This window comes from Agelaius tricolor, unplaced genomic scaffold, assembly GCF_023055355.1.
Source record: "Agelaius tricolor isolate 1412-34295 unplaced genomic scaffold, bAgeTri1.0.p SCAF_14, whole genome shotgun sequence".
Classification (NCBI taxonomy): domain Eukaryota; kingdom Metazoa; phylum Chordata; class Aves; order Passeriformes; family Icteridae; genus Agelaius; species Agelaius tricolor.
The window spans coordinates 13719964-13946152 of record NW_027269274.1 but is presented as its reverse complement, the minus strand read 5'-3'; the positions used below and the strand labels follow the sequence as shown (position 1 = coordinate 13946152).

Sequence of the window (226189 nt, the reverse complement as noted above, 5' to 3'; positions counted from 1 at the left end):
GTTTATAAAACATACTACTGCATAAATAGTGAAAATGGAAGGTTGGTAGGTTTGAGGGCTGAGTCTAACTCCGTTTTAAGACCAGTTCTGGCAGCACATCTAAGACATCTCATTACACAAAAGGTGTGCACAGGTGTTTCCTAGGTATTACTGAGAGTCAGTTTTAATGCTGGGATTTGCTGAGTGGGGAGGAAGCACACTCCTATTTTTGGGAACTCCTTTCCACTACATGCTTCCTTCAGAACTCAGCACTTTAACTAGTGTTAAACATTATTCTACACAGCATTGTAGTTCATCTGTTGCAGCTTTTTTTTTTTCCTTCAGGGAAACCAAGTTTCCCTGAAGTTAACTCCACATTTTAGTGTACTGAATAGCTTCATGTGCTGTAGATTAATTTCAAGAGACCCCCATTACAAGTAACTGTAATAAAACTGGGGGGCCTGGCTTGCTAAGTCTAGTTTAAATGTATATGACTGTATTTCATGGTATGGTCATAGAAAAGCATGAAAAACCATCAATTTTTTATTTTTAAAAATAATTTAGGTTTTACTTTCTTAAAGAACTTTGCTGCTACATTTTGAATTTCTGTTAAATCATGAAGCTTTGTTTTCTGTGAAATGTGCATGGTACAAAGAAAGAAATGATCATTTTAAATATTCATATATAATAGGCAGAGACCAAAATGATATATTTTTAAGTCTGTTAGTTCTTCCTTGACTAAACACCGGCCCCTTCTTTAGAGGTGTTTGTGGTGGGGAAGTTGTGCTGTTTCATCCAACAGTATTAGAATATTCCTTTTCTCCACAGAAAAGGAATTTTTCATAATGAAGGCAACTAACTCACACCAGGACCAAAATGTGTTAAAGAACAGCATTGAAACTGTCATATCAACTGGCATGGCACTGTCCTGTTGTTACAGCCAGAAATCTGGGTCTGTAAAAGGGTGTGAGCAACACAGCCCAGATCATCTTTGGGCTTTAGCAGGTTGGACCTTGAGCCGGTTCAGAACATTTTTCATATGAACATCAAAACTGAACTGGTTTGAATGGTAAAGGAGAAGTAAGATCCCATGGTCCCATAAACACATTTTAGAAAATTCATTTAAAGGAGTAGTCAGTTTTTGAGGCAGAAGGGGTTAGTAATAGTACTTTAAAATGATGATGATTCCTTTCTTATTTTATATAAGCCTCCTTACTAAAATGTTATTAAATGTTGTTTAGAATGCTTTCATTAAAATTAAATGGTTGAGTGGAATTAGATAAAGAGTTACACTGAATAATTCAGCAGTCTTTCAGATGGAGGGTCCAGTTTGCTCTTTGGGAAGGTCTGGAGGATTGTTCATCACTGTTGCAGATCTGTGCCTCACTGGCCACTGGAGTTGCTGTATTTTGTTTTTGCAAAAGAAGCTGAAGTTTTATTTCATCCTGAGTTGTTCACACTGACTGGATGCAGTTTCAGTTGTTTCAGCAGTGTATATAAAGATCATTAGTTTGAGAGAAGCAAGTTTTATGGATTCCTTATATTTGATGTTGCACAGGACTTGTACCATGCACAGTAGACTTTGTAACTCAGTTTTAATTCTGATATTTTAGAAAGCACACCTATGACTTGAGAGCTAGAAAAGTCATTGAAGCTTTCCTTGTCCTTTGCTCTCAGGCTTTGCCTTCTCCCTTGCATCTCTCATTATTCATTAATACTGACATGCTGGCTGATACATTTTATGATGCACAGACACTCCATATGTATGAGAAAGACCTGTCAAAGCATAGGAGGCTTTTTTTTTCTCCACCGAATTGATTATCTTCAAAGTCCTGGCCCATATCTATTTTTAATTTATTTTTTCAACAAGATCTTTCTATTTGTCAGGGATCAAAGATGCCTTTAAACCAGCCTGTGTCCACTGCTGAGGGATCAGCCTAAAGAAGGTGTTGGTTTAGGATGTGCTATAGGGTTGGATGTGAGAGGTTTTACAGCTGCACAGCCTCCACACTGATTGCAGAGGTTAAATTGCCTTTAATCTCCACATATAAACTAGTGAAGGGTCATTCTGGCCCCTAATTTTTTCACTTTAGTTCTTGTCTACTTCATAGATCAAACCCTTAGAATTAATCTAATGACCTTCAGAAAGAAATGAATATAATTTTTCAACTAGACAAAAACTGCAAAACTATTATGAAAAATTCCATCTTGCCTCATCCATTAGTGGACAAGTGTCTGTATTTCAGCCTGGCTCAGAGGCACCTGCTCTGCTCTGTCACCTCCTGCACAAGCAGGTGGAATGGCTCCATCCCTGCATTCTGCATGGAGGTGGCTCCTTTTCCTGTGGCCACAGGTGGACTTGGGCAGGAACAGAGCAGTGGCTGCAGCATTTTCCTGCTATTCCATATCCCTGGATGTGCCAGGCCTCCCTGCTATGAGTCTGGGTGCACTGCAGGAAAAGCTGCTGGTGCCTTCCAGCAGAGGATTCCCACCTTGCAGAGCTGGGGATGAGTGCTCTCCATGACCTTGCTTCTCTCCAATCCCTTTTGCACTGTTTTGAAACTGCACTGAGACCAACCAAGTGGAAGTTCCAACATCATTTCCAGCTCAGGCAGAGAGCATGCTGACCTTGCCCAGACTTCATGCTTGAATGTCTTCTGTTCTCTCAAAATTCCAATAAAAAATCTGGGGTTGGGAGAGCAGTACAGCAATAGGTACTGCATAATTTGACACATGTTTCTGACTGGCTGGAGGTCATTTAAGTCTTTGAAATTATGCAAAAAAAAAAAAAAAGTGATGTGGAAGCTGTTTTGGGGATAAAAACAACTTTTAGGTGTCTTTGGCAGTTCACAAGGATTAATCTTGTAAAAAATAGTATTTGTTTATATCTTTTCAAGAGTGTTACTGTAATGATTTTTCTGGTAATATAAAATATTGAGTTTAGAAAATGCCCACTACATTGGCTTTTTAACAACTTTAAACTTCAAATTCTGTGAATTTGGTATAGGCATTAAAATAATAGCAGCTGTTTCTATTGTCTTTTTTTTTCTCTCCCTGAATATGGATCACAGATGCAGATTGCACAATTTATAAAATATATGCAAGTGCAGACACATTCCTTAAAGTCAGGACAGCTTCAATGATTCTATCTTATTTTACTGCTTCTTTGAAAGCTGATAACATTTAAAATTTCCAGTAAGCTGTAGAAAAAAGATCTTTTGCTCTTGAAAAATATCTAATTCAAAATATGTCAAGAAGAATTTGATATGGAAACCATTCAGAATGTTTTAAAAAGGAAATTGAACAGTGTAGTTCTATTTTTTTTGTTTGGATATTTTTGCTTGTGCAAACCTTTAGTTGTATGAGCTATAACATTTCAATATTACTGTAAAAATATTTCAACAGGACCTGGCTGATATTTCCAAATTAAAAGATAGTGCAGTCTACATTTCACTGAACATTTTGGGGTTTCGATATTTTTTTATCCACTAAGAATGGAAATAAACTTTGAAATGCCTGAATTTTCCAAAGGATAGACAGTTTATTTCTCTAACTAAGCGTGTTTTGCCACACTGCTCCCTGAAGTAGGATCTGTGTCCTTATTACACAGAATGCTTCCTCTTGCAGTCTTGATGATCAAAGCATGAGAGCTGACAGATGAGCAGAAATGTGTAGCATGTAAGAACTGTCTATCAGTAACACACTGGTTAAAATCAAAGAAATCAAGACCAAAAAAATAATTTCTTTCACCTTAAAACTAAGTCAAGCCAGTGTTAATTAATCTTCAGAGACAGTAGTAGCTTCAGAAAATAATGGCTTTTCTGGGATTTTTATCAGCAGAAACCCCTTGGTTTCCAAATATATAGCATAGAACAGTTTTTACAGTTCCAAGGGATTATTTAAAGAAAAAAGGAAGTTGTATCAAGATTTTTAGTCTCATTGAAGTCCATGAGCATTGGATTAGGTCCTTAGATCCGGTTATGTAAACACTTCTGAAACATTTTTAGACTGCAATATTTGGCCTGCTACTACAGAGTGCTGCAGTGCTTTTCATAGGTTGATACTTTAATTCTTACACTTGAAGAGCTTAGAATTCATTTTCTACCTGATACATCCACTTCCTGTGTTAGCATACACACTGGTATTTAGGAGTATCACTCTTTCCTTTCTGTACTGCCTGAAATTTGTGAAACAGCTGCCTGAGGTCTGACAAAATGTTGCTGGATATCGATGATTTCTGACCCAGAGGAGAGAAGTTATTCTTTGCATTTCATATTGCAGCTACTTCTGATTTACCTGTGGGTAACAACAGGTTTTTATAATCCACCATCTTTGCTCCTTGTGAGGTGATAAATATGGTAAATAAATAAACCACTCATGTGAACACTGCTTTGAAGACTTTCAACCTTTTGTCTCCATTTCTTGCTTTTCATAAGTTTTATTCTTGTATTGCTTTAGCTTTGTATAAATCACAAAGTCTATGTTGAGCCCAAAAATGTTTAACCTCCTGTAAAACCTGGCTTCAGGTGTTTGCTGGGGCTTCAGTGGCACAGGAGGGTTTGCTTTGCAGAGGACCAGGAAATACCTGGGCTTGATTCAGGGAGCTCTGTGGTCAGACACACAATGAAGAAAGGTAGTCAGTGATGGTAATCCTGCTTGAAGGGAGGAAGGACCTCATGTTTACAAAGTCCTGACTCTTCTCCCATTAATTCTGCATCCTGCACTCACATTTTACCTAATTTTTCAAAAGATGTATCTCACTATTAACTGGGTAGTGTTAACCAAAGGGAGCAGATTGGTTAAAAAAGAGTGAATAATAGATAGCTTGTATCAGGAGTGCTGAAAGATTGCACACTGAACAAAGTGAAACATGGCCATTGTTCATTCATTCTACTCTCCTGTGCCATCTGTTCTGCCAGTGCAGTGACACACTAAATCATTGCATCTCAAAAGCAGCAGCATTTTGCACAAAGGCAAAAGACTGAGAGTGCCAGGAAAATGCTTTTGAAGGTGTGACCTGTGTCTTGTGCAAGCAGTGTGCCCTTCCCTGACAGCACAGGCAAGCAGGAGAGTGGAGCTCCACCTCTTCTCTGTGACAAATGACAACAAATTTTATATTATAACAGGCATGCATGACCTGACAAACTTATGACAGACTGTGGTTCTTAGGCACCTGCACTGTAAATTCCTACAGTGCCTTTGCTACCAAAGGAAACTCATGTTGTGGGGGCAGATGTTTGTTTTAACATTGCTTTTAATACTTTGTTTCTTACAGCTGTCAGACCTCTCCTAAGATGAGCACAGTGCTGTTTTTACATGTTCAGCAGTAGCACTGCTCTAAGAATGATGCACTAGACTTTTCTCAAGCTCTTGAATGTTTATTATGAAGGATGCACAGCTGCCCTCCTTCAAAAGCTGCTGGGAGAATATTACAGTCCAAATCCTCACCCATTTAGGAAGTCAAGGAAGATGTGACCCTAATGAAGTCAGTGGGATAAGATGACCTATATAGTTGTTATCTTACAGTCTTTTTATAACTAATTCTGAACAGGGGAAAGAAGCACACTCTTTTTTGACTTACTGGAATTCTTCAAATCCTCATAAAAATTTACTGAGATAATAATAGCAATCGTATGTTGTATAGATAGTGCAGTTCATCTCTAAGTGCTTTTTAAAGATAAGAAGCATCTTCATTGATGCCAAAACAAAATTAAGAAGTCTTGTGATAAGTCCCACAGCACCAACTGACAAAGATGGGGAATGATTAAACCATCCAATGCACTAAGTCTCTGCAACAGCAACTTTATCTTTGTTGTTTTTTTAATCAACCCCGTTAAAAACTTCAAAAAAATAATATCTAATACTGTAATCTGTTTACAGTTAGCATTAGCTATCTCTGTTACTGCAAGAAGTGGTCCTAAGCCTCTCTGATCTCTGTCAGAGCTTAGTTCTGGTCTCAGTTCTTTACTCTGGCTCCACATGGGTTCCAGGTGGATAAAGGAGCTGAGGGGAATTGAGGGGCAAGTAATTCATGCCAATAATGTAAGGGTTACTGCTGGAGTATAAGAGGTAATTTGGTCCTATGCTTAATCCTCTTTTTTTCTTGTATTTTGGACATTTGGACTGTTGGAGCAACAATCTCAATGCTAAAAGGAGGCAGGGAGGAAGGTACTCTACAGTGCTTGAGAGCAATTGCTCTTGTTGGTGGACTTGGCACCCCAAACCAGTCCAAACAGACACATTTTCCTACATACCCAAAGTGAAGTCTGATTTCTTCTGTTCAGATGTAATATTTGTGTGTGGTCTGCCTTTCTAACTTATTTATTTCCCTTGTACTGCAGCATAAATCCAACTGAAATTACTATAGTAATACTTACCCTTCTGGACTCATAGTAGTTTCATAACAATATGTGTCACTGAGCCTCCAGTTCAATCCCCTCTCCATGACACCATCTTAATGAGAAGACAGAGTTTTCCTGGCTTAATTTCTTGCATCATGCTTTGTAAGATACTGTTTGTTCCTGACATGTAAAGGTATCTTAGGATGCTGTCCTTGAAACCTTTGCTTTCCTTTTTGCTGTGTTCTTATTGTGTCTGTCTGGGCTTTAAGTTTTATGCTCTGCCAAGTTTCAGCCTGGAGTGACAGCAGAGGAATGAGCATTATAATGAAAGTGCTGACAAACCCTTAGCTGTAATGACGTGAATGGTGCAGCTATCATTGGAGTTTGCTGTGTTCTTTACTTTAAATCTTTAATGCTATTTTCTCCTTTTATCCCGTGTTGAGCAGTGGGATTACTCAAGTGGTTTATGGCTTAGAAGTTGTGCAGTTAAGTGAGTTGTTCAGTGGGGTGGAAGGATCTCTCTCTGGGGGCTACCTTCTTTTTAGAGGTGTGGAAAAGTTCAAGGTTTGAGAAGGAAAAACACTGTCAGCAAGATGGTCAATATTGCAGTGCCATTCCAGCACTGCCATCAACTTTGACTGCTGTGATCACTCCCTCTAACAGCACTTTATTTTATATACACTGGCTGAGGTAAGGCCAGGCTCCTCTGAGGTGGGAGAAACAGTACATTTTGTATTGTAAATGGGAAAAGAATTTACAGTATTCTTCAAAAAAGAAGCCTTGAAGAGTGAGAAAATTTAGCTTATAGTAAAGAAGTATTAGTTGATCTTGGAGGCATTAATATTTTAGCCTGTAAGTAATTTGAAGCTGGATGTCTGCATTCCTGTGTGAGCAGATGTTGTCCAAAACATTTCTGCCATTACACAGAACAAATAATGTATGGACTGGATATGAATCTGTACTGCAGTGCCCATTCCCTGTCTGCCTGTACCTGATGTTGCAGAAATGGAAGTAACAATCCTGTGGAGTTTTCCTTTGATTTCAGTGAAAGCAGAAACAAATTTTTCAAATGCCTTTTGGATTATATCTCTAGCTTTTCTAAAATGGCAGAAGTTGTTTCATCTTGAATAGGCCCTGCTATTTTACACTAGACAAGGATTTGGCTCTGGGAATCGCCTCTGCCTGATTCCAGTCAGCTGCAATTAGCATGTGGGTGGATGTGTGGCTCTCTTCTGCCATGTGACCAGGTAATGCTAAAAAAGAGGGAACTATAATCCCTTTAGCTCCACCATACATCTCCCCATATTGCCTGAGATTAGCTGAGGGGTAATTTGAACAAAGTAAAAATGGTATGCAAATATTTAAAAAGATAAAAGGTGTATGTGCAGAGGGATTTTAGCAGCCCACAGACATCCAGTGATACAAACCTCATGAAGCTCAGCCCCATTTCTCCATCAGGGAAATGAAATCTGCATCTTTGGACATGGAGAAGACTTGACTGTGAAAGGCCATGAGCATCCTGTTCCAAAATGGTTCTGCTCTGAGCGGGGGATAGGACCAGGTGACTTCAGAGGTCCTTCTCAGCTGATATTGCTCTACCAATGTGGTCCATTGAAGGAAAGACTAGTGGTAAAATCATTGTCCTTTCTTTTGTGACTCTGACTCAACTACTGAACCAGTGTTTGTTTAGACCTGCCTAGAGGGAATTAATAGCTCTGACAGGATCATTGAGGCAGACCCTTCAAGTGTGTTGTACCAGCAACAAATTAACTCATTGCTGTCAGCAAAGTTAGAGTACAACCTTTCCTTTGGTCTCCTGTGCTTCCCTGTCAGATCTGTATCTCTCCCTGTGAGATCTGTATTTCTCTCATCCTTTGTTACAATCTTTGAATCAAAATGCTTATGCCTCAAAAGTTCACCTGCTTTGTCTGAAATCCTCCCACTTTTCCTTTGCTTTACTGTATGGAAATGATGTTGATTCACAAAGATGATTGTGCATCTTACCTACCTTTGCTCTTATTTTGTTTTCTGCTTTTCACACACAGCAGCATAATATCAGGGTCCTTGCACCTTCTTCTCAGGCTCCCTGGAGTTATGTATGACTTGTGGGGTTCCTGGAACTGTGTTAATAGAAGTGCAGCCCTGGGGAACACTGCTGCAAGCTGCTTTCCATGAGAAACAGCACAAACTCTTCAGATCATTCTCGAACTCCCCTTGGTCTTTAAAGATTTCACTACCTAAAGAAGACACACACACACATTGTCCCTACAACTGTGTGTAACACTTGATTTCTTGAGCTGACAGCTACCACCAGTTATTCATTAACAGTCTTTTGAGGGACAATGCTAACAAGAGTGAGAACAGCAGCAGTGGGGGTGATATCATTATTCTCTGAGTCAGGTTTGATTAAAGAAGGTAAAAAATCTTCAGGAGAAGCTGCTGAGAATCAGAATTGCAAACTAGATGATAACAGCCTTCTCTGGGTTATGCCTCACCCTTCACTTAAAACAGGTTTCTGGGCTCTTTGTTGACAACATTCTGCTGGTCATAAGCATGTGGGAAAAAGAAAATTTATGGGAAAACCCCCAAGTAACCTCCTTGCTTTAGTAGGCTTTACCATCATTGTACTCTGGGGCAGATCACAGCAGGTGAAGGAAAGCCAGAAATTTGGGAAGTTTATGCTTCTCAATGCCGCATCTTATCTCCATGTAAAATGCAATGTTTTTGATTAATATTGAAAAGGAGGATTAAAAGTTTAATCCATTCATCTTTGTAAATTATTTTGAAACATTTAGAAGAAGACATGGGAGTCCAAGGTTTGCTGGTTAAGAGCCTGCTCTGCTGGGTGGCAATGGTAGTAAAATCTAGGTGTGGGTCTTTTTGAATGATTTTCTGGGATCTTGTTTTGCAGTGTGACATAAGGAATTATAAAGAGCCCTTGGCAGAAGTTATACAGCACCTCCAGAACAGATAGATGATCTCAGGGACTCCAGAGCTGAGAATACATACAGGAGAGAGATACACTTATTTTCTTGAGTGTAGAACCAAAGTTATGCAATGAATAGTATGATTTGAGTGTTAAGCATTATTCTGATTGCACTTTGAAACACAGATGTGATCTGATGTATAAAAAAATACTGATTTGTTGAGTGTCTAGTAAATGTTAAGAAAACTTCCAAAAAGACCAGCATAACTATAATAAATTCTAGACTTTTTCCAAATAGCTTATGGGAAGTCTAAAGTGTTAAGTCAAGTGGAAAGCTTTAGAAAACCAAATACATATACATATATATATATATATATATATATATATATATATATATAAAGAAGTAATGCAATTTTTCATCCCTGCATACAGAGGCAATATTTGACAGTAGGAAATTCCGGTATTTATGACAATGTGTTGTCAATCTCTCTTGGTTATACAGACACCAAATATGTGGCTCAGCCAGACTGCCATGGAAAGAATTGCTCTGCAAAGACACAGCCAGGTATGTGGCTGTGCTCTCAGCCACCTCTGCCCAGTGACCTTTTTCTGGCAGCCTCCTTTTCACTAGATGCTAAGGGAAAACTAAAAATTATTTTTCAGAGGGACTATGGCAAAGGCCTGTGGGAGACAACAGTCCCTTCCTCTGCCTCCCGTTCTCAGGGCTCACTTACTGACTTCGATTAACTGCTGCTGAAACTTGTCCCAGCTACTTTAGCTCATTTCCCTTTCCCCCCACTTAAATGTATGTGTTAAATCATCAGCAAGTCTGCATTCTATTCTAAGAATTACTTTCCTGCAGATTTCCCTATGGAGAACTCAACTCACATGTATCTTGCAGGGAGAAGTGTGTTGATGTCTGACACATTACATTTCCTTCTATATTTGCCCTTCCTTCATGTACAGCAAGAGGCTAAAAATTGTTGAGGATATTTGTTGCTTGTCACTCTTATTTGTGCATGAACATGCACATACAGCCTTATGCAGAGACATGGAAACTTTGAATTATAAAACAGTGAGGAAAGGTTTTATATTCTTGTTTATCCTCTAGGCACTGTGCTCTCACTTCTCTTTTGATACTGATGGGAAACAGCTTATTAATGGGCTGGTTCAATAGACTTGTTAAAAGATTTTCTTTATAATAAAAGGAAAAACCCAACCTTTTTGAAATTCCATCGTTGAATGAAATTTCATCACTGATTTAGTCTTTATTTTCTGTATGACTAAACATCTCATTTTTATACAGAATAAAAATTCTTGTCAAGAAGAATTGGTCACAGTTCAGATGTTTTCTAACAAGACATCAGCTGCATCATTAGTATGGTTTTTCTCTAAGCTGAGCATCAGCTTATATGAGAAAGAAGGGATTTGCTGAGCTCCACATTCTTCTTCCCTCTCCAATCTGCATATCGTGCTCCATTGCTGTGGTACATTAATTCTCTTGTGACCCAGCCATTCATAAATTAGCTCTCTCATCATCACTGCAGAGAGCACAGAATTGCAAACTCCACTGAGGGAAAGATCTTGCAGGTCAGCCCACGCCATTTCCTCAGCAGTTTGAGATTGAGCTGTGCTTGTGAAGGAATGGGGGAAACCAGTGGCACTCAGGTTCCAGATTATTCTGGTGGCAGATCTGGAAACCTGCACAACCACCACTGAGATGCTTGTTTTCCACTCCCTGAAGAGTTTGAGACTCTTCTGTGTTCCCTGTGAAGACCTGATATCCATCTGTTGAGAGGTCTTTCAGTGCAGAACAACAGAAGAAGGATCCTTGTTGTTCAGAACATTTAATTCTGACAAGTATATATTTGGTATGTGAGAAACAAGTTAAGTATTTGTTCTGTATAGTTTGAAATGAAATACATGAGTATTATCCCAAATCTTCTGAAGTTAATCACAGTTTTGTGGCAAATGTGGTCTTCAGGATCTTTTTCTGGTTTGTAAAAATCAGTCTCACACAAGTTTCATTTGTTTAATTTTCAAGCCCAGCCTTGCTTACACTTTTTTCCCTGCATAAAGCCTTATGACACAGTGACAGATAAACTCCTGTGTTTACAGACACTCACGCTTCTCAGATGATGCAGGCAGATGAAGAGAATTTAATAAATTATTTGTTGATCTTTCTGCTCCTACAACTATTAGATGCACTGTTGTACTGTGCACTGTATGTGGTGTGCAAGAGCTTGGGATGCTGTGTTGTGTTCACACATACAATATGGTAATTGTGGCCCATCTTTAAGGGAATAAACCCACATAATTTTCCTAATGATGCCATATTTTAATATAAAATTCTTAGTGCTTTATATTTGAGGAAATGTAAAATCTTCAGCTCTGGTTATATCTCTTACACCCATTTGATAGTGTTGTGACTGAAAACCCTGCAGAACGTGGTGGCTCAGCTTTCAAGTCACTCTTGTGCTCCTGGGCCATAAAAGTGCAAATGTATTTTGACAGTGCCATTCAAACTGTACCCTGACTCACAAATGCCAGTTGGCAAACATCTGTTTCATTTCTCTGTGGAATTGTGCTTTACTATTTAGTGTTAGTGGGTGGCCATACAATATATTCTGTGAGCAGCCAAACCCAAAAAAGACTATTTCATACTTTCATTTCTTACATGCAGTGAGCCTCTCAGTGCCAGTTTAAAAATGATGGGTTGTGGTCACTCTGCTACTGAAGTGAGAGTCCATCTCCTGGCAAATACAATTCTTTAAGAGTTTTGCATTTTCTTGATTTAAACAGCAGCTTTAGTCAGGTCAGGCTTTATTTCATCAGCTGAGCTGAAAAAAAACATCTCAGGGAAGATTTTGAGATATTCCTCCCAGGCAGTTAAGAAAAGTTTAATTCATATGACTGCTGCACAGGTTTGCACATTGTATTTCCATCCCAGGCTGATGTGCAGGGTGAGCTCCAAATCAAATTCCCATTGCAATTTTAAGCATAGCTCTCAACCCAGTTCAGAAAGAGGATAAATGGAAATGGCCAGCTCTGAAACTGCCTTCTCTGGTGTCAGAGCTAATCCTAAATTTCTGCATGAACTCCTAGTTCAGATAAAACCCTATAGGAACTAAACTAAGCAAGAACATTTAATTTCTTCAGTAAAGACTTCTTTTTTATGGGCATGAAGCAAAGTTCAGAGAACCAAATGGAAGAAATAATTTTCTCATGGTAACTAAGCACCAAAATCTCACACACACACACACTGAGCTCCAGTTGTAGCTGCTGTTCTGGATGCAGTTTAAGCAACCATGACTAGAGAGGACAGGATGGGCAGGAAGAATAAATAGTTATTTAACTTTTCTGAAACCATTTAATAGCTAACAAAATGTCAGTCATCTATGTGCCTTTATATGAGAGACATTTTTCTGTTGTGATCTGGCTGCATGATAATGTGGGTTATTATCTCCCTCACACTCATATTCTCAAATACACATAAACTGGATGAGAGTCTTGTTTAGTGTGAGAAAGAATAGAAAAAGAGGATGGAAAACACATAGACAACATCTACTTTAAAAATACTCTAAAATTATTGGATACTCACAATAGATACTAATTAACAGCTGATGGAGAATTTAAACCCTGCAATTTTCTGTTAATTCCCAGATTTACATAAGCACTGGGAAACAACTGATGATGTATCCAGATGACAGAAATTGCTTTGTGGGATATTCCTGTGTTTGAAAAATGTGAAAAATACACCACAACAATTCTGAAATTAAAGGCATAGCAGACTGAGCAGACCTATATTGGCTTCCACTTTGTCAACCCTCTTACCCTGATTGACTCCTTATCATTGAAACTGTTTTTTGAAGAAAGGAGTGTTTATGGTGTGAAAAATTACCAGAAAGGGACAGAAACTTAAGAAAAACTTTAGTCACATTTTATTACTCCTGCACATATTTAACTGCTTTCTGTCTAGGACTGTTTCTAAAGTTTTATTACTTCAGTTACTTACTACTGGATAACATTTATGGGAAATGATGTGAAGTTCAATAGTTGCTTCTTTTTTTCACAGATTTTTTATTGAATTTGTGCAGCAAAAAGCTTCTCCTAATAGATGCCTTCAGGAAACTGTCTTTTACTTCCTCTGCAAAAGCCTATTGCTGTGACACTAAAATATGAGTTTGGAAATGAGAGTAGGTAGAAGCAGATGAAGTAGCATTGCTGCTGTTTTGGGAACAGGAAAAAGGTGTGGTCACAAAGCAACAATTTGCTACTTTTTGGAAATCAATTAACTGTATTTGCTGGTTGTTTCAGGAGTAAAGGGAATTAAGAACGTTACATGTGAAGAAATTATTTCTAGTTAGTTTTGCACTCAGTGTGTGGTCATAAATTTGGTGAAAATTGTATTTGAATATTACTTTAAGAAAAGTATAATATGTATAATAAGTATATCGTGTGTGATCTTTTAAAAATCAATTTAACCTAGCTCAGCATTAATGTGCTCAGATGTATCAATTTGTGCCTTCAGCACTGTGAGTGAAGTGGCCAGTTTAAGCAGATAGGAGAATGTCCCAGATGGCTGTCATATGACACCTTTCTCTCTCTTTCACGTTTTTCAATTGTAAATCCCAAATCACAGATGCAGGCAGTCTCCAGCAAAGCCATGAGCCATACCTTTAGCTGCAGGAACCTGCAAAAATCCAGTTTATACTCTGACTTCCAGAGCTGGAAACCAATTACTTCTGAGAAACCTGCCCCAGGTGAATTAGACAATTACAGTAACTTTAGACAACCTTAAAGAGAATATTTTTATAAAAAAGGAGACAGAGCAAATAAAGTACAATGCAGAGTAGATACTCTATAAATACATGGTGCATTAATAAAGTGCAAAACCTGCAAACCTACCAAAGTCAAAAGGGGTTTGTAAAGGCTGCTATTAGGAAGGAAAGCTCTCACAGCTCTGGAGGTCTGTGCCTTCTGGATGGAAACCTCTTCAACAAAGGTAATTCAACAAGAGAGCAATACCTTCTCCCAGCAAAGCTCTTATTATCTCCTCACAAATGTAAATGTGCTTTAACCTCACAGAGCACACAGGCACAGGCACTTTGTCACTTGCACTCAGCTTTATTTGTGCTAATGCTCATCATTCCTTTGCTTCTTGCCTCTGATGCCTTGTAGCTCTTCTGCTTCCTCCTGGCTTAGCTGAGTGCAATGCTGTCTGTCTGAGACCGCTGTCTGTCCTTCCTGGAGTCACTCTGGGAGCTCCTACAGCCACAAGGAAATGACTTCAGGTGCTTTCTTATGTGGCCTCATGTGCTTGGCTTTTGTAGTGGATATCTGTTGTTAGACCAGAGCTCCACAGGCTGAGGCAAATATTTGATTGCTGAGCTGAAATGATTTAATGTAGGCATTAAAGAGGAACAGAGGATCTTTATTCAAGAACTGACCTCCTTTTTTCCCTAGGTGTTTTTGAATACTTTCCATAAAATCTTACAAGATCTAAGATTTGTGCTTTCTAGAAGATAAATATATTTTCTTATAAAGAAACAAGATTTCTATTGAGATACTGATGCATTAATATAGATCTATACATCTGTCAGACTTACTGCATTACCTATACTTATTTATTAATTTTTTTTCTTATTTTCCTTCTTAATTCATAATGTTGCTAAGGTTATGTAGTTCCTGACATTCAGAATACAAACCAATACATGTTTATCTCAAAGAAGAAATTTCAGGGTTTTTTTAGGAAACAGCACAATCCTACCTGCCCACAAATAGCCTTTTCTGCCTTCAGTAATAGCATTTGAATGTGTGATACTTGATACATGAGCCATTAATTTGTGCCTTGGAAAGATATTAAAAGAATGATCTCCACTTAACAGTGATTCTACATGAGATTATATAAAGTATAGATTTGAACTTGTGAGAGACTATTGTGACTGTCTATTTTGAACGATGTAATTTTATGAATGAGTCATTGTAGTATGTCCAATGGCAATGACTGAACAGAACTGAGCTTTTAGGAAGATAGACAGTGATGCAAAGACCTGTGCAGGCCCATAGTTTGCATGTCCTTCATAAGGGACATCAGACAATGTTTAATCCTTTGTATGCCACACTGATATCATCCTGCCTTAGCTACCAAAAGGACACGTCAAATACCAGAGAGAAATGGAAATATAATTGTACCAAGACACCTCTTAGTCTCAAAGGGTAAAAGCTGGCAAGGTGGTCTGAAAGATTTATTTTCCATTGCCTTATGCTACCTTTTATAAATCATGTTGCCTCCTTAGTTTTACTAAAAACTCCAGTGCTGCCTTTTTTATTATTTTGCCCAGGATTGCTGTCAGACTGACAGACATAAAATTACCTTGGCCCTTCCATTTACACTGTTTGGCACAACTTAGCTTTTTTTTTCTCTAAAGCTGAATTTTAATATTGATTTCTCCTTCCAAGCTGGGAGACTGTCCTTGGAAAATTTAAAAATAATATCTGATACTGTATTGTTCACATCCTGAAACCACAAGCATATGTAATTGAGATATAAAATGGTTTTCTATATAATTAGGCTTTACATCTAAAAGGCAGAACTTGTAGCAGTAGAGAATGACTTAAAATATGATTTTCTTTTGGTAAGAATTACTTGTGTGCAGTTAGAATTTGAATACTTTTTCTCTTGAACTGCTTAATCCAGCAGCCAGTGAACATAGGATGATTTTGTTGCCCTGGAATTCCTGCACACAGGAGGGCAAGTTGGGGTGATAGGTTGTATTATTGCATAAAAGTTTATTTAGAGGTCAAATGATGGCAAGTTAAAACATCTTGCTAGTTATTAAGTAATTTGCAAAAGCAAATTAGTGCTCATGAGAACTCAAAACCATCATGGGTTGATTATGAATTCAGAAGGTCCTTCAAGAGAGCAGTCTGGTTTATCAACGTGTGCATTGCATTTCTAAATATAAAAGAAGTGAAAGACTACTGAGGACTTTTCTGAAATGGCCACATTCATTCTTTATTGCAGATGCAAAAAAAAATCAAACGGTAATTTTAGTAGTGCTTTGATTAAAATACATTGGCATAGTGAGAATGTCTTTATAGTCAATAAAGTCCTTATACTATTAAAAAAGAAGGAAAAGCAGTACTTAGGAAGCTTCTAAAAGGAATATGCTGTCTCTTAGATGTCTCTGTAGAATCCCAGAGAGTTACTACTTTAATACTTTACATCCCATGCTAAATAGTAGGTGATTAAAACTAAGCTCTAATGTTTCTCATGGCTGCAACTTCATTGCAGAAGTATCATGATTAGAAGAATGTTTCTCCGATAAAAAGTATTACTTTATTCAGTACAATGTGTTTTCCTGAAGATTTGGTGGTTTATTTTAACAAATTTGATTCTACTTCTGTGCCCATTTTAATGTCTTTAAAGACATTAAAAGTTACTTCAGCAGTATCACATAATTTTTCACTTTTAATCTATCATACAAGTATTTAACTTTTTCCTTCTTCTTTCCATGAAAAAACGATTTAATATTAAAATGTGCCATTTTAATCTCATTAAAATAATACATTTTGACATGATTTATTGTATTTACAACTGCTTGTAATAGTTATTATATTGAAAACAGTAGGATCAAGGTGTATTTTATAGTGTGGAGAATCTATCATGACAAATCTTATGGAACATATTCTTTATAACATAAACATGTTATAAAGAATATGTTACAACTTATATAAGTTATATAATATATATGTTATGAATATGTTATAACTTATACATAGTCTTATAAATAAGACTATTAAAAATAGGGATCTGATTCCACCTGCATGTTCACTGCACTATCACTGAGTTGCTACCTAACATTGTCTTTCATTTAATCTTCATTGCACTGCTGGAATGGTTCCTGCAGCAGAAAGTCCTAACAGTATTGAAATTAGCAGCAGAGCTCCCTCTGCTTTCAGTAATTCCATGATTTTATCCTAAATGCATAACCTTTCCTGATGCTGATAAAATCAATACAAGGCAATGAAAGCTGCTGTGGAGGGATGCCCACAAATGATCAGATTCATTGTCATTAAACCAGACAATCCCTGCTGTGCTCCTGTGGGATGCTCAGCTGCAGAAACCTTGTTCCCTGGTTTCAGAAGCAGGTCCAGAGACCTCTGTGCTGGCTGTCATTGCAGGGGCACTTCTGCCCAGGGAATAGGAGCCTTCAGTGGCATTTTGCCTGCTTGCCCCAGCAAAACTCTTGGCTCCAAGCTCTGCACTGCCTGTGATTGCTCTGTAAAGCAATTAGCTAACTAGCCTTGTTCTTCCAGCTATGCTGACATCAGCAGTGCTGCTGGTGGCCAAGGAGCTTTGGCACGGATCTCTTTGATGTAATGTCATCAAATTGAGCATCTGTAGTAGCTTCAGCACAGCCTCACACAGGAGAGTGGAGGCTCTCAGGGCAAGGTCAGGCAGGAGATAAGGAGCATGTCCAGACATTTATATCAGGCAGCATTCAATGACATAAAGGTGAAAAGCTACAAGGTTGTTTGAATGTGCACTCAGAAAATGGGGTATATGTAGAGAAAAAGAAATGCAGCTTGAATAGTGGTGAGTTTATTTAGTGTGGAAAACCTGGGCAGAAGTATTCTGAATCTGATTAAGAGAATGGTTGGATAAAATGTATTTTGCAACCTTTTTTTTGGCAGTTCTTAGGCTTCAGACATTACTTCAACAACTTCTCCACAGCAGAAAACGTGTGAATTAATCAAAGAAAGCTACACAGTGTTACTGCATGCTCAGGTGTGGAGAAGCCAGGAAGGCACCAGCTTCTCTTTTTCTCTGGTTGACTGAGTTGTTTACTCGATACAAAGGCTTTAATTAAACTAACTTTAAGTTACAAAACACATTTTGCATTATTTAATTTTGTCTGCTATCTTTTGAATCTAAGAGGGTCAGTGAATTCCTTCCTTCCTGCTGCTGAATCTAAGGCCAGTGATCTGATGCAGAATGGGCCTGCTGACCTTTTATACAAAAAGAAAGTAGAATATAAGATAAATACCCTGTTGTGAAGAACTTTCAGCTTTGGGGTTATTTTATGGTGCTGAAATAGAGCTCATGACAGATCCTGAAGCACCCATTCTTTCAGATCTGCTGTCATATTTTAGTAAGATTCCCACTGAAAATAAGGGTACTGCTGCTCTGCTTTGGTTCTGCCTAAGTAGTGAGCCACTGGTTTCTGTGGGAAAAAAGAGAGAAATCAGGGGAAGATTGCAAACTGTTGTCTCAGATTGACTTCACTTCAAAGTAAAGCTGGAAAATGAAATTTCAAACACTCCATATTTGCAAAGGATGTCCCATTGTGGATTGCTATGGAAGGCTTTTTATTTCTCCTAGTGCCATACCTGGTTACTGATGTTCTGCTTTAATATCAGTAGGATCAGTGGCCACTCAGGTTATAATGGGCCATCTCTGCTTTCCCAGCTCTTTCAAATTCTGTTTCTGAAGGCTGGAGTAACATTACTTACTTTTTGTTTTCAGCCTGAGTTCTTTCTGCAAAATCACCATTGAAGGGTCATTGTTGTTTGACATTTTAAGTGTATTTGTTGCAAATAATTTATCCTCACAGCTTCCTTGTGTTACTGGTTATTCTAGATGGCACAAAGGTTATAACTTATTTTATTCTTCTTAAAATCTTATTTATTCGGTGTCTTCCTCTGCAAGCTGTGTTCTCTTTCCTGGCATTTCACTTCTCTTTACTGCACAGATATTGAATAGAAGTGGGCATTTACATTTCTTGCTTTATCTCATTGTTTTGTTAACTCCTGTCGTGCACAGGTTCTCTTAACAGTTCAGGAGCTGTTTGCCTGTTGATCTTCATATCACTTCAGTATTTTGAGATCCTTTATTGCTTTTCTTTGCAGTCTTCTCACTTTGTGAATTCTGGCAGCCTTACACAGTGCTGCTGTTGGGTTTGGGGGTTTTTTGCATCCTTTCAGTTCCAGTTCATAATTCTCTTAATCCTCTTTGGATTTCCTGTTCTTATGTGTGTCATATACCCTCTATTTTTCCTCAAGAACTCTTTTGACATTCTTAGTCATCCACATCAGTCTCATCCTTCTTTTATGCTTAGAATAGCTGATCTTTCTCATGTTCTTGCAATCCCTTGCCCTCCCTTCCTTGCCCCAACTCCTGCTTTGTCCATTATTTAGCACTGGGTATGGCTGGATTGAAAGAAATACCATATCTCATGGAAGTCAATGATATTGAGTGTCTGCCTATTTCGGGGAAGCATTGATGTTTGGCTCCAGTGGTTCTGAGTCAGCCTTTGCCCCCAGGCCACTGCTGCATTGCTGGCTCATTTGCACAGCAGAGAAGGTGGTGCTTGCTGATGCAACAGGCACAGGCTGAAAAGATACAGATTCTGCTTGCCAAAAGGGAAATCTGTCTGTAAGCAGGATGCTGAGGCAGAGGTAAAAAAATCAACTGCTGCGTTTTTCAGATTATGTGCTGTGTTTCTAGGAAGCCAAACCCCATCCTTCTGCAGAGTGTGTCAGCTAATGCACTATGAAATGTGGAACCTGCTTTTATAGTGGGCACCTCTCCATCAGATCAAATCCATTTTCTGTGCACACACTCCAACCCCAAACTTTTGTATATGAACATAATTTAATTTGTGTTTCTGATGGAGTTATAACATTGCAACATTGTATCTGAAAATAAAATTAGATTTGAAGGATGGAGAAAAAGAATAATTCACATGGGTTTACAGGGTAGACTTTTGACAAAAATTCAACCTAATGAAGAAGCTTTCCTGTCTGTTTTTGTGTAGCTTTGTTCCCTCTGTTTTCTATGTAGCCAAACAGCTTATTATTCTAAAAAATATGTTCACAACCAGCCTTTTTGGAAGGCCCTGTTCCATTTGCTCTCTCCAGAGTTCTGAAGCTCTCCCTCCCAGGCACGGCAGCACCACATCTCACTGCCACAAATGAGTAGCAGTTGAATGCCTCCTTTTAATCAGCTACTCCCTGGCTGGAGTGAGGGTCCCTGTGGGGTGGATTTGAACTCTGTGTGTTCCCAGGTGAGATCTGCAGTTCAGGAATATGGGCAGGGGGAAGGCAGCATCAGCCTCCTTTTCTTCAGCCAGGTACTGAAAACAGTGTAAGACATGCAGTCCTATTTTTTTTTTTTAAGTTGTTGTTGTCAAAACTGCCTGAAATATTTTTGAGCTCTTTTTTCTCCTTTCCACTCTGAAAGAAAACTTTCAACTACAATTTGTTCTTCAATTAGAGCTGCTCTGTGGAGACATGGCAGGGATGGAGACAGGTGCTTTGTGTATGTCTTCACATTCTGGCAGTCCAGGACTACATCTAGGGGCTGGTCTAATATTTGACATGCTTTAATTTACCTTGGAGTGCATGCCTGACTGCAAGATGCTAAGAAACTGTATTGTTAGCCAGGCATCTCCTTGGCAAAGGTCACAGCCATTTGAATTTCCATGGAGAACACAGTGTACTGAGGGGTAAAGCAGTTCTGAGGTTCCTCTGAGACAGAAAAAATTCAAAAATAGTGATGCTTGAGACAAAGTCTTTCCTAGAATTTTTGAAAGAACTGTGCTTTTCTCTTTCAACTTTGTTTATACCCTAAATTCTTAAATCTATTTATGCTGGCATTTATGAAAGACTGTGTAAGATACAAAGTACAACTGTAACCTGCCCACACTGTGTGACTCTAGAATGGGATTTTGTATGATAGGGCACACACATGTGGTTTATATTGCTGAGTACTATATTAGCTATATTAGCGCTCAGGGGGCTAAAAATGCTAAAAATTATTTCACTGCCATCAAGTGTTATTTAACCCACTGTATTGTACACAAACTAGGTCAAAATGAGCTGCAGCTTTGCAGAGCCCTTAAACCTAAATCAACTTACCTAAATTGAACCTTTAAGGGAAATTCACCATTTGGTTGGTTGACAATTTTCTAAATTCAGTATGAGGCAAGAGGAAGCAGTCTGTATCTTTAAAGAATTAAAATATGCCCATAAATAAGCTCAGTCACTTGCCTTTGTAGAGAACAAAACAAAACCCCCTCATCTACTAAATCGGCTGGAAGCTGAAAATAAATTTTGAGATTTTACTCTATGTTGGTTTTGTTTGTGGTTTGATTTCTTTTTTTTTTTTCAACTGTGTATTTATATGGAACAGCAAGCACAGATTATGCCTTAGTAATTTTTATGGATTCAGCATCTGTCCCTTTGCTTTTATTCACATATTTTCATAGCCATAATCTCTAGTTTCTTATTTGATGATGCAAACCTTTCAGATGTAGAAATGGATAAAAATCTTACTGAATCTAGTGAGAGTCATTTTCAGGAATAATCCCTTTATTAGACAGGAAATAAAAGACCCCAGGGCCAAAAAAGAAAAAAAAGAGAAAAAAGAAAAAAAAAAAAAGGCAACATATATATTAAATGACTGATAATATTAGTGTCCAATGTTTGCCTAGCTAGGCTCCTGCACAGAGAAATGCTTGGAGAATTCTCTACAATAACAAACTGGAAAAGCCCCAAGACCTAATCCACCTGATCCTAAGTTTTATTTTGCATACATAAGAGAGCTCTGTTGTGTTTGAAATTGCAGAGTGTGTTGACAGGTCTGTCAGCTGGCTCAAGCTGATATCCATGGTGGGGTGCACCCCCTTCCCTGGGAAGTGGCACCCTGCCTGGAGAGCCCAGCTCCACTGCCATTGAAAGGAGCCTTACACATGAGTTCAAAGCTGTGAGTGAACTGCATCAACAAGCCAACTGTGTGAGGCAGGTGATTATAAAATACTGAGATTTGGCTGCACTGGCTGATTTTCAATTAGCTTCAAGGGCATGCAGAAGAAAGCAAAAGTGTGACAGAATTTCTTAGTTGTTTTAGAAATATTAATACAATGCAAACCTGGAATATTTCCATGGAATTAAACACATCCTCATTTGATGTGCTTGGGCAGTGATGTCTCTGATGACAGAAAAATCCCCAAACCCTCTAAGTGACAAAGTGTATTTCACAAGCCCCTTTTGGTAATTGCACCTGCTAACTGAAACACATAAAGAGAGAGTCTGTAGTGTGCTGAAGAATTTTGTTATTTGCATCTCCTCTCTTACTGATTGAAAGCTCCTCTGTTGCCTTGTCTACTACTAACGTGATCCCTCAGTGCTTTTCTATAGGGATTTGTTTCCCTAGTCTATTAAGCTGGTCTTTGTGTTGTCAAGAGCTACACAGTAAAGCCTTATGATATGATGGGATATTTACTTTGCTTCCTCATTTATGTTTTTGTCCTTTCAAGCTCTTTGAACTCCAGTGAAAGCACAGTTGTGAGGGGTTTGACCTGACATGGTCCTGTGTTTTGTTCAATGTCACCATAAAGCCAGGAAGAAAACTTCTCGGTAGGATAGAAATCTGGACATCCTGCAGCATTTGGAGAGACAGGGAAAGGAATTTTGAATAATGCATAACTCATACATGTGTTTAGATACTCATAAAAACAAAGACTGATCATTCATTCAAGGTGTTAATGTTAAAGCCAAAGACGGAGCCTTTGTGTGACAGTCCCTCTTCTACCTGGTGAGGCACTTGAAAAATTATTGTCATATCATTTAGTATTGAGATTACACCACACTTCCTAAATTATTTAACTGCAATCTTTTACTCCTGTGAGTAATGCAGCTCATTGGATCTATTTGTAAAACTGACAGATTTTAAATAAAAATTACCTTAAACACTTGCTCTAGATCTGAAATCTAGACTTGTGTTCCTCTTCAGGAGTGTTGTATATTTACCTCCCCCATTCTCTAATGTGGTTACTGTGTCTCCCCTTGTTCTATGGGCCTGTGATCTTCTCATTATCTGTTGTTCCTGTTTCAGTGTGGGGTGCCAATGCCAACAAAGAGCCATGTCTGCATTTCCCCCGGTAGGTGCCAGTTAGCACAGAGAGAAAGCTTTCTTCTTACGGTTGTTAATTCCTACTTTAAAACCAGTTTGTGCTTATTTCTCATTGTGAAACAGGTATGGGCAAATCCTGTGTGCTTTTGCTGCAGTAGAAAATTGCCTTCCAACAAAATAAGTTTGAAATACATTTTGTGTCATATCCATTGCTGAATACATAAATTAATTAATGGTTTGAAAAGATAAATACGACAGTATTTACCTTTCATTTCTGGCTGTAAGTGCTCGCTGTCCTGCATATGGTGTAGCACGTATTCCTGCAAAAGGCAGAATGGATCATGTGAAACTGTGTCATGACACAGCCCCAGAATGAAGTAGGACATTTCTTGACCTTGGTGTGCTCAACCATGCAGCTGTAGTCCTCTTATGACAAGGAATGTCTCTCAAAGTAATGTTTAAAGTCAGTTTGGGAAAGGTTCTACAGAGAAATTTGCTAAATTCAATTTCCTCTATCTGCCAAGAGAGAAATAATTTTTGAAGCCCAGGTAATGTGTGAGTTTAGTAGCTGAAGAATTTGACTAGTAACCTGAGAATTTGATTTCACTCTGTGTTCTGCTAAATGTTAAACGCTTGAATTTTTACCCATTCCCTCATATCTGTGTCAGTTTGTTAATATTTCATACAGAGCCAATAAATTTCACTTATTCTGGCAAAACCCCTCCCAGGTAGGGAAGCAGATAGAGTTGGTTTAAAACTGCAAAGCAAGTTTACATTTGAAAGGGCTCATTTGGGCTTTCGGAGGAGAAATCAAAGGGCTTCTGTCGGAAGCGCAGGGACTGCGCGCTCCTTTGGGCTGGGCTGCGCTCGGGCAGAGCCTGGAGCAGCTCCGGGGCTGGAATTCCCGGGGGGGCGGTCGGGCAGAGCCTGGAGCAGCTCCGGGGCTGGAATTCCCGGGGGGGCGGTCGGGCAGAGCCTGGAGCGGCTCCGGGGCTGGAATTCCCGGGAGGGGCGGTCGGGCAGAGCCTGGAGCAGCTCCGGGGCTGGAATTCCCGGGGGGGGCGGTCGGGCAGAGCCCGGAGCGGCTCCGGGGCTGGAATTCCCGGGGGGGGCGGTCGGGCAGAGCCTGGAGCAGCTCCGGGGCCGGAATTCCCGGGAGGGCGGTCGGGCAGAGCCTGGAGCGGCTCCGGGGCTGGAATTCCCGCCGGGGGTGGTCGGGCAGAGCCTGGAGCAGCTCCGGGGCTGGAATTCCTGGGGGGGCGGTCGGGCAGAGCCTGGAGCAGCTCCGGGGCCGGAATTCCCGCGGGGGCGATCGAGCAGAGCCTGGAGCAGCTCTGGGGGACGCTGGGAGCGGCTCCGGGGCTGGAATTCCCGGGGGGGCGGTCGGAGCGGCCGCCCCCGCTGGCGGAGCCGCCCCCGGCCCCGGCGGGGCTGCAGCTGCCTGGCTGCTGTCTCCTGCAGGCGCCGGGGGAGAGCCCCCACACGGATGTGTTTGCTTGCCTCAAGTCTGTGCAGTTTTTAGTTGTCTTCCAGCCTCCGGTGCGGGGTTTTGAAACTCCATCACAAGCCACCAGCAGAACATTCTGAAAAAACCTGGAGTGTGGCTTGTATTTATAAAAGTTATTTGTTTGCGTGAGGCACATGTGCTGATACTGTGAGTCATCCATCCATTTTGCTGTGACATTTTCAAGCACAATTATGTGTAGTGGAATTTTTTTTGGTAGCTGGCTATGTTGCCCATCTGTGAAATCATCATTCTACCGAGCACTAAAAATAGAGATGAAACTCTTGAGAGAAAATTTTGAATCTACTTAAATGACAGTTTGAAATGTGTTCCTGCAGTCAACAGTTTAAATATTTTCTATCCTAAATATGGATACTCTAAATTTAAGGTGATGTAGTCCTGCTGTCACCATTTCAATTCACCTTGCTAGCACGGTAATAGAGCTGGAAATAATTTCTGGCTGGAAACCTGGTCTGGTGCCCACCAAAGCCAAATCACTTGGGCCCCAAAGGAGCAGGACTGGCACAGGCATGAGAGCGCTCTGGAACGTAGATAATGCATGGAGTGGAAAGTATTTATTAATAGCAGGGAATCCCTGGAGAAAAACGTGAGGACAACCCATGACTGTAGATCAGAGGGGAACAAGGAGAAGATGATTTTTTCATTTTTGATGACTAGGAAATGAAGCTTTGAGATAAAGAACAACAGAATATCCAGCAACTTTTAATTAGTGGTATTTTCAGTCAGAGCAAGTTGGTGAAAAGATATGGTAAACACTGAAAATAGTGAAGAACTGCAGCTAAAAGAGGGAGCTGCTGGAAGAATATAAACTGTGTTGCTGAGTAATAGCATCCTAATTGAAGCCACACAAAGCCAAAGAATCTAATTAGTCAGGAAAACACATTTCATTACATTCTTAGTAATTTGTTTTGAAAAAGTCCAACTGGATTTTAAATTTGACAGATTTCATTGTGTTCAGAGCAGATTACACTGCATATAGAGATAATGAAAAATATAGTTGCAGACTATATGTCTTTTAAAGTCTTATATAAAAGAAATGTTTAATTCAAAATCATGTTTGCAGTTGTTCCTTGCTAGCTATGGGTAGCATTCTATGAACTTCTGCAGAGGGAATGGACAAAATAAATTGGACTTTTGCTGAGTTGGTGAGCAATACTGGAGAGCATCATCCATTTCTTTCATCCACTTGAAGCTTCAGCTCAGGCAAACAAATGAAAAGAGCATTGTCCATGCATCCTGCTGCCTTTCCTCCTTCTTTCCCTTCCTTTTCACTCCCTCTCTCTCTCTCTGTCCTTGTGCAAATTTTCAGAATGAGATTTTTTTTCACAAAATATAGAGCTAAATCTCCAGCTAGACTGAAGTAGTCTTACTCACTTCATTTATATTCACCTTTCAAAAATTGGTATTTCTGGTGAGTTTATATGCAAATGATTACAGGGCAAGACCTCAGTGTAGTAGGTTTCTTGTATTTGGAATTTTTTTTTTTTTAAGTGATAAATAGGAGAGAAGAAAATAAAAGTTATGCTTAGTATCAGGACACTTTGCTCATGCAAATTAGTAAAAAAACCCAGTGATGCAAAACCATAAAAGACTATTCTTGCAGAGGACATAGAAAAATTCAGCATTTTATCCTCGTGAAAGTTCTTTTACCTATTAAATCTCAAGTGTGAATAAGGTCAATAACACGGACAATTAAGCCTCCCTCTCATCGTTTTTATCCTATAGTGGATTAATGTATTTTAAAATCCATTTATGTACATTTTTATCTACTTTTGAGATCCAAGTTAATGGGTTTTCAGAAGTCTGTACTTTTTATATTTTTCTATGTAAATTACATCCACAATAACAATGTGCTATTTTAAGTTCTTTAAAGAGTCAGCCTTACTCACAGTGACATCAGAAAGGTGATATTCACTGATCTGACATAAACAATATATGAACATATTTAAATTTCATCATGGTCTTTTTTAGATAAAAATTCGAACTAGATCTTCAAATTCAAACTGTAGCTCCATCATACTTTAGATGAGAAGAATGAAAATATAAGTCTGTAGACAAGAAGGGAGCCTGCACCTGAAAACATATACAAAATTAAAAGGAAATGCAGTACATGGACAAGAATTAATCCTGCAAATCCTTGTTTGCAACATAGCCATGTTTCCTTAAAATATTCCTCCCAGGAATAAGGATAGTAATAGTTTAGTATATATTAGCATAGTAATAACTTCAGCTGGACTATTAGAATTAATAATGGATTAACCTGCATGAGTGAGAATCCCTCCCTTGTTAAGGATGAGGCCACTTCTGCAGCTTCCCATTTTTTATAAAATTATGTATTTGTGACGTAAGTTCCTCCCACATGCATTGCAACTGGATTTGGGTTTGCTTCCTGCAATGATCTCCTTCACAGCATTGCTGTGCTCCACTCCACCAGTCCATAGTGGCTGAAGTTTTGGTTAAGCAGCTTTATCCTTCTGCACAGCACCCCAAAATTCTTAATGGGCTCTCTGCAATATCCCTGAGTCAGTTTCTCCATCTGCCTCTTTCCCTTACACAGAATAAATCCCTGAGATGCAGTAAATGTTATCAAGAGGGGAATGATGGTTATTTAGCCTGAAATCTGCAATAAATGTATTATAATATTGAATGTATCTACTCCCTGCTCTACCAATCTATAACATATAAATGAAGTACACTGAGTATGGTGTGGCACAGAGGAATGACACATGGGAACATCCATATTTATTTCTTCTCTGGACAATGGTTATTTCTATTCAAAATGTCATCACTTGTTATAGTAGCTGGGACATGTTCTAAAACATCCACAGAATGCTGGCCATTTCATTCAGGAGTGAGCAACCAATGTCAAAGTGACAGAAAAGTGAAGCAATCCTAGAGAAACAACTGGACACTAGTTTCTAGAAGAAGGGGAAACTGTTCAGAGAAGAACTGATGGCTTCAGTAATTAGCACTTTTGTAACTAAAGATTATCAGTGTTCCTGAATACTTCCACAAAAGTTTCTAAACAGACTTCCATTTTCTTCTTAGTTCTAATTTTGATTTGAAAATGTAGTAGGTAATTTGATCTAGCAATAAAGGGACAGTTAGCTTTTGAAATATGCACAACTGTGTGCTTACAAGTTTGGACCAACTGGGAAATTTTTTTCTCTGTTTAATGGTTTTATTGATTTTGAGGAGTATTTGGTAGCTTTCGGTTCATATTGCTGTGGTCATTATAAGGACTGGGGTTAGAAAATAGACATTGGTGAGGCCAAAATCAGGACATTTATGAAAACATTTGCAAGGGGAGCGGTTTTTTGGGGGATGTTTTTGTTTGTGTTAGACCCAAACCTTAGCAGATGTGAATTTCTCAGTAGTGCCTCAGTGGTTAAATTAATGAGCCTAACTAAAAAAAAAAATATTTGGATGCTGGAGTCCAGCTTTGCCAAGATAGTTCTTAGGTACTTGGGTTAGGCACTGACTCCTGCTAAGCACATGAGGTGCCTTCTTCAGTGCCTGCAGTGGTTGTTAGGCAACTAATCTTGATTTAGATACTTTTGAAAAATCTACCAAGCATAAATATCTGGCTGTTGAGAAGTCCTAGTTAATTTCTGGACATGTAAGGCAAGTACCTAAGTACGTTAAGATTGTTTAAACTGGAAACACCTGCACTGTAATGACACCTGTGAGAGGGTGTGGTGGTTCCCAAATCAACCAAACCTCCAACAGCTGAGCCAGTCAGGTCAGGAAATTGGAAAAGAGGAAGCATCTGTGGAAGGCTGCTCTCTAAATCAGCCTTGATGCTATTTAATTATTTTTTTAATTCTTCAATTAACAAAGGTAAAGCCAAAAAGGATAGGCTCTACCTAACGGAGGGCTTCTTATAAAGCTGCTGGCTGGGCATTCTTCACTGGATCCCTGGAGAATATCAGCAGTATTAAGGTTTTATTGCTCTTCTTCTAATTACTGTCTGTAGATGTTATTTATTATTAATTAGATGGAGATAGTTGTGGATGAAGAATGGATGAAAGAGTGGGTAGGCACACGAATACAAAAGTGGCAGAGGAAAGGTGTAGTAGAGATAGTTTAATGGAAAAGTTTTCTTAATGCTTTTTGTCAAAGATAAGGGTTCACACCCACCGAGTTTGACTGTGGCTTGAAATACTCTTAAAAAATATGGGGAAATGTTCATTGCAGAGAAAACAAACTATAATTTTGAAGCATCAGTTTTTTTTTCAAATTGGAATTTATGTCTGTAATTCTTCCTGGACTTCATTAATCGCTTTTTGTTGTGATTGAAACACTGCCTCGCCGTAAGGGAGGGTGGCTGTCCCGAGTTTGCTCCTTTGTGGTAGCAGCTCACGGTCCCTCCAGACACCCTTCTGGGGTAGCTTCACCACCAACGAGACAAAATCGAAATGAATGTTTGAGGTTTCTGCAGTGGAAGGTAACGCCGAAATGACTTTTTTCCCGAGTCAATTTATTTATTTGAATAAACTTGGAAGATCCTATGTTAGCTTGAAGTCAGAATGACAGCATTTCAACAGGTCAGCGGAGAGCTCGGCGTTGGGATAACTCGGGACTTTTCCTGGAGGTGAGGGCAGAGGGTGCGGGCCGGGACGGAGCGGCCGGGGAGCCCTGGGCCGCCAGGAGCGGGGCGCGGTGCCCGGAGCGCGGGGACAGGGAGACGCTAAAGCCGCTGTCGCCGCGGTCGGTGCCCCGGGCGCTGTCGCTGTCCCTGCCCTGGGCACGGGGCTGGGAAGGACGGGGGCCCCGGGAGCAGGTGCGGCGCTGACGGGGCTCAGGTGGCGGCGGGCGCGGCTCTGTCGGCGGTGCCGGAGCTCCGGGCGGTCGGAGCGGCCCCGCGCCCCCGCCCGGCCGCAGCAGCAGGTGTCGGTGACGGCGGTGGCAGCAGCGAGGGAGTTAAAGCCCGCGGCGGCGGGAGGAGGGGGGACTGCGAGCGAGCGGGCGGGCGGCGGCAGCGGCGGCGGGAGGAGGGGGCCGAGGCGGAGCAGGCGGCGGCGGGAGGAGGGGGACCGGGGAGCAGGCAGCAGCGGCAGGAGGGGACCGAGGAGCCGGCGGCGGCAGCAGCAGCCGGGTTGCTAGGGATGGAGAGATCCCGTGTCACCCGGATGTGAGTGTCATGTTGGCCCAAACTCGGAGGGATTTGGCAGCGGCGAAGCAGCAGCGGCAGGAGGAGGAGGAGCAGCAGCAGCCCCTCGCACGTCTCTAGTCACTACCATGGGGGTCGGGTAGCGGGTAGCGCAGGGGCAGCGCGCACCTGGCTCGGGGTGGGGTTGGGGGGCGTCTCTGCCCTTTTTTCTTTTTTCATTTTCCTCTCACACGCTGGAGAAAGTGAGAAAAATGCACCAGCAGCCGCAGCCCGAGCAGCACCCTGAAGGTAAGAGCCGGGGCGCCCACCAAGGGCAGCGGCGTGCTTGGGGCTGAGGGGAGGGTGGGGGCGGGGGAGGATTTATGAGGGATTTGGGAGTCGGGGATTGGGGGGATTAGGGAAGGGGTTGAGGATGGGGTCGGTTTGGGATGGGAAAGGAATGAGCGGCTGTGTTCGAGGAGGGACCGCGAAGGGCAGGGGCTGAGGCGAAGGCGGGACAAGGTGCTGCCCTCGGCGTGTGACCAGCGTGCGAGTGCATTTATGCGCGTCTGTCCCTTGTCCTGGGGCCATTAATATCAGCTGCCGGAGGACGCGGCTGGGGCTGCGTTTGCCTCATCCGTGTGTACCTGGGGCTGAACCTGGCCGGAGCCACGGCTCCCGGAGGCTGCCCCGGGCCGGGCGGGAGGGCGGCGGGGCCGAGGGCAGGGCGGCGGGCGCGATGCGCTCGGCCCCTGCCCGGCGGGGCGCACGGGGGCGAGACGCGGGGCTCCGCGCCGCTAATCCGCTCCGCCGACGGGCTCCGGCGCTGCCACAGCCCCCGCTGTTGTTTATAAATGATTCCTCCCTCCTCAATCAGTAGCAAGTTTGTGTTGCCCCCGAGGAACGCAGTCACCCGGGCTTTGTTTCCCTTTCGAGCATCCATTTAAAAAGACGATGGCTATATAGATAGATGAGTAGGTGGGTGGTTTATTTGCGCCGAGCCACGTTTCATGGCATCCCGAAGGGCAGGCGGAAGGCGGGGGAGATGGCTGTGCCATTGCATTTATATCTGGGGGAGGGAAAAAAAAAAAAAAAAAAGAGGGGGCGGGAGGGGAAGCAGGGATGCTTTGGGAAAATGTTGGAGGTAGCTGTGCCACCTTTGCCCCCGCGGCGGCTCTGCCCCCCGTGTCACCCAGCTGTTGATGCGCCGCCGCTGGCCAGCGCTCGCCGCGCCGGTGCCGCTCCCCGCGGCAGCTCCGTGGGGGCCCCGCCGTGACCCCCCCACTCCCCGCCGCCATCCCGGGGAGCCATCTTAGGGCATTTGCATCTTAGGGCTCCCGCGCCCCCGGAGCGGGGGCCGGCGCCGGCCTCGGCCGCGTTCGCGGCGCTCCCGTGGTCTGTGCCCCCCGTCTGGAGCGGGAGGGCTGCGCTTTCCCTGTCTCTCCGCTGCTTGACGGGGAGAGATTTTTCCTCCCCTGCCTGGGTAGATCGGTTTCACAGTCATCTCTCTTGCCTGCCCGAATTCCCAGCACGTATATTGTGCCGTTCCTCCATTTTTTTCCCCACCCAGGCATCAAGTTTTGAATCGCGCTCAGGAGCCTCTCCTTCCTACAGGTGCATGTAGGAGTAGACTGTTGCGCTAGTCAAAGAGCTCGCGAGGAAGGATCCTTGCGAGGAGGTGGTGTTTTGCCTCTTTGCTGTCATCTGCATAAAGAGCACTCGTTTATTATTTGGAAGGTGCAGTTTGTTTTTTAAATTCTCATCAAGAAGCAAAACCCAACACCATCCTTTTACAGAACCAGAGCTTATCCTTTTACAATGGGTCCGTGGTTGTGATTCCTTGTGCACAAGACAGCAGAGCTTTGTGAACGTGTTTATCACAGACAGTATTGGATCTTCACTTGTGGGAGGCATCCACGCATTTTTCTGTGAGAATGCAAAGCAGGGCAAGATTTAACTTGCTTACAGAACTTCCCCCTCTACCTTGCTGCTTATTCTTAATTGAACAATGCGTAAGAATTTGGAACAACTATTCTTTTGACCAAAATAAATTGAGAGAGTAGTAAATGCAAAGGTGCTACAGCAAACTTGATCTTAAAGGGTGGGTATGGTTTACTGAATAAACACAACGACAGGAAGGCTTCCATCCAGTTAGACATTGTAAGTGGAAGAATCAAAATGAGAAGCTTTTGTGTGTCAATACTTAGATCAATCTTGAAGTTGTAAAACTGATTCCCAAGCATATTTTCTACTGTTCAATTGCACATACCACAGCACAAGTGTATGCATATGTGTCTGTAATGCAAACATCATGCTGCCAGGAGGTCTTAGAACAATCTTTTTGTATTGGAGCCATTTTAGTGTAAAGCAATTATAACCAGTACTTTTTTTCTTTTGTCCCACAGAGGTGAACTATGCAAGTAGCACCAGGATTCCTCTCCCTGGTGACGGACCAGCTATTCAGTCAAACAGTTCAGCACCATCCAAGCAAACTGTTCTATCTTGGCAAGCTGCAATCGATGCTGCTAGACAAGCAAAGGCTGCCCAAAACATGAGTACCACCACAGCCCAGCCTGTAGGATCTCTGTCCCAAAGAAAACGCCAGCAATATGCCAAGAGCAAAAAACAGGGTAATACGTCCAATAGTCGGCCACCCCGTGCCCTTTTCTGTTTATCCCTCAACAATCCAATACGAAGAGCCTGCATTAGTCTAGTAGAATGGAAGTATCCTTTCTTGCAGTTGGCTTTTTAAATGGCTTTCTTACATTTTCTGATCATATAAAGGGGATTGTTTTATAGGCTCTCTTGGAGCATCACAACTTACATGTTACATCACTTGTATGTGTGGGTAACTGTCATTAATGTCAATGGGAGTTAATTTGGCTTCAGTTGCTGTTAAAGATAGTCTCTTGTGTCATATTGACACAGAATATCATTTACTGAAGTAGGCAGCTCGGAGTCAGAGGAGCGCTCATAGCTGTTCTTTTTTTCTGGGAGAGGTTGGGGACCATTTTCAAGCTAACATCATATTCCAGCAAAATCTCTGCATTGCATTTTTGCCTTTCCAAATAAGGAAGAATGGATGGGAATGTATTTAGCCATCCAGTGTTAGGGAGATGGCCAAAGATGTCAAACCTATATCTTCCATATTGCAATTTGGGGTACTGCCATTAGGGCAAATGAGTCAGATGTAGAAATCTTTTTAAAAAGATTGTTTTTCCAATACTAGAAGAAGGGAATATTTTTACTTAAGCCAAGGGACTGTTCTAAGTACACACCAGTGTCTGAAATACAATAATCTTCTGAGCTTGTACAACTTATGTCTCCCACCAAACGTATTTGGAAGCATGTTCATCTAGATGGGAGAGCAGAGATGCTGCCTTGTGTTCATGATGACCTGTGTGATGGGAAATCCTTTAGTTCAGTGGTTATGATGTGGAAATATGTGCATTTCTCTGTCAGAATGGACAGTGTGTTGGTTTAGTGTATTATTTAATTACCAAGAAAAGCTTTGAAATAGAAAATAGTTTTGCTGGGGTACAAGGAGAAAAATGTTAGCATATTAGCCATGGCAACATCCCTGTAATGGGAAACAGCTGTTCAAGACAGTAGATTACTGAAGTAAAACTCAATTTGTTACTATAAACAGAACAGCCAACCTGGCAATAAGAGCTGTTACTCATTGGTGCTTCTCAGTTCTTTGTACAAAATTCAATTGCAAATTAAAGATAGTGAAATGGCTTCTTCTTTCATTTAAACTGGTAGAAGTCCAACTAATTTCAGTAAATTGGCCTCTCCTTGGCTAAGGTCAGGTAAATGAAATTACTATGGATCTGGAGTGGAATAACTCAGCGAGAATTTGTCCCAGCAGCACCACATCATAAAACAAGATTGTCAGTCTTGTGATGGTATCCAGGCTGGAAAATGCTGTTCTAACTTTATTTTGTACACAATGTAGCAGCTGTTCACGTTGATCTGCTTTGTAGACATAAAAGTGGCCCTCAAGATGACAAACTTTTAATAGGCCAGCAAACAAAATGTAACACACCTTTAGGACATATGGGCTTTGTAGGACTTTCTTTTTCCCCCTATTTTTTCCCAGGGAAATTTTTAAACTGACAAAAATATGCTTTTGAATATATTTAGTACTCTTACCCCCAGTCTTTTATTGGACTCTTATGGAAGCATATCCAGAAGTTGTGCATCAAAGGATGCCAAAAATTGTAGCTGAGGTCCAAGCAGTTATTTTCCAAGCTCCCACAGATGGGCTCATCTTGGTACCTCCATGTTCCTGGTCATTGAGAACAGTAAAATATCTTGTGAGAAAGGAAAATCAATGATGAACTGAAGGATGAACTTCATATCATGAATTTTAAGAAAAGGAAGGCATTTTTTTCTGGAAGACAGAAGGAATCTCCAGGTTCCCACTGCTGTTGCCCAGCCCTAGTATAGAAAGCAGAGCTGCAGTCCATGCTGTTGTCAGTGTGGAAGTCTGTAGCCTCTCTTTGTGTGGCTGCCAAGCCAGCCATATTCTATCTCTATTATATTCTATTTTCTAGTCAACTCACCTAATCTTTCATCTGGCTTGGCCAAAGCCAGGCTTCAGGAATACAACTGTGAGAGACGTGGAGTGGCTCAGAAATTTCCTGTGTCAAGTGCACAGCTTTCTAGCTCTCCTGTAAGAGAACAGTTGTGGTTTTCTGGCAATCTTTCCCATATCCTGCTATGAACTCTATTTCCAATGGTTTTCCTCCTTTGGACAAATGTATATTTATGAAACCTTTATATAAGGATGGAAGAGCTCCATGAGTATTCCTTGCCCATTATGATGACCTGCATGTAGATTTAAGAGTGGATAATTATATTCATCTTTGGAATTTAATGTAAAGTGCTCTGTGACAGCATGAGTAATAGTTTTCACTCTTCTCAAAAGGAAGAGGACGTTGAAGGATCATTGTGATGGAAAATAATATGGTATATATAGTGCTATAACTAAAGGTGATGGAGTGTTTGTCAGAGTTATCAGTCAAAAGATTGCCTTAAAGCAAAGACTTGCTTTACCATTGTTGATGCTGGAATGGAGAACTAGACTTAAAAGTTTGCAGATACTCCTAAGTCACGAGTTCCTTAACGAGATTTTCCAGACCATTTGACATATTTATACTACTGTCTATTTTTGCCAATTGTGTGGCCTTAGCTGTTTACATCCCATTCCCAGAAGATGATTCTAATTCAACTAATCATAATTTGGTAAGTAATCTTGATTTTTTTGTTTGCTGTGCTTTTAACGTGATTAACTGCTAGTATTTGAGATTTCAGCAAATATAGGTAATTTCAGCAAAAGAATTTGGTATATATGTATTATACAAAATGTATTTGGAATTGCTTTGTGTTCCACCCCCCCCCTCCCCCAGTATTACATGTTACTTTGTCATATGTTCAAAATTAGGCTTTTTATCAGTAAAATTCTTTGGAAAGAAATGTGCATTAATATGCTGTGTATCTCCATATATTTGTGTGGCAAAAAAGTTTTAATTTGTTTCTTTGCTCATATTATTACATACATTTACTAGCTGTTACTGTTTCTGGCACTTGTTTCAGACTTGAAGGTTTACTGCCTTTCCTAGTGTACTTGTCTACTCTGTTTGCAGTTTTTAATGGTGTTATTTGGCTGTTTATTTTACTGGGTATTTTAATGTTTAATGAGAGGATGGTGGGAGATTTTGCATTAATACATTTTAAAGTGATAGGAACATCAATGTGAATTTTCAAAGCAGTCACTGCTGGTATAAATGATCTTTCAAAAAAAGGATGGTATTGCAGTAAGTGGTGTGTAGAGATGTATTTCTTTGGTTGAAAATAGTATACTAGGGTTGTACTTGAAAAGATAAAATGGAAACTAATTTTTTAAAATTCTCTAAAACTTACAAAGGCTGTCAAGGGTAATATTGAATTACATTGTAATGATTTTGTTGTTTATATGAAGTTCCATCTTGAAATAGTAGAGTGGTTTTGTGCACTCATAATCTGCATGTGACTCTTTGGATGGGAAAGGAAATTCATGAAATAAAGAACTGGGTACCAAGAAGTAGATAATTTTGTATTCGTTTACCTGGAAAATTAGGGTTGATATCAGGTCTTCTATTTTATGAACATATTTGGGTAATTTGTGGTGTGTATATGTTTATTTTTCTAGAAGTAATTACTTTGTGCAGATGACTTTTTAATTGCAATTAAGTAAATATGGACAATAAAAATTGCTGATGAAAGGCAGAATAATTCAGGTCAGTGTAAAGAAAGAGTTATGCAGCTGTGTATCCAGCCAACCAACAGATTTTCTTTCTTTTCCCCTGAGAAATTCAGGGCACAAATCTCCATAGCTGTCAGTCCACCCCGAGATCTGCTAATAACCAATTTCAGAAAGCATTACATGAAAAGGGTAAAGTAGTTCTTGTGTCAGAGGCTAATCATTTTGAAAAATGTTTCTAGCATTAGTTTTGTTAGGTTACTGTCTGGTGTTTCTGAGCCAATTTCAATTCTACAATGTGCTGATGTTCAGAAGGACAATGGACATTTTCATCCCTGCTGACTTCCCTTTTTCTTATTTGATGTGGCCAGTCTAGTCTAAGGAATAATTGGTGTCTTTTTTTTTCTTATAGTAAGAGATTCTTAAACTTTCTTGATTTTAAGTAGAAGGGCTCTTGAACCCCTCCAATTATCTGTATGTAAAGTTTAGTTGGCCATTAAGTGATCTCAAATTCTCATTTAAATTTGCATCCTGTTTATCCTGAACTTGGGTCTTTGCACTAAGTTTGCTCAAAGAGCAGCATTTATACTGGCCATGTACTTTGAGCTGCTGGGACAGATTTAAAGTCAATAAGGGAGCACACAGACAGATCCTGTGTGTTTAGTCTAATAAAATAAATAGTTCTGGAATGAGCAGCATTGGCTTTTTCTATGACTGGGGTTCTCTACCATGAAATATGTTACCCAGTGGTCTGGGTCCATGTCTCTCTTCTGGAATTTCACTGACAATTTTCCTTGATGGGTGTGGATTCCAGTGCACTGTGAGGGAATACAGAAGAGCTGAGTGAGAAATCTTCAGGCTTGCTTGGGAGCCTGCTGGATCCTGTGTTTCCTGCTGCTTGAGGTGCTTGTGTCAATAAGTGCTGGAGAGAGGACAGTCTTACAATGGGAATAGGGATTATTCTGTTAATAATGTTCAGACCTTTCCTCTGGTTTGTGAACAGGCCAAATATTAATCATCATTGAACCTTTGACAGGATTTTGGCTCCCCTGGTCCTGCTAGGAGACCCCACTTTGGCTCTAATTCAAGTTCATAAATTTTAGTTTGCATATGGATATTATATCTGGCTTGGTTCTCTCAATGCTGCTACATTGAATTGAATAGATGAATTGCTTTCCATCAGCTAGCTGAACTGGCTCCATTTGTTTTTTTACATTTGTAAACAGAAAATGAAGTATTTATACATGTGGGGTTTTTCTATGAACATGAAATAGACATAATTTGTAATCAGCCTCAGGGAAAACCAGTGTTCCACTGGTAAATGGGAACTAGAAATGTAAACTTGTTCATTTCTGGTTGGGCTCAAGAGAAGGTAAATACGTGAGAATCTGAGCAGGCCAAGTGTTCATCCTTTATGACTTGGAAAGTTTGCAGTGGCGACCTCAGTGCAGGATGCATGTGCAGAGCAGGTGTTCCCTCCTCTCTGTGGTGGGAGGGAAAAGGCAGAGCCTGTTTGATGGAGTTTCCAAGAGTTGTAAAAGAAACCTGAGAGGGTTTCTGAGTCTGTCTTTGCCTGTGGCTGAGCCAGTGAAACACTGACCCTGTATCAACCACCCAAACTCTGGTTGTGTGAGCCATGTTTTCCCTTTCTTGTTAATGCCTCCAACACAAAGTGACTTAAATGTTGCAGCAGTAATGGCAAAATGAATTTTAGAACCAAATATATAACAAACATTGTAAGAAACACGTATATGTGTCTTAAGAGAAATAGTGAATCAAATGCATCTTTATGTATTTTTTAAAAATAGGCTGTATCTTAGGTATCATTTATTCTTGGAAATGAATCTATCTTTAATCCTAAATATCTTACGATAAAGGTCTGTGAGAGGGTTCCAAACCCTTCCTTTTGGAACAGTAGACTATTTATAGAAAACTGGTGGTGCAAGGATGGTTCCACTGTGTGTTTCTGTGTTGGTCACTTGTCTTGGATTTGCAAGCTGTGATTACTGATGTTTTTGTGACAGAGCCAGCAGCATGCTATGAGATATTTATGATAATTTGGGGAAGCAACAGAAGGTTTTTTCAGTATATTGGTGACTGAGCTAAGCAGATGGTAATGGTAAGGAGTCCCTTTCATTATTAGTTTTTTTTAATATGTTTGTGTTCTGAATGTACAAGTTCTGGTTTGTGTTTGGCCTTTTTGCCTGTCTCTGGGATCAAGGGTGCAGTACAGTTACCTCCTTCCTCAGGGGATGCATGGTCATACTCTGCCAGGCTAGAGGTGTGAGTGGTGGGTGATACAAGGCAATGCATTCAAACAAAGCAGGAGTGCAGAACCAAATTCAGTCTGGGCTGTGCTTGACCATTTGTCAAGGGTTATGGTCCTGCGTTCTATGGGAAATTTTGTGTAATCCCTTGTCTAAAACACCTTGATGTGTCTTTGATGTGTGCCAGGAGAGGAAGGAGAAAGGGATCCTCTTTTTGGTGTTTTAGCTGGAGTAGTTCTCTCATGGCTGTGTGTATTTCATGGACTGCAGCACAGAGTGATGAACTTAAGCCTCAATTCTACTTTATCAATAATTAGTCTCTTATCACTGAGTGTACTGACAGAATTGGCCCTGTTCTTCTCCAAGTAGATGGCTGAAAGTATTATGGAACTGAGAAGTTTTCTGTTAGAGCAGGGGCAATGTACTTTGGGATGAAATCCTGCTTCATAATTTAAGGTAGTTTCTTTCATCTGCTTTCAGAAGTTTCAGGTGATCTGAACTTTCCATGCTTAATTGAGCTCTTCTTTTTGGAAGTGTTTCTTGTCTAAGCTTGATAAGAAACAGTTTCTAGCAGGAAGGGCTTCCTGTGTATATATTTTATTTCTGTTTCTGTCTTTTCCTTTATTCCTCATCTGTGCTGTGTTATTTCCCTTCATGTCGCTTGTCTTTAACTTTCCACTCATTTCTTTCTTGTTATCTTTTTGCCTTTACCCCCTGGCTTCCCTCTGTGTTTTCTCTTCTGTTTGTCCTCTTGTGCAGCATGCTTTTCTCTATCTCCTTCTCCCACCTCAATTTGTCTTCCTGGTGTCATCCTGCTGTCCCATGTTCTGTTCTGTGCTTTGCCTCCTGCTGCCTTTCCTATTGCCCAACTTGCACTTCTTTCTTTATCATGTGCAGGCAGACCAGCACCCTCCAATGGATTTTGGCCCTGGTCAAGACATTGTTGGTTATTCTTTTTCTTTCCTTCCTTTTAATAAGTAAATATGAACAGTCAGAAGGCATCCATCCATCCAGAGTTGCTGGAGATGACACCCCTGAAGTCTGAGTTGAATTTTTGGTTGCACTGCATCTCTTGTGTCTAGACCCCCAAGGTTTGTGTGGTGACAATCTGTTCTACTTGAGCAGAGATTGGCAGCAGAGTCAGGGGTGGGAGACCCAGCTGTGTACATGACAGCAAATTGCCAAAGTCCCATGAGGAAAGAACTTGCCTGTAGTGCACAAAGGGCCCCTAATGTTGATGACAGGTCTCTGTACCCCTGATAAGAGGATTTTTCAGCCTGGTCTGAGTGCCACTGTCAGTGGGGAAGCCTCTGAGGGAGGCCATGTCTCTCTCAGCCTGTGCTGGCAGGGCAGTGCTGATGCTCCTGGATGCCTCTTCTTTATCCCGAGGCCTGGGAGAGCCTTGGTGGGGGACACTGCTGGAGAAAGGCAATGTTTGTGTCCTACTTTCAGGCCAAGATTTCCTCTGTAAGGAGCTTTATGGGGCTCTTTGAGTCCCTTCAGCAGGAGGAAAGCCAGTGTTGTGCCTTCAATGTAGGGCACAGCAGGAGAGTGCTCTGAGGAGAACCGGGTGAACTCTTGACTTAGAGGTGTCAAGCTTCCTGTCCTTATCTCATTAGCAACTCGATGACTCATTCAGTTCTGGGGCCACATGACTAATTAATCCATCCATTGAAAAGGTTGTTGGTTTTTACGTGGCACCCAGTTGTCCTTTATAAGGAGATTATCTGAAAATATTGTTGTAGAATTCTATAAATTTTAATCTCATTTAGTAAATAATTCTAAAAATTTTTTGTTTAATTGCTAAGTGCTCAATGTTGTATCTTAGAAGGATTTCTGTGTTTATCTACTGTCTTTGCCATGTTTACTTTTTCAGTTCAAGGGTCTTTAAGGCCTGGCTCTCTTTCCACTCACTTAGAGAAATCTTCCAATCTAAATAGCTTTCTGATATTGTGTTTCTGATATTTTTCTATCTTTGGATTCTTAGCTAATGCACTCTCCTAATGTCCCTGTTAGCTGGCATCAAAGTCACTCAAGTAAACTTTTGAGGAAAGATGCAAGATAATTTGGACTCTACTGAAAATACTTCACTTTGCTTGGGAAAACATAGTGGAGACCTTAGAATGACTTATGTACACTTAGCCAAGCTACCCATACTAAAGATACCAGATTAATTTGTTGTAAGAGAAAATATCATTAAGTTTTATCTGAAAAAGATTAAAAAATGTGGGATCTAATTGTAACTGATACACCACAGGAATTTTATATTGTGCCTTGATTCGAGTCAATGAAATGTATTTATGTGTCTGTGTATGAATAGGAGGGGCCCATGAGAAAGTCATTGGCTCAATTTTGAAAAAAAAAAAAAATCCCCACACATTTAATTAAAATAGGAGACTTGGGTAGTTTTTTTGTCTATATGCATATGCTCTGAGGGATAGTTCTGATAATGTTTTTTGCTATTTTTCATGTACATTGATACCCTGACATGTATTTTCTTGTTCAAAAACCCATTAAATAACTATTTAACTAGAAGAACAACATGCCTTATCTCTCTGAAAATGAATAATAAAATTATTTCATGGTTATTAGGTGAAAGAGAGTGCATCAGTAACCTTTGCACATTTGCAAGAATTTCTCAAGAGATGACATTTCTGCAAGGGGATCATAAAAAAAGATTGTAATTTAGTACTCATCCCTATCTCCTATTTCAATTCTTTGTTTAATATTACTGTTAGCTCAAAACTTCAGTAACATGCATTAACTAATGATTATCGATTACTTTGATTTTTCAATGTGGATTTTGAATTTAGGAATTCTTTTTTCTTTTGTGTTGCAATGCACACCTCTGCAAAACAGATGAAAATTCTGAGTTAGAGTTTCAGTCCCACTTTATCCTGCAGTAAGTTCTGTGCACTGTCTGTGCTGCACTACCCCAGTAATGTGACATAGCTCTTGAGTTTTTCTGGTGAATGTAATTGCATGTGTCAAGTCCATCCCTTGCTGTGAATGAAACAGAAATTATATTTCATATATTATATTTCTGGTGTAGGAAGAGAGACATTCCCAAAGGAAAGCTGTGACCAGGATGACTGGCAATTTCCAAATGGCAGAAAGGGCATTTGCGTTTGTAGAGGTGTGGGAGTCACACAGTCAAGTCCTTGTTCCTGTTCAGTTTATTTTGTGTGTCCCAGTACAACTTCATCTGTGCTGAAGTAGCTGATCCTAAAATGTCTGTTTGGAGTATAAGGGTATGTGAAGATCTGCAGTTTGGTGTTACAGATTTCAGGTAATGACACTACAAAACTTTTTTTTTTTTTTTCAATATGCAAGGCAGAGCTTCTCTGCTGTCCAGACCAGAAGGTCTTACAAAAAGATGTACTTAATCATTCCCATTTGAAAGGAAATGTTTTTTCCATGTTCAAAGTGGCAAGCTTGTTCCTGTGGGGAATTCCTGCAAAGGGCCTGTCCCTCCTTCAAGAGGTTTGCTGGTAGTGCACTGCTGGCAAGCTGCCTGGGGAGAGAGCATGCACAGAAAGGGCTCTTCTGCTATTAGAGCCTAAAGTCAGTCCCCAGACAGAATAGTGCTGCACTGGTAGAGAAAACTCTTTTTTTGGGTTTCTTTATGTGGAGAGCAGTGTTTCCCCACTCTCTTTTTCCCTTACTCCCTGCTTGATGAAGATATGTCTGTGAAATATTTAAGTATAGACTGATTGTAATAAAAGTAAACCTGTTAATTTAAAAATATAGAACAGTCATATTAGTTACTGTATCATTTGAGTGGCCAGTGGGGAAAGTAGTTAGATTTGGTATCAAAATAGCTATAATTGAAATATAAATTAAGCATTTAAGATGAGTGGGGGAAGTCTGTACTTTATATGCAAACTGTTGAAGTAGAGTAAAAGTAGATTTTGAAATACTCTGAAAAAACCCATGAAAAATCCTGGTGATAAAACTATTTTCCTGACTTTTACGTAAAGCATGTGAATTTCTTGTTTACTCCAATATTGGGTATGTAAACCTAACAAAACACTAGTTATGGTTTTGTTCCTTGACAACAGCTGCTATGCTAAAGGAAACCCTGAAAGTTGTTTCTGGAAGTTTTACTCAAAACCAGAACACCATAAAACTGAGAAGCTTTCCATGTTGCCATGAATTAATGCCACACCAAATGCAGATTGCCATAAATATTACTTGGATTTTTTCTATAAACCTGTTTTAAAACTCTAGGTTGTGCAGAGTTTGGGTGTTTACTTTCTTTTAAAAAGATGTTCAGATCAGATGTATCTTAGGCTTTGAGAACTGTGCTTGTTTTTAGCATGGTTTGGGTGTGAGTGCTGTGTCTTGGAATACCAGAGTTGGAACCCATGGTTTTTCAAGGGCTGGTCAAGGATGGCTTGCTTAATTGGAGCAGAACTGGAATAATTGTATGCTTTTAGAAAGCTGGTCCCTGAGTATTTCAAAAGATTCATGTAGCTGTTAAATCAACTGAAATGCAGTTTCTAATCTGGTGAGCTTTAATGACAAACTGTTTTTGGTCATGGTTAATTGAATGTGTGATTTGGTTTGCTATTCATTTTGCAAGAACTCAGATTTGTTTATCCTTCTGTCATGCACCAAAACCTTTCTTTTGCAGGGCCATCTTAAGAATAGGGCCACAAAGAAAGGTTAAATGAATATATAGTGATAGTGGGAGAATATTAATTAGGATGGAAGTGATTTTTTTTTTTGTTTTGGACATTGTGTAATCATTTGTGATAACATTTTCATTTAATGAATTGCAAATTGAATATCATTGTATTTCCTCCCCACTGCCTGCTTCAGAAGAGATTGAGACTGAGTGTTGTTTCTGCTTCTATAAGATTCACTTGGTAAAGCCAATTAGCCACTTAGAATTGTTTGTGATCCTTTTCATGGTTATTTTTATGAAGAAAAGGGCTTTTAGAACTCCTTTGGTTTTTTGAAGAATTCTTTGATGGTACAGTGTGGTATTTCTCAGAAATGCAGGTGCTTGGCTTCAGATTTGAAGCAAACTTTAGATAAAGGTTTGAAATGTATGCTCATAATTCTGTGATTTTTCAATAAGTCAGCATGGCTGACTATGATGCATAATTTGACTTTTCAGTGTTTTTAGGGATTAATTAAACTTTGAAATCATAGGCAGATTGAGTTGCATGGGTTTGTTTAGTTCTGAATCAAGATTTTTTTCCCCATCCTTCTTAAAAGTTATTGTGCCAGTATATTTTTTGTATAGATGCATGGCTGGAAGTTTGGGCAGTGTCTAAGTCTGTTGCTGTTACAATTTCTTTCACCCTGATCATTATTCAAGGGGGTAGAGAGCTGTTACCAGTTTGCATTCTTGTAGAATTCTTCCTTTGGGTGATGCTGTTATTAAGGACCTGAACCTTGCTATTTGTTAGTGTGGTAAATCAGATAATACAAGCCATGGTCTGTGAGGGTTGGTAAAGGTGAAGGGACCACAGTTGACAAAGAACCTGCAGAAGCTCAGAATTTCGTCTTCAGATTTATTTTTGTTGCAAATTTTCCAGTAATTAAGATACATCAAATATTAGTTTGAGGGAAATAGTTCAGCCTGAAGATTAATTTTCCCAGTTGTTTTAGTTGTCCTTTTCTCTTGTGATACAAGCCAGGTGATATGTTGGGTTTAATCACACCTGACAGGTTTTGTATGTTGTGCTGAGCTACCAGGCAGCATTTCAGTAAAATCTTGTGGGAGATCCAGTGGCACAAAGGAGCCCACAGAGCTGCTTACATTTGTTCAGCATAAAGGAAATCTCTTTACAGGGTAAGAATATGAGCATGAGAAGTGTTTGTTAATAAGGTTCAGTAGTTTAATTATTGTACTTTTCTGGGTTGCTGACGGTGGCTGCAGAGTGCAGCAGCCTCCAGCAAGACGGCATCTTCTGCAGCTCAGCTAATCAGACAAACGCAGTCCTTCCAAGGAACTGAGTAGCAAATACCCCAAAGCTCTATTATGTTTATCAGACATTTTGTTAGTGCAGTTTTCACTCTGTTGGGTTTATTATGGTGCCATTACTGCTTTTTTTTCATGTATTCATCCAGAATCCTTTAAAACACATAGCAATGTTGTGTGGCATTAACATTATTCATCATAAATGATATTTAAGTGATTATATGCTTATCTTCATCACAAGAAGACTTAGTAGTTCTGAGTTCAAGTAACTTTATATCATATTGTATTTGCTATAGAAAAGGAAAAATCTGAAAGAAAGCAACCCACAAAATTACATACCTCTTGTATGTTTATTAAAATAAGGTCTCAAAATCTCATAATGTGACTAACTTCAGAAAAATGAAATGAAATATTCAGTGATAAAAAGGAACAAGGTTTAACTGAACTGTACCTATAAATCTCATGGTATTAAATGATGCTTCCATGTTTGAAAGTTAGAGATGAATCGTTCCAGGTACAAAGTCTGTGACTGGCTCTGTTGGTCCTGTTGAGGTGGTGGAGCTGCTCTCATTCTCAAGGCATAGTGTGGACCAGAAATCTTCTCTCTGTTCTAGTACCAAGCTGAGTGGTACTTAAAATGTTTTACATCTTTTCTTTAGTATAATTAAATCTCATTGAAGTGAGAGTCACTAAACCATGTTTTTGGCAAAGGCCATGTTGTTTTGCTGTGTGTCTGTGTGGTCACAGAGGTGTTGGTGCAAGCCCACCTTAAGCCAGGCACGTGTGCCTTCTGCATTCCTAATGCCATAAGAGGACCTTACCCTGAACTCAAACTTGCTGGAGGCTTTGCAGTCTTAACAACCCCAGTTAATGCAGATTGAGCCCAGACCTGGCCTGTCAGCACGGGTTAGACTTGTGACTTTTTTGTAAAGGACTTGGTCTCCTGTTGTGGGACTGCTTCCCACATCTCTGTTTTCCCTGAGCACTGTGTGGCTCAGTGTGTATCAGTGTGGATGGAAAATGCATGGGCTGCTGATTTAGCCTCAGCTTCTGAGAGCATCTGATTTCTACCAAATAAAGCAGAAACAAACATTTCCAAGTTATTTTTATATGCTATTTGAGAAAAGGGAGAGGAACTTTGTGTTTCCTCTTTCCCCCACATGCAGGCCACTTGTCATCCCAAAACTCAGTCAATGGCAGGCTGAAGGGATCAGGCTTTATTAATTTTCATGCTTACAGAACTGGTTGTTTTCTTTAAAAGGAGCACTGGACTATGTGGGCTAAGAAAGTCAACTAGCTTGGTGCTATAAGGGAAAAGGGTAAGAGAACATAGGTAAGAGACTTTAGCCAAGAACTTCAGGGATGAGCACTGAATGTTTTAGTTTGCCCTGAACTTCTTGGTATTCTTGGACAGGATATTTATCTTTTTAGAATTTTAGTTTCCTGCCTATAAAATAGCTTTCTGCTTTAAAAGGTTGTCGAAAGGAAAAGTAAATTTGAGGCTGTGAAAGATCCAGATATGGTAAATAGGGTTTGTATAGAGAGTGGAATGATATCCAGGGAATTCTCTTAAAGCAGTTCCTTTGTCTTTATCTGGAAATGGTTTGGCTGACGTTCTGGTGAGTGCTTCTGGAGAATTTTGTTGTTAGAATCTATATTTTAAATTTGAGTACGTAGAGTGTTTTGGCAGCAAATTTTGGCGAAGAAAAAGTGATTGGTAGTGGCAATATGGGAACAGAAGGAACAGCCACTGTTCCCATAGTGATACAGCAGAAGCAGTGACATTTAGGTAAACAGCAGTAGGACAGGAAATTTGGGGGAGTTAATGTTAGATGTCTCAGAAGATACAGTAAGCTTCCAGGCAGAGTCTCATGTGTATCTGGAAATGCTAATGTTAAGCCTCTATTTGCTATATTGGTGGCAAAAGCACCCCTCAGTATTTAATTGGGAAGTTCAGTGATTCCTTGAACAGGTGATCTGTCAATGAAGCCAAGGCAGGCTGCACCCCATTCAGCAGAAATTGCACATGACCAAAGAAAAGGTGATAATTTGAGTGTTAAAAAGGATGGGAGCTGTCCAGCTGGTGGGAATGGTACCACTGAAGGTGTTTTTAAATTGCAAGATTCTGTCTTCAGAAATGTTTGAATTCTGCATTTCATCACTTAGCAATAAAAAGATAGAATGACAACCTTGGCTTAGGTTGGAAGGGACCTTAAAGATGTCCCAATGTCCCTTGTGGTAGATCAGGTTGCTCAGAGCCCCATCCCACCTGTCCTTAAACACTTCCAGGGATGGAGAATAAACAGTAATGTTATATTATTTGAATATAACAGAATAAACAGTAATGTTATATTATTTGATATATTGCTTTGTGGAATACTACTAAAGCTGGGAAATACTTGACTGTTGTATTTCATAACTATGAAATAATGAAATGGCACTGAATTTGCTTTTAAAGAAGTACAAAACTTCTAATATTCTTAGTAAAAAATTTCACTTCTAGTACAGAACAAAGTTTGCATGTAGGTAATTCAGTCTTTGGATTTGGGATCTTTGGAGTTCAGATTTTTTTTTTTTTTTGGGAGATAGATATTTGTCATGTGAAGAGGATTTATTCTTTAGAAGAGATTATGAAATTTTTCAACCAGCTGTGTAAACAACATTTTTTGCAGAATGGGGAAGAAAAAGTGTAAACCCACAGAAATCTTATTTAAATCTTCAGACTATTAAAATGCAAGTGAGCGTATTCATTTTATCCCACAAAACACAAAAGAATTTTGTATCAGACTCTTGTTTCCCATGTGAAATTTTGAAGAGTTTGTGTTTGGAATGTATAGCTATTATTAACCAGTAATCTCAGAATAAGTCCCTGGCAAGTGTGAAGGACAAATTAAGGTGCCAGAGGTCCAGGTACTAAGGCTGTTTTCCACTGAGTTGTTTATTCATTTCCTTCTGCCCCTTGTTCTTATGTCACAGGAAGAAAGCTGGTAGTAGAGACACTAAATTGTTTTCACATAATAATATCCTTTTTAACCTTGATAAATAGTGGGAAGCTGTTCTTCTGAGAATTAGATCTTGAGTGATATGAACTGAAAGGTAACCTCATCAGCTATCAATGAACTTAAAGGATTTGGCTGTCTCTCCATAGTCATGGTGTGCACACTTACAGTCTCTGTAATTACAGAGTAGGGTGCTGATGCCTGCTCCTTGCTAACCTATTAGAGAGGTCACTCATAACAGAGATGCTTTGGTTTCTTGGGCAAGGGCAGATTGGTGGGCTCACATTTGTGTGCAGGAGGCATTTCCTCAGCTGACAGGCAGCATTCAGAGTGCAGACACTCCAGTGCAGGGTCAGTGCTGAGCAGGGGCACCCTGGAACATCAGCTGTTCCTGCACTGCGGGACTTGGCACCCCCTTGCAGTGCCTGAAGAGAGCAAAATCTTAAGAATATAACAGCACATCCTCTCCCTCTAAAACTTTGGAGAAATAACCATGAGAAATAAAGTCTGTGAGTTTCAGGTCCATGGTTTACTGTTCACAAAGACAGTTCAGGAATTTTTCTATCAAGCTCTGACTGTGTATTTTAGAAAAGAGTTACAAAACTCCAAATGCTGCCTTGTTTTTACTTGCTGTGACTTCAGTCATGCATAGTGCATATTAAAGCCCTACTGGAATGAAAGAAAATCCCTCAAGTTGAATCCTTGGATTTGAATGTTACTCTACAAATTTAAGTTTGTGGTGGAATATTTATTTCTCTGAAAATTAAAAATGGGGAATTAGAAGCCTTTATCTTGACTTAGAGAGGGAAGCTAAACTGGCTTATCATTATAATTTTATCTAGAAGACCAAACTGATCTTTTTATCCTAAAATTGTGTGTCCTTACGCAAAGACCGATTTATATTTATTTCTCTTCGTGTATTGACTTGATTAGAAATGACTAGGTGGTGCTCTGAGACAACCCCAATTGCAGGGTGAATCATCTTAATGCCACTTTTCCATGGCTGCTCATATTTTAAGTGAATGCATTTTACTTGCAGATTAGAGGTGTTAACCATGAACACTAAAAATATAATGACTTAGCTAATGAGTGATAAACTGCTGTGGTCTTATGATCACATGAAAATACTTGACTCCCAGGGAGCAGAGAAGTTTTTAGCTTTCAGATTGTAATTAATTAAATGTTAGAATTGTTATAACTCTGAGTAGGATGTAGAGTCTCAAGGGATTGTAGTTTTTTTTTAATCCAAGCCTAGAGTGTAGATATCATACAGAGAACCTGCCTTTTCAAGTACCTGGCTTTGTAATTTAAATACTGTACCTGTTTTCAAATCAGAAGCAGCTTATCTAACTTGGTATGTTCCCACATGTAGTATTAACTTCATCATGGATAAATTTTCTTGCATGTAGTGAACTCTTTCCTAAGGCTAAAGGCTGGAGACAAAAGGCTGTGATCCCCAGAAATTTATTGAAGAATTCACTCATCTTTGGAAGCCTATAAATAAGTACATGTTGCAGCAAATTTGTACAAAAACCAGAGACAAAAATCAGAGTGGGTTAATTTTTATAAATGTCATGACTTCATAATGGAATTTACTCTGTCAGTAGCTGTTAGGTTGATAAACATTTATGAGAATTGATTCCCTCATTTGTAAGTTAGCCATGTGTTGCGTGTATCTTCACTCCACCAAAACAGTTGGATTCTGGCACATTTTATTCTAAAGCTTTTCCCAATACAGTTTTTCTTCCCATACTAAAAGATTTTTATAAGCAGTGATATTTTGATGATGAAAATAATAACACTTAGAAAGATGTTAAAATTGGTGAATGATTTCCCACAACTTCAGAAATAGTTGGATGCTGCCACAGGCGATGATTACTTGATAATTTGCTGCTATATCTATGCAAGCATGCTCTGCATGAGTTAAGAAAAATAGCACATATTTTAGCTTGGTGTTGCTAGCTGTGGTTTTGTATAAGCTGTAACAAGCAGTAAAATGTGCACTCTGTGGTTTGCAGTGACCTTCGTTGTTGGATAAATCACAGGAAAAAAAGAAAAATTAAGACATGCTTAGAAATTCTTTGTTTGGAGGGCTAAATCTGGCCTGTATTCTGCTGTCCTAATTGTGCATAGGGATTGGAGACCTTTTCAGCTTGGGCAGACACAGATCTTCCAAAGGGGACAAGCAAAGCACTCAGTTTTTTTTCTATTTTACAATACTCTGTGTGTGTATGTTTGCCTAAAACAGAGCAATGTTTGTTCTGAGCTGTAGATTTCTAGTTTGCATATATGGGTTTTATGTAAATTTGAAAAGCTTTCACACCTCTGAAAAGATATAGAAGGTTATTTTTATCAATAACTTAAGCACTGTAATAATTTGGAAGCTAAATGTCAAGAATTATCTGTGCCCCAAAATTAACTTGGGCATGCTAGAAGCAACTCTTGTTTTATAAAGATGTTCCTTAGTGTAGGAACAGCAAATTATGGCAGCTGTACTGAACCTGTGGGATCAACCCCTTGATCCTGGCTCCAACACTGGCCAGTTGAGGAAGTCTAGGGAACAAAATAAATGCCCAGTACTGGATCCAGTAATCCTCAGCTCAGGAAGTTTGAGCTAGAGGTAGGGCCTTTGTGTTCAGTGGTTCTAGATCAGGCAGTTCACATCACACTTTATAATTCACACCATACTTTGTTTAAATGCTTTGAGAGAACATAATCTCATCATTGTGCTTAATTGTTATCATTTTGATTGTAGAGATGCTTCAGCAAAGACAAATATTCCAACATCTTGCCTATTAAAAAACCTTCTGCTGTGGAGCAGTCTCCAACTCACCTGTGATTTTTTTGTTTGTTACTCTTTCTATTTCTCTTTAACAAGCTATTGTTTCCTTTTATATCACTGTAGTAGATATTTTTCTTTTCTGTCAGGAAGTAAAACTTAAGAATGCAGTGATTGCTGTGAAGGTATTGTTCAGAAAAAATATTTTTAATCAGAAAACGTCAAGACACAATGATTTTTTGGTTCCTTGGAAAGATGATCTGAGGTGTTGTCATGTACACTGGAGTATTACATCAGATTGAGTCTGACCCAGTATTTACCAAGTAGTGATCTGGGTTACCAGAACGTTGTTGGGCTTTTTTCCTGCCTGTGAAGCATTTAGAGTCTCATTTAGTGTGTAGTGGATAAATACTATTTAATCAGGATCAGATACTGTTTTTGATGCAATGTTTTCTGTTAGCAGATTCTTTGTAAAAACTGTATTCAACAGTGTTTTCTCTCTTTATTGTAATGCTTATTTTGGCAAATAAACTTTGAAGTTCAAAGTAGTCAAAGTTTTCTTTGTCAGGTGTTAAACAGAAGCCAACAACAAATTTGCTCCCTATACCAATCTCATTTTCCTCCCTCAGCTACACCTCCAATTTAAGGTACATTTTGGATATGGCAACTAGCCCCCAACATTTCATGTTCTGTGCTGCTGAGATTCTGAATTGTAGTGGTGTTTCTTGTATAATGGAAAGGTTGGTAAGAAAGGTGCATTTTGAAGAAGTGTAGCAGCTGTGATAATAATACATCTGCTTTTTTACCACAAGTAAACAGAATATGCATGTGGAACTTAAAACATCATTTAAGGCTGTGTCAGCTGTGCCTTTCAGATCTTACACTGCCACAAGTTTCTCATTTTGATTCAAACATTTCATTGTAGCACTTCTGAGTCATTTCTTTGGTAGAAGTTAAAGCCAGCAGACTCTAGTAATGACTTCAGGTAAATCAGCTTATCTGCAGATATTTAAACATAATTTCTGTACGTTATTGGCAATAACACATTACATATTGCCTACACATAATGCTGGCTCAGAGCACTGTTGCTAAGTTTACTGTTGCATGCAGTATTTCTCATTAAAGTGTATCACAGTATTATAAATATCTTTCTAGTTTATATGTTAGTAAATAGAAACATATTCTGTATCATGCCACCATAAACTTATTCACATTCTCTGGAGTTTTCTGTAAAGAAGGCAGCCAGTAGTGATGAAGTAAACAATAGAATATCCAAACAATTTTCTCAAATCAAAATGTGTGGTGGACACAACTATCTCCTGCTTTATTCTCTTGTCCCAAGATTTCAGTCTAATTTTATATCATAATTGACTGATTTATAGTTTTCCTGAAAACAAATTTCTATTACCAGATTACTGAGTGAATGTATATATACAAAAAAATCAATAACCTTCTTAGTGTTGAAAGATGGTGGAAAAAGCTGCTGATTCTAAGTGAAGTAGGAGGAAAACAAGGTGGGAATGAAATTGCTGGTGCCTATTGTTGACCAACATCATCAGCTGTTGTGTTGTCTTCATTACCTGATGAATGGTGAATTAGTCAATCAAGTGAGCATGGAAGTATCTAAGAGAAAATAAGATATTGTACTTAAACAGCAGAAAACCAGTTTAATGGGAATTACATAGTGTGAAAATGTGTTTGCTTGTTTTGTTTGGAAAGCTCTCCTTGCTCTTCATATCCTAAAAATAAAAATCTTTGTAGAAGTCTTGAAGGCAGGAAAGGGACAATATTTCAACCCTGATTCATGAAACTCTTCCCAGTCCTGTAGGAGATGATGGTGACAGCAATAACATCACACTTCTGTTTTCCAGTGAGATTGACTAAAGTCTCTTTATGAGGTGTAAACTGATGGAATGCTTATAATTATTCATCAGAAGAGGTTTGGGGTCTTGTTTAGGCATGTTTTTCATTATGATGATGCTACATTTTCTAGTAGGAGCAGTTCAGTAAGGAGGAATGGAAATTCTTCTGGGGGGCAGCCTTCATTATCAGGGCCTTTGGGCCAAATGTTGTCTGTCTGCAGTGTTGCATTGGTGTTAATAGATATCCAGCCAAGATATGAAAAGAGGCATTGTCCTCTTAGTGAATACAGATGATTCCACTCTAAATCTTCTCCTGGCTTGTCCAGCAGTTATGTTAGCCTTCAGGTCTCCTAGATGCTAAGAAGGGGTGGACTGCAAATTTATTTCTTCTGAAATTTCTCTGTTATGCAGAACCTTTCTCAATCTGATTGAGAACCTTATTCCCTTGCAATAAAGTAGAGAAGCTGATAAGAAGCAAAGAATAGAGTCTGAGAGCATGCCTTTGTAAAATTGTTAACTTCAAAATCTCCCAAACTCTAGGAGCTAAAACTGTGGGATTCTTTTTTTGGGACAGTTGGTGCATACCTCCATGCATTCTCTTCCTTGTCTTAATTGTTTAATGCAACTCAGATTTTAAGTGGGAGATTATTCTACTCTCTTGAAAAGAGCTCTCTTTAGCTGCTGCTGCTGAAGTATGTAGTAATCAGTACAGTAAAGATGAAACTATGTTACAGGAATTTCTTTTTCCATTAGATGCTTTTGGATCACTGATAAGAACTTCCATGAGTTCCCAAAGGAGAATTTGTCTCCAAGTGGTGCAGATTCCTAAGGAGCCATCTCATGAGCAGCTCCATTGCTTGTGTAAGGTCAGCAGGCTCAGTGAGGACTATCTGTCAGAGATCCTCTCTGCTGAGCTTTGTGGCTTTTCCTGTAAATTTACTTGTTTCTAAATGCACATTTCTTAGGGAGCAGGACAGGGGTCAGGGAGCTCCCTGGCTCTGTTTGCTATGCCCACACTGTCAGGATGCAGGACTTTGGCAAAATAATATTGGCATGATGCAGTTTAAAAGGAAGTTTCTATGCAGGACAGGATGCTTACACATTTCAGTTGCTCTTTTGGGGGTCTCTGTGGGAAAGGCCCCAAAATGAGCTCCCCACAGGGCAGGTTGGGAGGAGCTGGTCGTGGTTTTCCTGTTCTACACAGGTCACAGGCTTCTACCTGGAGATGGGTGAGCAAGCTGGAGCCTGATAGTGTGGTGTTGTCCTTCAGCACCATCTCCTGTCCTCCTGTGGTGGGGATGAGGAGATGGGGCTCAGCTGTTAAATGGGGTCTAAGGGAGCCACAGATGCTTGCTGCATTTGTGCTGGCAGCCTGCAGTGATGGTGATGCTTGCTGAGGTGAACATTTTGCAAAACAGCCATCAATAACCTTTACAGCACAATGGACTGTTAATGTTGGGATCTCATTTTGACCAGAAACAGTGGTCAATGTGTGAAATGTCAGTGAAAATGTGGCAGGCTGGGTGGAACTAGATGGTCTTAAAGGCCCCTTCCAACCCAAACCATTCTTTGATTCTGTGGAGGGGCAGGAAAATGAGGAAATACATTCTGGAAGTCATACACTATTTTCAGTTGTATAAATTAGCGTGTTTGATAGCACATTCATATTTCTATTCTGTGTTTTTATGTTTTCTGTCAGCCTCCAAAATGCAGGTTAGTGCAACTTTTGAAGTTGATACTGTAATTTTTATATAGTACAACTCGTCCTCTTTTTTTTGAAGTAGAAAGTTATTCTGTGCTGAAGGCTGATGTCTGTAATAGTTTGTGTACTTGTGAGAAAAGCCTTTTCATTTAGCTCATCACTCAGCTGTACCTCTTTTTTTTATCTTCAGATGGAGACAACAGCTGGGAGAGGCACGCTCTGGGTTGCTTTCACTGCTGAAAGCTTTCATTGCTTTCATTGCTAAATACTTCAAAAATCATTAAAGAGAGGGCTCGTTCATGCTGAGAAGTCCTGCTTTGTTGCCTGTCTTCCATAAAAGTGTAGAAGGTTTAGTGTGTCTCATTAGCATTAGTGTGCTGACTACCTCTGGAAGAATAAGGCAGCAGTTTTTAGTGTTATTCTCATCTACCATAATGTCACTTTATCCCTTGTTTTGCACAGTGAGCTTGGACTCAAATTCTGTGCATGAATCCAGTTTTGTCTGGGGTGCAGAGGGGGAAGGAAATAGCTGAGTCCTTAGTGGATGCTTTGTGTGGAATTAGCATTAAAGTCATATGCACTAACCCCCCTGGTGAATATAGAATACATTTATCTGAAATTGTAGTCTCAAAGCTTTTTTCTTTGGACCAGAACACTTTAAAAATTTTAGTTTCGGTCAGAATTTTGGCCCATATGAAGATTTTCTGGATAGCTTGTAAAGAAATATCAGGTTTCTATAGCCAGGTGTCTGTTTTGTGGTGTCAGAATCTGTTAAAGGCTGGGTTATACAAAGTCAAGATGCTTATATGTGTTCTGTGATTCTTTCTTTGGGTCTTTTTTCTAAAGTTAGATTTTTAATGCCACCTTTAATCAACACTAGTGTCACTGAGCTTGCTTGCTACTTCAGTTGCTTTATGGAACATTATTAGGCAAAAATGTGTTATGATATAATAATTTATTTTCATCATTTTCATATTTTAGACAATGACTGCATACAGCAAACTAGGGCAATAAAATGTTAAATTCAACATGAGGTTTAGTAATTTGCAAAAGGGAGCTCATGGCTGGAAGTTCACAGAGCAAGTGCTTTTATGTTGTAGTTCATTCTAAAATACATGATTGAGGAATTAAAAAGCCACTAGTAAATGCATATTAATTTCTGTCTCAGTGGTATAGTCTTCAATTTGCAAGCTGATTGCAGCTACCCAGCTGTGATGAGGATGTGGTTCATCACCTTTCAACAGCTGAGGTGTCAATGACATGCAAGTTTTCAGTGGGTTTCAATACCTGAACCTGCAGTTAGGGGGGATAGAAAGATCTTGAAATGTGGATACTTGATTGATTGACAGTGGAGACAGTGCACAGGAATGGTCTTGTATCATATAATCTGTATTTTATTAGGAATGTTGCCAGACTCAACGTGTAAATGCTTTCTGATTATGGTGTTGAATTTGCTTTTGGACTTGTAGGATTTCCCGATCCAGGTAATTGTAGATTTCAGGTGTTGAGCTGTGCCACATAAGCTGGATTTGTGTACATGTAATTTAGGGATCCCAGTTTTTGTTTTACTTACTGGCATTTCCTAACTATTGTTTGATATTTGATTTCTTTCTGATTAGTGATATTTATATAAATTATGGTACTCCTCTCCTCGAGTTTGAAACTAGTAATGGCTGTTTGGCTGAAAAAGCACTTCACTTGCTAATGCAACAAAGCTGTGAGAATGGGAGCCCTGTTGTGTCTTTGGAGGGTGACACTTCTGGCAAAGTGGAGGCTGGGACCAAGAAGGGCCAGCAGGAGAACTCTACTGCCTGTACAGCCAGGGAATCTCATGTCCAGAGCCTCAGGGACATTAAAAATGATTAAAAATGATCCACATTAGATTTCCTTGCTGAACAGAGGACAGAGCCTATAAATGGGTGATAAGGAATTAGGGGTGATAGAGGTGAGACTGACACAGTTATTTGTGAATGAATTCAGAGCAAGCTGAATGCATTGATTCCAACCTAACATTCTTACTAAATCTAAATTTGTGCCTGGATACTTGGTGAGAACTGTGTTTAATATTCTTGGGTATGAAAGTCAAGTCTTTAAAAAAACTTGGATATTTTGTTCAGTTCCTGGGCAATGTCCCAGTTCATGATGCTGTTGAAATGAAAATGTTTTTAATGAGTAGTGTTGAAAGGCACAGCAGAGATCTTAATATTGATAGTATTTAAGTATTAATCAGGAGCATGGCATGTAGTGGGAAGTAACTATGTTCTTATATAAACTTTGTTACTTTGATATGACAAGGGGTTGTTTCTTTTGAAGTTAAGACCTGGATTGATTCCATTTGTAGTCATATAAAATAGGAATTTATTCAGGAGATGTCTATATAAAAAAGTATTTTCTTCTTGTCTGAACTAAGTCTTTGTTGGTGTTGGCTTTATTAACCATTGTAATTCAATTTAGAAGGCCCAGATGTGCCTGCATAGATTTGGGTTACTTTGTATAAATATCACATTTGTGCTATAAAGCATGTATGGGGACAGTGAAGGGACTCTTCTGACTTCACTGGTTGATGTGAAGTTACTTGAACAGCAAGGAAGGGGGGGTACCCTTCAGGAGAGTAAATGAATATTATACCAGTAAAGTTTCCAGACATGGATGATTCAGGAATGCAATCTGGAGTTTCATAGCTGAGAAACCAGAGATGTGGAAGGATTTTGATTAGCAGTGAGGAGGACTACTTATTAAATCCCTGGCTTCCTGTTTTGATTTTGGCAAACTAAATGACCATATATTGACTCAGTGTTCTTCTGGGGCTGAGGAGGAAAGCACAGAAAGAAAAAAACCCACTAAATTATAAAAACCCTAAAGGTTTCCAAAACATTCAGAATTGTTGAAAAGGTTAGGACTTATTTGCATTATGAATATTATAAATACACGTGTTACATAAAGCTTTTATGATTGCATATTCAGAAGACCTGTCTTATGGAAGGCCTTACTTCTTTTTCTGACATCCAAATGCTTCTAAAATTTAACATGACCTTTAGCTGGAAAAGTAGAATAACATTGGCAAAGGTGGGATAAATGTCTTTTGTATAAACTCATGGAGACGCTTTAGAAACCTGTTAAGACTGATGTTCAGATTTGAAGTCAAGTTTAATTATACATATGAAATGTTATAAGTAGTTTTAAAAATGTATTGAATTATATTAGAAACCAGATTAATCATTAGATCTTGTCTCCTCTTCCCTGCTAGAGGGAACTTGTTCTCCTGTCTCCCAGAGCTGTCACTGTGGTTCTTCCCTACCCTCATGTTTCAAAGTGACTTAATTGAAATAGTTCAATTATAAGCCTCACTTCTTTTTCTAAACTAAGCAGTGATGAAGAGCTGAGAATAGCCTGAATTGGGTTCTCCTTTCTGCTCTTCAGCTGGCTCCAGATGTTTGCCCACAGTTTCATTTCCAATTTGACATACAATATTGGCAGCTTTTCCCCTCTGTGAGGGGTGTGCAACCAGAATCTCCCTCCTTTTGTTGGAAGCACAGGAGGGAAGTGGGGTTGAGAGCTTTGTTATCACCCAGCAGCAGGGACTGCACCAAAGCAGGCAGAAGTACTTGAGCAAGGGGCTTGCATGAAATTTCACATGATGGATTGCACTCTACAGTTTTCCAATACATTTACAATGGCATTTGAATGCTGGTCCTTCAGTTGTGGAGTGATGCAACTTCAGAATGAGTAAAGAAAAAGAACTGAAATTCTGGGAATGGAAACCTGGGTTTTCTTGTTTGTTTTTGTTTTGCCCTCTGTGGACTGTTTGTTTTGTGGATAAATGGTACTTAGATTAGCACATGGCCAAAATGTTAATTGTACTGGTTCAGGTAATTCAGAATTAATGTCTCTTTTTATGCTTCAATGCATTTTCAGAGTAGAAGCCTTAATACATACATGAGCATGCAGCATTTGGTAACAAGACATTATTATCAATTTGTTAAGCACACAGATGGTACCTTTAATGCCATACAAGGCATGAAGAGACATGTTGCCAAGTTCTTATTTTAGTTATACTGATTGTGACTATAATTCTGCCGTTCTAGAATTATATCTGAATTTAGTCCTGGCTTTGGGAGGAAAAAATAAACATAGCAGCTGAAAAGTAGTGTCTTTTCCCCCCTCACCCAAGACCCAATGCACACAGATGGTTTAATTACTGAATTTAATTTATCCTGTAGTGAAAAATACTTGAAGCATACATGCAATGAAGTGAATGCAAGTCTCTTTTTTGGGGGCTTTATATTAATTTTATTTGATTTCTGCATTATTAAGCATGTGAGGTTTTCAGTTAGGGGCAGCTTCTCTATTTTGGTATTTTTAAAGGTAAGCTGACAAATGCCTATAACAGCCTGCATACTTCCATGTGACAAGTGTGGATGTCATGTAAAGCATGTTGTGTCAAGCTGCTGTTACCTCAAAGAGCAGAGTGCTGTGCCAGTAACTGAGCATCTGCTCTCTGTTGACATTGTCAGAGGTTGAGGTCAGTAATGGCATTATGATCTCCTGTCTCCTTAGCAAAGAGCAGGGGAAAGCTTTTCTGTCTCTAACGTGGTTTGTGAGCTGTCTTTGCCATCACTGACGTGTCTGATTATAAAAAACTGTTTGTAGTTTCCTTAGGTGAATTTGCACATTGGTTTTACTACTCTCAGAGATCTGAGAGCTCCTAGTATTCCAGTCTGATCATAAAATATAAAAGGTGTTGTCAGACACACTTGTGGTGAGTTGGCTGTCTTTGATCATCAGGATAACTCTCTCATCTTTGTAGTGTGGGCCTTGGGAATAGAGATCTGTGCTCACCAAGATTCTATCACAGAGGTGACAGTGTTGGGTAATGCAGAGGAGCACTTGGGAGGGCTTAGATGGGAGCTGCTCAGGAAATACAGGTTTCAGAGGACCCAGGAGATCCTTGCACAGCTGATGGCTACCATGTGGTGCAGGTATCTGTCCTGACAGTTTTAAGGCAATAACCTTGATTTGCTTCAGAGAAATCCAGAGATGAGCAGAACAGCTGAGTCTTAGATACTCTCAGATTGCGTACTTGAGTATAGAGGTACAATGTGGGCAGTGTGAGTAAAGCCTCATGTGCAGCAAAAAGGGATGTGATCAACTGTTGCTGTTCTTGTCTTGTTTTAGTGACATTTTGCTGATGCAGCAGAGCTGTGGTCAAAGCCAATCACACACAAAAAATGTACTTTGCTGGTCTTGTTTTGCTGATGCTCCTAGAGGAAAGGAAACTAAAATATGTTTCTGTACCAGTGAAAGTATTGCTAGTAATACTGTACCAGAAATGAATGTGAATTTGTATCTTCTATGAAAAGCATGAGAAACTACATTTTCCTTCCTAATGAGAAATTGTCACCAGTCTCTGCTTTGGTCTAACAACATTCAAAGTGATTTAATAGTAAACCAGAAGAGCTTTTTCATTGTCACGGTGTATTTAATTACACAGGTTTAGGAAAAATAGGACATGAGTTTTGTGCTTAATTAAAATGTTAATTTGTAATTACATGTGACCTTAAGTTATTGTGTAATAATCTGTCTCTTGTCAGATCTTGCATCTAAATGGTGTAGTAGCAGTAACATTTCTTGTTATAGTGGTTTTGGTAATCAAAAGCAGCCCCAGTTTGCTTTTTTGGTAATCAAAAGAGCTCTGGCAGTGTTCTTTATTAGGTAGCAAGGCACAGACTCTCTGAAACACTACCAAAATTTAATTTGTGGTCCTCCAAGCTGATCTGGCCACAGGAACCTCTTTCCTTCGCCCTGGAGAGCTGTAAGTTTTGCTGCTGTGCTGCAGCAGTGCCTGGAGAGTGGAGGTGTGTGCCCACATGACATGGGCTCACTCCTAGATGTGTAAGCCAAGTGTGCAGAGCTGGAAGGTGCCACCAGGGACCTTGTAAATACCATGTATAATTGGGTCTTATTGATTACTCTCCATGTCCCTCTGTGCTAGGTAAATATTTTATTACATTTGCAGTGTGGATTCTGAGGTACTGGGGATGTCAGGCTTTGGGCACTTTCTGTGTGTTTGTGCTGCTGAAACTTTTGCTGACTGGCAAGGCAGGGGCAGCTCTCCCCTGGGACTGCAGAGCTCAGGCTTACTTGGTACTGCATGTGTAAGCCAGGGGCTGCTTGACGGCTTCTTTTCATTCTAGGATCTGCTTGGGGATAATTTTTACAAGTTTGCTTGTACTTTTAGATTGTGCTCTTCAGTGGTCTGCAAGCTGTGTAAAACACACCACACACACATTGTATTTTGACATAAGTTATATTCTTTGCTCTCCATTACCCTCAAATTGATTTGTCCCACTCCAAACCAGGCATGGCTAGCTGCTGTTAGAAATGATTTTTAGAGCTCAACCAAGTGGAAGGAAGGCGTCAGGTGATAGAGACAAGTTTTGGTCCAGACCCAGCACGTTGGGTACAGAGCCTGTGCCCTGCCATTGCCAATACTGTGGTTAAAGGGCTATAATTGCCTTTGTGGTGTGACAGAGAAGTCAAAGTAATCCTGAAATGTTGGTATATGAGAATGGATTGCAATCATAAGAGTAACTTGAAATTTTTTTGTGGTTGCAAACCTGTACAGCTTCCAGAATGTTCCTTCAAAGAGGTGGTTGTGAGGAACTGTGTGAGTTACTTTGGCAGTAAATGCTTTCCCAAAACTCTCATTTATCAGAAACTGCTTGGGACTAGTGAGGGGTGTGCATGCTCTGAGGAGTACATGCTTACAAGCAACTGCAATTGTTACTGGGTTTACAAATGTACAAACTCCTACCATGTTACATAAATTCTTTTTCTACTAGGAGTTCTACACTGGAACTGCAGTGCCTGTGTGTGAACTGCAAAGAAAAGTTTAGAACCAATGCAGTGAGGTTGTGATTGCTGCTCCCAGATGTGCTGTGGTACTTGCAGGTGATAACACTGGACATGCTTTTGGGTCAGTGCCTTTGGGGACATTAAATACAGGGAGGAAAAAAGGACCAGTGCCTTGTACTGACACAGGGAGGAAAAAAGGACCAGTGCTTTGTACTGACACAGGGAGGAAAAAAGGACCAGTGCCTTGTACTGACACACTGAGGCTGTGGTGAAGCAGGAGTGGCTACGTGGGGAGGCTGATTAGAGAATGACCCTCAGCAAGAATAGCTTGCAGCAGATAATCCTATTTCTTGCTCTTTATCTTTGTCCTGTTTCCTCAGCTTTGCAGGCATATCTTCATGGCCAAATGCATGCTGTTGGGGCTCTCTGAGGGAAGTATTTTCTACCACAGCAGTGCAAATGCAATGATTAAAACTTCCTAGTTAATTATTTAAATATTAACTGGGAGCCAACTGCTAATACAGTGAAATCTGACATGTTCAGCCTATCTGTTCTCACTTTCAATACAGGTTTCAGAGTGCCCAGGAGATCCTTGCACAGCTGATGGCTAACATGTGGTGCAGGTATCTGTCCTGACAGAGATATTTTAAGGCAATAACTTTAATTTGCTTCAGAGAGATCCAGAGATGAATAGAACAGTTGAGTCCTAGGTACTCTCAGATTCTTTACTTGAATATAAAGTGAATTTCAAAGCAGCAATGTTATTCTTGAATAACTCTATATCTTCCTAGTGTTGCTGCAATAGTTTTCTAAATTAAAATTGTGAGCACTCATAGCTTTTTAGTGTGATAATCAGATTCTTCATCTTACAAAGAAACTAAAATGCACATAAAATGACAGAAAGCAGCAATTTTGGTGTTCACTGCTCAAATGGGATGAATTTTCAGTTCTCTAACAAAAGTCAGAGTACAAGAAATTAAGATGAGAAATACAACAGGGTTCTTATGTGCAGTTGTTTCATTTGTCAGTTTCTGTTTACTTCTTTGTTCAATGTGCTCAGAGGCTTGGATGTACACATGGAGCAGAAGGACAACATGCAAGACAACATAAATGTTGTCCTCTCATCTGTTGACTGCCCTCATGATTATTTGCAGGATCAAATACTGTGGTTTTGTCCTTATGAAATGTGTGGTACCTACACACTGTAAGGGCTGCACTGTGAAAATTCTCATAAATGAAATGAAATGGTTACAGGATTTCTCTCTTCAAGCAAGTAAATTATTTAGCCCTGTTCCTTATCCAGCTATTCCTTGGCTAGGAGTGGTTCTTGTCTGAGCTCAGTCTTGTTTCAGTGTCACAGAGAGAAATAGAAGAATATGAGCTTGGGAAGAGACTGCTTCCTAAGCCCATTCTCAAAAGTAGTGTCTTTTCTCTAGCAAGAATAATGGCAAAATTGATTACTAATAAAAGTCCATCTTATTGCACCAGATGAATCAAGAGCAAAAAAATGTGGAAACTCTGAAACTTGGCAGGAAGAAAGAGGAAATCTTTGTGCATGCATGTGTGTGTGGTGTGCATGACTGCAGACTGAATGAGTACTGACAAAATTAAAACTTGAAAAACTTCACAGTTCAAATAAAAAAATAGTACCTAGTGTTTATAAACACAGCTCCCTAATTTGTCTTCTGTGACCTTACCAGGGCTGTAATTCCCCTCCATAGAAGATTTCCATGCTATTGTAGTAATAGGGGGTGAAAATACTGAAGTGTTTTAAGGCTGGTGGAAAGTTTGTCAGTACATTCCTTGAACCTTCTTTATATTGCTGAAGAATTGTGAGATATCATTTTTTAGGTAGTATAACCAAATAGATTAATGTTTAATTTTTTCAAGGATGCCATTAATTAGCAGCATTATCCTTTAGGATTTTTAAAATGCCTGTTTACATTTTTAATGAAAAACAACCAAGTAATTGCTTTGTTCAGCTGGAATAGGTAGATCAATAAACAAGGGCTATAACTACTACTGTGGTTATTGCCAAATAAATAAGCTAGGCCTGTTTATGCCAGTAGCTTTAGTTCAGATTTAAGTGTATTCCAAAATGATTTGGAAACTACTGGGTACCTATATTTAGAAGTCTCTATTGGAATTTCTGCATCAGAAGAAGGAATGAATCATCTTGAATAACTTGTGTTCAAGTGATGTGATCCATACAATTTCTGCTGACTGTGGACCAAGATATTAATGTTGAAATAGTTTTGGTTTATGCATTCTCACATGCTGTATTTTCTCAGGAGCTGGGAAGTGGTGGCTTTGAGTTCTTGTTACAGACTCTGCCTATAAAGTTCTGTACAATTACAGAAATCACATTAAAGGTAAAGTTAATTAGAGTGGAAGGAGTGTCATAGCAGCCTGGCATGGTGATTCACTGGCAGAACACTTTTTTTCTGGAATTTTATTTCATTCTTCTTTAACCTTTTGGTCAGGCTATCTTTTTAAGGAAGTGAATTGCACCTCATGTAAGGGCACAAACCCCTGCAAAACTGGATTTCCCTTCTGTATCACATTAAACTTGTACATGAAAGTGTTACAACTTTATATTTTCCCAAATCTTCTGACATTATTTTCTTACATACAGCTATGAATTATGAAAACCCATATGACTCATCATTGTGACTTGAAAAGCAAATGATCCCTTTCTGTTTTCTATTTTGGCCAGGTCTATCAGCTTAGTTAATTCTGTGTCTGATATAGAAGTCCAAAGAAGGAATTAGGAAGAACTTAAAAGAAAAAAGAAGCCTGTGATGGAAAAAAAAAATAGTAGGAAGGAAACTATTGCATTTCTACACAGCATATAGGCATTTCTTAGGGAAGTTTGAGCAGTTCAAAGACAGCTGCTGTTGCAGCAGTTGAAATTGCTCTCAGTGGAATGTACTCTTTTAACTGGGTTTTCTGTTTGTTGTGTTGCTGTTGTTGTTTGGGTTTTTGTTTGTTTATGGTTTTGCAAGCCAGTCACCAGGAATGCAATTATATAATCCTGGTTTAATCACAGACTAGTGTAAAATTGAAAGAATATTTTGCATGTGAATCCAAACTGATCTGGCTCATTGGCAAAGACATAATTTTCCAGGAAGACTTTCAGATTTTGGTCAATGGAAATACATAGTAGCACAGGTCACAAATGTGTATAAAACTGTCATTCCTTCTGCAATAACTTTGTATTATTCAATATTTTGGAATGGACTCTTTTAACACATACTGGGAGAATAAGAAGTGTGAATCTCTTGGTTTTGTTCATGCCTGAAAATAAGAATCTCTGAATTCTGGTCCCAACATGTCATTATGGGAAAAAAACACTTTTAAACAGAAGCAATAATTTCGTGTAGGACCTTATAGGCTTTAAGGCATTACTAAGCTTCTGATCAGAAAACTGAGATACAAGTGGCAACTATTAATAATAGTTAATGTAAGAGAAAGAGGATATGTTGCTGTCCTAGAAAAAAGATTATGCATGACATGTGCATGTTCCTTGTTGTGGGACAGAATCCTTTTCTGATTTCTAAATGCACTTGAAAAGCCACATTTTGGGATGCTTTGAGCTTTGTGTTTCTGTATATTTGAAAATGAATAGCTAAGAAGTTGCAGGGGCATCATCTAGATACTTTTTAAAGACTCTCAGGGATTTGTGATGAAAATTGCTTTATCTAGTGACATGGTAAATCAAAGATAGTTTAAATGTATTCTGGTCTGAATTTGCATTTCTCCTTCAGTACTTCTACTGTGTAGCAGTTTGCCTTGTGGAGGATTAGAAGACGAAGACAATGAATGCCAAAGTCACATGCCCTGGGAACTCGTTACCTTTCCTGCAATCTTGTAATCAGAGCTCCATATAAAGAAAACTTCCCTTGTGCATGTACTAATCTAGGAAGCAGGCCCATATTAATTATGTAAGGGAAGTTGCTTTAGATGCAGTTTTCAAATGTTACTTTGTTACAGATGACTCTTTGCTCTTGAAGTGTTATTACATTTACTAATTGCTTAAGACCTCTAAATTATTCTTATAAAAAATAGGTCACCTATTTTGTTTTCTAGCAGCAGTATTAGTTTTACATTTTGAAATCTCATTGTACGTTTTTGGTCTAGCCCAGATTAGGAGAAATCTTGGAATTGATCTGCTTACTATCCCTTAGATTTTCTAAGCTACTTTTGTGCTTCCAGTGTATAATATGTTTGGATTTTTGTCAAAGGAGTAGAACATATGGCCAAATCAGGAATTTGGTAGAAAAGGTACATTTATGTTGAATTGTGAAGTAGATGTGTATTTTGATAGATAAATTATTACTTTAGGAATAATATGTTCAGTATTCAATTGCAAGTTGATTTTTTACTCACTACTTACCGATCCAGAATATTTTGTTAGGTCATAGTTAAAGATACCTGGTTTTATTTACTATACTGTATTAATTTGAATTTAGAGGAGAGGTGGTCAGAAAAAGGTGCCACCCATCCAAGAATTCTCTTCAGCATTGTGTTAACCAATTTTGCAAGCAAGCCCCCAGATTTGTAATGTTAGTGCTCAAGTATGCACACTTAACTTTGGCTACTGCTCTACACTTTATTTTGTAGGCAGCACTATGGGTATTGCAGCAAGAGTTGAACCAAGAAAATTCTGCACCTGGACTGGCCATTTTTAGTGCCTTTGGCTTTTCTCTGTGCATGAAAACAGCTAAAGCAGGAGTATGGCTATTACTGCTGGAGAAGGAGTTTAAATATTAACTCATGTGTACAATATCTATCAAGTTGAGGTGGTAGAGGAACATTATCCTGGCTTTTATCATGATTTGTTTTATGACCCCTACTGTAAATTGCATCTCTGTAGAATAACAAATGCTCCTAATTAGAATTGCTAGAACTGCTTTTATATAATAAGACAGCTTCTATAGGACTTAGCTTAGTCATCAGGACAAGTACTCAAATGGATACAGAAGCACAGTCTATGAGCACACATTGGCATGAAAATGGATTTCAGCCAGTTTTATTCCAAATACTCAGTTATTGTGGTGTTCATTTAAATTGAGGTGTCTGAAAAGTTTTCTGGCATGAATAATGACAGAATATTGATCCAGAGAAACAGCAAGAACAGCTTGTCATACAGAGTTCACAACAATGTAATTGGATCTTGACAGTTTTCTTTCTCATTGATGATTGAAAAAGTCTTTTATAGTAGGGATAGTATAGAGAAAAAGTTCTTAAACTTGTTTACAACTTCTTGAAACAAAAAGTGCAATACAGTCAAAAATCTTGGCTATTGTTTTTCAGTTGTTCCCCACATGGTTTTTTTGCCATGTTTTATTTGAAGTATTGTGAATATCAGAATATGTCAAATAAAACATTCATGTATCTGTTGAATCCCGTGTAAATATTCCATATCCCTTCCAAATAAGGACATGTTGATCAATTTGAAGAAACTAATGTTAAAAAAAGGATTTTATTACAAATATTGTGGAATGCTCTTGGCAATTTGGGGAAGACTTTAATAATGAATTATTTTTACTCATCTTGGCAGTTGTGATAGAGGAGCTCATTGAAAGCATGCTGACCTGTTGGACCCTCACTTGTGGCTAGGCTCATTAAGAGGTCTTAATGCAGAATTTCTAAATTAGATTTTTGTGTAGGAATGTACTGCTAAGGTATCAGTGGTTTGTTCATTAAATATTGTGAGCAGTGCTTCTGCAAAGAAGAGCAAATTTTTTTAAAGGTGGTTGCTGATTTTAGGTATCTGAAATTGAGGGACTTCTGAAAATTGAGCTGGAAATCAAAATGTTACTCATTAAATATAAAATTTTTTGCACTGAATTAATAAAAGAGAGAGAAAAGCATTTGCCTTCTGGGCTAGGGCAGAAGTACAAGGCAGAGTGGCTGCCCAGCATCATTCTGTATCTGCCCTTGTGGTTCCCAGAAAATCCTGTTTGGTCGTACTCCAGTTAATCTGAGGGTTAAAGTTGTACCTGTAAGGGAAGTGTCCAGTTTCTGTCACTCTGCCTCCAATGGGCAGGTTCTAACCAATCTTTGGGGCCATTTGGTATTAACTGGAGGGGTTTATGGTTTGGAATATTTCTGCTGGCATTTTTATTCACTAGCCTTACACATGAGATACCGGGCTCACGGTCCTATGGGCTTGTGTGAGCCAAGGTCAAAGAAGTTTCTCCCCAAGACTGGTCTTTGCTTGGTCTCCTTCCCAAAGGGAGCAGTACCTACTCCTGCCAATTTTTCTTATTCATGATATGCAGCAAATGAGTGGGGATAAGTGGATTCTTTAGCAAAATTTAATTAAGTTCATGTCCCCCACACATTCTAACTTCCTTCTAAAAGTGAGAACCGGTATTTCAAGCCTTGTTGTGATGTGTAATCCATTGTAAGTAATGAAATTCTTTCTGCACACAATGCAACCTTTTAAAACTTATGGTATGATTCAGCTGTTCTTGCATTAAATAGTACTTACTCAAGGTGTAATTCTATTTGTTTTGATTATTAGATGGTTATTGTAACACTTGATCAGAATGACTCCACTTTTAATTGGTCTCCAAGGACATGATGATGTGACTCATCTTCATGCTGAGCTATTTTTAGTAAATATTTATATTCTTACATAGTACTGAAAGGAAATGGACCCCAGTATGTTGACAGAGGAAGGAGTCCTTACTCTGGAGGTATTCTAAAGTGTAGATTAAATAGCAGCATTTTTTTTTTTGTTTGATGTGACTATCAGGAGATGAGAATTTTCTAGACTGTATTATCATTAGATGTGACCAGGGATATAAGAGTTGAACATAAATGTAATCAAAGAAATTTCAGATCCCTGTTTGGTTTCAGGTACACATTCTTTGTTTTTTTCATTTAATATGGCCACTGCCAATGTTCTTGAGCTTGTTGGTGATTTTCAGGGATATTTTACATATATATATATATACACATACATACATCTATAGCTGTATATTTGCAGAAATATGAGAGGTGACTTGTTCAGCTTCTTAGAATCAAATTAGAGGATGAAAAATGTAACAGTGCTGAGATAGTTTGTTGAGCAGGCAGTTTTGGGGTTTTTTTGAGTGTTGATATCAACCTTGATATTGGCCTAACACAGGTGATGACGGGAGTGTATTTCTCTGCACTGCCATCATGCAGATAAAGCACAGGTTGTTGAGGGCTTTTTTTCCCACTTTAGTGTTGCAGTAACTTGTACTCATGTTCTTCAGCCCATTGAAGTTTTCACTTCTGTCATCAGGCTGTAAATTAAAATTCATATTATAGGTAATGAAAGAATGTTCAGCATTTACCTACGTTCCTTTCTGTACGGTTTAGGAGCTTTTCTCCTATGTAAGATTTTGATCTCAGTATTCCCAAATAAGGTAGTAATATTTCAAAATTGGAAGGAAGTCATGGTGTAAAACATACTCACAGAAATAGTAAAGTTGTCAGCAGCAGCCTCTAAAATACATCCTTGCTAAATATTTTAGGATTCCATCGTGTTCTCGATCGTTTCCTTAGAAGGGACTGTGATCACAGTGGAGAATGTGTTACTTTTCTTTGAGCAACGTGTCTGTAGTCAACAAGAAATAGTTTGGGGCTCATGACCTTCTAAAGCCCTGCCAGAATTCTCGCTAGAAAGTTATTCCATGGCTGTAAGGAGGGAAATAAGAATCCTGCTGTATGGGAAGAGAAGGCTCTGGAAGCAGGTGATTTACATGTACCAGGTTTTTCCTGACAGGGCTTTGTTAGCCTGCTGTATTTTAAGCAACAAGCTTTAAAAAATGTTACAAATAATTTCTGGGGACGGGTGATTTCCATATTTCTTGCAGAATTCACTGTTGGGCAGAGCCTCCAGAGAATTTGTTTTATATCCATTGCACCAAGCTCTCAGGAAGGTGTTTTGATCACATTTGTGAGCAAATCTTTCTGGTTATTTGTACTTGGATGTTCATTATAGGAAGAAGAAACAGTATTAGACACTTAGTATTTTAATGGTGCAGAGAGATGAGAGAAATTAATTCTGATCAATTCTGAATTTTATATTTGTGTTTTCAGGGCAGTTGCTTTACTGAAAATATCTGCATTAAAAGAATTAAAAAAACCCATATAGCTAGAAGAACTTAATTTAACTGGAGAACAAGATTAATAAAATTTAATCTAGTAAACAAAGCATCTCTATTTAAATAATATTGAACAAACAAAGCTATATTTTCTTAAGGCCATTTGACATAAATATTGATGTATTAGTATAAGCTGTTAAAATGAGTCTCCAGTCTCCTTAGCATGAATCTAGTGGATTTTCAACAGTTTTTGCTGGTTTCAAAAAGTAAGATCTGTACAGTATAACCAAGCTGCAAGTGATTTCACAGTGTTTCAAAAACTGGTTATTTCATCATGCATTTGAAGAAACTTGTTACAGTAAAATACTCTAGTGCAAAATTTGTTTGTAAAGAGAACATGCAGCATATGTCACTGGTTGGCTTTTTTTGATGTTCTGTGGTGTGGTTTTGAGTAGACTGAGTATGAAACAAAGAACTGTATGCTTGAGTAAAGTGAACTTTTGCTGAGCTCTTCGTTGTGAGATTAGAAGCCTGGACAAGGTTACCCTGAGGGACACCTGTAGGAGCAAAGAGAACCTGAAGGACTTCTGGGAAACGAAAGAAAGACAATTCAAAGGAAAAATAATTTGGTCAAAGTCTTGTATTTTTTGACTTTTGCTTTCCAATGGAGCTGTAAAAATCTTTGTCATGTTTTCTTAAGCATTAAAAAAGCTTTTGAAAGTCTTGCTAAAAATGTTCACTTTCCCCTGTTAAAACCAGGTTCTTTTAAACAAGACTACCCCTGCATTTACTGAAACAAGCTGGGTTAATCTCTGCAGTCCCAAAGAAAATCATTGCTATGAAAGCAATTTGCATGTCTCTTTCCTCTTTGAGTACTCCTGCATTTAATTTTCTTGCAATTGGTGCTAATCCAATTTGTTCCCATTATACTTTAGATCTCGTGATGTTGTCTAGAGCAAATTACTGCCTGCAAAATTATGGTAGACTCACTCAGTTCTTCCAAACTTACTTCTGTGTAGGCTGACTTAGTTGTGACTACTGTTAACTGTGTTCATTCATTACATTTTGTTTTGCTAATCAGATTTTTTTTTCTTCCTAGTCTAGTTAGAGTTATATTTGTATCCTCTTTAATGTTAATTGCATTATCTCTCATTTTATCATGCAGCTCTTTGCTAATCTTGTAATTCTTTCCACTTTTGTTTTTAGGTAGGTTATTGTGTATTCTGTGTTAGAGTTCTGAAGGTCATTTTAGGATCTGTCAATGCCTACATAGAATAGAACTGAGAGAGTCCTGGATAGGCCAGAAACACTTGGGTTGGATTATTACCTTGCTTTTGTCAAGTCCTAAACCTTTTGGATATAGAAAAACTGAATATCTTGATGCAGGATGGGGAAGCTGTACAAAGTTTGAGATGTGAGGTGAAATCTTTGAGCAGTAGCACCACAGCAGTGTGGGAGAGGTGACAGGAGATGCCCCATGTGCATCTGACCAGTCTGCAAGTCTGGGTGGGATGGTCTTTGCTGCTCAAAGAGGGCAGAAGAAATTCTACATTCTTGGAATTGAAAAAAATCTTTGTTTAGGGACCAGTCAGAGCTTTTGACCCAGCTCTTTAGTGAATGACATGAGCCTCTGGTATTCACTCCTAATACTTGAGCACAGTTTCATGTGTTGTGCTTTTCTTCTGACAAGTTTACATAGGATCTCAGCCAAGAAAGAGCAGATTTGGTCAGAGGTATGTTTGGAGGGCAAAATGGAGTTACTAAACTTATTAAGGGACACTTCTTTATTCATAGATTAATTTCTTTCCTCTAGGTTGCTTGAAGGGCACTGCTTTTTGGCCTGAGAAAGGGAAAAGATTTTATTAATTGAGTTGAATTGTTCTTGTTTTTATAGCAATAAAGTTGTCTGATTATAAAGCATTTCCCTGGGTTGCTTTTGGCAGTCATTATCTCAGGCTGGAAAAAGCACTCTAGGCTTTTGTTGGGTGAGATCAGATAATGATGATTTCTGCTTGAGCTTTTAGCTGTGTTGATGTTATTGGTAACTTCTATGGTCCCTTCTTCAAATTCCTGGAGGATGAAGTCTGGTATTGAGCTGAATTTGCTTTCTTCTTTTCTCCTTCTGCTGAAGTTACTTAGAGGATCCAGCTCTTGATACTTCTTTAGCAATTTCCCAGATAAAATGTTAAATATATTTTCTGTTTTACTTTCTTGTGTAATTTTTTATTTTGTATGGAGACTTACTCTTCTGAAACTCCTCCCTTATTTTTATTTTTTAAATTTTTCTTTTCAGTGACGCTTCAGCCATGGCAGGTATTGCCTCCTTGCCCTGTTAGGGATCTGACATCCTCTAGAAGTCCAACTTTCTAATGAGCTCCAAGTTGAATAATTGAAGATACTCATTATCATGTCCATGTTTGATGTGAATCGAGTTTTCACTGCTGTCTGAACTGGCATGGATATACTGTAAATGTACAGCCTCAGCCCCCAGATTTTCCCTGGGTTTGGATTCTCTGAGCAGAATTTGAAGAGAAAAACATGGGGCCTTGTGTGTTCAGATCTCCCAGCTGTGGATTTCTGGAGCTTGAATGAATGAATGTGAAAATGTTACAAAAATATTCCCCAAAACGACAGTGAAAATAATGCTTTGGAGGCATAACATTTTAATCAATATTTTTGAATCCTTTTTCCCCCTCTCCTCCATCTTCAAGTTCTGTAGTCTAATGCTTTTAATTTGGAACTTATTTTTGGTGTTGGCACTTTGATTGCAAGTAGATTATCATGGTTTCTTCTGCCACTGGGAGTACAAATATTATGTGCAGTTGTCAAGTGACTCAAAGTATTGTAATGACTACACAAGTGCTGCAGAGCATTCAGTGTTTAGGCATGGTAATGCTTTCCTCTGGGGTACTTAGGGAAATATTGAGGGGAGAGCATCTCTGCTTAACACTCTGGGATTTTTTACAGTATGATTTGAGAATCAATGTAAGAACATTGATTCTACAAAAAGTTAAGGATGTAGTCTTAGTGTATGTAGTACTATTGAGGGATGGAAAGTCTTAAACTACATTTTTAAATGTTATAAGGGCTTTATGCGTTTTTTAAATGAACTTTTTGCTAAGTTGAGGTAATTGAGGTAAGGTAGAACACAAAAAAGCTGGCACAGTTTATGACACTGAAACAGTGAAATATATAGAATTTAGGTCTGATCCCATAACAATAAGTACTCTATTGCAAATTAATGCTAAAAACTTGAATTTCTTGCATAGCTGATGAATAGAGAAGCTGCTTGCTTAAATCTTTCATGTAAGGCCAGTACAGCATTCATCCTGCTGGTATCTAACCATCTGCATTCTTTATGGAAAGTGAATTTATTGCTTGAAGCAGGCTGAACTTCCTTATCTACAAAATGATACTATCCAGGCAGTCTTCATGGAAGCTGTCAGATGTTTCATTGTGAGCCTCAAGTGCTGTAGTTACTGTTATCTACTCAGAACTTGGTCTGCTTGGGCAAGTGATTGAGGACAGATATAAGGATGGATTCTGAAGAACTTGCCCTAAACTTTATTAAATTGACATTTTCCAAGTAGACACAGTGTAAGGGTTACATGGTTCCTGCCATGTAATCCAGAATTTAGGGCAGATCTCACTCAGTATAGAAAAAGGATTAAACTCTTTCCTTGAATTCCGCAGTTATTGTGCTTCAGAGAAGAACAGAAAATAAACAGTTATGATTTACCAAGTTTTTCTTTTTGTAAATGTAGGTATGATCCTTTATTTCAACTTCAGTTCAAGTTCATTATTTAGTCCCTTACCTGCACTGAATCTGGATATTTGCACTGCTAAATGCAGTATCTAAACTTCAGTGTATGTTAATATTTTAATTTTAGTTAATGTTGGCTAAGTAGAAAATAACTTCACCCGCAGTTCAGTCAGTAAATTGAGGTTGGCTTTTCCACAGTTTCTGCCAAACAGATTGTCCAGCTGTTTGTTTAGCAGGCACTCATGGCAGGATTTGCTGTGAGTGTGGTGGTTGGTTATACTGGAGCTGCAGAAGAACATCCAAAGAATCCAGTTTCAACCCTTATGCACCCAAACAGAGTTTAAACAAATGATTGAAAGGTGGTAGGATCTATATCCTGTTTTAACCTTCTCTTCACCTATGTTTTAAAGTTTTAATCCTCTACTAATCTTTTCTTACCTGAACTTTCTGTATTTGTGTTCATCCTAAACTGAGCACACACAGGATTTTCAGACTTTTTTTGCTAATTTTTGTGCTAAAAATCAGACTTCATGCAAATTTCTATGGGTAGTGTTATTTTAATATTTACAGCACCTGGGGTGGGGAAGATTTATTTTTGCATTTTGTTTTTAAAGAGAAAAGATAATATAGTAGAAAGTAAAAATTAAGGAAACAATTTTTTAAAAAGAAATATTCATCAGCATTTTATTGATCTGGCAAGGAGATATTCTCTAGATTAATATGAGGACACAGATAATTTATAAATAAATAAAAATAGCTCTGTATCTTCAATTTCAGTTTCTCACCTCTACCTGTTTCCTCTGGCTCTTTATGTGAGGGTATAGCAAACATATGGAAGAGTTTCTGATAGATGTGTGTTTGAAAAGTCTTCCCTGCAATAGTTGGCCAGCATAAACATGTCAGGAAACACAGCCAGGTCATATTGACCTACTTTGTTTTGAAGGGCAGGAGAATGCTCTCCTATCTCTCCTCTCCTTGTAGTGTGCTTTAGATGGATTTGGGAACAAGCCCAGCTGAGGGGCTTGGCTTGAAATGTCCCTTTGTCCCCAGTTTTCAGCAGGAGCTGCTGTGAGGAGTCACTGCTGCTCACACCAGCTGGGAAGGGTTGCACTCTCTGCTCCCCCTGTGCCAGTGGTTTGTGCATTGCCTGTACAGACTGTGTGACATGGAAGCAGACTGCAGGCTGTGTGTACACATAATCCATAATATACAGGCTCTGTATTATGTATTTTTTCTAAGCTGCCATTAAAATATGAAAGCAAATGAGATGCAGGTAGAATTGGCACGGAGCAGCCTTTCAGCTGGCCCAGCTGCAGAGAGTGGTGTTGGGCTGGGTTCCTCTCTCCTTTGCAGAGTCTGATTTCATGATTTCATCCCTGCCATGTGTGCAGTGCTGGAGTTTGTGTTTGTGCAAAGAGTTCTTGGGTGCTGCAATAGAGGCCCTGGACAGCCAGAATGCTCTCATGGCTCAGACTGTTTGATTTGCCAGCCAATACCAGGTTTAATGGTGCTGCCAAACTGCTGGGTCCAGCTGGTGCTCACTGCAGCCAGAGGTTTAATTACAGAATAGGCAGAGTGGATTTAAAGCTCACTGGTTTGGGCAGGAAGATCAGTGCAGAGCCAGTGCCTTCCCTCTCTGGCTGCAGGTTACCAGCTTCTGCTGCCGTCTTGCTCCTACAGTTTTAAGGTTATTTCTCAGCTAGGTCCATTTGATATTTATCTGCCTTTTCATCTTATGGTCACTTTGCTATTTATAAGATAAATACATCTGCATGCATCTTTCCCTGATGCATTTTATATTATACATGTGTATTAATTATTTTTTATTCCATTGACCAATTAAAAAATGTATTCAAAGCTTAGTGGGAGTTTAGAAATAAAATACCTGTGTCATAGACAGCCTAAAGCAATGTCACACCAAGTGAGCACAAAATATTATTCTCCAGCTTAGAACAAGCACTCTCAAGAATGTGTATAAGCAATTATGTGTATTTTTACTTTCTTTTTTGTAAACATGCTTTGCACTGATGTTTTGTGGAGTTTGGTGAAACTTGGAGGTAAAGAAAAACCAGAGAGACAAAAGCTTAGTGTCAGTTTTCTGTCCTGAGCACGTCAAGTGAATTTCCTTGTGCCATTACTGTAGTAATGTTTTGCTGCCTGACTTCAGACTTGGCTTCTGGTGTCTCAGGTCTTCCAAGGAAGCAGAGCTCTGCTTGGCCAGGGGTGGGCCATTGGTCTGGAGAATACCTTGGATCACTCAGGAGCTAAACTAACCTATCTTGGCCTTTTCTTGAGACTTTTTATGCTTTTCCAGAGTGGAAGAATAAATGGTGTCTGAACACGTAATTTTTCAGAATTAAAGTATATCCTGTAATTTAATTTTATTTGATAACATCTGTGCTGCCCTTTCTCATGTAATGAAGCAAAATCTAATTGAGGCATAAAATGCCATTAATACTCCAGTATTCCTGTTTAGCAAATGGGATAACAGAGGTAATAATTGATGATCTAACTTTCAAAATATGTACTTTCACCTGGGTTAAGTATTATCAGAATGATTCTGTCTGAAGTATGTTTATTATTTTTGGGAAAGCAAGTTAAGGTGAAAAGGTGCACATTAAAGAGAGAGGCAAAGAACAAGTGACAACATTTCAAATGACCTGTGCCAGTACATGCAGTAAAAACCAGAAAAATAAACAGCCACAGAGCATAGCCCCTGATTAATCATACCTCTAGAAGACTGCAAGTAAAGGTTAAGAAAATGATTATTTCTTTCAGTGTGAAGTATTTTTTACAGAAATGTCAAGTGTTTAATAATCACAGGAGCTGACTGCCTGAGTTCTCTCTGCTCCTCTCATGGCTTGTTGCTGTCACAGAATTGAAATGACAAAGTGTGTAGCCCCAAGACCTAATCCAACCATATTTTGTAGCAGTAGTAAAAAGGCTTTACATTTGTTCAACATATTTCATCCAAAGAAAACATTACTACAGCTGGATGCTTTCCAGATTCTGGGTTCAGGCCTACTCCTTTTGACTTAAAAGACAATGCTGTTTAACTCTGGACATGAAAACCACTTGACAACATAGACATCAAGGCTTACGTAACAAGGGAAAAGATGGCTTTATGTGCACCTACCAGAATAATCCTTTTCTCCTCCAAGAAAAGTGATGTATTTTAAGCATTCCTATGGGAAGGGCTCCCCACATGTCAAATATTAAGGAGCTCAATGTGCTTATATAGAAATGATAAATGCTCAAGGTGCCCTACTGAAATGGAAGTCTGGGGAGCTTCAAAAACTAATGTGATGGATTTCAATCAGAAGTGATTGGAGAAACTAGTGCTGATTCTTTGGTGGAGTTCAATGGTGACAATTTTGAGCCCTAAAGTAAGGATTTGAAGGTATGGAGTTTAAAGAGATTCATAGAAACAGACATATAAGAAATTCGTATTTTAAAGTTACGTAACAGATTTATGTGCATACTTCGTCACAATGTGGAAATTGCTTGCTGACAGAGGGTAAATTAATCATCCTCTTGTGGATCAATTGAAATAAATAGGTGCAGAGGAAGGATAATAGGATGACTGTGTAGACTAAACTTATTTCATAAGAGGGAACTAACAGCGTGACATTTTTTAGCTTGGAAAATGGAAGAATGAGAGAGAATTTCAGTGGGGGAACATGAGGGGGAGAGGAAAGCTGCTCTAGCTAAAGGGTAGTGCTGGCACAAGAACAGCTGGGTATCAACTAGCTGTGGGTAAAGCTACATTAGTGATTAGAAGAGCTTTCTAAATGCCAGAGGGGTGAGATATGGGAACAGACTTCCAGTAGGAGTGAACAGGACATTCATTTTGGCAGGATTTGGCCTCACAACTCCACGTCTCAGGGCTGTCAAATCTGCTGGAAAAGAGTGCAGCAAATAATGAAGAAGTAAAGTAGGAAAAGGGGAAAATTTGAATTCCCTGTCATATTGCCTTGATTTACCCTCAATCCTAATAAAATATTAGACTGTATACTCCTTGTGAAGTTATTATACAAAAATGAGCTTTAGAATATCTGCAAAACCATGTTCAGAGTTTAGGCAGACTGGTTAATAATTAGTGCTGCTGCTTCTTTTCACCAAAAACATTGAAATTAGTGATTGATGATTTATTGAAGTACATAAAGAGTCCTAAGCAAATAATAGAACTGCTTTGAGCATCTGTAGTTCATAATATTCAATAGGAGTGCATGTTTTATTATCTAAATGTATTTTTACATTCTGCCTTATTCTTTATAGAACAGGAAAGAAAGTATTTCTAAGGGAAAATCACTTCCCTGGTTAGAAGAGCCCATGGTTATTTAATTACGTATACTTTTTGTGAGGCTGAGGTATTAACGGCAATGGTGATTTATTGGAATATGGTTTCTCTATGACTTTTCAGCTATTTTCCTAAGTGATACTATAATGGAAAAATATAGATTAATGATAACCTTGGAAATTAGGAATAAATGAGGTACTTTGGTAGAAGTGCTGAAATACCTTTCTACAGAGCAAGAAACTGATGCAATTGTAATGCAGTTAAGGCTGAGATGGGGAACTAGTTGAAATGTAAATCATGTTTTTATCCTTGTTGATGTGTTTGGTACAACAAGCACCATCAAGGCTATTGCAGATACTGGTGCAGGACAAATATGATGCAATAGTGTGGTAATTATGAAACATGAAGTGCTTGCCTGTTTGGAAGAGCAACCTAGAATTATTTCTGAGAAATGTTGAGTGATGTTGCTAAAAAGATAATAATTAATGTTACTTATAGGTAAGAAGAATAAGCATGATATGACTTTTTTATTGCAGTGAGGTCATGTGTTTGTTGTTTTGGTGTTTCAGGTCATTCAGCAAACTTTTACTGCAGGGCTCACAGCAATGGTTTGTGTATCTCTACACCAAATGCTACTGTGGGAAATTGCACAATTGCTGGATGTCTCACCAAAATTAAATGACATTGTCAGACAACAGAAAAATTAAGAAACAATTTTATTTATGCCTGTTGTGTTCTGTGATAGGTAGCGAGTCTGGAGTCTTTCAACATCGATTCTTCAAAAATTCATAAACTCATCTAATTTATTTGGTTTCAGTAGCATTATTACTGAGTTATACCAAAGGAAATCAAACAACTGATTTTCTTGTGGCATGATGATCAATTTCAAATAATTTTAACTTTAAGTTGCCTTTCAAAAATAGTATTATTCCAAGCTATTATAGAAATGAATCTGTCCTTCTATTTTTATGTTCTTCACTTCTTTAATACATAATTCTGAGATTCATAAGTGAAACCTTTTTTCATTAATATTATCAGTTGTAGTTGTGAGTAAATGAAAATTTATATTTTGTGTTCCCATAAGGATCTGTTAGAAAAAACCTAAACCCTAAGCTTTTAATTCTGAGTTAAGATACCACTGAATTTTTCAAGGAGAAAACCCAGGTTCTTGGTCAACCCAACCAAAACAAAACAATGAAACTTACATTATTGTTTGGCCAACGAGCACATTGTACTCTTGCCAGTGAGTTTTTACATTGCACTTCGGCTTCAGCATCTTTCATCTTTTAACCATAATTCAGGATAAACTAAGCATGCAGATGAAAAGCTTTCCACTTCCTGTACATTGTGTTAATTATGGAGTGCACATGCATTCAGTGCCTTGAAAGGCTTCTTCAGGTGTGTAGCTTTGTTAAATAGGGATCAAAAGATTCAGACTTACATGCCCTAACCCCCCAAATAACTGGTTAATATTTATAAAGGAAATGGTGTCCTAGTTGAATTATCAGGTTTGAAATATACAGTCATGATGAGAATGGAGGTCGTTCCCTGGCATACCAGTATGGGATTTAACTGTTCTAAAATAAGAACATGGTTTACTGTGGGCTTTATGATTCCTAAATCATAAATATATGTATGTATTAGGAAGAAATTAATGCATGTAGTCCAGGGGGTCATTATGGAATGTGTTGTATTTTACTTACTCTTTTAGAATATGGTCTATATGTATTTATAATTTAAGAACTGGTTTTGTTTCCAAAATAGCCAGATTTCAGGTCATAATTTTTTTTTCAGGTCACATCTGTAGGATTTTTGGAGATCGGGGTAATTATAATTATTGTTACATACTTTTCTGTGAGATGACGTAATCTCCAGGCACTAGGCAGAATTTGTTGCTGGTGTTTTTGCCTGTTTTTAGCTTAAAAACCAATAAACACAAAACAAACCACAAAACCAGCCAAACATAAAAAAGTTCAGATACTTAAAAAGGATGTGAAGTAAGCCATGTAATATGGCTGAATTTCCCTGAAGGAGGAGGAAGGTGTCAGTTACGATTAATGTGAACAACATTTATGGCCCTGGAGATGTGACCTCTCGTTACAGTAAATGTGACAGCATGAATTACTTTCAATTACAGTGAACTACATTCAGCTGCATTAGTTCTGACACACCTCACTTGGAGAATGCTGCTGTGGTAGCTTTAACCAAAATGAAAAAAAGGCAAAACTTCTGAGTGCAAATGTGTGTGTCACTTGAGCAGAGCCATTGGGTTCTGACTGCGACGTATTCTTGCCTCAGGTTTTACACACTTCTATTACATCGTTTGTTATTTCCACTGGCACTTTCAGGTTTATGCCCTGGGTGCTGCAGAATATGAAAACCACCTTTTAAATATGCCGTGTATAATAAATGTAAATGCAGAATTATTTTTTTAAACAAGATTAGGTGAATTATCCTTTTGATTTTCATCTGATAGTAACCTGCATGATTACTTGGAATGGTAAGTGGGCCCTATCTGTCAGCATGTCCAACATGTCCCATTTTGTATGGCATAACTACCTTTTAATCTTTATTGACACTATGAATTTATTAGTACAAATTAAATATATCATATCACAGGATATTTATCACTTGACAGAAGCAGTTCTTATAATGTCACTACTTTTTCCTTCAAGGTTCAATTATCATGCTTCAGTTTCTACCTCTAAGCTTTTACAAAAAATAAAAGATGCCCAGGGCAGAAGTCAACCTTTCACTTTTGCTACAGAGGAGATGCCATCTATTTCATGCTGTGCTAACTATTCCATCTTAACACGAGTAAAACAGTGCCTTTGGCAAATCATAAATTAGAAATAGCACTAAGCAAAGTAAATACTTAATTAAAGCATTTTGTTGCACTTTGAGGACTTTATTTGCAGAGTATTGGGCATTTTTTGTGCAGAGATGAAGACCCTCTTTCAAATTTGAGGTACTGGTGTTGGAATCAGAATAGAAAACTTGTGACGTCAAATTGTCAGCTCACAGAAGGAAAAAAAATGGTGGTTGCTGACTCCAAAGTGATTCCAAATTAAGCCTGTGGAGTGTAAATTCCTGTTAGTCCTGCTCCCATGTTAAGGACTAATTTTCAGACCTTCATTTTTCCAATATTTTCACTGGCCATTCAATGTGTAGTAGTGGATTGTGAAAATATTTGTAGGTGTTTCAGTGGTCATTTTAAAAACCCATATGCAGTGTAAACTGGCTCCCATATCAGCTCCCAGGCCATTAAGGTACAAAGATTTGTATTTTAGTTACACTCACTGAAGTAGAATCAAATAATTTTTAGAGCTGTCTTCAAATCATTGAAACAGTGGGAGATTAATAGAATTTTCAGTTCAGCTCTTCTGGCTGTGAAATATCTTTACTTAGGCAATCAAATTACCTTGAATCCTGTGTCCAGTTTTGGCCCCCTTATTTCAAAAGGAGATTGAGGCATTGGAGTGTGTCCAGAGAAGGGCAGTGAAGCTGGGGAAGGGTCTAGAACGTCCTACAAGGAGCAGCTGAGGTTGTTTAGTCTGGAGAAAAGGAGTCTTGGGGGTCCTTACCACTCTCTACAACTCCCTTAGAAGAGATTGTTCTCTACCAAATCTCAACAGAAAGGCCAAGATGAAATGGCCATTTAATTGTGTGAGGAAAGGTTCACATGAAATATTAGGGGGAAAAAAATCACTGAAAGAGTGGTCAGGCTTTGGAAGAAGCTACTCAGGGAGGTGGTGGAGTCATCGCCTCTCGGCGTGTTCAAGAGACATCTGGAAGGGGCACTTGGGGATATGGTCCAGGGGTGATTGTGGTGGTGGTGGGTTGATATTTGAACCAGATGATCTTAAAGGTCTCCTCCAACCTTGATGATTCCGTGACCTTCAGTAAATGCATGGTTTTTAAATTCTGTGCGTATAACTGAAAGAGAACAAAAAATTATTTTTGTTTTAGGCTCTTGGTCTCTGGCATTTTTATCTGATCAAAATAATGTATTTTATTTTTCTTGCCTATTTGAGGATAGTAGAGACTTTGGTTCTTTAGTAGAGAAAGCCTAATTTTTCCAAAAGGGAGGTAATGGCTCTCGTTTCATGTAATTACTTTGAAGAACAATGTTTGTACATGTGCTTTAGGGGCTATTCCACTGAATAGCTGGGTGAAAAATCCCGGGGACTATGGCATTCTATGTCAGCTGGAAAGCAGTTTTATAGGTGGAAGAAAAGCAAGTGTTGGTGTACTCAAACTGTCTTATAGTCATAACAGAAGTGAACTTGAAGCAGTGACAGAGCACTTAGGAATATATTGCTGTGGACAGTGAGTTCTCTGGAAATCAAAACTGATATTCCAGATAGGGGAATAAATTAAAACAGGCTTAGATGCAGTTCAGATGGGAATAATAATAAAATAATCTTCTTGATCAAGTGCTCTGTGTGGAGAAGTGGAAAATGAAATAAGACATTCAGAACCTAAATACATCTCCTGGGATGCCAAATGGTATGGGAATGAAAGGAAGAAAATGATTTTGCATTGTAACTTTGAGATTACAAAGATGCACTTAGAAGCATTTGCAGAATCTGGAATTGTAATTGTAGCAGGCACTGGAGGGACCCTAAATTATGTTGGCTACATTCCACAAGATAGAGGTAAAACTGATTCATCCATAAAGAAACAAGAAATGTGGCTTTAGGGCGGGCAGACTCATATTTTACTTTCTATCAGGAGTTTAAGATTTTTATCACTAACGTTTGATCTGCAGATCAGAGGAAATGAACAAAAACGTTTTCAATTTTATTCAGGTATTTCAGTTGCTTCTACTGTGGCAAGTTTTCCTGATACCTTAGCAGTGGATGTCAGTAGTATTCCATGGCTTTCTTTATTTCAATATTGGTACATTTAGGGTTACTTTGAATGCTTTCCTAGCATGGTTAGAATGAAGAAAACAGGAAAGCTTCATGGTGGTGCTATTAGCAGAGAAACCAGCTAAATGCTTGAATTTTTAATCAATTTTCATAAGAGTTGGATCAGTGTTGTACCTGAGCACTGCTGAAATTAAAGCTGGTATATCATGGGTCTTGTTTGTGGACTGGATACAAAATTGTTGGTTTAGCTATGCTATTTTTGAATTTTTCTTGTAACTCCTCCATATTTATACAGAGCCATTCCAGCTTTTAATATTTCTTGTCCAAGAGCTCTATGTTTGCAGTGGGGCAAAGAGCTTCCATTGAATAATGTCATGGCACATTTCCCTTGTATTTTCTCTACAGATCCTCATTTTCTTTGTTGTTATGGAACAGCCAGAGCAATCTAACCCATAAGATGATGACTTAGCCTTGTGTTCAAGATGGAAGAACTTAGAGGACTTTCCTTTCATAATTATCCAAATACTTAGGGATACATAAAATGGGAATCTTCCTGCATTTTATTGCTCCAGGGAAATACCAATTTCTACAGCTACATTACATTTCACATATCTGGAATTTACTATGAGATATTCTTTCAAAACAAAGTCTTTTATTAGTGTGCTATTTGATTTTTGACTTTGAAATGAAATTTTTATTAAAGAGATAGCTCAAGCATGTGGCTCAAAAGCTACCACAGGAGAAGAAAACTGCAAAGGACAACTTGTTCAGCAACTGAGACACTCAAGGATAAAGTTGTGTTTTAAGATTTTCATGGCTACTGCAGACCATTCTCCTGTCAGTTTGGATAAATGCATTTTTTTTGGTTCCCCACATTGTTGTTCTGGGCAGCATCTACCAGGAATATTCTATCCTGTCTTCTCTTTTAGTCAAAAATGTATTTCATCAGCAACATTGCTGTTGACATTTCTGTAGTTTATGGCTTCTAGTGCTCTGGCAGGTTGTGTGCTCATAAATAATGCAACTTTCTAGATTTGTTGGAGTGCTTTTTAGTGCAATACTTTGTTTCACCTGTTAACAAATATATAGAGTAAATCAAAGTCTATCCTAAGGAGTTAAGAAATTCTTTCTAAAAGAAAATAATTTTGAAGGGGTAATAGAGTGAGCAGCATGTGGTTCTCAGAAAGGCATTAGATATTTCACACTGGAACTTATTTAGCAATCATACCTTCCTCTCAGAATGGAATCATCATTTCCACGTCGTGTATTGCAGTCAGTGTCTTCTGTATGAAATTCTAGTGCTGAGCTGATGTTAGGATGTATTAAGAAGAAAGTCAGAACAAAACACGGATTTCTCTGTAGAAATTTCTTAACACTGTTATACCAATATAAGGCATTTACATTCTCTAGTACTTTTTAAAGCCCTTGAAATTTTTAAAAATAATATTTTAATTCTCTAGCCAGTCCTGATACAGATACCCAATCCTGGTCATGGAAGTTGACCACCCTCCAAAAGCAGAGGTTTGATTAAAATATTCTTGATGCTGCTGGTTTGCAGGGGCAATAGTAGACCACAAGTGTAGGATGTAGCTCACAGATTGACCACTGGTCTGGGGCTCTTCTGTTTCAAACCTGAGAAGGATGATTAGAAAAATTCCAATGAAGTACCAGGCCTAACCATGTCCTCCCTTTGTATTCACCTCAAGGTCAGACCAGGACATGGGGTAGTATAGTGTGTTTGAATTTTTGAAAACCTTGTTGGTGGGTGTCAAACCATTTCCACTGTAATAAAAACCAACCAACAAAGAAACCCCACAAAACCAAACAAATGAAACAAACTCAAACCAAACCCCACCAAATGAAATTATTAAGCCTTACATAATGCAAGTTTCCACCCTACTAAAGGTGTTTAGGAAAACAAACTGTCTCATTGGGTATGTTCTTAACAAATCATTCTGTAGTTCTTAAACTGACAAAAGCAAAGAGCTGATGGAGTCATATATCTGGCAGATTAATGAGTAAAGCATTGTGATGAAATTATTCTATCAGTTCTGTCCAGTTCTTTTGTAATGAAAATGGAAATTAGATTTGCAGTCAGATGAATAAATCAAGGGAAAAAACACCTACTCAAGGAATGTTATTGTTCTGTTTCTTGGCTGACACTGCCAGTGCAGAACAGAACTACTGACCCAATCTGTTCTCCACATTGTTTTCATGTTTGATTTTTTTTTTTTTCCGGAAAGTCCTTGACATTATTAAAACACAGCACTGGGTCATTATAGAGCTCTGAATGAATAAGTAACACACAAAAAACCCTGACCTTTTTGGTCTTTCCCTTTCTTTCCATTTGGGATGCCATATTCCTTCAGAGCTGCTTGGAATTGTCTGTTGGGACAGACTCTTGCTTTGGCAAGGTTGCCTACAAAAGCTGAGTGCAGAGTGCCCAGGACTGGTGTGAGAGCACTCCTGTGCATTTCAGGATTGTGTTGGTCAAAGAAGGAATTAGATGGGTTGGGAAAATGGACATTGTTTGTAGGTAGGTTTAAATTCAGGCTATTGCAGCATTGCCGGAGTAATTAAATTTTTGTGACAGCAAAAAGTTTTTATGGCAGCATTTTGAGAAACACATAAGTGGTTATCAATATGTGCTTTTGAAGTATGGTTAGCAAAAACATACAGGAAGACTTCACACAGGAGTATTTTTAAAGCAGATTTTTTTTCATCCGTTTCATAGTGAAATGCCAAAATAATTACAGTTTGATGGGATTGGTGAGATTTTGGTCTGTAGGTTTTCTCTTTTAATGAAAAATAATTTTTTTGTAGCTTTTGGAGTTGTTTTTTTTTAAACCTACCTTGCACTAAATTCAATAGAGGATTTTATGCTGTCAGTGCTCCTGCCTGCTTTCTACTCATAGATTTCTGCATGGTCAGAATGAATTTATAAGGATTAAAAAATTCTCTTGATTTCTAAATGTTCAGAATTTTAATATGTTCACTAAGGTATCTGAGAGCTGAGACTAATATTCTCATACCCTGGTTTCTGGCCAAAACCTGGTGTCTTATAAATAAATAAAATTGATAGTAGGTATCAATATATGTTTAACATAAGTGCTGTTCTATGACTAGATGTAGGTTTAATTCACCACTCAACACCGATTCTGTTCAACTATGTAAGGAAAATTATGAAACCATGTGCCAGTATACACAAATATTCTCTTCTACTAATTGTGCTGGCCTTGTTTTCCTGAATATCATCAGTTAGATGGGGGCAGAAAGGCACCCAAGTAAATTGAATTTTATTCCAGGTATGTTCTTTGTTGCTTGGTTGGCCAGCTTTCATTTGTGCAATTCTTTGGAATACTGTGCTCAATCTTCAAGTGGTTTTAGGACTGAAGCTCACATGTTTCTGCCTGCTGGCATTTCTACAACCTGCCTTTCATACCTTGCAGGAATGCAGTCATTGCCAAGTGATTGGTATGTTTGTGGGCCTTTTCTTGATAATTTTTTAGTAGATGGTCAATTTGCAGGAGTTCTGTTTTGCTTTTGGTTATTTATGATCCAATTTTCAAAACCACACCATTTGTCTCATCTCTTCACAGCAATAGAAGCAGAAGGGTTGTCTGTGCTTCTGTGAGGGTGTGCAAGGCAGTGCCAATAGTGGATTTAATAATTATGTACACACAGAGTGGATGTCTGTTGTTTTCCCCAGCTGTTGCTCAGCAAAGCTCTGCATTACCTGTCCCACAGCAGAGCTCTGCCTAAATATAAAGGAGGAAAACACAGACATAGAGGTTGGATTTTTTTCTATTTATGGACAGAAAATACTTAACATGTACTAAATTGAACTATTATATGAATAAAACCAATGTGGCTCCACACAGAAGCCTGTAATCCATATGAAAAATTCTAATTTGGATGCAACATTTTTCTCTCCGTACAAATGGTTATTTACAGAACAGAGGTGTTTACATCTCCATTATTGTGTTACAACATGAAGTGCAAAATACATGTAAGAAGCAATTACACTCAAAGATCAAATGCAGGTCTACAGTGCATTTAGAGGAACTGATTGCAGGAAATAATGAAAAAAGTAATCACTGCTAAATATGCTCTGCTTATTCCTCTACCTCTGGCTGCCAGAACCTGTCAGATGAAAGTAAAACTAAAACTGTCTTTGAAGCTTGAGGTACTATTTCAGTGATCTAAGTTATTCAAATGCTCCTTCAGACTACCTGATAAGAAGGGACTTAAAGAAACTTAATTGCAGTTAATTTTAATTGCCCCTCAGTGTATAGCTTGCACATCCATTTTGTTCCTTTGCTGTGCTCAGTGTCTGAGATGTTCTTATTCTCTGTTCCTGCAAACACAAATGCCTGCTTGAGATCTGGAGGGTGCAACTGTTGTTAATTGTGACCAGACATGGGATTGTGAATCTTCAGTTCAAAAAAGATGAAAGGATTCTGTGTTCTCTTTGAAAACAGTAAAAACGTTGAGTGAGATTTGTTGCTTGGCAGTGGTACTAGGAATGTGAAATCCTGTTCATTTAATATTGAACTGGTGTAAGAATGTTCTTGCTGTGTAACACCTGCTTATTTCTACTCCTAAGTATGGAGTTTGTACTTGGTGTTGACTTTCAAGCGTCAGCCTTGCCATGAGATGCACCAGCCTGAAATGCCAGAGCATCTGGACCTGCAGTAATGTGATGGTGTCCTGTAAAGCCCCTCAAAGGGCTGGAGATGTTTCTGGGCCTGATGCCAAATTCCTGCCCAGTCTTGCCCTGGATTTTACATGTATTCAATGTATTCAAACATAAAACGCCTCATGTACATGAAATGTGCTCTTGAAGGATGGAAACAAGGTTTGTTGCCCAGGCCTATATTAAAGGAGTAATTTTGTGAACATAATGATATTTTCTAAAGTTGCTGCAGAGCAAAGCTGCATTTACAAGGACAGTAATGCAGCCATCTGACAAAGTAGAGAGCAGTGGCTGTATTCCCTCCAGTGGGTCAGGACCGATGAGGATGGTGGAACATGGTTTATTTGAATTGATCAGGACAAGAATCCTTAAAACATGTTTTTTAAACTCGCCCTCCTTGTTTGTTGTTATGTATCTAAAGGCACAGTTAATCCAATAGTTATCCAAATTGTTGAGAGATAAATAATTCCCATTCTTCTAATGAATAGAGAGCAATTTCCATGTCTAATCTTGGTAGTACATTACTTTTAAAGTTGATGAAATAAAGGCAAGTATATAGATTTCTTTCTGCCCGGTGTATGGATTCCATTTGTGTTTCATTTTTTTGTATTGGGAAACTGCTATAACATTTTTTCACATTTGGGAATAAATAGCTTTACTTTCTCATTGTTGTTACTGTGCTGCACGTCAGAGAGGATTTTCAGAGGAATACAGCTATACAAAGTGAAAAATTAAATAATTATATTTTAAAATTCAAAGCTCTATCTACAAGACAGAAAAGTAACTTGAATGTTTTTCCAGTGCCAGAACTTGAAAAAATGGCTGATTGTCAAAAAGATAAATGGCTTTATTTGTGTTGTCCAAACATCAGCCACACAACTTATTAAACAGCATCTGATTTCTTTTTGTTGTTTTTGATCCCTAAATCAATAATGTCAAAGTATCTTGTGTTGTGTCTAAGCTTCAGAAAGTTGATCAGTCTGCTTAATTTGCTTAAATTGAGTCACTTTATCTGCTAGGCAGTTTTTACTCTGATGCATATTTGTTAGTCTGGATGCAAAAATGTATTTCTTCAGTTAAGAAATAATTCCCATCTCTGATGCTAAGGGAATAGAAATTTTAATATAGTAAGACTTAATTACCTAGCATAATAGATTAAGGTTTTGCAAATGAATGACTTCCTATTTTGGAGCAGTTATCTTGTGAAACATCTTAACGTAAATGCAGAATTTTGGTGTGTCACCTTCTGACATGTAACAGTAGCTTTGCATATTTCTTTCCGAGATTTTGAAAATATGAAGATAATAAATGGTGACTAATGTACACCATCTGGCTAGGGTGGGGGAAAAAAGATTTCCTGAGCAACAGGGTTTCTGCTAAGCTGATTTACTTAAAATAAGAAAGCAAATGCTTGCTTTTTTTTTCCTTTTTCTTTCTTTCTTTTTCTCTTTTTTTGATGAAATGAGGATCTTATGATGGCACCTAAACTCATAGCGTAAGAGTGGCCTTTGTTTTGTGCTTCATGATCAATACCAAAGGCAAACTGCATGGATTCCATGAGAAAGGCAGTTTATCTTATCAGTCCTGTTGCATCATATATTCAGAAAAAGATTGCTGAGACTTGAAGATTTTGAGCAGCATTAACCAAAGTGTCAGACAGCCTTGCTGGAATCAGCTGCCTGTGAAGAGAGATGACCTAGCTTTATCAAATCAGTGAGCAAACCACTATTAATCTATACAGCCTCAGGATTAGATCCTTCAGAACGCAGACATATTGTTGGGCTTCATATCTTCTTTAGCTTTACAGCTGTCACTTTTTTCTGCTAATTTTGTGATGAAGTGTAGAACTAAATGCAATAATAGATATTAGAAATTGTGTGCAAATTCTGCAATAATCTCTGCAGTTTCTTAGAACCAAAACTGCCTTCCTGGTTTCTCTTAATAGATTTTCTTTTGCAAGCACTCAATACATACTCTTAGGTATTTCCTTATTATTTTGTTTAGCTGTCTACTTTTTTAGTGTACCTACTGCCATTTTGAATGCAGTGTTCATTTCAAGATATCAACTAATTTGAACAAAATATGATTTCACCGCTGGAGGAAATAGACTAGATAAATGTGTGCATCATATCCTGCTAAAATTGCAGTCTTGAGTCTGTATTTTGAATTTATCTCTTACTTTTTCAGTTTTATTTTCCCAAATCAATCCTGCCTCTGCAACTCTTTCATGGATACTGAAAATTGAATGTTATTTATTCTTGAGTAGTGGTTGCTTAAGCTCTGGATGTACAAGGTGATGTGTGGCCTACAGATGTATCAGGGTTGCAGAGGCAAAAATTGATGTCCATAGGGACCAGCAGGAAATTATCCAAGAATGAGAAGAGACCACCAGAACCTTCCTGAGGGTGAGCAGGTTGTCAACTCTGCAGTTTGTGTGAGAACATCTGTTGGGTGCCTACTTATTCAAGAGCCAAACAGTCTGTGAAGAAAGCACAGCCTGTACTTTGTGTACTAACTATGGGGCCAAGTCATTCATCTGGCCTCTGTGGAAGACACAGGTTGTGCTTTAAAAAGAAATAAATAAATAGAGTGTGTGAGAGCATGAAAGCGAGGAAAGCAGGAAGGGAGGGAAAATAAAACAGTGAGTTATGGAATTTGTCTGATTTAAATGAGCACAAATTTAAATTGATGTGCGACTGCCAGGTCCTTTCTCAGCCCATATTGGTGTGGGATTATTTAAGCCAAGGTGCAGCACTTCCCATTTTTCCTTGCTGAGATTTCATGTGGCTTCTGTTGGTGCAGCTCTCAAGGTCTATCTGTGAAGTGACACACACTGACCTTGAGCCCATTGGTGGGTTTAAAAATGAGATTGTCCTACATTCCATATGGCTCTAATGGAATGTTTGCAATACTGTTTAGGAAATAATAAAAACTCCTGCTTCCATAAAAGAGATGAGATAAACAGGATGGAGACCAATACTATTTTTCAAGGATGGATGGGAAATGATAGGGCAGAGTTGTTCAGATTTGAACTGTCCCATTAAAATAAGCTGCAGGGCTGTGTGACATTAACAAAGTTGTGTAACTTTAGCACTGGGGCTGGTGTTTAGCCCAGAGAGCAGAAGAGCATTGGAATATTTTTGAAGGGGAGCAGTAAAGAGCAAAGATGGTTTTTAGGATGGAACTGGTACTTTAATGGATGGAGTTAAATTACATGGTTGCCTATAAAACTCTGGACTGAGGGACCCATGAGGTTATTTTGGCTCAGAAGATCCCATCCAGTCCTGGATCCAGTGTTCTTTTTAAGAAAAGAAGCTATTGAAATTTGGCATATATGAAACATACATATTTTGTCTCACTTTTTCTTTTACTACTATGATTTTGATATATATTTTGCCCATGGCAAATGACAACTGTAATATTTTTGTCTTCCTTATGTTTTCCTTCATTATTTATCTTCCTATAACTATGCTGCAAATTTAGTTGCATGCAGGGAGACAGAAATAGCTGTTATTGTGGAATGTCTATGTGGTAGGATTTGTTGTATTTAAGCATGTCTGAGTGTGTTTCTCAGGAATGCTGATAATTCATATTATTGTAATCTCAGTGGTGCTCTCTAGCCAAAGGGATCTGATGGATTTTGGTGCACAAAACATTCACATTTCTTGTGTGAGGCCACTTCACTCTTGTTATCTGGCAACTGTCCTGGCTGATTGGTGATAAATTGATGGGTAAGTGGGAGGGACAATTTTGAAAGAAGTATTAGGAGGTTTTAGGAGAAGGAGGTTTCACTGGAGGTTCCATTGGTTTCACTGAGCTGGAAGATCTCACCCAAAATGGAAAGTAGCTGAGGAGCCTTGGATGAAGCTCCACAGTGTTCATGAAGTGTACTCAAAAGAGGGGGAAAAGGCAGGGGCTCAGGACTGAGCTGAGCAGAAGGTGAGATCCAGGAATCCTTGCTTTGCAATGAGGGTGCCTGACCTGCCCAGTGACCCCAGGGTGCTGCTTGCTGCAGGTAAAGGCCTGGAGAGGAGTTTATTGACAAGCCTGTGCCTCCATTCAATCACCAGTGTCAGATTTATAAATGGAAATACCACATCCTATACATAACCATCCTAAGTGGCCTCTTTGGCAGCAAAAGAAATCTAACTGCCCAAATTAAAGATTTGCACATAAGAATATCAAGGTCTTTATTTAAGTTGCAAATGATTAAGGTTTGGTTTTTCCTTTGGTTGTGTATGAGAGTGCCAACCTGTGTGACAAACAAGGAATGTGGGGGGTTTTTTTGTGTAACAAATAAGGATAATGTATTTTTGTGTGTAATGTTGGTGCTCTGTTTGAGTAATGATAGTAGAAGATGGTAATCCTGCCTGAGCAATTACAGTCATGTAATGAACCTTGTATGTGATAAATGAGCAACATCATGTGTTCCTGAACAAGTTTAAAAAATGAATCATACTCTTTGTGCATTTTATTCTTGGCTGTAATATTTGAGTAGCAACAGATAACTAAACAAATGTTACAGAAAATAATGAAATGATCATGTCTGAAGGTAAAAAGAACAGTTAACTGCTCTGTTTTGATACTGGTGACTTCTTCAATTTACCAAGTCAAACACGCTAATAATATTTTTGGGGGTTTCTTCTTTCTAGAGTATCTAGTTAGCTAAGAAAAGATATTCAGTATATAGCTCTGAAATAAAAATTTTGGTAAAATGCAGAAACTAATAGCATTTAAAAAACCTATTAAATCTGACGTTGGAGCTTCAATGATACGGTGGTGGTACAGTACCTTAAAATTTCTTCAAACATCATAGGGTATTTTAAAGAAATTCTGGTAATGTGGAAGGGAGAAAAAGTGAATGCAAGCTTCCACATCAAGATGAAAAAGTTGCAAGACAGTGTAAAATTCAATATTAAACAATTAAAACTTTTTTAATAGTGAAAGGAAGTATACCACTGCTTACCTTTCAAGGATATTTCTGGGGCTCTGTTCTACAGCATTTTCTGGTTATAATGAATGCAGAGAATCCTATTGACCTGGATGGGACTCTTTGCTTAAGCAAAGGTACTGTATGCTTAAATGTTTGCAGGAACAGCTTTTTTTCCTTTCACAGAATGTGAAAACAAGAAAACCTTGTGCAATTATATAATTATAACCTTGTCAGTATAGTTATAATTAAGTGTTATGCAATTAAAACCTGTGAAATAAACTGCCATTAAGCTATTTCCTTAGTCCTGATCAGTACCCACTTGTTGCAAATTGTCAATAGTAAAAAGAGCTGTTACATTCATTGTCTTTCATTGTACTTCCTTTTTGTCTTCCACAGGAAAAAGTAGAATATGCCTTCCTGATAATTTTTACAGTTGAAACATTTTTGAAGATTATAGCATATGGATTATTATTACACCCCAATGCATATGTTAGAAATGGATGGAATTTATTGGATTTTGTAATAGTAATAGTAGGGTAAGTAGCTTATCTTCCATTATAAAAATATTTAAACTTTTATTTACAGTGAGATAAGTATAGGCCTGTTTGGCTGTGACTAGCAGCCTATGCTGGATTTTTTTCTTTGGAGTAAAAGAATGAACTGAGTGAAAAAATGTTAAAAAGTCCTAAAATTTTCAGTGCTATCCCTGGCTCTAGACTGTATTGCATTTATAAGTTCCCAGGGAATTCTGAATTCTGCTGGAGATTTCCAGAGTTGTTTTTCAGAAGCTTTTCCACCGAATTTTCCTCAAGGTAAACTCCTGGTGTCTTTCCAATATGTTGATCTCTTAAGGGCTGCACGTTGTTATTTAATGTATTTGTTTAACCCTTCGCTGCAGTCATGTGGAGTTCATCTGTTTCACAAAGACCGCTGGGAGGACCCACATGGTTCAAAGTGGAGAAGAGTGGCTGGGGAGACAGAATTAACAGTGATTCCTTGATGTTCCCAAAATCTGAGTAAAATTGGGTGCTACATGTCAGCCCCAAGATAAAGATATGATTTTGATATCCCTGGGGTTGAATGTATGTTAAAAATGCCTTTTTTTTCTTTACCCTGTGCACTTTGCTGTACCAGGAAACCTTGGAGAGTTTGTTCTTTGCCCCAGAGAAGGGACTGCTGGGCCTTATGCAGGTTCAAAGGAGTGGAAATTACATTATGTACCTACTTATTGACAAATTATTTTTGTGTCAGCAAGTCAATGTCAATGGCTGTGCTACTTCATTAGATCCTACCTTCATTTATCTAGGGAATTAATCTTGGTTATATTCACCAATTTCCTAAATGCTGTGATGATTATGTTAAACAGCTGTTTAACCAGTACTGCAAATTTTGTTTGCTAAAAGTATACATTATCTAGAACATGGAGAACATTATCCATGTATAGCTTTGTGTGTTGTAGCAAACACAACCTTGGCTTGCAGTATGCACTTCTAATTTCATTTTAAAATTCAAACCATATCAAGGGTTGCCTGTATTTGAAAAGGCTCAGAAATTAGAGTGTGCACTGCTTTTAAGTTGTCACTGCATTAAGGGAAAGAGTTGCTAACTAAAGGAATTAATGGTAAAGCATTGTTAAATTTGGGGAAGTAGTGTGACTATAAGAATGCCTGATCTGTAACTATTTGATTATGAGATACTGAATGTTACTGAGAAGGTTGTATTTGGGCCAGTCCTTTGGCATGCAGGCAGTTTTGGTCCAGGACTAAAATTTGTGTATAAATAGATTCTTCATCAGGTCAGGTCATTCTCAACAGATTGGTCCCTGTGCCTGAAGGGGAAGCTTGGTGGGCAGGTTGGAGATTGTCACACACAGCTCTGCTCCCTTGCCAAGCAGTCCCTTGAATAGACCTCTTCTCTTTTGTCAAGTGACCATGGAGTTACAGTAACCCTGGAGCAGTCTAATTAACATGACCTCTATCTTTGGCTGTGTCCTAAATACATGATAACTAAAAAATTTTCCACTAATTCCTAAAACACTCATTATTGGAGGCTAAATGGAGTTGGGTCAGATGCTCACACCAAATTTGTTAAAAATACGAATAAAAAAGGACTAAATCTTATCAAATGCCTAAAATATCACAGTAAGATTAAGTCCTAATTTAAATCCAGAAGTTTGGAATATAAACTCTTGTGCAGGTTGTCAGCAGCCTACCTGTAAGACAAGATGGACCTTTCCTAACATGTCACACGCTGACAGAATTGTGAGCAAGGTTTTTGTTTCAATAAGAACACAACCTGCATGATTAAGCGAGCATAAGTGCCATTTATTTAATTAGTACATAGTAGTAGAGTGAAAAATTGATTTTCATATATAACCCAAGGTGGATATGGAACCACTTCTGGACCTGATTCTATTTGACTAGCTTCAATGGGAAATTTCATTAGGTATTCTAAAAGCTTGAAAGAGCTGCCATCATGTCCTATATTGAATGTATTGAAATTTGCTTTTTCAGCAGAGACTGCAGTCAGTCCAATTCCATTAATCTTAATTATACCTAAAGAAATCTCTACAAGCAAAAGGGAAATATATACAGAGAATGTTTTTAAGATCAAATCTTAAACCTTTAAACTTTGATAAACTGTAGAGGAATATGAATGTAAATTTCAATAAAGCAGATGAATAGTTTTATACGTTAATAGCTTTTTCGGAATGACACATGTCCTGGTTTCAGCTGGACAACACAAAATGACAGAGCTGTAGACAGAGCTGTGAATGTGATGCTTTCTATTCTTTGTCACTTCTCTCTGTAACCCATCAGAGTATGAATGTACTCTGAGTAGTCTGCTCAGCTGCATGGTCTCTCATGTAATTTCCATTGATTCCTGTGGAAGAATAAGGTCCTGGTAGAGAAAGCTTTCATAGCACCTGCCCATGTCCTTTAATTTTCTGAATGTTGTATGACCTGACAGGCTGAACGGTTCTCTGAATTCAGGACTTGACTCAGAAGCATCTTTAGTAATGTCTGTCTCTGAGCACAAATAGTCACTCTTGAAATCAGTGAGGTGTTAGTTTTCCTGCAATTATGCTTCCATTAAATTCTAGGGCTGAATGAGGACCTGATGTTGGATATCTGGATTTGGTGGAACAGTGTGTGGGCTGCTGACGTTCCCTTTAACATCTGTAGAGTCTTTGGAGCTGAGTTTTTCTCTGGAGCAGAATGAAGCAGTGTAGGGATGGGTATGGACTGATGTGGGTCAGCTGCTTACTGGGGGAGGGTAAAGCCTTCAACAATCGAGTTTAGGCACCCTATTAAATAATATATGATTTCAGGCAACTGTCCAGCGTGACAGAGTTCTTAACCAGAGTTGAGAAAACTTGTCATGACCAAACTAAAGCCCTGCACATTTCAGGCATCCTTTACAAGTGTGAAACATTTCTCATGATTGCAAAACTCTTTTAAGTTGATAATCCTTTCAGGAGAAGTGCAGCTCTGCAACTATTGAAATACAGACTCTGTGCAAAGGATAACACAGTTTGTGTGGTCTAGTGGCAGTCTAGAAACCCATGCATCTGAGATGGAGCTCCAAACTAAAATAAACCTAAGATTAATTTGGATTTCAAGAACATGCATCACTTTAAATTGCTGCTAAAAGTGGGAAAACAAAATAAAAGTCTTGTCTTGCAAACTGTTCTAATGAATGACTAATTCATTTCTGCGGGGAAAAATTACAATATAATAAATGAGCCATCTGGGAATATATTTTTCCTCAGAGGTATTATGTGTAAGAAACAAATCTTTTTGGTGTTATTAAATGGTGAACTCTAATTATTTTTAAAATATTCAGTTTCTGCTGAGTGTATATAGAATATTGTACTGCTGTGCCACTTAGAGTTCATATATTCCACCAAAATTAAACCAGATGGTTTTAGTTATTATCTATTTCTTCTTCTAAAGGGAAGATTAATTCTCCAAATGTTAAAGCTAAAATGTTTGAACAAAAGTGGCAAAGCAGCTTCATCTATTTAAAAATAGCAAACTGTATATATAAGCTGAATGCTAAATTATTGAAAACTGTGTGATCCTCATTCTCTAGAGGGATTATAAAGTCTTGCACTTCATAGCTCTGTCTGTCATGATTTAATGTGTAAATATACCTCTCAGTCTGACATCTGAACAGCTTTGCAGAATGATCTGCACTTCAACTAATTTCCAAAGTAATATCTTTGACTGTGTGGTAAATAGACAGTGATGACCTTACCTTTCATCTCATTTTCTAGATTATTTAGTGTAATATTGGAACAATTAACCAAAGAAACAGACGGTGGCAGCCACTCAGGTGGCAAACCTGGTGGCTTTGATGTCAAAGCCCTAAGAGCCTTTCGTGTACTGCGACCTCTCCGACTTGTATCAGGAGTGCCCAGTAAGCTCTGTTATTTCCTTTATTTCTCTTTATTGCAATAATCAGGAATGGGGCTGCTCTCATTGTTGAACTGTCTTCTTCCAGGCACTAGAGAAATGAGATGGGATAAAGCTGAGTTTTTGTTATCTGGCTATGTATATAAAGTGAATTTCAAGATGAGTGATACCCCATTTCAAGTTGAACAAGGCATTGTGAATTCAGTCAGTGTATGATCTCCTTACACAGTTCAATAAGCAGACAGGGGAGTACACTTCGTTTTTAGAAGCTTTATATAAAAAGTAAATTGCATGTTAAAATGCAAATACACCAGAAAATTAAATTTAGATTTTTTTTTTTTTAATTCTAAACCCCTGCATCTGAAAGTGTAGCTGCTCTTAAAATAGTTTATATGTTGGTGTGTGCCAGAGCACATTACACATTTTGTGTTTCTTGCCCCCTCCAATGCACATGAATGCCTTCTGTTTATCTCTACAGAGCTAACAGATAAATTAGGAAGCTTAAAAAGTAGAACAATATTGTTTAAGAAAGCAATTGAATTTTCTGATATTTTCTGTTTTCTTTGAATGCTTTATTAATTATTGAAATAATTTGGGCTATACCAGGTTCATGACTTCCAGTTCAGCTCTTTCCAAGGCATTCAAAGGAAGAAAGCTAATTTTGTGTTTAATATATTGTGGATTGTTACAGGGAAATGATTGATTTTTGGCAAAAGGGCTTCAGTGAGGACAGAAGCAGTCCTTAAAAAAAGAGGCATATTTTATTCTCATTGGTACTGTGGCAGCTCCATTAGTCTGGGATTAGATCATCTTGGTAAAGCCAAAAGTTGGATAAATATTTAATTGAAAAAAAAAAAGAGCAGTTTTGAAAGGGATAAATGATGAAAGAATAAGTTTGTACAGATTAAAAATATGTTTTCCCAGTTAACGATATTTTTCTCCCAGAATGAGAAGACAGTTCTACAACTGGCTGAGTGCACATTTTCTCAGAACCTGACACAAAGTCTTTGTTTTAGCACAGAACTTCAAGGTCATATAAGTGACTTACAGGCACACACTGACTAAGTGCCCTTTTTGATAAAAGCACCCACAGATTCTTGTGACACACTTCAAACACTGAGTTCTATGATATAAACTTTATTAACAGAGGAACTAATTAGAGAGAAAGTTTTAGATTCTTATGAAGATTTTTATGTTAAAGGAATATTTTGTGGTTCTGGGTAATAGATGTTTCTAAAAAATCTGATTATCTCTGCATGTCTGTATCATTAAGTCCTAATAATGTGTAATTATATAAAATTTGACAGAGTAAGACATAGAAATATGGTTCATATCTTGTATCATTTTTATTTTTATTTTTTTTTAGGTTTACAAGTTGTCCTGAACTCCATTATAAAAGCCATGGTCCCCCTCCTCCATATTGCCCTTTTGGTATTGTTTGTAATCATAATCTATGCTATTATAGGATTGGAACTTTTTATTGGAAAAATGCACAAATCTTGTTTTCTTATTGATTCAGGTAAGTCATTAAACTGTTGATTAAAATAAGGGTTTGATTATGTTTTCTTTTAAATCTGTGGGATTTCAGTTTGAAGTAGATCTAAGGGCCAAAGCACTTAAGCTGTTGTTACCCCCGTTTACACTGGTTCACAATTTTAGGTACTGTGCATTTAATGAAAGAAAACCTCAGTACCAAAGTCACCAAAAAATCAAACTACTTAGAGACTAGACCATGCTCTGAATAGGTTTTCATTTCTCTTATGTGTAGCTTAAGTACCAGCAGTGAAGAAAATATGGGTGACTACTTATAAGGGACAAATCCAGATTGTGGCAATGTGAGGAGTGGTGTTCTTCCATCCAGGTGAAATAATGAAATGGAAGTGTGTGTTGTGGGAGAACTTTGAAAGACTGAAACCACCTTATCTGCTGGCTAAAGGTGCTTTTCTTTCAGCTGAGGAATGAAGACAACTCTGTATAGGAATTAGATCCATTTTTCCTTAGTAGTCCATGTGTTGGTGCAAAGTGCCTTGAAGTGAAGTAGCAGCAGTAAAGAGGAAAAAAAAATCAGCATGAGGAGGTTTTAAGTGATGTATTATTACATTGTGCTTCTTTCCATTGCTTAATTATTTTTATTAGCCTCTTCTTGAGGTTGTAAGGTCCAGATCTGAGTAAGACTAAAACCTCCAAAGCTCTGATGCGTTGCCTTTCTCAGCGTGAAATCTGGATTTATCTCACAACAGCATTGCTATTTCCTCATGTGAAGGGTTAAATCATGAAATCCTGAGGTCTCAGAGCTGTGGCTTTTGGGTCCTTTTGCAGATATTCTAGTTGAAGATGATCCAGCACCTTGTGCATTCTCAGGGAACGGCCGTCAGTGCGTCATGAACGGCACCGAATGTAAGGGTGGATGGGTTGGACCCAACGGAGGCATCACCAACTTTGACAACTTTGCATTTGCAATGCTGACTGTGTTCCAGTGTATAACCATGGAGGGATGGACTGATGTGCTCTACTGGGTGAGTTCATAAATCACTGAGCTCTGTGTGCTTTTAAACAAGCTTCTCTGTTCTAGTGGGCATTGAGCTGTGTTTCACGGCACCATCAACAGGAAATCTTGGTGAGTTTTGCAGAGACAAACTCAGCTGCATACTTGTTTCACTCACAGCCTGTTACTGGATTCCTCAGGCAAAAAGGACATTTTAGAAATAAATTTATTCATTGCTTATTTGAGGGGTTTTTTGCCTATTCCATTTGGATAAATGTAAAAGTACATTTATGTCCTTTGGACTAGCATTTTTTTTGTGTGAGCCTACAGATATTAAGTATGTCTTCACTGATTAGGCTTAAGAGCTCTCTTTATGCAGTATTTGTGCAGAATTTTTCACAATGTTAACATAAATTAGAACAAAGCAAGCTCTCAACTGACATTGCTTGCCATGGGGACTAAAATCATGTTAACCATTCAGAAACTACAGATTTATAGGAACTATGGCCCTGATATCATCTCCATGGAAGCAGCAATAGGTATTAAAAAACCCAACTCCCTAAATCCTCACATTTAAATGCTCCTTTGGTTTAAGGTATGGTGCTTCCAGAGCCTTGCCACATCTACAGTCAGCTGGACACAGATTGGGAAACTGAAGGATAGAGGAAAATGAACATACAGATTTTTAAAAGAGTAGAGTCACCTAAAATCAAAGATAGACATTTCTCTGCTTAACCCCATTCCACTCTAAGTAACATGACATTGTTCTGTGAATCTTCTTGGAGTATCTCAATATCTGATGTGATTTGTCCAAGGGCGTTCAAGAAGTCTGTGACAGAACCTCCCACATTGCTGGACATCAGTGAGGATACTCTGTACTACCTGGTACTCAGCAGGGAGTCTTTGCAGCTATTAGGACCTTACTAAAAAACACAATTCAATCTGTTCAAATGTTAGAAAGTATGTATGGAAGAAGAGAAGGGATCACTGGTAAGGATCACTGTTAGCAAGCTGTTAAAAGGGTTGAGTTACCTCAAGGAGTATCTGAGTGGAACTTTAGCTGTTGCTGCTGAGAGCAGCTCTCTTTGTGAGTTTGTTGAATTTTGTCAGGCCAAGTGGGATTATTTACTAACAGTGCATTGGTTGTGGAGTACTGGATGCATTTAAGAATGTGATATTACTCAGTAAATGACCACATGATTTTATGAGAAATCAAGGTGAAATTAGCTGTTGCTAAAACGTAAAGCACAGATTGTAATCTCAGATAAAATCTGTGATATTGAAGTACAGAATACAGACATGTTTTTAAGAGAATATCAATGTTAAAGATATTTAAGAAGGTAAAATGACATTCTTTTTGGGTTGAAAGAAAAAAAAGGGCAACTATGAATATCTTCCACTGTCTGCTATCAGTTAAAAATTGACTAGAAACACACAAACCTTCAACACTAAAGAGTAACAGTCATGTATGGCTACATATAGGCTACTGCATGATTTCCCATTGTAAAGGTTTTTCAGTTCCTTAGTTTGCACTCCAGCTCTCCCTAATTTACTAGGACACTGTGAATGTAGAATTAGCAATGCTTTATGGTTTGTGTTCATGGTGATGGCAATTATTTTAATTCTCCCTGAAAAGGGGAGGTGTGCCATGGTTATCTAGAAAAAAATTACACCTTTAATATCTTTTGAGGCAAAAGTATACCCACATTTCAGGACCTGATAATTCCTCCAACTTTTTTCAAAGAAAATGAATATAAAAGCTTTGGAGAGTTGCTGTATTTAGAATCCAATTGTTACAAAACATATAGAAACCATTTAAGTTGAGTGTCTCAGAATTAAATATTTTTTCCCCTGGGATTTAATGCCCTAATTAATCTGCTGCCCTTTGCAGAGTCTCCAATGGCAGCAGAAAAAATAAAGTCATTAAGGTAGGATGTTGAATATTTTCATGATCAGACAAAATGAAAATATAAGAAAATGCTAAATGATTGATAACTACATGAGTTGTTTTTGCTTCTTTCTCTATAAGGAGTTTCCAATGTAGAAAGTATTTACAGGTACAGCAGTGTCATTATTCATTTTATTACAAATGATACTGGGATTGTTAGACAGTGAAGCAAATATTTATTGACCTGGTGAAATATAATCAGAATCAGGTATTCAGGTGGCTTTGGATTTATCTTAACTGATGCCTATATAGTTAAATTATAGATTCAGATCCTTTCTATCTTATAGACCAACAAATTTCCCATTCTCAAACTGAAATTACTTGCTGAGGACAAGAGGAATGACAGTTTGTGTTTGAATTTTATCACTGGATCAAACTGAAGTAGATTTAGCAAAAAATTGGAAAATATTTCATTTAATTTGAAAATTGTAAAAGCATTAGGGGGATACCAAATTGTAATAAAAGAATCTAAGGAAGCCATTTTAGCTCGATGTGCATGGGGTTTGTGGGTTGTTTTTTACTTAGAACTCTGTTATTAATACACAGACTGAATGAGTTCTATACAAAACAAATAAAACCAAACCCACAAATATTAGAAACGGCACAAAATTCTCATTTTTCATTCGGTCACTGGGGGAACAGTGATATAAACTTATGTATGCTTCTCTTGCTAGCAGGGGTAATGTGAGTGGGTGAAATCTGTGCAATATTTTGCATTGTGTTAAGTGGCATTCTGTCAGCAAGGATGACAGCTGAAAATGACAGCTTCCAACAGCCCTCACTGGCACAGCTTGTTATCACCTGGTTAATGACAGTAAACTGCTTTGAAGATTCTCCAAGCACCAATAATGATTTTTCTCTTGTGCATATCTATTGTGAGTCAAGGCTTTGATTCTGCTGCTGCTGGGCACCCTTCAGATCATGGTGACTCACGTGGGCATCCTGGTGTGCACCAGTTTGCATCCCATCCCATCCCATCCCACCCCACCCCATCCCACCCCACCCCACCCCACCCCACCCCATCCTATCCCATCCCAGTTTTAGTGTCTTCATCTGGCCTCTCCTCTCTAACTCACTTGTAACTCACTGTATAGCAGGCATTACGTGCTTTATCCACAGAAATTGTGACTCCTTAGTGCCAAGGTTTGAATTGAGAGGTTAAGGGGTGTTGTCCTTGTTCTCAGCAGCCAGTGCATCACGTGTGCACCCAAATTGTGTTTGTGGCTGCTCATCTGTGTGTGTTCTCCATTTCTGTTGGGACCATGTTTATTCCCATTCATGTCCTTTCTGTTTGCTCTGGAGCCCTCACTGAAGGTTTATGCTTTTGGTTTTGGATCCTGGTGCAGTCCTTGTTATCAGCCAAGTGGCAGCCTCTGTGTGCCCAAGTTTTTAACACTCTGGCTCACATTCTAAAGCTGAGAGCATAGTACTCACTGCCTCATTTCCAATTTGTGCTAGCAAGCTCTCAGGAATTGCAGAACTTGAATCTGCATTTGCATATCTGGCTCCAGATTTTTCCCATGCCTTTGAAACATCTCGATGTATAATCTCCTAATGGCAAACATGTATTTTGTAAATTGCTTTTTATTTTTAGTTGCTTCACTTGATGCATGGGAACTCAGATAACAAGCAGTGATACTTGCTAGCAAAACCCCCAATTTTCCCATGAGCACCAAAATGATCACATTTAATTCTTCTTGTTTTCACCATAGTGAAAGTTATCTTGACTTACTACACTTGCATAATCCAATTGTAGCTTGAATGAGAGATGGTCAGGGCCTCTGAGAATCAAAGGGGATGCTTCAAAGTTGCTTCAAAGATAGGACAAATGTATTAGTGGTTACTGAATTTTACTAGGTCAATTTTATGGTCAGATGGTGGATCACTAACCCCAATTTTAAAGCTCCCCAGTTCTCTAATACCTGTCTAGAACTGTTCAGATTGATCTGAAGATTTCTGAGATTGAAGCACTCGAGCTAAAATTGCTGAATAATGCTACACTGATATCTTACATGGTTTTTCCTATTAATACACCTACTGATATGTTAAAAAGATATTCTCTGAGGGATTATTGTTTAAAATACTCAGATCATTACTTGAAATGTCTAGGCAATCTAAAATATACCTAAAACTCATATAAGGTTTAAGGAAAGAGATGGCAGGTTTTTTTCAATATACCTTTTACTGATATGTCAATGTTAAAAAACTGTAAGTACTTTTTGCTAATAACATATATTATCATCAAAGAAATTCTTCATTCATTGTTCCTATGCTTTTATAACAAAAAAGGGTGCAGTTAAGAACCTCTCTCCTGTTTAAGAAATTGAGCTTTAAATCCCCCAATATACTCCTTGAAACATCTTAGAACATCTGAAAAAAGTCCATTATTTCTGTAACACAGACTGTTCAGGCTGCACTGCACTCTTGTGTATGTCTACATGCACTTTTGCACAAGTGTCTGCACATCCAGTGTATTTATGTCAATCAGATCAGGTCAGGGCTCAAACTCTACTCCTGATGCCTTTTAGAATTCTTCTATTCAAGAATATTTAAGCGTGGAATCAGATATAGTGTACTTGAAATCAGCTGATGTGCAGCTAGAGATATTCCCTAAACACAAACAAATGTTTTACAAATACATATCACACAAGAAAACCCCTTGGCTCGTGCACAAAATGTATTAATAGGCTAGAAACAAAAAACTGCAAAATATGTTTCAAGTATTACCAAAACTGTCATCAGAGTGCTGACAAGGAGTCTCCTAAAAATATCTTTCCAAAAATATGACCAAGAGTCGAATAAGCAATAATAGTCTAGAACTTTGAATTGAATGATTTAATAAGTGGGAATCAACTACTTGGGGTGATTTAAGCCATGTTAGTCCCATTCCACCTGCAGAAAGGGAAGGCATGTTCCTGCATCCAAGCAATATTTGTCAGCATTGAATTTCAGCTTATTGTCTGAGAGAAGTCAAAGAATGCTTCACAGCTTTTTTCCATTTGTAAATCAGTTGCAGTTGTTTAGCAATGTAAAAACTGTGAGGAATTGTGCCTGAAAAATCTTAGATAATACTCCTGCCTTTTCCTCTTATGTACTTAGGGGAAGCTTAGTGCTGTTGTGCTGGCATTGCTCAGCAGCACTCACAGGTCATCTGAGGGAGGCTCTGGAGTGAAACAAGTCAGCTCATCCCCAAAGGCATCCATGTGCTGCTTGCACAGAGCTCCCAGCCCTCCATGACTGCATAGCAGAAAGTTAACACATGATGTGCAGCTGGAGACAGAGTGATAGAAATTTTGGCTGACAGCATTAATATACTGCATAAATCTCCCTAAAGAGTCAGGGATTGCAGGCAGAATTTTTTCTGTTTGAGTGTTAACTACTTGAATCTGGTTTCACATTAAAATCAAGATTAAGCCCCCTCCCTGCCTTTTATGTAATGATTTGTACTAATTGCTTTTTTATATTCTCTTGTTATTAAAAGCTCTGAATCATCCAGTTTTGGATTGCAAGGAGACAGGACTTAATTTCAGAAAGAGAAAAAAGGGAATAATCAAAATCAGACATTTTGATCTGGCAAACAGAGTTACCAAGCCAAGGAATGTACAGATTAAAAGTGTGCATTAGGATCAAAAAGGATGTGACCTATAAGTATCTCACACACACACATCACACAGACACATACATACATATATATATATATATATATATATATATATGATTATAGTATAATTTTTTTTCCAATTAGCATCTTAACGCAAAGACCCCACCAGAGGAGGATTTTAAACTAACTCACAGGGAAATATCTTTCCCATGAGGTGAACTTGATTGACTTTGACAAGATATCTGGTATCTCAGCCTCAGCTGACTGCTGACCTGTACTGCAGTCAAAACGTGGAACTAATTTCTTGTCACAGATCATTGCAAATACTAAGAAGAACCTGTTATTTCTCCCCAGAAATTTTAAATAAAACTGGGTCAAACCTGGATGGGAAATAGAGGCTAAACTTGGGGTAGTGCAAGAACTCCACTAGTGCATCAGCTAGAGTTTCCTCCAAAAACTTTGCCACAAGAAGCCAACAATTATTTTATAACAATCCTAGTTCCCAGTCTGTCCCAGGATAAAAATTTAGTAGATAAATTTAGATCTTCCTGAGTATTGAGGCTTTGCTCATTGGTGCTACATAAACTAAGGTGACAATTTTATATAATCTATCTGAAGAATAAATGCATTGTATTTGTATTTTTTGTGTTAAGTATATGGGAAATATTAAACACATCCAATTTTTGTATAATGTATGGTGTATATAGGTGGAATAGCAGATCCCAAAAGAAAGGTGTTTAGAAGAGAACACCTGTGTAGATGTTATAACTTGTCATTTTCATACATGATAGCTAACCATTTAAAAAAATGAACACATTATTGATCACATTTGTTATTTAATTTTAGTAGTTTTTTTGAGCCCTTAGATTTAACAAGCCAAATCTATGCATAGGTTTTATAAATTTTTGTGACATTGGTTTGGGCAACACAGGTAAATAGGTACAAGCACTGACAAATTCTTAATCTGAAATTAACATAATGCTATTCATGAGAGGAGTCAAACACTTGGATTTTTTTATAACTGGAATACAGATTTTGATAAACCTGGTAGTGCTCAGCAGGAAACCTTCTCTGGGTTACTGTTTTGTAGAGGAAGCATTCTTCATGTCATTATGGTTCTGTCCATCTGCTCTGCAGATTAAGCAGGGATGCATAATTAGGTGAAAAAACTAAAACAATTTCTTAACATTCACATTTGACATCTTGGCTTTCCTTGGAACAATGACTTGATTTCTGCCCAGCCCCTCCTCCCAGTTAATGACAGTAAGCTGATTAATGGAATGCCACTAACAGGAATTAGCTAAAATAGTCTTAGACAGAATTCAGTGTCTGAATGAAAGACCTGCATCTAAACTAATTTCCAAACAATCATAGTAAACATTTATAAACAATCACGTTTTGAAGAGTAAATGCTTTATGGGAATACCAAAATGTTATAATTCATTTGCTAAGAATGGATGAAACCAACAGAAGGAAGAAAATGAGGTCTGTTCAGCTTGGTCAAATTCATTAAGCTGAAGCAATGTCTTCCAAGTTGAGGTTTAACTTGAGAGGATCACTTAGATGTTTCCTGTATGCAATTGCACAGTACAGTTGGAGATTCCAAATTTAAGAGGTGATTAAGCAATTATGAAACTCTCTATACCCTGTGACAATTTTACCCTTCTCAATGGGATCTCTTTCTCTGTAGGCCCTACCTTGCTGCCTGTGCCATGGAACTCTCATTTTTCCAGGTGCTGCTGAGCTGAAATGCTCAACAAAGGGTGATCTCAGTGCACACCCCACCAATGCAGCTCCATATTCTGTGTCAGAAGCACAACAAAGGGCTGAGTCTGTCCAAGCAGGACAGTGCCAGGGAAATCTGTGCTTTGACTCCAGAATACTGGATATAAAATCCCATGCTTTTATAAATCAACCTGGAGGGTGCTGTGCTTCAAGCACTGCCTGTTTTAAATCAGCTTTAAGTTAACTCCAATTCAGCCAAGAATATCTCAGGACAAAACCTTTGAAGCCAGGCAGCTTTGAAGAGTTCTCTGGTGTGCTCCTCACTGGGTGGAATAAATAGGCTGATCTGGGGTTTTGTGAACCTCCCTTCCAGGCTTCTAAGAATGCAGGGATAGTTGCACTTCACAAAATACTGATGTCTGCAGAATTTTTACACCTGTCAAGAGACTGAGTTTGTCAGTCTGAACAATTTTTAAGATGATGAGACAGATTACAGGTAGCACAAAGTAAACCCACCAGTTCTGAGTCTGTTGGCATGTTATGAAAAGAGGGAGGTAAAATTAAAACCTGAGGAAGCTAAGAAATTCAACAAATTTAAGAGAGTTTAAAACACTGTGGACAATCAAAATAGGTTCGTGCATCAGCACATTGTATCTGTAATGCTACAAATGCAGAGTTAGAGGTTTTGTTTTATCATTAACCCCAGGTAGAGCTTATATTGATTGCAAATTGAGCTTGCAACAATTTTCAATAAAAGAATACCAGGTGCACAGAAAAGTTAAGACCTTGATTTTCCTGCAATTGCATATAAGGATTTTACTCACAATTACCATAGATAAGGATAAATAATATTTTAATGATTTCTAATTGATGTTTTATGTTCAAGTGTGCCATCTGCTGCTGTGTAATACTAAGGTTATATCTGCAGTAAATGTGACTTTTCCCCTTGTTTCACATAAGTCTTGGTCTCTGATCATTTATGCTGTGTTGCGATGATAGTTGACTCCAACTGCAGCACAGTTCACAAGATAATTCTTCCAAATGCCACTTGAGGCAGTTTTGGACTGTATGAAGTTTGTCCAGTCAGCTCAAGATATTTCTTCAAGATTTCAGACTCACCAACATATATGGATAAACACAAAGAGCCAAATAAATAATGTGTAGTGCCCATCTACTGTTATGGTGAAACAGAATGAAGGGATTTGAAGAAATCTTTCTCCTTCGTATTGTCCATTATCTCATCAGCCCTCTGCTTGATGTGATGGACAAACTGCTGAGAACTGACATTGAAATAGTAAGACTAGACCTTTGAAAAGGAAAAAGGACAAGAAGGATGGTGCTTGGTGGTGTGCTTGCCATAGGTGTTCTGAAGGCTTAAGAGCCTCATGGCCTCAAAAAGACAGGACAGGTCCATTGACACCTCCTTTGGCAGAGTGTGCCCTGAGCCATAGGGCAGGAGATGAGCTTTTGCTGAGGATTTCAGATGTGAGATCTCCTTGAACTCCTGGTGTTACTTTAGCACATCTGAAATTTCTGACTTTAACTCATTCTGCACTTTGGGTGAGAAGTCAGCATTAATCCATTCAAATGAATATATCTTGGTTTTGAGGATGGAGATTTTTCTGTTCTAATATATTAACCAAGCTCTTTCCCTTTTTTTAATCAGAAGGCAAATCAATTCCTTTAATCTCTATTTAATTGGAAGTTATGGAAAATGACATTTGACATGCATGAAATAAGGAGCAAAGTTTTCCAAAAGGAAAGGACTTCTTTTTGTACTTTGATCTCTGGTATTAATGCAATCTGAAATATTATTTCATGAATAGAAATTACAATGCATTACTTGATTAGGGTTTAATTGTATCCAGAATTAAATGGTAAAGTTGTTGAGTAGTTTTGAGGAATTCAATTTTAGATTTGTTCCAAGGTATTCTGCTAGGTTCAGGTGTTCCTGAGTTAAGGAATGCTTTTGAAATAATTCAGCATCTGCCCAAAGTGAAGCATTTCTTCTAGTACTGGTTAGCTGCTGTCACCAATTTTTGCTTCACAAAGCATTAGTCCTAGATAGATCAGCCTAAAATACTGGGCTTGAAATCCAGCTGCATAAATGAAAAAGATTTTCTTTAATATGTTAGACATTAAAAAGTGCATACAAATCCCAGCTGCTCATACTAACAGAGCCTTTGTGACAGAGCATGAGAATTTCAGCTTTGCTCCTGGGTAACTAAGTTAGCAGAGTGCCTGGCTGCCTAAAAATGTTCTCTTTATGAGCAAAATGAGAGCATGGAGTTGTATTGCAGTGACTGCCAGAGCTCTGTTTTTTGAGCTCTGCTCAAAGTAAAATTGCAAATATTAATCTCTGAGGTTTTTCAAAATGACACGTAGCAGAAAAATGTTGGCACCGATACCAGATGAATTTATATCTGCACTCTGAACTCTGGTGACTTGGAAACAACTGTCTGCTAATTGTATAGTTTTTAGCTGTAAAATACATTCAAATGTATTTGAAATTTATTTAAAATGTTTGCCCTGATCAGTTATTGCTAGAAAAATGCTTGACCTGTATGGTATAAGTCAGGTCTATGAAGCAAACTAATTTCTAAAGTAATAAAATAATTATGAGTGTACTTTAAAAAAAATTGAGCAAATACTACTTTTACAACATAAGGCCAGATGCCTATGCTTGAAAGAAGATGCAAAGGGCAGCATCCATTTGGACTAGGCAGAAATTCAGTCTGGGCAATGGGATGTGTTCTACTCATTAACTTTGGGGCTTCATTGCTGAAACTTCCAAAGACAGGGGACTCACTTTGGCAGAGTGGGTGTGGGTGATAAAACCCAAAACTTCACAGGCACTGTCCTTAAGAGAAGCCCCTGATGTGCCAAGGGTTGCTGAAAACTGCCCAGGAGAGTAGGCAGCTACAATGGCAGCATTGTGAAAGACTTCCCCATGTGAATATTGCAGAACTGAACAATGAAAGCTTGGGATCTCTTGAAGTAATGAAGCCAATCTTGCTGAATGGCTACTTCTCCAAAATACAGTTTTATTGGAAGAGGAAAAGAAATCCAAATCAAATGTGTTTTCAAGTTTTCTTTCTATTTTTGTAGCAAGTGTAATTGTAAGTTACTTTTCAGTACCTTAGTTCAATCAAAAAAGCATTCTAAAAGATGATACATAGGCTCTTTAAAAAGCTGCATGAGGAAGCTTTGTGAACTCATTTGTTTTGGTTACTTAGCAGGTTTGTTTACTTTAGTAAGTAAAAACTGGTGCTATAATAGGTCACCATGGAAGAGAAGGACCTTTGGGCCTTAACCTGCAAAGACTTAGAGCTTCTGCCTAACCATCCATAGGGTCCCCTTGCAGAAACTGAGATTATGATGTTTAATTAAAAGACAAGAAAAGAAAAAATAAAAGAAATAATTTTGAAAAATGTTTGTTCCCATGTTTAGTCGATTTATTCCAACAGAGATGTTAAGGAGAGGTGTCAAACTTGACTGTCAGTAGAGCTCAAAGCCTAATCACAAATTTCAGATACAACAACCCAATGGCATTCACAGAAAAGAAAACAGTTTTGCAATTAGATTGTTCTACAATAACATATGTAATTTTATTGTCTGCTGAATTTTCATGACTATAAAACATCTTAAGAGGAATCTAATGCAAAAGCCAGAATAATTCCTTTTCAAGAAGAGCTCTTTCTTAGAAGCTTCATGTCCAAATTATTTTTGTGAGTTATCAAAATGTCTTTTTCCACCTGAATCTTACACACAAAGCCAAATTTCCCTGTTTTAAAATATCTATTTTTCTGAATAGGCCTTCTTAGATCTGCATGGGTATATTTCACAAGTCCATCCTTTGATAGGTATGATGAGCTGGCTAAGAATAGCAAGTGGAAGAAATCTTTATGAAAAACCTTGTGTGAGCCTATAAAGAGTGTATTGGAAGCTCAGTAACTTCAACATCACTTTAAAACCTTTTAAATTTCATTCAGCCTTGATCTGGATATATAATTCATGTTCAGAAGTTTTCTTGGAATGTTTTCATGTTTCCATTGTGTTTCTAAAATTTGTTTTCAAATTTTCATTTTCCTAAAATTGTGTTCATGCTTTTTACACAGACTCATTCTCATTAATTTCTTTTTGAATTGATTTAAAATGTCTGATTGCATTTGACTGCTTTATTTCAGGAAAAAGTGTGGGAATTCTGTGTTACAAAAAGTAACATTGCTTCTACAGTTGATTTACAGATTTCTGTTTATTTTCTCAAATAATCATTCATGTAGACAGGATATAAATGAACTAAAATTCCTAAGATTTCAATGTACTTTGTGGTCATCATCTTAATTGGAGATCTGAAATTTAGTTCATGTTCTCAGCATTAATGATTTATTCCTATTATTGTTAATATTCCTTATTCTGTAATATTCCTGCAAGGAAAAAGCTTAGAACTGTTGCAGTGTTCCATTTATGTTTGATAATATTTCTGATCCAAATGCTAGTTTCACTCAGCATTTTGTTTTAGGGTTTGTGTTGGAAATGCAAAGTGAATGTGGCCAGTGCCTTCTTGCTCTCATTGTTCTTTGATTTCTGAAGGAATGCATAGCATGTTATCTAATCTGAATGATCAAATTCTCCTTTCTCTGACTTCATTGCTGTTAATATAGTGATCTACTCTATAAGATCATCTTATTTCTTGCAGATGAATGATGCAATGGGATTTGAATTGCCATGGGTGTATTTTGTCAGTCTCGTCATCTTTGGGTCATTTTTCGTACTAAATCTTGTTCTTGGTGTATTGAGCGGGTAAGCATACACCTTTTTCATCATGAAGGCAGAGTCCTGAATCCAGTTGCCATGAACACACAGGTTATCTCATCCAGGTGAGACTTCAGTTGGGATGACATCTTTTAATAAACCTCTATTTCTTCCTCCTCTAATTACAGCACAAAAAGTTTTCTTGTAGCTCTCCTATAAATAACATACAAACACCAAAATCAGAATTTAGACATACCAGTATATACTCTTCATGTCCTTTTGGCAAAGTTATAAAAAAGACAAAATGTTCTCATGCACTCATTTGGATGTTATTTCAATTAATCCTCTAAAGCCTCACATCTACAACAAAATTTGGGTAAGTAAATTTAAACAATTATTCATCCACTTTTTAAAGATCTGGATAGGCCATAAATTTTGTGTTGAACCTACGTGATCTGGCAGCTGCACAAAGGACTCTGCTGTTTAATGAATGACTGAATCATAACTTATTTCCTTGCGTTTTACAGGTAAATGATGCAATAGGATGTGAGTGGCCATGGATCTATTTTGTTAGTCTTATCATCCTTGGCTCATTTTTCGTACTTAACCTGGTTCTTGGTGTACTTAGTGGGTAAGCAGTTGAGTTAACATTGTGTATGCTACTGCTACTTGTAAGATGGCCTCTGCATTGACTCCAGCTTCTCAGCAATGGCTTTTTTGCATGCACTTGAGATTCTTATGTCATCCTACCAGTGTTTGCTCTTTGGACTGAACTGTGTGATTTGAGTGCCTGTATCTGTCTTGACATCACGTTCACCATGCTTGCCAAAAATATTCATTCACTGAGGCACTAATATCCTTATTCTATTATATTCCTGCAGAGAAAAAGATTTTGTGCACAGAGATGGGTGGTGCACCCATACAAATATCCTCTCCTACTGTTATATAAAAGTGCCTTTTTCTGAAAGACCCACTTCTGCTTTTCTTCAAATGGTCATAGTGCAATTGGAGTGTTATTTATGTTTAACAGTTGCATATTTTGCTCAAAATATGGCAAAATATTTTTAATAAGTGCTTTAAGACCTATCTTACAGAGTGTGGTTGCACTACCTCAACAGTGTTCAGTGGTTCCTGGGTTGTAGAGCTGTGAACTGCTGTGACAACCTGCACCAGGAGCTGGTAAATTCATCAATAGTAATGTATCAGTTTAATATAGCTGTCAGTGGGAGGTTGTCACAGCTTTTTGTTGGTTTGTGCACTCCAGGCTCCAACCAAGAAGTAAAGCCATTTCAGTTCTAGCTGTATAAGGTGCTTTAAAACTGTAGTTTATGGCAAGAGTTTGCCAGATTTTCTTTTTACAAAGTCCCCCTATGTGAAGTTACAGTCCTATTTCCTTTGCCATTTCCTGATTTCTAACACACTTGAGCTTGGGAAACTCCAGTCTATGGTAAAGATATTTTTTGATAAGTATATAAAAGATCCAGCTATCCTTCAAGTGCTGAAAAGAAAATTATTATGGTGTATGCATTAGGTTTTAGTTATACAGCAAACAATATTGTTCTGGCAATCTCAGGCAAGTTGTGCCATCTTTGTCAGCCAACAGAAACATTTCCCTTGTGTGGAAAGCAGCCTGACAGTGCAGGTGATGGTGCCATCAGGAGGCTGATAGTGTCTGCAGCCCTGTTCATGGTTTTCCCAACCTGTATCTGAAAGAAATGATAAAATGATTATTATATTCCTGGAAAGCAGATAAGCAAACAAGATTTCCAGGTGTTGATGTAACTTTGTTACAAGAGCACTTTGATTTGATGAGTGGTTTTACAAGGTGCTTTTAAAAATATTCAGCCATTTGTCTGTAATAGATTACAGTTGCACACAGGAAACCAGGGAAAGCATAGTTTTACCTGCTTTATAAAGCAAATGTTTAAAAGCAATATGGTAGTGCTAAAACAACTGCTGATTTTTAGATTTAACCTTGTCCTTCCAAGGATAAATGCGTAAATGTGTAAATTGTTGCAAAACTAAGGGCCCAGCTTTCAGCCACCCAGGAAAATGAAATAAGGACAAGGACAGATAAATGATGGTAGTTACAGTGTAATTTATTTCTTCTTTTGATGCTGTTACCTAACCTTGCTGTGTGACTGGCCTTTCCACTGAAGTCATTACAGGATTAGGCTCTCACAGTTCCTTCTCTGGCCCTTAAGAACATCACAAGCACCAATTAATTTTCTTCCTGTCCTGTGAAGATGTCTGGTAACAGATAATGAATATTCCTGTTTTTCCTTCCATGACTTGAATTGTTATTGGTTTCAGTCTTTTCTGTTTTTATAAAAAAATTACAGGGAAAGCAACACCAAATTTGGTGTTTTGTTGCACATATTGATTTCTTTCCCTGAAGTCATGGAAATTTAGACATACTCTCATGAATCAGCTTAACATTTGATTTAATAAGCTTAAAATACTGTGTGAAGTTTTCAACATTATGATGCATATATTTTTTGGAATATGGAGTAGTTTTTTAGCTGCCATTCCAATACAGGGAAGAGGTGTCCCCTTGTCCTTGGGTTCCTTCCTGCAGACAAGAAATCACCAGTGATTTCTAGGTTTTGTGATCCATAGAGCTCTAATGCTCCTCACAATCCTTTCTGGCTTCCCTTGGACTTTCAGTGCACAGAAATGGCAGTGAAAAGTGGGATGTGAAATCTCCTTATATTCATCAAGCCATTAATTGCTAAATTAATTTTTCTGCCATAGTCTCAGCCAGGGTCAATTGAGTGCTCAGGGTACTTGATGAATTGTCTGAATCCATGTTTGCCCTAAATACATGAAAGAGCCTTCCTAAAACTCCCATTTTTTGTTTTCTTTCTGAAGACAATGACATTGGAGGGCTGAGCCATGTGATGTATTAATATCACCAAGGACTGATATTGAAAGTACAAGGAGAAAGTCTAAGGAGATGCTCCTAAAAGATTCCAGTCATAGCAAACTGATGTTTGGTAGAGAAGTGAAGAGAATGTCCTGGCATGCTTGTTTGAAACTCTGGCAAACAAGGGCCAGTGTGGAATACTGTTACTCTGATTTATTTTAAGCAGTATATGACAATTGTATATAAATAATTTTCCCCATACTTTCTGTTTAGAGCTCCAAGTCTAAATTTTATGGATAAATTTGATGTACTAGTAAGATCCAATGGATGTTTTTCTGTTTCTTAGTAGAAAGATATTTTTCATTCCGAGCCAAGCATTGAATATATAACCCATAATTTTTTTTTGGTTTTATTTAAAAGTTATTAGCTTTTATGTTTTATATTCGTCAAACCATAACGTGAAAACTTGGTTTATGATAAATCCACAGATAAAGTTAAATTTTACTAAACCAATCAAATATCAAGAATGCAAATATTATGCCAACTTACTTGAAAAGCATGGCTCTGCATACAGATTTTGAAATTGGAATCTGAATGCTTAATACCTTTTCTGTATGAAAGTGTTACTTCCTTTATATCCGGTTGTGCCGTGTACATTTAATCTGTTTGCTGTTTTGGATCTGTTTGTTGTTGTAAAATATTCAGTTCCTCTCTTTGCACTCCTTTGTTATTCTGTGACTATCTGCCCCTTTGTAGTTCTGTAATGCCTCTTGTGCACTGCATGTTTGATGTATTTAGATACTGTAAAATGGATGGGAATGATGATTTGGCAGATCTTTTGTTTTACATCTAGCTCTTTCTGAAGGTGAGTATTTCCTGGTGATCCATGTCAGTCTTGCCTGCAGAAGGTGACATTCTTAAAAATGCAGTTCATATTTTAATATCAGTAGTGTAAATGAACAGAAACAATGTGTGTATGGAATCTGCATGTGGTAAATATTGTGATTTCTGCATGGAAGCTGACTGTGGAGGTTTTTTTGCAAAGTAATTCCATTGAATAACAAGGATGGAGAGAATTCATAGGCTTGAGTTAAATCAGCTTTTGCAAAAAACTCTAGAAAACTCCTTTTACTCTTACTTTTTTTTACTCTAGAAGTATTCACGTTACTCTAAAAGTGAATTCTCTGAAGGCATGAAACACTAGGAATAGAAACTGGAAGCTCAGGACAGCCTCCTCCAGATATTCCAGTGTGAAAGACCAGAGCCTAAATGGCTATTGGTGCAAAAGAGTGAGCTGAAATTGAAAGTTAGCAATTGTAAGGTTAAAGTTATTAGAAAGTTAACAAACAAAGATCAGGATGGAGATACTCATCCTTCCTTAAAGTGTAAAAAAATAAAAAAAAACAACCCAAGGAGTTAAAATAGGCATGTCAGTAATTCAGCAAGCATTAAACTGGTTTGCTATGAACAGAGGAAATAAATTATTTACCAAGAGGCATGGCTTTTAATGATGCATGATAATCTATTCCTGAAGATAGTCCTTATCATTAGGAGATGGGTTCTGCTGATGGCATTTTCTGCTCAAGGCATTAGTATTTCTTTGGGTAGCCATGGGAAAAAATAAAACCTTTCAAACACAGTTTAATAAATTTATAAGTTGAATTTATTGCCTTGCAAAAGGACATCAAAACATAGGCTTTGACATGTCCTTACATCCTCCTGCATGTGATCTTGCAGGTTACTAAGTGAATGTTAATGTTTTCCCCAGCAAAATTTGCAATGTATGTACAGAGTGATTCTAAAATCGAAGGGTGTGTGCTCATCCACCCCAATCTCCCAGCAGTATCTGTCTATTAATGTCATATAAATGATGTTGGTGCAGATAAGCTTATACACCTAAGAACTGTTGTCTACAATATATATGGAAAAAATCATAGAAAAAGACATTTGAATAATGATTCACCAAATAGAAAATGGCAGTAAACTGTCATCCATAGCCTTTCAGCAAAAGGAAAATGAACTGGTTCTGGCAGGGCTCCTTTTCACAGCAGCAGGAAGGCCTAGTGAAAAATAGAAAGTGAAAATTATTGCTGAAAATTTAACTCCTTCCCATAGATAAACTGAATATACATTGAAAACAAGGAGAGGGACTTCAGCTGTAGACCTCAGGAAGTTGAGGCAGGCTAGTTTAATTTCTGTGTCCTGGTGAAAGTAAAACTTTCCTTTAGAAAGCAAATGTTATATGTGATCAATCAGTTGACTATACTAACCATAATTAATCAGCAAATACTTCCAGCTCTATACAGCAGTAAATAACTGATTGCTTTAGACAGAAACCACTAAAGTCAGGTCAGGTCTGTAGTCTTGAGTAAGAGCTTGGAGGGAAACTGATTTTATTTCAGTCCTGTCTGAATTCACCACACCGAGGTTTTTTAGGGATGAGTGCTATGGGGTGCTGGCTGGGCAGCCCCTGGCAGGGAACAAGACAGGGCAGCTTCACAAAGCCCATGCAGAGGGCACAGGCTGGTGTCAGGGCATGGCAGCCTCTGCTCCGGGGCTCACACCTGCCCCTTCTTCTGCCAACAAATCCTGAGCGTCCTGGGCCAAATGGGGCTTGACCCAGGAGAGGAGGGGCACATCTTAATATGCAGATCTAATTAACAGTGGTCTGAAACAGCAAATCTCAGTTTTGGTGCTCTATCAAATGGTTCCCTGTCTGTCTGTTCCTACCAATGATGCCATGGCACTCCTGGGCACTCTGGCACAGTAAGGCTGGACAGGCCCTTGCTCCACACAGCTGTGGAATGCACATTTTGCCAATTGCTGACCACCTGCACAGAGACAGCCATGGGTAGGTAATACCAGTTTGCATTTCCCCATCAAGGACCCAATGCTCCTTGCTCAAGGGAAATTCCTGCAAGGACTTTTGGTTTTGCCATACAGTAATTCTAGTGTTCAGCCTGTGAGGTTTTTTCCCCCCTAAAAGAAGGGGTGACCATGATGTGTACAAATCTCCTGTATTTAAAGATGTGATGTTACTTAACCTTTTTATGTCTCTTCACATCTGTTACACTTTACACCCAGCTGTGAGCTGCTGTCCCTGCTTAGCTGTACACTTGAGGTAGTTTTAGTTCTCTGACTTCATTCTGCTGATTTGTTGGTTGGTATGGTTACCACAGTGTGAAACCTCTCCTGCAAGTCTGGTGCCCAGCACTGTACTCGTGTGAGTACATTTTTGTTATTATGTGACTGTTCTCTGTGAATAAATGAGTCTGGGATGTCTGGTTGGCAGTTCTACATATAGAATTAGCTTAACACTTTCCACATACCAGACCCTGTGTGCAGAGAGCTCTCTGTGCAGGAGATTCACTCTCCCTCCCACTGCATTTGCAATGACACAAAAGGGCAGGAATATGGCTAGCAAAGGATTTGTGTCCTGCTTTATCCTCTGATATCAAAAGCACCTGTTTGTTTCCCATCATCAATGCCTAGAGACACACAGGAATTTCAGCAACACTCATGCTGCTGTGCAGGCCCCCTGATGAAATGTCCCTGGCCTTTAGCATGGGAAAGCTTTCAGCTGGTAGGAGGCTGGTAGAGGTGTCTCTAGTTATTATATCTGTGAGTACACAGAGAGAAGGGAGAGTGTACCAAAAGCATTTCAACAAATTGCCTTCAGATTTTTGGTTAATATGACCCTGCCTGTAACTGAAGGTGTGACAACCAGGGAGATGTAATTGAGTCCCAGCAGGCACTCCCTGCTGCCACTTCCACCTTGTTGCATCAAGCCATTCCTGACTGATGCACACCAGCAGGGGTTATTTCACTCTGCTGAAGAAAGAAAAATCTGGCATGATTGCCCCAGACTATTGAAGCATGAATTCAAGCCCTGCATTTTATATGCTTCTGCCTCAACAACCATTGATGATGATGGTGTTGTGCCTGAACAGAGAAATGAGATCATCTTTCTGCTAGGAGACAAGGAATTTTTGGGCAACAGAAATAAACCCTGAATTTTATATAGTGGGTTAGTTATCACTAAAAGTAAATGAGATTATGTAAATTAGTCTCCATAAAATACTTTATTTTGCAAGTGATGTCTCTATTGTGCTGCAGATGCAGCACCTCCTGCCCAAAATACTTTCAAATATCAGATCCAGGTCGTTTTATCAAACCAGAATGAAATACGTGTTTCAAAGTTAGCTCTTAGCACAGGCATTTGTGAAACCAAATATTTACAGAGCTTAAGTCCACTTACTGCAATTAATGTGCAGTTTCTTGAGCCTGTCAGCTTCAGAGGCTGCTGGCCTGAGTGCTGGCTTGATGACAGGGAGGCCAGTTTAGGCCACCAGCCTGACCACGTCAGTCCCTGTGCTGCCTACAGAGCTGAAAGCTTTTCTTTTCTGCCCTGGACCCACCCTTCCCACTCCCCAGCCAGGAAATGCTGCACAAGCAGCTGTCTTAGTCCTCCTTCCAGGAGATCAGCCAATGTCTATGTATCTTTACCTAAATATTCAAGTATCTTTTTGTCCGGATGTCTTTGTCAGAAGCTTTAAAGAGCCAACATCTCTCCCTCTTCTCACCCCCATCATCTTTTTCAAATTACTTATTTCTTGGCCAAGAAAAAGAGATGCTTTTGTTTTGCCAACAGGAAATCCATTTCTTTCCGATTCTATTAAATTCTCCTTTCTTATCCATGGCATTCCCCTAAAAGAATCTGTACATATGTGTCTGAGGGAATGTCCCTTCATTTTGGATGTGATAGAAAAAAAATACCATAGAGCCAGATTCATCCCTCCCCTGAAGAAAATTGCTTTCTCATGTTTTATAGTTCCTTATAAACAGTCAAGTTTTAAAAATAAAATTGAAATTTTTAAATATCATGGAAATGAGCACCCTTGCATCTCCCCCTACTGATAAATGGCAGCAGCCTGTAGCAAGGCAGCATCTGACTTCTGTGCAGTACTAAAGGGAAAGGTCAGAATCAGCTGTGTATATAAAAACCAGGTTTAATTTTCTGCATGCAGCTGTTTTAATGTGAAGTCAAAGAGCAGTTCAGGCATGGGTGAAGTTCTGCTCAAAGTATCAGCCTTGCCAGCTGATTAATTAAAAAATTATTTTGTTCACTTCACTCTATATAATAACAGCAACTTTTGTTTTACTTCACCCTCACGCATCACATCTCCTTTGAATTAATGAGAAATACCTGAAGGACTTTAAATGAAAAACACATGAATACTTAGTAAAAGGCAGCAAGGCTTGCTACTTCTCATTTCCTCCTCTGCCATGATAGCTTTCTCCAGAGATCCTGCCTGTGGGAAGTGAGTCATGAGCATGCTGCCTCAATCAGGTGGAAAGGACAGGCTCTAATCCTCTCTCTGAGAGAAGCTTAAACCTGGCATTCCTTAACCCAAACAGTTTCTTATTGACTTGTGGAGTTACTCTGGTTATTTTTTAGAGTGATTATCTTTCAGGGAGATCTTTAGAGCTCTCTCTCTCTCACTGGCATTTTTGTGAGGAGGTGGCCTCTTGCAGGATCTGGTCCTGCTTGGGAGATGAAGGGTAGCAAATGCAAGCACTGGCATTCTTCAGCTTCATTACAGTGCCATCAGATGGAACAGGATGATCCCCATGTGCCAGGCTGAAATGCTGTTGAATTAAGTCCTCAGCTGTAAAAGATGAAGTGCCTGCCTCTTAGCATTTGCAGCAGAAAGCTGTGGAACTTCTGCAACATAACATTAAAAAACCTCCAGCATCTCCATAGTATGTAAACAGCTTAACACTTAAATTTACTGATGTCATCTAAATACTAAACTTTTTCTCTGACGTGTTTAAAGACTAAAACAGCTAGTGAAAATAAATAAGATGCCCCCTGGAGAGATTATGTCTTTGTAATTCTAAACAAACAGTGTATATCACCAAATTGTAATATTATTTTGAAAAATGGAGACTTTCTGTTATTCTATTCTGCTTTCTTAGGGCAATATTTTTATTGCTAATTGTTTGACTGTCTTAAAATATTTTTGTCTTATGTGAATTTTGTAATATTTTCCACTTGAGAAAGGGTATTATTGAGTGGTTCAATAAATTTCCCCTTAAGAGCATATTAGCTAGGGAATATCTTCAAGTGAAATTTTCCAATAAATGAAGGAGTTGCAAATTCATGGAAAATGAAATTGCTCTAGCCTTTTTTTAAAGTTTAACTTAAGCCCTGTTGTAAGATTAATGTGAGTAGCAATAGGACAAGGGGTAAACTGCTTAAACTGAATGAAGGCAGTTTATATCAATATTAGGAAGAAATTCTTCCCTGTGAGGGTGGTTAGGCCCTGGTAGACATTGCCCAGAGAAGCTGTGGCTGCCACATGCCTGAAAGTGTCCAAGGCCAGGCTGAACAGGGCTTGGAGCAACCTGGGGTAGTGGAAGAGGTCCCTGCCCACTGCAGGAACATGGAATGGGATGAGCTTTGAGGTCCCTCCCAACCCTTCAATGATTATCATGTTACTCAGAACAAGCTTAACCTTAAATACTGAATTGTGCGTACTTAGAATACAATCCAAAAGATCCTTGCCTGCCCCTAACACTACATATTGATACTCAGATAAACTGGAATGTGTTGGTCCTTGTAGCAGAGGGGGTTTCTCATTTGGAGCTGTGGATCACACCAAAAGTTGTAGTAATGTTGGCATGTGAGATGTTGGGGGGGAGCATATAGAGTACACTTGTTAGTTGTCTTGAGTCACATGTCATTCAGGAAATCTTAGATTTTTGGGGTAGTTCAGGTTGAAAAAGACCTTAGGAGGCCATTTTATTCAATCTCCTCATCAAAGAGCATGATTTCATTATTTCTATTATCATTCCATGACAATTCAGAGATTGATCCCAATCATGAACTAAACTGGATAGACAGTCCAATACATTGTCTTGGGACTGGGGCAGTGAGATAGAGGATTAAATTTCTGTTTCTGATCTGTGAGGACTTCTAGGTTCTGTTGCAGGGAGCAAATTTCCAACAGCACAGGAGCCTGTGTGTGATATTGTTAAGGGAGAGCCCAGTAGTGGGATTCTGTATGTTTGGACATGGCAAATGAACTGTGACCAGGAGAGGAAGGATTTTAGAACAGGCTTTTCTAAAACCAGAATTTTCTTTTCACTGAAACTTAATACTTAAATGTGAAATTGCTTCATTATTGCAAGCTAGTTTCTATTTGTAGATAAAAGAAATTTTGAGATATTTGTATAGAAGAACAGTAATTAAATGACAAGAATATACTCTTCCCTTATGGGAAGTGTCAAAAATACTGCTTAATTTTTGATTAAGTCATAAAAGCTCTGAAAGTTGGGATGTAAGGTGGTAGGGTCTTGCCATGACTTCTTTGCACCTCTGCCTTGTTTTCTAAGCAGCACCCCAATCTTTGGTGTATTTTCTATGTCACTGTGCTAATCTGAAGTGTCAAGACTGATTAAAATTCCAAAGAGTTTGTCAATCAGTGTTTTTTTTCTGCTTTATCTGCATTTGATAGAGAATTTTCCAAAGAAAGAGAAAAAGCCAAGGCCCGAGGAGACTTCCAGAAGCTACGTGAAAAACAGCAGCTTGAAGAGGACCTGAAGGGATATTTAGACTGGATTACCCAGGCAGAAGACATTGACCCTGAGAATGATGAAGAGGCTGATGAAGAAGGCAAGAGGAACAGTACGTATTCCTTCCTCTCTACTTCTGTGGGGGCACTTTGACTCCTCCTGGGGGTGTTGCACTGCAGGCAAGGCAGCCTGGCCAGTGCTTTCCCTTTCCCAGTTTGCAGAAGTGTTGGTTAGCAGAGCAATTGTCTGTCAATATGGAGATGCTGAGTCATGGAAGGTAATTTGGAATCTTACAACAAAATTCTGCTCGGGGTGTCCATGTATGAATCACTGTCTGCAGTCAGTCGCTACTGAGACTTATAAACCTTGCTTTATTTGTGTTCTGGAAAGAGTTAGTGCAGAGAAGCCATATGCCATCAAGTCTTATTGTAAATCCTTAGAATGTGTTTTCCTGTGGGTGCATGCAAGGAAAACAATAATGATATAAAGTGCTTAAAAATATGACCGAAGTTACAGTCAAGAAATAACCTTGTGCTAAAACTGAGGATGTTTTGTTGTTGTTGTTGAAGTAGGAAAACAACATTCTGTGTCTTTCTTTTTGATATTCAGAATACAATAGAGAACATTTTTTACTACCTGTCTTAACTGGGTGTGCAATAAATGAAATCTTGTGGGATTTTCACTTGACACTAACAAATATAATTTATGTTTATTTAACTGTTTATTTAACAGTAGGCTGTTAGAACCAGGTGATTTATCTGGTAGTTTGATATTGAAGTATGATAGACAGTATACTCTCTCTGTATTGCAGTGATAGTAGTAGTTTTTCAGAATCTTTGAGTTTCAGAATTTTATGAGTCCTTTAGTTCACAATAAAAGCAAAGTATGGGAGTATGGGACCGTGTTACTGACTGGAAGGACACTGCTTTTATGAGAGGCTGCAAGGGAAAGGGTGGGTTGGTGTTGATTCCTGCACCACTGGAAAGGAATAATTTATGTCTACTGGAAAATATGTTGCACAAATAGAATTTTTATCTAGAACAGAGCAAAAAAAGCCAGAATTCACAATACTTAGTTACTGATACTAATGTGTGGAAGGAGTGCATAAACTCTGGGCTTGAGTACTAGTATAAAATCTTAAGCCTGAGATGTAAAAGATGACACATTTAATGGAGTAAATACATTTGTATAAGGCTGCTGTGTAGAATTTTAGGTGATGCTGAGTTTGCAGAGAGTGTTGGATGACTGGCTTGTCAGCTGTGGTGCCAGTGGACTGGGTTTACAGGTGAAATCCCAGGAACCCTTTTTGTCCTGTTCAAATTGGATGTCTGTTAATAGGCTGCAAAAAACCCCCATTTGCTCTGGCATTCCTTAAACAGCTTTGAGGTCATACAGATAATATGCAAAATTACTTTGCATATCTACTGAGTTTGAAGGAACTTTTAAGTCTAAGCTGTTAACTTAGGCATAATTTTAGGCTAAGTTAAAGGTTGTAGAAGACCTGCAGAGTGAAAATAGAGGGACAGTAATTAAAAGAGCTTTAAGGGAAATACCAAGAATTTAATTTCAGGCAGACATATATGCTTTTGTGTGGAAATTTCCAGTGAATAGGCAATCTCCTAGCACTCCTGGATTTACGCACATGTCCTTAAATATGTGGCTTGGTAGTTCAATGTAAATATCATTTAAATAAATAAAAAAACTGCAACAGCCTGTAAAGGAGGAAGGGTTACCGAGTTGCCCCACCTCCTTGCATTTCAGATATTTTTAGGTAATAAATTTAGTTGAAATATATTGGTGATGTTTTTTTCTTGAGCCATCTTTGAAGCATGAAGTACAGCTGGGTCCCAAGATAGTCAAAATAATAATTTTCAGGCTTCTAGGCAACTGTGTCCCTGCTTTGAATATCTAAACCTCTGGATGATCCAGATTACTTCTGGTTTATGGAGATGGATGAACACCATGGTGCTCCTCAATGATGTAGAAGAGCTCTGGCTTTAGGATACACAAGATTTCTGTGGCAGGCAAAGGCAGAGATTTCAAAGATGGTTAAGTCAGTGATTAATAGTTTCTCACATAATTGTTTAAAATTGTAGTTGAGGTTCCTGCAATGCCCCCCCAGCATTTGAAAATTTCTAATCAGAGAAGTCATTAAGTAATTTATTTATAAATCCTATGCATTTGTATGTCTCTGTTGCTGATAATGGGCAGGTATTCAATGCTGCTGAATAACAGAATACCTTTTAATTACTAGAATTGTAAACATGCCTTTAGTGAAAGTTGCAAGTCTTTATTATTGATTATCCTGAAGCCAATGAAAAAAACCTTCCATTGCCTTCAAAGCACTGCGAATTTAGCTCAGAATGCGAGGAGCTGTGAGAGGTGAGGGTTTAGCTGTGACAGTTGTGCTGCCGGTGATGTCAGTCTGTTTTGCCTAACCTTGCCTGTGTTGTGTGTACGGACACGTTTTTGTTTTTTGCGTTGCGACTGCTGCCACCTCCCGCGTCACTGCTGGGATTACATGTGCTTCCCCAGGGCTTACACTGGCTGACTTAATGGAAGACAAGAAGAAAAGCAGACTTAGCTGCTTTGGCCGTTCTTCCAATAAACATGGTAAAACGTGCTCGGATTTGCAGTTGAACTTCTCTTTCGTGCCCATACTGCATTGGATGTGGTAGCTTTCGGGAGCACAGACTGTTTGCATTTCTCTGTAACCCAGGCACAGCCCTCCAGCATGGACCCCTCGTGCATGCAGACCTTCCTCCTGGTTGAAGTGCATGTTTGAAATAGAGGTGCTCTGCTCTACCTCCCTGAAACAGAGTGTTTAATCCATTCACATTTCCCCTGAAGTGTCTTTGTCTGTGGCTGCTCTTGAAGAATAGGTTTTCTTTTTCAGAAGTCAGGTAACCCAGATCAAAAGTCTATTTTAAATTTAGGCATGAAGAAAGTAATAAAAGTATTTTACGAGTTTTGTAATCCATCATAGTGTAAGCTTAGAACAGCATGATAATACTTACTATTTACTTTTGATACTTATGATGTAGAATCTAACAAAACACAACAAGCTTTTACTGTATGTCCTTTTGTTGTTGATGGTTTTGTTTCTGTAATTTGTTTTACTTTGCCCCACCCACAATGAAGATGGAGGTTTACAGTATGATAATTATTTTCAAATCTGCCTGTTTTAATACTGGCAAATGTCCTGTTTTGACATGAGCACAGTTGCAGTAGTTAGGAGATCCAGTTTTAGTGCTGTCTGCAACTAAGTTATTTGACCAACTGGATTTCTTGCTGTCCTAACAATTCCTATTGTGGCCCAGACTGAAGCTGATACTCTCATCCAGTTACTTTAGAGAATGCAGAATTCTAAGTCAGAAATTGCTGGGGCCTGTTTTGTACAAACACCGAGTCTGCCTGAAATTGTTTGTGCAGCTGTTACATGTAGATATTTACATATCACTGTCTGATAGCTCACTCAGCTCTGCCTGCTGAAATAGTTTTCCTATAAAAATTGTGAGAGACAGTAGCAATTTTACTTTGAACTAGCCCTTAAATGAGCAGATTCAGGTTCTGATGTCTGTGAGGACCAGCCTGGCACTGCCTGGCACCTGCTGTCCCCTGCTGGCAGTGGCTGCTGTGCCATGGCTGGTGCCTGACCTTGCAAGTCAGAGGCTTCCCAAACTCAGGGACACTGACTTGGATTCCTCTGCCTGGCAGGGCAAGTGCACCTTTTGTGAGTAGGGTTTTTCCAAAGTACAGATTAATGGCCTAAGTTTATTTCTTTCTGAGATGATTGTGCTGATCTGAGGAGTTGAAGCTTAGACTGTCTCTGGATTAGAAACCCCACAATAAATATTTTTCTTTGTATTCCCTCTACCTGTATGTCCATTAAAAGCAACATGTGTGTAGAACATTCCCAAGGTTCTCAGTGTCATCCTTCAGGCTACAAGTGGTTGGTTCAGTGATGCTACTATAACAAAACCCAATTTATTTGCTCTCTTTCCACTGCTATGCAGCCAGCCTTATATTGCTTTTCCATGGGCTGCCTATAAAAACAGAGAGCCCATAAGAATGATCTACAGCAACATTAAATCTGCACTATGAAAAAAGATATCTTGCTACACTATCATGGAGAACATCTTCCAAGCAGACTCTCCTTAAACTGAATTTACCCCAAGAAGTTTCACAGTCAGAAGAGATAGTGCCACTTCTTTCTGAAGTGTTTTCTGGGCATACAGCAGACTTGGGAAAATTTGAGATGAATTTGCAATGGTAATGTTGCCAATTTGGGGATTTTTTTTTCCCACTCAGTTTTCCCATTTGACTACCTCAAAGATTTGGTAAAAAGGATTCAGAACATTCATGTACTAATTTGAGAAAGAATTAGGAGAATTTTGGAACCAACAATTGAAGGAATTGGTTGGCTGTTACTAGCAAACAGAACATGTAATTTTTTGTAAGAGTGATCTAAAATGTTGCCAGTTTAATATAATGCCAAGATTCTCTGCAGTAGCCAATACTGATGAGCTGTGCAGATCACTCCACTCCTGCAGCACTTTTCCTTCAGCACAGTTAACCACAAGGCTGCCCAACGTGCACCAGTGTGAAAACGCACAGTTGAAGTTGATTCAGGTTAAGATTTTAATAATTTACATTAGAGAGGAAAACATTTCCAACATTAATACTTGAAACCACAATTCAGGAATTCAGGTTGTAATTTAGCCTGCTTCTGGATTCTACAGTGACGCTGAATTGTTGTATTTCAGGGTTATGGAATTTATTTCTCCCAACTCTAGCTGGCAAGGGCACACTGCTGATAGACAGTGGCTTGCTCTTCACTGTGCATTAGTTATGTTACATCCTGGAGTGGAGTTGGAAATCCCTGCTCCAAAGCCTGAAACTCCATAATAGAGTACCTTGTGAATACAATGGATTGTTTTTCTCATGTTATATTCTTATCCATAGAAGCAAAATGTAGTAGTTGATGTATTTCACCTGTTTTCTGTCCACTCAGGAAACTATTAAGCTGCATGCTGTATGGGTTGCTTATTTTGTCTAATGCAAGCATTCTTTTGTTTGAAACCAGTTAACTGATTTTGAGGAGATTATTAGATCTTAAAATCTAGATAATCTTTCCAGAAGAATGCCAGTAAAATAAGGGCAAAAGGTGAATAAAGGAAAGACACAAATTTGGCATCTTCCTTTCAATACTGGGTTGCCAGTTTACAGATCTCAGAGCTGACCCTGCTGAGATCAGTCTCTCAAAAGTCTCTCAAAATTGTGTGCTGTGTTTGCCTCGTGGACACCACCTGCCCTTATGGAGCTGTGGCCATGGAGCTGAGTTGTTTTGGGATCTGGCAGGTTGCTTGCATTAGCAGAGTGGATGTGGACATGCAGTGCTGCTCTTTTCTTCTGCCTAAAGACCTGATGACTTGCTGGCATTGCTGGAGCTGGACTTCCACACGGTGCCTTTCTCAGTACTTCTGTCGAGTTCCAATTTTGACATATAAATTACAGTATAATGGCAGCTGAGTTTCTAATGTGAATTGGTTCTTTTTTCCCTCTTCTGTTTGTAATACAGCACCTGCAAGTCACTGATGGAGATGCAGCAAGAGCCCTGTGGTGTCTGAAACACAGTAACATTCTGATGTATTTAATAATTAACAGAACTGACATTCCCTTCAGTAGGGACAAAGATATTCTTACTTTGTTTTTCTTCAAATAATTGTGTTCAAAAGGGGCTGGTATTTCTTATTGTGGGCTAACACATGAAGTCAGGGTAGACTTGAGTTAAAATTACAGTACTTCACTTTTACATGCACTTGCATTACTTGCATTAAATGTAGCTTTTTTGTCACTCAGTGGAGTGACACTTTATGAAGCATTGCATTCTAGGTACCTTTTCTTCCAGGGGACAGGAGGGTTGATAAATTTGAAATACAAGCGTGGGACACATTGCACATATGCAATAATCATGGAAGTAGGCCTAGTTGTGTTTTCCTGGCAGCTCTTAATGATATGTGAAACAAGACTTCAGCACTCTTATTTTACAAGTGCTGAAATGTTCATCATTAGGTGACTGTAATGCCATGTTTTCTAACAGCATTCAAGTCACATGGCACAAGGCAACCAGTTCAGTTCTTTACCAGACAGGGTATACTTATATATATTTATAGTTATTTCACAAGAAACTGGCATTTAAAAATAAATATTCTTAGTTCTAAAGCCCTGAGACTATGCTTGAAATAATTTTGTGATTCTTTTTTTCTTTAACCCTTTGAAATTTTAATAGTTGAATTTGAACATCAAAGAATGTTTTCTTTACTTTTGAGTGAAATTCCTTTTGAACTCTGACTGTAAGCAGTGAAGTTCTTACAGGACTAGAAAAATTCATTATTTTAAAACTGGTTTATAAAGGGAGGTATGATATTAGAATTGAGACACTTGCAGGTGCTAACGAGAGAGCTTTAATATATAAAGTCATTACAGAAATATTTTAAAAGAAACATCAGAACAGAAGAACCTTGTGAAAGAAGGTTTTGCTGTGCTTACTGCCTGAAGTGCTTTGTTTATTCAAACACCTGCATGGACATTTTGGATCTTTCTTTGTTATGCCACTCTGTTTAGCATTCCATATAACAGTGACTTGCTTATGGGGACAGATTCTCAGCAGTAGCTGAGTACCTGGCCTGCACAGACCTGCCAGTCTCCAGCTTGGATGGGACTGATGGGCACAGAAACCAAACCAGCCCTTCCCACTCCCCTCTGTCCTCGTGTCGCTGTTGAGGCACTGTAGAGGCTGTGCAGAGAGACTGTTCCTAACACTTCTCACTCTGTGCCTGATTTGTGCACAAATCAGAAAATTCAGGGTCTGATTCTTAAATCTCATATCATCAAATAGTGAGATCTCCCTATCAGAAGTTGGCAGTGTATTGCCCTGAGTGCTTTCAATTCACAGACATTGACTTAAACTCTTCCCAACAAACCAAACCAAATAAACCAGTCAAGCAAACCATCAAAACAGTAGAAGGCACACACCAGAATACCTTTAGAATGCTCTGTTTTTCTTTTGTTCTTGCTGTTTTACAGTAATTTCAGTGCATCTTGCACCTCTCTTATGTTTCCTACTTTAAATGGTATTTCTACTGTATAAACCAGCAACATTAATTTACCCTTTTCTTGTTCCTGAGGTTTTCCTTTCATGCTCACTTTGCAGACATGGAAGTAGTGCTCTCCCCTCAGAAGCACTGAGAACTTTGGCTGTTTATCATTTCCTAACATTTTTTGACATAAGGTGTTCTCCCTCTATATTTTAGCTGATTTGCAGACAAATGGTGATGACCCAGCTGAAAATGAGTTTTGTCTAAAAAAGCCATCAGCTCCAATCGCTAACCACTCAGTACTGATCCACTCTGTGTGCAGTAATTGACTCTGTGGCAAATGTACTTGTCCCCTTTTTATTAGTGGTAATTCTCATCATGCTTTGAAGGACCATTCTCCCATTCCCCTGCTCCTGCCTGCTGCTCACACAGTATCTGCAGGCACATTTACCTTCTGGCATCTTGCCTCAATAATTCACAATGTCAGTAAGAGCAAAGAGTGGTCAGCGTGACCACGGTGTGATTGTTCCTGCTTTCAGAAGTTTGATGATATTTCTTGGAATCAGTGAGCTTTTAATAGCACTTCAACAGAAAAGCACCTCCAAAGTGCTAACAGAACACTTCTCAAAGGGAAAAGTTTCAGAATCTAGCTCAGTTTAATTTCTTTGCTGGGGTAGCATACTCTTTGTACAAACTTCCTCTGCTTTATACTCTGCAGTGAATTGTAAGCAATTACCTTGAATCACTAAAAAGAAACGACAAAAATAAAAAAGCCACCATTCTCTCTGGAATTCCGCGTGCTTCCTTTTGGTGAGAGAGGAGGACAGATGAAGTGTCTGACTTCATCTACAACTCCTCAGATGGCCCAAGCTCCCAGCAGAGCTGGAGGCCCTCTCGCCATGGGTGAGGAGATGCCAGCTGTGCCATGCCTGGCGCGGGGCTGGCTCTGAGGCAGTTCTGTGTCCCCACAGCGAGCATGCCCACCAGCGAGACCGAGTCGGTGAACACGGAGAACGTCAGCGGGGAAGGGGAGAGCCCGGCGTGCTGCGGGAGCTTGTGGTGAGTGCACGGCTGGGAGCTGAGCTCAGAACATCTCAGCATTCCCAAGGGTCTTGCTTTCCCCACTGTTTGTTTAGCCAAAAGTGCCTTGGAATAGCCAGGCTTTGTATGGCACACACAGGAGTTTGATATTCCACCAATGATAAGAGAGTTAAAGCGCTCCTAAAATTCTCAGGTTAAGGTGGTATAAAGCAATTCAAGTCAGCTTGGAGTGGAATGGTGATTTCCTGAAAGCTTTTGTAAAATATGATTTTTGTCCAAATTATAAGAAAAGAATGGAAGTTTCTAATGACATGGAAAACTGAATATTTTCTGTTAAATTGTGTATGACCTGGGGGACATGTATTTTTTTAGACAATAACTGAATATATGAGAGTATTTCTATAACCCATGGTATTCAGTATTTATTTGCTCAGTTATTCATGACTTCCAGGCAGCTTCTACATGTTTATTCAAAGTTTATTTACTGAGTTTTAAAGGAGATTTCCTTTCTTTCACCAAAAAAATTTGTAATGTTTTTGAAATGGTATTTCAGAAAATAAATAACAGACAAAAGAATTTCAGCATTCATGATGCATTTTGTTAAAAGTTTATTTTATATATGTGTAATGTCAATGCAAAATTCTAAAGAAAATGAATTTATTAATTACTTTTCCCCCATTCTTAAAAATGTATTTTCCTTTTCTTCTAGTCAAACCATCTCAAAATCCAAGTTCAGGTCAGTATTTTCCTCTTATAATCACATTCTAAGGTAAATGCAAAATCTTGGTCCAATTCTCACTCTTCTGGGCTGATCCTCACTCCAGCTTCTGGAATGTTACTCTGCAATGTCAGTACACTGAGTTTGAGCACAAAGTAAGTCAGGCCATAACTTATCAAGGATATTGTTTTGAAAGTAATGTCAAAATGCCTTTGGATCAAAATAGAAAATGCTTTTCATTGCAAGCTCGCCTACCTGCTGCACTACAAGTCCAAATAGAAGTAAATCTTTGGGAGCATGCCTTTACTTGTATCAACCTAATGGAGAAATTTACTGCTATTCTCCTTTTTGAATTTTTGTTTTATTTCTGTAGTCTGTTTATGTATGCCCATGTTATTCATACACATTCATACATATACCAGTTAACTATACTTTACTATCACTGGCTCCACACATCTTTCTGGGGAAAATAAAAAAATAGCCCCATTGGCTTCAGAAAGCTTGGAGTTATGCAGTTTGAGCCTGCTTGTGAGTCTTATAAGTAAAATATGGCACCATTGTTGTTGTTCAGTATTCTTTCGTATTGTTCGATTGTCTCATGGACTTCAATGTTAGGGTGTTCTGTAAGTGTAAGAGCAGTCAGTTTAACCTCCCCAGGGAATGAGGCATCCCACTGATGGCCATGGACAGCCCTTAGAGCAGGGGATTGGCAAGATAAGAATGTTATGTCTTGAATTCTGTGTTGATTTAGGGCAGGACAGGATATTTTTCCTTTATATGGTTAGAATACTGCAAAGGCTTGAAACGTCTTTGTACTGATATCTGAAACCAGTATTGATTTCCTTTACTACAAGTACAAATTTAAGATGCACAAAGAAAACTTAGTTAATGCTTGAACAGAGTTCCCAGCAGTGAAGCAGAGAAATCTAGTTTTATGAGTCCAAAGATATGTCCTCACTTTTGAATCCAGCTCATATCTAGGTACAGCCTCAGCTTGTCACTCTTTTTTATTTCACGGACATTTGCCCACTGACACAGTTTCAGGGCACATCAGTAGAAATCTCTAGGAATTACTAAAGAAGGTTTCTGATGTTATAGGGTAGATTTCTAAAAGGTGACCTCAGCATTCCTATTCTGTTTAATCCTGCCAGAATTCTCTTTGTGGTTTAGCTCAAAGCCTACATTTTTAGACTGAACTTAATTTGAATTCGGAGTTGATTCATTGACTTTTCTTTGTTGCTATTAAGTGTATGGGGCCTTGGAAGGTTAGTTATACTTTGTTACCCAATGAAATGTTAAATGCAGCTTAATCTAATTATGTCACAGGCAATTGGAGTCTCCATATGTTGTGGTCTACATTTAAAAAAATATAAGGAAATATTAAAAAAGGAATAACACGTTAGCAGTCCTTAATCTGCAACTGGTGATGACTTACACAGCTATTGAAGTATTTTACACATATTTATGAAAATACGCCTGCTCACACAAACACAACTGAACTTGTTTTCTACACAGAAGAAAACCACATTCTCCTTAAGTTCATATGTGTTTTCCATATAATAATAAATTTATTTTTATTTGAACTTTCAGTCGACGCTGGCGTCGCTGGAACCGCTTTAACAGAAGAAAATGTAGGGCTGCAGTAAAATCTGTCACATTTTATTGGCTTGTTATTGTCTTGGTCTTTTTGAACACGTTAACTATCTCATCAGAGCATTACAATCAACCTGACTGGCTGACCCAGATCCAAGGTACAGTCAAAAATTATTTGTCCTGGTCTTGACTATGGGTGGTTGCGTTCTATCAGTGGCTACTTTTGTACTTTGCCATTTTGTTGTTTGCTGTCTGAAGGATATTCAGCCCAGCCAGAGAGAGAGAAAAGAAATGACTGAATATGATGTTTGATTTCCATAGCTGTAACAGAGCTGAGTAATGCAGCAGCACACACCTGACAATGCTAAATTGTAAATAACTGTACTTTTATCATGGAACTGTGCTTGAAGGATGAGGAGGAAGTGGGAACTGGCACAGCAGGACTTGCTGTGGGCTGGTTGCTTAAGTTACAGCGTGGACTCAAGCTGTGAGCTGAGGAACCATGAACTGCACAACAGATTGGAAAGATGAATAGTTTATAGCTGGCAGGAAGCTTTACATCCTTGGGTAACTTTTGCCACTCAAGCATCAACTACAGTCCAACATAAAAAAAAGCAGTATTTCCTTTTTAGGCAAAAAGCTGCAAACTCATATAGAAAGTATAGTACTGATGTGTTAAAATAAAACTGGAATCTATGAGGCAATTCAGAATCTTTTTTTTCTTTAATATTTTGTTCCAGATATCGCAAATAAAGTTCTTCTGGCTTTATTCACCTGTGAAATGTTAGTAAAGATGTACAGCTTGGGCCTACAGGCCTATTTTGTTTCTCTCTTTAACCGCTTTGATTGCTTCGTTGTTTGTGGTGGCATTGTTGAAACCATTTTGGTGGAGTTGGAAATTATGTCACCCCTTGGAATTTCAGTGTTTCGCTGTGTTCGTCTCCTGCGTATTTTTAAAGTAACAAGGTAAGATTATCTAATACTGCTAATTCTAAGGATAGCTGAAGAGTGATCAGCAATTGTTTTGTAATACTTCATCATGCACTGCTCTTTTACTGTTTTGTTTGGGGTTTTTTTGGTGTGTGTTAACACACGCATTTTAATTTATAGGCACTGGGCATCCCTGAGCAACTTGGTAGCATCCTTGTTAAACTCAATGAAGTCCATTGCTTCACTGTTGCTTCTGCTTTTCCTCTTCATCATAATCTTCTCGTTGCTTGGAATGCAGCTGTTTGGAGGCAAATTTAATTTTGATGAAACTCAAACAAAACGGAGCACCTTCGATAATTTTCCACAAGCCCTTTTAACTGTATTCCAGGTAACTTTCTTTCATCCCGTATGAGACATTTTACCTTTGATCAACAAAACTGTTTAAGTGATCATGTTGCCTGAAAATATAATCATGAATACTATTTATTCAGTTTACTTTAAGTAGCATTCTTCTCATTAAATTCAGTACTCTGGTAACTTTGCACCATTTGTACCATTTGTTTCATATCTTCTTTGATCTATCTATGCAACATAGCTGTTGTGTTACTTCACAGAGTTAAATCTCCTTTCTCCATCAAACACATGACTAGAAGAAGAGGTGGAATGTTATATTTATTTTGATCAATTTATTTTCTTTAACTTATTAGGTGTGTAACATTTACATTGGGGTCATATCACTATAACATAAAAATAAGCATTAATTTCTTTAGAGACCAGGTTTTATTAAAATCTTAAGGCAAACTTGTCTGCTAGTGAAGGCAAACTAGTGAAGTGGTAGGGGCATACTTAGAGTTTACTTTTCACTTATTTTTGATGCTTTTTTAAAACTAATTTTTCCCAATTTGGATACTGGAATTAGGCTATTTGGTTTCATCTTGCTCACCATTTTCACACTTGGCTGTGTACATTACTACAATATTTGGTTTCAGCCATTGTAGGTGAGAGTTAAAGCTGACCCTGCAAGATTTACCTTGGTGTCAACTTCCTGTCACTTTGGTAGAAGTCTCATCTGGTGTTTGCCCAGAGCAAGCAGAAAATCTTTCATTTGATTTAAAGATAAGGATATATTAATGAGAAATTTCCTTATGGGTTAAAGTGTTCACATTTGACCTGACATTGCCCCTACAAAAACTTAAGGCTTTACTTTCCAATTCAGCTGAGTTAGATTTCATTCAGATTTTAGGCTGCCTCATTTTCAAAGGAATGTAGATTCCTTCACTTTTAGAAGACATTCAGGAGCAATCAACCTGTTGGTTGAAAATTAGCTGGATAAGTTTAGCTCCCCAAAAAAGAATTTTAGAAAATGGCATGCATTTTATTTTCTTAAACAACCATTTAATTGCTTGGAAGGAGAGTGAGTATTGCATGTTTTCTCAGGATGGAACAAATAATTTTCAAGACGTTACTTAGAAATATATGAAGTGTCCCTAAAGCCTGCATTGCAATACTCAGAATTTTTATCATAGTACAGATTTGTGGCCAGAATTTAAAAAAAGAACCTTAAAACATATACTAACTTGATTTTTAAGTGATGGACGTTTGTTGGCATTGCTACATAAGTGGCATTACTGAAAACCAGGACTCTTACTTTGGCATGCCAAGATCAATAAAATTTCAATAGAATTTCTTTTTTATTATTTTTGCCTTTGAAGTTCAGTCATATAAATGCATAGCACAAAATAAAAGCTGTTAGAGTTAAACCCAAGCTTTCAGGAGAGGTTTAATTGGGAATTTTAAAACAATGCATGAAAAAAACATGGTATTGCTTTATGCATACAGAAAGTTAGTGTGTTGTGTGGTCAGTGGAAATGTGTTTCTCTGTTTACTTTTGATGCTGAGTTACTACTAATCTCCTAATATCTGCTCCTTAGATCCTAACAGGGGAAGACTGGAATGCTGTCATGTATGACGGCATAATGGCGTACGGTGGTCCCTCATCCTCAGGCATGATCGTCTGTATATATTTCATTATCCTCTTCATCTGTGGTAACTGTATCCTTTACACTGGCTGGAAACATCTCTGATGGGGCTGTGTGCCAGGGACATCCACAAAATCCAGACCCTCTGCAGGGCAGGTACCAGGGCACACACCCTGGCACAGCTGGCACAAAATGTGCTGCAATGTGCCCCTTCCCTGCCCTCACTGATCTGGAAATGCCTCCTTGGCCCCACGTAGAAACAAACTACTGCCACTCTCTTAAAAGGTCAGGAGGTGATGAAAGGGCAAAAACAGTGTATTTGCTGTACTATATGGTGTTTGTATCAGTATTTGTGGTTAACTGATATGGACTGAAGAACTGAATTTGATATAGATTGTTGTAGACATGAAAGACCATGCATTATAAAAATGAATTTTTCAAAATGCCTGAACAGTCTTCACATATAATAGACAATTTCATATTCATGGACTTGCTCAGGCTAGCATGAAGTTGAATTTCATTTATTTAAAAAAATACCTCAAGCATTCTGCTATTTTAAAACCCATGACCCTAATGGATCTCTGCTCACTTTACAGGCAGTATCAGACTGGTCCATTAATGGCTGTTATTTGCAGTACACTCCAGCATCTCAAACCTCCATGCTGTAGGTTGGGAACATGTGTTTTATATCTCTCACATTGTCAGTGTTTATGCTGATAATAAACCACACAAGTGTGGTAAGGCATAATGTCCTTAAAATGATTTGAAATAGATATCTTGCTAAATGTCTTCTTGGCCATTGCTGTGGATAACTTGGCAGATGCTGAAAGTCTAAATACAGCTCAGAAAGAAGAAGCTGAAGAAAAGGAAAGGAAAAAGAATGCGAGGTAAAATAGATGGGCGTGTTGAACCAGCAGGAGAGGGAAGGAGGAGGGTATTGAATTCTTCTATAAGGATGTTTTTATATGAATGTCTTTACCAACTTCAAAATGTGCTGGACCTGGGAAAAAAATAAAAGGGTTTGTCTAGACACTAAAATAATAGACAAACAGTAAAATTTTAGATAAAAGTTAGGTAATAATTGGGGTGAATTAAGAATGTAGTGATAAACCAACTGATATTTAAACATTGCAACAGTTGGATTTATTGTGCAATTAGCACAAGAATTTATCTGTTGTTGCCAGTGCACATCTCCCTGTGGAATCAGTTCTCTAAGCCTTATATAGACAAGCAGAAAACCTTCTTTTGAAATCAGTGCAAGCCTGTTGAAGTCAATGAAAGTTGTTTGTATGAGTCCAAGGGCACAGTTTATCCCTCTAGAAAGGAGTAATGATCATGCATTGAATGCTTTAGGGATTAGCCTCTGGAATTATATTCAAAATAATAATCTTTTAAATGGATCATTGCATTCAAATGCAGTAGATTTTATTGCTCTGACACCTACAGATGTACAAAATATTTTGAATATTTTATTATAAGGCTTTCAGTTTTTTGTAGAATTGGTATAGTTCATTTAAAATTGTCTGTCTTTACGTGGCATGCTTTGTAATTGTTATTGTATTGATTTATAGAAAGGAGAGTCTGGAAAATAAAAAGAGCGAAAAGTCAGAAGGTGACCAGAAGAAGCCCAAGGATAGTAAGGTGTTTATCCTAAAACTTGTCTCTTTTCTAAGAAGCAATTTTGCTGATTTTTGCTAGGGAGTACTTTGTATTGTGCATGGTACAATTCCTTTTGTGAGCCCATCATCCCTACGTTTTTTTCCAGGCAAGGGAAACTTAGTTCTGATGCTTTGCATCCTCACAGTTGTCTCTTAAACCAGAAAAAATCCTTTTGGTTCCAGGATATCCTGAGAGGGGAAACTCTTAGAGAACGAAATTATTAATGCTGGAAAAATGTGATTTTTTTTCTTAAGAGCCCTGTAGGTATTTTGCTTGATAAGTCCAGTGAGATGAGTGAATAATAAACTCTTAGAATGTTCAAACATTCTTGATAGATTTTATCAAAATGTGTTGGTTCTATTCTTATTGTGATTAACACAGCCAGAAAAAAGTGGATACTATAGAAAAATAATTTTTGAAAAATTAGTAATAAAATGTCACCTCTCCTACATTCTCAGAGTTAATCTGCTTCAGAAAACTCACTTCTCTGACTTCAGAGGTGTATTTGGTTTGCTTTCTGTGGGCTTTGCACTCTATATTAAAGTTTATTTTTCTTTCTGTGCATCCCTATCATTGCTGTAGGTGACAATTGGTGAATATGGAGAAGGAGAGGATGAGGATAAAGATCCCTATCCCCCCTGTGATGTACCAGGTATGTGAATAGCTAGAAAACACGTTAGCTAGAAACACATGTAAGTTTGTTTGCTAAAATATCCTGAACTTGCTCCTAGTGAACATTAAATCAATTCCTTTGAAGCCAGTGAAGTTGTGCTCTCTTATCAGTGGATAAATGGGCCTAAGTATTATCTTTTTATGCAGCTTCCCAGACAGTACAAGAAGCATTTGAGAGTTAATATTGTGAGCCTCAGGACTGTTTTGGTAACACTATCTGGATGGGAGAAAATTCTAAACTTCTCTGAAACATTTGGCAAAAGAGGACATTCCAGGGCTGATGATTGGCCAATTTTTCCTTGGCCTAGTGAACATACTTATCTAAAAATCAGTTCTGTCTGGATGCATGGCACAGAATTCTGTCCTGAGTTCTGAGCACACAGTGCTCACCCAGTGCCCAGAGCTCAGCCCTCAGCTCAGGCATGGTCAGGGCTGAGCTGAACTGGGGCTCCAGCAGTTCCCAGGTGAGGCTGCTCAGGACCAGCAAAGCCAATTAATGCACTCATGCACACACCCACATGTGCACAGCACCCTCTGCCAGCTTGTGACAACATTTGGATGTTCACATATTGGTTTATAGATTTTTTGAGTCATGCTATGAAGGTGTATTTCCTATGTGTATTCTCATACAAGCTGTGCTTTTGTATTGCTATGAACAAAACCTTGATATTTTTTAGTTTATAGTAAAAAGAATGTTCAATCTAAAGTAGGTGAAGATGAAGAAGATGAGGAGGATGAGCCAGAGGTACCAGCAGGCCCACGTCCCCGTAGGATATCAGAGCTCAACATGAAGGAGAAGATAACACCTATCCCTGAAGGGAGTGCCTTCTTCATCTTCAGCAGCACCAACCCGTAAATATGACTTTGAAAAATATTGGTTTAGACATCAGGGTTCAGCAGTGAATAACAGACCTCCTTCTAGGGAGACCAGGAGTAAGGATCTAGTGTCTTCAACAAAAAGAGATTGGCTTCCCTCCTAAAGTTTTCTGATTGACTTGGTAAATGACAAGAATTTGAAAAATATCTTATTTTTCTTCCCACTGTTTAAGATAATAGCATTTTGTGCATTTAGTCTGAGTTCTCACATGTCTGCAAAGTACCCTTTGAGGTGTATTATCTATGTACTAGGTTAGTCACTGGATATAAAAGGTCATCTTCTGCATGAGACAGAATTTCTAGTGACCCTAGTAACCTTTGCAGAGGAGAAACCAGAAAAAATGTAGGAGAAAGGTTGCACATATTCTTCTTAGGGTAACAGCATTTCCCAGATCCAAACAAGCATCAAAGATAAAGACAAATTATTTCAAAAAATCAAGAACTCTAATAGTGGGATTTTGGGGAGGCAATGGAATATTTCACCACCTTAGTCTAACTCCAGAGCATTTGGACTTCTACCCTGGTGAAGAGAGCAAGCTTGACTAGTCACTAGAAGTCCTTAATATGTATTTAGCATGAGAGAATACTGTCTTTGAGTGGTAGAGGCCATCAAATTTAGAAGGAGATCAGGATAAAATGTTTTGGATACAAAATCATTAAGTTTGTTGAACATTTCAAATTGCTTTCAGCTTCAACTAACAGTATGCATTCTTGGTCTAAAATGGCCAATTTGCTTAACTAAGATACACCACACTCCAATCATCTACTTAATAACAGGAGGGAAAATTTTAACCAAGAACTTTCTGAGTCTTTATCAGAATTTAGACAACTTCATTGTGTTAATCAGTTATGAACCTGATCCTGCCTTTCTGTCAGTTTAATCCCAGCCCTGCTCTGTATTTGTGATTACTCTGGGCTCAGTGACTCTAAGCATATGCACAGTTACACTTCATGTCATGTGGCTAAAGCCTGACAGCTCTGGAGCCTCCAACACCCACATGTCCTGTAATTCTATAAGAAAATCTTCATGGAGATTCTGATTTGAGTCCTAAGCAGCACAAGGAGATCTGCAGCCTAAGCTGCATCTCTCAAGATGAGTAATTATGACAACTTCAGTGAGAATCAAATTGAACTGGGGATCTGGGATGGTTTATTATCTAGCCTTGGTCTTTCTCACCTGTGACTGCATGTGCACAGAGCTACAAGCACTGCAACTCGTGGTGTTCACAACCCAATAGAAACCAAACCCTCCCAGATGGCTTTAAGTGCATCTTCACTATGGGTGAATTGGATTTTGGATTTGTTTATGTTCTAAGGAATCAGACCGATGGCTTCAGGACTTTCATGGCTTCTAGCTGCTGATTGCTGCTCTGTTCCATCAGAGCTGGCAGAGTAACAGAAAACATGTTGTGTATTAACCATCTGCTGAATTCTGTGTGCAAAAATGGTGTCTTTCTGTATCTCCTCTTTAGAATTCGAGTGGGATGCCACAGACTTATCAATCACCACATCTTTACCAATCTCATCCTTGTCTTCATCATGCTGAGCAGTGTTTCCTTAGCAGCAGAAGATCCAATTCGCAGCCACTCTTTTCGAAATAATGTAAGTCCTTCATTTTTGTCTGAAGCCAAATACACCCTCACAGAAACAATCCTCTGGGCCTAATGCCTTGTTTTTAATTTTCATGTTAAAAAACATTCCTTCTTCTTTTTCAAGCTATACATTTATATTCCTTTTGCTCTAAGAAGCATATATCTTTAAAGACAATTAACCTTAGTGATGGAACATCATCAGTATTAAAAATTTTTATTATTTACATAATGCTTTTTCTGTGACTATAAATATATCAGGATAAAATATTCTCCATCTGAATATAATATCTATAATTTTCATATTTTTCCCTACTTTGCAGCTGGAGTAACTGATGTGCAATTCTTGAACCTCACAGGGTTTGATGCTGATTTAAAAATGCCAGTTAAAATTATCACTGTTTATCATGTTTGGAACAGACTCTGATGTGTCCTCTCTTCATTGGCTCTATTCTGTGGCCTTGGGGCACTTGCATGATCCCTCTGTCAGTGAGTGTAGGGATTCATGAGGATGTTACCTCCTCTCTCAGGGAAGCTTGTGTGGCCACTCTGAGGGGTTTGAGTTACCCCCACATTGGACTCAAAAATGTTTGGGTTCTTGATTGGCTGCATCAGAAACTCAATAAATCTCACTTTTCTCTACACTCATGTGTTAGAGGAGGATCAGAGCATGCCCAGCTCTTGCCTTGACTCATAGAAGCCATTTCAGCCTAAAAACCATTAATTTCAGTAGTCTTTATTAATAGATAAAATAGTAGTTTTATGTGGGGACTAAATACCTGTGTTCTCCCAAAACAAATTCTTGAATTTGTTTAAGCACATTTTAAGTGCTTCATCTAGTGGAAGACTTAACTGTTACTCAAAAGAACAATTATTAGACAGAGAAACTAAAATAAATTCACTCTCATGACCATGGACTTTTTTAGCCTTGTTGCACTTCATTCATAGCAAGACTCTCACATTCTTGTGAGTTGGGTTTGCTTTGGATTAGGTAGAAAATTGCTGAGATGGTGCAGCTTGGTAGTGGTCCATGGGGACTTTGGGGATGCTTTGACAGAACTTCCAGCCCTTTCCTGTTTTAGGTACAAAATGACCTGTAGAGATGGTCACAGAGCCAGAGAAACTCTTCTGCATCCTGCAGGACAGGTGGCCCTGCTGAGGCTGCAGAGGTTGTGTCTCTCTGGTTCTTGCTGCTGTTGGTGCAACCTATGAAAATCTTTTTTAGGCTGTTGGCATTCTCTGAATACTTTTCCAGTAAGTTTAGTAAAAACCAAAAAGCTGAAACTTTCTCCAGAGGTAAAAAGAGGCCAAAGCACAAAGACACTCTTCATGCACTATTCAGCAGAGCAGTGTGCTTCCCTTATCTACAAAGCTGGACCAATGGAATCTTATAAATAAATCACACTAATGGGTAGGAAAAAGAGAGAGCTGGTGGAGAATACTGAAATTGTTATTATAGAAATGCCTTCAAGGGCTGATAATTGTGTTTGTAACTAGAGAAGCATTAGGAAAATGTAAGTGGAGAGTGTGATAACTGGAAAGATTATTTCTGTTTGGGACACAGACAAAATGTGTGAGGGATTTCAGGAAGGTGTTGCCCTCTTGTTGTAAGTACTCTCACATGCCCCAGGCCTGCTTCATTTTCTTTTTTACTGCCTTGAGGATTCACGTTCCCTCCATCAGCCAGGTCAGCAGCAGAATGAAAGTTTAGAAACTGGAATGCCTTTAAGAATTTTTTATTTTATTTTAAATCTGGAGTGAATTGGTTGCTGATTAATCTTTGTCATATGGCTTTAACATTTGCCTATTTTTTCAGCCACACCAAGGGACAGCAGGATGGGATATTCAACGGAATATGGGGGGAAAATTATTTGTTCTTATTTGATCTATGACTAATTTCTTTGTGTGTTGTCTTTTTATTTTATTTCTCCTTCCCACCTGGTTAGTTGCTGAACTGCAGGAAGGATACTTCTGTGCACAACTGTTGGCTAGGTGGATTGCTGGATCCTTGAGACTAAACTCCCAGCCTCCTGCAGTTCACTGATTTAGGTGTTAGTGATGTGGCCACAGCTCTGGGTGGTTCTGAAATAGCTGTTCTTGTGCACTGAGGTCAATCCCACAGCCACAATCCTCTCAGAAACTTCATAGCACTGTGCAACTCTTGTGGGTTCTTTTAGATTTCCTACAAATAAATCACTGCTGTATCTTCCCACTTCAAGGAAAAGGGGATGTGGTGCTGATTTTAAGTGATTTGTTATAATTAATTTGCTTTGTCACACTCTGCACAAGCCTATACAGGAACAATATAATGTAGCAGAATGTGGGGTGATCTGCACTTTAGAAGCAGCCACTGAAGTTTTATTTTGTGATGCAATACGTTGGTAAAAACCACAGGCCTTATTAATAAATATTTATTCTTTGTTTAAGATTCTGTATCTCTGCTAAAGGCTGAAGAAAGTATCTGTGAAAGATAGTAGAGGAAAAGTCTGAAGTGAAAGGAATTGTTGCCTATTGGGTCCTGTCAATTATTAAGGGGTGAAATCTAATACCTGAGCACAGTGGCATCTGTTCAATTTTTAAGCAAATAAAAATGGTTGCACAGTAGCTGGAATTTTAAACTACTTTGTCTAAATCCTCCATCTGTCTACTTAGATTAATTCAGGTGTTGTGTATGTGGTCTAAGTTGTGAAAATTATGAAGAGATGGATTTCTTACTGTGGCACATATTATACCTTGCAGATACTTGGTTACTTTGACTATGCTTTCACAGCCATCTTTACTGTTGAAATCCTGTTAAAGGTAATGCATTGTTAATTGATCCTTGTTAGCCCAAAAGCAGCTTTAGCAATAATGTTTGTAACTTTTTGTTTACCTTCCAGATCCTAGGGTATGCAGATTATGTCTTCACTAGTATGTTTACATTTGAGATCATTTTGAAGGTAACAGGTTTTTAAAGGAAGCTTGTTTAAAAGGATTTTCCTTGTGTGTCACCTGCCAAGAAAAGGCCCTTGAAGTGTTCTTTGCCTTTTCTCTAAGCTATCAAAGCTAAACTTTTTTAAACTAGAGGATTTTTTTTTATTTGACAGTTCCTCATAGTTTTGATTGGTTATTTTTTTACCATTGGGTGCATGAAGAAGCTGATTTTTTTATCATTACATCAGTTTAATAATTCATTTTTTACCCTTTTTAAACTTACAGTTGTCAGAAAAGGGAAAAATCAATCACTGCGCATGAGCTTTTCCTTCTCCTTGCTCTGGCATTTCTGAAAGAGATAATCAGTCTTTTAAGGAGGGAGCATGTAATTTCTCATTTATTTTGCTGAACTATATCTACAGAGCTAAAATAGTAGATAACTATTTTCTTGCAATAGGACTTGCAAGATATCTTGCATTTATCTATCTATACACTAAGATACTTTGCATTTATTTTGGGCATACATTTAAATTCACAGACAGGCATAATTATGCTTGCTTAAATGTATTACCCATGCATGAGCCAAAAATTGGCATTTTAATGTATAGTTTGTGTACTGATTATTAAGGATATCTATTGGGGTTATTCAGATATTCAATGTACAAGATTTACTGTGGTAAAGAAGATAAATAACCAAAAAAATGCATTCACATGAAACAAAATGCTGATCAAGGAAGGAAAATTTTTCATTGGAAATTGGCAAAGCATTTTTTCAGAGATTTACATATGATTCATAAATGTTTCATGCTATGCTTATTCTCACCTCGAGTTTTTGGTTGAGTAACCCTGATTTATACACTTAAAAATTGCTGGCACACTAAGAATCTGTACATAAACTATGCATTTCCAGTTGAGGATAAAGCTTAACAAGATCTCTTCTCCCAGCTTTTGCTCATATTGCTGTGCATACTCTTCACAATGCAATTTGATTATTACTAATTGGTGCAATATTTGGGCTGTTTACAAGATAAGCTGTTCTGTAAGTAATAGACTATTTTTATGCTTGTGAATTTTCTCCCAGGCTTAATGTTTATCCCCTTATTTCACATTTTCAGCAGTGAGAAGCTTGCTATAGAATTGATTATTCTTATTTGTACCACACTAAAATAATCTCCAGGGGTTTTGCTGCTAGAGAAAGGCCAAACTAAAGGAGAGAACAGAGCATTGAAAAGACCTGAAGCATTAAATCAGACAAGCTCCCAACTCTGAATTTGGGAAGCCATAAAAATGTTATCATTGTAACTGTGGCAGAAGAAAGGCAGTAAACTTCCACATGCTCTGAGCAGCAGGGTCTCCAGCTCCTGCAGTTCCATTTGTGTTTTTCTAGGAGGCAGAGGAATTATAAAGGGCAGGATAAAGAGGCATAACTGGATGGGTTAAGAAAAGCAACATTGCTGCAAACTGCAAGAGATTTTGGCACTGAGCAATTTATGAGTTATCCAAGGGAAGCAGGAAACTCTAGAGCTTGGGCTGCTGAAATCTGGAATTGTGAAGGTTGCAAGGAAACAAGAAGCTACGTCACAACCAAAATTGTTGATGCTTCTGACTTTGGTTTCTCCAGGAAGCTCTGTAGTGCACTGACATGTAAAGGAAAACAAACTGTACCTAGAGATGTGCACAGTCAGGAGCTGACACAGACCCTGCCTGCTTTGCTAACCTGTCCCAGACTCTGGCTTTGCTTGCTTTGCCTGGGGCCCTCCCTGTCCTCTGCTGTGCTTCCCACAGTGCCCGAGCTGTGCAGAAGGAGAGTGCTCTGCAAGGAGAAAATGCAAAACTAGACCTGCAGGAACAATAGTGCTCCTTAATTTCCAGGCAAAAAATAATAGATGAAATTGAAATTAGGATAAGCAGAGGCAATATTATCACCTGCAGTGAAGAAACTTGTACAAAAGCAAGCACTAAACCAGAATAACTCTCAGCATGTAAGAAGTCTCCCTGTGCTCTCAAGCAAGGATTCCCACATTGCACAGTGTTGAGGGTATGAATGAGGATGTGAAGAACAGAAAAGCTGCAACATCACTTTAAAGCATTTGAGAATTCTCCCTGCATGACATTGAAATTCAGTTTATCATGCTGTTTGGACAACTTGGGAAAGGTGCAAACATCAGAGCAAAGGTCAGATTAGGGATTTGTGCTTTCTACCTCCCCTTACTGTGCTGATCCCACACCATTTAAACTTACTAGAGAGCTGTAAAAAATTCTTCCACTGGGATTTGTGGTGATTGAAATACGAGTCTCCATGTGAAGATGGGGAGATATTTAGCTCACCTGCACTTTAATGTCAATTATGCACCTAATTTTTGTGGGAGTTATTATATGAAACTTTGTGTGCTGCTCTTATCATATGCAATGTAAATGGGTAGTTGTAGATAGATGGTAGTTTGGTTTTCAGGCTTATTTTTGTGTTCAGCTCCCAACAGAGTTTAGATGTACTCTGTACAGCTGTAAGTGAATGAGCTACTTTAATGGAAATTTTATAATATAACTATGTTATATGTCTCATGCCATGGCATAGGTTAAAGCTTTAGCATTTTTACTCTTCTAGCATTTGGGAATATTTAGTATTTTGATTACCAAAAAGAGGGCTTAACAACAGAATAAGGAGATTAATTTTTGCTTCCAAAACCCCCATCTTTCCTTTGCAGAGGTCCAGCCTTTACTGGTGGTGGTGCTTTGCCATGCAGGAGGCCTGGAAAAGTCTCACACTGCACAGGGATGCAGGGCACTGGGATGCCCATTGCCTGGAGCTCTGCTCTACACTGGGAGCTCTCTTGAAAGCTGCAGCAATCTGCTGTGAGGGGAAGTGAAATAAAATCTCTTCCCTACTCCTCCAGGAACAGAATAGAGAGTGAAGGGATTAAAATGCACAGTCAGTATGGGATGTTCCCTAGATGGAATCAAATTTTCTTACCTGTGGAACACAAGGAATAGCTCAGTGTTCAGGCTCTGTAAGAGGACCTTGAGGCTGAAGAAATTAGAATTCTTGTGACTGAACTGGCTACAAGGTGTTTTTCAGAGGTATCCTTGTTTTTGTTATGAGTTTTTAGTTTCAGTGTTTCAGACTTAATCCATAACTATGGAAAGACTTATGCAATATTCTGTTCAGCTGGGAAGTCTGTGCATCTAATGGTTATTTGGATTCCTCTGTGCATTTTTTAACTGGTACTTACAGTTAGGGTAGGAAGTTGAATTGATGGATTTAGGAGTCAAATTCAGCTTTGTGATACCCAAAACCATCTGCCCAGGTGCTGGCTGGAGCCATAATTAACAGAGCCTCTATCACTGGCTCCTAATCAAACCTGCAAATGATGCACACAAGATCCACTTTGTAAACTTTTTTCATTTAAATATAGGGACAGAAAACAAAAAAATTAGAGAAAGTCCAAAAGGCAGAGCAACGTTTGATATTCCCCACAGAACAGCAAAATTTAGGGACCTCTGATTAGACAGAATTCAAAACCTCTATTGGTTATCAGGTTATTTCAAGGTAGCCACTCATGTCTGCCAGAAGCCAAAGCTAAATAGCCTTGTAGTGCTGCCTTAGGACGCCTTGTCCTGCTTCTGGACTGGCTTTGGCACTCAGGTGTTTGCAGTATGTTTTCAGCTCCTTTTCAGTTCTTAAGATAGTGTGCATAATTAGGAGTCAGAATTTGGACCCTACAGTTTAGTAAACATGGAAATCTCAAATGGTTTTTTGTAGCAATTTTTCTAACAAAGGCCAAATTAATTCAGGGTAATGATCTATGCCTCATCTGTTCTTACACAAAATAAAACATTTGTTGATATCAGAAACAATTGATGTTGCTTGAGAAGAATTTTTCTGATTTAAAAGATTTAATGTATGTAGAGGGATTGTTTTATATCTCAAAGGATTTTAGAAAGTGAGATAGTATTGTATGCATTCACACTCCAGGCAAGTGTCTTGTAAACAGCCTAAATGCGAATTTGAATAAATTGAAATATAGACTAAGTGTGTAACAATTCTATTTTTAGATGACAGCTTTTGGAGCATTCCTTCATAAAGGGTCCTTCTGCAGGAATTATTTTAATTTGCTGGATTTGCTGGTTGTGGGCGTTTCTCTGGTATCATTTGGGATTCAGTAAGTACTACACTTACCCTGTGAATGGTTTATTTTTGCTTTGGGGTTTCATACTGAAATCAGTGTTCCAGCTCCTTTTGTTCCCCCACGGTGTGTGGGTGTGCAGTGCTCAGGGATGGGCTGGCAGGAGGGAGTGCTTTCCATGGAGGGTGTTGTAATTCATCACTAATATGGGGTGGAAACAAATTACTACTTCCCACAATTACCAGGAGAGCAAGGAGGAGCCCCATGACACTGGTATTGGTACAGCAGGGATTTCCTGGAGCTGCAGGAGCTTTAAATCCCTTCCTTTGAGCCATTCTCACACCTGCAATCTGATTTTATGAGCTTGGTCTTTCAGTGTTGACCTGTAGGGATATGGAACTAGACAGTGTTTGAGGGGGGAGAAGTTGTACTTCAATCAGTTTGTAAGTGGTAGTGGAGAGAGTTTTTTTATTTTGTTTGGTCAGACTAAACAGAGTAAAAGAATCTAAATGTACTTCTTGATTCATTGGGTGTTTTTTCCATATTAATAATAATCTGTGAAAGCCTTAGTGACTCAAGGAGAGCAGGGCAGGGTGTCAGGCAGCTGCTCCCCACTCTGAGCCCTGCTGGTACCAGATCTCCTACTGCACAAACTTTCAGTTTCACAGGGTGTTCTTTAGAACACTCTGCACTCTTATTTCCTCAAAATGCAGTCCTAGCTACTTAAACAGAGAGAATCAAAGTCATTTGAGATCTTTTCATCTGAAGTTAGTAGGAAATGGAAGGGTTCATTGATTTACAGGATTTACTCAGTGTCTTCAAAAGAGCTTGTCAACACTGGAAAATACTGTGGGGACTATTTTGCTGCATTATGGTCTTAGATGAGCTTCTAAGCTGTTAATTCCAAATCTGCTCCAGAAATCAAAATGATTCTTATGGTGTTTATGAGATCAATACTATTTTCTAATAATAAAGAATCAATAAAAAGAATAAAGAAAAGCCTTGTAAATATATCTTGAGAGTTCTAGTTGGAGGGGATTTTCTTCAAATTTCACATTTCAGGAATTTGCAAGGATATTGTTATTCTGTGATAAATCAGTTACCTTAACAGTAATGGTATATTTTTTTTTTCTTCTAGATCAAGTGCTATCTCAGTCGTGAAGATTCTGAGAGTTTTAAGAGTCTTGAGGCCTCTAAGGGCAATAAACAGAGCAAAAGGACTTAAGGTGTTTATTTTTATTTTTTAAGTTATATTTCTGGTGGCCTGATCCTCCAGTCCTGCCTCAGGTTAAAAATTATTGCTCAAGAGAAATTTTCTGCAGAAGTTCACAGAGCAAGGGCAGAAATCAGTCACTGATTGTTAAACATGGCTGGTGTTAGCCAGCCCAGGCTCTGCCCACAGTTACAGCAGTCTGTGTGTGGAGGAGCTGCCACACACACTGCCTGTCAGTGCATTTCAGTTTTATCCATAGTGCCTATGTGATGTCTACTCAGTGGTGCTGATGGGTCTGTGTCAACAAACTTACAGACAGGTTTAGAAAACCTGTCAAATTACAGTGTTAGGTAGTATGCTGGCACCAGAAAAATAGTAATTTTTAAAAAGAATGCAGAAATTACTTTTATGATATATGGTCTGTGACAAATTGCATTGAAACATATTTTTTTCTTTGTTTCCAGCACGTTGTTCAATGTGTCTTTGTGGCTATTAGAACTATTGGTAATATCATGATTGTTACAACTCTGCTGCAATTCATGTTTGCTTGTATTGGGGTGCAGCTGTTTAAGGTAAGAGACTCAGAATTTACAGTCCATAAAGAACAGAAAAGCTGAATTGAATTCTTGGTGGTTTGCTGCTGGGACTGGGCTGGTCCCATCCTGAACCAATCATAGTATAAAAGCATTTATTTTGCATATTCTGCATTTTGTCATTGCTTTTTGTTTTTATGTGTAGGGAAAATTCTACAAGTGCACTGATGAGGCCAAACAGAACCCCGAGGAATGCCGGTGAGGAGATCTTTGCTCTAAGAATGTGCCACATTTTGTTCTGAATAACTTAAACTGTGCATGGGCAGGCATTGTGCATGGGTCAGGCTCTTTAGGGTTGTGTAAATTGGAATTGTCATCTTAATCCCACAAGAAAACACAGGTTAGCAAGGAAATAAAGCAAACATGAGGAGGCAATGTAAGAAACAGCTTTGAATGGTGCATTGAGTTACCCTGAGGTCAGCTCAGCATTTCACTAATGCCAGTCTCTTTCCCACAGAGGGATTTACATCGTTTATAAGGATGGAGATGTCGATAGTCCCATGGTCAAAGAGAGGGTCTGGCAAAACAGTGATTTCAACTTTGACAATGTCCTGTCTGCTATGATGGCCCTGTTCACAGTCTCCACCTTTGAAGGCTGGCCAGCGTGAGTGGGTTCTCTGTGTTCGCACAGTGTTGTTACCAGAGTTGCATTTTCCAGAACAATTCACTGTCATTTACCAGACATTTTTGGGCAATAAAGCAGTTTTAAGTGGTGGTGGAAAAAGGGAGGAAATAAAGAAACCTATTATCCTGAATCTGGGCACTTATCCCATATTTCAGGAAAAATATGAAAAGGTGAACTTTTTGGTATTGTTTGATTCCCAGTCTTGCTGCATTTGCTATAAGGAACTTCTCCTCAGCTCTAATGGAAGTAACAATTCTAGATGCCTATCCATCAATGGCCCTTAAATAAAGCTAATTTGAAAGTTTTAGGCCTTCCAGTAAACATTTTACTAAAAAATCAGACAGCAGTACACTCATAGAAAAATATAGAAAGGGCTAACTGCCACTCACTATTTCCCTAACTGAGAAAATTTTACTTGGGGAAATAAATGAAAAATACAAAAGTTGGGTCATTAACTTAATTCTTTGAGGAAAAAAAAAGAACATAAGAAAGTGTGCTGTGATTCTTCTGGTTTCTGTATTCTTGAAAGCACTATCAGTAAATAGAAGAAGATATCAGTGAACATCAGACCATTTCTGAAACCTGTCCTCTGAGTCTGCATCCTTTACTATTTTTATTTTAATGGTAATAAAGATAAAATTTTGTTTGTTTTTCAGGCTGCTATACAAAGCCATTGATTCAAATGGCGAGAATGTAGGACCTGTATACAACTACAGAGTGGAGATCTCCATCTTTTTCATCATCTATATCATCATTATTGCTTTCTTTATGATGAACATATTTGTTGGTTTTGTGATTGTTACATTCCAAGAACAGGGAGAACAAGAGTACAAGAACTGTGAGCTGGACAAAAATCAGGTTAAAATAAATAATGAATTCTTAAGTTTTGAAAGTAGCTTTTTTTGTTTATGCATGAGGAGCATCCTTTCTGCTTTGGGGCAGAAGAGGGCACCAAACACATAGCTTAGTATTTATTAATTTTTTTTACTATCTGGGTATTTATTTAACTGAGTATTCAGGCTGTTGTACCTTTCTGTGAGCCCAGTCCATCAGTGTTTTTGTTGTGAAAGGTGTCCACTAAGTTTATTGGCTTCCTAGCACCTTGCCTTTTGGTGTCACATTAATAAGAATACAGCCAGGTTACCCTGAGGCAGAGATAGTTGTACACTAAGAACTGGAAAATAGTTTTGTGTTCCAAATAGTCTGAAAGTGTCCAAAGTTCAAGTTTTCAAAATGTTCCACTTCTCACCCCCATTTATTTAGAAATTCACTGGGGATATTCAGATTAAAATTACAAAAATCTGTCCCCATTTACTGTTTAATCCTTTGACTGAGAAACTCTTAAGTCACAATTTTTGGGGTATTTTTGGCTGACTTCATTTAAAGAAAGCCAAGCATGAGACAGCAGCCAGGATTCTTTCTGCACCATGTGCCCCATTAGTCAGGCCCTGTAAGAAGTCCTTCAGAGACAAGTAGGAGGCCCAGCCCTGAAGATTTTGGGCACTAATAGATTATGAGATGAATCCATGATGTTCCTACATAGGTGATTTTGCTGGGCAATTTAACTGAGCTATTAGAAGTAACTCCTCCTCAGTATTTATTTTGCTGATTCTAGGGTTTTATGCTAGGCAGATCCATTGGTGGTTGACAAGGGAGTAAAGACAAAACATGGTTTAGAGATGACTTAATAGTCTGGCTATGTACTATACCCATACATAGTAGAATACATTAGTGTATAAAGGCAAAACCCTCTAGAATTTCCATGAGCATTATTTGGTTTTTGCATGTGGCTGAGTAGAGGATATGGTTAGATACAGTTGTCAATAATCAAGTAAGGATTGGTAAGCTCCTTCTGCTTAATAATAAAAGGACCTAAATCAAGCAGACAGTCTGGTTTTGAGAGTTATATTTAACAATTTTCACTTAATGGTTGTGTTCCCAGTTGATGACCTGCTGGGTTGTAGTCTGACAGTTTTTGCTGTGTTTGTTTTCCAGAGGCAGTGTGTAGAGTACGCCCTGAAGGCTCGTCCTCTCCGCAGATATATTCCAAAAAATCCTTACCAGTACAAGTTCTGGTATGTGGTGAATTCTACTGGATTTGAATACATCATGTTTGTCCTCATCATGCTGAACACCCTTTGCTTGGCTATGCAGGTAGGAAAAGCAGAAACTCTCTTGAAGCTGTTGGCATAACTTGAGGGGAAGGGTATGGGTGGGATAATGCTTTTAAATGATGGCAACCGGTATTTTTTTATGAAGTAGAGTTTTAAAGAAAGCACTTCTGATCACAGTAGTTTTCTGTGACATGTTCTAGTTGTCTCTTTCTTTCCCTAGTATTTCAGATTTTGGTAAGAAAAAGCATGGCTTGAATTCAGTTTAAAAAATCATTCTGCTTCTTTCAGTATAGTTGCATACCCTGTCCTCTTAAAAATACACCTCCTACACACTGTGTTATTTTGTGACTACCATACTTCAGACTCTCTAAGCAGGTGTGACACAAGCCTGTGAAATTTTAAAACCTTGCATATAAAACTTGGGCAAATGTTGTTATCTAATACTCCTATTTTGAGGGAACAATTTTCTCTCTGGAGATTCCCTTAGGATGTTAAGGAATGAGTTTTGTTCTGCTCTGTGCCTAAACAGAATAAATTGAAACAGTTCCATGCTTGACCAGGGACACTCTGCTAATCTTCCACGTATATAGATGTGCTTCACAAATTTTACTAAATGTTTTCCTATGCTGCTTTTTTGTCAACTTTGTCTTAGGCTGTCTTGCTTTCAGTTCACATTTTAAAGCCTTTACTTTTGTAAGTGTTTTATTTTTCATTCACAGCACTATGGACAGTCTAAGCTATTTAATGATGCCATGGACATTATGAATATGGTTTTCACAGGAGTGTTCACTGTTGAAATGGTTTTGAAACTGATTGCATTCAAACCCAAGGTAAGTTTAAGATATGCTTTAATTAGGTCATCACCACAGGAGTTAAGTATGATGAGTTTCACACTTGTTGTATATTATTCAAATAACAAAAAGAATCAACATTTCCCACCTTTATCTATTAGAGAAATTATAATAGAAATGTAACTCCAGGAAATGAAATGCAGATATCAGAAAAAAATCTAACAAAGTGGTTGATGAGATCTGGAATATTTTCAGGTAATAAAAATGTCTCTTTCTAAATCAGATAAATAATTTCCTGTTTGAAACATCACCACATCTCCTGTTCTGGATACTACACTTATTACTTGACACTAATTTAATCTCCAGTAAAGACCTGTATCCAGTATAATTTCCCATTCTAAAATGCAAAATAATTTCTTTATTTTATAAAACACAGCCAAGTATTACATACACATAAATAATTTACATACGCAATAGGCTTTTAAGATTTTTATGTTTTCAGTTATATATACATAATATTTGGTAGAAGGCCCCACACTGAGTGGTTAATTCCTTGTTTTAAAGGGACACTGTCAATATGAATGATGCAGGCACATTTTCAGAAGTAGATTTGCAAGAGAAACTGGTAACTATAAATGGAAAAAAAGATAAAACTATCCTGTGGCAGCTAATGCTGCCTTTTTGTTCAGTTCTCATACTGCATTAATGAAGTGCAGAAGTTAATGATGAACAAACAGACTAAATTTGTTTTTAGTACAATGAAATTAATGTTTATTCTGGGTGAGGTAAATGAGTAAAACGTGCTCACTTGCTACACTTGGAATTTGATAAAAGACAGATGAGCCATTTGAGGTTTACTGCTCTCACCATCCAAGGCTGGTACTTTTCCTTTCCCATTGCCCTTCTTTTCAAGCAGCCAGGATATGTGCCCAGGGGCTGGCAGAGCTGTGCCCTTTGCTGGTGTGCAGCAGCCCTGGCTCTGTGCAGCCCCATCCGTGCTCTGAGCTGGACAGTTCTGTGCTCCCGGCACGGCTGCCCACAGCTCAGGCTGCAGCAGCTGGACTACAGCTTTCCAGACTTTCAAACTATTTATTCAGCTTGTATGTAGTACTGAGATTGGCTCTACAGCCTGAGCTACTTGGTTTAAAGCCAGCTTTGTTTGCCTGCAGAAGTGAAGGAGTGATCCATCTCTTGAGATCTGGTGTTGAGATGTGAACTGTGGAGTTCGGGGTGAACGTTTACCCGCTCTCCCGTGGTCTCGCTCTGCACTGTCCAGTCCATTGTACTTTTCTAATGAATTTATTTGTATTTTTGTGTCAGCTATCTTATTTAAATGCTAAGGGTTTCACATTAAAAATAGCACAGTATGAGGCCCCAGAGGAGATAGCTCAGCTGTGTGGACCACAGTGTCATGAGTATGCTGGTTGTGTTTCCTGATCTGTATTTCCTGTTCTATATCCTTGTTTTGCACAGAGGACTTTGCTGCATTTTATCATCTGCTTTTTGAAAGAAGATTGTGAATCCTTGTATGGTTCTCCATGCACTTGTGACTGTAGTCAGAAATAGCAGCTAATGCCAAACACAGTGGTCTGATCATGAGTGTACAAATCACAGTGCTCCATTTGTACTGTGGGCTTCCTACTTGTTAGCAAATGCAATGTGTTAAAACTGGTCTCTAAGACTCTGTACAATTTGAGCTTTAATTCTGTTGCAACATGCTTTCTATCTGACTGGATGCTTTCACTGTGAGACATCCCTGGATCTGAACCCTGAGAGTGTGAAAGGCAGACACTGCCAGTGGAAAGGTCTCCTTTCCTGAATTTTGGTCCCCCATAGGTGCAGAACACCTTAAACTTTTTAATTAGCAGGACAAGGTTTAAAGACCATGATGATAATCAGACTTTTGGAAGAGACTAATGAGCAGGAAGGAATAAAGTATATTTAAGGTTGTTCCTGTTATTCTTTGGAGATTGTAAATTATCAGATACTCTGCAACAAAACCTATTGGCAACACATTACATAGTTCATTAATAATCAAAAATCAGATAGCAGCCTTAAGCAGAATTTTAATGTCTTTAATCTAAATTTCAAAATAGATGCATGTTTTAAACAACAATTAATTGCTTTAACTCATATTAAAGTTTAATAATAGTAGGAACAATCTGAAACCAAACTTAATGCTTTGCTTTAGGGTCCATGAGGAAAGACTGATAAATTTCTTCTATGTCTATGTCACTGGTGGGTGGGTCTCTTAGGCTAGTCTGACAGAATAAACTTTTATTTATTAATTTTTTGCCTTTAAAAAGTTATTTCAGAGATGTTCAAAGCATCAAATAAAAACTCTAACTCTGTAAAAATAAGAATAGATAAAAACCTGTTAATTTTTATCTCATCTGCTTGACAGTGTCCCCTTAATATGCAGACAAAAGTCCTGTGAAAACGGTGATCTTTTGATTTTGCTGGTCATATAAACTTAAGGCTACTATAAATTATTGATGCTCTTCCTATGATATTGTGTTGTGTAAAACCAAGGCACTGCAGGCTGCCTTGCAGCTCTGGAATACATAAAACCTGGAGAAGTGCTCAATAGTAAAGGTGATGCTGAGTGTCTGGCACACTTGACTGGGAGATTGGATCACACAAGGCTTTGCAGAATGAGGCCCCAAAATTTTCCAAGAGAGTACTAAAAGAACTAAAATATTTATGTGGTAGATGTCTGGAAAGATATTTTGTTGCTAATTCTTTATGCCTACCTATTCCCCAGGATTTGTGATTTTGTCCTTCGGCATTTCTCAATGAGCAAATTTTTCATAATATAAGCTAAAAGAACAGGTCTTTTTCCTCACATTTTCTAAAATCTGTTACTCAGCATGGTTCAGTGCCATTCAAAACAAAATACAGCTTTGGAATCAAAAATTATCCATCCACACAGACCGTATGTACAGCCTCCTGGTAGCCAGTTGTTGCTTAAACTTGTAATGATTTTCCATGTCGTTTTACATCAGATTTTTGTAAGAAAAAAGGAAAGATGGCTAGTAAGTGAATTGATCTTGGGTCCTTGCAGTGGTGAAAACAACTTATTTGCATGATGTTTATTTGCTGTGACTTGTCCATTCCTCCCTTTTCCAAAACCATCTTTATTTTCTCTTAGTTTTTTGTTTATTTGTATGCTTTTGCTTTACATATTAGTTTGAACAATATTTGTCTATACTGATGGAAAAGGTTTCATAAAATAAATAAATAAGTGTGTAAAGTGTTTTAGCTGTATTGAATCAAAATGTGATTTTTTTATTTCAGTGCTTTATCTTGTAGCATGTCTAGTAAAGTAACTTTTTCTGTAGCTGAAATTATCCTTTATTTGGAGGACCTTTTTTGGTTCCCATTGTAGGGGAAGATGGATAGCACAGCTCAGGATTGTGCTGATTATGTGTTTGCTGTTTGCCAATAGTCTCTTATTTTTTGTATATATAGATAGAAATATTGCTATTCTAAAATCAAGGAAGATGCTTAGAAATAAGGAATGCAAATGATCAGGAAGAACATGATGAGAGCAGCTCCCTTTAATTGGTTGGCAGCTGCTAATCTCATTAGGATTATAAAATTCAATATTGTTGGGTGATTCAGTGTGATTCTCAGTAAAGCTTTGGGAATTGCTTGTTCCCATGAGCAGGAAGGGTAAGGAGGGAGCAGCCAGGAACTGTGCAAGAGCTCTTAGGAGTGAAGGCATTTCCTCAGGAGGCCAAATCCAAGAGCACTGGCTTTTTGCCCCAAAACTGGTATTGATGGTTGATCCCAAAGAACCAGAGAAGTGCAAAGAGTTGTAGAGATAATACTCTGATCAATTTTCCTCTTTCAGCCCCTTCCTTAGACAAAGGAATGATGGAAAGCATTAGAAACATAATGAGCCTTTCCTGACCCTGCTTCCTCTCCAAGAATGTGGAGCTGTTGTCTACTGTAGCAGCTCTCTCATAGTCTCCAAGAGGAAATTTCCAATCAAAATAAGCCTCTTTTCAAATATTAATGTACTCAAGTGCATTACTTTAAACTGTGAAATTACTAGAAATTCTAACAGTTTAAAACCTTGAAAAAAATATCAGTCCAATTCTAAAATCGATTTTGGAACCGATTTTTCTTTTCTCTGCTAACAACTCATGTAATAACTTAAACTACTCAGCTAAAACATTATCTTAGAGCAAACAGTGTAATAAAAAGTGTAACTAGCTATAAGGTTAGGTTAGCACGTTTGTAATTTTAAGCTTCTTGCTAAATGTATTATTTTAGAGCTTCAATAGTGGCTGAAAAGTTAGTATTTTAAAATTAATTACCAAGAAATGTACATGTACAAAATGTACATTCCAACTTTTCTCATTTAATGCACATTCCTTAGTCTTGGTAGACTGATACTTAAATACATTTGAATGAGGTATAGGGCAAGTTCAGTAATTTTTGCAGTTCTGGATTTCTATAATAAGTAGGAAGAAACCACATGCTACAGAAACCTCTGGTCTCTATAGATATCTTAACAGTTGTAATACATCTTGATTTGTTCCACACTGGAACCTACCTGGAGGATTCTTCTGAAGAACCTCTGCTCAAATGTGCTGTTTTATGCCCATAGTCAGCTAATTGCATAGTAGACCTTTATAACCCTTTGCAGCCATGTCCCAGGAACACACATGGGGGAAATATATTCAAAGGCATAAAGCATCAGAAGAGTGGTGAAGCAGTTGATTAAAATGAGTTTTCAGACACTGGACTGGCTGCACCAACCAAAAGCACTAAGAAATTGTTCAGGTTGCTGTGGTTCACTGGCTTCACTGGCTACAGAATCACCCTCTGACTGCAAATGTGGGATGAGTTCCTATATTAGACCTAGTTTATGAACAGAAGATTAAGTCAGTTCTCTAATCTTTGTGCACAGTTTCACATTAATAACTGTGCATGTTTAGCCAGTGATGAGACATGACCCTTTGAATATTTTTACCAGCCACTTAGATAAGACTATCACAAAATCCTTGATGATAAGGAGGTTTCAATTGGCTTGGTCTTGCAGAAATATAATAAAAGGGGCCTTGTTGTCCTCATTAGGGTATTTATGCTAGAATACTTCAGCCTTGCTAGAAGCCCAAAGCCAATTTTGGATGATGGCTTGCTTGCCAGCATCGTGCTTATCTGATGGTGTGTTCTGCATGTGTAGAGTGTGTGTGTGTCTGTGTGTGTGTCTGTACATGTATATATATAATTATATATATACACACACATGCACATATATGTTGCTTTTCCTTCAGTAGGCAATATTGTTTGGTTTTTGTTTTGTTTTCTCATTAGACCACAGGTTTTGTTTAACTAATTTCTGTTTATGCAAAACTAAACAGAAGTATGCAAATATTTGACATTTCATGTGTAATCACAAACGTTTGCACCCTGCCTGCTCTGTTCAGGGCTATTTTAGTGATGCCTGGAATACGTTTGACTCCCTCATCGTTATTGGCAGCATAGTAGACGTCGTTCTCAGTGAAGCTGATGTGAGTATATCCCAGCTTACTTTCCCCAGTCCCTACTTCTCTTTCTCTGTCTCCCCACTATTTCCATCATCTGGACAAGTCACAGATTTTGATCTGATGTTTCTAAAGTTTTGAGTACAGACCAGTCATAGGTCAATTATGTTGATATGGGAAATAAATAGCCTTTTTTTTCTACCAATCTTTTTTAGCTATGAAAGGGAAAGTTTAGATTGTATAGTGGTACATCAGAGAAGCCTAGAGTGTTTCTGTGTTATAACACTGTCCTTTTCTTCTCTTTTTCTGTTTGTGTTTTTCTCTTGCTCTCTTTCTGCTGAATGCTTGTCCTAACAGCACTATTTCACTGATGCATGGAACACTTTTGATGCCTTAATTGTTGTTGGTAGCGTCGTTGATATTGCTATAACAGAAGTTAATGTAAGTAGCAACTGTTCATGCACTAAAAAGTAATTGCTGTCATCAAGAAATACAGAAAATGTAAACTTAATCCCAAAAAGGTCCTTTTTTATAAAAGTATGTTTAAGCCTGGAATCAAAGACCAAAATACTGATACAGATGTTTGTATAAGCTGCTGTTATTTATTTATATACTTGTATAGTTGCACACAGCACAGTGAGACAATAAAAATTGTTTTTCTATATATGCACAGAAAATATTTAGAAAAAGGGATTTAAGCTTATGTTTCTATCTTACTTGAAGCCCATTGCTTTTTGTAATAACTAATGTGACCAAAATAATTCAAGATTCTGTAAGTTTTCAGTGGCTTGGTTTAACAAATGATGATTTATTTTTCTGTGAGAGTTTTGGGTTTGGAGGCTATTCATATCTCATGAGGTTGCAGAAGAAGGCCACATAGAAAGTCAGGCTTTCCATGCTGTGAAAAATAGAATGTTTAATTTTCCCCAGTCCTTTTGTTTTTATATCCTGCAGTAAGTGCTTGGAAGTTTGAATTACTCTTAAAGTACTTGGAAAACTCCATAATTTACCAGAATTTTGTCTGATGGCCATTGCACATAATAGGTGCAACAGATTCACCTTGAGGTTGCTTCCTGGTCTTGTGTTAAACTGTGAGAAACTCATGACTGACTGACATTTTGGAAAGAAAATGGAGGAGTGATGAGAGAACATGGGAGCAGAAGAACTTTATCCTGACCTTTAGATTTCAGACTGATTTTTCTCAGTTCTGTGGGGATTGATCTTCCTCTGAACTGAAGGAACTTGAGCTGACAGGGAGGGTCAGTCAGCCCAGAACTGCAGTGTCCCTTTGAGACTTTTCTTGAAGTATAATTATTCTTCATGGAGTTCATTTGTAAAAGCTGCCTCTGATTTATTTTGATTGGTTTTTTCTCCTCTGTTTTGTTTACTTTAGGGTTTGTTTTATTTCCCCAGAAAAGTTTTGCATTTAGACTTACAGCTCAAGTGTTTGCAATTTACCCAAGTGTTTCCATTCCCAGTAGTACTGGTGTAGGTGAGCACAGTATTTGAGGAGAGTAGAAGCACCAATCATTTAGAATAGCTGTCCCTCATAACTGCAGAAGGTATTTGACTGTGAGGAGGTTGAGGGATAGCTCAGAGGTGCTTCCATGACCAAAGCAGATGTGTTTGTATTCAGCAGTGTTACTCATGTAACTCTGACTGAGCTGGGGAGAATGCTGGGATTCAGCAATTCCCACAGCTGTCTTGGAAATATTCTGGAGACCAAGTAATGATGTCCAAGATAAGCACACAGCACAGTCAGCAACCAGCACTGCCATTTCTTAGGTTTCATTTTATTCTCATGAGAGAAAATATGCTCATCTTTGATTTCTTTTACTTTTGCACAGCAGACTCTCTGTGTACTAAGCATTGTCTGTTTCTGGTCTTGCCACTTTTCTGTGCTTTGTTTGTGCAAGTCAAGAATCTATTATGGTTTCTGTATATTTGTGGCCTTGATTTCCGATTTTCAACATGAAACGTTTAATGTTGCTGAGTGTCCAGGGAAATTTCTTAGATTTTTACTTTCATTGTTTTGATTCTACTGAACTATTCCTACTTGAGAGGTTGAGTGTAAATTTCTGTCATCCAAATCCAATATTTCAGAATCTTTTCCTCAGTATTTTTTTCAGCAATCTGAATTGTGCCATTCCACCTGTATTTGTTATCTAAGGCTGGCAGTGATCCTGGGAAAGCGACATCTCTGTTGAGATGTTAATGAGACTTTGTTTCCGATGGGATTTCAAGCATGGTTGAAACAGCACCTGTGAAAATTCCCACTATAGAAACTTCTTGAGCTGAGGAAGCTCAGCCTTGCTTGAGGCCTGATTTGGAGCAGGGTAAATCACCAGCACTGACAGAAAATCAGATCTTGTCACAGCTCTAACTGTAGGGGCAGGACCATCTAGATTGAGCAGTGCAAGGGAGACACGAGTGTGAATATTTCATGTCCTCAGTGTGAAGTAAACATTGCTGTGGGATCAGAGATGGGATTGCCCTGTGCTGTGGAAACAGCTCAGCCTCATCCTGACCGTGCACTGGGGATGCTCAGGTCCTGTGCAAAGGCCAGTGAGCTCTTCTAGCCCACAACAGGTTTGCATCTGACCCAGTTTTTACAGGAGAATGGATTGGACTGTCTAGGTACAAACTGCCTTGATTTCACTATTAAATACTGGAAAATAAATGCCATCTCTTTTATTTTGTTAATTTTTTAACCTTTTACAAGAATATATATGCTTCCCTGAGGCTGATTCTTCTGATCCAGAAACCTCCTCACATAATCCAGGGAACTACTATAGTTTGAATATTTTCGGTGCCTGTGGAATTCAGTTGTTAATGTATTAAGCAATTTAAAGGATTGCTGAGCATTCCCAAGGGCTGGATCAGTGACCAACTCAAGAAATGAACCACCTCAGAGCAGCATATATTTTGGAAATAAAATGTTATCTATTATTATCTTTTTAATTTACTCTTTCATTTAATATCCCTTTCTTCAACCTCCTTCTTTTATGAACCTAATTGGTTTTCATGTTCATTTTATTTTTAGAAATTTTTAGAGGCAAGTATATATAAGTAAATATACATGTGGTAGCAATAAAAAATTAAAATCACTACTAAAACCTGTAAAATTACTTCTGGGCTCTGTGGCCTTTTGTTTTCAGAAACTTTCACATGTCATGCAAGATCTTGTGTGGTCATGGAAATGGTTCTTTTTCAATTAAAAATGCAGAGTAATGATTGGCAGACACAAAGTGTGGTCAGTGCTGTCTGGGAGAGGGGGTAAATAACTTATGAGAATGAGAGAGAAACAAATTGGAAATAAAATCTGAATAAATAAGTTGTTAAAGGAAATAAGATACAAGTTTCAATCTGGCCTGACTGTATAGAAATGATCTTATTGTCAGCTCAGAAGCCATTTGGATGACCAACACTGAATGACTCAGAAGCATGATCACATTGTTGCAGTAGTGGTTTGAAGGTTTTAATTCACATTTTTTATTTAAGTTTCTTTTACCATTCATGTGCTGCCAAAATGTTGAGAAAATAATGGAGAGTTCCCTTTCCTCATCTTTTATGTAAATTATTAATGACATCTTTATAGGACTGATTTTATTCTTGACATAAAAATCCCTTCAGGTTTTCTGCTGAAATAGGGCTGAAAGGAACAGCATTTGTGTCTTCCTCCTGAGTCCCTCAGGAAAACCCATCTGCCCCAAATCTTGATCTTGTGCTTGTGTGGAGGAGTGGAGTAAAGCCCCATGTCTGCCTCCTGTAAGAGAGTCAGGATTCAGCTTTGAACAAGAGCAGTCCAATTTAGTTTGAGTACAACTTTATGCACTCCTATCATTTGTTAGAACTTGGGTGTTGGTGTTGGTGCTAGTAATTTGTATTTTTGGATACTGTTGATAGATTTTGTAAACTTCTGCAAACATCTCTCTTTTAGGCTTAAGGGTAGCTCAGAAAACTGTGTTCTCATACAGCTTTGCTTTCATTAGTGTCAAGTCTTAGTGCAATATCAAATCTCTGCAGTGTCATAATATCTAATTTGGAGCCAGAAATAATTTTTTATTAGTTATAATATAATAAAAAATATTAATTGTGACTTTAGAACTTAAATACATATTTTACAGTGGAAGAGACACTTATAAAAAATAGTTTCAGAAGTTTCTCACATTGACTTAAAATTTTAATGAATTAATGTCTATGGGCATTTGGTTCATGTTGAACAGGGAATATAGAGAGCACTGATAAGACAATGAAAATGTCTTGCTCACATCTGAATTGCAGTAACTATTCTCTGAACAAATTGTGTGTGTTTATGCACATGGACTCACAGCACATATTTCTGGAGATATTTTGGCAACCTGAATGTTTTGCTATAAATGCTATTGTCATCATGTGTGTTTGTCATTCAGATGCTTCCTTCTTTGATTATGGTGATGAGGACATTATCATCATGTGTCATTTGTTCTGACATGCTCTTGGACCCTTTGGCACAATATGTAAAAAAGAAGCTTTGGACCAGCACCATTTACTAACATCACTGGTTTTCACCATGTTTATTTTTTGTTTAAGCACAGAGTTTGCTTCCAAGGCATGATCCAATCTGTTTCACACTGTTCACAGTTTGACACTGAAGTTCTTTATAGTCAGGATGTTTATTTTTAACATTTGTTGCAAACATTTGTGTAACAAGGAGTTCCTGTTTAGGAAATGTGCTAAATTTTTCATAAGCAGCATTAGTACTTGACCAAAATTGGTAGCAGGTTGCAAACATTTTCATCAGTGAGTCAGAAATTTAGGCTGATCATTGGTTATATTTTTTGGAGGATTGGGATTGTTTGAGGAAGAAAACTGTTGTGTTGCACTTCAATTAAGTAAAAAATTAAAATCATATATCACTGCCTATTTGAAGTATTTAGGGGTTGGCTGTGAAGTGCTTTGCTGCCCTGGGCTCGGGTGTGACTGGTCCATGGCTGACAGAACAGGCAGAGCCACGGGGAGTGCCTGTGCTCACTCCCCTCGCTGCAGGGTGGCTGTCAGTCCCAAGCAGGGAAAGCAGAGTTGTCCATTTATTCCAGCTGTGACCATTGCCAGACTTGTAGCAGACAGAAGCACACCTGCCATCTTAGGAATCACACAGTTCCACTTTTTGGGGGACAAAAGAATCCCAGTAATGACCAGCCAGTCCCAAAGCGTTTGGGACCAAGCAGCATTGGAATGATTGGTGGAAAATGAGAGCAAAGAGGAGACTGGAGGTAGATTGTCTGACCACAGGGGATTTTATTTACCTTATTGTCAGCAGATACCATCCCTCTGCTCAGCCTGTCCCCCTCAGTCTCAAGTCTATTCTTAGACTTCCCTACATGTACAAACTCAAAATGTGCCACCCTCTTAGGTGTGTGTGTGCACGAGATGTCTCTGGGGCTGCAAATCAGGCTGAGTGCTTGGGCACTCTGGTTTTCCCTTATCTGTAGGAAGCAGACACTCTGTTTTTGTCAGTCTGTCTGTTATTGTTGCTGAAGATTGTCTTATCTTTAGCTCAGTTTCCCAGATCTGAGCATTGCCTCATGCTGGATGGACACACGTAACCATTAACTAACTTTGTCTCCCAGATGAGCATTTCCTTTATAAATGAGTATGAATAATGTTTTCTTTTGTGGTGTATCACTAAACTAGCTTCATTAAAATTGGTATTAGTAAAATAAACTAAGCTGCTGTATTATCAGAGGGAAATGCCAAAGAGGATAAAAAATTAGATACACCCTAAGATGTCAAACCCAAAATGCTTGCCCAGTGATGAACATTTTCACCTTCAGTAGGAGAAACTCCTCTTGTTTCAGGAGTTCATGTTCTTTGTTTCTAGATTTATCTTCACCTTGGCATTATTGTACAATTTGCTTTTTGTGAACAGAGTGTTTTTATTTTTTATTACTGGCCTGCACTTTCCAGTGTCCATAATTTGTCATTTCTTGCATATGACATCCTAGCACACCCCAGCAGCATCAGATCAGCCATCAGAACCAGGCAATTGGAACTTCTTAGTCCAAAGAAGCTGAGGAAGAGAGATTTGTGAGGGGAGTGTGCATTGGGCAGTCCTGGGCACACACCACTGTGCAAACACAAGTCCCTTCAGTGACCTCCTGACAAAAAATAAAATGAGGGATCATCATTCCAGAGCAGCTCCAGTAGAGCTGATCACATAGGTTGGGTAATCTGACCTCTGCATTTTTAAAAATGAGAATTAAGTAATTACTTAGAGAGTTTTATGTGGAGAGCATTGTTTTTACTGACTTTTCCTTTTGAGATATTTTTGTTCATAACCAAGTCATAATGCAAATTCGTTAATTTTGCATTTGGAAAAGTGATTAAATGAAAACATGAAGGACCAAAGTATCCTTTTTCTGGTGTCATCTATCCCTTTATATATTACCATCCTAATACTCATGCTAACTTATTTGGGGCCCCATCCTCCTCCCATAAAACACAGTAGGAAAAATTCCCAAATGCCAACCCTAAAATTTTATTTCATTTTTTTTAGTGTCAATTTGTGATGATACTGTAATTTAATCTGATCTCTATCTGTCAAATACTATGTTCACTTTTTGATCATACAAAATACCAAAGCAAATTAAGTAATTTGCTCACTATTTAAGAAAGTATCAAGCTCAACCTGAGTCAGTCACCAGAGATTAATATGACATTTCAGGCTTCATCTGCAGAAGGTGTAATTAAACCTTTTTTCTTTCAAGATTCAGATCAAAAGGATTTTTTTTCTGTGCTAAAAGTCAGTAACAGTGTGGGTCTGTGTGCACTGGTGCAGGTTTGGGATTGATTTAGGTAGGCAGCTTTGCAAGATTGCTTCCATGATCTGTGATATTTTGACATTTATGGTGTTTGTGATAACGACATTTTCCTTGATTAGATTTTGATGATTTTATTTCAAATTGTTGAAATATACAGAGAATTTCTAATGAAGCAGTTGTCTTCCCTTAGCAGTGGATTTTCCATCTATTTGATATCAGTTCTTAGAAAGTTTAGATGTTAGAGCCAGTTTGACAAATACTCTGCTTGCTGAAGTTTAATAAGGAGATCTGGGTTTTTGTTAATTTAATGCATAAATTTATTAATAATCCTTTATACAGTTAAAAAATTATTTGTTTCAGAATATATTGATATCCTGGCAGGGCAGTAATTTATCCATACATAACTGTCACATAGTTTAGAAAACCATTATTTTTACCTTATTTCCCCCAAGTGATGCCTTTACATTAAAGAAAAAAGTAATAGAGAACACAATTAGCATTTTAATAATGATCTGATTTTTTAAAACTACTACCTCTTGTTGCTTTTCTTTACCATAATAAGTTTGCATAACATATTTTCAAAAGAACCAGCTCCTTTCTTTTCCCTTCCTTCTCCTCAAGTGTTGAGAACCAGCAGCCTGTGAGATTTGAGTAGGTGGAGGGTGGCACTGAGTGTGGCTGGTGCTGGAGCAGCTCTGGGCTGGCACTGTGTTCATGGCTGCTCTGAGTGACAGGAATTGTTGAAAGGCGCCTCTTTAAAAGGAGGATATTTTAGGCAAGAGGGTAAGACTCATCACTGGCATCTAACATCCAGAATCCCTTTTTTTCTAGTGCTATAAATGTTTTTAAAGACACTCCAATTTTGGAAGAAGCTGCTGCAAGTTTGTCATTGCACAAGCAAGCACAGAACTTTGGTCCTTTAAGCTGTGCTGCCTGCTCTTAGAAGTGTGTGACCATTTAGGCTCTCAGGAAAGCTTCTTCAAAATCAGAGAGAACAAAAGGAGAAAAGTGAGATGTTCCTCCCAGCACACACAGTTTGGAGCCTCTCTGCTCCCTGTAGCTGCTGAGGGCTGCCCAGACCTGTCCCAAAAGGATCGATCAAATCCTGATCCCTTTCTCCAGGCCTGGTCCTGTTCCCTGAGCTCAGGGAGGGAATTCAGGAGCTGCCTCCCTGCACCGCTGGGCAGGCTCAGCCCCCAGGGCTTGGGGCTGAGAAATTGATGTCCCTTCTTGTCCTTTGGGCCACTGCAACACCCAGAGCTCATCACTGAGTCACCTCAGTGAATTCACTCTGCTCTCAGGGAGCTCCTGCTGTGCTAGCAAACACAAATTACTTGCCTCTGGTTAGATTCCAGTGATGGAGCCACTAATCTTCAAAAAGGGCAGAGTAGAAAATCACCTTGAAAGGCTAGTTTGGCCCCAGGGTTTTGTTCTTCAGTTTTAGGTGGGCTTCCTGCTATGATTTCATGCAACCTGTGAAAATTGATGGCTAACTTTTTTTGGCCTACATAGGAGCAGATCTTTTATTTCGTATTTACTTTCCACTGAATCTTTTGAACTTATTTTATACCAGCAGTTTTTATTATGAGTCAGCCAACATTAACAGATAAGAGGATGGTCTAATAAGGGAATTAATGTTTTATTCAGGACATATATTGAGTTGAAAGATGTTAATTTTCATTTAGAAATTAAAATGTTCTTAGTTTTGCTTATGGTTAAGCTAACTTTACTTTTTTTATATTTTATTTGATTTTAATATTTAATGTTCTTAATTTCTTAAAGCCAAAGCCAACTGAAACAGTCACAACTGATGAGTCTGGGGTAAGATCAGTAAAGTGACCCCAGTGGTTTTACCTATACTTGAGTTTATTCTTTTTACCATGTCTTTTTTCCACCAAGTTTTTCTGTATTTTTCATTCCTGTCTGACTGCAAAGGTGTTATGCAGTGGTTTGCATCCATTGTCAGTGTTCTATTGGAGTCTATTACAAACAAACCCAATATGATCCTATTAACAAACCAGAAAACTTGGAAATGCATGTGGTGTGTGAAGCATTTCTACAGGTCCTGTGTTTTCAGCATGTAATTTTTCCTTTCATACCATGGTTATCAAGGTGAACAGGCTCTTGAGACATTTCCAAATCTTACCTCTTCCACCTTTGCATTTTATGTTGTTTTTCTGGAAGTGTTGCATGTTTGGGTTTGTATTTGGTTTGACTTCTCCTGATGCTCTTCAGAACTCTGAGGACAGCGCTCGCATCTCCATCACTTTTTTCCGTCTCTTCCGTGTGATGAGGTTGGTGAAGCTGCTGAGCAGAGGAGAAGGAATCAGAACATTACTCTGGACATTTATCAAGTCATTTCAGGTTAGCACAAGTTATTTCAATTTGCTTTATAATTGCAGCCATTTATACACCAAATTTTAGGAAGCAATACCCTGTAGAATGCAAAAATATATTTTTAAGTTAATATTATCAATAATGATATATTTAAATACATTTGCATACTAGTGCCAAAATTATTTTCACCAATTACTTCTGGGAGTCTGAGGGTCATTCTTTGTCATTTACTATCAGCTGTTACTGTGAGGTTTTGATGGTACTTCTGGAAAAATAATTGGCATATTTAAAAGAGATGTGATAGGTTTGACATACACAGATTTCATGCTTCCACACATTTTTATTAGATGACTGGAAAAGAAGAATTTAGCACATATTTTACATGAAACCAATTTCATAAGTGAAATAGATACATGAATCATTGCTCCTGGAAACTGATGAATGTGAAGTTAATGAAACTCTGTAACTGTATAGAGCAAAGTATCTTTGTGTTGTCAGAGTCAGTAATGAAAGTAAAATTAAAAACACTAAAGATGATCCTTCCCTCTGGATTGCTGGCAGAAGTAATTTAAAATACAATGAAACTGGTATGCATTGCATGCAGCAAAGTATTAAGAATGACAGGTAATAACATTTTAAGCACTTGCATAGGAAGAAAAACCTTGGAAAAGTCTGTGTTGAACCGAGAAATTACTTTTGCAAATTGAAATAGAAATGATGGTGTGAGATTATTAAAAGACACCTGTCCCTTTCTAGGCCCTGCCTTACGTTGCCCTTCTGATAGCCATGCTGTTCTTCATCTATGCTGTCATTGGAATGCAGGTAATTAAAGATTTTTTTAGCACTAAACAACAGTACAACGTGTCTGAGACTTGTTGCTTAAGTTGCTTATTGAAACATCCCTTTGATAGTGGTGCTATGTGTAAGGCTGAGCTTTCAGAGTAATGGAAAAATCTTTATTTGGCTCTTGATTTTCTTGATCAGGAAATTCCAAAAGACACAGGAGAAGAACTTGCTGTGCTGCTTTTTTTTTTCCTTGTTTATGTGATAAATTTACTGCACTTATATATATATAATGAAAAATCTAAAGCGCAATGCAAGTTTTTTGTGAAATTTCATGCATCCTGAAGGAAGTTTAGATTGCAAGGTCTACAGCCTCTGACAGCACAGGTCACTGGAATGAGAGTCAAAATTCTGGTTTATTGTAGGTATTTGGAAAAGTGGCCATGAGGGACAACAATCAAATAAACAGAAACAACAATTTTCAGACTTTCCCCCAAGCTGTGCTTCTCCTCTTCAGGTGAGCAAACCTTAACTCTCACTCAGTACATCCCATTTCACCGATCTATGAAAAATGTGCAAAATGTGTTTGCAAGTGAGAATCAGTTCAGCTCAACGAGCACCTCCTGTTGGTGGCTGTGTGCTGAGTGTCCTTTGGCACAGAGGGTTCTAAGGGGGTGATGCAGAGCCAACTCCTCCCAGCTCCTGTGAAACTCCTCCTTTGGGCAGCACTCAGGCACAGCCCAAACCTACAGCCCAGAATCAACCTGCCTGAGCATGGGGAAAGCTGCAAAAGGCTCTGCCCTTACTGGTGGTATCTTTAGAAGTGCAACTTGTGTGATAACTTGAAGAAATTAAAAATTATTGCAAATATAAAGAAATAAACTGTTCTTTACATTTGCTGGAGAGGGGGTAACTTGCAGAAGGGAAATATGAGATGAGCCATAGGAGAAGCTTCCTGATGGTGAAGGCAGCTAAATCCTCAGGGTGGGGGGGGATTACAGGATTTCCATCTCTGGAGAATTTAAGAAGAAGGCAAACATTTGCCAGGAGTGCTTCAAAATGTCCTGGACAATGTAAGGAGAGAATGACATGGGACAGGGATGCCTCTAAAGGTGACAACCTTGAGCTGTCTTTGCCTGAGATTCTGTAATTCAGCTCCTGTGCATTGTTACTCATCTGGCTGGAAAAACTGGCAGGACATTCCTGACACCAAAGGCATCACCCACTGAGATCTAAGTCACTTTATGCCTTTGACACCAGGTAGTGAACACAGCTAAAGATGTCATAATTATGTAATTGTCTTTTAAAAATTTGAAACTGTGGGACTGCACATAGGCTTTATGCAACTGTGAAAAAAAAAAACGATCACAGAAATTAGAGAGAGGCATTTCTTCAAACACAGGGGAAAGTTCATCTTTTACAAATATGTACTTTGAAATTTTATGACTGATCTTCATAGACAACACTGCTTTTGTACACAGTAACTCCAGTGCAGTAAGTATTTAACTTGTAAATCACAGTTTGGGGTTACAGTTTTTATATGCAAGCCTTAGTACATTATCTTATAAAATGTGTCTGCAATGTCAGATTATGCTTGTCAGTTCTAAAACTTGCTCTACACTTTTCTTTAATTAGTTCCTTCTCTGAAATCTTCATAGTCAGTCTTCACATTTTTGCTTGTATACATGGGTACAGAATGTAACAAATGAATTCATTTTGAATCCATCTTGATGAAATAATGCTGAATTTATCTTTGTGCTGTTATGAAGGTGTGCAACTGGAGAAGCCTGGCAGGAAATCATGCTGGCATGTTTGCCTGGAAAGCGCTGTGATCCAGAATCTGATTATAATCCTGGGGAAGAATACACATGTGGAAGCAATTTTGCCATCATTTATTTTATCAGTTTTTACATGCTCTGTGCATTTTTGGTGAGTTTAGCTTGTGCTTATTGCAGCAATGAGCTTTGGCATTTTGCTTTCTTCTGAATGAAGAGTAGAGTGTTGAGAATATGACTGAAAATCTCATATCCAAAATATTTTGGCAAGGTTATGTTTTCTCATACAGAGTCTTAAATACTATATTTTCTACCAATTTTTTACAGTGAGAGTGGTGAAACACTGGCACAGGTTGCCCAGAGGGGTGGTAGATGACCCCATCCCTGGGAATATCCAAAGTTTGGTTGGACAGAGCCCTGAGCAGCCTGATCCAGCTGAAGATGTCCTTGATTGTTGCAGGGAATTGGTGTACATGACCTTCAGAGGTCCTTACCAACCCAAACTACTCCATGATTCTAAATTCCCATGGTGGTGGTTTCTTCTGACTGCACACATGTGCAGGGTGGTTGGCTGAGTGAGCTGAGTTAGCAGTCTTTTCATAGCTGTTATTTCATGCATTTCTCAGTGGTACCATTAAATATTCATTAATAATGGAGCTGCAATTCCCACGACTCAGCAGTAATGCTCTTTGTTTTGTTTAAACTTAGTGGAATTTGGATTTGCATCTCTACAAGTGTCCTCATGTGTGGCACATGAGAAGCGAACAGTAATCTTTCATCCTAATCTGTGGCAGAAATGGATTATTTACTGTGAAATAATAATTGAAATATGTTTTTCCTCATTGCAGGTGTCTGGTATAAGCTGATTAATTTGTTCTATTCACAGCAATTGTTTCCTTGCAAAAGGAGAGTGGTCTGTGAAAATTCTGTGAACTGATGTAAACATATGTTCTGTTGCTCTGTATCACCTTCTGTGTTAACAAAATGTATTATCATGAAATTGAATCCTATTCCTGAGACACACACTGTGTCATAATGTGTGCATTGAATCCATTCTTCAGTTTGATGTAGTGGGATATGGTAAATCGAGGAAGAGAAACAAAACTGTGCTGTAGCCTATGTCATAAGATGGAGTACTCTAAAATACCATATTCTTGTTATGTCATTATTTGATAGACTTCCATTTAGTTAAATGCAAATATTTTCAGTGATATTTGATGGTATTTGCCAAAAACTATTGATTCACTTGAGTTCTTAAGCTAATACATATTGAATTGATAAAAATTCAAAATAATCAAGGAAGATTGTTCTTAATTACTATTTTTTTTTTAGATTATAAACTTATTTGTGGCCGTCATTATGGATAATTTTGATTATTTGACACGTGACTGGTCTATTCTGGGCCCCCATCACTTGGATGAATTCAAAAGAATATGGTCAGAATATGACCCTGAAGCAAAGTAAGTTAGACCACTTCTCTGACATCATTTATTTGGTAAAAACAAGCACAGCAGGGTGCATATTTTGGGAGTGGATGTTTGTTCACTGATGTGTGTTGTTCTAGGGGAAGGATAAAGCACCTTGATGTGGTGACATTGCTGAGAAGGATTCAGCCACCGCTTGGTTTTGGCAAGCTGTGCCCTCACCGAGTGGCCTGCAAGGTGGGTTCCACCTGATTCTGTCTGACTGCAAGGTGACAGAGCAGGCTGGAGTGAATAACAGTGTGTAACAATATGTAGCAGCAAGTGAGAAGAGAGAAAATTAATGGGAATTTAAAATCACATAGGATCTTTCAGGCAAAATGTGTAATTTTGATGAGGATTAATGGCATTTTAATGTAAAAGTTGAAATGCAATAGAAAGGAGCTGAATGATTGTTACATTATTTGATGGCTTCAGAATTATGGATATTGAGATTTTAGCGATTTCATTGGGAATAAGATCAAACCTGTTAGTTGAAGGTCTGATACAAAGTGCTGTCATTTGGATTCCTTGTATATCTGTTTTCTAAATAGGTAAAATTGGCATGTAAACCTCTGGGCTGGAATTCAATGTCACAAGGCATACTTAAAGCAAACCTCTCTCTGTCTATATGCTAACATCAATTATTCATTGAGTAATGCTTTTAAACTAGAATAGAAGAAAATCCAAGTCAGACATTAGGAAAAGATTTTGATAGCTGAAATTGTGTCCTTTTGGCAGTCAGGGTCACAGCAGTGCTGCTCTAGGAGAACTCTGGTGCAAGGATGGGCTGACCCAAAGAGAAAAGCCCCTTTCACAGCAGTTCTGAGTATCTGGCATAAGGTGGCATAACATCAGTGAGGAGTTACTGAGGAATGAATGGGCTGGGACAGCTCAGACCTGGTGCTCTGGTGCTTTATGGAGCATGAGGAACCCCTGGGGAGCTGGGACACGACTGCAGCTGGAGTGCGTGCCCTCAAAAAACTGCTTTTGTTCCTAGTACTGGCACAGTGGGACTCAGTCAAAAACTGGGCTTCAGTGTTTGAAAGTTAGCTCATTAAATAGCTCAAGAAATCTTCTGTACAGTTTTAACATATATAAGCATACATGTAATGAAAATCAAAAAAGAAGCAATATTGTTCTTAATTGCTGCATATTATACACAGGTAGGACAGAAAACTCAACTTTGTTTTGAAGAACTTGGATAATTTATATTCCTCTCAGTAATACTATTCTTTAAACACATCAGCTTTTCAAAAATTAACATTACAGGAGTTTGTTTTTTTTTTTTCCAAAGAAAGCAGCATCAGCATTTGTTTCCTTCTCTCATTTTCAGAGGTTAGTAGCCATGAACATGCCACTGAACAGTGATGGGACCGTCATGTTCAACGCTACTTTATTTGCTTTGGTTAGGACTGCTTTAAAGATAAAAACAGAAGGTAAGGTTCTTCACTGTAAAGCCTTCACTGCCCTTGTCAGAAAGCACAGTGAGGAAAAGTGATAATTTATTTCTTTTGTTGGATGTGAATAGGGCTGCCTTGGTCTCACTGAATCTGATTTGCTTTTGGGTCATGAATTGTATTCACTGTTGGTAGGAATGATTTGCTAGAAAATGAAAGGAAGGGAATAGTGAGGCCAGAGCCCAAGATACCTCAGAAATTATTCTATGTTTTAATCTGGTCAGATAAAAATGTGCAGCACTGGCATAGCAGGAGTTCTACTGCAAGAAATGAATGAATTTCCCTTCCTGCCCAAATAAGGTGCTCCTTCCTCACTGCCTTTTAGCTCAGAGCCTTGGATCCCACTGTGATGCAACTTTTGCACACTTGAAAACACCATTCCCAGTCTGGTCGAGGCCAGTTCTGACTGGGTTCATTAGATTTCTCTCATTTACATTAAAGAGGGAAATGCTTCAAAAGGTAGTGGGATGTTTCAAGATCTTTCTACTTTTACACATTTTTAAATTTTTTTTGCCATCTTTTACTGCTTTCATTCTGGTAGCAATAACAAACTTAGATTAAGGCCCCTCAGGCATTGCTGTGTGAGCAATGCAAGAGGTGAAACTGCTCAGTACTCAGTTATTTGAACTTTCAAACCTGTACAACTGAGTAATTGCTGTGATTAAGTAAATAAAGGCTCAGCTTTGCCTCAAGGAAGAAATGGCTTGTAAGGAAAAAGTCATCACTTTTTGGACAATTTAAGCAGAAGGAGTGACAGAGTGAGGCCAAAGTTTGGAACTCACCTTTGATCTCTGCACTGCTGCAGAGCTGGATTTGAAAGCACCAGGAATTTGCTGTCTTGTGCCCTTTTTTCTCTTTAGTTGTGGCATTGTTGCTGCATCACATAGCATGGGCTTGCATCTCTATCACAGTCTTTCATTGTATACACCTAATTAATATCCAAAGGATCATTCACTGCAGCTGATAACCATAATTACCATCCTCTGTTTTGCCATTTCCTTGCCACAGGTAACCTGGAGCAAGCCAATGAAGAACTTAGAGCAGTCATAAAGAAAATTTGGAAGAAAACGAGCATGAAATTACTCGACCAAGTTGTCCCTCCCGCTGGCGGTCAGTCCGATAAACTCTGCCATGTGCTGTTCTCTGTGCTTGTTGGTCTTTCTAGAGTGTCAGGAACCAAAGGAATAAAACTGCTAAATTTTGCAATTATGATGTAATTTAAGGACAGCAAAATAATAGCAAAATAAATATTGAGACAATGATATCCTATTGCAATAGACAATATATAGAGGACTGATAAGTGAAACTTAGATCCAAGTGAGAGAGAAAGGAAAATGTTATGCTTATTTTCTTGCTTGAAAAAAAATACCTCATTAGACCTAAATATAGTCTTGATTTCAAATCATTCAGCAAAATAAACTAGCTTGATTTCAATGCATTGAACAAAACATCATGTTTTGTACTATGCTACATTAAAGCTTATTTGCTTGTATATGTTGAATACTTCTGGAAGGAAAAAAATAAATTGCTAGCCAAAAAAATTTTGCTAAATTAATAAAGCAAGAAGCTAAATTATCTCAGTTAAACTAGTTTAAACCAGAGCCATTCCACAGATGATGGAAATGGTTCAGAATCATGCTGATAAGACTGAGATATCAATGTGGCCCATTTAAAGAGATATCTGAATTCTAATGACACCAAACATTTGTGAGAACTACAAGGCACGTTTATTAAATATTTTTACGTGCCATAAAATGACATGTCAATATCTCTCTTTGTAAATATATATATTCTGATATATATATATTTAGCCTTTTTCAATATATACATTTTTATTAATTCGCTGTAGTGTAGGTTTAGGTGACTGTTTTCTACTTGCTTTTTCAAGTTTTAAAGGTGCAGGATCTGTCTCACTGTCACTCATAGCCAGGGTATATTTACCCAGACATCCAATCCTCAGATTCAGTGTAATCCCCTGGTGTTTCTTGAAGTTTATTGTATCTTCACAGCTTATGGCAGCTCCCAGGGCTGCTCAGACCCAGCCCCTGGCCCTGGAAGGGGATGCTGGGTGCCAGGAGGAGGAACACAGCCTGCACTGCTCTTGGCATCACTCAGCAGCAGCTCTGTGGCTGGAGGAGTCAGCCTGTTGGTGGGGTGGCAGCTGGATAATAGTGTGGATGAAGCCAAAAATCTGGATAAATTGACTCTCCAAAGGGGAACTGATACTGCACATTTAAAACAACTTTTGTGTTCTACTCTGTTGTTTTTAGCCTTACACCTAAGTGCTTGCATGGCATAGATGAATCGCTTTGTTATTGTTGTAACTCTGTGCTTGAGCTTTTTCTGCAGCCTCTGTTCCTTTCAACTATGAGTCTTTCCGAATATTCTGAAGCAATTCTGTTTTAGGGTGGTGGCATGGAATTAGTGTTGCCTCTTGCCAACTTTATTCCCCTACATTTTTATTGAAATAGAGACGCATGCTTCAGAATAGCGAGCTCTGCCTGCCTAAATCAATCTGACAAAGAACCTGTACAGATGACATTCCTAGAACTAATCCCACCTAGTGATTCACTCTTAACTGCAGCTTCATTTCATTGCTGAGTATAAGCTGTGTATTTATTTTCAGCTATACTAAAATTCATTGCTAAATGTTTATTCTGCAAATGTAGCTCTTCAGTGTAGCTGGAAGGCTGAAAACCTGGATGTGCTCAATTGATAGGAAATAGGATGGCTTTGGCAACCCAGTATAAATGGGAATGTGTTGGGAGTTCCTGCAGATTTATGAGTTTTCAATTCCAGTTTACTTTGTTCCTCTGTAGTCCTTGTTATGATTTACCTGAAAATTGAAAATATTGTAAACCACCTAGACAAAAAGAGGAATACAGCTATTTTACAGTCATATGCCATAGGAGTGTAAAATAGCTTAGTGTAAAGTAGAAATTAGTTTTGATGTTTAATATTCAATGGAAAATTGTCTATGAATTAACACCAGTGACAGCTGATAATAACAATTTCCCAAGAGATGGAGAATTCTCTTCAATATTATAACCATTCAAATTCAATATGTTAAATTACTCACACTTAAAATTATTGAGAGGTGCAGTTTATAGCAGTTTGCTCCAGCATTACTTGTGCTGATATTATTGAATGCTGGGTCCTTGTGTGCCAAGGCCATGTCTCCTGAACACTTATTTGCTGAGCAGAATGAAAAGAATCCATGTAGTAGATGTTTTCCCCCCTTGGATTATAAATAGATGCACTGGAGAGAAACAGTTAATTTTTAGTACTGATAAAATACTATTATTATAACTCAATGAGACTGTTAATAGTTAGCAACACATTTTCAGTACAGAAAGGTGAAACTGCTTTGCAAAAACATAGAATATCAGTCAAATGTTTGATGAATGAATGAGACTAGAGAGTAGGAGAAATACATAAAACTCACTAAGGACTCACCTGCATTCTCTAAACTTCCCAGTCTCCACCTGCAAATCCATTTAATGCTTCCTAGTCCCTTTTGCCTCTTCCAAGAGCTTCGTTTTGAAAAGATTGCGACTGCTGTCACTAATTGTAATTAGTGATTTGTCTGTTCTGTGGTCAGTTATGCTTAGCTGCCTTCCTATAGCTGTCTGTACCTGGCTATATGTGTGTGACCCAGAAAAGAGAGCCAAGGATGGCTCCCCTTGGCCAGGCAGCAGCTCCTGTGTGCTCGTGTCTTGAGTGTGCCTGGCTGTGCCTGTGACATGGACAAGCACCATGGGGACACAGCCAGCCCTTGGCACAGTCCAGCAAACTGTGCCTGTGACATGCCCAGGCACTGTGGGGACACAGCCAGCCCTTGGCACAGTCCAGCAAACTGTGCCTGTGACATGGACAGGCACTGTGGGGACACAGCAGCCCTTTGGCACAGTCCAGCAAACTGTGCCTGTGACATGGACAAGCACCGTGGGGACACAGCCAGCCCTTGGCACAGTCCAGCAAACTGTGCCTGTGTCATGCACAGGCACAGTGGGGACACAGCCAGCCCTTGGCACAGTCCAGCAAACTGGCAGTGCCTTTGTCTGATGTGCTTATGGGAGTTGGTGCATGTTGAGAGTGACCAGTCAGGGCCCTTCATTTCTGCGCCCTGGTGTGTCCCAGGTGCTGTCACCAGGCACAGTCAGTGGCAGGGCAGTGTGGTGGCCTGATGTGACCATGCTGAGTGCCACCACAGCAGTGTGTGTCACAGCCAGTCTGTCACTTCTGTCTGCTTGTTCTTTCTGGGAGCCATTTGCTAACTCACTTCCTTAAAAGTTCTGTTCAAGTACTTGGAATGAAATAGTCTGAGGGATGGGGAAAGGCTTATCTGGGGAGCTAAACCAGAGCTATGCTGCAGATCAGTGGATTTATCTAAACTAGGGAAGGCAAGTTTGCATTACATGCTGTGCAAGAGATCTCATCCTAATACAGTGCTCCATTAGTCTCCTGAGGAGCTGCAAAGGAAGATTACAGGTGAACATCAAAGCAAATGTTCACAAAAAGTTTATTAATGAGATTCATGGAGTCAATGAAAAAGGTTTTTATTGCTGAGATGGAATCCATAGGCTGGTGAGCTTTTCTTGTGTGGTGTTTTTGATATTTCCTGCTAGTTCCTCCTTTCCTGGCAGGAACTGGGGGGCTCTGACCCTTGAGGGGTTGTCAGAGTTTGGCAGAGCAGGCTCTTAAATATGCTAAGATATTTTCTGCAACAGACTGGTCTCCCAACCAGTATCTTTTGAAGCAATTGTAACTATTTTTGTTTTGATATATTTAAATACAAACTGCTGAGAGAAGACATTCTGGGTGCATTTTCACTGTAGTTAAAGCCTGTTGTGCTTTCTCACATGCATACAGCCCATTTCAGACCTTATAATGAGAGGAGCTGATTTTGCATGGTAGAGGTTTCATTTTGAGATAAATTTTATCAGTGAGGTAAAAATACATCTAAAAAGTGTTGTCCATGGAATGGATTCCCGACCCTCTTTGATGAGAGCAAATCACTAAAAGAAGAAAGTCAATTTAAATTACAAACCCCAGTTATTACAGGTAAAAATAGTGCTACAAATACTATCCTTAGTGAGATAACTTGGCACATATTATTGATAAGATAAATGGACTCTTTATTTTAATAAAATGTTTTTTAAAAGCCCATATTTCTAATAGAGGTGTGTTAAAATGTATCTGGGCTTGTTAGATTTTCATGCTCAGTCAAGCCATGACTGGACAGAAGAACAGTTGATGCCTAAACCACACCAGCCACTCTTTGTGTGCTGCAGGAACCAGAAATCCTGTGGCCAAAATCTACATCTGGATACTGAAAAACATGGGGAGATTGAGCAGTACAGCAGGAAGGGGAGTGGAACTTCATGTCAGATAACTCTAGGGGAAAAAAAATGTGTGACAACAAAAGCAATGTTTTTGGATAGAAAACTATTTCTAGTTTTCTGGCAAGCATTAGTCACTGCGAGATCAAACTTGCCCAGCTGAATGATTGAATGGACTCATGAACAGCCCCATTCATTCTCAACCTGCTATGAACCAGGAGATTCTGGTGTCCTCACAAGGCACCTGCCTTTGGAAACGTTCAAATTTGGATTTTGTTCACAACAGTGACTCTGTAAAAATGCTGCATTTTACTGCCCTGGCTGTTTGCCTGTTGTTTGAATTGTATAAAATTCACTGATGGAAGTTATTTCCTTTCAGCATTACAGAACTGACACAATGCATACACTGACAAGCAAAATTGGTTCAGCAGGGGCAAAAAAAGGCAGAGTCACTCTTATGAACATCAATGTATGTCAGACATAGTACAGTTTATTAAATCTATCTTCTCTAAGTAACTAAAGCCAGTCCTTAGCTTCTATGTATGTACAAACGTGTTTATGGTTTTGGTAGAAGCTTAGAAGTACACAAGTCTTGGTAAAGTATTGAATTTTCTCTTTTATTAGGATGAGTTCACTTAACTGAGCAAAGCTGCTTGCTGAAACATTGCTTTTGAGCCCCTGCTGGGCTCCATTGTTGGAAGCATAGTACCTGGTGCACCCATCACATTTCCCCCCAAATCAGATGTGAGTGTACAGGCTATTGATCAATGTGCTGACTTGGGAGAGATCTGTCTGGTCTGTTCATTTAGATGATGAGGTAACCGTGGGGAAGTTCTATGCCACCTTCCTGATACAGGACTACTTTAGGAAATTCAAGAAACGCAAAGAACAAGGACTGGTGGGGAAATATCCTGCGAAGAACACCACCATTGCCCTGCAGGTGATTGTTTTATGTTTTTAACTAACCATTTTGTGAGCTTGCTTGAAATAGCAGGGAGATGAATATTGGTGATTGTGCAGTGCTGCCAGGATTTTATTTAACTGGGACACTTTTGGCCCTTATCCATCAGAAAAGTAAAAGCTAATCCTGCTGTTCTGTCTATAACAAGGTAAGTGCAAAAACTTATTCTCTATGGATTACTCAAACAGTAGCAATAGTTTTGAAATTTCTTAGCATGTCTAGCAGGTAAATCACAGCCTAAAGTTGCTGATTGCATATTGGATAAATAAAGTTCTGAGCTATCATTTATGTTCTTTGTTTTGCTTTAACTGTTCAATTCCTTGTGTACCTGAAATGCTACAAGCCCATTCTCAGGGAACTTCCTACTGTGCATTACCTCATAGTAATTAGGTTTTTATACAGTACCATTTTTCTTAATTCTCATTTTTCTTTTTCTTTTCCACTTATGATATGGTGAAATATCTTCCTATTTTTTTATTGTTTGCAAATTCTGAATTTTTCATCCATGAATTTATATCATAGGAAATATTAACATACTGCATTAACGTCACCCACTTCTGTCTATCTCTTAAAACAAGCTATCACATGGAAACAAGGACAATAGATTTGGCCTTCTGTCTCTCAACAGGCCTGCAGCAAGCAGTCCATAGAGTACATGTGATCTAAAGAGCAAATTCTGACAACTTCTTTCCACTGGTACCTTTGTAGAATGAACTTTGAAACAGGCAAATGGAAAGCTGTTCTCAAATAATTCCAGACATCATACACTGCACCATTTTTATTGGATTGGGACTTTGTGAATTTCAGTTAATGATTAGCAGTTTGCTACAAACTAGAAATATATGTGTTTCTGATAGTTTTTTTATTCTAATGCCAAAATTTAGGACTATGTTTAGAAAATCCCTTCCTAAAAGAGGAGAACTGTGTTAACTTGGTTGGTTAAAACCCTGTTGGTTTGTACTTCAGTTTAGCAAAATGATCTTTGCTGTGTTAAGTGGGTGATGTGTTTCATTCCCATTTCCTGAGAAAGTCTCTGCTGGCAGCTCTGACTGCCATTGTGTTCCAAATCACCACAAGTGTAAGAGAATGCAGCAGGCAGGGGAGGATTCACCACAGTCCTTGCTATGGGTTTGTGCCCACATGGCTTGGCAGGGGTGTATTAACTGTATCTGCATACAAGAAAGAAGAGGAAATTATTGGTAATGGATCTGATAAAAGGGCTGTAAACAGTTGAGAGGGGAGTGAAAGATGTTGGACTTTTGGGCAGGACTTTTCAGACTTCTTTATTGCAGAAGCATTTGAGCATAAGGAGGCCAAAGTTGGTTTTGAGCCTCAGTATTGCAGGTTTCCACTGGTGTTTTTGAAATGGCACACATAACAATGTAGAGAGAACCACTGAGCTGTCAAATGTGAGTGTGCTCTCTTGTTTATTATCAGACTCTGCTTCTTGTTCAATGACTGAGGGCAAGATGGAACTGGAAAGACTCAGCTCTTCCTCTCTAATTAGGCAAATATTTTTCAGTTAAAAAAATGATCATGAATGTCCACTAGAAATCTGCAAAGACCTATGGGATTTGAGGCATGGAGCTTTTTTTTCTGATTAAAACAATGGGATTGAAATGACCCAGGCCAGTAGGTGGGGAGATTATTGCTTTCTTTTTTCCCATCTTCCTCTTTTCTGCTTTTGTCTCTCTAACAAATCAGTAGGAACTCAACTTGATTGACCAAATAAAAATGGAAACACTGTTTCAAAGAGACCTGAGACCTGTGGTTAGAAGAAAAAACCCAGTCAGGCATATAAATGAATAATATAATTTTAAACTGGAAGCTGCAGCATGTCAAATTCAAGATCCTAATGCTGTGTCTGTTAGAATAATTACTTATATGAGGATACAGCTTTAAAACAGAGCTGGATATCAGAACTGCAAAATCCTTAAGCAAACCAGCAGATAAAAGCAATGCCACCTGTTTCAGTTTGTGTCAAAAGCCACATGAGCCATAAATGCTCCTGTACTTTTGCTGATACCTGTGACTTTCTCTTGGGGTGAATGAACTGGGTGATTAGTGAAGAACATGGTTCCTAAGGATTTAATCAACCCTGCAGTTCCTGCGTTATCTAGCCTGGCTTTCCTTATCTCCTATCTCTTGCAAGAGAGGAAGAAAACAATCTGCTATTCTCTTCAGATATTTACAGCCCCTTCCTAACCTTTGAGTGAAGCAAGAGGTGAGTTAGAGTTTTATAATCCTGCAGATTCCTACAGTTGGCCATGTCACACTTTCCTGCCTTCAGAGAGTAAACAGCTCCTGTGAGACAGAAGGCTCCTGGTGGCAGAATCTATTGTGTTTTAATTCAAAGAACAGCTGTTGGGGAAAACATTAATGGATGCTGCCATTTTACCTGTTTTATGAGACTGAAACTGATAAATCCTTTGCCCTCTTTTATTCCTCATGCTCAGGAGGCTGGGTTTTTACAATAATTTCATTCAGTACTTTTGAGGATACTGAATGGAAATCCTGTAAATGTCAAATGGCCTAAGGTCCTATTTTTCCAAGGGAATTACACTTTGGTTTGTTTTTTTTTTTTAACTAATCCTTTAGTTGTAATCTAGGATATTAAATTGGATGCCTTGCCTTTAGCTAAAACTTTTAAAAACATGTACTTCTTATGCTGCTGTCTCTGATAGAATGACTTACATGTATGTAGGCAGAAAAGCAGAATAATAACTTTTACATGCAAGATCACGAGGGTTTTTAGGACTGCAAAACAAAATCTCCACAATATTACAACTAGAGTTCAAGGTCATAAAAATAACATTTGCAGCAAGAAAAGCACTTCCAGAAAAAGTGTAGTATGAAAGACAGGGAGCCATCCACACTGTCTTTAGTTAGCTTAAGAGAATTGCATATCATAGAGTAAAATTCTGTGAGTCCAGGAAGCCCAGTCAGGCTTTCTGGTGGCCTACAGTAGTTGTTTTAATAAGTTCTGTTTCACCAGGTGTGGGAATAACTCTTCCCTTGGAAGCCACATGACTTAGCTAAAGATGCAGCCAGCACACTCAGGAAGGCAGAATGACCGAGGAGCATGGGTAAAAATACTGTTAGATGGTATCTTCAGAGAGACACCCAGAGCATTTCATTTCAGGGTGATTGAACACTAGAATACACAGAATAGGGGTTTTATGTAATTGAGACTTAGGCATTTAAATACATGGAAATGAAACTTGCATCCTTTGTCTGAGTTTTGTTTGGTTATATGAACCCAAAACTTGTGAACTGTGTCACAAGAATATCCTTGGCAGCCCCCTCATGTTTGGGGGCCAGAACCTCCACCCAACTCCAATAAAGAAAGCAGCTTCTTCTGACACTGGATTTGAGCTGTGTTTGGTGCAGGAGAAGAAAGAATGGAAGTTTGGGTTGAGTTAGAAAATCAGAGCAGATCTCCCTACAGAACTGGATTTGCTTTGTGTATGCCAGAGCATGCAGCAGGCAGGGATTCCTCTTCTTACTCCACAGTGACTTCATTCAGGGTGATTTTTATCCTCTAGAACTCAGGTTTTCCTCAAGGGTGTAGCATTGGCTGTCAGCCTAACCCAGGTTGCTGCTTGGGTATGTCAGAGGGGAGGCAGCAGCCCAGAAACTGAGGAGGGGATGATTATCTGCTCATGCTGCTAAGTCATGGAAGTCTTTCTGCCATGAAGTTTCAAATTCCTCCTCACTCAGAAAAGGACACTTCAGATGAAAACCAGCAGTTTGTTTAAACTTGCACATTATCACCAAACCTGTCTTCAGAGCTGCAGTAACAGCATCCCTTGGAACCCCCCCGTTTGTGTTCTGCAGACCCAGGGGAATTCACACCCTTATGGAGGCCAGAGAACAAGAGACTCTGAAATGATGGGTGACCAGTTTGAGTCACCTGTTTATGCCATTTTTGTGATGCTACACATGCCCTGAGGTCACCAACAAAAAGGGTTTCCACTGCCTTTCTTGTGCTATTGACTGATACTTGTGCAGCAACCACTAATATATTTTCTGGGTCAGAAAGGGATGTCTTTGTGTAATGATGGAAACTTGTATTGAGCCAAACAGTAGTCACATTGCTAGTAAAATAGATGTTAAGTGAAGCATGAACAATTTTAATTACTTTCATCTAGCACAGAGAGGGAATGAACTAATTCTGCACTATTTTTCCTATGGAAAACACTTACTGTAACATCTGTATATAGATGTGTTATATATGTAACACATCCATATTTCATATTTATTTATGTATAGCCCTCTTTGTTGATACACAGAAATAAAAGTTAAAGGATATTTTCTTTCACATCCCAGGTACATAAAAGCACTGATTTATTGACCTGAGCCTGATTTTGGAAACATGTTTCAGATTAAACTAATCATGATTTTTTCTCTCTGCAAATGTTACAACCACTATTAACCCTGTAGTAAATGGTGATAGAAAAAGAAAAAAGCCAAACCCTCTGGTAGGCATCAGCTGAGGGGTTAATTTGTTGCTCAAGTCCCATTTAATTGTGCTCTGATGTTCCTGTGGTGCTCCCAGAAGGGCTCAGCCCTGGCAGCCTTTGTGCAGCTGCAGCGCTGGGAGCCGGCTCTGCCAGGATGGAGAACTCTGGGCAATCAAGGCTTGACCACTTTGTCTCCTATGTCCACTGCTACAGTGTAGGTCTTTCAGATATTTTTCTGCATGCTTATTTCCTTTTAAAAGTAGTTCTGTCATTGTATTCTGTTCATACTAACCTCTATTTATTTTTAAGTGTCAATGTAGCTCTGAGGTTTATTAATCTTTGTAGTTTTCTTTGCTCTAAAATAAACAGGTAGTAAAACCATGTTCTTTACCTATAAATCTAGTGGTTTACAGGAATGTTTTTAGCATCATTCCAGGCTTCCAGGATTGTGAAGCTCTGAAAACCTAAGCATTTAGTATTCATGTTTGTGCTTTTTTCCAGTTCTAGTGAGTTTATATAGTAATATACATAAATATCATTGCTCTGTCTGTGAAGCAAAGTTTGCCAGTGTCTTCCAGTTCCTGGTACCACTCTAGGACAGCTCAAAAAGGGAGCACTGGAAATAATGTAGATGACAATGATATTATTTAAATAAGGGTAGTGTGCTTGCACTTCTTAAACTGAGCTTAAACTGCATCTATATATAGGTTGGACCATACCTGAAAGTGGTTGTGGACTGAATTTAGGTACAGGGAAAAGGATTTTTTATAGCTCCAGTATTTGTAAGCATTTGAGGTATTTTTTCTGAAAGTCATGACTGGAGTCTTGCATTAGACTCGGATTTCTTAATAAAAGACATGTATTTAAAATGGTGTTACTCTTTTATGCATACTGTAGATGTGGGAAGTGGATTTAAAATCTGTTTGGCATTTTTTAAAAGCAGTCTTTTCATAATGTTTGCATGTTTAACTTCCAAATGTTTTGATGGTTTGGTGTGAGTTGCCTTTCAAGCCTCTTAAGGCAAATCTCTAAATAACCTGTCTAGGGGTAGTTATTGGTCATATGATATATTTTCTCAGTGAGGATGAGGAACTCCTACATTTCTGTTATTTCTACTTTTGAAAACACATCTGTGTCATCTCACTGGTGTGTCAGAGACAGGGGCATCAGTCATTGTCTTTTGAGATGCTATTTAGGACCCAGCGCTGCTTATCAATGCCTTGTGCCATGCAGAAAACATTGCAGGTGCTGTTGTGCCTCCAGAGCACAGCTGCACAGAATTACCATGTTCATCTGCAGTCATTCTGGGCATTTATGGGAAAGCCTAATTAAAGACATGCCTGGGTTTCTCATGTAATTATGTTGTTCAGCACTCTATGTGTCACTGCTTTGCTGAGTAACCTTTGGACTGATACTTCTCATCTTTCTCTCACCTACAAGGAAAAAAGATGAAGCAAAGAAGGAATCAAAAGTTTAATTTTCGATAAACCATGTGTCTGAACAAGAAATAACTTCTTTTGCAAACTTCTAGTGAAATCTGTAGAACAGTTAGAGCTGTGCTCAAGGACTGTGAGGAAGCAATCCCTCTATAACACTCAAATTTGATTTTTTAAAAAAGTCATGAAAACATGATGCTTCAGGAATGTGGCGCATCTTGAATCTCTGTATGTAATAAAAGTCTTATGAAGGTCTAGGTAGGGCAATAACCACCTCCTAAGAACTTTAGCAGTCCTAGTGAAAAAGAAACAAGCACACCTCTGGCAAGGGTAGACAATTCACTATCCAGCCTCTCTTTTTTGAAAAGCCCCATCTGCTCAGCTTTTGCTTTTATCTCTGATTTAAATGTAGCCGTTTTTAAAACCTCAAAAATGGAGGACATGGTGTGCTCCCATTGCTATCTTGTGTGTTACATTTTCACCAGGGTTCTTGCTGGGTAGACTAAAATGTGCAATATTATGTAGAGAACGTGTATCTGAAGGACACTTCTTCCCTGTAAACCAAAGAAGAGGTGTGGGGAAGGTTGGTTTGATGTTTCTGTGCACTCTTTTGTTTTAGAGATCTTTGGTTTTGAAGTGCTTGGATGTGAAGTCAAATGTTTGATCAGTGCATGCTGCCTCAGTCTTTGCAAAAGATATTAAGTGTTCATTAAGGTTCCAGGGAGGGATTTTCCTACATAAAAGTACCAATTCCTGAGGTTTTATATCAGTCCTACTTTAACTGACTGATCTAATGAAGAATTGTCCAATCAGTGTGAGATCAGCATGAGCATTTGTATCATGATGTGGTGCTCCCCATATAATGTTAGATTATTTATGATGCTGTTGGATTGCACCAGGTAAGATGAGACAGTGAGTGGGAGTAGTCATTTTCAGGAGAGAGTTCACAAAATCGTTGTAGGTCATTCATTAGAGCAAACTGAGGAATGTTTCAATTCTGTAGACTGGTGTTGCTTGAGAGCATCAGTGCTGGCTGAGAGTGAATAAATCTGCTGGGTTTAGTGTGATAAACATAAACCTTTGTACATGGTGATCCAGGCTTCTTTCTTCCACTGCTGACTGTGTAAATGCAAGAGGTCTGTCTCTTGGAAATGAGTTTCACTGGAGAGAGATGAGATGATAAAGGGTGCCTGGCTTTCTCTGGAGTAAAGGAGAGGTAATTCACCAAGAAGTAAGCCAGAAGGCAGTTGGAAATGTAATCAAAATTAAATTACCATTCCGTGTGTTGCTGTCAAACACGTGGCTTTTCTCAGCCTCCAGGCATATATTTGTGGGGCTTTGTCACAGTTTGGCAGACAGGAGTTTGAGCTAGTAGATTTTGTCAGAGTTACATTTTGTCTGGTGCTGCTCTCGGACAGTGCTGTGTTCACAGAAGGGCTCAGCTCAAAGGCAGCCTGGGCTGGCTGAAAACTCAGAGCTTTTGTGCAGTTGTAGAGCAGAAAACTCAGCCACAGTTGAGAGATGGGCTTCTCCAGCAAGAATAATTCAGGACAATCAAGACTTTGCTGTGTCTCTTATTATGTGTATCTTATATGTTCAGTGTTGTAGTGTAGGTCTATTCAGGTATTTTTCTGGATGCTAATTACCTTATTTTAGCATTTTTCAAATTGTATTCTGTTCATAATAAGCTCAGTTTATTTTTATGTTCATGTGCTAGCTGAGGATTTTTTGTTCTTTTTCCTTCTCTTTGCTCTAAAGTCAGCAGGTAGTGAGTGTGAAATGCAAGTGGCTCTTCTATCGAATAGTCAACTAACCAAAATATAATAGCAGTCCTTTAGTAAATAAATACTGCATTTGTCTCTGCTAAATCCATAGAAGCCTCTGATCTTCCACTTGAATAGCTGTACTTAAAGTGTTAATTTTGCTTTCCTTTAGCACCTTGCAAAATGATGACATTAGCAACCTTGCTGAGGTTCTGACTATGCAATTAGCATAAGAAGTGGGAGAAAGCACAATGTATTCATGAAATGAGTATTGTATATTAACTCACTAGTAAATGATTTTTAGAGCCTTGTTCAATTATAGCATAACTCTCAAAGTTCATCCCTGAGGAGGAAAACTGAATTGCCAAATAGATGTAGATAATGTGATTAGTCAGGCACCTTTTTCAGGAAGGGAAATACTGGAGTGAGTGAAACCTGAAGTGGAGCCTGTAGTAAATCTACCTCATTGAAGTTCAAAGCTTTTTGGTTTATCCCTTTCCAGGTTCTGATTGCCCACACTGCATAAATGCCATTTTTCTCCTCAGCAAAGCTGTTTCTGTTTTGAGCAGTTCTGTGAGGGAACAGCATGAATGAGACCAAGCCATGCTTGGGGTCCTCCAGGGTCTCTCAGCTCCTTCTGCAACTCTGAAACACAAAATTCTCTGCACATCCTTGTGCTACCCCAGGGCAAGTAACGTGCAATGTCAGTGTTGTGCTGGGACAGCCCTCACATCTCCTTCAAAAATGTTAAAAAAGAATTTTAGATTTTCAGGTTTTTAGATCATAACCAAAAATTGAACCAAGTGCTGTGCAGGATTTTTAGTAGTGTATGTGTAGTGGTAAAGGGTTAAACACACAGATCTTGGATTTTTCTGAGCCTGAGGAGATAAAGGAAGTTGCTGGGAAGAATGAGATTGTTGTTCTTGCTTGGGATCATAGCAGGCAGAGTTAAATCAGGAGGAATTTTCTCCTTTTTGAAGTAAGGCCTGCAAAGCACTGAGCTCTTGGGGTGGGTATGATGTCTCTCTCCTCCCTGATGTGCAGGTCTGTCCTGGGCAGTGTCAGCTTTATCCCTTTTCCTAAATGTTGCTTGTGGTAGCAAACTTGAGAGGAATCTGAACTGGTGTACACTGAGTCTCTGTTGCTGTAACTCAATGGTTTTCTATCCTAAACTAAAGCTCTAAACCAAATATCTGCAAATCACAGTGCAGTGCAGATGAGCTGGAATTATTTCACTGCTTTCTTTTCCATCTGAGCTCTGCTAAAATTGCTGTTGCTATAGCAAAGATCTCCTTGTGTTTCCTTTGTTGACACAGGCTGCAAACATGTTTTGAACATTAAATATACATCTCATTGAAATGCATTTTATTATAGTTCTTGCTGATTTTTAATAAGATTAATTTTTCTTCCATAGGGGTCCATAAACATCAGTGGTGTTTTAGTCAGTATCTACACTGTGATAATAAAGACATGATCACCTCAGTACTACCAGGGTGGTACTGGAATATATAAACTTTTTGTGAATAACAGTAAAGGAACTTACAGCTGAATACATCCTCTGTGGATGTATTAACAAAAACTGTTAACTGTCCTTTAAAATAATTTTAACACCAGTAATTAAAGAGCAAAAAAGAATTTGCATTCCTAATGTATTATGGTGTTGTCATTGATTTAGGCAGGACTAAGGACACTTCATGATATTGGCCCAGAAATACGCCGAGCTATTTCCTGTGACTTGCAAGATGATGAACCAGAGGAAAACAATCCAGAGGAGGAGGAAGATGTTTATAAAGTAATGTCAGAACACAACCATGTGAATTGTTTTTTGTATAATATGAGCGTAAAGAATGACCTTGTCCTTGAATATCAAATAACATAGTAATACTTTTAAACCCCTTAAATCAGAAAATAGAAATATTTTATAAATAATGATATTTTATGTATACATCTATAAAAATGGTAGTATCAGGACACTTGCATTTCTTTAGGAAGCAGTTCCTGCAGGGTGTTTCTCCTGCCCCTAATTCTTTCTCATGAATTCTTATTTTTTCTTAGGCAAATCCTATCAAAAGGTATAAACCTTGCCATCTCAAATTTTGATAGAGGCAAGGTTGAAACTGGTTTTAACCTCTGCAGTGGTAGATAGGAAGAAGAGAGTGAAAGTCTATGCAAGCAAACCACAACAGACACGGAGCTGCATATTTAAAACTGAATACACGGGGTTACACAGAGATCAACTAAATAAAATGCCATTTCCAATCCCATGAGGGATATCAATAAGAATCAATCAGAAAAAAAATTAGGTTTCCTCTTTATGTTATTTAGTCCTAAATGGTGAATATGTAAATTTGGTGTTATAATCAGAGGCAGTCTGCAAACCATTTGTCAGCCAGCAAGGAAACTTATTTTTCCCAATCATTTCAGAAGAAGCAGATGTAAAATGATGCTTCTGCAGGAAATACAGCAGAAGCCCCATAGCTTGCTACTGTCCTTTGCAAAAAGGAGGATGTGGCACTGGAGACAGTGCCTCAGCTGCCACCAGTAGATGCATTTCTCTGCCAACCATCATTACCTCCTGTCTTCTCTAGATTGAGCTGCAACTCAGACTGCTGTCATCCAGGACCCACACCTGGCTAGACAGGGAGGCTCCCTAACCTGGGTCAGGTGTCCAAGACAGCTGCATGTCACAGTCATACCTTAGCACCTCATCCTTTCTTTCACCATCCATCACACTCCCAGGGCTGATAAACAGAAACTCTTTCTTGTACCTCTGCGAGAAGAAAGAATGGAAGCACTGGAGCTGAATGTTCCCTCCTGGGATTTGCTTGCAAGCTGTTGCATGGCACTCCATCCTGTCTGAGTGACTCCTGCTGCAAACCCCTGCCCTGGGAGAGCAGCACAGAACTTCACCAAGGCCTTCCCAAAAATTAAGCAAACACATCTCTTTCTGAGGAAGCTGGTGCATGTTCATTTATGGGAATCTAGGTTTCTCCTGCGTAATAAAATGTGGAGAAAGCTGGATATGTCACTTTTACTTGGGTGGAAAAGAATAATGATCACAGCATACTGTTGATTTGACTCTGAAATACAATATTGTCATCACCACAATCACATCTCTGTCACTTCAGGAGATCCCATCTGAAGCATCATAAAATTAGAAAGAAAAATCACAGGTTACTTGAATTGCTACTTTTCTATGCATGTAGGAGAGAAAAGTAAGTTGTCACTGTCAAGAGTATGTTCTGTTAAGGTTTCTGATATAATTCTTTCTTTCTCTTCCCCTAAAACAGAGGAATGGTGCCCTCTTTGGCAACCACATAAACCACATTAGCAGTGACAGACGAGATTCCTTTCACCAAATCAACACCACACACCGTCCCTTACACGTCCAGCGGCCTTCAATTCCCTCTGCAAGTGATCCTGAGAAAAACATGTACCATCAGGCAGGAAACTCTGTGTACTACAACCATCATACCCACAACTCAGTAGGAAAGCATGTTCCAAACTCAACAAATGCCAATCTCAATAATGCCAACGTGTCCAAAGTCCATGGAAAGCACCCAAGTTTTGGGAATCGTGAGCACCGATCTGAGAACGGTTACCGCTCACACTCCAGGGCTGACCATGAGAAGAGAAGAAGGCCAAGCAGTAGGAGGTAAACTTAAATATGCCTTTGTTTTTAAATAAACTTATAAATACACTATAGGAAACTTAAGCTAAGTGAAATTAATTTGAATCTTCATTTCTGTTGCCTACCAATGTGTAAGTGGTATTTAAAATGTAGCACTGATGAATGGGAAATGCATAAATCTTTACTGGGGTTTGAAAGTAGCAGTTGTCTTTGAAGTGAAATCATTAGTTACAGCACAGACATTGTAATCACTGAAGAGTTCCTCTAAATGACTTGTTCTTAAAATATTTTTCTCATTTTTGTGGCCTACCTGGATAGAACACGCTACTATGAAACATATATTAGGTGAGTTGATATTGTTCTGACATAATTGAAGAGGACAGGGAGTTTTTCTTTTTTTTTTTCCTCTCCTTTCCTGTTTCTTTTCTAAATTAACTGTATAACAATGCATATGCTTAGTAACTCAAGTGACAATTTCTATTTTTTTACTGCCTGTTCTAAAAGGACGAACTTTTGTTAAAGTTCAAAGTTATTTAAGCCCTTTTGAAAGTCCCGGCAGGTTTCTGCAGTTTTCAACAGGCTAAAGATCACACCTGATTGTAGCCCTTGTTAAAAATTGACTTACCAAGACTGGAAAACCACTGGTGTTAGCTTTGATAAATGTTAATGTGTACAGTTCCTTTTATAGGGAACCCAAAATCTTTCCTGGTCTTCTGTCTGAATATTTTCTAAGCACTTCTTAAAATATAAGATCTATTGTTTTAATTAAAGTGCATTGGTAAATGGATGCTTAGTGGTGGTTTTAATGTCTAGATTTGCATACCCATTTCAGATTTCTTTTTGAATACCTCAGTGAAAACTTCTTAATATTTGAGCCATTTGGCAAACTTCAGGCATTGGAGAGAGGCTGTGTTTTTCCCAATGACAATGTATAGAATATAAAAAGTCTTGATTGTATTTGATTTCACTGAGCATCTTTTTATTGCTTTTCTATTGTACCAGAAGGAAATAAAGGAAGGCCATCTTTAAGAAACAGATACATCATTCACGTTCTGAACTGCACTGCTGTAACACCACATCCTGAACTAGAGAGTTGTTAATGCTTGTCTTTTTCTTCTCCTCCTTGAAGAACATTAAAAGAATTATAAGAACATTGTAAACAATACGTAATTGATATAAATAGAATAAAAATTCCTATTTGGTTGCTGCTTCCAGGTCTGACACTGGTGACGGGCGCCGACCAACCATTCGCCGGGAAGAACACGAAGTGCAAGACTACTGCAATGATGATCATTATCTGGCAGAGCAGGACTATTACAGTGGAGAAGAATATTATGAAGATGACAGTATGTTGTCAGGAAACAGGTGAGGATATTTGTTAAATAAAAATATTTGTTAAATAAAATAGTGTGCAAAAATATTTTGGCATTTTACGTACATAGATGTAAAGGCTTCACTAAGCACATTCACACTGCAAATTCTCTAATGAAATTAATGCTCCACAACTGCTGAAATGGGAAATGATGAGGAAAGGAGAGTATTCCAGAGAGAGAATGTTTCCCTTCTACTGACTACATTCAGTAGCATCTCAAATATAATCTCCACTTCTGTCCATTTTTAAAAAATGTTCAAGTCCAGCCCAGAAGTAGAGGAATTTATTGCCATTTTATTTTAGATCCATAGGTGGATATGTTAAAGTGCCAGACATGCTGAATTCTCCTCCTCCTCCTCCTCCTGCAATATGGGCTACATTCACCAGCTGATTTCTGGCGAGATTGGCACCATAATCTGCATCCCATTGATTTGCATGAAAGCTAAATTTTACAGAATTCTCAGGTCACTTTTTTTTTTTTTTTTTTTTGTATGACAGTCAGCATCAAGTAACACCCTTTCAAGATCTGATTTTAAACATGAGAATATCCAGAATGTAAGAGGCTTAAATCCATTCTGAACTTCTATGCTCTGCACCTTAGCCAGGGATGTCAAGAGAGCATGGCCGGAGTAGAAGAGAGTATTTATTTTACTTTTTTAAGCAGTGTGTGACTGAGATCTTACATTTTTGCCTGTACTGGTAAGAAAAAATTCTTTGAAAATACAAGATGATGAAAAATTTAACCTGAGAATTGACCTGAGTAGAGAAGTATATGCCCTCTCAAAATCCTACAGAAACTGAATTTTAAATCTGAGTTGTGCAATTACAGAATGCAGTGTTTAATTCTCTTGCTGGAGGAAAAGTACACTTGAAAATCTTTTAGAAGGAAACTAATTTTGTAACTGCTTACAAAAACTCACTGAAAGAATATTTTCTTTATTTTTTTTAATGCAGGCATAGATATGATTATCACTGTAGATATCACTGCCATGAATCAGATTTTGAGAGACCAAAAGGTTACCATCACCCACATGGTTTTTTTGAGGAAGATGATTCACAGATCTGTTATGATACAAAAAGATCTCCTAGGAGACGGCTGCTACCTCCAACACCACCACGTAAGTACATTAAGGACAATTGCTTTGCAAATCTGGAATAATTCAAATACATTCAGACAGATTCCAGTTTAAAAAGGATTTTTTTTTTCTTAAACTTGGATTTTAAGCATCTTATTTCAGATTGACATTGGTACTTTATTCTGCTGTCTCAGGAATGATGCTTAAAATTCTGTGTTTCTTCTGAGGGAGAGGATGTTTCAATTTATAGATAGAATTAGCATTGTCAACAGATGTTTTTTTCCCTGATTCTTTAATTCTCATTTCTTCTCTTCCTTGTATCTATCCCTTGGTTTTTTTCCTTATCTCAAGAACAATATTGGTTCTTATCTTGCAATCCTGTCTTTGTATGTTCCAGGCCATACTGCAGAGATTAGCAGTGCTAATCCTCTGGTGAAACTAGGCACAGACTCAAAATTCTTGGGTTTGAGCTTTGACCTCTGAGTGCAAAAGCAACCTCTTTTTAAGGCTTTTTCTTGTCTCAGAGATTCTCAAGTGTATTGAGATTATTTTCTATCTGAGGTACAGTCTTAGACTGTTTAAAGCTACAGAAAGCTGTGGTAAAAGGCAGCAGCAAAATGTATTTTTCTATAATGAATGTAGCATTCTCCAGCAATACTGCCAGTACTGGATCTACACTTTAGGCACTCATCTCCTTATAAGACTGGCAATGCTCTCTGCTTTTTGGCTTTCTGCCCTTAGGGGTTACAGGGGGCAGAATGAGTCTTGCACCACAGAGAGCGAATAACTCAGCTGAACAGAAGTGAAGGGTACAGAAAGCTGCTGTCTGTCTTCCAGTAGTAGAAGGGAAGCACATCAGGTGAAGGAGAGACTGTGAAAGGAGACCCCTGTACATCTTTCTACAAGCCTCTCTGATAACAGAGGAATTTTAAGCCAAAGACATAGATAGGTGCTTTTTATACCCATTCCACAGATTGCAGGAGAAAAAAATTCATATAAAAATTGTCCTGGGTCTGCCCATGAAAATGTTTTGAGTGGAGGGTTAAAGGTTTCCTCTAACTGCAGTCTTGGAGATAAAGTTTTAATGACAGTGTTTGGCAGTGATTTATTTAGAGGAAATGATGCTTTTTATCTCATCTACAGGAAACTTGATTAAGGTACTAGATAAGATTATTTGATATTCTAGGATAAGAGGACATAGTTCTGATCGAAGTTGCATAAGGGTAACTTAGGAAGTCCTGGACTTGCACCAATGTAATGTCATAAGAGCAATCAGTGTCAGACCTCCTGTCATAACCATTTATTTTATATTCAGGAAAAGAGTTGAGGGATTTTAGCAGCTCAGTATCTGAGCAGATTTTAAAAGAACCTCAAATCTATTATTTGTAGGTAGTGTATGGGCTGTTTGGCCTGGGGAGGAAGCCTTGATTGTTTCACATTATAAAGAAAAAAGGAAAAAAAAAAAAAAGAATGTGCAACATTGCACTCAACAGCTCCTGCTAGCATCTGAATCAGTCCAAGTGAACATAACATCCAGTGCCTTGGCTGAGTACTGCAGTCAGTAAATTGAGCTCTGTGCAAGCTTTCTGGGTGCTTCTATGCCAAACTCATATCCACAGTATTTGAGCAGCTTCCAGAAGTGTACTGAGGAACAATAGAGATGTTCTTTCAGCCTCTTCTCTGCAGGGAAGCAGGTGAAAAGAAGTGTCTTGTGTTGGATGAAGGGACTTTTTGGGTACTTTATTATACATTTTGGTATTTGGACATTTTATCATATGAGGATCAGGAGCTAAGGCTTACATCCCTCTGTTTGGATTTGCCATAGAGATAAGGGAGAGGGACAAAGTTTGCTTTAGTTAGACAGAATGACCTCGTGGAGGTGCCTGTTCTTGTTCAGTGGCTCTTTCTTAGCATCCAGCATGAAGTGTCTGATAATAACTGTGGGGTGCCATAACTCCATGGCATTTGGTACAGCCAACTTCTCCCCAGTGTCCCACTCCAGTGCTTACAGCTGTGAGACTGGATCTAGATTCCAGCTGCAGTTCAGCATCCAGGCTCTCTGAGCACTGAAGCTGGCAGAGGGGAATGATATCCATGTGCTTCCCATCATTCTGCAGGCTTTCAACAAGGTCAGCTGAAACATCTCCACATTAGCCAAACATCTTGATTCAGTTCAAATTTCTACTTTTTTTTCTATCATGAATGTGCACATAACAGCAGAGACCGTGGATGATTGCTGTGCTAAGCAACAGAATAACCATCAGGAATTGACAATATCAGTTGACTTGGATATGGTTTTGCATATTGCTTCCAAGGAACTGCAGATTTCATATTTCCTTTGGGAAATCTGGTTTATTAGAATGGAGAGCTTGAAGCCATGGGGAAGGAAGAAGAAAGTCACAGCAGGTTATGGCAAAACTCTGCAGTTGAGAGTCTGAGCCAGTCAGCTGCATCAGTGTGAGGCAGTCAGCTGCTTGTTTTCTGAAGCAGATGCTTCCAGTTCTATCATGTTAGCTTCCTTCTATGATTTCCACCTTAGACTGCTTTTGCTTATGTGGTTAATCTGTCCTTTATCTTATAACCTGCCACTTGCTTCTATTAGCACAACTTCTTTCTTACTGGAGGATCTGTTTTAATTTGTATCACAGCTCACTCACCCTGGAATTCTGGAAATAATAGACTTTGAGGAAAAATACTTTGTTTTTCTAATGAATTATGGTTTCCCTGTAGCACACAGACGATCTTCCTTTAACTTCGAATGCCTCCGCCGACAAAGTAGCCAAGACGACATCCCGCTCTCTCCTAATTTTCACCATCGCACGGCTTTGCCCCTTCACTTAATGCAACAGCAGGTAAACCCAAACTCTTCCTTAACCAACAGTGAATTAAATCTTTCCAGCCTCTACGTTTCACTCCTGACTTTCACTGTTGTTTGAAGCAGCACTGGCGTATTCATTCCTAGACCCAAGGCTTCTCAAACATCGACCTTGTACAAAACACAGAATGAGTAGCCTGCCCCTTGGACTCTGAGTGCTCACAAAGTGCTCATGCCCTAAATTTTGACCAGGACTGCATAATACAGCAGCTGTCTATTAATGTTTCCCTATCTCAATTCCATTTGTGACAATTTGCAAGTACAACTCAGACACTTTCTGAGGCTCAGTGCCAGCTTGGAAAATGCTGACAGCTTCCTATCCTGTCCTGGACAGAAGGAATATTTCTTTATTTTGTTTTCTTTAATATATTAATATATATTTATTTATTAATATATATTTATTTAATATATTAAAAGATTTTGTGATATGAGTTAAATTGAAAAAATACCATTTTGTTGATTCAATTTACCAGTTTCAGTCCTGTTCCTCTATTACACATCAGAAGATGTTGACTTTGCATAGCTGCTGCCTGAGAAATTGGTTTGAGCTAACTGCTGAAGTGAGAAATGAGTATGACTGAGCATTTGAAATCACTAACTTCTAAAATGCTTCCCTTTGCCAGGTGATGGCTGTGGCAGGTCTGGATTCCAGCAAAGCTCATAAACACTCCCCGAGTCGCTCAACGCGCTCCTGGGCCACCCCACCCGCCACACCTCCCAACAGGGAGCGTTCCCCCTATTACACCCCTCTGATCCAGGTGGACAGGGCTGACTCCACAGAGCACATGAATGGCAGCCTGCCCTCCCTGCACAGGAGCTCCTGGTACACAGATGACCCCGACATCTCCTACAGGACATTCACCCCAGCCAGCCTGACCGTGCCCAATGACCTGCGGCACAAACACAGCGACAAGCAGAGGAGCGCCGACAGCCTGGTGGAGGCGGTGAGTGCTGCACGGCCTCTGAGCCAGCCAACAGTGCCTCTCTGGGAGGTTTTGGGTTAACTCCGCAAAGCACAGAATAAAGTTTGATGCCTCAGGTTTTAGCTTTTATAGTTTTTAGATTCTGTACTGCTTTAGTGTGTACTTCTGAGCTTCATATTAGGAGATAGTCTCCTCACAGAATAGGGAAACAAAACATTCCTTCTCTAGCTGGGAACCAAGGACAAGTGGCCCATATCTCAGGGCCAAGAACATAAACAACATGGACTGAAGAGAGAAAAACAAGAAGGATGGGATTTCATAAGCTAAACCCATAATTGGATAATTAATTTCAATATGCAAATGGACCAAAACTTATAAAAGTGTGAGACCCCTTTACCGGTTGTCCATTTTGGGTTCATCTTGGGTGTAGCCCTGGCTAGGCTCTGGTGTTGCCCAAGGTGGATGCATTGCAGTCTTTGAATAAATATCTACTTCATTCTTTAGCTCTGTCTAGTCTCTGTTCTAGGTCAGCCTTCACAAGACATCAAGTTCACATCAACGCTATGAAAATGGATTTTTAGTTTTATAGCCACAAAGTGGTTTTAGGTAAAGAGGGGAATTTATTCATAACTGCCGTGTAGTAAAGGATTTCTACTGACTCCAGATCTTCACATTAGTGAGAGATTAATCAGAGAACTAAAGATACTTTAGAATTTTGAAATTTAAGTTTTTTAGATGGGCATCAGTTCTGAAGTATCCTTCCACAATGGCAATAAGGAAGAGATTATGCATATGCCTGTTCTCTCTGTTGTTTCTGTGGAAATAAATCCCCATTTTTGCAGTAATCTGAATAAAAGATCAAAACCTCCATGAATCAGTGTACTAAATGCAGAGAGGAGAATAACAACTGCAAGGATTGATTTGTAGATTCACTAAAGAATGCTAAGAATTCCCTTTTATATTAAAAAAGATTTGAAGATAAAGTGTGTACAGCATTTCTTATTCATAGTTAATGTTGTAGCTTCCATCCATCACTTCCTTTCCATTGCTGGGAGCTATACAACACATTTTGTTATGTTTTTGCAAATGGGAATTCAACATCTTTTTTCCATGTACTCTAAAGAACCGAGAACATATAAAATTCTGTATTTCAGACAACTGTTCTAACTGCACCATCTGAGATATATTAACTGTTGTCTTTAGTGTATCAGCATGATGATTGATGTTCAGGAAAGACTACTGCCAGATCTCTAAGGAGAAGTGCCAGATGTACAGCAGCACCATTTACATTATCACACATCATGGTGTTCTTTGGAGTCTTTTCATTGTTGATTTAATTGTTATTTACCTGTAGAGTTTGGCTGGGGGTTGCTCCAGTGATTCAGCATGGGGTTTCTAGTGCTTTCATCAATGAGCAATGCTATGATCTGTCTGTTGTTCTGTAATTCCACTGAAATTCTCACTCTCCCCCTTCCCTCTGCCAGGTACTTATATCTGAAGGCCTAGGAAGGTATGCAAAGGACCCTAAGTTTGTTTCGGCTACAAAACACGAGATTGCTGATGCATGTGACATGACTATTGATGAGATGGAGAGTGCAGCAAGTAACCTTCTCAATGGGAATATCAGCAATGGGACCAACGGGGATATGTTTCCAATTCTAAGCAGACAAGATTATGAACTTCAAGATTTTGGTCCTGGCTACAGCGACGAAGAGCCAGAAACGGGACGATACGAAGAAGACTTAGCTGATGAAATGATATGCATTACAAGCTTATAGTATTTAGCAAGGAAAATGTTCTAATAACAGAAAAAGTGCCTCATAGTTTCAAGATGCTAGGCACTAGCTGGAGTGAATAACCAATCCAAGTTTTGTACGAGTGATGTCGCACCTCAAGGAAGCCATAACTAATAAATTTATTATCTCCAGGTTGCCGAAATGTGAACAGAGCTGCAGTAGGTCAAGTCTCCTCCCACGGAATCTTCAGTTCCTCTGTAGGAATGAGGTTCTTTTGAAACCAAGCAGATTGTGACAATCAGTTTTTTGAGGGCTAGAGCAGGATTCTGAGGTGTAATATCTTGCCTGTCTTTCAACCTTGTGCTGCTGTCCTTCCTAGTAGAACAGGATTTTGTCAGTGACAATGTCTCTATAGGTCTGGCACAGGATTGTGTGGGAAACAGCAACATGAGATGAGTGATGACAACCAATAATGTCATTACCTCAGTGCTCAAAGCATATCAGCTACCATTGCATATCCATTCTAACATTGTTTTCAAACTTGCCTCCTAATTTCTTTTCTTAATGCTCTTCTAAAATATGATTTGTCATGCTCTAGAGATCGTTGGAAAAAGAAGTTATATAAAGAATAATCCGTCATATGTAACATCAGTTTACATAGGAAAATATCATTCAGATGGTCTGTTTTCTGACTATCATGTTAAGGGCAAAATATACTGGAATAATTGCATTCTTACTAATGCACTTGCAACCAGGTTATAGTAGAATTAGATAAGATAGTTTGCTAAAAATTATATAGTAGAAAATATTGTAAATTAATTGTAATATACAATGATTTGTATTTGTAAAGAGATGTTCTATATTTTGTAATTATTGTACCGTAATTGAACTGCAGCAATATTTATGGACCCTAATTATTGTAACTCTCCACAGAATTCTAGATAGAAGTATTTTTACTTGGAATATATAGATCTATAGCATAAATATTTAAATAGAGCCACCTCTCAGTGTAAATCTCTTTTTGGGATAAAGTGTCAAGTGTGAACTTGGCAACAGATCAGATTTTTTAAAAATAATTAAGTCAAAAGAATCTCTCTGCAAAAGGGATGCACCATTGACTACTCAGTCTTATACTTGGAAAGGTTAAAAATTTAAAGTAATTTCTCTTTTTTTTTTTTTTTGACTGAAAAGTAAGCTCTAATTTTATTTTTGTAATAATCTGATGCAAAAAACCCAAAAACCTTGGCAAGTTCATGCCAGGGTGTTCCTGGTCATGAGACGACAAGTTTTGACAAAGTGTAATACCCTAAATTGACACAGAAATTATCTGAGGCAGAAAATACTTCACAGGTAAACGAAAATGCTTTACTTCAGTACTATTTTCTCTGCTTGGAAAGAGAAGAAATGTGATAGTATGATTCTACACAGAACCAAAAACCTTGATATGAAAAATATATTATTTTATTGCCTCTACCTTTCTGTTGTTCTATGTGTACTATTTCAAAGATTTATTTTTATGCAATCAAGAGAGGGCTTCAATATTGTTCACAATGCAGTAAAACCCTGAAATGTCTTTGAGGCTGAAATGACCTTGGAGGATAATTAAAACACCCTGAAAGCTACTGTCTATTTTGTTAGCACTGGATAACAATGACTTGTTCTAACAAGTTATCTTATCAGGTTTTACCTGTAGTTCCTATGCTAGATAGCAATCCAGTTCACATTTTTACAAATGTGATGTTTAAAACATGTCAATAAACATTTTGTACATAATGACAGTTTCCTATGAATAGCTTACAGACTTCCTCTGAAATCGTTCTTATTTCAAATGCCAGGATAAGAACTTAAAGGTTTGTAAATTATTTCTTGACCTACATCATTTTGTATTAAAACAAATGCAAAATGTTCTTCAAAATAAAACTGTGTAATAATTTTATTATACCTGGGAGTCCTTTTACTAATATTTTTTCACCAAGAAGTTCCAAAGGTTAAATTCAATTTGCCATGTTATAAGAATGGGAGTAAATATGTGGAATAGAGTATCAGTCTGCAGTGTCACATCATTCAAGTCTTTTATCAATGGTTGCTGTTAACCACAAAGAAATAAAACAATCAGAGTATTCATGTGCAAAAGGGATAACTACTTCTCCAGAGAAAGACCTATGGAAATGATTTGGAAAATTTGACTAAAATACCCCAAAACATCTAAATAAACTTTCCATGCTGTATTGGGAAGCTCTTGGGCAGATTACCCAGCAATATTCACTTTGTTACACTTTTCCAGCTCACAAAAACAAAATCTGGGAGGCCAAAGTGGAGCTATCCCTGTGAAGTAACAATGAGTAGATTTCAATGTTCTACCTTCTGTGGTAAAGCCACTTCTTATAACCACCTTCAAGGCAACTGATGTTAGAATTTAAAAAAAAAAGGAGGAAAACAATATCAGAATTGTATTTTGTCCAGCATGGACATTTGATAGCACATCAGGTTTGGCAGATTGAGCAGAGTGACAGGATTTTTAATTAGTGCTTTCTCCAAAGAGACAGAAAACAATATGCTGACCTCACTGTATTTTCATGCTTTTAGTCCTCAGCCTTTAATAGTGTGAGGAGAGACTCTTTAAGGTAGATAAGAAATTTTATGAGAGAAGTGTTTGCAAAAATAAACAATGAAGGAAATTTAGTTGCAGACCATATTTGATGTAGCTATTGGCTTAGGGGAGAACATTTGTATAAGATGAAAAGAATACTTGTTTGCTTTTACTGCAGAAATATGTGGTAACAAGTAATCAATATATGCATAATTACATGGTAATTGGCACCCTTAGAATACTACCAATTTGTAAGTAGTACAAGAAACCTAGAAGTTCTCTCAACAATTAAATCATCATTTATGAAACTCCAAATTTGTTTATATATGTATTTAATGAGAGAAAATACTAGTAAAGAATTAAACACTGGTAAGTATTCTACAGTGAAGTAAATTCACTGAAAAAAGGAATCTATAACATATATTCATATTTGAACAGAGTCTTTTTTTGGAGCTTGGCTGACAGAAGAATTAAGACTAAAAATTGTAATAGTGTAATAAGATATGCTTGTGTTCTCCCTCTTCATTTTAACTATAATATAAAAGGTATTTAATTACTTTTATTATTATTTAATTATATATGATATATATATACTTTCTAGAATGTAATATATTTATGCTTTTGTTATTTCTCAAAATCCATTTTTACATTTATTTTATAGAAAATTCATATTACAAGCCCACTTTTCCAGTGTCCCTATACCTGCCTAATTTAGTTGCCGACTAATTGACAGTGGGCACTTGGCAAAGATTTTAAGGTTGTGGTGTACAAAATCTTACATAAATTGAATACAATGCAATTTTACAAAAACTGCTATATTGTGCTGCTTTTAAAAGCACTTCTCATACTGAAACAACTTGAGCTGAAATGTGTGTACAAAAGAAATATTTTTGGTCACTTTTCCTTCTTAATCTCATTGTCCCCAGCCAGAGACCTCCAACTGCCTGGAGCATCTGCAGCAAGCCATTTCCAAGGAGATGCTGGTGTTCTCTCTTGCAGTACCATTGCTGGTCCAAGCATGCTGGCAGGTCTAGTAATTCTTGAATTAAACAGCTTTTACAGTTAACTGGTTTTGAACATATATTATTTGCATATTTATAAAATTTATATCTGGGTAGAATTGGGAATAATCACACTGTATTATTTGGTTGAATAGGTAAAACTGTGGAATCACAACCTGTGTTCTGCAGTCCAGTAAGGTGTAAAGGATGATTAATTGCAGCTGTGAGTCTGCCAGTGCTCCACAGGATATATCAGAATAACCTAGACTGTTCTAAGAACTCTTTGGCAGACTTGACTCTGCTGGAAGTCACAAAAATTTTTAACAGGAATTCAATAACAGCAGCCAGGTACAACACAGGACAAATTAATGGTAAATTGATGCTACTTAAGATTTCCCCAGGGCAACAAACCCTCCAGCACTGCATCACAGGAATCTCATGAGGGAGCCTCAGTGCTCTATAGCAGTGAGGCTGGAATTAGTAAAGCAGCTGCAGCTCACAGCAATGAAGATGTTCAAGTGTTTAGAAAGAGAGGAATCTGCAAGGTGTCTGTGGATGGTTAGAACTGCAAGAAAAGATGATGGTGTTTCAGAAGAAATGCCTGATTATCTGATTTGTCAGTGCAGCAATGAGCATAAGACACATGAATACCTAACCTTGCCATTTACTCCTTGTTTTAGAACTTGGCATAACAGCAGAGAGGTCTGTGCATGTTCAGTGGTAAATTATGTAAGCCAGTGGCCAGTTAATCCTCTGAAGTTGCATAATAACAATTCCCATCTTGCATGCCTGGAGTGGAAACCCCCATTGTAAATCTGCAAATGCAGGAACTTCAATGTCTCACCTCACCAAACTGCCTCCCTTCTCAACTGCACAGGACTGTGGTAAGTCTTACCAGTATACATAACTCCAAATATCCTTATTGTATTCCAAATGACACTAGAGCTCACTGAATACCCTTAAAGAAAAATCTCACAAGCCTAAGTGCTGAAAAAGAATTATTTGCCATGAGGAGGTACACAATACCCAGTCCATGCTTTTCTCAAAGGGTTCACCAGAGGAATTGTGTCCTTAACCCAGCTAATCAATCACCTGTGATGTGAAATATTCTTGTTCTTCCCCTCATTTCAAAAGAATGCATCACATACATAGAAAGGGTTTACCTGTCTCCCTTTGGAGCAGAGTTCACTGCTGTTATCGTCCATCTTCAGTGGTTTTGTTCGTGTTTATGCAGATGCTCTAAGGAATTAAGTCCTTTCCTTCAGCAGAGCTTCCAGTCAGTGCCTTAGACAGAGCAGCAGCAGGTACAAGTATCTGCCTTAAACATCTGCAGTTGTCCCTCCAGCCAACATCTGACTCAGCAAGGTTTTCTACAGTCTGTTAAAATTGTGTAAAATTCCAATTTTTGCTGAAAAGATGTTTATTCTCTTTGCCACAAGTCCTGAGCAATCTTAGGCTACAGAAAATTTGACTTTATTATTTGACATCTGCTTAGTGAGAAGTTACTTTGGAATAATTAATAAATACAAAATAATCAATGGAATAAATTTCCTTCAGTGAGTTCAGTTTCTTTAGGGTTTTTTTTAATCAGTACTGAAAGTTAGTTTGACACCAAAAACAGCCATGGAAGCTCAAGTATCTTAACTTACACATCTGAAAATTAAAAAAGCATAGATTTAAATCCTAACTAGAATATAGCATTGGTTCACTGAATAAGATATTTGCCTTCTAATTTAAAAAGACCTCATATCATCAATAACTGACCTTATACAGTTCTTTTGAGTAACATTTCATTTTAAATATAGTTTGGTTGAAATTTTTCTAAATAAAATTTGAGTGATATCAAGGCACCATTCAGAATATTTATTGATAAATATCTTTTGCAAACAATCATCTGAGCAAAGACCAATCACTTTAAGGATGTTATACAAAGTGCAGATCTCTTACTGCTAGAGTGGTAAAACTACATCAGCTTAAATTGTGAGCAGAATTCTACTAAGTGCTTTGTTAAAAAAAAAAAATCAAAATCAAAACAAAGAGGAATATCATTTTTCCAGTAGATTTTTAAAAATTTCAACTCCAGCTCTGCATTTTTAGAAAAATAAGTTCTGATAAATACACTGTATGTCTTCTCCCTGAATGCTCTACAGTTAGAGGCTGATGAGCTCAGTGAAATCTAAATTTGAGTGGGATTTGTAAACCGTGCATTCCTTTCATAAAGGAAATGTTTGTCATGTTTGACAAACTCTGAGCGCATGCAGGTTCCTCCCTTTCCTAAGAATTCTGATACTAATTCAGCTCTTGAATTTGAAATTGCATAAGTGCTTACATTTGCTTGACAATTCTCTGCAGGATGTGGTGATTACTGACTAGCTGTTTTCCTGGGTAAAATCCTCATAGCAGTTAAAATTCTTCAAATAACATAATCATTTTCAGAACGGCCCACAGTAATCTCTTCCATTCCTCATGCAGTCACATGGCATTTCTGGCTGTTGGCATTTAGAAACAGCTTCTTTTCAACAGAAAATTTTCATTTACCACAAAATGTCATATTTAACTAAATTTGTGATTTTTGGAGTGTTCTGCACAGGGCCAGGAGTTGGACTTAATGATCCTGATTGGTCCCATGAAACTCAGCATATTCTATGATTCTAAAAAAGGAACTTAAGCCAGCTGATTAAAAAAGACTAGTGGGTAGTCTAATACAAAAAAAATATTAACATTAATAGCTATTTTAATAGGATATATTGTTTTGCATGATATTTATCATGTTGGCATATTCAGTATGAGATACCAACATGTGGATGAAAGCCTAAATAGCAAATGATACGGAAGGATGAGAATATTAATTTATCTCTGTGTTTCCAAGGTCTTGGGCTTATATACAGGAACATTCTTCTCCTGAAGTGACGGCAGGCCCTTAATTATATCTGCAGCTTTCTCTGCTATCATGATAGTTGGGGCATTCAAGTTTCCAGTGACAACACTGGGCATTATGGAAGCATCAACTACTCTCAAATTTTCAACCCCAATTACTTTTGTCTGGGGATCCACTACAGCAGTGCTGTCTGAAGGCTGACCCATTTTACAGGTGCAGGAAGGGTGATAAGCACTGTCAGCCTTCTGCCTTACAAAAGCATCTATGTCTTTGTCAGACTGAACATGATCTCCTGGTTGAATTTCAGGCCCGCGAAATTTTTCAAAAGCTTTCTGAGCAAAGATCTCTCTGGTCAACTTGACACACTGGCGGAATTCCCAAATATCTCTTTCTGTAGAGAGAGCAAATGAGAAAATTGTAAGTACTCATTTAATTTACCAGTATACACAGAATGCAAAACAGACAAAAGCAGCATTGTGGAAAAAAATGCTGGAAGAAAAGTCTCTCACTTGTTGCTGAAAGCCATGATAAAGAAGAATATTTTTTAAAGTCACAGATATTTACATTCACTGTGAACAAAACTGTTGCTTATATTGAACTAGCCCAAAATGGAAGATGTGAACTATGAGGAATTGCACTTTATCTTGCTGTGCCCACTATCTAGGAAAAGGAAAATATTCTCAGCACAAAGGAGCAAAAGACATTAATTCCTTCACAAGCAGAGGTGGTGATGAAACAAACAGCAAGACACAGCAGATTCTGAGAATTCTGACTTCATCCCCAACAGGAAATTCCTTCTAGCTTACACAGTGCTTTGTAAAATCACCTCTTTTCATACTAGTTAACTTTTATAAATGGAAATAAGTAATAATGTACCAACCAGCACTTCTGAACTGGTGTTGAGTAGGTACAAAAATCAGCTCCTGAAACAGGCAGGAAATAAGCTGAGAGAGCAAGGAGAGGCTGCAATTACCTGTTGACAGGTAGTTGGGCTCAATGATGGGGTGGTCCTTTGGGTCTGAACTCTTCAGCTTCAGCCATCCCACACTTGTGCTCCTCATGGGTCCCACGTGGACCTGCAACACCCAACACAACCCATCAGGTCTACTTCCACTACTTCCAAATTCAGCATGGCTTTTGGGTTTGTTTTTTTTTTTTTTTTTGCAATTTAGACAGACTTTACGAATTCAGCAAATATAAACATTAACCATTGATAGTGGAAAATACCACTGAGCATTTCCCCATTTTATAGAATTATTTTGTAAATATGTAGTTCCATTACAGGGAGAAAATATGCCTTTCACATCAACTCACAGCTGTTCTTTGCATTTAAAATACAACCATTCCAATTTAGTAGCATCAGAGCTCTCTAATATAATCAGCAACTGGACCAAACTATTTTGTCTCTGAAGGAAGGAGATTAGTGAGGAAAAACATGTATATTGAGTGACAGTTCCCCAGAATTAATACTCAGAGTGTTGGATTAAGATGATAGTCTAAAAAGGGGATTGGATTTTGCCAGTGAATAAATGAGTGTTTCTATACATTTTCACTTAAACCTTCGTCTCAACTGCAGAGGAACAGTTTTGTTCCATTGCAAAATTGTGTCCTAACCCACAGCACTAGGGCACTTCAGTAGAGTGAATACTTCATTCAATACTTGCCTTCTTTCCCAGAGATAAAAGCCAAGATAATTTTGGTGGCAATATCAAATAACAAGGCTGTGTTTTCTCCTCTGAAGGAGGTTAAGCAGTCTATTTCATATTATACTGAACAAAATATTTTCCAGTATATAGCCAAATTATCAACATTTATAATGAAGCATAAACCTCCTTGCTAATGGCTACAAAGTCTTACTGGAAGGTTCTCTTTGCCTCACCTGGTAAGCTTCCATAGTGGAAGCAACCCGACCGTGGTCAATCACCTGGGAAGGGAGAAAGTGGAACTGAATGTCGGGGTGAGGAACCCCGGGTTCACTCCGGATGAAACCCCCAGATTCCAGGTGGGCAGTGGCTCCCTCACCTAGGGAGTGTAAAGGAGGGAGAAGATGCCATTAAAATACCTCCAAAGAGCAACAAGTTCACTTGTTTTTAACCTGTAGATGCACTACCATGAATAATTGATTTGTACAGCGTTTATTGCAAGGAATGCAAATCCATTATGAGCAGCTTGTAGTTTAGGCACTGTGCACCACTTTCATCTGCCTTTTAATTCCTGGATAAATGTAAATATGCATAACTTTGGAAATCCCACTGATCTGAGAATGGGATGTTACAGCTATCTCAGTGGCAGGCCAAGGCTCTACCTCCAGAAGCAGATTTGGGTCCTAACAGGTGTGGAGGGACCTGGCTGCACATCCTGATGCTCCTGCACTGCTCATTCTGTGATGTGCACTCCAGTTATCCCATCAGTCACATGGAACAGGCAGAGCCATCTGCAGTGCCTGCCCTGAAGGGAAAAATGAAAGCCCTGCAATGTGCCTTATATTATTTTCACTTCTGTTTAAAACTGTAAGTTGGCCCTCAATATTTACTTGCATGGTAAAAAGCCTCATATACCCAGAATAAGTTGCCAAATAATAACAAAATTCAGCATGTAGAGATTAAAATTCAGATGTAGAGATTAACTTTTACCAAGCTATTTAACTGCCATCAAGGATTATATTTACTGATTCTTTGTAAGGTACAACTTATGACTGAGGTACTGTAAAATTCATGTGTCATTATAAGGAAAACCAATTCACATTTACTTACAGGGCAAAAGGATTCTGATCAGAGCAACAAACTAATTCTTTTGAGACAGTTATACAGCAGTCAGTTCAATAACAGACTTTTATTGACATCACACTGATTTAAAATAGAATATTTTCTCCATCTTTTTTTCAATAGCTTTTCTTAGTAGCACTGATTTTTAAATGTAGAATTTTTATTTGCATTAGATATAGAAATGTTAATAATAATCTCCTTCATTACCTAAGATATAAAAGCTTTGAAATATTCTGCTACAGAAGAAAAGAAGTAGTTCAAATCCATTTGCAAATTCCAGTTATTTCTCAGAGCATGAAAAAGATTATATATTAAGGCTCCCAGCCTATAAAACTCACAGATAAAAGGCTGTCATAATTCTAAATCAGTCCGTGGTAGAATGATTGCAGACTTTGCTTCATACCTGTAAATTTCCAAAGCCATTCGAGACCAATCCTCACCATGTTCAGTGGCTTTTGGGCACTATACAGAGTAATAGGTTTGGTGCACTTTTGCTGGACATACACTTCTAAATGATCCTGCAGGTTCTGGCCTACTCCTGCAGGGGGTAGAAAGAAGGGAGGGAGGGAGAAGAAAGTGAGAGGGAAGAAAATGTTATTTCACACAGAAAGATTACCCACCATGTTTCAAGCAGAGAGAGCATCTTAAGTGGGAACTAAACCAAGCTCTTACAAGGGCAGTGGTGACACAGACCAAGGCCATGAGTCACATCAGCCTTTTGCTCGTGTCAGAATAAGGTTTTACATAAACAGAACTAGAATGAAAATAGTTACATATATAACTAGAATAACAATACTAGTTACATACATAACTGGAATGAAAATAGAAATTTAAATAGCAGGTATATCAGTTGTTCTAAAATTGCCACTGGTTCTAAACACTGTGCTAACTTCCTAAGCTTTAAGGAAAAGTTCATGTTATTTCTTCTATATTTGAATATTTATGACAGTGGGAATTTACACAATGTTTAGAGGATCAAAACTAATTCAAAACTCTTAATGACAAGTGTGCTGCTTAACTATAGAAATTTGCCTTCAGAAAGGCATTTTTCATTGTCAGATATGGTGAAGAAAGAGTAGGAGTTTGTTGCTTGGTTCTAAAATCCATGCATGTTTCCACTGATTTGTATAAAATCAATACATCTTTCCACTGATTTGTTACAAACATGTTTTCAACATGTGTTTCGGTCTACACAACTTGACATAAAGAAAATTCTGTTTCATGATTAATTTAATTTAATGGTCATTCTGTTGCATCCATAGGAAGACAAAAGAAAGAAAAAAAATTACCAGGAAGATGGCAAACAACAGGGATCCCCAGTTTTTTTAGATCATCTGCATTTCCAATTCCAGACAACATAAGCAGCTGGGGAGAATTTATGGCACCTCCACTTAAAATAACTTCCTTATTGGCAAAAACCTAAAAGGAAATGAGCACAAAAGCCCTAAGATTATAAAGCCTGAGCTGAGTGCAAGCAACATCAGGGGCTGCTGTTTGAATATGCTGTTCTGATCCAGATTAGACACCCTTCCCTCACATTTTCCTCATTTCAATGTATTCCTGTCTTGTCAGAATTTTCCACAGAGAGAAGTAATCAAGCTTTTGCTTTGATCATTGCTGTATTTATTCCCATCTTTACAATCCATTCAAACTGTATGGCACAGAAACATTCAGCTCCTGTCCTTGCCAGGGAATAGTACCTGTGGCACTCGGATCAGGCAGCTAAGCTTCTCTGCCATTTTCAGTAACCCTTTATAAATTAAAACTGGAACTCCTAAGGAAGATTTGGAATTCACAGACATGGTAGCTCAAAAATTCTTAAGAGCTTTTTTTTTTAAATTCAACCAAGGCTAAGCTTTGATTTCTTAGCTCATGGTAGTCCTCAAAAGGCCTCCCCCCCACCAGTCACTAAAGCACTACTGTTAAAATAGTAGCAGGCATAGATTGAATTTTGTTTTGCTAACAGTTTTTTTATCAAATGGTTTGGTCTGAGCCCTGAGCTGGTCATGACACAGGCTGCTAAATTATTCCTCTGCCTTTGACTTTTAACAGATTAATGCATATTAACTTCGAACCTTGTACTTTTTGAATGACACCTCAGCTATACAGAAAGATGGCAAAATGTTGCTACAGTAACATCCAAGTGTAATAATAATAAAAAGCATTTTGATACTATTCATCCAATATGGCCAACAGATGGCCAGTCCTGTTACCTTCTATTTGTTACTGCTTTGCTCTGGGCAATGGTTAGCATGTTAAGACTAATAAACACTGTATCAGAGCCCGTTGAATCAATACTTAGAGCTGTATTTTGCATGTTATACAAGCTTATTTAACTTGTTTACATTTTCTATGATACACACAGAACTGGTACCAGAGCAGCATTCAGATGGTGCTTGCTCAGTCTAAACCCCCTGCAAAGTCAGCACTGTAGTTACTCCTGGCCCACACACAGTTTTTCATAATGTCTCAGCTAACATGCTAAGAGGAAAAAGTGACTGATACACTTTTGTTTGAGTTAGTCTATAATACATTAAAACATTTTCATCCTTTATATTAAATATGAAGTAGAAATATACTTTTCTGCTTGATTCTGAACTTAAAAACTCCAGGAATGTTCAGTCTACCTTTCCTACTTTTACTGGAGTCCTGGGAGATCTCTAGGACTTCAGTGTTAGACAAATAACAAATCATTGGCTGGTGAATACATTCTGAATAACTTTTGAATCAGGTTTGATGATCTTTTCATTTTGCTGATGACTGATGTAAAAGAGATTATATCTAAAATAGACTGTAAAAAGAAAAACATTTTAATGTAGTCAATTGCTTCATCTTGACGGTCATAACGCAATAAAATTATTAGTTCTTCCATCCTGACAGGTATAAAATTTTCCAGAAAGTAAAAGCAGATACTAATCCTGCAGTTTTGATGCTGGGGGAGGGAGGGGAGGGGAAAAGAAGGAAGGGAAATACTTTGAAGATGTATTTTTTACAATACATGATATAAACATATATTATTCACTATGTAGAATTCATGCATATGTTAGTATGTATGAAAATTCATAGCAATTGAAGAATTTTGCAATTAAATGGTCCAGTACTCAGAAAGTCTTTGATCATGTGTAATTGGGTTTTCAAGACTTTCTTCAACAAAATTGAACTTGATAATGGCACAAGAACAGCAATTAGAAGTACTGTTTTTGCAGAAATTTAATAGCTTATGAAATCAGTTAAAGGTTCTGCAACTTTTGTTTCATATTGGTAAAATGATTATCATTTGCAATCCACTTAGAAAGCAACAGATTTGATCTGTGCTTTAGAAAATCAAAGAACAGATTATTTATACTGCATTTTAACTTCTGGCAGGTGCTCAGTCACAGAACTTGGCTGCTGAGTTTTAGAAGGTTTACTGAACTCAAACCACCCAGATCTGTACTCAGCTCCCTCTAGATATTATTATTACATTTTGTAATTGTTTTATAGTCCTTTCTGACCAAATATCTTAGTTATTAGCATACCCCTTTTAAACCCCTTTTAGGCAATATCCTGGTTACAGACTAATCCATAATCAGCTGTTAAGGGAAGTGAGGATGGTGTGGGTCTTACAAAGTTCAATGGATTGAAAGAGGCATAAAATGAGCCCATTATCCAGAAATTTGTAATAACAATTCAAGCTTCCTTCCACACAATCACATTTTCAGTGGGAGTTGGACTGAAACGGAGACATATTCATTCCACAGCCAACCATAAGGCAAGATTTGTCATCTATCCCTTGAGCAATTCAGATTTCAGCATCTGGCTTTTACAGATTTTCCTCTGCCAGAACTGTTTTTCAGAAACATCCCCATTGCAGCACTCTGGTCAATGTGCTGGGACAGGGCATGGTTGCACCATAGGCTCCAGTCTTACACAACACTCTGTGGAACATCAAGTTATGGCCTGTCCCCTCAGCACTGGCAGATGGAAAAGTGATGATGAAGTTAATCTCTAAATCAATACAACTGGAATATATAATGTACTGCAAAATAACTGGCAAGGAATCATATAGTGTAAGAAACAACATAACCTCTAGAAAAAAGAGAACATTTTGCTCAGTAAAGTGCCATTTTTAATAGACTTTTTCTTTAAAAAAATATATAATTTAGCTTTGATTCATACCTCTCATACTTAAAATTGAAAATCTCTTACCTTTTTCCTTTGCCCATTTTTCACATACTCAATACCAATGCATTTTGTTCCTTGGAACAAGATTTTTGTTACAAGTGTCTTCTCTGCAACTGACAAATTTGGGCGTGATATGGCTGGGCGAAGATAAGCACTAGCTGTGCTCCATCTTTGACCTACAATGTATATTTACATTAAACATCAAAACAGTCATGCTCAGTACGCTTCAGATTTTGGCCAATAACCACCAGGATGCCTACAGAGGGAAAGTCTTCATAGAGTTTATAGAGTTCAAAGCAAATGTGATTTGATATAATAATTAAAGATATTATTTTAACACAACAAATTTCACAATGACATAATTAACTGTGAATCAGGACTTTTCTACCAATGCAACTTGCAATGAAGTGCACAGTACATTGATAGCAAACAAGAGATGAACAGGGTGTAAATACAGAGTGCCATAGCTGGGCAGTAACCTAAACATTCAAATGGCATTCAGTGTAGATTATCTGTCCACATTTCAACATTATTTCTGGGTCAGAAATAGACATTACTCGAGGACCCTTTCTGGTTTACCTTTGTGTATAGTCATGTCCATCCAGCCAAAGCCTTCCTGCTGGTACCCGTTCATGTCATCTGTGAAGGGATACCCGGCTTGCTGGGCAGCCTCCAGGAAAGCCTGATGGAGAGGATGGTTTGTTTTCCCTCTTGACACGTGCAGGGGGCCATTCCCTCCTCTGTACTGATCCGGCCCCAGTTCGTGTGTCTGTGCCTTCTTGAAATAGGGCAGGCAGTGCTCGTAGTCCCAGCCCAGGGCCCCCTCCCTGCTCCAGCGGTTGTAATCCTCGGCGTGCCCGCGGATGTAGACCATGGCATTGAGGGACGAGGAGCCGCCCCACACCCTGCCCCGGGGCCAGTACATCACCCTGCTGTCCATGTGCCTCTGCGGGGCCGTGTGGTAGTACCAGTTGTACTTCTCATCACACAGGTTGTACGTTAAGGCAGCAGGCATGTGGATCTTCCACAGCAGCCTTGTGCTGCCCAGCAGAGTGTCCTTAGGGCCGGCTTCCAGCAGCAGCACGGTGCTGTGCGGGTCCTCTGTCAGCCTGTTGGCCAGCACGCAGCCTGCTGAGCCAGCCCCCACGATGATGTAATTATAAGAGTCTGTCTTTTCTGAGCTCAGCTGGGATGATGCACGTGAGATTTTGAATTGTTCGTTGATGCCGAATGTGTTCTTTAACGTGTGTGCTTTAAACAGGCTTCCTGCTACTTTGCACATCACAGAACTGTGACATTTAAATCCTTTCATTAAATATGACATCTTTACTGACAGTCACTCTTGCTGAATTTCTGACAAAAATCCAGTGGTTTACCCTAGGAAAAAACCCAAAGATACTAATTAAAATGTAAGCATTACTACCTCTAAAATGTCAGTCATTTTCAGGTGACAATGCTATGCTTTACCCATTTGCACTACCCAAAAAGTTAACAACAATGGCAATAAACAGGTAAACATTATTATTATTATTATTTATTAATTCATTATTTATTATTATTGTTATTTAGTCTTATTATTCTTTTAGTCAGTCTATGCAGCAGTCAAATGTACTATCCGAAATTGTGTAGTTTGATTTTGATTTGCTTCTGGTTCCTAAGACAGATGAATATTTTCAAGTATTTGCCAAACCCAGAAGAGGCAGAAACTTTTGCATTGCTTGTAGTCTCTCTCTATCCACCTCTAAGAGGCAAGAATTTAAGAACAACAACAATTTCAAAAACTCCCCTGTGAGTCTGTGACAGTGATATCACACACACAAGGCAATTCACAATGGAAATGATGAGTATGCTCACTGCACATTCTGCCAGAGAGTGTCTCCACAAAACAAATGTGTAAAAAACTCATTTCCAGCTATCCTTAATGTGATAACTGCTGAATTTGCATGTGTCTCCAAACACAGGGAAAGGCAAAATCTGTTCATCTGTGCCTTTCTGCCTTGCTACCAAACCTAGATCCTGCAAGAGTACTCTAAATACAGTTACAATCTAATGCCACCAGCTCCTTAGGCTGAGTAAGAATGGCAAATTTTTTACTTTCAGTGAAGCCTGTGAGCCCTGGAAGTACCACAGGTTTAGCTCTGTGTTGCACTGGTTTGGGCACAGGGACTCAATGCCAGATTTTTTGTGTGTTGCAGGTACTGGCCAGCCTGAAGGATTTCTCCTGCTCCCTTCCCCTGAAACCATTTCATTTGGTCTAAACAATTAGTGAAGTGGGGTGTTCTTTGACTGTAAATAATATTTCTCCCTGGCCCATGACTTCAGTCTAAGCTGTTGTCCTGCATTCTAGAGACAGCAGCTTATCCAGAGTCCGCTACACTTATCTCTTCCAGCACTGCCCAGCTGAGAGAGATAAGCAAGAATTCTCCTGAAATACATTGAATCCTCTGTAACAAAATTAGGAGTAAATTGCTGCTAAATGTTAAAAAATTTCCATGCACAATTTCAATTTTATACACATTCGTTTGCAAAAGTATGTTCCTTTACTCTTGGGAAACAGATTAGAAGAAGCATAACTCTCTGACTTTCCTTAGGAAAACTTGTAATAAACTTGTTTGGGGATGTACAAACCCCAAAACTTGTGAATGAACAACCAACCGTGGATAACAATTTGTTCTGTAAAGAAAAAAAAAAAAAGATGCTGGGGATATTTCTGAGCCTAAAGTTCACACAGCTGATTCTCCTCACATGGAAAACTTGAAATTGTTCCCAGCTGGAGATGGGGATGTGTCAGGTTTTTTTTGCAGGTGAAGTCTATTAAAGGATTCTTTCTTGAAGAAAAAGGTTTACCAGCTTCTTGTGCTGCAGCAGCAGAGGTGCAAAGGTAGGGAGGTTTTTACTTGTTTTGGTTGAGAGAAAGAGGGTTATGGTTTTGCAATACCTGTGTTTAACCTGCAGAACTGGTGGGCCACAGGACTTTATTGATCCAGGAGCACCACTTTGTGGGGGGGTTGACAGAATATGGGCCTGGGACCTGATAATCTGGAAAAGACACTCTGTCCCAGTAGGGAACTATAGTTTTGTGGCCAACTCTTCTAAATGCTGCAGCAGTTTTCTTTGCATTTTGTTGACGTTTTACTTCAAATGGAACAGGACTGGCAGAACAACACCTGAGAGAATTTTTGTCTTGCAAAGAGAGCTGGGAGTGAAGTCAGTCAGCAGTGTCCTGGCCATAACAGTGAAGTGACTTTGGCAGTCAGGGTGTAGATGATTCACAAACCTTGGTGCCTTTGAGTTCTGAACTGCAGAGGTCAAAAATTAAGTCAGTCTGATTTAATATAATTCTAGCACACATGTTTTGATTGAATAGATTAAAACACTAGTTTTAATGGAATAAAATACTAGTTTTAATGCACAATTCTTTTTGCCACATTGATTCACATCCACTCTCTTCTTTCAGTGGTCCCTCTTCATGAGCACTATCCTACCCCATTTCTTCTAAACTGATCCTGAAACAAAAAGGAGAGTGAAACAAAAAGGAGAGTGCCTGAAACACTTACTCCCTGTTCTGTTGAGAGAGGAGGAACAAGAATATTCTCTCTGGCAGATGGAAATCATGGCCCTCTCCCAGAGATGTTCACAGTACAGCCAGCACATAATGTAGCAGAGCAATGGGGCTTTGTCAAGATGTTAACCCTTCATGTTGCCACCGAATGCTGTCAGGCCTGACTGTGCAGGGCAGGAGGAAGAGCTCCTCGGGCTAAAGCAGATCTTGCTTTTTCTTTGTTTGTTTTTCCCTACTGCAGACAGTGTAACAGGTTTAAATGTATCTGCTGCAGAATGTTTTGGACTAACTTTCCCTTCATTCCTGCTACGGAGAAAGTTCATTCACTTTCAAAAACATCGTGGTGAGTTTCATTTCTAGGGCTGAAAGTGTTGAAGCCGACTTACCTCGCCGCTTCCTCCTCTGCACAAGCGTGTCTGTGAGCTCCGGGCTCCGGGCTGCCCGCAACCCCGCTCTGGGGGCTCCCGAACCGGACCGGGACCGCGGCCGCTCCCGCCCGGCGGCCCGAGCAGGAGGGAGATGGCTCTGTCCCGGTGCTGTCTGCAGGACGGGCACCCACAGGCCGCGTCTGTGCCAGCCCAGGCCGGGGAGGCCGCTGGTGTGCGGGGGCTGCCGCCGACCCTCGGAGCCGCGGCCCAGCCCGGCGGGCGGAGCCCGGGGTGGTCCCAGGAGCGCGGGGGCCCCGGCGGGAGAGTCCGCGGGGAGGCAGGGCAGGAGCACGGCTGGGACTTCCCCGCCGGAATGCACCCTTTGGCCGCTGTGCGGGCTGTGCAGGAGCGGAAAGCGCCCAGAGGGGCAGCGGGCGAAGTCCTCGGCCTCGCCCATCCCGCCGGAGTCTCCGGGCGGCTGCGCTGCTCGACCGGGACAGGGCTGCCAGGTTCCCCCAGGACAGGGCTGCCAGGTCCGCCAGGTTCCCCAGGACAGGGCTGGCAGCTCCCCCGCGGAACTCCGGGGCGCGGGACAGACCCAGCCCCGCGCTGAGGCGACCCCATCCCGCTCCTTCCCGGAGCGCTGCAAGTTTTTCACCCCGCTCTTAGCGGGGCAGGAAGAAACGTTTTCCCCACCCTCGGCTGCTTTCAGTGGGAGCGCTGGGAACTGTAAGGCGGCTGGGGATGACACCCCAGGTGTCCCCGCTCTGTGCCCGTGCCTCGCTCCGTCCCGGCGCTGACGGGAGATATCTCTGTATGGATGAGCGCTGGGCGCAGTGCCCGAAGCTGAAAGCCGAGTTGGAACTTGCAGCTCAGGGCTTTAATTGTGATCCTTACCTGTGTAATGCCTTTAATTAATTGCGATCCTTACCTGTGCAATGCCTTTGATTGTGATCCTTACCCGTGCAATGCGTGTTCCCAGGAGAAAGCCTTGGTTAAAGTGAGAGCAGCAAACGCGCTGTCCCGCCGGGCCTGCCTGTGCTGGCTGATTGTTACCTCAGCAGTGACGATGTTTGGCTTTGGTTGTATCACTGAAAAGTGTGTGTTCAATCATAACTCTGAACAGTTTCCCGCTGGGTAGGCAGAAGAACTAATAATTCCACAACAGAACTCAGATAAGTTACTTCTCTATTGGCTTTTTCCTCTGAATATCTCCAGTATATGCTAATGTAGTGCATGCTCGTCGTAGACTGAACTGCATTAAAACGTGCTGGTGGTAATGAGAGTATCTCAAAATTCCCTGAGAAATGGCCAGGGATTGGTATTGTGGGAAGAGGCAGTGCCACTCTGGGAGGGTTATCTCGGGAGCCTTGTTTACCCTTTCAGAATACTCATGGCAGAACAAAGCTGATATAATGAAGACAAACCAAGATTATTGTGACATCTTGTACTTTTTCCTGACATCACCTAAGGACAATGGTCTTTGCTGCAATATCTTTGATGTTGTTTGTAGATGCTGGGTTTTTTCCCATGTCCTTCCTTACCATTCTTCTCAGAATGTATTGAACCATTAATAATTTTTTAGCTTAATTACTTGTTCATGTTTTTGTTCGTAATCAGATAAGTAGATAATGGACAGTCTCTGGGTGATTGGTTATTCACACTCAAACACCACATTCCAAACTTCTGAATAATTATTCATTAATGGAAAAGAGTAATTGTTCCCTGTGGAACTGTGAGTAAATGTGTACTTGACATAAGTGGTCTTTAATCTTTGCAGTGATTAAGAATTCTTGAAACCAAACTGATGTGTGCTTGCAGTGTTGAAAAAATTTTGTACACTTTCAATGCTGTTATTTGGTAAGCAAATAAAAAGTCTATAGAAAATATGCACTAAATAAGAGTATAGAAGTTTCATGAAGTAACAGAGCCATTTCAGCAGGTAAATAGAGGTAGATGTAGAGCACAAGATTTTAAGTTCATTGTTTGGAATGTGAAAAAACAGAGGAGTTTCCACTTCATTGTAAGGGCTCCTACAGGCATTTCACAGGTTTGCAGACTAGAAATTGGTGATGATATCTCACCCCTTTGTTACCAACTGAATCATACACGTGGCCTTTAAACAGAAATTTTGAGACTCCTGTGCAGGTGAATTTGCTGTTTCTTTAATGCATGGACACTTGAATATTTACCATTCTCAAGTCAATATTCACTGCAAACTAAGCTGAAATTACTCACTGTTTCCTGTTACAATATTTATCAGGTATATTCAGCAGATTTTCCCCTGGATGTTTGCAAATTTCTGGGAAAATGAATGTTTTGGCTATACAGATGTTTGGATGTTAAAATCCTGTCAAGATGCAGATGATTTTGGTCTTAGGTGACTTTATATATACTGGCATTGGCAAATTTTGCCTTTCACCTTCCTCCTCTTAAGTTTTATGCTTATTAGAGTAATGCTGTGCTTCAGGAATTTGTTATTTTGTAGCTCTTGCTCAGGGTAAAACTCCAAACAAAAAGGAAGAGAGGAGATGAGATGATGATTGATGAGACCCCAGGTTGCAGGGGGAGGTACATTCCAGTGACTTGGGAGGAATTGGCAGGGAACAGACTCAGACTGATATGCCTCGCTTCTTTCAAAGTAGGAAAGAAAATTAATTAAGTAATCAACAACTGTAATATTGATGATGAATCATTTTGCATTGCATTTTAGCACACTTTCACTGTAGGGACATTGAAAATTATCATTTCAGTAAATCAGTGTGCATTTTCTCTAAATTGTATTAATATACAAATAAAGAAATGCATACATACCATATATTGGTATTATGATAACTGATGATAGCTTTTAGAGACTTGTTTCAAAGTGATTTTTTTCTCTTTTAGAGCTCCTCACAATCCATTCAGTTGGAGGATGTGAGTGATTTCTCCTTGCTGCTTTACTTGTGACTGTGTCTCATTGCCATCTCAGACAGAGGTAAGAGTTCTCACCTTCCTGAGCTTTTGTATTCTGTAGTTTTGCTGCAAGCATCCTTTTAGATAAGGTCATATGAAAGAAACTGCCATTTAGGTATTATTGCAATAGGAATGTTCTCAAGTTTGTTCAGGAACTCCAGCTTCAATATTCCAGTTCAAACCAGTCCTGTGGTTTTGAAGGCAGCTGCTCAACCAAACCAGGTTTGGTTGGTGTTGCAGGGTGGTTGAGGAGTGCAGCCTCACTGCCCTCAGGTGGAATGAACTGGAAGATGTGCTGGCTGTATAAATTTGCAGCTAGGTCTTTTGGGTGTATTATATTTATTTTTGAAAAAAAAAAAGAAAAAAGTGGACTCTACAATGGATAATGAAAAACTAAGAGGTGATAAGTACAGGGCAAGAAAAAAATACTCCCAAATTCTTTGTCTTTCCACAAAATAATTTATTACATAAGTAAAATACAAAGAGTGACTGTAGTTTTAGTTCTTCTTTTCACTTTTACCCTAATGATCACTTATATAACAACTTCATCTCCTGGTAACATCAGAGTAGAAATCAGAATATTACATTAAACCCACACCTGCACTCTTCAGCTGTTGCTTCTGTGTACATGTTTCTGGAATGAATCTTGGCTTAACATCTCTCACATAAGTTCTTACATTGTGCAATTTTAATATACATTACCTGTATAATATAAATATAGTTACTCTGGAGATGAGAGTGGTACCCTGTATGCAGAATTCAATGCATACAATTTAAAAGACAAAGGGTAGCTGAAGTCAAATGAATTCAGTAAGTCTTTTGGTTTTTTACAACACGTCCAAAAAAATCTCAATTGAAGTCAATATTAATAAAATACAAAAAATACGTTATCAGCAGAAGATCAATTCATGTGCACTGGGAAAAAAATGGCATTTGGGGAAAGGAATCTTCAGTTAAGTCCCTACAGGTTCCTCTGTAAGCCCCTCCACTACCACACAAAGGCAGCTCGCTCCCGTAACATCCTGACACCGAAGCGCTGCCACTCCCTCTGGTATATCCACAGCTCCTGTGTTGTGTCCAGACAGGCCAGAACTGCCCCTCCTTTCCAGGCTATTAAACGTGGATCCATATCCTAAATTCAAAACACACATTGCACACAGTCATTGGTCTCATTCTGCATCATTCTCCAAAGTTGTTTCCTATTTTCCAACACTATTGACTAGTTAGAATCTGGTGGGGTAGGGGAAAAGTTTTTCAGTATTACCCAGGAAAAAGCAGTGAGATAAAAATATTTAATTGATATTCAAGATGCTTTAAGAAGTCACTTTTTGTTTTAAGATGCTTTCTAAGCACATCATGAAAATCTTGCCTTCAGTAATGGAGGCTCTGAAATAGATGGAAGGATATTTACAAGTTCTGCTTGATTAATGCCAAATGAAAATTAATCTCAATGCCTGTTTATCTATTATCTTTATAGTACTAAAAAATAAAACAAATCCCAATTTCTTGCTGAGGAGACAGGTTACCTTCATGGGCCAGTACTAACTGCTTCTTTAAGAATAGGGCCTTGAGCCAATAAAACACTTCAGTGATCTGCACCAGTCACACTCTTGCTTTGCCTCTAACTCCCTGTCCCTAACCAGCCAGTGCTATGTTAAAATAGGCTGAAAGCTCCCTTATATCTCAGATATTCAACTACTCTGGGATTTTAAAAGAACTTTTTTCTTTTAATCTTTCAAAGATTTCAACCAATCGTAGTTGACTATCTACTTAGCTATCAGTTAACAGTTACCTTAGGCCTTGTGATGACCTCAACATTTTCAACAACTCTTCTGAAAGAAGGTGGCATTTTGTTGAGAATTCGGTGTTGAAGAAACTCTTGAGCTTTATGAAACATAAGGCCTCCTCCCACTACTAAGATGGAACTGTACATCTTCTTTTTTGTATCATCAGATGCTGGAATGAATGAATATATAGAAATACATCTGTTTTATAAAGTTATTATGGCCTGCATTACAATTAATCTAGTGCAAGTCAAACCAGACAGAAACTGATGTTTGCTTTTAAAATTCTTCTTCTATTCCTTGGATACATAGCACAAGAAACATCAACAGAGATGCAAGCATAAGAAACAGTGTAGCTACTCTCCAGATGATAAAACCTAGAGACACACCTTTCTTTGGTGAAATACAGGAGTTACATAAACCCACCCTGAGGTCTATTTCACAGACTGGTACAAATGGAATTCTTACCACAGCAGTCGATGCTATGAAGGATGGCTTTGTCCAGGCCCAAGGCTTTGCCTTCAAACTGAGAAATAGCAGTTTTCCTGGACATGTGTGCAGTTAAAGGCTCCTCTGAATCATTGCCAGGTATCATACAGTCACCCTGGGAAGAGCCCAGCTCCACTTCTTGTGGGTAGATCCTCTCTGAAATGTCTGAGGATTGGCCTCTCAACTCTCCCTCAAATGCACCAGGCTTTGACATAGACTTTCTGTCGGCTGTAGCTTTTGCAGACTTAAAAATGAGAAAACCAAAATGCAAAAAGGTCACAGCAAGTTACAGACCAGTACAAAGATTTAACTAAGCACCATTGTACTTCCCTTCACCTTTTTGCACAGCAAGGTTAGGCCCTGCATTATTGCCTCCTCTAATTTTCACTTTAATCCTCATGTTCTAAGTAAGGGCTCAGTTTGAACTCCATCTGATTGCTCAATCCCATAATGTAGGGATCCCTTCTTAGACTGGCAAAATGCTAATTAAATTAAAAAATTCTAATTTAAAAATTGTTTAGGCATCTTACTTTAAATTTATTCTTTAATACTTCAGACTGAGGTAAGAAACTCTGGTTTCTGAGATGAGCTAATGAGTCCTTATTTAATTCCCCAATTAAATGATAGTTCATGAAAAATAAAACCAGCAATCACACACCTGCTCCTGCTTACTTTGTGTGGCCAGCAGATAATGTTCATCATGAGGATCCTCAGGATCACCTTGTGACCTGTGCTGCAAAATTGTCATTTTTTGTCCAACAATTCCAAAAGTTGCTGGATAAAACAGAGCCATGGGTGCCTGAGGAGAGATTTGGCATGGTTTTACTACAGTATTCCTTCTTATGGCATTTACTGCAGAAAAAAAAAGTCTTGTTCTATTTTTCTCACAATTCAAAATTAAATAGAGGTGGTTTTTTTCCAGGTAGTCTGTAAAATACTAAAGTGTCTTCTGTTTTTTATAATTAAAAAATATCCCAATAAATACACAAGTTTCTGTACAGATTTAGCATTGCATGATAAACAAGTACTCAAATGTTGTTTGTTACAAAATTAGAAAATTCAATGGTGAGCTGAAAAACTTGCAAAATTAACATTATTTTTTTTTGCACTTTGCACTTGAAGGATAATTATCATATTTAGATGAAGTAACAACAATTGTGGCTAAAGCTACTTAGAAAGTTTTGTGTATCCACCAGTTCTGCATTAGGCCCACCCATCCATATAGGAATTAATTTTATCTACAAGCACAGTTTAAGAACAATCCATAAATCAGATGGGCTTAGTAGCACTGGACTGATACAAATTGAGGCTCTGAGTCTGAATGCTCATTATAGTTGTAATTGAATTTAAAAATCACCTGTAATTTTTCATCCCCTAATCGGAACTGGTACAATAAAGCTGGAGAATCCGGATGCCGAATTTGGAACTCGTGATCTTGTAATCCAGAAATATCCTAAGGTAAGAAACAAAGAAAAAAAAAAGGTATCTATCTTTTATGTTTATCAAGCTGTGTAATCTATTTAATTACAAAAAACAGCAAAAAGTAACAAAACTCTCTTCTAATATGGACTTTATTTACCTATTCTTGAGGTTTTTTTAAGTCTTTTCCACATAGTATGATGTGCCTGACAGCTTTCTACATGCCTAAGCCTCTACAATGAGGGTTTTGCAGGAAGAAGAGACCTGCTGGCAGATCTTACAGAACTGAAGTTGAAAACCAGCAAGAATGCAACTATTACCAGCTTCTTTCAGCAGTAAGAACAAAGAAATTATCTTTCTAAGGGTTAGGATTCCTTTCAGCTAGATGAAAAATAAACCAAGTTACAAACATTTCAAGTCTAAAGCTTCTACAGCTTTTGCCAGTATTCTCCTGAGTAAAATATTTACAATTAACTTGGGCTCACAGAAAGGCTCCCCAGAGTAACACTCTGTAAAAGAAAAAAAAAATTACTTGGGATAACACACAATTTTCCCCTTCTCACCTGATCTAGATGACAAAATGTCTCCTTTAGGTGCTGAAGCAGCAGGCAATCCAACTTATTAGTTAACTGGCAGTCTCTGTATGGGAATCCTGCTCGTTGCATAAGCCAGTAAAAACACCTTGAGACATCAGATCCCCCATATGCAAGGCACAGCCTAAAGCACAGAGAAGAAAAGATCTTTTTATGTAGTTGCTGAAATACTGGCTGACTGCAGCAATAGGGAGAGGAATGCTAAGAGTATTTTAGACATGTTGGAATCATTACTTCCACAGTTTGCAGAACACAGTATTGGTTATGATCAGTTCTGTCTGTTTTCTTCTTTTAAAGATAATTCTTTAAGGTTCATATTGTAACAGTTGTCTCTGTTAATTGCCTCAGAGCAGGAAACCCCCTATATTTATAGAAATTTTGTCTCCTTTTAGAAGTCCAATCTTTAGTAAGCAAGTAAGTCCATGATTCTAATAATTCTGCACACTCCAAGGTACCTGGTGTTGCGATGGGAAACACCATCTTCTACACAGCAAACACTTGTCTTCTGATCTCCCACATCTACAATGCATGCACTGCTTAAACCACTTCCAAAGGTAGCACAGACAGACTCCTGGTGTACAATGATTCCTAGCAACATGAGATAAAAATTGTATTAAATGTATGCCAAACTTTACAGTCGTGTTGCTGACATTTAAAGGACATTTTCTGTCTTTTCAAGATCTACAAATAGCCTGACTGAAAGTCTGTATATTTAGTGAAGATGGAGTGGGGGGTACTTAAAGATTTTTTTTGTTGGATAAGGCTTTAAAAGTCCTGAAAAGAAGCTCAGAGCAGGGTCAAATGATCCTTTTTCTACAAAATTAAAGGTATTATCTCCAAAATGCAATTATTTTTTTAATCTGGCAGGGTCTTGACTACTGGATGCACATAAAGTGTTTTCCTATTTTTGTTCTGGTTTTATTCAAATAGCATTATTGTTAGTATTTCAGATACAGTCTTTAAGTAGTTATATGATCCAATTTGACCCTCTGTTTTCCCTACATTCTACCTTTACAGAGTACATTTGTGTCCCAAGCCCATACTTAAACCTGGGAAGTACCAGAGATTCCAGTCTGTCCTTCTGGACAGTTGTGCATTTTAGAAATATTTAAGAAATCAGACTGCTGCTGCTTTTACCTCAGCTGAATGAGAAGCCCACAGCTGGAATGCATAACAGTAAACCAAAAAACTTGTTTCAATATTAGCCAACCATTTTGCCCCTTTAAAAGAGACAGGTTATGTGATTGGCAAAAGATGAGGGTGCTAGACCCAGCTAACCTGGGACTAATGTGCAAAAGTATGCCTTAAAAGGAAAAAAAAATAAATCTTATGCAATTAATCATTGAGTATTTCTTCATTATGGATTTTACCTGAGAAGCCCATCTTCATTAGGATCATATTTACCAGTTCTTTCACATGTTGTTTATTATAGATGTCTGGAATTAGTAAAATGCATCTGTAGTACTGAAAACAAGAAGAGTAAATTAAAGCCAGCTCTCCAATAAAGTTCGATATACAACTTATTAAAAGAAAAATCAAAATTTTAGGAAAGGGGAAGGCTTCTAATACTTTTAAAAGTATGTTCTAAGTAAGTGCCAAGAGTCTACAGCCATTAAAATGTTTAAAAGTACATCAAGCATGAGACAAACACCTACTTGGCAAGGAGAAGTCATTACACCAGTATTAGGCAGCCCTTCCCCAGGTGCCTCCTTTACAGTCAACAAAAAACACCCAAACAAAGACTAAGACTGAAATGTCTATAATGGGATTTCTAAACATCCATGTTAAGAGGTTTTATCAACAGCTTTTGTCTTAAAGACATGGACAAAATTCCAGATGAAGTCTTGGGAACCCTGCTCACCAGCAGAAAGAAGGTATTTATTGAGGAAAGCACCAGTGAGAGGCTACCAATACCAGCAAGTTGTTTCCCTTTTAACACTTAGAGAAGAGTATACAGGCCACAGCACAAAAATGTGCTGTTGACAGCTCACCTTTAGGTCTTTCAGGGGTATTTCCAGGTATTTTTGTATTGCATGTGACCATATAACTTCCAGGTCTGCCAGTACTGCAGTGAGGGAGCCGCCAGGTCCAGCGTGGAGATTCAGCTGCCCCCTTCTAATGGGCCAGTGTATGTTATAAGAATCTAATGGATTAACATACAGGGCCTGAAAGTGAGAGATGACATCCTGGGCATTGCTTTTCCCAAAAAAACAGCAACAAAATGAGAAACAACTGGCAAGTGTTTCAGAAGCACATACAAGACATTGCAGAGCTCAGACTGATGTAACAGCAGTACAGCTGATTTCTTTGTAAAAGGGCTTGATAACAAACCATTAAAATAAAAAGACAGCAAATACATAGTCTGAATTGTTTGAAAGTTTTTGCTCACAGACATCTAGTGAATATAAAGGTATATTTTCCCACTACCTCATATTAGAAACTAAAATAATTTAAACACTTTGAAGCCCACAAATATCAAGTTACTCCGCAGCAATTCCATGTAGGGATACTTTTATCAGTTTCTTGTCTTTTCTCTGAATTATGCCATATGGGCATAAGTTCTCACCTACTCCCTGCAAAAACACTGATTTATAGCAGGAAGGGATCCAAGATACTTGTTAAACAAATGGGAGAAACCCTCTTGTCTTGCTGAATGATAAAAAATACTCAGTTCCTCCACAGTAAAGTTTCTCAGTTTTGCTTGGTTAGCTTTACACATCTTTCAGTACATACTAACTTACAGCAGACTGCAACTGATCCATGGCTGCATTAAAACACACAAAGCCTCACTGAGCAGGATAATCAATCTTACCTCTTCTCCCACCAAAAATTCAGGATGATTTGATGTGTTTGTCCACTTGGCCCCAGAGCTGTGATCCAAAATGGCAGGCCTCATCTGTCTGTTGTAGGACCTGGCCTGAAATGTAACCAAACCAAATCCTCTTGATAAATATTTTACCGGTCACTTTTTATGCATGGAAGAAAAATTAAATACCCCTTTGAACCCAGCCCTCGAGGAAACACTTATAATCTTAATTTTCTCATGTTTTCAGAGTTAGGTAGCACAATAACACTTATCCATATTTGGTCTAGAAAGGGTATCTATTCTTGTCCACTGAAGCATAGCATCTCACCCAAGGATTGTGTGGATGAACAATTTATTAAGACCTTATTAGAATGAGTTACCTGATCAGGTGACACCGGTATGCGCCTCGCTCCATTCGACATCTTTTTGGACCATATTGCTTGGTCCACCATTTTAAGGCCATTTTGTCTCTGCTCAGTACTTTCAGGTTTCTAAGGAAAAACCCCAAATATGCAATGTAAATACTTTCAAACCATGTCTGTATACTGGTAGTACTGAAGCTGTTAGGAAACAATGAAATCATTACTAATTAAATTTTGATGGACAGTAGAAAGGACAGATGTTTGTACAATCCAAAATGGACTTATGCTCATTTTTAAAGAAACTATTTTTTATATTAGAGTACCCAACACCTATTCAAATCAACTTGAATCTTTTAACTGCTTTTAGTGGCCACTGGACTTCATCTCGAGTGATGTGCTCAGGCCATTATCTACTTAACTACAGACATATGAAGTAGGAGCAAAAATGTTTAAACAGATCTCAATTATTAAATGGTGATGTTTAATATTAGAGAGGTTAGTTTGATTTTTACAGATTCAGATTATTACATATGTCTTGTGACCAGGCTGGACTGAAATGACTTGCTGTGTTACCCAAGTCACTAGTAACCAACACATTCACAAACGAAAAAGTCTGATTCGAATCCTACAGTTGGCATTCCATCAGAAGAAATACTGACTGTGGTACCAGACCATAGCACAGGGAAATCAACATGTAAACCCTCAACTTATCAATTCTTTAGGTTTAGTTCATTGAAAACAAATCCAATAAAACGCAAACAGACTGGTCCAAGCCTACTGACTTCAGTAGGTGGCATCTACAGTCCTTAAAAGGGTGAAAACCAAGTTTGACAGGAGTTGTTCTCTCCTCTGGAAAAGCATGAAGGATAAAAGGCACATGTGCAGCACACAACAAACCAAACCGCCGCAGAACGGGCGATGGACGGGCGGATTCCGGCGAGGCGGGGCCGCTTACATTGAGGCCGTCCCTGAGGAGCCAGCTGTCCCTGTAGGCCGCCTGGCCCGGCTGCTTGTGCCGCCGCGCGATCACGTGCGGGATGCCCGCGGGCAGCGTGTCCGTGGCCCGCCCGAGCCGCAGGGTGGTGGAGCCGGGGTGGATCACCACGATGAAGTTGCTCTGTATTTGCTGAAAGTGGCACAACGAGCACGGAATCAGAGCGAGCCCCCGGGACCACCTGGAGCCCTCCCGGCGCTTCCACACCGCCCCTCCGCAGGCCTTTAAAAGGCCGAGCCCGGGCCGGGCCCGCCCCAGCGGGGAGGGAGCAGCGCCCGGCAGCCGCCGCTCGGCTCGGGCCTCACCTCCTGCAGCGACTCGGGCACGGCGGCGGGGACGATGGGCCGCTTCACGCCGCGCTGCTCGCGTTCCCGGTCGCGCTCCTTGTCCTTGCCGTTCTCCGCCTCGCCTTTCTCCGCCTGGGTCATGCTCCGGCCGGGCGGAAGCCGCGTCTGCCGGGCCCGAGCGGCGCCGAGCCCGGCGCGGGGCGGAAGCGGGCGGGCCCTGGCCGGGCGCCGCCCCTCAGCAGGTACCGGGAGGGGCTCGGCGGCTCCCGCGCGCTGCCGGGGATGGCCCCGCTTGTAGTGGAGTGCGGGGCTCCCGCTCCGGCGCTGAGGAGCCCGGCAGCGGCACGGGCAGCCTGGGGAGCAGCCCCGCCGCTACCGCTGCCGCGGGTCTGGTGGAGCATCAACCAAACGCTCTCAGCTGGGCTGGGGCTGCAGGAGGGGCTGCAGAAAAGGCATACGGCCCTCCAGCAGCTTAAAATACTCTATGCA

The 226189-nt window shown here is 38.7% G+C and overlaps 3 protein-coding genes across 8 annotated transcripts; 1 reads left to right on the top strand and 2 right to left on the bottom strand.

Annotated features, from left to right (window-relative positions):
- The first annotated feature begins 29722 nt into the window (after window positions 1-29722).
- CACNA1D (calcium voltage-gated channel subunit alpha1 D) lies at window positions 29723-198624 on the top strand. 6 transcript variants are annotated; one of them, XM_071439777.1, is made up of 49 exons: window positions 29724-30093; window positions 32190-32508; window positions 34929-35034; window positions 91480-91619; window positions 95363-95505; window positions 96868-97020; window positions 97821-98017; window positions 110543-110646; window positions 120402-120571; window positions 128531-128618; window positions 129310-129336; window positions 130909-131069; window positions 131652-131877; window positions 132022-132229; window positions 133773-133893; window positions 134593-134707; window positions 135392-135461; window positions 136062-136131; window positions 136862-137003; window positions 138500-138629; window positions 141356-141415; window positions 145583-145689; window positions 146792-146879; window positions 147331-147438; window positions 147605-147657; window positions 147917-148063; window positions 148741-148942; window positions 150080-150238; window positions 150918-151028; window positions 156431-156514; window positions 156845-156928; window positions 165073-165111; window positions 165526-165654; window positions 166384-166449; window positions 166836-166927; window positions 168180-168339; window positions 169518-169645; window positions 169750-169846; window positions 170982-171084; window positions 172114-172215; window positions 177257-177387; window positions 186746-186862; window positions 188361-188725; window positions 189020-189046; window positions 189917-190066; window positions 191028-191191; window positions 193880-194001; window positions 194648-194968; window positions 196432-198624. In XM_071439777.1, exons 1-49 carry the CDS (start codon window positions 30057-30059, stop codon window positions 196723-196725), a joined length of 6537 nt encoding a protein of 2178 aa, XP_071295878.1. In that variant the 5' UTR covers window positions 29724-30056; the 3' UTR covers window positions 196726-198624. The 6 variants fall into 6 exon arrangements, with proteins under 6 accessions (XP_071295879.1, XP_071295878.1, XP_071295877.1 ...); XM_071439776.1 differs by lacking the exon at window positions 141356-141415 and adding an exon at window positions 141496-141555 and having other exon boundaries at window positions 136859-137003; XM_071439775.1 differs by having other exon boundaries at window positions 29725-30093; window positions 136859-137003.
- A 3492-nt stretch (window positions 198625-202116) lies between these two features.
- On the bottom strand, window positions 202117-214292 carry CHDH (choline dehydrogenase). The gene is made up of 8 exons (XM_071439773.1): window positions 214030-214292; window positions 210661-211458; window positions 210106-210257; window positions 207207-207336; window positions 206321-206455; window positions 205032-205174; window positions 204126-204228; window positions 202117-203543 (listed from the first exon to the last, which is right to left on the bottom strand). Exons 2-8 carry the CDS (start codon window positions 211403-211405, stop codon window positions 203125-203127), a joined length of 1827 nt encoding a protein of 608 aa, XP_071295874.1. The 5' UTR covers window positions 211406-211458; window positions 214030-214292; the 3' UTR covers window positions 202117-203124.
- A 3110-nt stretch (window positions 214293-217402) lies between these two features.
- ACTR8 (actin related protein 8) lies at window positions 217403-225943 on the bottom strand. The gene is given in 13 exon segments (XM_071439770.1): window positions 217403-218098; window positions 218759-218922; window positions 219219-219483; window positions 219898-220038; window positions 220597-220692; window positions 221222-221375; window positions 221707-221839; window positions 222622-222715; window positions 223243-223416; window positions 224064-224168; window positions 224438-224548; window positions 225375-225709; window positions 225712-225943. Coding segments are annotated over 13 exon segments (2046 nt in total). The 5' UTR covers window positions 225842-225943; the 3' UTR covers window positions 217403-217954.
- Window positions 225944-226189: the final 246 nt, after the last annotated feature.

Bases quoted from the DNA above. Each gene is read 5' to 3' on its own strand.
- CHDH (XM_071439773.1), bottom strand. From the start codon at position 211,405: ATGTCATATTTAATGAAAGGATTTAAATGTCACAGTTCTGTGATGTGC. The intron at 206,456-207,206 runs GTAATTTTTTTT...TACCCCCTGCAG, and splicing joins TGTTGTTTGCCATCTTCCTG to GAGTAGGCCAGAACCTGCAG. The intron at 203,544-204,125 runs GTAATTGCAGCC...CTCTCTCTACAG, and splicing joins GCCCAACTACCTGTCAACAG to AAAGAGATATTTGGGAATTC.
- CACNA1D (XM_071439776.1), top strand. From the start codon at position 30,057: ATGCACCAGCAGCCGCAGCCCGAGCAGCACCCTGAAG. The intron at 32,509-34,928 runs GTATCCTTTCTT...GAGATTTTCCAG, and splicing joins ATTAGTCTAGTAGAATGGAA to ACCATTTGACATATTTATAC. The intron at 133,894-134,592 runs GTATCCTTTACA...GATTTGAAATAG, and splicing joins CCTCTTCATCTGTGGTAACT to ATATCTTGCTAAATGTCTTC.